We start from the raw sequence: 230,117 nt of genomic DNA on the forward strand, positions 1-230,117 counted from the left end.
TAATAAATAAATACTATAAATTTTAAATATATAATTAGAACAGTAAATATAAATAATTAAAAATTCTATTAATAGTAATTAATTTAATTAAATTTTATAATAAAATTTATACTAACTATAATATATTTTCCTAAGTAATTAATACTCTGTAAAATAAATAGTTAATATAAGAAATATATCTAAGTAATTTTTATTAAATTTAAATTTAATTAAATCTGGCGGTAGATTATAAGTCTATATAGAAAATTTAAGATAAATATATATTGATCCTAAACCGGCCCACCCACTAAACAGGTCGTACCGCAAATTGAATATACTATCTTTTTCCACCCCTTCTGGACTAGAGCTTTTATACCAGAACCGTCGGCAATGGATTTCACTACCCTTGCACCCGTCCTGGTCGGCGCATCCTTACATAACCAAGCCACTGCATCTAGAAATGTCTACATGTGTCCTGGGCCGTACGATAACAATCTTCTTTATCAAACATATCGAATAGTATAACTTATAACAATCGCAGAAATTGGACCGACCCGTGCTCCCTCTTCTCCTTCAACATCGGCGAATGCCTAAATATCGAATTCTGGGATACGCTCGGTTCCATCGGTCCTGATCCTGGTACATCCATGGCCCCAAACACATAGCGAAAACGATATATTAATGGCGGTAGATCTGGTCTGCTACTTGTGGATCGAGTCCGGTAATTGCGTCAATACAGTTGGAAACATTGACTCGGGTGGAATCGTGGATCCCGGTATTGCTGGTTTGCAGACTTGGGATGATGGGGAGACGGGGAAGCCGGCGGGATATTGGTTTAATGAGGCGAAGTCTGTACAGTGTTTGTATAATCAAAAAGATTGGATATAAGTGACTAATATAAATACGCTACCTAGAATGTTCCTGGGCCATAATGTTCGAAAGGAGTCATAACAAAACCAGGGAAGCATCTTGCCATCGATTACTCTACTCCAAAACAACAGCCAGGCCCCAATCCTTGAAGCGACTAATATTTAGGCCTTTGTTGGCCATAGCGTATAGGGATATCTACACAATATTGTACCGGGAGATAATGGCACCGTCACGGAAATCACTGGGTCAGCTGGCCAGAACTCCACTCTTCTGGATCTTAGGATCGTTCCTCATCAAGCAAAGAGCGATTGACCGTCTGATACTTTCATAATGTCCAAGTGCAACCTTTCGAGGGCCTTTTCTTCCTCGCCTGCAACGCGGATATAACTAGGCAGGTATTTGTGTTTAGGAACCGCATCCTATGGGGTAATTTGAAGCAGTGAACGAAACCAAAGAATCCTTGGATAAATTAACGAGGAACTCTGACTCGAATAGAAGTCAAATAAGCTATCAATATAACCATCAATTAATCACCCGATTGTGTAGACAACCATAATTGTAAGCTCTTCCCTAATTCCTACCCAGTCAACTACATGCTTATATGCCTAATCCTTGGGGCTAGACTAGGGTTGAATGATATTCAAACCTATTGCGGCAATCTTCGGCTTTCATCCCATAATTAGTGTGGCAAAACTCTTTTGGTGTTTGTGTTATTCTGTACAACACCAGATTCGCTCCTAGCGGTGATATTATCCGCTAGATCTGCACTACCCCCGCCCCTAATGCCTGCAAGTCCGAGTTGGAAGGGACATACAGATGTCGGTGATAAATTCTGAGTTTTCACTTGGTAAGATACCCCAATTGATGGAACTCCGTGGCATAATATGCATAGTCATTTACAAGTTCGCGACAGATGGGGTCGAAAAACTATTACGTATATTGGCTGGCTAACCAGGCTCTCGGTATGAAGCGAGTGAATCAGTCACGTTTCTGTGCGAGGAAGGTAAGGCTATGGATGCCCAACCAGGTAAGGCTATGGATGCCCAGCCAGGTAAGGCCATGGATGCCCAACCAGGTAGGTATACCTATTAACCTCCCTTTATCTTTCATATCTGTCATTTTTGTTATATTCAACCAAACAAATCTATCATCACTGTACTTGAGCACGTCGTATCTAGAGGCCCTCCACATAAAGGGATCATTTCAAAATGTCGGTGACATTCCCAGTTGACTACATCATGGATGTAAAGCTCGAGGCCAACCTAGGCTCTGATATCCCTCTTTACGATCGTCGGTTTTACAACGAAAGGTGCCCGGATGAAGTACCCAGCTTGAAAAGGGTCAACGGAACGACCTTCAACTTGGAACAGGAAGACTACTGGCTGTTCTGCGTCCATCTGAACAAAGCCGAGATGGAGTTCGCAATTGGGGGCGAGAATCCCGCCTATGCGACCTCACACCCAAACTGGCGTAATTTGTCCACGAAAAAGGATAGGGAGTTTGTACTCCATCATCACGAGGTTGGAATTTTTAATGCGCCGTGTCAGACCTGGTGCGATTTCAAGCTGGATTTCGATCGATATGTGGGGATTCGGTGTCCCAAGATGACAAACCCGGCTATCACGATCAAAGCAAACGGGAACCATGGCGAGGTCAAGTGGGTAGGCTTGTTCGTCAAATCGAGCGTCGAGGAGAAAAATGAATTTATTGCAGTCAAGACGACGAATCGGTTATTGCCCGCGTACGCTAAACGTAACGAGTCATACGAGTGGTATTCGCCGGATCGCGGCGTGGATGTAACAAATGATCGCTGCATCATGCTCTGGCCCAAGCAGTTGTATGGAACCAAGGGGAATCGGCAAGATACATATAAGCAGTTTGTGACTGTCGATCCGAACAGCCCGCTGGCTGCAAGGCATATTACGAGGGTTAAAGAAAGGGTGAGCTCCCCGTTCACCTGTCTATCCAAATCAATATCTTTGCTAACAGTCCGCATCTTCAAGGTCAAGAATGGAACCGCTCTCGACGTCACAGCCCAAGGCAGATCCTATACATGGAATGCCAACAGCATAACCGAGATCTGGGGTACTCACACCAAACCACGCGGTGGTGGTCGTGGACGGTCTGTATTTAATTACTCGGCCGGGACCAAGGTTACGTATGATGACATGGAAGGTGTCAAGATCCTCCTGCGCGTCTTCGGAACGGTGACTAAGATGGCAACTGGGATGGTTAAGGGCGACTTTGCTGCTGTCTTGGAAAGTATTGCCGCTCTGCCACAACAATTCAACAATTCAAGTGTGGATCCGGACGTCAAGGGCTTCATTACGGCGTTGGCAGCTCTCGGGCAGCATCAGTGGAATAATCGTCCTAGACAGCCGGGGAGCAAAGAGAAGACCATCAATACGGCGGGAGTCGAGCTGCTCTCTATGAAGCGGCACCCGCTTGATAGTGACTTTGGTTGTGACTAGCTGTTATTACTAGGAAATCACGACCTACATACATTTACATTCCCTCAAGACAATACTATACTGTACCTTCAAAGCTAAAGCACGTCTCAATATCCCAGTCCACAGTCCTGAGCCCTATACCCTAGTGCATGGTCCACCCAGCCCTCGCTGGATTTACTCGCCCGCCTATTGGCCCGCCCCGCTGCGATCTGCGCCCCCACCTATATATATATACTTCTGCCTGTCAGCAGTATATATCCCTATATATTAATTCTATTTTTATTTCTTGATCAGTTTAGTAATCTTAAATTTATAAGTTATTAATTAATTTTTTTCTTTTTTTTTTCTATTTCTATTAGACTGGTGTTTGGCCAGGTTAGGTTAGGTTAATGGGGTCAGTTATATCTAATTACTAGATTTAGAGTGGCATAACCTAACTGTTGTAGCCTAGCCATAACCTAACCTAACCGGGGCCGGTTAGATTAAGATATAAAAATGTTTAACCGACCTAGATTAAGGTTAAAACTAGGTTAATCGCGGTTAATCTAGTTCTGTCTAATAAGATCATAAGATACTAAACTATGTCTATTCTAGTAAACAGTAGATTAGGGCTATTTTCTGTTAGCAGTATTTTAAGCAACCCTAGTTTACTGCCTGTCTAAATAGATCTAGTTGGCTATCTTAGATAGAACTAGGTTAACTGCCGGTTAATCACAGACAGTATAATATATATATATAACCTAGCCATAACCTACCGGTTAGGTATACCTGACCCCATTAACCTAATCTAACCTAGCCAAACGCCAGTCTAGTAAGTATCCAAACATTCATATTCTTCCAACATTCAAAGCTGACTCGTATCCAAGAACCAACCCACATACATGCGTCAGAGTCTTGAAGAAGGTGTCCAAATCTGTATGCTTTCAATAATTCAAATGAAATTACTGCGCTAATAATCAAATAGACAAGAGAATGGCGACCTATCTTGATGAGTATGCTAAAGAGGTATAGGCCTTGGGGTGTCTCTTTAAGAGAGTACCTCGGCTGCTTGTCAATGGGCTCTAAGCTGATATTATTCTATTGGACGGAGGTGAAGACGGGGTGTCTTGGGTCAGTATGGCGCTCCAACCTTGATATGGGCTTTCCCCTATGCTGTTTAGGTTTCCCCTATTGTTGTGCGAATACAGAGGCTGGATGCACAGACATTCTGGGATTTTAATGAAGTTTTATTACATATAACTACTGCCGCATATCGTAGATTCTGTCAGGCTTTTAACCAGTTTCTAGCACTTATAAAAATAAATTAATAGCCAATATTATACCTAAAGGGCGATTAGGATATTAGCATATAAAGATACTGGACATTTTGATCTTGTGCTGGTACGATGAATATCTATACCTACAATGGTGCAGTTTGCTTTCTTTGTTCCAACTGGTCCTAGGCTTTGTTAGGCCTTGCTATAACTAGGGCCGTAGGCTTCCATGGTTGTGCGGCTCTCTCGGTTCTGGGTTACGTAATGTTTAAGCGGGATGTACCGCAGTCAAGTGCCGAGACAGGAGCTGCCCCGGAGTCAACGTCACTTTCTCCTGCCAGCGGCAGATATCATTCAATCACACCTGGATACTGTCAAGTACTTTCTTTCTCTGCCGGCAGACTGAAAATTCCAGTTGAAATGAGTGAGAATGTGTCACCACCAGCTCCTCGCCGCCGTCGCCGGGGCATGCCTCGGAGTGTGGCGGCATGCCAGCGCTGCCGTCGACGAAAGCAAAAGGTAGGTTCTCCGTACGATTGCGCAGACAGCCGCTAATAGTGAATAGTGTGATGGTATAGTGCCAACATGTGGCCCATGTGCAGCCGTCTCAGCGACTTGTATCATGTCAGGAAGACTGATGATTCAACAAACAAATCTCAGTGCCGAATGTGTTTCCTTACGGTCTCAACTCGCTGCTGCCGAACAGCGAGGCAAGGAATTATATAACAAGTGCCATCAGCTCGAAACAAAAATTTCCAATATATTGGTTTCGTCTCGGCCTGTCATATCGGGTATATCAAGTCCGGGGGGTTCGTTGGTGGCCCAGACGGTCTCCGAAACTATCAGCCAGTCTGACCAAGTGAGAAGCAACCCTGATAATCGATTAACCAGTCGGATTCTGACACCAACATTTTCAATAAAATCTAATCTCAGAGGTGTGCACCGCGGTGCCATGAGCAGTGCATGGGAATTATGGGGAGACGACACAGATACAGAGGTGCCTGAGGTGAGCGCGTCAGACCTCAATAGTGATGCGTACTTCACCCTGGCCAACGAATTTTTCGACAGGCGTTGGCCATATCTTCCCATTCTTCACAGAAAAAGCTTTTTCGATAATCACTTGACTCCTTTCCTCACCAAGTCTGATATGAAGCCCTTGTCGAACTTCCTGGTCAACATCGTCTGTGCCATCGCCTCCACCGAAAAACCAGCCCGGAGTTCAAGTCAGATTGGCTACAGGGTCCTTTTCAGAGAAGCAGTGAAAGACCTCCATCTTGTTATGAGCTCCGAAAACTTCGACTGCATCCAATGCCTTCTTCTCTTGTGTATGTACGGTCACAACGAGCCTCAGTCAGTCAATATGTGGTATACGACTGGACTCTCATTGAATTTAGCCATCAGTATCGACCTTCATCGCAAGGAGAGTATCTCTGAGTTGAACATAAAGGAGGCAGAAATGTGCAAACGTGTCTTTTGGAGTGCGTATGTGATGGGTTGCAGTGTGGCAATCAACATGGCCCGGCCATTAGGAATACGCGAGTCGGATATCAGCATGCCCTTGCCCCTGCAGATGACGGATACGCAGCTAGATGAATCCATCCAAAGCCCCTACGTTGAGCAGACATTGATACCATCTGTGGCTGATACATCTACATTCATTCATATCATAAAGTTGCGCCGGATCAATGCGGCCATATATACAGTATTCCATTCTATCAAATCCACCTTAACAGATCGTGCCGAATTGGACCGGCTTCGCAGTGGATACTTTATGGAATTGAACCAGTGGCTGACAACTGCGCCACGCTACGTGCAGACTTTGTCTACCTTCCAGTCCACCGAATGGTTTCAAATTGCCTTTCACCATGCTGTGCTATCGCTTTATCGCCCGTCACGCGCCGTTCCAATGCCATCTTCAGATGATCTGCGACTGTGTACAGAGTCTTCTATTGGCCTGATCAGCTCATACAGTGCGCTATACGCGCGAAATCGCATCAAATATACGTTTGTCGCCATCCACTCGCTTTTTATGGCAGCGTTGACCATGCTTTACTCCTTGCGAGCGTCTGCCCCTATCAGGAGAGAACTGAGTAAAGGCGTGATTAAAACCAACATACTTACCTTTTTGAATATCTTCCGTGGTATCTCCGATGGCCGCATGGTCGGCGAGAAATGCTGTGCTATCGTCGAACGACTCGGCGATTCGATTCTGTCACTATTTGAGAATGAAAACCAGGCAGATGTCAATATCGATATCGAGTTCCTGACTTGGTTTGGACTTCAGATGAACACGTCCACCTCCCAGATGACCGACACAGGCCTAACAACCCATCCTCAAGGGTCACCACCACATTTTCCAGATGTTCAAGTCGATTTACCATGGGTTGATCTGTTCACTGACGGGATTGATATGGGGGCGGCAGATATTTGGAGTACTCTATTTTGATAAAATTTATGGGTAGCCAGCAACTTTCTTTTCCGATCTACTTTCCGCCAACGAGCTTTTCCACCGTTTCTTTCGCCCTAAAAACTTAGGATGATGATCTGAACAGGATCGGAGAAGACTTACATATCGCCGAAGGCAACCATGCAGACAGTCTGCCATATTCCGAGCCCAACTCGAGGCGTAACGCCTCTATACAGTCCTCTGAGTCCGTTTTCCTGGTATATATACCTGACCGTGCTCAACATATTCAGATTGGCCGGTCGATTGGGATCCGCCTTCATGCTCTGCATCTCAACTCGCACCACTTCAATAGGCTGGTTCCAGGCCGATAGGCCACCACCCAAACCAGAAGCGAGGATCTTTTCACCGGCATTCAGTTTCTGACTTTCGTCTGTCTTCCCTGTCACCGAGCGAATGGTATTCTCTGCCATTCGGGACAGGCCGAATCGAGAGCCCCAGTTGGTAACTTGTCGAACAGCCACAGCATTGACACCTTTGTTGATGCCTCGGATTCCACCTCGATTATAAGCATCCCTGAAAGTCGACCATGTTGAGGCGGGTTTGCCACCCGCCTCCATGACCTTCTGCTTGGTAATCTCGGCTGTTTTCATGCACGTGCAGAAGCCGACTGTCGCGTAGGCTTGTACCAAGCCTCCCATCATTCCACTGGTGATTCCAGCACTGAAGTTTCCAAAGCCAATAGACCGAGTGGCACGATCGGTTTCACTTGCAACAAAGAGAAGCACGGCCCCCTTCGAAGAGGCCTCGATCCACGCCCATGGGATCAACCCCTGGTAGACTACTTCACATCAGCCCTGAAATCTGATCGACTCGAAGAACAGGAATTTGATACATCCAAAAAAGCCCCCGCGGGCCCAAATCCTTCTCAAGGCCATCCCAAAAGCGTCACTTCGGTTTGCAGCCATTGTCGTCTTGATAACTTCCAATGGCTGGGCCAATTAGTATTTGTCTATGGAATCATTACAGAAACAAAAAGTGAAAATACTTGTCCTAGGGAAGTCACTCTATCTTCTTCAGCTTCTGGTTGTAGCTATTATAGACTGAGGGTAACTTACTCGAAGAAATTCAAACCAGCACCCACTGTATTAGTTTTGTTAGCCTGGGAAGCCATGGCCGGATGCCAATTCGCATATCTTACACAGCAGGGCGCTGGCCTTGATTTCGCCCTTCTCAATGGCGACCATGGCATTCACGTTAAGAGATAATTTGCCGTTGGAATAGAAGAGATAGGGTTATAGATGCCTAAAGTACTTCTTGCTTTGGTCGGGCGATGTCGGGCAGAACCGGATTGTTCCGACCGGACTTGCTCCGGAGGACTTCAGCGAGAACACGGAAGCCGACCAGCACAGCTTCCCACTCTCCCCCCTTTCCCGACTTCTATTTGATAAATCCAGGGAGTACTCACCCTCAGTCCTATAATCTTCCTTACTCGCGTTCAAGGGGTGTCCGAAAAGGTTCGAAATGGCTCAACGGGCTCTGCAAACTATGAAGCGATTCACCACCTGTGATGTATGGTCCCAGCTTTCCCGATTTATCTGACTTTGTATCAACTAACGAACCAGATTGGTGATGCGCTAGTGAAGCTCAAGCAGCCCTATGGGGGCTTCCTGGACGGCTTGAAGATGTTCTCTCCTAAGCCAGGCACCAGCATCTACGGCCCTGCCATCACCGTGAAGATGGTGGAGACCAACAGCCCCGGCCCATCTCCAAACGTTCACTTCGCCGATGTCAACAAGGAGGGCCATATCATGTATATCCAACAGCCTAAGGGGCTTTCTTCCGCATGTTGGGGAGGTCTCATGTCCACGCGAGCACACCAACTCGGCGCGCTTGGTGTGATTATTGACGGTCGCATGAGGGATACGCAGGAGCACCGAGACATCCAATTCCCAGTTTGTTCGTCCATTTCAAGTTTCGCAATCATTGATACCAACTATCCGGCAGGTCTTCGCGCGCGGAACCTCGGTTCTCGGTTCCAACACTTTCACCCGTGCGTCTGAAATCGACGTTCCTTTGCAATTTTGCGGCGACTTGTGGATTTACCCGAAGGATATTCTGGTCGGGGACGAGAACGGAGTTGTTGCAGTTCCTCCGTCCTTGATGGAGCAGGTTGTGGAGCTCTGCCAGGAGCGTTTTGAGATCGATGAAAAAACATTTGCCGCTTTGCGAGCGGGTGAGCCGATGGGACCCACAATCAAGCGATTGCGAAAGTAGGGTGTGATCGGATGTCTCCGATACACCGACGTCGACCCTTTCATAAGGTGGAAATGGTCTTGGGAAATCATTAATTACCTGTCGAATCTGTACAATCATTGAAGTTAGGAAATCCCTCCATCAATAATATGTTCCAACCTCTTTTCCAACGACGCGGTGTCCTCACCAGCACCAAGCGTTATCTGTCGAAGCAACACTCCCTGCCGGCCGCCTATTACCGCGGTGGCACCTCCCGCGCCGTTATCTTCAATCAGGCCCATCTACCCCCTCGCCCACAATGGGATGATATATTCCGCAACGTGATTGGGAGCCCTGACCCGTATGGTCGGCAGCTTGATGGTCTTGGAGGTGGTATCTCCAGCCTGTCCAAGGTGTGCGTTGTGGGGAAATCTACCCACCCCGACGCCGATGTGGATTACACGTTTGTGTCGCTGGGTATCAAAAACACCGATGTCGACTACTCTAGCAACTGTGGTAACATGATCAGCGCGATTGGTCCATTTGCCCTGGATCAGAAGCTTGTCTCCGCTCAGACGCCCGATACAGCTACCGTCCGCATTCATAATACCAATACCGGTAAGATTATCACCGCTACTTTCCCTGTGGTGGATGGCGAGGCTGCTTCGAATGGGGACTTCTCAATCGATGGTGTTGCTGGAACTGCTGCTCGCATCCAGCTAGATTTTGTCAACCCCTCAGGCTCGGTGACCGGGAAAATGCTGCCGACTGGTAACAGCAAGGACGAGTTCGGCGGCATCCAAGCCACATGCATTGACGTGGCCAATCCCTGTGTGTTTGTCCAGTCGGCAGCCCCAGGTGTTCGGGGAGATTTGACTCCAGATGAGATTACTGCTCACCCGGATCTTCTCCAACGCCTGGATTCTATCCGGCGCCAGGCGGCAGTCAAGATGGGGATCGCCAAAACCACCGAAGAAGTGCCGGGAAGCATTCCGAAGATCTGCATCGTATCACCACCAGAGTCATATGATACCCCAGTGGATCTACTGGTACGGGCTATCTCCGTCGGACAGCCACACAAGGCAGTGCCTATCACGGTTGCCCTAGCCGTCTCTGCGGCCGCTCATATAGCTGGTAGTACGGTTGAGGCGGTGGCAAGGAAGGATAAAATCGATGATGCTGGTACCACAATTGGTCACGCCAGTGGCACTTTGCTTGTTGGAGCACAGTTCAAGAAGGAGGAGTTGACAGCAGCAACTGTCTTCCGTACCGCACGTCGGTTGTTTGATGGTAACATTTACTGGAAGAGCTAGCTTTTCCCTGAGTAGTTACTCGTTGTTTCAATTATTCGATGTCATGTACTTGTTCAACTACAAGTGAATATCTCTTCATCTTTAAAAGAAACATCACGGTAGTATTCGTGTGTAGACCTCAGTCATGAAACAATGAGCTCAGCATTCTACTTCAATTTTTTGCGTCACGTATCGAGGATGGGCCAGTTCGATTAATGTATTATAGGAATCCTCTACCCGGGTGATGACGTGCCGATTGGTTGATATCACGGGGCTAGTAGTAACCCTAACATTCGCCACCTTGAGAACCATGTCTCTTGCCGGTGAGCCTTTTTCGCTCATCGGAAGCATCCGATGGGCTCAACCTCGAATCATGTACTGTAAGGTTCCTCCACGCTGACCAAGTTGCCCGAGAAATAGTCCTAGGAATCAGGAGTATCACAACAAGATCCTATCTGGAGTGAAACGACAATGGAGAAATCTCCACATGTAGTCCCTAACCCCAATCCCCCGCTTTCACCATTAGTTATTTAAATCAACACGCACCACTCGGTTGAGCAGTGAGAGTGGGAAAGAGAGAGAACAATCTCCCCGTGAAATGAATTATTTCTCTCTCCCATTTATCGGCATTCGGCTCCAGGTCGCCCTGGTAGCTCTTATTGTCGCACCCTCTTTCATTCTTTTTGGCTACAACCAAGCGGTCTTGGGCAGTCTTCTCAGCTTGAGAAGCTGGGTCGAGATCTTTCCACAGATTGACACCGTGGACACCACCGGGGCAGAAAAAGCCCACAACTCAACTTCTCAAGGAGCATGCAATGCATCTTTTCAAATGGGCTGCCTTATTGGAGCCTTGTCGCTCTCTTATTACGGAGATAAGCTCGGGCGACGAAAGACCACCTTCATTGGGGCTGCCATTACCATCATTGGCCAGGTGCTGCAGCTCTCTGCGACTACTTTGACTCAATTCGTCGTTGGCCGGGTCATTCTGGGATTTGCAATAGGTCAAGATCAGTGGAACTGTCCCTGTTTGGCTCTCGGAGTGTGCTCCAAATAAAAACCGAGGGCAGCTGGGTATCTGTACCGGTATCTTTATTAGCACAGGCTATGCTCTGTGTAACTGGATTGACTTGGGTTTTAGCTATCTGCCCTCTTCTTCTACTCAATGGAGAGTACCACTGGCCATCCCACTACTGTTCTCGGTGATCCTACTGGTCTTTATTTTCTCTTTCCCGGAATCCCCTCGATGGCTGGTATCAAAGAGGCGAATCACCGAAGCCACCAGCAGTCTGCGTCACTATCGTGGGCCAGAAAGTTCAGAGACAGAAATCTCGCGAGAAATCTCCGGCATTGAACTAGCCTTTGAGAGCACGGAGAGGTCTTCTCTAAAAGACATTTTCAGTCGCAATGACAAGACACGGCTGCTCTACCGATTCTGGCTCTGCATGGGATTAAACTTTTTCCAGCAGGTAAGTTGATATAAAGCGCATTGATTCGCATAATGTCGGCTAACCTTTCAGGCCTGTGGAGGGAACCTTATTTCAGTGTACAGTTCAACGATCTTCGAAAACTATCTGAACCTGTCACCACATATGGCTAAGATCCTCGCCTCCTGTGTTTTAATGTGGAAGACACTTTGCTGCCTGATATCTTTCTGGGCGATCGATCGGTGGGGTCGCCGCCTTTCCTTCATGATCAGCGGTACAGGAATGTCTGTATGCATGGCAGTCTTGGCAATCACAACTAGCTTCAACACCATCACACACCCAATGGCTATCGCGTATGTGGCGTTCATGTTCGTGTTCAACTTCTTCTATCCGATCGGATTCATGGGCGGCAATTTTCTGTACACGTCCGAGGTTGCACCTGCGCGGCTCCGAGCTGCTATCTCTTCCCTTGCAACCGCTAACCACTGGCTGTGGAACTTGGTTGTTGTTCTTGTCACCCCGGTTGCGATTGATACGATTGGATACTGGTACTACGTGATGTATGCGCTCATCTCTATCACCATTCCTGTTTGTATCTATATCTTTTATCCCGAGACTATGGGTCGCAATCTGGAATTGGTGGACAAGATCTTCGTGGAGGCGCCCTCTATCTGGAAGATTGTTCCATACGCAAGAGCTCTCCCAGAACAGCAATACTCTGATGATACCCCGTCCAAGTCCGAGAAGTTCGATGCTGCTGATGATGTTGAGATGCGTGAGTATGTTTGAACTTATTGAATGTCTTTATCATGCTGCATGGTCATCTACTTCACGGCTAGCAGAACAACCTTCCCTGAATGCAGTGAAATTTGACCTTAAAGCCATTCAAGTTTGGAATAGCCCTCAACAATCAAGCGATCATCTCAACGCATGTGTTTTGGGGGCCAACTCACGAGAATTGCATTCCTGCAGCTTCAGAGGCTCAGACCCCTTTCAAACAAGGACATGTGACCAACTGATTGACCTTTGATAATTCATAAAAAAAATTACGCAAGTTGTTTGCACCTGAATCTCTACCCTGTTCGGGATCGACAGTCATGATGCCACCAAAAGATCACTTCAACTTGACATTTTTACCTCGCTCAATGAAAAACTGGCCATCTGAATATGAATCTCCAGCAGGCTGGGCATTGGCAGATTTCAGACAGTACAATCGATGACAAGTTGTCTGAAATTCCCGGGCATACCTTACTCTAAGCTATAATATAAAAACCTTTACCTTCAACAACCTTGGAGTCAATTGTTACTTAACTCAGGTGCATGAAGCTCGAGCGAGGGTATCATGATGTAGAATGTCCCACCTGCGTTCAAATACTTCGACACTGTCAGCTGGCCAAAGTTCGGCATGCCTTGCTGCCCATTTTTGCAAAATGATAGATTGGTTGGACAACAGTACGCGAAACTAATAGGGTCAAGTATTTTGTTGGTTTTATATAAGGATATATTATAGATGGACAGCTACGCAACTTCTCCATGAAGCGTGTCGTAGGTTCCCGGAGTATTCGTGTTAGAACTGAGGTTAAATTTCCAGTTATATATCGCTGCAGCCAGGCGTGCCAAGGTGCATCTTTCCAAGGTAATATGGAAACTCCTCCCTAAGCCCGGGGCCCCCTTTTGACCGGTACTTGCCAATCTTCTGACCTCGCTTTCCTTTAAGGAATTTCCTACTTTCAACTACTTTCATCTGATCTTTCGTCCGTTTAACCCGTCTGTCTGGATACGAACGAAGCTAGATTTACGCGAGATGGAAGGGAAGGCCTAATTGAAGATATTCTGCAATTGTAAGCAACTAGTTCTCTCTCCCCAATTCCATTTTTCCTATTATTTCTGCTTATCCCTTGGATAGACTAGGTCGGTTTTGTCGTTGTCTTAGAAGGATCAGCTTCATATCTGTGAGGCCCTAGTAATTCTCAAACAGCTTTCAGCATCCTGATGACCTCAAGTGCTTGTTTGAGTACCTAGGTTCCTTCCCAAAATAGCGATCTGGCCATTTCCCTTGCGAGGCAACTCTTTCGCGAGATTTCGTAGCATCCATTCACCCAGTTGACGAACCGGGCGGCCATCCTTCCACCACATACTAAAAGTCATGAATTCCGACAGCGTCTCCGGAAAGTAGACACGTCTAATATATAATCTTAGATTGTAATCATGTAGGCAGCCCTGAGATTTGTACTAGTATAGTTCAAAACTTATGGTGGATATACAATGTTGTAATCTATCATATTTACCATGTGTTCCACGGTGGCTAGCTCGTGTGAGAAGTACTTGAGTTCGCTACGGAACATAACTTAGTTAACTAACGTACCTTAATATCGAAATACCTTATTGGAGAGTTACAAACGAACATTCGGTAAATCATAGTTCCAGAACACCGTACTAATTGCGATAAAGTACAACGCCAAACTTGCCACACTTGCCACACGCCCTCGGCTTAGCCGGCGGGACTATCCGAAGGCTTGCGGCAGGACATCCGAACGAATGAAAATGAAGACGTTAGGAATCATACCCCGAGGCTTAAAAGAAAGCACCATGCGACCACCTTACTTTTATCAACAACTCTAGAATGATTAGAACGATCAGAACGCGTCAGGCTTTACACAAGTCGGCGAGAGGCTTTGCCTCTCATGCCAAAGTCCCGCTGAGTCGACTTGAATCTCAAACCATCAATTTGAGCAAGTTCCCCTCAAGTGTCAAGGCACTCCGAGATCGGTAAGAGACAGGTGTCGTTGAATCATCTTCATACCGGCCCATATTGACCACATTTATATGTGCAGGCTCAATCGCCCTTTGACGTACTCTGAAAAAGTGCTGTATAGCCATCTCGACAACAGCTTTGATGAGCGCATTGAGCGCGGGGTCTCACAGCTGAAGCTGCGCCCTTTGCGTATTGCTTGTCAAGATGCGACTGCACAAATGGCACTGATTCAGTTCATGTCTGCTGGTATGGAATCAGCTGCAGTGCCAACAACAGTCCATTGCGACCATTTGATTGTTAGCCGAGATGGAGAAGCCGAGGACCTTCCTAGAGCACTGGAGGCTCATCGCGAGGTCTATGAATTTATGGAAAGCGCCTGTCAGAAATATAACATGGGATTCTGGAAACCCGGAGCTGGAATTATCCATCAAATTGTGCTCGAAAATTATGCTTTTCCCAGTGGAATGATGATTGGAACGGACTCGCACACCCCCAATGCCGGAGGCCTGGCGATGATTGCCATCGGTGTTGGTGGTGCTGATGCTGTTGATGTTATGGCAGGACTGCCTCTAGAGCTGAAAGCACCGAAGGTCTTAGGTGTACGTCTGACAGGAGAGCTCTCACGATGGGCTTCGCCGAAGGATATTATTAATGCAGTTGCCGGAACAATCTCGGTCAAGGGTGGTACCGGTTCGATTATTGAATATTTTGGACCTGGCGCGAAGAGTCTTTCGGCAACCGGAATGGCTACTGTCTGCAATATGGGTGCGGAAACAGGCGCCACAACTTCTATTTTCCCTTATGCGCCCCAGATGGCTGAGTATCTGCGGTCAAATCACCGGCACGAGATGGCTACGGCTATTGAGAATATTTCCCCAGAGCTGCAAGCTGATGCAGGTGCGGAATATGACCGTGTGATTGAGATTGACTTGTCGACTCTGGAGCCACGTATCAACGGGCCTTTCACTCCTGATCTTTCCACCCCGTTATCACAGTTCGGCGATGCTACTAAGGAGAACAAGTGGCCCGAAAAGTTGACCGCTGGTTTGATTGGTTCATGCACGAACTCTTCCTTTGAAGATATGGGGCGCGCTGCTAGCCTTGCTCAGCAGGCGTTAGATGCTGGACTGAAACCCAAGATGCCGCTTTTGGTGTCCCCGGGTAGCCTTCAAACCCGTGCGACATTGCAAGAAGCTGGGATTTTGCCAGTATTTGAGAAGCTTGGAGCTACTATGCTTCCAAATGCCTGCGGTCCGTGTTGTGGATCTTGGGACAGAGTCGATATGCCCAAGGTATTACTTGATGACACATTCACACCTTGATAATTACTAATTTCACCTAGGGCACCCCTAATTCCATCATCACCTCATACAACCGAAATTTCTCCGGTCGCCTAGATTCTAACCCAGCCACTAATGTTTTCTTGGCTTCACCTGAGGTCGTCATGGCTAAGGTCTTCTCTGAGGATCTAGCGTTTGACCCCAGCGTCGATGCATTGGCTACCCCTTCCGGTGGAGAGTTCCGATTCCAACCCCCGACTGGAGATACCCTTCCGCAGAATGGATACATGAACTCGGATATTGCATACAAAGCCCCCCCGGCTGACCGAAGCAATGTCGAGATCAAGATCAACCCGTTATCCGAGAGACTACAGCGGTTGGCTCCGTTCGAGCCCTGGTCGGGTGACGACTTTGAGGATTGTGTCATCTTGATCAAGACCAAAGGAAAATGCACAACGGATCATATTACCCCCGCTGGCCCTTGGTTTCGGTACCGCGGACATCTCGAGAACATCTCTAACAATACGTTGATTGGCGCTGTGAACGCCGAAACCGACAAGGTCAACACCGTCCGTAACCAGCTCACCCATGAAGTTAGTGATGTTCCTGGTACTGCACGGCACTATAAGGCGCATGGCCAACCGTGGGTTGTGATTGCTGACCACAATTACGGCGAGGGCTCGTCGCGAGAACACGCAGCCTTGCAGCCTCGCTACCTTGGTGGCAAGGCAATTATTGCCAAGTCATTCGCTCGAATCCATGAGTCGAATTTGAAAAAGCAAGGGATGCTTGCGTTGACTTTCGCGAATGAAGCGGACTACGATCGGATCTGTGCCTCGGATCGACTCAGCATCCGGGGCCTATCTGGTCTAGCCCCAGGCAAATGTCTGAAACTTTCGGTGAACGGAGAGTGGGAGGCTGAGCTGAATCACACATTCACTCCAGAACAGATTGAGTACTTCAAGGCGGGAAGTGCATTGAATATGATGGCGAAACAGTAAAAATATATTATGTTGACCGCGGGTTCCCGCTCTGGCCCAGCGCCTACGCGCGCCTTTGTTGGATAGTCACGTAGCTAAGGCCTCACAAGTAGAACAATCAACGATTTCAACCACCTTGAGAGTTTATGATATTATATTGTACAATTACCGCATCAGGCCGGAGCTTTGCGTTCTATGCAATATATTTAGTGATTTGGAAATTATTGAGTGTTAAACTTTTGTATTCGTTCACCCTACATCAGTGTCCATCAGATGAAGCTACCGAATGCATCGCTATTGTATCCAACCAATACCATATTTAGATATGAGCAATAGATATGTACGTAATAAAAGCCAATTCGGTCATGTATTGGGTTTAACTCCACTAATTACCCATCGGCCTCGTGTCGAGTTGACTTCAGTTCTGTTCGCCAAGGGTCGGAAGACTTCATCCCGTTAAAATTTAAGCCTAAGTAGAGACAGCGCTTCAAACGAATGATGTCAACCCGCTTAGCATAGCCCCAAAAAGGTGGGATCTGATGAATTCTCATTTGATTCTCGAGAAAATCCGTGAAGGGCTCTTAGCACTTCAAACCAAGCCCACGGCCCTCAACGCCTATATTATCTTTTGGCCTGTCCCATTAGCTCTGTACGCTAAAGGTAGGTAACAAGAGTTCCCAGCTTGAGCCGAGAATCCTAATATCGGCTATATCCGAAGAGCAAGAAATATCTTGGCTGACGTGAACTAAAGAGCTTCAGATTGGGGAGTTCGTCCCCTTTTATTGACTGACCCATATATTGAAGATGTACAAAGCTGAATCTTAGTTAAACGGCATCAATTTCGGCCTCTCTCAATCTCTTAATGTTATCGCATTTATATCGTCTTTTCCACCACTATAGGATCAAAAAGAATTCAGCCGTCAATTCCAAGACAAAGGTCAAGACCCAGATCCAGATAAACGCGTAGAAGATTCATGGCAGTTGAAGCGACGGTAATAAAAGCGATCGATCGGCTCATCCGATACAAGGCCACTCGAAACCAGTTTCACCTCTGTGTTCCCTTTAATTCTGTCTTTAATTCTATGCGAAAATATAATTAAAAAGAGTGTTTGTAAGAGATACATCCAGGGCCCTGTATTCCACAAGACCAAAAGATCATATTATTCTGGATCATCGATCCAGAACGCCCGGGAGTCACCTATATAGTATACCGCCGTTACAAGCTTATGAAGAGAAGGAAATAGATATAAGCTAATTTTGAGTAGTCATAAAGATGAAGTTTTTCTCGTTTTGCCTTAGGACTGAATTAACTTTTGAATAGAGTTTTAAATTGAATCTGGTAATTGGAGAGGCATCCGATAATTATGTGACCGGTGGATAACCCCGTCTGGGGAATCTGGAGTCTGGGGTTAGACCCACTTCCAGCTCGTGGAAGCAGGGCATAAAAGCGAAGGGCTCAGCACTTTCCACCGGTATCAGTTCTTCCTCCAACATCCATTTTCACAGTCAGGCCAACTCATAAATTGGAGGCCATGGGAAAGCAACAGTCATCCTTGGGAAAATACCTCCATGCCATCAAAGACTCCCCACGGGAGGTTTTCAATCGACGGCTCTTCCTGACGGTCATTGCGTTTGCCCTTGGAGGATGTGCCAAAGGTAAGATTCTCTTCCAGTGATTTTTTTGAATTTGACTGAACACTTCTCAAGGATGGGATGAAGGGTCGGCTGCTGCTATTACGCAACTTCCATCCTTTCAAGACGTCTATCATCTCAACGATAATGTCATATCCAACGTCGTGTCTCTCGTTAACCTTGGCGCTGGAATCGGGGCACTCCTTTCGTTTTTGCTGAACGATCGAATTGGCCGAATAAGATCACTTCAGGTATATCAGGTCATCTACATTGTAGGCTACCTTATATCCTGTTTCTCGACGGCAATTGTCGGGGTACTATATATTGGTCGGATCATTGCTGGTCTTGGAATAGGAGCCTTGTCCGTTGTCTGCCCAATGGCGATATCCGAAATTGCTCCCAAGGCTGTGAGAGGACTAATGGCATTGTGGTTCAATATCTGCATGCTATCAGGTCAAACATTGGGCGTTTTCATTGTCTACGGCTGCTCTATCCATATCTCACCTTTCAAGGATCTACAATACCAGGTTCCTTGGTTCGCCCAAACATTCGTCTCTGGAATTAGCATTGCTTTGTCATTCTTCATTGTGGAATCACCTCGGTGGCTTCTCATTGACCAGAAGCATAACCAGTCTCTCGGGGCGTTGGCCCGGCTTCGTGGACTGCCGAACGACGCGAAATTTGTGGCCACCGAATTTCATGCCATGGCATCGCAGATTGAGGATCGTGAGGCAGGCCTTGGCAAGAACAAATCTATACAAATCATCCGGGATACCTTCCTGATCAAATCCAACTTGCGCCGGGTGCAGTTGACAATCATTGTCTACATCCTAGCGCAAATGTCTGGGGCCAACGCCATCACCAATTATTTACCAACAATCTTTGGCTTAATTGGAATCACAGACTCGCATGTTAAGGTCTATTCCACCGGCCTATACACTGTTGCTAAACTAATTTGCTGTGTGGCTGCCTCGCTTTTCCTTATTGACCTCCTCGGCCGCCGAAAATCCTTGATTCTGGGCATTTCTTTTCAGATCATTTGCCACTCCTACCTGGCCGGATATCTGAAAATTTATCAAACGCACAAGCACAGCATGAGCAAATCCTCAACGGATGCGGCGTTGGCGTTTGTTTATATTCATGCATTTGGGTGGGCCATTGGTCTATATAGCCTGCCATATCTTTTCGGCGCAGAGCTCTGGCCTAACAAAATTCGTTCCTTTGGTGGAGCACTATCGCAGTGCTTTCACTGGCTGTTCTACTTTGCTATTACTAAAGCTACCCCCTTTATACTTACTGGTCTTCACCAGTGGGGCGCCTTTGTTCTATTCATTGGCTTCTGTGTCTTAGCTCTCCTCTACACCTATTTCATTATACCTGAAACCGCGGGAATGAGTCTCGAAGAGATCAACAAAATTTTCGAGCGGCCATTACTTTTGTTGGCTCGGCCACTTCAGTCGTCTGAGCACGTTGAGCAAGGAGGGTGAGTGAACCCTTTTGTTTCTCATTTCTTGCTAAGATTCTAACCTAAGTTTAGATCCACGGGAAATGAGTTGGGCGACTTGAAGGCAAATGAGAAATGGATTGAGAAAGCATGAGAATGAAACGTACTAAGAAACCACTCTCAGTGGCATAAAGCTTCCTTATGGGGTTGGCTTCGGAGGACTGTTTTTAGTCTTGCAAGCTTTCATTCAAGACCTTAAGATGAGAGCTCGGACTTTAAAAAGAAAGGGACTGTGACAATTTGGTAATATATCTTCAATTGATTAGGGTACTTTCACCCCTGAATTTGCTCTTCTTCTTTGCGGAAATCTATGCATTATCTGTTACAATTGGCAATTACCGTAGACGCGAGGTGACTTATCACCGGATTTGAGATCACCGGTATTGGTCTAGTAGAGTGTTGATTGATTGATTTATTGAATGACTATGTTATATTTAGGCGCCTCGTCACCTTCTTCCACAGGGGGCTGTCACAGTTGCCATTGCTACGAGTCGCTGAGCCCGTCTTCCCCCTGGCGGCCAATCTTCCGTCGAGCATATGTATTAAGCATCTGCCTAATACTGTTTCAGCCGAATAATATTCTAGTCTTGCTTGCACGACTTCCACACCGGTGGCAAATTATACGATAGAGATTTATAGAAAAAATTACAGTTGATTCAAAAGTATAAACTAGGATAGTTCATGAGATGGTTTCGGTACAGTTGCTCTATCCAAATGTTGCCCCCGCTAATAACTTCCCGTGTGTGCCTCATCCCTCATTGATTCTTAACTATCTACCTGTCCTATCTAGGCTAGCTATTTCACACTTGTTAGGCGTTGTGGGCCCGCTTAGCGGCCTGGAAGAACCCACTTTCTGGTCTTTAGGACGCCAGACGGAAGCCTCTACCAACATTTATTCAAGAGCCAGTTCTGATCATGATCACTGTTTATCTGCTCTCCGTTTGCGGCATCTTATACTTGTCATATCAGCCTCTCGCGCAGAACTTTCAGAACCGAGGCTGGCTCGACGCCTCCTCCACTCTCTTCCTGGTAGCCGTCGGGCTTGGTGTGATCAGTGCCACTATGATCATTGTGATACATACTCTGACATGCTACAAGAGGCGGTACGACACTTCCGAAGAAGGATTAGGCGGAGGAGATTTAATCTCTCCTGTCCCCTTCCCTCCTGAATTGAGACTGCCCCCGCTGGTGCCGAGCCCAGTGGCCATGCCTCCTACATTGCTCTGGTGTGGATGGTCAGGCGATGTGCAATGGGCATCGTGAATCATTGCGTGCTGCTTCATTGGTTACTCATGCAGCTCATTTCCACCACAGGCATCGTCTATGTTGCCGATGTTTACATGGGCCACATTGTCTCGGCTATTTAAATACATGCGACGGTGCAGAGCTTGGCATCTGCAACTTTCCCGATGTTTGAGTTGCCCATACACGATAGTCTGGGCGTTTCTTGATCGTTAACCCTACTACATTATCTGTCATTTACAATCATGCTCTGCCCGTTTCTGCTATGGAAATTCGGTTCTCGAATCAGATCGTAGAGTCGCTTCTTTGTGAATGATGTAATGTCAATCCACTCATTCTCTTTTCATGGCCGTTCTGCTTTTTGCGCTGCGATTGTTTAGATGTACATGATCTTGAAGGGATATTGTGTTGCATAGAAAATAATTTAAGCATCATGAAGATAAATGAATTAGAAAAACAAAAGTACTTGAGAAATAACCCAAAATCACCAAAGGTTTGTTGAAGGGGCCCGTGTCCACGCTGCTGCCCACCTCCTTAATGTCCAGGTCAGTGACACCGGGACTGTTAATATGTGTGAAGTGATCCGATTCAAAATCCCCGAGTCGACCGAACTGTTCCGTAAAAACACAATGTAATAAAGTGAAGCATGGAATACGAACAAGTTAATACTCGGTTCCCTTCTCCGCACCCCACAGAGGGCTTTGTCTTTCCAACCTTTACGCCATTGAAAAGAGCATGCAATATAGCGTCCTGATGAGACATTTGAGGTACTATGGCTAATCGGGTGAATAACCAATTAGGAAAGTTTATATCACCCGGCAACAGGTTCGGCTTGGCTTAAAAAGCTAGGTATGTCCTCAACAAATACTTGGTCTCTATCTTCTACCCCCCGCTATATCCTGACAAGGTATGAGCTAAACGTGACCCATGAGGTTACCTGTCTCGGGGGATAGCCAGTTTTGACCTATTGATAACGTAGGAAAAAGTAAACCTTCTCCGTAGACCGTAACGAATTAGCCGTAGCTGCTAATTAAATATTACATCTTCCTCGATAACTCTAGGTCGGAATACTAAGTAAGATACTCAGAGGGAGTCAGAAAGCTTCCCAAAAGTCTACAACCAAGGTCAGCACGACCTGGAAATGTATATATTTTAATATGCTCAGTGACTAGGTACTCTGGAAGATAGACCGATAGAAGGTGGTAAAAGCGAGGCCGGCGCTAGATGTGTAGTCGAACGAGTCGAGAAAGTTAGCGCTGGGGCCAGGGAAAGATAAATTGCTAACCTACGTATAGCCCTATATATGAGGTACTGGCGTAAAAACTACCCGCAAAATCCAATAAGCAGAACATGAACTCGGCCTATTGAGACAGCCAAAGAGACAAATTGGAATGGATTCTTAGATAAAGGAAAGCTCTGGGGAACCGCCACCTTGACGGAACAGCACAAGACTTGCAGGTGCGCCCTGGCTAAGTCTTCGGTATTGAGGTTAATGAGTCCAAGGAGTGGGCGCGTTCTTTCCCAAGTATTGGATGTACGGACATTGGTCACAAGATCGAAAATGTCAAAATAGCAAATTTCGAAACGTTTGCTAGTAATTTGGTCCAAAATGAATTGATTCGTGTAAAGAGAGTATAGGTTGGTTGCACCCTTGTTTGTAGTCTATGGAACAACCAAATCCCCTCCGATCTATGGATTTGAAATAATAAATTTTCTTGAATCGCCGATATCAATGCTGTTCATTTATCTTCAACAAGGTTAAAGATTCCTCAACTTGGATATAGTCGTCTCGGGTTGTCTACCAGCATTTTCTGATAACCCCCGCTTCCCATCCAATCATACAGCCGATCAAGAATCGCGAAATTATCAATGGTTCTGAATGGCTCTTTCACATCCAGTCTTCTTTCAAGCCTATTCTGTCCCTCTCCGGTGTGTGGCCAGTCGCTTCCCCAGATGACCTGGTCCGGGATCTCTCGAGCGAACGTCTCAATGATAGACTGCAGGTCGCTGTAAGTCGATGAGGTATCACTAGACACACGATATAAACCTGAGATCTTCACAACAACACGGGACTGTTTTGCCAATGATAGTAGCGATTTAAAACCGGGTTGGGACATCGGTACCGACTTGAAATCGGAAGACAGCTTGCTTGAGCCCCGTAACCCCCCCAAGTGATCTGCGATAATCTTGACCGGAAGCTCAAGAATGATATCATGTAGATCTAGCAGAATCTTATTAGCAAATTCCATTCAATCAATCCAACATGTATTGAGCTTACTGTCCCATATCCAGCCAGGAACAAATAGCTGGATCATCCAGCCCTGGAGGTAGCGAATACGATCCGCAGTCCGGTGCAAAGCAGCCACCAAATTATCAGTGCTCACTTCCTTTCCATCTGCCTGAAAGTTGAGCCTGATTCCACGTATGCCGAGGTCATGCATCTCGTTTAGTTGTGCGTCGGTAGTGTTGTCCAGGTCCAGCACTGCGATGCCGAAAGCCTTGATGTTCTGATTTTTGAGTTTCTGCAGGCATTGTATCAAAACTGAACAATCATTGTTGTAGGGAGACGGCTGGACTAGCACTAAAGTGTTGCTTGAGGGGTTTGACGATAGAATTTGATTGAACGCAATCAACTTTTTGAGTGGCGCATCCTCGGGGGTGTACGCGCGCCCAGCAGCGTATGGCCCCAGCTCCGGATCAAAGACATGCACATGCGTATCAAACGCCCCCGGATAAAGTAATGAACTAAGGGAATTAGAGGCTGGCGAAAGCGAGGTGGAGCCATCAACTCACTGGGTGTTCCCATCGCGAGGTCTGACTTGGGATGCCATTTTAGAAGAATCACTCCGAGGTGAACTTTGGAATTTCGAAATCAAGGGAAGCAGACGACTCGGCACACATAATCTCATTACGAGAAATATTTATCGTACATCTTGTAAGCGCAGAACTCCGGTATCTTAGGGGTTTCTGACATTTCGTTCTGGTTAAGGAGAAACCCTATTGTCCAATCCGTATCTCATCGGCTTTGCCGATAAAGCGGGTCTATTATCCCCAAGCCTGTCTCCTGTCGGCTTTGCCGATAGAGCGGGTCTATTATCACCGAACCTCTCTCTTGTCGGCTTTGCCGATGGAGTGTCCATCTTGCCCGACGGCGATGAAGAAAGACCACTCGCTTATAAAATAGGATCAAAATATCAATACGAGTGGATCTAACATCATTCATCGCCTAAAAATGTCACAACTAGCTGTTACGAGTGTGTCAGCTCCACAAAATGCCGTCGACACCAAACGACCTATTCCTTATAGGAATCTGGCGGTCGGAGCGTTCATGAACATCTTCCAAGGTGCGTGTTAATTATTCTTAGAGCCACAAACCATATTCTGAATGAATTAGTTACCTCTCTCGGCCAGCCTATGGAAGTCCTCAAGACTCATGTATGTTTGCTCCGGCTGTGATGGATTTCCGGATGTCATCTTACATATTCAAACGTTCTAGTTGGCTGCCAACAGGAAGGATACACTGCTTCAGGCAGTCCAAAAGACGTGGACCCGTGGTGGTGTGCGTGCCTTTTATCAAGGGCTTATCCCATGGGTATCAAATATGCTCCTCGACTGACACCAGAGAGTCTCGCTAACACTTACTACCGTAGGCGTGGCTAGAAGCATCTACCAAGGGTGCCATCTTGGTCGTAGTATCAAGCGAGGTTGAGTATCATGCCAGAACCAAATTTAGTGCTTCGCCTACATTATGTGGCGTCTTGGGTGGTATTGGTGGCGGTGTTGCACAATCCTATCTTACGATGGGAATGACCACGTGCATGAAAACAGTCGAAGTCACTCGCACAAAAGTCGCCGCTGAGGGTGCTAGGGTTCCTGGAACAATGGAGACCTTTTTCAACATTATCCGTGAAAAGGGGATTCGAGGTGTGAACAAGGGCGTTAATGCTGTGGCATTGCGACAAGTGACCGGTTGGTCGTCCAGGATTGGTATCTCCCGTTTTGCCGAGGAAAGTATCCGATCAATAAATGGAAAGAGTAAGGAAACAAAGCTCCAGTTTGGCGAGAAAATCTTAGCTTCCACAATTGGTGGTGCGCTTAGTTGCTGGAATCAGCCATTCGAAGTTAGTCTACTTACCCCCAAGCAAGGTCGATAGTCGCTAAATTTCTAGGTCCTCCGCGTGGAAATGCAATCTATGAAGAATGACCCCAGTCGCCCAGCATCTCCAACCATGCTGTCCACATTTAAGCACATTCTTGCCACCTCTGGTATCAAGGGTTTGTTCCGTGGTGTTATTCCCCGCATTGGAGTTGCAGCATGGGCTACGGTATGTATGGTGGGATTCGGAGACACTGTCAAGGAGATGTTAGCAAACAAGTGATTAGCGACGAACTAGAACGTATTCTTTGTGACTTTATGCTGCCTTGGATGTACTTCGACGTATTTTGCCTGGAGTAGTAATATGACAGTTGAATGCGGTTGAAATGGCCAACCGATATTAATCAATCAATCAATGAATCAACACTCTATTAACCTGATGCAGCCTAACTAGTGGTGTAATGGCTATGCAGGCGCTTCGCCCAGCGGACACAAAAGTAATAACTAGCACGATTTGGGATAAAGTTGAACAATTAATTCCTAAGTGGACTCGGGAATCTGTTTTTGAATATGGCAGTATCTCAGCTCCCCGCGACGGTTAGGTTATGCCACTCTAGTAGTATCTAGATTTAGGGGCTACAGTATATCGATTTTAGTAGCTATACTGCTATAGTATCTAGATTTAGGGGCCAGTATATTTAAAATTAAATGCTCTATCCCTACCAATACAACGTATTATATATATAATATAGAGCTATTTCCCAGTAATTTTAATTTTTAAAACCTAGATTTAACAGAGAAATGTATAAATATAAAAATTTCTTAGTATTTCTATAAATTGCTTAGGTATAAATACAGAAATCTTAAATACTCGGGATTATTATAGGAATTCTGCTGGCAGTAATCGATAAGAACCCGTTGTTGTGGAGTGGCCGTTATGATCCTCCGTAGTAGAGGACGTTGGGCAAGCCGAGAAGACTGCCATGCTCAATAGGCTGAGGGGCATGTTAACGTTTATGCCTGATAAAAGGCTCACTGCTACGGAAGTCATGGAGTCTGAATGGATACTACGGTGGGATCTGCCAGTGCTTAAAAGAATGGTAACTACGTGATATGTGGTATTCTCGTGTGTTCGACCTTTCTATGTGGATATTTAACCCAACTTTCAGGTGTTTCTTAATGCACTTGACGATGGAACTTCCTCTTCTATACTAAGGTAACCTGCCATACCACGAACTGAACTCATCAAAGACCCTAATGGTTGCGCTATGTATCCTGATTATATGCTTCTAAATCTCGCTTTATGCGTATATAACACCGCTGCGGCTGAAATGACTCTTATCATAAGGCGCTCAATAAGATTGGGGTATGAATCAAAATTACAAACGTATCTCTTTCTATATAAGCATTATGCTCTACATCAACTAGATAATGTTTAGAAAGTGTTCATAAAACTACGAACCCTTGTTGTCTCTTAGGCAGTTGAGAAGGTGCTAAAGATCTTCGAAAGACTATCTGCAATACATTCCTGTGATACATGTTAGCTGATGAGCAAGTTTTTTATACCTTAGACCGAATCCACTCACGGATTGTTCCGACATTGCAGAGTCGAACCTCTTCCAGCTGATTTTCTCCTCATTCCCTAGCCCACTGATCGCCGCTGTTGAATTCACTGAGTTTTCCCCCTGTATTTGGTGGACCAGCTTTAGCAAAGCCACAAGATCTATCCGAGGGATGAAAAGCATAGATAAGTCGCCAGTCTGTTTTGGCAGCGATGGTAGGACGATACGGTAGCTTTCGCGTAACGGATTTGTGGTCAGCGTATCAGATTCGGGGGGACACTCTGAAAGGACGTCTACAATGTCGATCGATAGCTCGCTCTCGTCCTCTGTAACAACGACCTGCTGGTCGGGTTCAGGCCCAGAATCAGTTTCTTCCTTTTTGGATTCGAACCATATGAACCGAGGGACCGTTATCTTTGTGTCATAGCTGGTGCTGGTGCCAGAGCTGGCAGGAAGAGCAAGGCTTCGGAACAACCGTCTGCGAAAGTCGCTGGCGTCTTTACCGCGGATGGCAATATACCAACCACCATGTGGGCCCCAGTTTGCTGAAGAATAGCGATGCACAGTCCCCGGAACTTGGGTGCCGTGTCGTTGGACAGGACTCAGGGTCAGTAGACAAACTGCGCGCACAAAACCGTCCTCATCAATTCCGGCCTGTTCTAAGTCGATGTGTGATGGTGGAAAGGGGTAGAATGCATGCGAGCTGCAGACTTTGAAAAGCAGCGCGGGTGCATTCGGTGATTCATTGACTCCAAATTCAGAGAGCCTCTCCGCAACCAGGCGCTCGAACATCGCCTTAGAGAGATCTGCGTCTCATGTCAGCCTCGGATTCACAGCAACTCACCATGACCAGCCATAACCTACATCCGTTCTTTTGGTCGCATAGTCGACGGAATGACTGTCTGATGTCTTCTATTACGGCAGGTTGATCAAACCGTTTGAAACTGATGAGTCTCTCAGATAGCTCCTCTGTGAGCCTCTGGTAAACGACGACTAGACTGGATTAGAACGAGCTCAGATGACGCCTTACTTTGAACCTCACCTTGGCTCATGAGTCCTCGATCAATGAAGTCTTGAACTCTTTCTTTGGAGGTTCGACGGCGTTCGTCAAGTCCATACATGTCGAAGCTTTCAGAGCTAATGATGCAGTCTGGTTCTATCTCCATGATTGCGACGTTTATGACCTGGTGTAGAGGCCGTTGATTGTGTTCTCTAATGTAGACGGTGGCTATAAAGACTGTCAGAAGGCAGAGTGTCAAAAAGCGGTGCAATCAGGCACGTGACGAGCTGGACATCGAGCTGGCTGACAAGATGGCTGACAAGCTGTTGACTTAACCGAGTGAGATAAGCACCGTCGTACTGGCAGGGCGAGTAACGTTCTTGACAGCACCTGTGCCTGCGAGCTACAATAACAATTATAAGAGTGTCGAGTTCTCGCTGTTCTTGGCTGAATCCGCACAACATCAGAGTATACACTACCAGATCTAAATTCTCGTCTCATTATAAGACTGCCTCCCCTGCATCTTAAGTCAAAGCCGTCCAAGAATGAAGTTCCAAATTCCTCTGCTCCTCCTGGCGAATGCTTTTACCTACATCTCTGCTGAGGCGGCCGGTGCTGGTGCGGCCCTTGACGTTCGCTCCCATGCTCGTGACTTCGTAACAAGAGCGAGCAACGCTGTTCCAGACCTTGACTTATCTAAGAGGGCTGCTCCCCCAGTGCCCGCGGGCAAAGACGCGACGAGGCTTCATGCATGGATTCGCACAGATGAGCGTCCGTCTACCTACGATGACCGCAGCGGCGCGAAACATGATGGGCCCAATCAACTGATGAAAGACACTGGCGGTCGCCACAAGGACGTTGTCATCGGCAATAGTAAAGGCTATTACGAGTACGGGCTCCAATTTAACAACTCCAGTTGGCAAAACAAGCCGAACGGTGACGGTGCCACCGTGAGCGAGTACACCGGATCATATGTGGAGGTGAAAGGTGGGCATGAATCGTACGAGTACAAGGGGGAAGTAAGAGACAAGAGGAGAGCCCTTAACAGCATTTTTAACACGGGTAAGCAACACCTCCCTTCGCCCGAAGCATAGTAGGATGGCCTTCAGAGCACTAACGATGTTATGTATAGTAAGAACTGAGATCTCAGGCAAGGTTTACAACCACCAGTCGTACAACTGTGGGTCCTTTGCACAAGATTTGGTGCATGCGCTTGTGTGACAGGTCGATTTGAGGAAGACAAGAGTACGAGCATCACCCGGCAAGTTGTTGTTTCACCGACATCTCGTATTCAAGTCATAAAGTGCGTGCAAAGCTGGATGAGTATATTGTTTCCTTGATTCCTTTCTATCTCGTTTGGAAGAACAGGCTACGTTTATAGGCGAATTAGATGCTATTCAAGCCGTTCTTTCCTGATATCCTCGGTTCCTTCAATGTTGAACAACCTCCATTTATCAATCTCGATCGTTTCTACAATTCCTATTGTTTCTTAGCTGTTTCTGTTGACATAAACCCCTTTTTGTGCGAAGGGTGTCAGTGCATGTGCGCAGCTGTTATGACCTTGTTCAGATCTTTTCAGCTATTCTGGGCTTGATAAAGACCAGCCATAATGGTATTCACTGTCCGGGTGTCATAGTTCTTCATTCTTCACTACCCTGTCCAACATGTTCTATTTTTATATTTTGATTTGCAGTGTATGATGATGACGATCAGTAATAGCCACTTAAATTTTAATCAAATGGGAAGGGATTCGGTGCCTTACTCAATTTCCGCACTAGTATATAGGAATAGACTGAGAACCCTCCTAACAGAGTAAGATAGGATTTACATGCACCACTGAGTAAATCTAAACCATGGATCGCTGTAATACAGATACAACCCTATTTATATTTCACGTTTTACACAACCAACAATTTACAGCAGCCCTCAATTAAGAGGAGGCGGCTGCATAGCAGTCTCAAACTAAGGTCTTGACGGTGAGGCAAGAAAAAGTCATCAATGTTTGTTGTTCAAGCCGATTTCGAAAATAACTGTATGTGGTTGGTTAACATTAGGGAAATGAATCTCTAGCGGCGCATCTAGCGGCCAACTCTTCCCACGTAATTTGTTTCGGCTTTGGATAGTATGAAGCCTACAGGTGCAGTCAGTACGGAACTATGAGCGCGATCATAAGGAGAAGAATCCACCAGCTCCTCCAGGGATGGGGGGCCATTTGTTGTTGGAGTTAAAGAACTGGATCTGGTCATTGTGCTTAAGCCGAATCATAATGAAAATATCCGCATCGCACTCCTGACGGTACTCGAAGGACTTGAAGAACAAGCTATCTTTACGACGGGCCCGTTGTTGGCGTCTTGACTGTGGACTATTCGAAACACGCTTTTGGATGCTTCGCAGTCAAACCACAGTGGACGACGGCGTTCGGAAATGCCCAAGGACGAAGGCAAGGGGTATGTGGAGAGTGAGAAAGGCGACCGAGCCTTCTATCTCCCTTATACCAAGCCGACCAGGTGAAGGGTCGCGCGAAGTGGTGATCGAGTGGTGACCGAGTGGTGGTCGATACGTGAACTGGGGTGAGCGTATTCAGAGGTTGTGCAAAGGTGCGGTGGTGCCGCTGCCAGGAAAGAAGCCGGTTTTAAGGTCAATCAACGCTGGAAACGCAAGCAAAAGGCCGCTATTGTGTTGTCAGCCTATATTAATGCTATAGTGATCGCTGTGCTTTCAGAGGAAGCCCGGTGCAATATAGTGGTAGAAAGGTTGGGCTTCCAGGAGGTCAAATGGTTTGGGGGAGGAAATAGAAAGTCGGCACAGACAACTGGTTAATGCGAAACACCGGCGCACAAGGCACCAGTCCGTGATCATCCAATCATACTATTGACGACGTTTCCAGGGGTGAGTGCTCACTTAACGCTGGGTGATCGTGGGTGATCGCGGGTGATCACCCGATGGTCAACGATTTTGAAAGGCAGAAGCATCCTCACTCTGCCTCTTATCTGCAGTCCACGTTCGGCTACGCCACGCATCTGGTTCCTCGGAAGGCTGGAACCCTGGCCAAGCTGCAGCCTCGCCTGGTCTCAAGACCACGAGTACAAGACCAAGCGGGGCTCAAAAAGAGTGTCTTGCACTCTGGCTTCCACGCCCCGGCTCATAGCTCTGTGGATACATTTAGCCAAACTCATGCGCCAGGACTCAGATATAACTCGGTCTTGTGCCTTGCTTATTGTGAAGATGTTGGTTCGATTAGGGTTATCCCGTATCTGACAGTGTCGCAAGGGTACACGATTCCTAAGAATCGGTTCCTATCCTCTGCTTACGCCTCTCGGCTATGAAAATGTCTGGCAGTAGTAGAGTGAATCCGACATAATCATATGCCCCCGATTCTTTCATGTCTCAACCTTCCATCTTCCATGGTATTTTCGTTCTCCCACGCACAGTAAATGGCAATGTTGATGTTATGTCGCCTTGTTTCGATAAAGCCGGAGCCTGTATATTCGCCGTTTTGAATATACCTCGTTTGGCTGAGCATCATACGGCCACAGAGCGATAAACATGTAATGACCTTCATGTTCAAGGCAGTAGATGCATGTTTCTTTCTCTGTTAATATCCCGTAGCACCCATGCCCTCATCGCTTGCTGAAGACGACAGAGACGACCGGCTCCGTTCAGCGTCCGGCGTGCTTCAAAAACGTTTGGGCGTAAGTCTGTTGCAAGGTCTATTCTCATTGTATCGCTTAAAAGGCCCAGGTATAAGGGATCGCTGTCGTTCAGGTACATAGTTACATTCTATTCAAGATTGTCGTGGTTCTGCATAGACGCGAAGGGATTTACTGCCTTGCGGATCTCTCGAACTGTGCAATCATACCTTCTTTATCACATAACTCCTTTCGCTGGTAGTATCAGTCTGTCCAACCATAACTATTGTATCACATGTTTCTATATAACGAGCCATGAGGCCCCGATGGTGAGGGCGAGTGTCTATCTACCCATCATCAAGGCCCTTTCGAACGTAGTGAGGATGACCAGCTTATGCCGATATGGAGGGATTCGACACAGGGTCGCTTTATTGAGAGGGCTTGCGAACTGGCACCAAGTAGCTAATCAGACTTTACTAGCATCCTCATAAGCCACCTCCGAAGGCTTCGTCTCTTCGTTGACCGAGTTCTTGCGATAAGCTTCAGAAGCAGACATTGTATGGAGCTCCGAACGGTAGTTAGGGCTCCTCCAGGCCTTGGAAACATTTTCATAAAGCTCATTGACCTGTTCCAGGGACAGGCCCTTGGTCTCATAGATCATGGTAAATGTGAAGACGAACGCAATCCAACAGAAGCTACCCCAGATCCAGAACACGTTCGACTGGGTGGGGTTGAGAGCTCCAGTGAGGTATGGCGTAATGTAAGAGAGCAGCCAATTGAAGAACCAGTTTGCTGCAGTTGTCATGGAAAGACCTTTGGCACGAGTCTGGAGAGAGAAGATCTCTCCTGTAACAACCCAGGCGCAGGGACCGAAGGTAGATGCTTTTGGAGGTGTTAGTGCGAGTTCCCTGGGGCATGATCGAGTTCACTCTACCGAAGAAAGAGATGTATATGCAAATAAATGCGAACTGGGCGCATTGCGACGTAAAGTTCGAAGTCGGGGTTGCGGCACCACAGGCAGAAACAATATATTGCGAGACACCCATACCGAGTGCTCCCGTCAGCAGAACAGGTCGTCGCCCGAAGCGGTCAATTGCCCAAAGTCCGGGAAGTGTCATGACCACGTTAACGGAGTTGACAATCACCTGCAGGATAAAGGAGTCGGGCAGACCTTGCACATTCTCGGCAAAGTAGCTTGTCCCATAATAGATGATGAAATTGATTCCCACCAGCTGCTGAAGCGATTGAAGTATGATTCCGGTGATGGTACGTTTACCAGCAGTTCCCTTGAAGCATTCAAGGTAAGAGGCAGAGCCGAGGGACTTCTCATACTCCCAGTTGTTCTTCAGCTCTTCCATCTCGGCGAGAAGGTCAGGATCATCAGCACTCAAGCGGCGAAGGAAAACCAAGGATCGAAGAGCTTGGGTGTCGTGGCCCTTTTTGATAAGAAAGCGAGGGGTCTCGGGGAGGAAGAAGAGGCCGCCAGCCTGTTTGCAGTCAGTTATAGAGTCTTATATTGTACCTTGTCCCAAAGGTGGCTCACAAGAATGAGGGCCCATGCGAATTGAATTGCAAGAGGGATACGGTAGCTTCCTATAGTTCTGTCAGCTTTGCTACGTCATGAAATCAACCGACCTCGACTATTGGGCATACCGCTGTCAGGCCTGTGCTGCGTTGCCCAATTCACAATGGCAGCCAGGAAAAGACCGATTGTGATACAAAGCTGGTAACATCCAACAACTGCGCCTCTGATCCATTTGGGCAAAGTCTCGGACTGGTACATAGGGACTGGGAACAATTAGCCATAAATCCGAAGCAACTTCTGCCGATGAACACACTCTGGGCAGAAACCAGGCCAACTCCGAGGCCTGCAAAAAAGCGACCAGCAATGAACAGCGGCTGCGATGTAGCGGCAGTTTGAAGGGCGACACCGAGATTGAAAGGCAACATGACCGACAGGATGATTCCCCATCGTCTCCCAGTAATGTCTGCCATGATACCCGCTGCGAGTGCACCAACGAAGGTGCCAACTGACAAGATGGAAACGATTAGGGCGATGCGGCCTGCGTTCGGGTTGTCGAATTCCTCGATCCAGTAGGGCATGGTCTGGATGCCGGAGATGGTCCCAGTGTCGTAGCCATAGAGGATACCACCGAACGAGGCGAACAGTCCGACCAAGATGGCTGGCCAGGCAGCACCCTTCTCATTGGAGGGGCGATTGAATAACATTGCTGTCGTGTGACTAATGGGCCCCAAGATTGGCGAGAACGAGGGAAGATAGTCGAAGGTGACAGGAGGTGCAGGGGCCGCTCGCTTCAAGTAACTTACGGGGGCACAATACTGTGCTATCAGCATTACAGATGGACGGTAGCGGAGAATGATCTCTTCAAGGCATTTTATGGCTCAAGCACCTCCTGGGTTTCGGAGAGTCGAGCCTATCGCCAAGGTTGGTGTGTGGGGGGATTGCGCACTCTAGCCCGCGACAAGAGCGCCAATGAGTCCTCGAATGTTCTTTGCCCATCTGCTTTGGAATCGAGACACAGAGTATGATGGTGGAGAATCCTGACCGAGGAGAACCTCGCGACCAACATGTGTCAGCATATGCTCCCTGTTTCAGGGCATAAATGTGACATCCAACGTTCGTTGCCAAGGTTCCAGGATGCAACGCCACTCACGATCACAATTCTCCTGACCACTACGAATCTCTACTGGTGTATATCCGTGGGTCGCCAAGCTTCCCCATGGGTATCCGCAAAGGCAAAAGGTTTCCAAGCCCCTCGAATCCGCCAACTAGACGAGGTGATTAGCGTCGAATTCCCAAGCACACCAACTCAGTAGCCTTCCTTCTATTGCTTCTTTAGAACGGCTACTACAGTTCAATAAACGATCTAGGGAACGCCACCTGCACTCTGCTTACGCAGGCCATTCTGGGACTCTGCTTGAGTTCAACAGGACATCTCAGACTCGGCAATTCATTTGCGCAGAACTTCCATGGAAAATTCCTTGGCAACTCCTGGTGTACAGTAGTCCGCCGATGGCAACATATACCGGCCGGGGAAATGGGGAGTACCTGGGGAAACGTGGGGTCTGTCCGAATATGGCCGGAATATGGAATATGGCCTCGGGCAATTATCGGCACTTGCGCCAGAACAGACACGACCATGTGGAGCACCAAAAGTGGAGCGAACTCGGCGTCACTCGAAAGGGAACTCGGTGTAGATCCGATGCCGAGTGAGACAAGGCCATGTTTGCGAATATCTTCGGAGGAAAGGGACAAGAACCCGAAGTAACGTGGGTTGCCGATAAATTCATACGGAGCACAATGATCTCATAGAATCTTATATTTCCATGCACAATGTACAAATGACCCGAGAAGAGTTCGCTATCGCCCATGTCGGCCAGGCATGGACTCTTCCGAAGGCGTGCTTGGACAATTGCAGCCAAGGAACAACTTGCCGAGTGGCTTGGGCCCATCAGGCTTGCAGATGCGCACGGCAATATTTCGTTTATAACAGGCTACATAAAGCTATAAAACATTTCCTGCACTGCCGGAGGAGGGTGGCGTCCACGTCGACTGGCGCCATTACTCAATAGGTTGTGGAAAACAAGGCTGCCTGTCATCTCAGACGTACTTGTACCACTATTGTCAAGGTGGCGAGAAGTCTGATGAGCCCCGAGTGTGTTTCTGCTGTTAGGAGTGACAGACACTAAGTCCTAGGTGAGTGCAGGTAAGATAGGGAAGAAAATTACTTATCAGGGGAGGCGGGGGTGACTTGTGGCTCCTGAGTAACCAGCTTCTACCCAAGTTAGTCTACTTCTACCCCGGAGCCAGGTTAGGGTCCTAAATTTTGGACCCGAACCCGACCCGATAACAACTCTAGCCCCACTATGACATCAACCTCCATATCAATACCTCGTCTGGGTTAGGGCCATTAACAATATTTTCTTCTTTCCACTCAGATTTTACTACTTCCTTACATTCACCGATTTAGATTGGAACCAGTTTGTTGTTACCAGCTTGCCATGTCTTGCCATGTCTTGCCACTATTCATGATATATACTTCGTAGGGTATATATATATTCCGACTGGGGAAGCTCCACAATCACCCTCTGCTAGTCTGGCTTCCACTGTCTATAGGATAGTGTGGCTTTATAGTACCGTTTTTGCTTTGCAAGTTCCAAACGCTCTAAGTAGATAGATAAATCCCTCGGCATATCTCGGGAAGTTGTGTATTTGTCTATACATACATAACAAGCTTCTTACCTACCCAAGTATATCTACAATGTTGAACCCCAGGCTGTCCTACACAGTAAGGATAACATATTATTCTCAAGTCTACCCTGCGAATTGTTTTTAGTTGCAAGGCTTCCCTTCCGTCTTTCTAGTTACCTAAGGTGATAGAGTAGATATAGGTCGTGATTAGTGTTCGGACGACAGAAATTTCCGCCTTGGTCACCCGCTACCCAGTAGCTACTTAATCTTGGTGGATTTGGCTAGCGAGGAGAGGTTGTCAGATCTGGGATAAAGATACAAGCGTATTCAGTGGGTTTTATGTGCATGTGAAAGGATTAGAGCTTGTATATAAACCAGAAAGGCTGACTGTAGGGGTAGGATTGCTGGCATGAAAGATATGTTTTACAACCGGAAAATTCTCGTTTTAAGTGGCGGGAACTTCCTTGCGGTACAAATTCCATTGTTATCAACGCTGAAAGTTTGAAACTAGAATACAGAAAAGTTCAAGGCCAAAATGTTTGTACATACTTTGCATGCGGGAGAGGGGTGTGTGCTATGAGGTGGTGAAGCACCGCAGCTGAATCTCATCCGGACCGGGACGCATCCGACGTATCCTCAATATCCATCTCGGAGCGATCCCGGGACGAACATAGCTCCGGTGCAAAATCACCCGTCCGTCTTGCGAAGTCAATGCCTCCTATCTCAAGACAGCGACACCAACGGGATACCGGTTGGTATCGGGATTGTAATAAGCCACATAGTGATCTCCATGATTTTGTGGCTGAACTGTAGGGGTAAACCCGTAACTCTTGTACGTGAATGCGAAGAAAGTTCGGTCTACAAGGTATACGTATATGGTTGTCACTTAGGAAAAGTTTCCTTTCAAGCGACTAATGCAAGGGCGGCAACTGTTCGCTCTGTGTTTCGCTTGTTGGGACATCAGATTCGACAAAACCCTTCAATGCCTGATTTCCCCGTGCGGCGAATTCTGCATTAGACTTTCTTATACCCTTTCGCCCGTGGTATCTAGAATACTCCTGCCTATCCGTATCAAGTTCACAATAACTTTCGCCCCTTTTATGTGGGACGATTGTTCCACTATTAGACTTTTGACTCTACATTCCTGTTTCATATAATGCTATCATGATTATCCCTTGTTTGGGGGCTTACCTATAGTGCTTATGCCGACGGCGCCAGACTGCCATCAATCCTGCAACTCCTGGTACCTGACAATGACATCCGGGTGTGCTCCCTCTATATTCCAGGTGTTCGCCTTTTTGCCGTCCAAGGATTAGTCTTGAATTGATCAATTATAAGAAGGTAGTATATAAGATATAGAAAGTAGATGTGAAAAGGAACAGGAGCAGCAAAGACCTGTAGTAGCGAATGTTTGTCCTCTGAACGCCTCCACTTTCGCTCACTAGATTGGGCGTCCTTTCCATGTAGGCAAAGAAACGCGGCCTCATTGCCTGGCCTCAGCCCAATCAAGTCGAGAATATAGGCTTTCCCTTCATGGTCTACTGGAAGACTTGCAACGCGACCTCGGGCTCTGACAAAATGTTAGCTCGTCATTGTCCAGCGTGCCGGATAAGGCTAAAATGCACGTTTGATCCCGGTACGTTTCCGTGAAGCTTGTCCGAAGAATCAGTTAACGGTGACACGGAGGCTTGCCTAGGGTTACATCGTTTCTTATGGGCTGATTTGTACTCCGTACAAAATCTCAAAAGATAACGAACACGACAACCTGCAGCACACACTATTGGAGCATGCCGAAGTACTCGGCTGCTGAAGGCACATTGCGCGATGCAGAACACAACCCATGACCTCGCTTCTCCCTCCTTGTAACCTAGCATGCATGACCCTGATCCACAACAGGTATTCCCCTGTTACACCAGGGATAATGGCATCTTGATAGTAGTTAAGCACACGATCGAAAAGCCCGCGAGGTTTAAAGAACCCAGAAAGTCCAGCCCGCCAAGTGCGTGATAATGTATTCAAAAGCTGGCCTTCTTTGAGACATATTAGATATTAGAGACTGTGCTCGCATCACGATGTTCAAAAGAGGCATGTTTTCTAGTCTCGCCTCTCTACTGCTGTTCACCGTCACGGCAGTGACTTTGCCGGCAACAGATTCTGGAACTTTTCAGGTGCTTCAGCAGCCCAACCTGAACTTCACCAAGAACGCTGCTGCTATTTGGTCTGCCTAGAGACAGAGATACGAGAGTATACGGTCGGCATTTAACATCTTCAGTTGGTATTTGTGTAAACTTTTGGAGGATTGTACTTTTTCTCTTTCCTCTCTTAGTACCATAAGAGGGTCTTCTGAGAAAGCGTCGTGAACGGCTTACAGTTAGCAAGTCATACTGGTTGCTCTTACTCAGGCGCCCAGCACTGTTCAATATCCTAGATGATGATAGTTCTTAGTTGAATGGTGCAGACTGGCATTTATGCGTCTATAGTGACGATATCCTGTGTATTCTGTTCTTTACCCGCAGTGCTTGGACCTGTCATGTCGACCAATTCGCAGATGACCTAACAATGGGAAGAATGATCTGGCCATTGTCGCATCTTTGAGTGCTCAGTGATGACTGAAAGAGGGTCGATCGCTTGACTCCCTGGTCTGTCCCAACTAGGCATTAGCCATCCAAATCCACCCGCTATCAAACCGTCTATCATGCGACCATCACCGTCGGCCCAGCCGGCGGACTTGACAGGGAATCGACAGGGAATCGATTGGGAAAAGACAGTGCTGACAATACTGACTTCCTGGACCGGCATCGTTGTGTACGTCTCCTCGCCCTCAACCCGACCGTAGTAATGATACGAGATGGCGATGACGACCCAGGGGATGGTTGCAAGCCTTCTGGCAATTGTGTGCCACTTGGTGATCAATCCTCCGCTTGAACCTCACGGCTGGACTCCTCGGGGGACATGGCACCAAATAAGTTCAACAGAACCTGATGGTGCCAGGCTGAGATATCGACATAGCCAGCCTGCAGACCGTCAATGACTCCTTCAATGGTGTGTCACTTGTTTTTGTTGATTGTGCAGACTGCAAGTTAGCGGGAATCGAAATATCAACAACATTTGCAGGTACAAGATAAGCTTTACCCCTCAGTCAGATCATCATCCTGATCCCCTGGGCATTTGTCAATTATCGTCTGGCGTATTGGCCTAATGTTGACCCTAGGTATACCTACGTTAACCTCTGATGCAACTGTCGTTTGGTCCCCTTACTATGCAGGCGCACATTGTACGTGAGAAGTTGTCTGCTGAAATTTCTGTAAGACCACAGCAAGTCAATCAGATTCAGGTTCACTATTTATCTATCGATTGTCCCTATATTCACAGGCCTGGTGGAATAACGCACACAATAGACCTTTCACTTAATAACGTGCTCACCTATACGGATCACAGGATATAAACATTATTATATATCATCTTATCATCATTATCTTAGAGTTCATCTCATAAGCCCCCATGTCGCCTCTGATGCTCAATATCAATGGTCGATAGGATGTCTCCCTTCCCGGCATGCCGGTCACGAACGTCATCCAGCACGGATTGGAGATCGGAGCTGTTATCATGAAGTATCCCTTGTACCGAGTTAATCAGCAAATCATTGACTGGTACCTTCGCTGAAAGGACCAAATCACGCATAACTTCAGTGTAATATGGGATCACCACGCCGTCGTATTCCACTTCCCGTGTGACAGCATCGAGGCTAAGATATCCGTCTCGTAAAGAGCTTCCTTGCGCCTGTAGAAGGGGCAGAAGATTCTCCATAATTGTGTGCATATCTACCACTCCCTCTAGTGGCGTCGAGTGGTTTCCGGGTCGCAACGTCAGGTTTTTAATAGTTGCGTTTCCTACGATGAGATCCTTGCTTTTTAAGTCCATGGTTATTGTTCCCTACTATTTCGTTAGCCACTGTTTCGTAGTCTCAAGGGGTGACTACATACAATCTCTATGGTCATGACCGAGGGATTAGGCAATGTCGCATGTGCAACCAGATTCACCCCGTCATCTCGCGGCGGGAAAAGCATTTTGGGATCGTCTATCGAAAATCCAGCGAACGAATTGAGAGCTACAATCTTAGCCCATGCCCTCAACCTCTTTCCCATTTCTCTCGTTCTGACTCCTGGGGCCCACACTTACTATTTTGAGGGAGGTCCTTTTTCATGGTGATGTGACTCTTCAGCTTTCCCAAGTATATGTTGGTCGTTCCAAACGCAGATAACGGAGCATGTGGCTCGAAGACCACACTGCGGACGTAATGCTTCCATGGGTCAGGATTTATCGGACTTGGCTGGTTCTGAACCCCAATACTCGTGTTCCCATGGATGACAATAGCATCGTTGTAGACCTTCAAATATGTGCTATTCCCCGGCTGATCATTGTTGAATAGGTGGAGAACGTTTGGGTCAAGACGTACAGGGACGTCGACGGTAAGCTTCAGTGCAGTTTGGATGCTGAGCAAAACAGATTCTGGCCGGGGTTGCATAATCTTAGCTTCCACTAAGACGAGAGAGGCGTTGTCAATCACTCGCTGGGAGATTGCCTGGATGATGACGGTGAAACTGAACCTATTAGCTATGATTTGATGGGTGAATACGTGGCTGTGAAACTCACAACAGTGGTAGAAAGATTGCCAGGAAGATAATGGCACCGATCAGGTAACAGCACCAAAACCGAGTCCAGTGCCGACGCAGCCTTCCTCTCCCCTTCACCGTGCTGCCACCTGCCAGCTCCACATGTGCGACTTGGGATCCGTCTACATGCTGCTGGGCTAGAGGTCCTCGATTCGCTCCCAGGGCGTATTGTCCCGCCTTAGTGGTGAAATATGACGGTTTATCAGCCATAGCCTTGCTTTATGATAATGTGGTCTATCCCAGGCATCAGAGAACATGGTCACCGGCCCATATTTGTATAGGCGAGTCTACTTGAATTCTTCTAGGATCCACATAACTAGCTTGACTGCGAAATTTACTAAATGAGCCATGCATGTGATATTAGTCCATCTTCATAAACTCGAAGTTAACAATCTCATTGCGTGGGATGATAAATAATCAAAAGTAAACCGAGAGAGCTCCACACAAGTCAGAGCAACAACACTAGAAATCGTTAATGCGAAGCTGATCCAGAGCGGGTTATTTGATGCTCCGTGGTGATCGGCATGCGCTGCCCAAAAACGGTAGGCCTTGCGAGTCGGCTCCCGAGATTGGGATCCACTTGAGAAGTTCAATATCATGGTTACCACCTTCCTGAAAAACTGTGTGTATGGTTCAATTGGTCTCAGGTTACATGTACCAAGTGAATCGTGAGCTCACGCGATTATTACATTGTATGGGTTGACTGTTCTGACTATCACTCGGATTACTATGCCATTTCCTGTGCTGAAATTGACGTACGCTCTCGGAAAAAGAACCACCAAGACCGGGGCGAAGTTCGCAAGCTTGGGGAGGTTGGCATCGCAATGAAGTATCCTAGCATTCTAGCTTCTCCCGGTATGGTACAACATAAGACAGTCGCCAGTCGAGATGAGGGGTGAGCAGACTACTCAAATTTATGGGAAATCCTAGCAGTGCAAATGTAATATGTTCTCCCAGTACTAAGAGAACTGAAGATGACAGGTATGACGGTAGGGTACGTAACGTATCTTGTCTCCCCAATCCAAAGCGCTGATGCAGAGGGAAAGATGGAAAAGACCCAGTCACAGCAGACAATTCCCACAGCTTCCGACTACTAACCTGCCAAAATGCTTGGTACTAGAGATCGCGAGAGCCATGTGTGGGGGATTCCACAGAACTGATACCCTTGGCATAGCGAGGTCTGGATGTGAAAGAAGACAAGCGGGGTTAAAGACGTGACTACTAACCCGAATTTCCCGATAATGACCAGTCAAACGAAATTGATTGACGATAGAATTGATCGGAGAATACAAACCAGCGCACCCAGGGCTCTTGGCGCGACCCATCTCAACCTCCGGCTTCAGCGATGCGCTGAGGGCTTGGGCAATATTCCGTGCATCATCCGTATTTCGTAGCTCCGATGCAACCTCTTCCTTCCACATTCGACTATTCTTGACGGTTTGAGTAATTTGCATGGAGGAACGGATTTTCCTCCAGTCAAGTTACAATTCCCAGATTTCGTAGAAAACCCGAAAGCTCGGGTCAAGGACAAGGGCTTTGATATATACGTCTAGCACCAGAGATCAAAGCTTCCTGAAGCCCCTGGAAAGTTTCTAATCTAACGAATAGTGTACGGAAGAACCCGTTTAAACTCGACCTAATCCAAACCTAATATATTATAGTAAGGCTTTAGGTCTAGTTCGGCAGGATAAAATATAACCTATGATCTATAATCTAGTAGGATGTTTGGGTGTAAATAAGGATCATAATTTCACTTTTTATAACTGGCTTGATTATATTCGGCTACTCCAGCAATGACGAGGCCTAGGAGTGCGTAGATATACTGTCTGCATCAGAGAAGCTTATCGTCACCATATTTCTCTCTATACAGGGCAATGGCCCTGATAGGAAAGCAGTAAATATAGTTGTAATAAAAGAGCTGACTACAAAAGACATCGTCAGGATCTCACCTCATTCTTCGGTAGGGTCACGACTTACCACGTGAAGATGCCTGCCCCTACACCTGCTTCCTGTTCCCATTCGCCATTTGGCTTTTGCCGGCTCATTATAAGCTGAATACCTCGTCGGATTGGCTCTGGGTCGGGATAGTCAGCATATATTAGTGCGATACAGCACCATGCTGTCTGAACTACATGGGAAGATTCTGCTTGAATATAGGTTTTCTGGAGAATGGACTGTGCGTTGTTTAGCTTGACGGTATAAAATTTGCTAATAGTTGAATGACATACCTCGATGGTTTCCCCCCATCCACCGTCCTCTTTTTGCTTGTCAAGGATAAAGTCGCACCCCCGTTTGACAACAGCATGGTTTTCATATGTTTCATTGACACAGTGAAGAGCCTCCATGGCGAAGAAGGCACCGTAGGTGTAAGCGATTCCCCAGGATGCAAGCCACCCCCCATCGAAATGTTGATTTTGATGGATAAAGTCAACACCACGGTCAATAGCGTGGACCACCTCCTCTGCGCGGTAAGTGCCATCACGCTTTCGGAACAGACTCAGTGCTGTGATGCAAGAAGAAGTACATTCTGTGTAATCGTGCTCCGTCATTACGTTGGCAAAAAGCTCGGTCCCATTCAGACATTCCAGGAACGGGCCACTGAGAATGGGCTCGAAGGCGCTATATCCTCCACTCGCGTTTTGTATCATGAGCAAATTATCGATTCCTAGCCGTATATTCTGCTCGGTGCTAAGTCGAGGAATGTTTGTCTGACTTTCGAGAAGCAGAATTGCTTTCAATGCCTCCCCAGTACAGTCTGAACAGGTTGACCCACTATATCTCGTGGTGAACGGCCACCCACCTAAGCGACTGGGGCGATGGCACGGAGGTGAGTCAGGCCAGTCCTCGAGTAGCTGCTGCTCAAGCAGGAATTTGTAGGCATCTTCGGTGCAACTTCTCAGGTCCGGATGTTCTGAAAGCCCTGACATTACAAAGGTTTGAAGGGCGAGAGATGTCTCCCATGCGTGTGCACCATGAATGCTCTGGACTTGCATCCCTTGTGGACTGAACCAAAGATATTCAAGACTTCTATCTTGATTTTGTTTCAGCTTCTTAGAGTTGGGTCCTTCCTCACAATAGAAAACAATCATATTCAAGAAACAGTCTACGCTAATCAATCCAGTACCGTTAAAAGTGTTATCCGATGCCTTGATAATTGCCAAAGCTCTTTGCTCGGCATTTTCAGCCAGAGCTCTGGGGCGCAACCATGGATTCCACACCTTGGATAATGCCCAGTTAACTGTGCGCAGAACGCGGCTCTGCGGCTGATGACGTTCGCACTCGAGGACGGTTCCCTGGAGTGAAGCAAAATTGAGAGAAGAATATTGCTCAGTGAATAGTTCTGTTTTAATTTCATCGATAAGAGGGTTTGATGGAATGGTGAACCTTCTGCTGGAAAGGTAGCACATTGGTAAGTACACCTGGCGTACGATGTTGAACCATCTCCATGGGCTAATCGGTGTCCACTCAGGGAGGAGCCTGTGTATGGTGAGAAATATTGTTAATAGAGACTCGGGCATTTTGGAAGAAACCAGGGGGGAACGGAGGAGAGAACGAGTCATACCAGACTTCGACGGGATAGGGATCGGTTCCTTCCCACTCATACAAGCCAAGAAGAGAGAACCAGAACTTTGCCCAGCTAGGTAGGTACGCTGCACCGCCCATTTTCAAGAAGCATGTTCTTGCTTTGGCGAGACGCTCCTCATCAGAGGGTATACCGATCAGACGCAGAGCAACATAAATCAACATGGTGCCCATGAGGGTTGTCTTCCCTCCTATGTACGTCGGAAACCCGCCGTCTGTTGGGTCCTGAATGCTGAAAAGATAATTGACTAACTCAATGGCATAAGCTTCGTCAATCTCAGCACCAGTGATGTACCAAGACATGATAAGCATCGGGGTCACAAAGACAATGCATTTCAAGTCATCGGCCCAGCAGCCACGTCCAGCTACTTGGAGGCGGCTATGGAATCGAAGACCATTGGAGATCGATTGCGATGGGCTCTTTGCTGCCTCAAACTCAGGAACAGACTAATATTTAGTTAGCCATGTCCTCATTTCGAGAGGCTGGGAACAAGTAACAAAAGAGTGACAAACGGAAGAGAGAGAGTAGATAGGACACTAAGCACGAACCAGAGGGAGCCCAAGGAAGAACCGCGACACAACATTCTGCGGTCGAGAGTCTCGTTCACTTTGTGAACTCAGGTATTTCCACTTCAAGCGTCCAAGATCCTTTTCAACAACTAGACGCCACGCCTGGCGATCAGTGGTGGACGCCGAGAATGGGAGATTCACGTCCTCCCTATCTGCTTGGGCATTGAGGCGGTTTTTGATCTTGAGTGAATAGTTGTTGGGTGAGACGAGCTTGGGATTCATGTTGTGTATATTCTACCTCGGACGGGGGGAAGAAGGAGACCAATAAAACTTTTGTTAAGATCCCCTGAATGAGTGTCGGCGCACGCTCGATCTTATGGGAAGGAAGTTCAATACAATGTAGCATCTTAGGAGTGTCGTGTCGAGTAAGACTTGCAGTGTATATGTGAAAACGGAAACTGGAATTACTACATCCAAGCTTTTCCCTAAGAATTGTACATGTCCATGATCTAATGTTGACCTAATATTATGTCTTAGGATGGAATCGTTCGAGCGACAATACTCAGGAAAAGTGTGTACGGAAGACAATGGCCCGAGCGATGTTGCACTTCGTCGATTGGGTAGCCTTGTCCCTTGGATGCATACCACATACCGCTGTAGAGCTCATGGCTGGCTGATGACCTCTTAGGAATGGATGTATTCGGCCCAAGGAATCCTGCTGCTCTGTCCGATCAGCAAGAAATATCTGGGCACAAATGCCATTGAATTATTACGTTGTATGAAGATAGGATGTCGCTTGCAATAAGCGTTCGGGGGACGTTCATTTTCCCGCCAGAACGATATACGTCAGGGACTCATACACCTGCCAGATCAAAAGTCAAAAAAATAAAAGTAAAAATAAAAACAAAATAAAAAAGTTTATGAAATCTAGACCACTGTATCAAATAAACTTTTAAGAGGTAGTGAGCCTGCCGCATGCGGAGAAGGTTTGTGCTCATCCACAAAATTCGCGATGAAACTGCACGGTGCCGGCAGATGGTGAGAAAACATTTGATTACACACAGGATACAAATAGAAGTGTAGAATTTTTAAATACTTGGGAGTAAGACACCGTAGAAGGCTCTATTATTTGGTAAGGGGCAATCAATGCAATCATTATTATGAGCTTCATATAGATCCCCGGTGATGTGCCGTCGCTATATTGTTTTGCTTCGGACATAAATCCTTATCTACAGAAAGCCAACTCATGGGTAATCTAGACTACCAGAATCCATAATGATTCACCCTTTCATACCCAAAGTTACATCCAATCTATTCCTTGTAATCCATAGATCTATGGTTCCGGTAAGAATCTGGTTGGGGATAACCACGGTTGACGCGCGTGAGAGGCATGTCGGCGACGTGATGGTTTGCTTGTCAGGTTTCGACTTACGTTATTTAAGTCTATGGAGGCAACCAGTCAGTAGCAATTAGACCCTTTGCTATCACTGCTACAATCATTCGGACCGTGGATAGGATTACAGAATAGAGCTGAACTGTGCATATTCCTCGATCCTACAAACTCATATCCTCTCCGAGTCCGGAGGATTTCTACAGTATGATATTGAACAGTATCGATGTCTCCAAGAACGCCATATCCTGGGCGGTGGCATGCGCGGCAGCTGTAGGTTTACCCTATACACACTGTGTGGTTCTCTCTCATCAAAACAGGTCACTGTTTACCTTGTGAGCAACGCTGTCTATAATATCTTTTTCCATCCGCTCGCCAGATATCCCGGTCCGGTATCCCACGCCGTCTCACGCGTCCCGTACTTCATCCGCGTATTCAAGGGCACTCTTCCCTTTGACATGCTCGACCTCCACAAACGCTACGGTGACATTGTTCGCATCGCCCCGGACGAGCTAGCCTTCTCCCATCCGGACGCGTGGAAGGACATTTTGGGCCACAGCAAGGGAGGCTTGTATCTCGAAAAGGCGAGTTGGTTCTACCGACCTCTGGAATATGACCCACCAAATATTTTTAATGAGAGTCGCCACGAGCACAGTCGTCTGCGTCGGCAATTGGCTCATAGCTTCTCAGACAAGGGGATGAGAGACCAGGAGCCCATGATCCGGGGGTATATTGATCTGTTGCTGCAAAGGCTACGGGAAATTGGTGGCGGTGAAGACGTCGTTGATCTGTCCGCCTGGTTCAACTATACCACCTTTGATATCATCGGCGACCTATCCTTTGGTGAACCATTTGGCTGCTTGCAGGACTCCAGCTACCACGAGTGGATCGAAAGTATATTTCTGGCCCTCCCCTTTGCCACGGCTCTGCAGGCCCTCTCATTCATGCCCTTCCTTAAACAGGTCGTGCTAGCCGTGATACCCCGGGCGATGCGTGATCGGCGTGATCGTCTCACCGACCTCACACGGGCAATGATGCTTCGTCGGGTGGCAATTTCCGAGGAGCGACCTGACCTGATCGAAGGGCTTTTGAAGAAGAAGGAAGAGCTGGTACACCCTCCACGAGATGATTCGGGGTCATGACTAACTCATCCAGGGTTTGACCATCGACAAACTCACCTCCAATGCGGAAACTCTGGTTATCGCCGGTTCCGAGACGACGGCGACGTTGCTCTCCGGCGTGACTTATCTGCTTCTCACCAACCCGGAAGCCTACCAGACGCTCACAAAGGAAGTACGCTCGGCGTTCCACCGTGAGGAGGATATCACCCTCGGGTCCGTTGTTAAATTACCATTTATGCTGGCGTGTCTTGACGAGGCATTACGCATGTATCCCCCGGGTGCTATTGGCCCGCCTCGTGTCACTCCGAAGGGCGGAGCGGAGATCTTAGGAGCTTGGATTCCCGGAAGAGTATTTGCCAGACGGTCTTGCGCTCCGGTGATTTGCTAATATCTGCGATATAGACATATGTTTCAATTCACCATTGGGCTCTCTATCGGCGGGAAGAGTATTTCACAGACCCACATACTTTCCACCCGGAACGATTCCTCTGGGACACTCGGTTCTTGAATGATCGACGCAACGCCTTCCAACCATTCCATCTTGGCCCCCGAAGTTGTCTAGGTCGCAAGTACGTCGAGTCGCTTTCCCTCACGTGAAGGGCGATCACTGACCGGTTCTCTTTCAGTCTCGCATATAGCGAAATGCGCCTGATTTTAGCGCTCATGATCTTCCACTTTGACCTGCAGCTCTCAGAGGATTCCCAGGACTGGATTCGGCAGAAAAACATTTTAATGTGGCAAAGGGGTCCTTTGAACGTGCATTTAACCCCTATCCATAGAAATCATTCTTAGTTAGATCCGATCCCGGGTGCCTTTATCCCCACCATACGATTGTTAGAACCGCGACAGGCACTTGACGAGCCTGGATACGCAGCTGCTGGTGGACTTGAAAGCAACCAATATAGGGATAGCGAAGGAAATGGAATGACATCCCCTGAGCGAGAATCCACGGGCACCAACCTCGGGACACTAGCCCCGCTACAGGTCAATTCCCCGGTCCTAGAATAGTCCAGTGATCAGAAAAATACCTTGACGTGGTGAATAGCCAATCGGTCGGAGAATCTCGTCCACGTGCGACTCGCGATACACTCCAGGTAAAACTGACAATCGTAGAGGCAGTTCAAGGCACCTTCTCTGTGGTTCCAGAGACCTTCCCAAAGGGATGACCCCAAGTACAGGGAAATGAGTTGAGCATGTGACCGCGAGAAGGACGCATCCACGGGAGCCTGAGGCAGCCAGGCAGCCGGGGCAGGTCCAGGCCATGGTCGACGTCATTCATGCCCTCCGGAAGGTCCGTAACGAGTGGAGACCGAGTGGATGTCATTGGGGATTTGATTGCCCAGTCAGCATGCGCCGTCATGAGTCAAGGTGAATCACTTGGATTCGACCCCACAACCATGCCTTCCATTCAACTCATTCACTTCATTCTTTTCAAGTCCAGTCCAGTCAAGTCAATGCGATGCCCTTCTGGACCGAGTGATAAATACCCTGGATTTTCCACGTTTCAAGACACCATCGATCCTGCATAAAAAAGAATCCTTTAAATCCTTCACCATGTCCAACGCATCCACACCGATCGTCTTCTATGACATCGCCATGCGTCCCCCGCGGGAGAAGACCTGCTGCTCACCCAATCCCTGGAAATCCCGATTGGCACTCAACTTCAAAGGGCTCCCCTACTCGACCTCCTGGGTCCCGTTGCCCGAGATTGAAAACGTTCGCCGCAAACTCAACGTCCCGGCCTGTCGCAAATTTGCCGATGGCACCGACTTCTTTACCCTGCCGATCATCGAGGACCCCGCGACCGATGCGTCGGTCGGCGACTCCTTCGATATTGCCGTCTACCTCCAGAACACCTATCCGAACTCGGGTGCCGGCGATCTCTTCCCGCCGCAGACGCTCGACTACGACTTCACGCATCCGATGATCCTGATCCCGCTCTCGGAGTGTCGCGACAGTCCATTTCCCGACTACGCCAAGTTCAATATGAACGTCGACGCCGCCTTTACCGCACACGTCCAGCTGGCGCTGCAAGGCTTTCCGTTCGATCCCGCGACGGCCGAAGCCACGAAGGCGGAATTCGTCCGGCGCGCGGGCGTGACCTGCTGGGAGGATTTTGCGTTGGTGGGCGAGGCGCGAGAGAAGGTGATGGAGTCGTTCCGGGAGATGCTGGGTGGTCTGGCCAAGCTCTTCGTAAGGGACCCGAGTGGGCCCTTTCTCCTCGGCACGAGGGCGAGTTATGCAGACGTCATCGTCGGTGCGTGGCTCCGCATGATGCACACAACCCTACCGGAAAGCGAATGGAAGGAGGTGAGCAGTTGGCATGACGGACTTTTTGGGCGGTTGCATGATGCGTTGGAGGTCTATGCCGAGGTGAAATAGACATGAAAAGGATCCCTCATGGTTGAAAAATGGTTTTAAGATCAGCAAAAAGCAAAGGTTACGATATTCATGTCGGTTACGTTTCGAGGGGAGAGTCGGAGGGGAATACGATCGCGATCAGAGTGGGATGGAATAAAATACCAGCAACACGATGGCAACCCTGCGCGAAGGGGCCACCACGTCATAGTTAATATAACCACTATTCATATTTCAATTCTTCCAGAGAAGGGCAGACCTGAGCTATCCAATTTCTCGCCGACGTCTACTCTGTACTTCCGCTTGATACGAAGAATTCCCGCGATGGGTCTCCTGTGGGTCCACGTCGTAGCACGCCGTCTAGTAGGAACATGGAAATGATTATTCTTGTAGTGCTCTGTATCTTTTCAGGGACTATGAAGAGGCGGCATCAGCATAAGGCTATATGGATTTGGTGGAAAGGGGATGACAAGGGAAGGTGAAGAGGGCAGTTCGTGTTGGATTCTCGCTGATTTATATATATCCAGCGGTGCAGATGATTATTTTTCTACGCGGTCTACGGTTTGATGTGGATGACGATGAATACCCATAATCTATTGCTCCTCAATCGCGACCCTTGCTCAACGAATGATTGAGCTTAGGATATATCAGGCAGAGTTATTTTACTTCTCTTCTGTTTTGGTTGCTTACCAGATCCACCCGTAATGCACGGATTATTTTTATGTTATGTTATATTATGCACAAAAGCCACGTGATGCTTGCTTACATAACCACGGGGCCCTCGAAAGCGATATGCATAGAGTCAGATATTACCAGCCGAGATCTACTCACGTTCACTGCAGTAGCCCTCTTGTGGCTAGTTGTTCTCTGCCCGTCGTTGTCGAACACATGTGGGTTGAGGAGGACAGTTGCAACGGTGATATCTCCATAGAACTAACTAAGCCTTGAATGTTCCCCAAGCAGGCGCCGCAGCAAGATCCATCTGGCAGACGACGTCGCCAATCGGATACAGTTAGGTATTCCCTGGTTTTGGTCAATGCGTCGAGAGCTGCGTACCCACCTTACGAGTCGAGTACTCCGGACCACATCAAAGCCACACATGCGCATATTGTCATGGCCATACGGCAGAGCACATTGCATTGATTCCCCACAAGATATATGAAGTAGCCAATCCCTTATTATCCACCCGCTGAAGCCCCATACCCTTATAGGCGGATTAGGCCCCCAAGATCAGTTTGCTGGATTTATTCTAGCCTTGAGGGTCAGTTATTTTGCTGCCATATACGCAAGGCTTCAAGAGGCTAGGAAACAGTCGGGACTCCGGGAACGTCAGCGAAAAGTTCGGGAGAATCCTTTCTCGGATATAGTCCATCCTTTGAGCTGTCTAGAAAAGGTGTTTTCTTACTATTATTATGGTTATGAATTTGTAAGAAGCGTTTCCTGGTCAGGTTATCTCAATTAGCGGCTCTTTACCGCCCAACCAAGGCAATTATTATAGGAGATCATTTCTTTCTTTCTTTTTTTTTTTTTCTATTTTCCGGGTGGATATGACAAAAGTCGATATGGTCTGTGCCAGTAATTTGCACCTCGCACAAGATGCATTACGAAATACGGTGTAGGAGACAACCTGGATAAGAATTGATTCAATCTATCAAGAGCACGAGTGCTATCTCCACATCAAAGACAAAACAAGACTATACTTCGCCAAAGTCCAAAGTCAACGCGGATGGCTGCTCGATCAAGATCAATGGCAAGCTCACGACACTCTCCTCGGTGGGTGCGTCGTACTCATCCGCAATCACGATGATGATCAGGCCAGCCCGCACATCAAAGTTCGCGGGAATCACGGTTGTGTTGGTCTTCGGGTTAAACGGGACACTGACCCGATTCACTCCATGATAGAACACCGCCCAGTAATCCTTCTCCTCAAACCAAGGAATATGAGTCGCGGGGGTCAAACTGAACTCGAAAACCAGCGGAAGCTTGGCTCCGGGTGTCGCCGTCGTCCCGTTTTTCACATAGTTGGTCGTGGGCAGTTGCGGACGTGGGTTTGGATACACCGGGTTGACACTCGGACACGACCCATTGACCACGAAGGTGTTGGTCAACTCCAGAATGTGGTTCGGGTAGGGGTATATCGTATCGGAGGGGCCGGAGAAGGGGGTGACGTCGTAGATATCGATCAACGACCAGGCATTGTGGCGACTTTCGATCTGGCCGATGGCCATGAGCGCGGATTTGGAGTCGTCGGCTTCGGCCTGTCGCACCAGGCCCGTCAGAAATGCCATGCTGGAGACTTCGAGGTACACCTGGAGGGCGAGGTACACCTGGGCGCTACCGGCGAAGCCATAGTTGTAGGCGCACGGGCCCGGTTTCACTGATGCGTTGGAAATCTCATCCTGGAAGATGCGAATATGGCCTGCTTCGTTGTCGCGGATTTCCACGAGGCGTTCGTAGGTGGTATTCAGGAGACCGAGCTTGGTGAAGCTGTCTGACGTGAAGGCTTCTACCCCTTGCTGGTAGAAGGAGTAGATGGCCCATTCGGCAGCGAGGAGATTTTGAAAGAGGAGATCGTCTCCCTGCCGTGGGCCAGGGTTGGTTGGCAGAATGGCTCTCGTGTAGTTGCTGGCCAGGGGCGTCTGTCTTCCCTGGTAGGTGGTGAAGAGGCTGGATTCACCGGGGACAGCAGATGCTTTGTCCTTTGTTGGAAGGGACCAGGAGGGGAGGACAGTTAAAGCAAGAGGGAGGAGATGGAGATACATTGTGATAGTATCAGAGTCGAATGGATGGGTGAGAGTGAGTAGTGTTGATCCTGAACATGAAGAGACAGAGCAGAGGTGCCGTGAAGGGTTTATATAGGGCTTTACTCCCTATGGATGGGTAACTCGGTCGCATAGCCCCGGTAAAGATGAAAATGGCCAACAAACCCGGACGACTGAGATCTACCGATCCTAGTATTCAGGATAGCACGGCATGCAATGCCCACTTCGTTCTAAGTGCGGTTGACTCCGCCCTATATCGATGCATCGCAAGAATGCTTAGCTATGTGAGTATCAGACTGGATTGGCTGCATCGCCACTGATCTGCAAAAGCCATCTCGCGGAATCCACCTAAACAGGTTAGTGTTCTATGTCTTGAGATGCTTGTTTTTTCTATTTCCGAACCCACTTGGGGCCAACAAGCTTTTTGCAAGCTCAAGCTATCAATGGCATTGATAAGCCCTAAGTTAAATCTCTCAACCAAGCGACACGCCACGCAAGGTTAGGCTCTGCTAGGGTGGGGGCCAGAAGATATTAGAGGAAGATGAATGGCTCTAGTGACCCGTAACCCCGATATGATATGCCCACCTTCGGGTAAGCGAGCCTGACGTGTACGTGTCTCTTCGATAGACCGTGTTGTGTTGTCATTCCACTGTCAAATGGTGGTGGCCACTGATTTTGCTCATGCCTGCCGAGCAGAAAGCATGCTCTGGAACGCCTCAAACATATCCCCTCGTGCATGGGCGTCCAAACTCCCCCACAATCCATTTCACTCGGTGAACGAGAGCCTTACCTAACGATCCAGTTATAAACCCCTTCATCGTCATTCTCAACTGCCCCAGACTGCTCGTCGCAAACAACACAGCATCACCCCACTCGCGACGCAACAAGGAATGATACCGCACCCACTGATACGCCAGATCCGCTTTCCTACACCCCGCCGACTGGGCGATATCACTGCGCTCATCTAACGGGTCGAGGTAGGTGGGGTTGCCGCACGTGTGCACGTATATCTCACCCCGGGAAGTTGTATCGTCAAATCTACCCGTGGCGGCCATGATTTGATCGCGGGTTTTGGACAGAAACCCACCCGAGCGAGGTGAGTAGACGTAGATTGACATAGAGAGGTTACGGAGGAGGGGGAAGAGTACCCTCGCTAGTTTGTAGGAGACTGCCGAATAGTTCACCTGATACACGCTGGGGAGTATGTAGCCATGGGTTTGGCAAAATGGGTGTACACTATTTCGACTTGGGACGGAAGATAGTTTGATAGGCAGAATCATGTAAATTTGCCTTGGTTGTATAGCTCTTTCACGGATGAGAGAATTTCAGTAATTGGGATGATATCATCCGGGGCGTGAAGGTAGAGAATCCCCAATCTCTTCACCTGTGGTCGTTTCAATGATTTATTTACATCGCCCATCACTCGCTCTCGAAATAACGAGCCCGGGTCAAACCCACCGGTGAGCTTTGTATCGATAATAAAAGTTATGACTGGCCTGGGCTTGTCCAAGTAATTCTTCGCCACCATAATATATATGTGCAGTATCATCAGCATGATGCTTTCGGTACATTTATACTTGTTCACAATGCCCAAGGCATCATTGATGGATTGCGGGGTTTTGTATGTTTCGGTAGTGCCGATGTAGCCTTCACCAAAGACGAGATGGGGGTAAGGCATTGGTTCGAGCCGGGAATATCAATCAGAGGGTTTAGTAGTCGGTGGTTCGAGTGATGATTTTATTCTGAAAGTCTAGTCTGTATTCTCTTCCTGACCCCGCGCTTAGCGTGTGTGGAAGGTTCAGAAAGATCTACCGAGGGAGTCGGAAGGTAGACTGGATTAGAGACTACAATGGGAAGAGAGAAGGGATCAAGTCCTATTCGGTTTTGTACTGTACATTATGAGCCCGACCCATTTCGAATCCATGCGTATCAGCAATCTGCGCCATGGCCTGATCCAACCACGCAATATCAGACTCCAACTCCAGATTTCTCCGTGCCACGTTTAACGGAAAAATGAGCATCAGCGCCCCCACACTCCCCTGGAGACAGTCAAGATGGTAATCCACCGTCCGGAGGATCTCCATCGCAATGGCCTGTTTTGTCCCTTCCCTGGGGAGTAGAGGGTCATTGATGCTTTCCTTCGATGTGGGGTCGGGATGGCAATGAAGAAACTCGCACATCCTCAGAATTAACAACAGAATCGAGTTATAAAGACACAGTTCCTGTGCGCGGGAGAAATCATAAAACCAGAGGATAGTTTCGAATGGGCGGGGGGTCGATGTAGATGTAGACTCTTCCATATTGGCACCTGCAGAAACAATATAGGAAGCATCAGGGAATATATGCTGCCATTTCCAGCGCCAGGTATACAGCTCGTCTAGCATTGCTAGAGCCTTCTGACACAGTCCAGGTCTCGCCGTTTCATCCCCTCCTATCAGGAAGGAATCAACAGCCTCCAACAGGCCGGGAGCGTCGCACATGATATCATGCAGACAATCCGTCAACGTCTTGGATTCTGGCTTGTCCGCCCACGGAATCGTCTTCCATTGTGGCTCTTCCAGAAAACATCGCTTGCGATTCGCAATATACCCTATAGCCTACCTCCTAGTCAGCCAGCCAATCCACGTCTACTATATCGGAGGATAACATACAATGTTTTGCCTCAAGGTTGGGTACAACGCAAACCCCACCCCCTGCATATGTCTCTCGGGCCCGCGGAAGGCAGTCAACTGTGCCAGGCCCGTGTGATGCTGAAACCAGGCATTTGGGACGGTGAATGTAATAGACTCATACATGGCTAGATAGATAATCACCACGAGCAAATCTTCTCTGAGCACGTATTCTGGATGGTAGAGCTGGAGTTGCAACTCCTTCAATGCGTCGGAATACCATTTCGATCCCCTGTGGAGGAGATCAGGGTGGTGCTGCACTTGGCCAAAGTAAGTTGTCGAGAGTGCCCGGAGGGAGGTTTTTGACAGGGCGAGTGATCTGTCGGTCGCTGTGTTTCTGTCCGGTTGATTCAGATGGAACGAGATGGTGGATGCCAGATGCACGGCCTCGGCATCGCGTTGGTTGAATATCTTGTGGACGAGATGCGTGGTGAAGATGTTGTCATCGTCCCTGATGGGAGTGACAGCCCGTAGAGGAATGTTGGTTTCCGCACGGGTTGATGTCGATCTGACCAGGGATGTCGGAACCCTGGACCAATCCTGAGGAAATCGCTTAGTCTCGTCGTGAAACTCAACAAATTCGACGTAGCCATCGCAATGGTACCCTCCTTTGGTGCACCGACCGCAGTACGGCTTCGCCTCGTCTTCAATGTTGAATCAGTGTTGGATCCGGTAGCACAAATAGAGCACTGAGACCAACCGCATTTGACCCGTCGTTGGCGACAGGTTTTGCAACCTTTGCTTCTTCCTGGGACCCCGACCATGACTTGCTTTGCTGTCTGGTACCGTGGTGGAGTTGGTGTCTGTGCAGGGAGATTTAGTGTGAAGAAAATCCCGAGGTGGATGCTGATATCGCTTAGTTAGAAGGTCCTTGAACCCTCTCCAAATTCCATCCTACAGGAAGTTGCATACTGTATACAACTAACTATAAGGACCAGATGCTGTGGAAAAACTGATGTAATTCTTCCATAGTAGAGTAGACCAGAGTCTCCTTCATCGTCACCGAGTTCTTTATTTTCCCATTTGTAAAGGTTTTGAAATGATATAGGTACTAAATTGAACCCCTGGAGAACTCCCCCAAACCTGCTCGGTTAACAACTCTACTGACGCCTTCCTATGGACTGGTTGCCGTGTCGCATATTTCCGGTACATATTGGCCGTGCGTGCGCGGGCCCTCTTACCATACACCATCAATAAAATCGGCAAAGTCACAGTGCGGAGAGCCAGCATGCCGATGACAATAAAGGTATTTTGGATGCCCATGCCAGTGATCCAAGGGGTGAAGGCAAAGCGAACTACCATTGCAAATCCATTACGAATGAACACAATGGCAATCAACGCATCACCAAGTATCTAGACACGGAATGACCTTTACGGTCCCCTGCACGCATACTCTTCGTGGTGAACTTACATCGGGATAGCAGTCAGTAAGATACGTCAGGGCCACATCCGCAGTGATGATAAATCCGAATCCATATATTCCTTGACCCACGGCGCGCACCGCCCAATGCAAACCCTATACGTGTTGTTGGCCTTCTACTGGAATACAGCGTGTGCGGAGAGGCAGAAGTCTTACTCTTCCCAGCCCAATCCCATAAAGTAGTAAGCCGGCGCAGTTCAAGAGAGCCTCTGGGATGCTCATCCCGAGACGCATCTCCGGCTCGAAGATTCCCCCATTCTTCTTCGCTGCTCGAACAACGAACCAGTCGTTGAGGGCCGGAATGGTGAGAGTCGCGATGAATGTCCCTAGAAATCCACCTAGGTGGAAAAGGCCAATTGCGGACGGGCTAAACCTGTAGGGTTCGTCCAAGAGGAAGTAAGAGCCGGATGAAGCATTCGCAGAAAACCATGCCAGAATGGTGCCGTATGTGACGGCGGTGTACGCTACAGCAGGGAATGAAAATAGAATAAGCAGCGGCTGATAAAAGTGCTGGGCTACTGGCATGTCCGTCTTGGTGACGAACGCCAGGCGTTGCCGAATTGACTTGCGGCAGCGACGGGCATCGACCGTTGAAGGCATAGCCACTCGCAGGGTAGACGGTTCCGCAATCTTCTCGTCATCGTCATTTGTCATTGTAGTTTGTTGGCCAATATCAGAGGGCCCAGAATGGCCAACAACGAGCGGAATGTATTTCGACTCCTCGAAGAAGAACAGGACCAAGATGAGGTTGACGCCCAGGAAGATGGCGATCATCCACCACATCCAGCGCCAGCCCATCGAGACGACAATATACCCGGCTGCGATCGGGTCACCTGTGGATCCCAAGCTCCGCATGAACAGAAAGATGCCGTTCATACGCGCATGCTGATGGACAAAGAAAAGGTCCACAATAGTGATCACGACCACAGCCTCGCTGATAGAGCCAGCGAGTCCCGCTAGTAAACTGACGCCGATGAGTTCCCCTGCCTTGTGGAGATTTGCCCACCAGATCGCACAAGCCAACTGCACAATGGCGCTGAGCAAGTAAATAGGACGACGACCAAACCTGTGAACACAGGGGATAAAAAAGAGGCATCCGATCGCCAGTCCGGCAAAATTCGACCCACTCGCCTGGTTGAAGGTCGCATAGGTCAAACCCAGCTCTGACATGTAGCCTCGATAGGCCAAGCTATTGAAATCCACCAGCACAAAGGTGAAGAAGACATACGAACAGGTCAGGCTAAAGTTGACGGCTTTCCTTAAAGGCGACCGGTTCTACACCTCTCGTTAGCTGCCGAAGCACGGGGGGAAGCGGGTTACCATACCAAAGGGTCATCGGGATCATCGGAGGGGGTGGGACTTAGCTTAAATTCTGACTCGAGTCCTTGTCCTGTAGTAGTAAGTGTGAGACTCTACCTACACCTGGTCGTGCCTGCTACCCAGGGCAACCAACATGCGTTCTTCAAGCTTGGTTGTCCCCGGAGGAAATACATCTTCGGAGTCCGGACTCGACATTGTGAGCAAAAAAAGAAGCCAACACCTGTATCCATGCTGGACCTAGGATGCGGGCATACTGGAAGCTTTATGCGTGCTGCAACGCTATCGATTGTCCGGAGAGTCTAACCTCCTCTCCTGTCTGGTAGAGCGGGGAGGGTGAGGTTTAAGGGAGGCATACGAGTCGGTACGAATGGCTAGGCGATCGGGAACCAATAGCGGACCGGAACCAGCCGGTGAATTGGTAAGTTACACGCGTTTCGGGCAGTCCATACATATCGATACACCTTTGATACATCGTGATCAAATCATGATAGTGAGCTTATCCCGGCAATCACAGAGGGATACTGAGGTTATCATCCGTATCGAATAGGTGGAACAGATATCGCGTGGCTCCCTCGTCTCGGCTGGTCCAGACGCGACTGAGGAATAGCCGGAGATTCGCCACGAAGGGGTAGAAGCTTGATCCATTGATGCTCCGCAGCAACGAAAGGATATTTTCCCGGCCAACAGCGTCCTGGACCTCAGCTCCGGCCACAAGCAGGACCAATGATATATTGGGGGGATGTTGTTTGGTCCTCGCTAGACAATGCTGCATCTCCCTAATAATTGTCCGGGAAAGAAGCTCGGCGTCAGCATCTCGCTCTCCAAACGGGAATCGCAGCCGGTGCAAGATGAGAAGGGTTGCATTGCGATGGAGATTAGCCTGTGTAAGAAGGAGGAGCATCTCCTCCTCTGAGAAGCGCTCAATAGTTGCAACTGACACACTAGGGGCCCAGGCGATAATCTCCTCACGAAGATTATCGAAGTTATCGGGAGAGGCAGGGCGTTGAGAGCCTCTCCTGATGGCTGCCCCCAGCAGACAAACACGATAGAGCAGGGGTAGGAGTGATCCACACAGGCCTGCATGGTGGTTTACAAGGTGCGGATCACGCACGCGATACTGGATGACAGGAATCCTCGCTCGGAAAAGAGATTCGGTGATGTCGAGGAATACCAGACAGAGCAATTCCCTCATGTCGGACTCCTGTAACTGCTCTGAGTAGTAGAGCGGGCGGATCAATGATAGGGTGAATCGGCAAATGGTGGTCGCCGAAATGCCTGAGATGAGACGATGAAATGTCACCAGACTTAACCCCAAGGATAAAACGTAGCCCGCATGCTCAGGGTTGGTAATTTGGGCATTGCGCAATGCCTGTAGAGCCGATGCACAGCGGGACCAGTCACCGTCACTGCAGGCGGGCTGGTTGGTGGTTGAGCGCAGAAGGACGCGGCTGACGGCCACATAAGGATCGAGCAGTAGCATGGGAGCCTCCTTGATGCGGGTGCGAATGGTCTGGCTCATCTCACGACTTAACGACTCTCCGAATGAGAAAAACTTACAAATCTCGACCGCTGTATACTCGGAGACGCGCGACATTGAACCTTCCCAGCGTAGCAAGCTCAGAAGCTCTATTTTTGGCGCACTTGTCGTGGTCAGCTCGCCATTCTCACGTTCATTTGTTGCTTCAAAAGTGAAATCTAATGAGGTATCTGAAGTGGGAGAGATGCCTTCGCAGTCGTTCGCCGACGCTGATGCCGCGACCGGGGCAACCCGTGGCTTTCGCCCTGGTCGCTGGCGTCGCCGCGAGTAGGTGCATGTGTAGTGCAAACGATAGCAGCGATAGCATGTCTCCCCGAGCCCTGCAAGACAGCGGGATCTGACCGTGTGGCATCGATCGCAAGCGGATGGACGCATGGAGGGATTTTAAAATAGTCTCTCTGTTGGCGTCGGTAAATGCGGGGATTCAGATTCGGGATGGTGAAAGATCGTGGTCGAGGAAGTTGAAGAAATTCGGGGCTTGGCACCTCCACCACGAGTTCGCCATTACAATAGCGTTTATATTAGTTCTTTTCACTCAGCAAGATTAGGCACAGATCTTGGGATATCCGTGCCGTGAGTGATTACTGTACATTCTTCTTCGTTTTCTCGACCTTATGGCACGAAGACGCAACTTAGAACGAGAGAGGTGGGAATATATATTAGACCGGATTGGGGCATTGTCCTGCTAAGACCTGCTTTGATGGTATGCCAAAGAAGTTATTGTAATTCATGTGACTTGCCTAGGATTGTAGATTGAAGGCCAGAGCCATTCAGGATTACAAGGGTTGACCTGATTATTGTAAGGTAGATAATATCATTTAGCTATCCTCGCGTGTTTTTCTTGCAACCTCAAACAACTCCGTGGATACGCAGCGTAATGCAGGTCACCCATACTTCCAATTTACCCCTTCAGACACTGATCAATAATCTTGGACATCTGTAGACATTCCTCGTCGCGCATTGTGGTCGTGAAAACCTGGATCCCACATGGGGCCCCTTGGACCGATTGATAGTCATCTATAACATGTTAGTTCTCATATCACCGTCAACCAATCGCTGATATACTCACATTCTGGTGCAATTTGCTCATCGCCAACCGGGAAGGTATCTGTCGCATCCAACTCGTTGACCTGTCCAAATGGAATGACACATGCGGGATACTAATGATGTGTCAGCTGGCAAAACGCAAATAGAGTGAAGGTGATATACATCAAGACAGTTCAAGAAAATGGTATACGGTGCAGGACCAAAGGCGTCATGGGCGACCGCGGTGTTTTGTGCTGGTGGTGCAAGGCAAATATCCAGATCATGTTGTTTCCACGTCTTGCGATATTCCTCCTTGAGTTCGGCTCGACGAGTGTTTAGAGCGGCCAATTTGGCTAGACGGTCCATCGAACTCATATCCGGTAGGGATGGTTTATGAAACTGCTTCACCTTTGCAATCTGGGAGCCAATGTGTTGCAATGCGGGCACCACGGGCTCGCTGGCGGAGATGACATGGCCGAGGGCGCTCTGGTCCAGCCCGAAGATTCCTGACGCCACTTCATTAAGTTCCTTGATCCAGCACTCTTCGTTAGTGAGGTGAACGATCTCATGGCCCTGATGCTCCAGGCGTTGTATCGCTTCTGCCAGTATCCGTTTGATTGGAGGATGCAATGGAAAGATTGGATGCTCCGGAACAACACCGATTCTCAATTGAGGCTTCACCGTGACATCTCGCCATGGCACATCGATGACAGTAGAGTCATATAAACTGGGCTGGATATCGAACACGGAGCGAAAGAACACCTCAAGCCCGTCAAGGTCCAGGGACAAAGGCCCCGCACACGAGAGAATGAATCGCATTCCGCTAGTTGAGCAGGTACGAGTGCCTGCGTTGGGAACTCTTGACGCACTAGGTCGGAAGCCGTAAGTCCCGCAACAAAGAGCAGGGACGCGAATGGAGCCTAACAATACTATCTGTTAACCGAGGGAAGCGAGTGGTCAAATACGTTAGACTGACCGCCCACATCAGTGCCGACTCCTAGAGGTGATCCTCGCAGCGCAACTAAAGCGCCCTCGCCACCACTCGATCCTCCAGGAGTCAGAGTGGTATTCCAGGGATTCAGGGTACGACCGAAGACGTTGTTGTGCGAGTCAAGTGCCTACATGTGTTGAGTTTTGATCCGCCCATTGGGTGACGCGATCTTACCATCATCGTCTGGGGTACATTAGTCTTCACATAGATGACGGCCCCAGATTCAAGAGAATATCCACGAGCGGTGAATTCCCTATAGAAACCTCGTCCAGGAAACAGACCATGCCGATGGTAGCCTCGGTACCTTTATAGTGAAAACTATCCTTGATACTCACGGGCAGACCGTGAAGGGGACCCACCAATTTTCCTTGCGAGCGAAGTTGGTCGAGATACTGAGCTCGCTCATGGGCCTCCGCAAACATTGTCTCTGTAAGACAGGAAACCTAGGATGGTTAGCGGTTCGGACGTGGAATTGAGGAGATTGTCGGTATATACCAGTTGCTGTGCCATGGCAGCGCGCTTGCAGTATGCCAGAGTAACTTCCACCGAGCTTAACCTTCCGTTGGCCAATGCTGCTAACAAATCTGGAACCGTGTATTCTTCTGTGATCTGCAGCTCGTGCTGGGTCATGATGCCAGATTGACGGATGATATTATTCCGGATCAAGTTGTTTTTGTGGTCCGCTAGAGGAGCGTGTAGAGAAGCCATCAATTCATCTGGAATCCGCCATTCGGCTGGTATCTTGTTGGCACATCTCTGTCGTTTCTGCTCGACTCGGTGTTGCCAACTGGATTCTTCCCTGGAGCCCATGATCGCGGCGACGGTCCGGTTCAATGGGAGAAAGAGAGTGAATTTACGAACGTCTTCGCTTTTATCTGATGACCTGATCTGCCACTGGGTGAGTGCAGCGCTTGAACCATAAGAAATATGAACGATTGACAGGGGAATTGAAGAACGTGGGATTACCCATGTTCTCTAATACTCTCATCGTGTACGACAGCCGAGGCTCCGGAGAAAAAGAATCCACCGGCTCGGTCAAGGTTCTCGTTGGCTCAATCTCGGCACTGTGGAGACACCAAGGAAACATGCATATCGTACTTCCAGCCTGAGCAAACAGACGAGGAGGAGTGCAGGTAACAGAAAAATGCCAAGAAAAATAGCAAAAGTATACAACAGGAGGGACAAAGTCAAATTATATGGCATTACATGAGCATTCTTCACTGGCCGCACTCTCCCTCTCGTAGGTGGATGCGCCATCGACCTGCGGTTAGCTCCCGCTCGTTCCAGTATCATAATTGTGCAGTGGAGCGAAGCATAGCAAGCAATATACGACTCGGAGACTGCTCAATCGGATCTGGGTTCTGATTGGTCCAACAACTCTGGGTTTTGATTGCGCGAGAATTCACTCCTGACGTCAATTGCTGCGTTCTCTTATATCTATAATCATTTAAAGCCAATTTAGGTAATCTGGGCAGTCTCCAGGAACCTAACCAATTTCTAGATTATGTGAAATGTCTGTGTGGCCTTGATTTCTAGAGCTTTGAATTGTCTGCGTGGTCACGATTTCCAGATTATCTAAATACACTGTATTACCTGCACAGCCTATTTAAGTAGGGTAGGTAATGTAAATAGTATGGTATCACCTTTTAAATAATCTTAGTAATTTAGGTGGTGTAATAAAAGGTGATAAATTTGATTCTTTCCCTGCGCAAGTATTCTGCCAGTTCGTCGACATGGCAGCCCCTACTAGTAGTGAGATCAGCCGCAACGCAATCCGTCGCCGTCCTGAAGCCGTCGGCTCTGTGATCTCGCATGATGCGTACCGTTAATGTATGTAAAATAGGATCCTGCATATCGTTCGCGAGGGATCGGGGTAACTGAAATTACTACCATGGAAAATAAAAGGAATAGTTTTTATTGGCGTCACCTCGCGTGATATCTACACCGACGTTACTGAAGGCTTCTTCCTCTGTTACAACTGCACTGCGAGAGTTAGTTTCTTGTCTCTGTAGCTATCTCATCATCTCTCACGCAGTTAAGGCTGGACTTGTCCCTCCTGTCTTCCCTCTGTACATAGAAACTGTCGTAATACAGACACATTGCCTCCGTACATGTGAGCGTGGACGGGCCGTATCTGACGCCACAGTCTATGATTGCAGCGGCAGGTGTGACCTGTTACGGCCAAACTAAACATAGTCCTGATTTCTCTTGGCTGCGCGAGGTCACCGATAAATTGTCTTCTGTTATGGGAAACTAAACTGTAGAAAGAGTAACAGTAACATCACCAGGGCCAGCCTGGGTGAGTCCCCGCTGCCCTGGGATGCACAATGTACTATTGAATACCTGTGAAGATCTCATATACATACATAAGACGATCTTAATCCATTCATCTATTCAAATCTGGCCTGCAAAACACGGACCTTCCTAAGATAAGGATCCTTATCTTCGTAAGTTCCCCGTCAACTACCTTGGCTTTCCCATATCTGCCATGTCAAAGGCTCGGCGAGAATGCAAAGCTCTTGTGTTATCGAACAAAATACTATCACCGAGATCTATTTTGCATTCGTACAAATACTCTGGCTGTTGTAGGAGGGTGTTGAATTTGCAAGCAGCCTGGTGCCATTCGTCGGCTCTGCTGTTCAATGTTGAAAGGGTCGACTGCACAGAACTATTCTGGTCAGTTGGTAGTAGGTTATCGTTATTCAAGAACGGAGCAAGGAATGGCGGGCTCCAATTGACCTTTTGCAAGGGGTTGACCAACAGGGTCGTCTCCCATTATCACCTGGGCCACTTGCACGATGGGGTTCCATCGCCTTCACAAAGTCCCGAAAGCGAGTGTAGTTAACATTACCAATCCGAAGGGGACATAGGCCAATAACAGGTTTCGTTGTATGATATACGTTCGACTTCCAGAATGGGTATAATGACAGTTCACCGGAACAGACGCAAGGGCATCAAATACATCCTTCTCTGCACGATATAGATCCACCGCCGCTGTATAAGCATCGGCAAACACACTAGCACCCCCAGAGGATACAGACTGGATACAGTGCAAAACCTGGATATGTGGTGGCCGATGGAAATAGAGCAAGCCTGCATAGGAGCTCAAAGCATACGACGTATAGGGGCATTAATCACTTCCGGGACAATGCGCACTTGGCAATCTATGTCAGCTGAGTTCGAAGTAGCGGCATTGAGAATGTACCATCCCATGTATAACCATAAAATGTATCTTTCACTGGCCTAATGCGGGTTGCAATTGTTGCTAGAGACTCCTTGATACCAGACACATTGGTAACAAAAGTCAACCCATCAGTACGGAACTGTTTGACGAGTTGATACAGGACATTTTCGTCTTCCGTATAGCGCTCATATAGGTAGTCCTGTAGATACAAGGCTTTTCTGCTCTACAAAACTTGCGAGGTAGATTTATCTTTCTGGGAACCAGGAGTATAGCCCGATTCTTTTATATCTTGGAGAGCTGTAATGCTCAGTGTAGTGGTGTGCGCCTGTCCATATCTAGCTAAATCATTCCGCTAGGTAGTTTTCACGGTATCAGATAGACTGTCGACTTCAACCTTTCGAGCTTGAATATCAGCAGGTATATCGGCCACAGAAAAAAGCCTTTGCCTGGTTGATTCGTGTACGTATGCTGGACATGAACAGACGTCGCGAAAGAACACAGCTGAAAGGTCAACCACATCTCCATTTAAGGGGATGGATACTTTAGACGGAACCTCAGTGATCAAGACCACCTGCGCGGTAGATGGATTGCGAGGTGGATCTCGCTAACGCCTGTGGATGAAAAGGGCTGGGAGAAGCGACGGTGCTTTGTAGAAGGTCCAAACTCCCTCGTTGAAGACTTTGACTCTAGAGGTCAGTCTGATAATCTGGTACTATACCAAGCAAGTACAGGGTGCTGGATACGCACATTGGAAAAGAATGCATGGAAATTTTTGGCACTTCTGCTCTGTATAGCTGATTTTTGCTGACAGACAGAAACCGCTTGGCTACATAACCTATATCCGTATCTAAACTAAGCGATATTTGCAACTCCGCCATTCCGTACAGAGTACAGAGTACATATTGTCGGAAATAACATTTGTGAAGTGAAAGATCTCGACGAAGCCGAGATTACACAATAGCCAGAGAGATCTTTGAGGGACGTATTAATCGTCCATGTATGGTATTATTTCGCGAGTATCAAAAACCTATCCTTGAGCGTTTCCGAAACCCAAAAATATGCAGCTTAACTTGATTTGCAAAACTATACGAGAACCATGTGCATATCTCGACATTTACCAAGTGGACCATCAAGTTATGGCCATTGCGTAAATGTCTCTCGGGAATATTACAGTGGATACAAGTGAGTATCCTCCATACATACTCCAGGAACCTTGTTTATCGAAGAATACGAGCCCGCGCAGGTCGGTAGTGGAGTTTGGTAGACCCACTCGTATTAACTTGCCTAATCGGTTTCTTGCCACAGGGCTTGAACGTTGATACCACTAGGCCATGGTTGGAAAAGGTATACGCTATAGTTCAGAGGAGCTTCTATTGGCTCTCGAGTGCCCTTGAAAGTGGTCCCAAAATTGAAACGGAGTCATTCGTATCGAATATTCAAAAAGGGCCTAGAGCTTAATCAAGCAAGATATGAGCCTTGCTGAAAAGGCCTGCTCGAAGCGAATGCTATTCGGGGTGTTTGAGTATAATACTTGTGTTGTCCAATCTTTAAGACACTTTGAATATTCAGTAGTAGTATCTTCTTCACATCTCGCAAGATGATTGCAGTAGAGACGCAGATATCGAATACATCTCCAGACGCCGACCGGCGCCAAACGGGGAAGACGCCCTTGCAATTGATTTCCCAAGGTGCTTGTCTCCCTGGAATTCCAAGCCATCCAACGTTCACTGCTCATAGAAAATGGATCTTGGAGCAAATGGCACTTGCCTTCCGGGTTTTTGCACGAAAGGACTATACTGATGGGATGGCCGGTCACATTTCTGTACGCGATCCGGAGAACCCTCACACATTCTGGACGGTAAGAAGAACCACGATACTGTTTACCATCCACTAAAGCTGACAAGTCACCTAGAACCCACTAGCTGTGCATTTTGGAATATTGAAGGCGAGCGATATGATCCTGGTCAACTACGAGGGTATCCCAATTGGCGGTAATTTGACCCTTCCTATTTTTACCCTGCCCTAGCCTAATCCAATTTCGAAGGGAACATGAGCCGCCCGGCCAATGCCGCGGGCTTTTTAATTCACAGTGCTGTACATAAAGCTCGACCTGACGTTGATGCTGCTTGTCATACCCATAGCCCCCATGGGATGGCATGGAGTGCTTTCGGACGACCTTTGGAAATGTTGACGCAGGATGCCGCTTACCTCTACGGTGATGCACAGGCGGTTTACAAGGTATGAATTCTTATGGCGATCGTTGTTCACGATCTAACCCTCTTAGGACTTTGGAGGTGTTGTTCTTACGGAAGAAGAGGGCAATAAAATTGGAGAGGCTCTAGGTAAGATATTGAAGTTCCTTTTGAAACGACACTTGACTGATAGTTTTATCAAGGGAACAAAGGCAAGGGCATGATTCTACAGAACCATGGTCTGCTAACAGTAGGCTCCACTGTCTCCGAGGCATGCTTCTTGATGACCCTCATGGAGCGTGCCTGCCAGTGCCAGCTACTTGCTGAGGCTGCCGAAGCAAATGGCCTGAAAAAGGTGTATATTCCCGAAGAAAGCGCAAGATACACGTTCGAAAATTCCAGCGATGCTGAGACACTGTACTGGGAGGGCCAGCCAGACCTTCAGTTTGAAGAATATATGAGCAAAGGGGAGCATAGAAACTGATATAGTTAACTTTAAATATGATCATGACGATATGGTAGCATTGTCACAATTCGATTTTCAATATCTCAAGGAAAGAGCAGCCTTGTAAGAACTCGAACGGAAACTCACCATGTTTTTAGTATAGTTCACGTCGCAGTGACGAGACATCGAGATGTAAAGCGATTTTCTCACAGGTGTTTCTCACTCCTCACTGGTATCGATCTGGCCCTACCAGCGCAGTAGTCATATCAAATATATCAGTTAAATTAATCACGACATACTATCATATCCTTCAGCAGGATAACGCGCAATCTCTTCATGTACCAAGTAAAATTAACACGAACCCCACTGCAATCCTTTTCATCCGCTCCCTTTCTGCTTAAGGAGATAGAATAGCAAGAGTACCGGAAAGCTTCAAGTTGTTCTGTGGATACTGGGCCCACTAGGTATTTGAACGGTTACCGTATCGGCACGTTCAAGTTCTGATAATACGGTCCCACCTCTGGTACCCTATTTCCGGGGCAGTCTTATCTATTCATATCGAACTGCTGCTTTAGGCTTAGATCTCCAACGGATGCCTACCATACACAAGCCGATGCGCAGACCATTTAGCTTCTTATGAATTCAAAGCGACATAGAACAAGTAGGGAAATGGTCTCAAAGGCTAAGAATACTCATAAATATATTCTGCCATCTCCTTCACTGCAGTCCCATGCTTCCACATCAAGACCGGCTTCAAGTTCCCACTGCGCCTTTGGCCCCACTGCGCCCTTGTGCTATTTCCCAAAGCGCCCTTTATCTCCCACTGCGCCTTTGAATCACTTAAAGTATGCGGGAATTACAAGACATAGAGCAAAAAAGGTCTCCCCAACCACAGTACGGAGGCCATAGCCCCCCTGCGGAAACCAGGAACGACGATGCAGATATCAATGGAATCATTGAAGGACACCCCCAGCTCGATCGCAATTTCTCGGTGCTTTCCTTAATAGGAATTGCATTTTGTATGTCGAACTCATGGTTCGGTATTTCGGCGTCGATGATTACCGGGATTGCCTCTGGCGGCACGGTTCTAATCATCTACGGCTCGATATGGATCACATTAGTCTCGATGGCTGTCGGGGCATCCCTTTCGGAGCTGGCGAGCGCGATGCCCAATGCAGGAGGCCAGTATATCTGGGTACACGAGCTGGGCCCTCGTCGCTGCGCCAAGTTCTTGTCATTTCTCACAGGATGGCTGGGCTATGCTGGAGCCATCTTTGCATCAGCAAGTGTCGTACTGAGCTTGTCCCAGGCAATACTTGGCATGTGGTAACTAAGTCATCCATATTTGTAAGATCTTCAGTTCCTGTAACTGATTCGGCAGCTATGCATTTTGCCCTTCATTGGGGTCATGTTCATTCGAACAGTATCTTCCTGCTAACTGACTACATAATCGCAGTGAGATCAAAGCCACGCACATCGTGCTAACTTATGAACTTATCAATTTCCTATGCCATATTCTCAACTGCGTTGGGAGGATTCTCCCTACCGTAGCCAAAATTTCTCTTTACACCTCGTTGGGCTCCTTTTTTATTATCCTTATTACGGTACCCGCATGTGCACGAACCCACGCCAGTGCCAAATTTGTGTTCACCAACTTTGTCAATTCGACAGGCTGGAGCTCAGACGCCCTCGCGGTTGTGGTTGGACTTGTCAACCCCAATTGGATTTTCGCTTGTCTGGACTCTGCATCACATCTTTCGGAGGAGGTCCCAACTCCAGAAAGAAACATCCCCATTGCTATTTTCGCAACCATAGGAATTGGCTTCGTTACGTCTTGGACCTATTGCATCTCGATATTTTTCGCAATCAACGACCTTGACAGCCTAGTGAACTCCCCGACTGGTGTCCCCATTCTCGAACTATTTAACCAGGCTTTAGAGAACAAAGTCGGCGCCATTTGCCTTGAAACGATTCTAGTAGCAACTGGTTTTGGTTGTATAATCGCCTGCCATACCTGGCAATCTCGTGTTTGTTGGGCCTTTTCTCGTGATGGCGGCTTACCGGGCCATCAATGGCTATCAAAAGTCCATGACAGATTGGGAGTACCATTGACAGCCCATGTTAGCAGCTCCATGTTGGTTGGTGCTCTTGGTCTCATTTACCTCGGTTCTTCTACAGCCTTCAACAGCATGATTATCTCATGCATTTCGCTTTTGTATGTTTCATACATTATTCCAATACTGTGCCTCTGGTATAGGAAGCGATCGATCCGCCATGGACCCTTTTGGCTAGGCAGACTCGGCTTGTTCGCAAATGTTGTCACCATTTGCTGGACGATGTTCTCACTTGTGATGTATTCGTTTCCTGCAACGATGCCAGTTCAAGCCAATAGTAGGTTCGATTCATAGTAACACTAGCGTGATTAGTGCTGACGCCAAACTAGATATGAATTATGTTGCGGTCATTTATGTGGTGTGCATGTTGATCATACTGGTTGATTGGTTTCTGCGTGGAAACCGGTCGTTTAGGTCACCGGTGCGCGCACCAGAAATCTTACAATGAGCCACCCTGTGTTCACATAGCTTAAATTTTCAAAAGCATAGCATAGGAATGCCCCAGTCCACGGCCAAATTAGGTTTTCCATATATTCAGTTCTTAGTAAGAATAGAAATGTGAAGAAACGACTCGCACCTGATCAATACTATACTAGTCCTTGTACTGGTACTGGCACTATCTACTACGTAGTCATATGGAGACTTCTGGTTGTCAAAAAACCTTTTTATATCCGTGTTAGCGGTAGAATTTGAACCGGGAAGAAAATTAGAAATAAGTGACCCGATTAGTGGGTATTGAATGAAACGACTCTTTGGTCCAGTTTCTAAATCATACTCAATTTTTCTTGTATCCAAGTGATAGAAGGCGATTCCTCGCAGATGGGCCTATTACGAATGATTTTGAACGGATTGATATTTAATTAGATGGGTAGTGTAGTATTTTCAAGGAGATAGAGACGACCTGAAGGACTTAGAGCTTCGCTCCTAGGTTTACGTGGACAGATTTGATCACCGAGTAGGCCTCCATTCCAGCTTGACCCAGTTCACGACCAATGCCACTTTGCTTCATTCCTCCGAATGGCGTCAACGAGTCACTGTCATTGCTGCTGTTTATCCAGACCGTTCCACTTTCAATCTTCTTCGCCAAACGATGACATCTAGTAATGTCTTGAGAGAACACAGCAGACGCCAACCCATATGGAGAATTATTTGCTTGCTCAATGGCATCCTCTTCGGACTCAAATGGTGAGATGGCGACAACTGGTCCAAAAATCTCTTCTTGGTAAATTTTCATGTCAGGAGAGACATCACAGAAGATTGTTGGCTCAATGAAAAATCCTTTGCCACTGGGACCTCTGCAGGAAGATCCTCCCAATACGAGCCGGGCGCCCTGTTTCACGCCCGAATCAATATAGGCCAGGATTTTGTCCTGCTGAGATTTCGAAATCTGGGGCCCTTGGAATGTACTTTCGGCAAATGGATCGCCGACTTTGCTAGTCTTCTCAGTGAAGGTCTTGAAGGCGTCAACGAATGACTCGTATACTTCCTTTTCGACCAGAATGCGACTAGTACCGGAGCAGATTTGGCCTTGGTTGCTCATGATACCGGTATGTGCCCATTTCACAGCCTGTTCCATGTCGGCGTCCTTGAACACAAGCAACGGCGACTTGCCGCCAGTCTCCAGTGTAATGGCTTTGAGATTAGAAGCAGCCATCTTCATTATTTCGCGGCCAGTGGATGTGCTTCCCGTGAACGCAATTTTTTGAATATCAGGGTGTGCCGCGATGGCAGCGCCCGCCTCTCGACCGTGCCCATTGAGAATGTTCACAACGCCCGGAGGGAAGCCAGCAGATGTTATGAGATCCGCGAGATAGAGAATCGCCAGTGGCGTGAGTTCAGAAGGCTTAAGCACCACAGTGTTTCCACACTAAAAACAAAAATCAGTAATCTGTCACTGGGCTCGTCTTTTCCATCGGGGCACGATCTTACTGCTAATGCGGGGCCCAGCTTCCACGCCGCCATCATCAACGGGTAATTCCAAGGGATAATCTGACCGCATACACCGAAAGGCTCCCGAATGGTATACGCAAATTTTGAAGCGCCACCATCAACGATCTGACCATGTGCTTTATCCGCCCACCCTGCGAAGTACCGTAGACACGTGATCAATTCGGCGACATCTTCATTCAAAGCGACCCTATAAGGCTTTCCACTGTCCCACGCTTCAAGAGTCGCTAGATCGACACTGTACTCTTCTACCAAGTCACTCAGTCTCCTCAGTAGGCTTCCTCGGCTTGATGGATGAAGATCTGCCCAGCTTGGATCCTTGAGTGCGGCTTTGGCTGTTTTCACTGCAGCATCCACATCCACTTTGGTAGCGGCTTGCACAGATGTGATGACGGTCTCATCTCTAGTGTAGATGTCAGGAATTGAAAACTCTCTACGCATGGTTATACCAATTTACTCACGCGGGATTGATGCTTTCAATCAGCCCGCCTTCGGTGGCGCGCACCCATTTATTGCCAATGAACAATCCAGTTTCAAGAGTGATTTTGCGCCCATTCGGGGCTACTAGCTGTTGGCGTGTTGAAGCCATTTCCCCGGGGTGTAATGATCTTGAGGAAGGTTTTGGGGGCAAAAGAACAAAAATCTTGTCAAGGTTGCGGTTTCGGATACTAGTAAGTTCGCGGAGAATAAATCGAATGCAAATGAATTGGCCATTTTTACATTTTTACAGCGGCTGAAGTACTTACTATAGAAGGTTGTCGTGTTTAAGTAAGAGACTAAACCGGAACAGGCAGCCAAGACGGAAAAATAGAGTTCTTTTGAATGTGGGACTTGGACGAAGACGTGCCTGAAGCTCTGACGTAAGTAGACTCAGTTACAAAATCAGGCCAAAATTACCACAGTAGAGACTGCATGGTCGTACTAGTCAGCTTCTTAGAACAATACAGGTACTCATCTTGCCGTCAATCCCGAACAGGCTACAAATTTTGCACCGGTATAGTGTATTTACTAAGGAACTACTCACTAGTCCCGAGTACTTGTCACCTCAGTGACCAAACAGGTTTGCTAGCATTGGGGTGCTCGTGGACTATTCTTGTCTTATAAGAGAGGACTCGAAACTCAAAATATGTGCCGACTTTACCCATGGGTGGAAATGCCTTTTTATGGTTGTTTAGATCCCCCGTTCATCCGAGTCCGATCCAAGTTTGCTTGGATGACTCGATACATTGGTGAGCCATTGTATGATCTCTTGCCAGTTTCTTGTCATGGAGTACCTGGCCCACACGTAATGATTCAGACACATACCAACCCGCATGCTATTGTGCATTACTAGTACGTTTCCGAATCCCATAGTTCATAAATGCAGGATTACATGTCCGGTACCCGTACCAAATGATCGTAATCTAGAATCCAGATGAAGCACCTGCCAATCAGGTTAGGAAAGAATATTCGGATTCTAATTGCAAGTAGACGAATGGGTGTCATGCTAGCGCCCTTGTCAGAGTATTTTACGAAGTTTGAAACTGCCAGTGCCAGTGTGGGCACAACTGCACCACCATCAGCATTAGTACTTATACTCCCCTTTTCCACTCCCCCTGTCTCAAAAGATTCCCTTGAAACACTTGCAAATTTAGGTTTACTGCCTCGGTCGCCGAAGGTTACCTCCATCAGTCCCTGTCTCCGGAAGCCTTGGAAGATTGTCCCCCTTGGTTCCTGAAAATGACGATTGTCAATGAAATCTCGGCACCTGAGGCCAACAGCTACGACTATGTCATTGTCGGGGGTGGAACAGCTGGCTGTGTGATCGCCTCACGGCTCGCCCAGTTTCTGCCGAATAAACGAATTCTCGTTATCGAAGGCGGCCCCAGTGACTTCATGGACGATCGAGTCCTGAAGTTGAAAGACTGGCTCAATTTACTGGGTGGCGAATTTGACTACGACTACCCTATCGTTGAGCAGCCTCATGGTAGATATCACCTGGATGCCGAATCATTGTATTGTGAATCGAGGATACACTTTCAATACTGACAGGTGGTATAGGCAATAGTCATATCCGTCACTCTCGGGCAAAGGTGCTAGGCGGTTGCTCTAGTCATAACACTCTCATCTCTTTTCGCCCTTTCGAATTCGATTGCCAGAGCTGGGTTTCCAAGGGCTGTACAGGCTGGGATTTCGAAACTTTCACGCGACTGATCGACAACCTGCGCAACAGGATTCAGGTTGTGGACCCTCGTCATCAGAACCAGCTTTGTAAAGACTGGATTGAGTCTTGTTCGACCGCCATGGAGATTCCTATCATCGAGGATTTCAACAAAGAGATCCGGAGCAATGGCGATCTGACAGCGGGGGTTGGGTTTTTCAACATCTCCTACAATCCGAATGACGGTCGCCGCAGTAGCGCAAGCGTTGCTTATATTCACCCTATTCTGCGTGGGGAAGAAAGACGCCCTAATTTGACAATTCTTACCAATGCCTGGGTGTCCAGAATCAATGTTGAGGGTAATGATTCTGTCGTCGGTGTCAATGTAAAACTTCATTCGGGTGTTTGTCTGGATGTCCGCGCGAGAAAGGAGACAATTCTATCTGCTGGCGCGATCGATACTCCCCGCTTGATGATGCTTTCCGGTATTGGCCCTCATGCACAGCTATCTGCTCTAGGTATCCCCGTTGTTAAGGATATCCTTGGCGTTGGAGAAAACTTGCTTGACCATCCAGAGAGTCTCATTATGTGGGAGCTCAATAGACCTTTCCCCCGTGATCAAACGACTATGGACTCGGATGCTGGAGTTTTTCTCCGCCGGGAAAATGGCAATGGTTCTGCTGCGGACATAATGATGCATTGCTACCAGGGAGCTTACTCTGTCAACACGAATCGTCTAGGTTACGAGGAACCTGTGAATGCTTTTTGCATGAGTCCAAATGTTCCTCGCCCTCGCTCTCGTGGTCGCATGTATCTAGTCTCGCCCGACCCAGACGTCAAACCGGCTCTCGACTTTCGTTATTTTACCGATCCGGAGGGGTATGATGCGGCCACTATCGTGGCTGGCCTAAAAGCGGCCCGACAAATTGCTCAACAGACCCCGTTCAAAAACTGGATCCAACGGGAGGTTGCTCCAGGCCCTGAGATACAGACAGATGAGGAATTGTCTGAGTATGGCCGCCGTGTGGCGCACACTGTCTATCACCCGGCGGGAACTACGAAGATGGGCGACGTTGTACGCGACAAAATGGCCGTGGTAGATCCTGAACTCAAAGTGCGTGGCCTAAAAGGTGTACGCATTGCCGATGCTGGCGTTTTCCCTGATATGCCAAGCGTCAACCCAATGCTCACGGTGTTAGCTATCGGTGAGCGTGCTGCCGAATTGATCGCCATGGACGCCGGCTGGAAGCCTTCAAAGTCCCATCTGTAGACAACATTGGCTGTTCAGCGTCGGAAGCGGGAGCCCCCTTTAGTGTCAATACGTTGATTTGCCAACCGTTAGAAATACCACAATATGGAGACGTTCATTGACTGCAGTAAACATGAGAATTTGCAAGGGAGAATGTGCTCACTATACCTTCCCTTTTCGCTAGTATCGTGCCTAAATCTCTCTATTAGGGTACCAAGAGTGAGTGATGTGCTAACAAATAAAGTAGACGCCGACGAGGACTTTTGAAACAAACCATTTTCCTATAACTGTCATTGAACCCAGGACCAATTGGGAGAATGGAGACATTCAGAGAGAAAATCGACAGCAAGTGCCAGGTTAAAAATGTAAACAAATCCATGGGCTAGTTGTCCGTGTCCACCGTCTCTCAACCCATTTCTGGATGTCATATTTTGAAAGCTCCACCCATTATGGTCAGGGGACCCATGAATACCCGAAAGCAACTCCTAGTTGGCCCAAGCCATTTACCACAAATCCAAAGCCAGCCAAGGCATCCACAGAAGGCAAAAAAAAGCGGTTCCCGACTTATCTGGAGCCGTCTCGAAGCGGCTAGGATCTCCGCCTGCATCTCGAACGGCAGATCATCGATTGTAGTTGCAAACCCCCACAACCTGCCCACGTTGCCAAGAATTTACATGTTAGCTAGCACTTGGCTTTTCTTGATATGTTGACTTTGCCATTGGATGTGAGAGGGGCTAAGGGAAAGCCTGGGAGAAGCAGCAGATGGATTTCGTGCATCGGCGATTCCCTGTAGATGTTGCTTTAGTTTTGTGTTTGTCCTCGCCCTCGTCCGGGGAAGTGGAGGGATTCGGAGATGGTAAATCGGTGGGTGACATGTTCCGGATCGGTTCGACTAGTGATGGTTTTGCTTTTGTCGAAAGAACAAGTTCAGAAATGTTGCACTGGTAGCGGTTGTGCTCACTTTAATTAGAGTCTTTGTCGAAGTATGAGGGTAAAGCGTTGCCGAATTTGGTCTAGTACACAGCTGGGGCTGTCACGTTACTTTTTGGGCTACGCTCAATGTGAACCCGTGCGGGGTCATTTGTTCGATCTATGCCCTGCTTTTGCTAGTAGCTGCCACAATTACCCTCGTCAGCATGGATACGACAAGTTACCCTGGGGATGATTCTACTCCATCAAGTAATCTCCCGGAGCGCCCCACCAAACGACCTCGTAAAAAAGCACCCAAGTCCCGAAACGGCTGCGCACGGTGCAAGAAGAGACGCGTGAGTTATGAACTTGCTTCCTGCTTGCGGTTGTTTGACCTTGCTAACCCTAGTAGATTAAATGCGACGAGAAACACCCAGCATGCGATAACTGCATCAAATTTGGTTGTCAGTGCCCGGGGTTTCAGCAAAATCTTCGCTGGTCGAAAAAGTATCAGCGAGTTGGGAGACCTTCGGCGGTTGATAACCCCGAGGAAACAGTTTACCCTTCTGCTGTTGTGGCATCCTCAATACAACAGGCGGGCAATGCGGACAATGAGCTTGTGCCCCTAGATTCATCTAATACTTCCCAAAATGATCTCAATGGCTGGAGTGTCGACGATGATCCGTCCACACTACCCGTATTCCCAGATTCTTGGCTATTCACACTAGAAGACTGTGGAGTATTCCTAGACCACGATGGGAGTCCAGAAGAAGAGACTACTTCGGTCCAGGATGGTACCTTGGCTGTCTTAAATTCACCTAATGGTTCGGATGTGACAACAAACCCGGCAATGTTACGAACCCCTACCCACCTCTCGACGATGTTGATCGAGCATTGGTTTGCGTATGTTTGCCCACTATGGTCGGCCTTTGACTCTGCAGTCAGTTATAGTCGGCAATTAGCCCTAAGTACATGGGGTTCATCGAAGGCTGTCTTTTATACAATGCAAGCCATGTCGGCAGCCTATATATCGGTCACCATGCCACATTTTGACGAGACTCTACACTCGCTAAAATCTCTAGCGGTTGGTGCAATTGAAGAGGAGACTCGCCTGGTGCGCAGATCTCCGTCGCCTAAGGTCAAGGCCGATCTTGTTTATGCGGTATTCACCCTGGGGAACTCGGTCAATTGGACTGCTTCGGGAATGGACGAGAATCCATGGCTGGGATCTGCTCGCGAGCTGATGTCGATGTGGTCACTGGACATGTCCATTTCAGATGCTCCAATACATGCGTATTTCTGCCAAGCTTTGACGTATTGGGAAATGCTTCTCGCTGCCAGAGGATGTGGTTCTGTACCAGGAAAGCTAGCAAAAAAGCGACAGCGCTATTATGCGAAGATCCAACAAGCGATGGGCTTATCCAATTCCAGCGATGACAACAACAATGACCCTTACGGGGAACCTATTTACGGACCGGGGCCGGCTATGCCAGGAACCGGAACCAGGCCGAATTCATGGTCTGGGGTGTCGAATGAGGTTATTGATGTTTTTGGTCAGGTCCTGGCTTTATGCTATCATGCACATCATTCCAGTCGCAAGAGCCAAGGAAACTTCAACACGAAGAGAGCAACTCTAGGACTTTGTGATGTATCACTGGCACATGAGTTACAACGAGATTTGTTGAACATGGACTTCGAATCGCTTATTCTCATAGACGAGGTGCACGGATTTCCCGTTCAAACACAGGACGACAATACACCAATTGCTCATTTACTACAAACTGCCGAAGCATATCGTCAAGCTGCTTTGCTACAGCTGCATCTTTCATTCCATGATCTGACGATGACATCAAAAAACACGTTGTCGGGATTGACAGAGGCTCGCCCTGGTAATATCGGTGATACAGTCGTGGGAGATGGAGAATCTCGAAAGGAGGATATTCTTTCCATGACGCTCCACTTGATCAATATCCTAGAACGAATTCCTGGCCAATCAGGCTCTCGGTCACTTCATCTCATGCTTTATCTCTCAGCTGTAGCGGGCCTTCAAGTCGATACTTCATTTGTCGGATATCCTGAAAGCAATCACGGGCCTGAGGGTCGAGGTGCAGGTGATCGATATCATGGTCCCGCTACCTCAGAACCCTTCAATAGAATGATAGCAGTGGACGCCGGTTCACAAGATCTCTTGGGCTCGAATACTGCGGCTTCCGTCGATAGAGTCGTTACACGATCGACTTTGGAGGTATCCCGAGCTAGACAATTCATTCTCGCACGACTCGGTAGCCTCCGACAGACACTCCCTCACAGGAGGGTGGACAGTACCATAGAATTCGCGAAAGATATCTGGAAACAGTACGATACTCAAGGCTCACAGCCTTATAGTATTGTTTATTGGCTAGACGTTATGACCGAGAAAGGCTCTAGGGTGACACTTTGGTGATTCAAGTTTACTACCAACTTAAACTTGAACGATAATGTATCGGGAAATACATTTTGATTTTCCTCAGATGTCTTCTAGCTCTATTCCAACCCACGAGTAACTGATGCGTCCCCTAGTGTCGAATACGTCTCATACTATAATAAAATTATAATTTTCAGATCTAATCCGAGCAAATTCAATCCAAGAACCCAACCCGTCACCATCAAACTCCCACCAAGATCGCAAGAACGACAACACACGAGCTCGATCCAACGTCCGGCTTACATGCATAACAGCCTTGAAACTATGTTCGATCATTTCCTGGGCTGCACGATCCGAACGCACCTCCGTCCCGGCGATGAAAAGCGGCCAAACAAGATCCTGGGCGAAATGGAGCCCGGTTCGAAGTTTGGTTAATTCTTTGAGGTCGTGCATTATGTGAGTGTGGGAGTATGTTATTTTTGCGTCGGCACTCGCATCCGAGTCCGAGGCATTGGACAACAGAGCTTGGGCAGTATAGATCAATGTAGCGTGGTAGTACATTCGTACCACCAGTGCGAAGTTCCGGCGGTCGACATCGGACCAGAAATTGATGTTGTTGGTAATTTGTAATGAATCAGCTCTGGCCGATTCGATTTCTGTATAGATACCCTGAGCTTGACAATGAGATGATGTGGCGGTCCGGTCCGAGTCTAAGGACTGCTCCCCAGCTCTCTTCAGGCGTTCCAGTTGAGTGATGCGATGAATGATATGCACAAAGCCGGATAAGGCAGCATCTTCGTTGCTCGTTGGCGGCTTCATTACTATCTTGTCAACTGGCTTGAAATTGGTCAAGTTCATCCATACCGATGTTGCATAGTATTCTTGTAAGAAGAACCGCTGCATATGTGAGAGCGATTGCTCAATCCCCGGGTGGGTCTTTGCGACATTCAAGATTTCCCGGGCGACTGTTAGATGCATGCGCCATTCTGAGGTTTCCGTATTCAGCAGATCGTTGTTGCAGATGATCATCACAGATGCTAGAGTTGGGAACAAGGATGCAGCTGGGCATGTTTCAGATGGAGGTAATGCCGACAGTCTCTTCAGTTCGGAGACCAGTAGAGACAAGGCATGTCGATGATGCGACTGTGATAGGTCTTTAAATTTTTGACACCATGGATCGTTCTTTGGATATTGTAAGGACAGATCCGTTGCTGCGAGCGCGAAAACGGAAGAACGGACGGCATCGCAGGTTTCGCTTAGAGGTAAAACGATCCTTCGCCAGGGATTTTGAGGTCCATCAACCCATGCCAGTCTCCTCGCGACGCGGTCTGTGAACCAAGCGAGTAACCTCGGCGCATGTGGTGAATGTGGTGGCGGTTGCAGCCATCGCAGATTACTCGTAGGGTCCAGCAAGTGCGAGTGCGACTTGATTCGAGGGTCGTTGTGGCCGGGCGATTTCGACACTAACGAGGAATTCTTCATAGGCAATGACCTTCCCATCAGATTACCTCGACTGGCGACGCCTTGGTCCCATTTTAATTGTACGCCGTAGCCTGGACATTTGAGGCAACGCTTGCCGCATTTCCTGCATGCTGGCCGGACACGATCGCACTTTAGGCGCCGTCTTTGACAATTGGAGCAATCTACACCCGTTTAGTGATGCTCTTACTTGTGTGAGTTGGGAATGTACCTTTTGCAGCGGTGGGTGGCTGTTCAGACATGTCTTACTACTAGTAACAAGAGGGGAAGGCTTCTTGAGGTGGTTTTTTGGAGGTTCACCAAAGATTTGAATTCATTCCTCATACTAATTACAGGGTGTGACAAAACGCCAGCGGTTGATGCGTATTACCAGTACCGTGTGGGGAAACATCCTACTAGACCGTATAAATCGACTTGAGGGATCTACCGCCTCCGACACCGCCGTCTCTGGTGCCTGTGGATTCCCGTTTGATTTGTTCTTCGGACAACGCTGCTTTTCCGAGGTTACCCCGAGTACCATTTTTACAAAACAGGTGCGAGATTGGGTATGCGCTGAATCATCCGCTAACATATCCTCCTATTCATTCCAACAATGTCGTCTCTTCACTGCAGTTGATAGATATTTATTAAGAATGAGAAAAGAGCAGTTAATTCAACTATTAAATCTATATTCTGTTCGTAGTATCTATATACCGCCTTCGTCCTCTTTATCATGTATCGAACTATTATCGAAATATATAAATTCCTCTCCGAGCTCCTCTATTTCAAATATACTTAATGCTTCAAAGCTTGTTAAACTGTTATTGTCTTCCAATGCAGAACCTATTTGAGTATCTGTAGAAGAGCAGCTAGTCTGGGAAGCCTGTGCTTCAAGCTCTAGTTCTGGCTCTGTGTGCCACGGTCTTTTCATTAACGCAGTTAGAACAGGGCTCTTTAGTAAGATGTGCGTCGATGAAATGGTTACAAAGGCCCGAAGGGTCCTTATAATTTCATCTGCTGGCACAATAGATGAGAATAGATAAAGACTATTACGATTCCCAGAGTGTCTATATAAATGTCAACATAGTTCATAAGTGTTGACTTGACTAGCTATTACTGAAATCTTTTGTCCGGCCATTTGTCTTTGTTGTCCAAGCAGAATAGCCAAAAGTCAGGGGTAACAAGTGTCTACCGCAGTATTAAAATACTACATTAAGGGTACATATTATTTAGTAATAGTTTATCTACTCTTCATCACAGCAAATATCTGTATAAAGATGGGAGAACTGGATTTTCTCGGAACCAGGTTTTGGGTCTTTGATCCTCAAGTGAGTAATGGCCTCTCGCGGTAGAGAATTCACCTCCTTATAAATATCTATCGTCGTTATAGTGCTGTCCGTTCAGATATGCGGGATCAGGTCGGATGAAGGGAAAAGGATAGGTGGGCGGGGGTCATAAATCAAAATGAATCCTGCAATAAAGACACTTGTTAGTTGTTACAGTACGCATTTGACTCCACGACAGCGCCCGGTCTAGTATCTGAGCCAGTGAACATTGTGAGAGCACTGTCTGTTTAAACACAGGTCTGTTTCTGTCCGTAATTTGTACCAATTATCCCCGAACAGATCATGAAGAAGGTACTCGATATTCTTAGCCGTACCTATGAAGCGTTCACGAGGCTTGGTGCTCAGGTTATAGTTAGGAGTAAGATCCTGTCTAATATACTACAAATGATCAGCGAATATAATAATTATTTGTTAATGGCTGTCTCATATTTAGAATATCGTCCTTAACCGAATCCGATAGGGAGCGAGAAGTTTCTCGCTCCTATCTCGAAGTAAATTTAGTGAAATTTAAACGCGTAGCATGTGCGTTTCTCTTGTTGAGCTTCGTTTGTATGGCTTCTGCGAGTATCTTCTTTCGACTAGCTGGGCAAAAATGCAATAGAAATGGCGGACCGGACGTGCGCTGTTATTTATCATTGTAGACTGGGAGTGAAGGTGGGAGTGCCAGGGTGGGTACTCTCACCCTCACCTTTCTTACCCCCAGTCTCCAGAATTATCACCCATATCACCTACACTCACCCTAGCACAAAGCGCGACGCTATTTAAGTGCGAGGGCTCTGTGAGAATTGACCGCGCTTGGTATGTGGCTGAAGTACGGCTGAGCGGATGGGAAGCCCTGTTCTCCACACCCTATGGGCGTATGTACCAGATTGCTAGCTGCAGAGCATTATCTGCCTCCAAATGCAATGCCCGCATCGATTTACCTATGTGCAGAGGTGAGCCCTGCACATGTCCGGTACAGAAGAGCCATCAGATACCGCTGAGATGACTTCTCGTAAGAAATACGTAATTAATCGAGGGGTAGACCATGACGAGATCTTTATTCAGAGGACCCCTTGATATCTAAACCTGCCTGGATTAGGCTGCCATCCTATTACTATTGAACACGGTTTATCACTGGTCATATGATCATATCTTACAAGGCACACGATTCCCCACGAATCCAGAAGAACGCCACTAACTACGATTCTCTTGGGCCATCTGGTCCAGAATCTCCTCTCTCCAGCCCCAGCCAAGCGCAAATGCAGCCCCTGGTCCAAAAGTACAAGTCGTCCCCACCAAGCCACAGATAGCTTTGCACCATGAAACCGACGCTCCGAGCTGCTTCAGCTCGCGAAATTTCAGTGCAAGCCACACAAAACCACTAGCCATGGAGATCACCTCGTCGTACTGAAGGAATCGTGCTATCCCCCCGGCAAATGAGGCAACAGGCTCCAGATGACCCCGGAGACCAGGCAGGAATATAGTAGCAAAGGAGGCACCTGCTGGGACTGAGAATCGAGCATGAACGAATGTGAGACCGGAAACCAGGGCAAATGTACGGTATGCATAGCGAACAAACCGCATATTCTTGCGGGTTTGCTGTTGCGAATCTTGTTGCTGTGAGCGATCCTTTATGAGAAGGTGCAAAGAGCCTTGCAGCAGAGGGACGATTACGGGGAACAGTTGCCAAACTGCGTTATACCAGCGACGGGATTCCACTGTCGGGGCCAGGAAATTGGCAAATGTCGGAGCATAGTACCCCGCAAGCATAGCGATGAGAAGGGAGCTCGAGGCTTCCGATTGCACCTGGTGCTTCGATTCCGGAAGCAGTTTAGAAAGGGGTGTGCGGATGTGTTCCAGTGCATAGTAGATAGGGGCAAGCTTTCCGATTCCCTTTAGCTGAAACCCAATCCCCATGGTTACGGGGCTGTTATCAGCCTTGTGTTAGTCACTGGTGGTCTCTGAAAGGGTGATGCAGGGTGGATGAAATCTACTCACAGCAAGACCTCGCGCCAGGAGTGGGCCTGACGGTAACTCTCCAGTAACCAGATCCCATAGAGCGGGCCCAAGTCGGTCATGAAGGACAGCATTTGAACCCGGGAACACGGATCAGACCCACTAATGGATGGTAAAAAACATGTAATCAGGGGCCTGAGCAAGTTGTCGAGGAGCGGGATATGGTAGATAGGCCTGTGCAAGCTGAGAACCTCTCCATTACTTGCAGTCCAAGCTCCCTGGGCAACTAATGGCAGCATAAGGGGCTTGAGGTGGGTGAGCAAAGTTCCCATTGTAGCCTGAGCAGCAGCGTAACAGCCGAGAAGGGGAGTCGTGGAAAGCGCGCGGCTCAATCTGTGATCCTCATTTACCGCATGGCTCTCCGAAGATTTATACGGCATGGAACATTGGAGCGATTTCGGTGGCAGAGGTTCACAGTCAAGCTTTGCAGCTGGAACAATCCCGGCAGACGTCTTGTCAAGCAGATAGCTGGTGAGATATGGGAGGAGATATAACCCAATAAGCTTCTCCTTAATACCTGCCAGAGCCTCTATTCGGGTCAACCCATGAGCTGAGAACCAGATGCCATCCACCCGCTTTTGACGCGGCTTCTGCCATTGTTGCAGACAATGATGGATATCATTGACGCCGCTTGTTGCACTGGGAGAACCATAGACTAGTGCAGAAAGGCTGTTGGCAAGCGATGCTGCGCTCTCAATTGCGCTGTTCCCGCCCTGCCCAAGATTGGGCGTCATCTACGACACAAACGGTTAGAGATACAATGGGCCAAGCATTTTGTTATACGTAAAGATATATACGCACCTTGTGGGCAGAGTCACCAATGCAAACGTATCGGTCGACGGACCAATGTTCGTATAGCGCCTCCTCTAACGGCACAAAGGTGCGCACTATCGCTCTCTGGTAAACCTCGGCGAATGCCACCTCTCGGGTGATGGCTCTGTGTAAATATGGAGCCACGTGGTTATCAATGTCGTTTTGACTGTAGCGGGGGATCTGAGATGCGGGATACTTTTGACCCATCTTCGTGAAGAAAAACCAAAATACACGACCTTCTTTACCGACGATGGTCAAGAGTGAGTACCCCTCGGCGAACGTGCGATGGATGTCGCCTGGTGTCAGTCCCGGGGTGGCCGTGGAGATGCCGAATACACAGTTGTATTCAGATGTCATCACTGCCCCAACTGAATTAGCCAAACCGTGTGCGAGAGCAGGGGGCTCTACTTTGAAACGTACAGGTCCGTTCCTTCCGGGCCTCCTCCCTGAGTCCTCGAGATTCCATGTAATGCCACATTTGCTCCCTCACAATACTACGTACCCCGTCGGCTCCAACAACCACATCGCCCTCGAACATAGAGTCGTCCGCACAGTGAACCACGACCTTCTCGGGGAGATGCTCCACCTTAGTCACCTTTTTGTTCACCAAGACACGATCTCGCCGATCCTTAAGGTGCTCATACAAAATAGCGAGCAAGATCTGTCGATCCAGGAATGCAGTGGGGTAGCCATGTCTTTGGTAGGTTAGAGCCATTCGAATCATGGACCTTGGGGTAAGAGTAATCCTACCTCTGATGTAAGATGAGAGGAGCCTCCGTATTCGTGATACAGCGTCCAGCATCGGTCCACGTGAATGCTCTGCGAAGGGGCTCAACCACATCGAGGACATCATCATACATGCCCAGTTGATCTAGAATACGTGCTCCGTTGGGAAGAATGCCAATAGATGCACCTACCTGCGGCGCGATATCGGCATGGGACTCCAGCACAACAAAGTCGATGTTGTTTCGAAGAAGACAGTGAGCAAGTGTTAGACCCGCGATTGATCCGCCCACAATTACCACACGAAAGTTCGGCCTCGGTGGCTCCATTACGTATGATAGCTCTCTACCGTTCAAATGATTCTTGAAACTATACCAAAGGTTGATTAATCCACGGAAAACTCGAAAACCGTTAGAGGTTGTCGGTCTTCAGGCGCCAGCCACGACATGGTTTATATATGATGACTATTGACAGACTATCATGAGTAGGCATGGTGAAAGGCCGGGACAAGACTCTCGGCTTTGATGCTGCTCCACTGAAACTGGATCATTTAGTGTGAAATGAAACCACTAGGGGCACTCGCGTAGAGAAAATAGGAGGATATTAGAGCAGGTCGAACTGTCGATCGCGGTCCCGGTGGGTCCAGCAGAAGCGAGAAAGCCGAGAAAGCCGAGAAAGTCGAGTTTCGTAAATACCAGAAATCCGGCATTGATTTGCCACTGGTTTGCCCTCTCTTCGGGGTATTACTTGGGTGTATTTTTTCGAACAATTGTTTATTCAGTCCCCATTACATACTGCTTCAATGGAAACGTCTCGTCCCAGGTTTGATCGTAAGCGAAGAGACCAAAAGCCCCGGGTTTTGCTGTCCTGTACCAGATGTAGAGAGAAGAAGTATGTCTTCGAGATTCTTAGATCGCGTACCATTAACGGCTTCGCAGGCTAAAATGCAATCGGGAGCTTCCCTGTGCAAACTGTCTGAAACGGGGCCAGAATGCAGGCTGCCGCTATGTTGCAGAGCGACCGAAGCATATCAGTCCACAGGAAAGGTCTAGCATAGACCATCGCCTGCAGTATCTCGAGCAAAGATTATTGAATTTGGAAAGAAGGCGTCCACCAGATGACCGTTCTTCATCCACACCAGAAGAAGCCCGCATTCATGCTCGCCAACAACACGATATCTATCCTCGGGATCCGGAAATGCAGACAGAGTCTGAAGCTGAACCGGGCCCAGATCCTGTAGCCGGGCTCCTACTATATGAAAACAACGGGACTAGATTCATCAATCCAAGTCACTGGCAGGCGATCATGAACAATGCAGTATGTAGCACCTAGATTCTCTTGAATATATCTTTGATAGAGGCTCGACTCCCGAACTACTCTAGTGGGCACTGACATGTTTGACAGACTCGAGAGCTAAAGAAAGATAGGTATGATACTCATGACGGCCAAGAGACAGCGGCGGTACACTTCAGTACAGAATGCCCTGTCTTGCTATTGGCAATCCCACAGATAATGAGCGTTACGGATCTTCTCGCTGCATTGCCACCCCGACAAACGGCGGATTCATTGGTTCTCCGCTGCTTAGATTCCAAAGAACCATCACTAAGTATGACCACCCTGTCTCAATGCTTGTTTCTCTGTCTCGTATCGAACTTGGGATAGTTGGCTGTCTAATAGGTTTTATTCTAGTCAGCATTCATGTTCCGACATTTAAACAAGAGGTAGAGTGCCCCCATATGTTTCTACTTGATGTATGAACAATAAACTCATGCAGGACCCTCACAAAGTACCTCGAATTCTGGGAGAATCCTTCAGGGGTCTCTCCTTCCTGGCTTGCACTATTGTATGGCGTATTGTCGTGTGCAGTGTACATCCAGCACATCATGAACCCGGCGGTAAGCGAATGTGGATTGCCGGGGACCTTCCAAAAGTATCGAATGAATTGTGCAGTCGCCTTAGCCAAGTCAAACTTGGTAGTCCCTGGGCGGTATAAAGTCGAGGCTGCCATCATGTACCTCGGTATTGAATATTTGCAAAGCAATACCCTCAAGTCAGGAATCTCCATGCTCGTCGGGATTGTCTCACGCCTGGCAATCACGATGGGATACCACCGAGACCCACAGCCATATCAACCCCAGATCTCGAGCTTTGAGGCCGAGATGCGCCGTAGAGCATGGCTTGTATTGCTGGTCACTGACTCCATCGTCTCGAGGCAGACGGGGCTTCCTCGAGTAATCTACCCCGGGGTCGGAGATGTGACTCGCCCGCGCAATCTCCTTGACGAGGATTTCGGTCCTCACACCCGCGCCCTTCCACCTTCTCGTCCTGAAGACCAGATCGACAGCAACATCACGTACATGTTAGCAATGGAGCAAATGTTAGCTGTTGCGGGTGAAGTTACGAACACCGCCTCAGGGTTCACCTTGGAGCCCAAGAGGACGCTCGAACTGAACCACCAATTGGAAAGAATCCGAGATCAGTTACCTCAGGCTTTTCGCATGCTGCCACCAGGGACTATCGTTTCTGATGATGCAACTGTTATCCAAAAATATGGCTTGGAAATGATATACCAACACGCGCGGTGTGTCTTGCATCGACAGTATCTAGTAACTCCACGGTCGGAAGGTCAACACCAAGCCTTCCGGTGGGCATGCGTCGATGCAGCTCGACAGATCCTAGCACTCCAGTCCGAGCTTTTCCAAGGTGTCCTGGGAAAGCCCCGCAATCGGCAACGGGTGTGGTTTGGTGCCTCTCGTTCAATATCGGACTGCATGACTGCCGCCATGGTGATATGTCTAGAGGTTATAAATCAGTCCCAGAGGAGCCAATATCCCCATGGTACCGTGCGGGGTGAGCTTATCCAGTTACTAAGGACGTCCTACACGTCCTGGAAGTTCTCCCTGCGACCATCGCTGGAGACGATGAAAGCTGCCGACATAGTTGCCACGATGCTACGTCTTCTAGGCGCGGGTGGTGTTGATACTCCGCCTACTATGCCCGGCGATGGAGAACAGCAATCCATTTCGGCAGACAATGTAGATAATGTTGCAAAAGCTGCTCCCACGCGGATACATGAAATGCTGAACGGCGACTTTACGTTAGAGATGTTTGACTGGGTAAGAACTCCGTTTCCAATATTCCGGGGTCATCTCCAGCCGGCTAATCTTGACGGAAGGCCCTCTGGGATCGTGAGATGCAAGACCTGCATGGGCTTGTCTCAGAAACTGGAGGAATTTGAACTATCCAATCGAGATGAGCATTACTTCCAGAGTCTCGTCCTTCCAGTGGAGAAAGGAAGATCTCGCTTCTGAATTACCTATCCAATACACCCGGGTGGATTAGCAAAAACGAGATGTAACGATGAGGAAGGTTTAGTTCCAGGAGGCGACGTTTACCAAGATCTGTTTAGGTTCCCATTGATGCATGTGTCCATGTCAAACTGTATGTGTCTGACTATTAAGTATAGCTTTTCCCTTAAGGACAATCACCGGTCAAGCGGACTTGGAAGCGAGTTACACTGTTTTTAACATTATGACTTGTTCATACACATGTCCTTTCTTTTTCTTTTTTTTTTTTTTTCTTTCCCTTCTCACGATGATGTCGTTACAATCACGGTGGCAACTCGACCATTCAGCCATTGTTTACCACTATTAAGTCACAGACATAGGGACGATTTTGGCCTCAGAGGGGAGAGGACTTATCCGAGATAAGCAACTGGTGTAAAAGTGTCAGAAAGTAAAGCTAGATCGCTGCAAGTATGCCCAACGACCACTGCCATAACAGATGAGGCCAATCGACTTCAGGTGGATGAAGTTAACGGATCATCATGACGCGGGAAGTGGGGATCATCGTGCTGAAGAAAGTTTCTTTCGTCAGCGCAACATGCAGTTGATCTTCCCCGTAGGTGCGTGTTGAGGAATTCAAAATGTTGTCCGTGGTGGTTGATCAGTTCGTATAAGCGGGAGGTTTCCCCACTTGAACCTTCACGAGAGCCAAGATAATATATGAAGGAAGAATCTTCCAAGCATTGCTCCCCCATTGATGAATCCAAGACACCTTTCTGCTTCCCAGGATCCAGGTCAATTCACCTCATTGAACTTTCTGGTGGAAGATGGGGTTAGTCGAGGTGTTCCGAGAAACCCGCTGGTTGATCGTCGGCGGTCTTCTCGTCCTCTACTGCGTGAAAAAGTTTCAAACGTACTATCGTCTCCGAAAGTTCAAGGGCCCTCTTAGCTGCGGTGTCTCCAATTTTCTGCACACCAAGGCGGTGCTCAGTTTGCAGTGTGAAAGATGGTATAAAGAAATGACCGACAAGTACGGTGGGTGATTTGATGATCGCTGCGGGCAGGGTCTCGGTCTGATAGGATTCTGTAGGCTCCATCGTGCGCATCGGTCCCAATGCACTCATCACCTCCTCGCCAGAGTTATGGGCTCATGTGAACGCGGTCCGGTCGCCATATAAAAGGTCGAACTGGTATTACCATGCTGCGCGCTTCAAGCCAGGCGAAGACCACGTCTTCAGTGAGACGAATAACGACAGACATGACCGGAGGCGGAAGCAGATGTTAATGGGAGTCGGTCTTCCTCGAGGCGTGGGCTCGTTCCATCAGCTTATTCTTTCTTAGTATTCCGGAAAAGAGAATCGGTCGCTAGAATCGGATATCGACCTGCGAGTGCTGGACTTTCTAGATCTCATTCGCAGCCGATATCTCTCCACGGAAGACAGTCTAAAGCCGATGGACCTGGCGAAGAAAGTCCAATACTTGACCCTGGATGTGATCAGCACGGTCGGCCTGGGAAACAGCTTCGGTATGCTCACGGCCGATCAAGATGTCAATAACTATATCAAATCGGGAGAAGAAGGACTCTGGATGTCGAACTTCTTTATGGGTATGGGTCTACACTGGATCATGCAAATTGAGTGGGTTGGGAAGCTGCTCGGACCCTCCACGAATGATGCGACAGGCTTCGGGAAGATGATGGCCACGACCGGGCAGATGGTGGCGAAGCGACTACACAGCCCGACCGATGCGAGGAGTGACATGCTTGCTTCATTTATCCGACATGGGCTAATCGGCAACGAACTCTGGATGGAGGCGTTTGAGCAGGTGCTGGCCGGATCCGATACCACGGCGTCGGGCATCCGTGGCATCCTACTTTGTCTATTTTCAAATCCGCGAGTGTATAAGAAGCTGCAGGCCGAGATTGATAGCGCGGTTCAAGACGGCAGGGCACCTTCGAGCGGGATCATTTCTGACGCCCAACTGCGACGACTCAAATACCTGCAGGCGGTGATCCGGGAAGGACTGCGGATCTTTGTACCAGTCGTCAATATCTTCGCGAGGGACGTACCGTCTGCAGGTGATGAAGTGACCTTGGATGGGGAATCGGTTACAATCCCTGGTGGTACTTGGATTGGGTATTCCGCGCTGGGCATGCATCACAGCAAGGCCACCTATGGGGAAGATGCGGAAATCTTCAGACCGGAACGATGGCTCATTGACGACAAAGATCACCTGGCGAATATGACGAGAGTCAATGATCTTATATTCGGTTACGGTCGCTGGAAGTGTCTCGGCCAGACCGTTGCATTAATTGAAATCGGCAAGACGATTTTCGAGGTACATGATGCGTTCCCTCTCCTGAACATAGTCGCTCTTCACATACTGACTTCGCTGTAAGGCGCTGCGTAACTTTGATTGGGCGCTTGCCAATCCAGAACAACCGTGGCGTAGAAAGAATGTCAATGGGCTTTTTGCCGTGACCGACATGTGGGTTACCGTGACTGCAAGGGAGAAGCTGAGTAGCGGTCCCAAGGCATGATATTCCTGGCCAGATATATGAGAACGATGGAGCACAGTTCGGGTCCAGCACTTGTTTCGCGTGAAGTTCGCTCAGTTGCACAGGTTCCCAGAAGCGCTCCCATGAGTTAATCATAGGCACAACGTAAAACCCGCACCTGTTGTGATTGACACGATTAGGCTGCCGGCAAAGTGTGGATGAAACGGTGTGCCTGATCATAATAAGTATTTCAAACACAGATCGAAGTGGGCTGTCAGGGTCAGGTATTAAATTTCGTATACTATGCGTAGATGAGTGTAAATATTTCAACATCAACAATGGTGTATAGCGAATCGGCGGTGCTCATGGTATCAAACAAGGGTAGCCTTTTTCTCCCCCCTGCTTCCCTTAATGTCGCTCTTTCACGGCATCGAGAGCCCAGGCTACGGAAGGTTTCCATTCCGGGCTCAAAGTCGTGACAATGACATTCATCACGCGCTCCCCCCATGATGCAACCCACCAGCACTTTCTCATCCGATGCAGGACTACACAATAGTGTGCTATAACCACCAATGCAAACGGGTTCGAGGTCTGGATTAAGTCAATGAATGTCTCCGGTACATCGCAAATCCACATGAAGGCCCTCGAAACAATGTCCCCTGTGCCATCTAGCTCCATATATAGCTTTTCGAGACAGGCGATAGTATCGGCAAATACTTGGTAGAGTTCATGCGTTGGCGAGTACACAGTGTTCAGTAGTTCATGGAGAGCGTTAATCACCACGCGGGAAGAAGAAGATAGACTCGACTGTACTTCCTCAACCAGGAGAAGGCCGCCTATTTCGCTGGTATGAACCTTGTCCATCGTGGGGGTTGCGAATTTGATCATTTTGCGGCTCAGCATGAATATCTCAACCAGCTCATCGAGCGAATTGGCTTTGGTTTGATGCTGCGAGGTCATGGCGAGAGGGAAGCCAAACGCAAAGCCAATTAAGAGACTCGACAGAGCAAAGCTTACATTGGGGTCTGGCGGTTTCCCATAAATCCCGATTTTCGTGAACATCTGGATTGCTTCGCTTTGGTGCTGTTCTGCGGCTTCGACCAAGGTCTGTCGTTCATTGTCATGGCATTCGCTAGTAATCGCGAGATGTAGCGCTGAGACAGCAAATATACCATGCATTAGGTGAGGACAAGATAAAGCCTGTTCGGGAATGACGGCTTGCCACACTCGAGAATCCGCATGATTGCGCGAGATGGTATGGCAAGTTGATGTTGTCCAATTGAGAAGCAGTCTCAGATGGGGGACGTTGAACTGGCTCATAGAAGTCGACGCTTCATGGCCAGCGCGCAGGGTTTCAGTAGGACTAGGATGGGATTCTGATGTCCTTTCCCTGTCCATAATTATCCTTTCTGGCTCTGCTGCTGTGGCGCCACCGCTGGCACCGTTGTTGGTCCAGAGCCATGGGCCAGGGGTAGCATAACGACAAATGTCCCGCCTATTCTCGCAATTAGAACATTGCGGCCGCTTTTCATCGCACTGATACAGTCAGAATATAAGAACTACTTTCGTTTGAACAGTAGATGGCACACGGATAATACCTTGACACTTCGCCGTTTACATTGGAAACATCCGTGTCGCGACTTCGGCTTCCTTCTACTTGCGGTCATTGAGTGGTATTAGTGCCTACATATACTTAGGTGTATGGTCATAAACCTGATAGCGTTATAGAGGTCAGATAGGTAAACATCACATCACCAGAGGAAAAATAGCCGGCGTGGACAAACTGAGCACATTTGCTGATCGTTAAAGTTCTTTTTTTTTTTTCCGCGACGTGATTACTAATCACTTCAACGCCTTGAATTTGATGACTGAACAAGAATGTGCCCAAACTTAACTATCAACACTATATTCTATGTCTCTGGGTTTCCATAAAAGTAATGAAGGAATTCTGCTCAAGGTAATCCGGTCGAAGGAACGTCCTCGTTTGTTGGCCAAACATGGTATGGGTCTTTCAATGAGTATGTGACAATTATTGAAATGCGAGATATATATTGCTGACTTGGACTATGGATGTATAACACAAAGGGTGTCGATAGACTCGACTTAGCTGGACGGACACCCAACGTGGACCCTAACGCCGATACCACATACGTGTCACTTTTCTGTGCTTGATCTTCTTTTGGATCTGGAAGATTCCGTATAGTAACGCTTCAGCTGTTGGTGGACCTATAACCGTAAACACTTGATTTTGTAGCAGAGGAGAAAGAAAGAGAAAGATTTATAAATAGATTCGCAAAACTTACAGCCAGGAACGTAAATATCCACTGGGATAATCCGATCACAGCCCCGAACCACAGAATAACTATAATGATAGTATCCGCCCCCATTCGCACAGCTACCCATACTAATCACATATCGTGGTTCTGGCATCTGATCATAGACTTGTCGTAGGGCAGGCGCCATCTTGTTGGTTAGAGTGCCAGCGACAATCATCAGATCGGACTGTCTCGGGGAAGCTCGAAATAATAGACCGAGACGATCTCCATCGTACCGGGGACCGGCAATATGCATCATCTCCACGGCACAGCAGGCGAGCCCGAAAGTCATGGGGTATATGGAACCCTGCCGGGCCCAATTCACGAGTTGGTCAAGGGTTGTTCTGACGGACGTCAGCCATGGTGGTTTTGTGAATGAGGGGCAAAGTCTAGGGTACAGACAATGCATATTGGACCGGACTATTGGGTGTCTCTTCACTCGGCAAAGGAACGTTTTGCCTGGGCTTTCCGCTGATCGCTAGGGAGGACTGGGATCGTCGGTTGCCTGTACGTTCGAATCTCGTCGTTGATACCCGGAGGGCAAGGAGCTGTTGGGCGATAGCTTTTCGACCTGTACATGTAGCCTCGCTTTAGAAAACTGTGGATTCTAGTCTAGCAGCAGTATATAGGGAGCGGTAACGCACCTTTGAACATAATTGTAGCCATTTGCGAGGCGGATATAACGGCGATGTTAGACTCGGAATCAAACAAGCGAGATCAATTCAGGATTATTCGAAGAAAGTCAGAATGACAAGTTCAGAGTCTTTCTATAAATTCTGGGATTTCGGCTTTTTATTTTTTATATTTATTCTTTTTTTACACTGGTTTGTCCAACATACATAGATTGATTGACCTCATGGACCACGACACCCTAGAAAGGTATATCTTACGAGACTTACGACGTTACCATCATCATACGAGCTTTCTCCACCTTTATGAGGATATTGGGCCACTGATAGAGCAACAAAACAACATAACTCTACGAATGGGCCCTGGCTATCCGTAACGGTTACCGAAAGTTACAATACCAACCCAAGCTTCTCTTCTTGCTTCCACATCTTGCAAAGGCCAACCCTACATGTTCGGCAGGCTCGACATTTCCGGTAGCAGGCGAAACCACATAGGGGACGTGAATCAACTTCCCTCGTGTGAGCTACTAGGAGTGCCGACAGAGCTCTTCGGTAGTTTGGGACTTTGACGGAATATGCCGATCGCTGTTCAGTCAAGAGTGAGGAATGGTGAAGGCCCTCGGATGGATATCGGAAACTACACAAGTGGTCAATATTTCATTTTGCCTCACTAACTGTTCATCATATTTTGTCACATATAGCGTTCATTGTGATCATTTACAAAGAGCTGGACCTTATCTACTGGTGTTTTGGCTAGTTTCTGATACCACTATAACTACTGCACGTTTATGGAGCAATGGCGGTCTTCAGAGCTTCGTTCGACGAGTTACCACTACCTCATGTTTGGAACTTAAGCAAGGGCATTATGTATCATACAATAGGATGGAACCTGAAAGGGAAGAGAAGAGGAAGAAAGACGACACGGAGTGTGGGAAATGTCTGGAGATTCGGGCTAACTAACTCTGATATACTTAGACGGCATTGTTGCCTATCGTTGGGACAACAGGATATCCCAGGCGCTTGCTGTGAGCTAAGAAACCTGTTGCTTAGGAAGAATGATCGAATCGCATTGGATACAACCTTATTTTGTGAGGTGGGATAGTCAGGACTGTAGCCAAAGCTGATGTTCAAGCTGAAGCATAGAGATAGGACACATCCAGAGCTTGAGAGATGATAGTAGAGCGATTGCTCAGAGACCCTGATTTCTGGTTCGACCTCTCTCCTTACGGCATCATGGATATAGAAAACTCTATCGTCAAGGTTATCTTAGGGTTTAGCATCCCTCTTTGGAATGACATGGTGAATATAGTAGGACCTCTTCATGACGCGAGCTAGGCCAGCCATAGGTAGACGCCGGCAAGTTGATGGTATGAATGGTGAAAGATGTATACCATTGCTGAGCTCATTTCAATGCTACAATGGTATCTCCCGTCACAGATCATATTCATGATGAACTGCCATAAAAGAAAGGTGTGCCAGAGAAGCCGAATCTTCGATCAATGAACCACCCTTCATTTGATAGCCCAATCTATTAGTTATTTATACCCCACAGTGACAAGTTTTTGACTTTATGTCGCCGAGCAATCTTGGAAAGGTTCTTATTATCCTATCCAACCCGATTTCTCCACTAACGCTGTAATGGGAGAATCCAACTTGCCCACGGAGTAGCCATACAGGCGCGAGTGATACCTATATGATACGTGAATTGTGCGGCTTTTATTCACTGTGGGCAGTTGCATAAGCGTTCTGGAAGCCCAACAGCCTGATAGCACATATGCATATGACACAGCCTCATCGCGTTGGCCTAAACGCAGCGAAGGTAGTGAATTTAAGCACTGCTAAGCAATAGAGCCATTCAGCGCAACGAATTAGATACATAGGTTGCAGGCTGGCTCTTTGTGTTATGACCGGCCGCCAAGATGATCGTCATGTCTGCTTGATCGTCTCTAAACCTAACCCAGACTCGGCGTTCTTGGCAGCTGCAAAGTCATGGAACAGACTCTCATGTGGATGACATCGAGGAGGGTCAAAATTCACCATATATTGATGGAGGGCGTGTGGTAGGCGTGACTCCGCTTGCCATGACACGTAATAGTGTGATCCTCCGACGGGTAGAAGAAGTCCTGCAAGGGTGCACATTGTACTCCATTCACGCATGGATCAACGTACCAGGTGCAGGTAAGACTTTGATGGATCTGCCATCCTCATATCTCAGCCTCACAGCCTTGTCCGAGGACCAATAGTTAAATGAGGCATATTACCTAACAACTCTGTCAATTTACGGAGGAGTCAAACAGGATCCAGTACGACATCTCGATCTGAGCTTTACCTGACTACAGCACCTCGGCTTCAATTTTCAGCCCAGTGATATCACCGTCCCATCCGAACACCCTGTCAGTGTCAAGATATACAGTGAGCCGAGCCAGTCCGCATCGATGGCCAGAACTTCAAAAACCTCATCGCCACACTGTTACAGTACGAGTTATGACACCAGCTCACTGGTCTCGAACGGGCTGATAGAGTGGAAGAGGCGATAGGATGTAACCCCGGTGGTGGCAGGTTGATGCTGGGGTGAGAGATGATCAGATCTGGAGATATAAACGTGCTCTTCATCCGGGCTATCTTTACCATCAGCAGATTGATCAGAACCTCCAAGAAGCATGATCGCTTGATATTCATCATCGTCATCATCATCATTAGCAACAACATCAACAACAACACCGCCACCACCACGAAACGCGGAAGGAAACGCGAGACAGAATGAAAGTATATTCCTTTATCCTACAATACCTTTCAAAATATCGAGGATAGCTGTATAGGGCTACCTCCATTTGCGCAACAATAGTGCATTCGATACCGGGAGAGGTAGGAATAGTTTTTTAACGCTTATTGTGCTAGCCAATGTCAGGGAACTGAGCATTTTACATATATACATTATATTTCAGGGTTCTCTAGGAGAGGTATGAGGTAAAACAAAGAGCCCTTCTGATTCAGGCAACTGAAGCGGACCTTTTAACATAAAGTACAGAAAGTCATTAGTCATATAATACATGCATATGTACAAGGAACAACGCGGTGGGGCAGAACAAGCGCTAGATGATGCAGTGGACGTCTGAGCCGACTCTCGGCAGGATCACATCAGCCCTCCGCTCGCCGTGTTGTGCTTTTGCGCGGGCTTCCAGAATCCCAACGAATCTTTCATTGACCGCTGCAATTTCGAAGCTCCGCTTGACGGAGAGGTACTTGGGGCCATATCAACAGGCGCCATGACCGGGGATACTTCGAGTCCCATGGAGTCGACCGGGTGGGTTGCGAGATATACAAGCTTTCCCAAGACGGCAAATTCCAACTTCAACTTGATACTGTATACGGTTGCCTTGACGGGCACCTGGACGTAGTAATACCCCGAAAACTGTAACACCAAGAGCGCAATATCCATCGAAATCACAGCAAGATTCATCGCCAGGATCTCGTACATGGTTCGGTTGCGATGTCGGTCGTATCCCGGGCGGAGCCTAATCAGCTTAGCGGTTTCGACGATCCAGAAGGTGGAGATGACGCATTCCTGGACGGAGAACCAGATAACCTGGATGACTTCCATGATGTAGAAGGCCCTCGCCCATACCGTCGGTTTCGAATAGGCGGTGGAGAAGTAAATGATGGACATCGGCGTGGCAAGGAGAATGGTATCAATGATGATAATATAGCGGAGGTAGCGGAGAACGCGATCATTGCGCGACACGAGATGTAACCGGGAGTAGAGGACGACGCTTTGCCCGCCGACCATGAATACCCAGCCCAAGTCGATCGTGACGAGGATCAGCCATAGTGGGCCCAGGTTGTAGAGGTCAATGATGGCACCTATCGAGAAAGGGATGACGCCCAGGGCAGTCGAGAGGAGCATCGACCAGAAGTAGATACCATGGTGATGATGGAAGTTGGCCAGAATCAGGATCAGAAGCTCAATCGCGTTGTATAGAGCAATTGCGAGAAAGGCTGCGCTGGTGGTTTTGATGGTGAAGGTGCCATGTCCACCTAAGGGCTCTAGACGTATGGAAGCCTCGTTTGAGGTTGTGTCCATGGGAATGAGATTCGCATTATACGGTGGTGCATCTGCTGGCTGGTGTGAAGCACTTTAGAGCCGTCGGAATTCTTGCGTTCAGAGATGGATGTGTTTCACAGCAAGTGTGCATTGAAGAGCGTATCTTGATTTGGGGGAGGGGGAAACTGCATGGGCCTCCACGGATCTTGTCCGGCCCCGACCCGAGAGATATGTATTATGCACTTTGAGGAAAATGCGGGGAGCAATGAAATTTCATGAATCATGTCGGTGGTGGGGGTTCTCGTGGGCAACCAGACGACGTGTCAAGTTGCTCGGATTCGTCGTAATAGGAGGATCCACAGCAGTGGATGTCTGGACGAGCGATTTGGTTGGATTTCTACCGATTGCAATTAGCTCCCGTTCCCCCACAATATGGGGAGAAAGACAATGCGGAGGTCCTTATGCTTTGTGTGCAGTTGGATTAATTTGGTACTGCGCGACGATCTTACCAGATTCAATCAGCTTTGGGGTCCTTTTCGACAGACTCAACCTTTTCTTATCGGTGAGAGTTCGGCAGAGGCCTTTGCCGGCGGTAGGTTAGGTGAGGGACTTGAGAAGTTAGGGCACGACGACACGGGCCGCAAATGCCAAGTCAGCAGCGCCGCCACTCGGTTTGCCCTTCGCCGGCATTGTTATTCGTGATAGTCCCGAGATAGAGGGAACTTTAACACCTCGCCGATAATTTTCTTGGCCAAGGTAACCATCCCCAACATGGTTAGATAGTCCTTGTTGAGTGGATCTCTCCCTTGGCCCCAGTTTCCTGCGATGAGATAGGTGGAGAGCAGTAGAGCGAGAGACGCATGACGCCAACAGATCAACACTTCGACTGTCCGTGGAGTTCCGTCTTCTGGTCAAATTGCGAAAGAATATTGAGGGTAGGGGGACTAATTTCAGGCCGATAACCTATTCTGGGTTTTTCGACGAAAAAGTTACGAAACTCTCTCACCTTCCGTGATTTCAACCCAGTTCCTCGCCGACGGAAAACTTTTTCACGCGCCACCACCAGGGCAGAGTGTGTTTCGTGGTCTCGGTGAGCGAAACCTTTTTTCTTAACCTTTTAGGAAAAAAATATCTCAAGTTCTGCCTCCGCATATCAGAACGCGAGAAATTTGATTACATCCAGGGGTCGATTCTTGTTGGAGGACTTTTCATTGGGAGGGACCACTTAGGTTGCATTAGGGTGACATTTAGAGTTCCATTCCTGAACGGGATGGCGTGGAGATTTTGGGCTGAGTCTCTCAGAAGGCCTGAAACTATTTCTCATTGCCTGAGCGCAGAGGGTTCGTGGAATAGCCCTCTAACGGTATCAGGCCTGGGTGATCTGTATTAAAGACTACGGGGATCGACATGACTGGGTGAGGCAACCACGATAATATACTTTCGAGTGCGGCTTTTTCTAGCTTGTTTGTTCCTTTTCCTGTACTCCCTCACAATTCGTGTCTCTCGGATTCTCTTTCTTTTGCCACAGGAGCCTAGTGGTAGGTATAAATTAGCCCAGCATCAAGAAGCGGATATAAGCGAGTCCGTTGAGGGACCTGATTGGCCCGTGGACGTTTCAACTCGTGGGTCTCATTAAAATTGCCGTTTGCATCTTAGCGGGTCAAAAACGGAGGAAATCGAATGAGACTTGATCACGTCTGGGGTCCATGGATCCATATGGGCAGAATTTCCCATAGCCTCAATTGCCCAAAGAGGAATCAAATGCAGCGGTGTTCCCCGCACCGCCTATACTACTCCGTCCAGACACTACTGAGGTTGGTTGCCCTAACTTCGTACTTGCCACTACGCAATGGCTCTGTCTCTCGATTCTCCACATTGGGGATCCCCCAAAATATTATTGACCTGGGGAACCAAAAAAGAAAAGAAAAGAAAAATGGAGTCGGCCGGTTCGGAACGTTTCGTGACTTTTTTTTTTTTTTTTTTTTTTTTTATTCTCTTTTTTCTTTCTTTTTTTTTTTTTTTTTTTTTTTTTTTTTTTTTTTTTTTCGTGACTTTTTTTTTTTTTTTTTTTTGTATTGATTTTCTGGAAATTCGATCATGACGTACTATTTCCCCAAGAAGCGTTCCCAACCTTTCCGAAAACGATGGTATATAAAGGTCTCACGACTGCAAGTTCTCCCTTACCCTAATATCCCAATATCATCAACAATAATTTCCATTCTCTCACCCTCATCATGGATCCATCTACAATAGACACGAAACTTAAGTACGATGAGGAGCCCAATGCCCTTCACCTCGAGAAAGGTGAACTCGTGGAGAATGTTACCCATGATGCCGTGTTTGGAGAGATCTCGGATGAAGGGCCGAACTATCGGAATGTACGTACATTCTTGCCGACGGCAGATGCTGCTCTCGCAGCCAGCATGCAGGACTAACAACAACACCAGGTTGGCTTTCTGGGAACAGTGGTTCTCATGATGAAGACGCAAATTGGGCTGGGTGTGCTCTCCATACCGACCGCCTTTGATGTCCTCGGCATGGTTCCCGGTGTGATCGTGCTAATCGCGATTGCCTGTATCACGACATGGTCCGACTACATGGTCGGTTCCTTCAAGTTGCGCCACCCTGAAGTCTATGGTATCGACGATGCTGGGGCGTTGATGTTTGGTACGCCGGGCCGGGTCGTTCTGGCAGTTTCATTTTGCCTCTGTAAGCGAATCTTCAATTGACTTGTGGCCACGAACGCACATGGCCTGACTGACGTGGCAATAGACTGGATCTTCGTTGCAGGCTCCGGTATCCTGGGGATTTCGATTGGCCTGAATGCGGTCTCCACGCATGGGGCCTGTACCGCGATCTTTGTGGCGGTTGCCGCGATTTTAGGCTTTGCCTGTAGTAGCATCCGAACCCTTGGAAAGATCACTTGGCTTGCATGGATTGGGTTGCCCTGTATTCTGATTGCCAGTCAGTTCCCTTCCCCTGGTTTTCTTCGCCATCATCGACGTGAGAGGTGGTTGATTCAGGGGACGTCTTGTCTAACCTTGTTGCAGTCTTGATTGTCACCATCGCCGTTGGCGTCCAAGATCGCCCGCCCACCGCACCACAGCTCGATGGCCCCTGGGTATCGGATTTCAAAATCATCGGCCATCCGACCTTTGCTCAGGGGATCACCGCGGTGAGCTCCCTCGTCTTCGCATTCTCGGGGACCCCAGGGTTTTTCTCGATTGTATCTGAAATGCGCGATCCTCGCAAGTTCACCCCAGCACTGCTGATCTGTCAAGCCGTCGTGACTGCCGTCTATATTACGATTGGCTGTGTCGTATATTACTACTGTGGATCTTATGTCGCCTCACCCGCCCTCGGCTCTGCTGGTGGACTAATCAAGAAGATCGCCTATGGAATTTCCTTACCAGGCTTAATCGTTACCACCACAATTGTTACTCATGTAAGCCGAATCGCATCGACCCGCCGGTGCAACGCAGCTAATCATTTTTGTCCTACCTACAGATCCCTGCCAAATATATCTTCGTCCATCTGCTTCGCGGCTCGAAACACCTCATCAGCAACAGCGTCACGCACTGGACCGTTTGGCTTGCCTGCACTCTCAGTATGACCGTCATTGCCTATATTATCGCCAGCGCCATCCCCGTGTTTGATGGACTTGTGTCGCTCATCGGTGCTTTACTGGGCACGATGATGTGCTTCCAGCCGATGGGTTGTATGTGGATCTATGACAATTGGCACAAGCGCAGGGAGGGCCCCGTCTCGATCAGGTGGTGGTTGATGGTTGTCTTCAGTGTCTTTGTAGTCGTGTCGGGAACTTTCCTGACCGTGGCAGGAACCTATGGTTCTGTCGTTGGGATTATGGACTCATACAAGAAAGAAGGTGGCTCTGCAGCCTTCACCTGCGCAGACAACTCGGGGTCTGTGTGAAACTGTATATACAATAGCAGAGTGTATAAATGATTAATGGCTAGAGAAAATATCAAATCTCAATATAAACATTTCAAATGACTGTCCCGTATCTTCCATCTGGTCCCAAAGGTAGCATCCGTTGCCAGATTGGAACATGGCCTCAGGAACCCCGGTTTCGCGCTTTCAGGTCATAACAACCTGAGGGTCTGATAGGCCGAACCTTCTCGCCATCTTCTGGCCTTCGCTTTCAGGGTCTTTCCATATTAAATTGAAGCGAATTTCGGCACGATCAGTGGTCCACCCATCTGGAATGCTCTCGAGCTAAATCTATTATATTAGAAAACATTCTTTCATAAGCATATACTCTTCAATAAATAAAACAGCATTTGACTTACAGGGAGGTCCATCATACTATGGGTGCAGACTCTTGCTGGCTGTTGAGAAGAGATTATCTGCGTGAGATAATTGAAGATTTCTCAATGTCAAACGTCAGGATAATGTCCCGACGGAAGCTCACGTACCCTCAACGGAATGAAGAAGTAAGCAGCGGTAGAACTGAATGGCATTATTGTTATAGCTTACCAAAGGTTACTAACCTTTAATAGAAATAGCAGCAGAGTTACCCTCAACGTTGGACAATTTATTGACTTCCATCGTTCTATTATTGGCCAGAATATCTGCTGTATTTGTCACAGTTTTCGAAATAGTCTATACTTATTTCTTTTAGTTCGGCCACTTACTGAATATATACAACAAAATTCTATACTCAAGCTGCCATGATACAAATATTTGCCAGATTGTTATTTAGTAGATTTACCAGTATATTCCTCTATACCATTGTATATAGTAAATCTCTCTTATATTAACGGACTTGCGATATCAATTTTTAATTATATACTATTTGACAAATAGTTTTTTTATCTAGAATAAGTTGTAAGTCTGTATATATTCTTAGAGTATTTGACTCTATTCTAGTAAATCAGATATTAGGAGATAATTATTGGTTATTGTATAGGGAGTAAGGTCTTCAGAAGTAAGGACTTTATATTTAGTTTCTGAAATACCTTAGTGGAAGAAAAGTAGCTTAGTTCCGGCTAGCCGTATTCATTGACTCGCAATCCTGGCTCTATAACAGCCTGTTTATTAATTGCGCTGGATGTATCTTCTTATTATGATCTAGGCACCGAACCTGAGGCAAAGAGGGCAAGGATGAGAATCTAAGATCTGGGAATGTATCGACCTCACTAAATGTATCGTTATATTTGAATCGAGACTGAGCCCACAAGTATGTCGTAGGTTTGCCCGAACACCGCTACGTACTGCTGATGACCGCAGTGCAGTCAGCATATCCGAGAGAAAAGGTAGTAATTAACCTGGGGAAACCGAAAGACCAAGCGGAATTAACAAATAGATAGATGGTCCTGGGCAAAGTCACCCCCAATTCGGCGTTCTGTTGTGCTTGTGCATTTACGACAGGCTTAGCAGATATGGTGCGGTGGGTACAGGCCAACTAGCCATAGTATTGGGTATCGTAGGCTGATTCGAGATAGCCTGCTGAAACTGGATTGGCGGTTCAACTCTTCATCAAACGATAGCGGCCCTACTTTACCCCAAACGTCCAAAAGGAAGCCGATCCCAAGGCTTAGTGCTCTTAGACTGCACCACTGGCCCCACGACGGTCCGCTTGACATTGTCACTGGTCACAAGTCAACGCAGGATCATACGTGAGGGGGGAAATGGACGGAGTATATTACTGAGCCATGGTCGATTAAATTGAAGCCATTGTCCCCCCTGAGTCGGCGCTGACGTGGTCATGGGCCCAGTTCTTCTTGCACCCTCTCCCGTGCGATGGTCCGTTGATCCACCTTTACTGTAGGAATGAACCAAGGAAATTGCGGAAGCTAACCATGGACAGTATTATATAGGAGCGCATTCCAGTAGAAGAGGATCCGAACTCTGCACCACAAGTGATTGTATCTCCCGTGTACCAGGATTCCAAACCCGCGCCACAGGTGTTCTCAATCCAGGATGCACAACCTGAAAATACAGCGCCTCAAGTCTTCGTACCGGATGCAAATGAAAAGTACTTGAGTCCTACCACACACGGCTATGGCGCAGATCCTTCCATACCATATCATGCGACGATTCCGCCATTAGCGACCGACCAGGTGCCAAACAAGAAAAAATGGATGTGGATAGTCGTTGCGGCAGTAGCTTTCGTGGTGATTGTGATCGCGGCCGTTGTGGGAGGAGTTGTTGGTAGTCGCAATGCTCACAAGGACATCGCTGCAAGGTAATCTCTGCCCTTGATGCTCCTATTCGCATGAGAACACACATTTGATTCCCCTGGAAGCAGTGACACGACTGCGACCGCCATCTCGTCATCATCCGCCAACAACACAACCAGCAGCTCATCCACGAGCACCACTCTCACTCGTACTAGTACCACATCCACAAGTACTGCTGGAAAACCTACGCAGACGGACTTCGGGGCGACCGTCCACATGTACGCGAACGGTACCTGTGGTGGAACGGACGATTCCTTCTCCGTCCTGAACTCCAGCTCGCAAAAGTGCGTCGTTGTCCCGTCGGATAAACGCTCAATCCGCGTGACTCAAAATGAGTACGTACCGCATCCCAGGAGCCCTACGATTCGTGAACTAACAGCGTGCCAGTGGCTGCAAGGTGGTCACCTGGAGTGGCAGCAACTGTGCCGGTAGTTCTTACAGAGTCCCGGACACGGACTGCCACGCGGTTCTGTATGCCGCCGTGTCTGTGGATTGTTAGCATAATAAATAGTCACGTGAAGTATAGAATTTTGTAGCGGCCAAGACAGTCGAGTGCCCTTTGGACGTTTAAAAAATGGCAAAGAGAGAATTGTAAATGATCGACATGACAAGCGTCAGATCTCCCGGGACAGAATTTATACTATATGCTCTTATGCAGCGACTAAAATACTCCGTCGTATAGATTAAATGTAGGACAACACTACTATACGAAATCAAAATCTGTATATAACTGACGTGTCTATCCAACATAAAAATGTATCATTACTATACCAGCCTTGGAGCTGCCAAACAAAAGTATACTTGCCATTGACGATATATAGATTGTGTGATTTAGTTCTCAGTGTACGTCAGACCCTCTCTGCAATCGCTTCTCAACCTCGTTGTTGGCTAGCTTGAAGGCACGTGTCAAAGGGAAGAACTCATTTACTTCTCTGGCTAAGCCTTCCGTACATTCAGCGACATTCTGTAGAAGACGTAGGTCTTCTTCGGCTTTCGAAGCCATAGGATCATGAATCAGAGCGCTGGCTACATGAGCGTGAGCGATATACGCTCGGTAATTACCGAGAATGAGGGACATGGCTTCGGGCCCAGGTAGCTTTAGAATGTGGATCATGTGGTGAATGACCTTGAGAATTCTTCGAGATGTTCTCACTGAAAGATCACTCCTGGGGATCATGTCATCATTGTCTGATAACAGTGTCCGATGAGCGTTACCTTGGGGCAACGATGCTTTGCGTAGCATGAAGAGTATGCAGGTGTAACCCGAGAGTGCTAGGTCACCCAGTACCCAGCCATTGACATCGCCTTCTTTATAACTTTCCAGCCAGTTCTCCTGGAACGCATGGTCAGTCACGTTTCCAGGCCTTATCACAGTTAAGTCATGGTAGATGCCGAGAGGGGGCCGCCCTGACTTACGATTTTCCACTCGTCAAAAATCTTCTCCACATCGTCGCATAGGGGATTGACGGCGGCCAGTACATCTGACTGGCCTTTCAAGGTTTCTGAAACTTGAAAATAGCTGATGAGAATGAATGTAAGACGGCTTCTGATGATAAAAGCCATAGTCGGGACGGCCTCATTCCGCTCGTGTGACAGTTCGACGGTGAGGCGCGGCAGGTCTACTCGCCAGTCATGGAGTTGAGATGAGAACACCGCCGGTTTGTCGTTGATCAGACGGAAGAACAGATCCAGATGAATGAGACCCCACATGCCCCTGCGATCACCGTCACTCATCGAGAGTCGATGTTCGGAATGCTCGAGGCCATCAAGGCTATGCATCTGTAATGTCTGGGCGTATTCGCAAGCCAATCTGTGCATCTCCCAACTCAAGGTAAAGTCGAAGTTCTCTGTGGCTGTCTGGGTCTGTTATTTTCGCCCTGCTAGTCAACACACACGGTGATCGAAGGCGTCTGGAAAGTAATTATTTACCATGTACATCGCGGCAATGAAATCTGTGACAGTACAAGTCGCCTCTTGCTGCCAGATTGGAATAGTTCGTTTACAGCAAATAAACACTTGCCTGGCGTAGTGCCGGTCGATAGTGGTGCATGACGTTGGCTTACGGAAGAAAAGTCCTTGCCAAAGGATACAGTAGTAGATGACAAGCATCGAAGCATCAAAATGGACGTGGTCCATGCCAATGAGATCAGGCATCATGTCAATGAGCTTCCGATCTACCATTGCAGGGAGTAGCTTGCCATTGATGTTGGTGAAGTAGTTTAGTAGCGACGAACATCAGCATGGGAACTTCCGAGAGAAGGATTTGATGACTTACTATGGATCCATTGTTTGGCAGAGTCAGGTGGGATAGTAACCGACTCCAAAGTGAGTGTGCTTGCGCCAAAGTTGTGTTTCTTTTTAAGTTGTTGTACGTGGTCGACAGCAGAGCTCAAGATGGACGTGATATCTATTGACGTTGCATCGCTTCGGTTCTCTAGTGCCGACAAGGACGAGAGTGGAGCGGTCAAATCGAGATCCACGCTGCCTCTCGACGCCGGCGATCCATGTGGTCTCGAAGGCCTGAATGACGGGTGTGTATGGAGGCGAGAAAAGTCATGATTTGTTGCATTGTCAAGTGCGGTGACCTGTGCCGGAGGTCTCGGCGTTGTTGTGGAGGTTGGAGAGAAGCTCTTGGCCGTGGTTTGGTTTTCCACATGTTCCAGTCTCTCGAGAATAGCAGACAGAGCACTGTTTTCATCTCTACGTTGAGATCATTTGAGCTCGAGTGTCCACCGTCTGGCAGGAAGGGGACGAGAGGCATACAAGGTGGAGGACCTGATTTTACTCTGAGAGTTTCTGGGCCGCCGGTTGGGATAGGAACATTCCAGTTGCTGAGCAAGACACCTTTGACAGGCAGGAGAGGCGCGATTACATCGGACCTAAAGGACAAGGGAGAAGCTAATTAGCCTGATCGCCCATGATCGCCCGCTACTAGAAGATCGACAACCTTCACGCGGCGGCACGACGTGCACTGTATATCAAACACGCTGTTTTAGCACAGTCCGGATCCATGTTTAATGCTCCAACTCCAGCTTACCGCAAGTCGGTTCTTGGATACCACTGACGCCATGTCATGTCACGCGAGCTAGTATTTTGGTAGAACGGAGCGGAACGGAGGAACTTGAAGTTAACTGCAAGGCCTTAGGTTGTTTGAGTCGGACAGGGCAGTTTGATCACTGACCGGAACTCCAGGAGCCGATTTTCCGATCTTCCGCCCCCCGATTCAAATCCACCGCACTGTTAGTTGTTTGTACGAAAGTCCGTCCTCCCCATCTTTATTGCCTTTGATTCCACATTCCCCGCGTCGGGGAGTCGCTGGACAGTCTCCTTGGCATGCTTCATAACTTATCTAATACTATGACTGACCTTGGTGGGACCAGCGGCGCATTATCGCATTATCGCATTGTCGCACTTTCGCACTTTCGCACTTTCACGCTGTGGGTTGAGTGAGTCGACTCGGTGGAGCCCCTGTATTGTTGAATCTTCTAGCACCAACCTGCTTCCGCCAGTTAGATCGTCGTGCCACAGATTGGTTTCGACGTGAACTGCAAATGTAGCAAAGATGCGTCACGCCTTCGATCCAGGCCCTCGGCGCGTTCGCACACTTCGCACATACCGGCCGCTCACGATGTTGGCTCAGACGACGACATCCAAATTAGGCAGGTCGGCGAAGAAATCGTCTCTGGAGTCTTGAGGGAATGTCAGTCCCTCGGGAGACATATATAGAGAGGATGCGAGGCCCTCATCTCTCTTGCAGCATCTGCGTATTGCTAGCTCGCTGCTGTACAGCTCTCCTCGTCTTAAACCGTGGGATTCAGGAAGCAGCATCCTGGGTTATTGCCGGCTGTTCCGTTGGGGATCAGTATTTCTCTTTTGTCCTTTCTTTTCTCTTCTCTTCGTTGTTCCAGTTCCGGGGGCATTGGACATCAACCGTCCAGAGCTCCCTTGCCTGGGCGGATCATTCACATCATCAGAATGCGCCCTCCAACAGTACCCGGGCAGGAATTGCTGCACAGTGTTCCCCGGCCACCGGAAAGCCATCCCCACTTGGAGAGCACCGACGACGAATCTGAATCAGCGGAACAAGTAGATGATCAGATCAATGACCTTGCCCGGCGTGTCACATCAATCTCGGTCGCACGCGGCGGCCACATCTTCCCTAAGCCAACGGACGACGCGCTTGACCCTAACAGCCCAGACTTCGATAGTAAGAAGTGGGTGACGGCCTTCTATAATAACCAAACCGAAGCCTTGAATGGGACCCCACCCAACTCAGCAGGCCTGGCCTTCAAAAACCTCAACGTCTTTGGTCAAAAGGCCGAAGCAGAGCACCAGAGAACTGTTGAAGACTTCATACATGGCCCCTTACAGGCTGTTCGCCGTCTTTTTGGATCTAGAAAGCAGCAGCGGATCGATATATTACGGGGTCTAGAAGGCGTCATGGAAAGCGGCGAGATGCTCTGCGTTCTGGGTCCTCCCGGATCTGGGTGTTCCACCTTTCTGAAAACGATTGCGGGCGAAACGTATGGCTTCGAGGTTGCTGACGGCAGCACACTCAACTATCAAGGCCTCGGGAAGGCGGACATCGAAAAAGCCTTTAAGGGAGAGGCTATCTATACCGCGGAGGTGGACTACCATTTCCCCAAACTCACTGTTGGTGAGACTCTCTACTTCGCTGCTCGAGCTCGCTGCCCGCAAAGGTTGGCACACTGTAAACATGAATACGCAGAGCATCTGCGTGATGTGGTCATGGCAATGCTGGGCATTTCACACACCAAGAATACTCGTGTGGGTGACGACTTCATCCGAGGCGTCAGTGGTGGCGAGCGTAAGCGTGTGAGCATTGCGGAAGCTATTCTCAGCTACTCACCATGGCAATGTTGGGATAATAGTACTCGCGGTCTGGATTCGGCCAACGCGGTCTCGTTCTGTCGCACCCTCCGGCTTCAGTCGGAGACCTTCGGCAGCAGTGTATGCGTAGCCATTTACCAAGCTCCTCAGGAAGCATATAATGTGAGTCCACGTCAACTAGGGTATCGTTGAATGGTGTCGGGACCCGCGGATGCTGACTTCTGATTCTAGATCTTTGACAAAGTCATTGTCCTTTATGAAGGGCGACAGATCTTTTTCGGCAGGACCTCGGAGGCCAAGGCATATTTTGAGGGCTTAGGATTTGAGTGCCCAGCGCAGCAGACCACGCCGGATTTCTTGACTTCGATGACAAGCCCGTCTGAGAGGATTGTTAAACCTGGCTGGGAAGAACAGACACCGCGCAGTCCAGACGAATTCGCCCGTGCTTGGCGTGAAAGCCAACACCGTCAGTCCCTGGTAAATGAAATTGAAGCATTCGAGACACGCTTTCCCGTCGGCGGGAGTCAATTTGAACAGTTTCGTGTCGCCAGAACCGCGCAGAAATCCAGGTCACTTCGCGCCGCCTCTCCATTCACGCTTTCTCTGGCCAACCAGTTCCTCTTGAATCTCTGGAGGAGCTACAGGCTCTTGATCGCTGATCCTTGGTTTTGGGTTACTTTACTGTTCGCAAATTTCTTCGAGTCCATTGTCGTTGCCAGTATCTTTTACAATATGCCACCAGATAGCTCCAGTATATTTCGTCGAAACCTTCTGATCTTCTATGCCCTCATGATCAATGTCTGGACTGCCGCCCTAGAGATCCTCACCCTCTACTCCAAGAGAAAGATCGTCGAAAAGCACGTACGGTACGCACTTTACCATCCAAGTATGGAAGCGTTGGCATCGATTGCGATGGATATTCCGTTTAAGCTCGTCAATGCGGTTTGTATCAACGTTACTCTTTATTTCATGTGCAATCTTCGGCGAGAGCCTGGGCCCTTCTTCTTCTTCTACCTGCTTGCTTTCACTATCACAATCACGATGTCAATGTTCTTCCGGTTCCTTGCTTCCGTTACAAAAACCATCTCTCAGGCTCTCGCACCATGTGCTATCGTCATCCTGGGTCTCATGTTGTATGGCGGCTTCATCATTCCCCAAGCCTATTTGGCTGATTGGATTGGCTGGCTGCGGTGGATCAACCCTTTGTTTTACGTTCAGGAGAGTCTTTCCCTGAGCGAGTTTGTTGGGCGAAAATTCTCCTGTGTAGAATTTGTGCCCAGCGGCCCCAGCTACCCAACAGAGTCGATTCCGCCTTTGGGTCAGGTATGTTCTGTTGAGGGATCTATTGCCGGCGAGCGTTTTGTGGATGGTAGCGTACATTTGCGCGTGATGTACGGATTTATCGACAGTCATCGTTGGCGAAACTTCGGCATTCTTATCGGTATTACTGTCTTTTTCCTTGTGATTCACTTGATAGCGGTAGAACTGATCTCATCGGAGCGCTCAAAGGGTGAGATTCTCGTCTACCCCCGCCAAGTGCTTCAAAGGCGTGGCACTGGTGGCCACGATGAGGAGAAGATGTGTTCTACATCAGAGGTCCGGTCCCAGGAGCGATACATCCAGACGGATGAAGTTAAGGGCATCGAGAAACAAACATGTATATTCCACTGGCAAGATGTTTGTTACACTATCAAGATCAAGAATGAGACCCGGGCAATTCTTGACCATGTGGATGGTTGGGTGAAACCAGGCACATTAACGGCATTGATGGTGAGCATTTCCCCTTCTAGTTCAATTAGTTTCCTCTAACATCTATTAGGGGGTTTCGGGGGCTGGAAAAACCACACTTTTGGATGTATTGGCCAACCGTGTGACAATGGGCGTCATTTCAGGCCGAATGCTAGTTGACGGCCATCCTCGAGACTCTTCTTTCCAACGGAAGACCGGGTACGTTACCCAGCAAGATCTAAACCTTCACACGTCAACAGTACGGGAAGCTTTACAATTTAGCGCGCTGCTGCGGCAGCCAGCTCGGTACAGCCGCCAAGAAAAGCTCGACTATGTGAACGAGGTGATCAGCTTGGTTGACCTCGAGGACTGCGCAGATGCTGTGGTCGGATGTACAGGTGAGGGTCTGAATGTTGAGCAGAGGAAACGCTTGACTATAGGTGTTGAGTTGGCAGCGCGTCCACAGCTATTGCTGTTCCTGGATGAACCGACTTCCGGTCTCGATAGCCAGACATCATGGGCCATCTGTGACCTGATGGAGAAGTTGACGAGGAGTGGCCAAGCGATTCTGTGTACGATCCATCAGCCATCAGCGGCACTATTCCAACGCTTCGATCGCTTGCTACTCCTGGCTAAGGGCGGTCACACGGTGTACTTTGGTGAGGTGGGCAAGGAATCATCGACACTCATTGACTACTTCGCCCGTAACGGAGCTCCGCAATTCAGTCCCGGAACCAACCCAGCGGAATACATGCTGGAGGTTGTGGGAGCCACTTCAAAACACGGGAGCAACATTGACTGGCCAGCTGTTTGGCGCGCAAGTCCTGAATATCAGGATGTACGTCGCGAGCTTGAGCGGCTGACTTCTCAGGGCCAGGGCAGATCTGCGGATCCCGATCCTGCAGCCTTAGCAGAATTTGCTGCCAGCTTTCCTACCCAGCTGGCTGAGGTTACGAAGCGTGTCTTCCAGCAATATTGGAGAACCCCAAGCTATATATTCTCCAAGATTATTCTGAGCGCTGGCTCGGTATGTACTACTCCTCTTCTCACAGAGTGTCTCATGACTTATATTCCGCACAGGCGTTATTCATCGGACTGTCACAGGTCAATGGGGAGGTTTCGCAACGCGGTCTCTTCAACCAAATGCTAGCGACATATATCTTTCTTTTCATTTTCAGTCAAGTGGTCGAACAGATCCTGCCTATGTTCGTTTCTCAGCGCACCCTTTATGAAGCCCGGGAGAGACCTGCCAAAGCTTACTCCTGGGTTGTCTTTCTTACTGGCAATATCATCGTTGAGCTGGCGTGGAACTCGGTGAGACCCAATCCACCGGGGTATCTTGTTCTAATTATGCTGACTATGTGCCAGCTTATGGCTATTTTCTCCTTCCTGTTTTGGTACTTTCCGATGGGTCTCTATCGCAATGCAGAGTGGACGGATGCTGTCCATTCGCGTGGTATCGCCACTTGTCTACACCTCTGGATCTTCTTCGCTTTCACCAGCACATTCGCGAACATGCTCATTGCTGGCATTGAGACGGAGCAAGTCGCCGGTGGATTCCTCAATTTCTTCTTCAACATCATGTTTGCCTTTGCAGGGTATGTACCACCCCAGCTAATCCATTTCTTGAACGGAGTGTCCTAACTGTGTCCTTTCAGTATTCTTGCTGGGCCTGGTGAGCTTCCAGGGTTCTGGATATTCATGTACCGTGTCAACCCCTTCACCTATGTGATGGAAAGCTTTCTCGGCACAGCTCTTGCCGACGCGCCCGTTACTTGCACGGTCAGCGAACTCGTCCACTTCGAGGCCCCCAACGGAATGTCTTGTGGAGAGTACGTCGCACCATACATCGCAGCGAAGGGAGGGTATCTGCTCGACAACAGCACCAGCAGCTGCAGCTTTTGTGGCATGGCCAACAGCAACTCCTTTTTAGCTGAGATGAACTTAAGCTTCGACAATAGGTGGCGGGATTTTGGATTCATGTGGGCATTCTGTGTGTTTAATATCGCTGCTGCAGTTGGTCTGTACTGGCTTATGCGTGTGCCCAAGAGGAAGGCTGGGGAGTGAAAAGCATCTTGATGAGCTTGCACCCCCCGTGCCAATATATAGAACGAACTACGATCAAAGAATATAACTGAAAATATCTATCAGACTTGACTCTCAATATAAATCCAGTATCACCAGTGGATTATTTACAGCAGTACCTAGTTCATAAGTTGGATGGTGCACTGTATATATATTTCGGAGCTCCATAGGGCTAGATAGGTAGAGTAACTAGCAACAAAGTACACTAAACTAAGAGAGTTGTGCCTTTTAAGCTAGCACATATTCCAATAGACATAATATAGTATCAGAAATAATTACTATAATTAAAAAGTATTAAGAGCCAAAAAAAAAGGGGATTTTTCCACAGTCTTCTATCTAATGAAAATTGGATTATGATCAGCCCCACAAAAGGTTTCTCTCTTGACTGCCCGAATGCGGTAATTTCCATCGACCTCCATCTCCACGAATCTCGGGTTTCTTTTAGTTTGATAACCTTCTTAGTTTCGAAATCTCTTCTTATTACCCCAATATGGCAGGTTCATGTATCCCAGCCAAAGTAGGTGTGGTGTCTTCATTCTTATCATGATTCCACTTTCTCTGTCTACGAGCTATATCTACACGGTCGCTCCCCATGCCCACTGCCGACCATACTAATTACTTCGTCTTCTAAGAGCCGGTGCCCTTAATATTATCCGAGCCAGTAATATAGCCCAGTCCGAATACAAGATGACTTCGCGTGACGGGTATCAGTGGACTGCGACGACAGGTCTACGTCAAGGCGTACCATCTATTAGTGTCATATCACCTTCCACGAACGTGCTGTCAACAGCCGAGGACTGGGATGTAATCGTGGTCGGGGCGGGATATTCGGGTCTCACGGCATCCCGAGATGCCTGCCTCGCAGGTACGCCACCCGTTCTGTCAGGGGAAATAAACAGATGAGCTGACCTCGAACGTAACCACAGGACTTAAAGTACTTCTCCTCGAAGCGCGCGATCGCATTGGGGGTCGTTCCTGGTCTTCCAACATTGGCGGTTATCCATTTGAGATGGGAGGGACTTGGCTAAGCTGGGGGCAACCGCATATTTGGCGAGAAGTCTCCCGGTACCAAATGCGAAGCGAATTGGAGCCGTCCTTTGATTTCTCTCGGGGCGTGAATCACTTCGAACTGCGCACTAGCCGTCAAGGCTCAGCAACATTTAGCCATCTCGAAGAGGTTTGTTCATCCCACCATGAGAACCGTCCTAAATCAAGATCCTCAGTTGACCATCCCAAGGATGCCCTCCTTGCCGGTGCATTGCAAAAGTTCGTTGATGTAGACGGCGCGATGGGCCGGGAAATCATTCCCTATCCGCACGACGCCTTCCACAACCCTGCGGCCCGGCAATACGATGACATGTCAGCTTTGGATCGTCTCAATACGCTGGCCCAGTCACTGACGCCAAATGAACGCGCTGTATTAGAGAGCTTCATCCTGCTCTGCAGCTGTGGGACTCTTGAAACGACCAGCTTCTTTGAGTTCCTTCATTGGTGGGCTTTATGCGACTACTCCTATAAGGGGTGTCTGCAGCATCTAATTTCATACAAGTTCAAAGGTGGGCAGTCCAGCTTCGCTATCAAATTCTTTCGCGAAGCATTAGCCACGGGGCGGTTATCATACACCTTCAACAGCCCCGTTCAGGCGATTAATGACCATGGCGACAGGGTTGTGTTAAAAACCCGCGATGGCCGCCAGTATGGTGGTGCCCGTCTGGTGTCTACGATTCCATTGAACGTGCTCAATTCTGTCATCTTTTCCCCTCCACTGAGTCCACAGCGCACAGCTGCCGCGAGTATCGGCCATGTTAACCAGTGCGTCAAGGTCCACGCAGAGGTCTCCAGTCCCGACATGCGGTCCTGGTCGGGAATTTCGTACCCGTTTAACAAGCTGGCTTATGCCATCGGAGATGGTACCACGCCCGCAGGAAACACACACATTGTGTGCTTCGGGGGTGCACATAACCACATCCAACCCGAAGAGAACATTGACGAGACTAAAAGGGCGGTGGAGGACATGTCTCCTGGGAATATGGATATCAAGCGATTGGTGGGTTTCGGACGTGATATAAAACAAATCAAGTTGCTGACTTTCAATCCTGCAGGTGTTTCACAACTGGTGCAAGGATGAATTTGCCAGGGGCGCATGGTTCTTTTCGCCCCCACAGCTTCTGTCCCAGTCATTAGACGAACTCAGGTGCCGGCATGGAAACGTGCTCTTTGCGAACTCGGACTGGGCAGTTGGCTGGCGCAGCTTCATCGACGGCGCTATAGAGGAGGGCACTCGGGCAGCGGTGACAGTGATAGAGGAGTTGCGACAACCCCCGGTCGCTCGTTCTCATTTATAGGTCCAGCCCCTACTAGGGACTCCGTAATATGATAGGTCATGAAGATGTGCAAGAATATGTCGAGGAGCCACTCCCTTGCGTATCCCTCGTTAAGTTCGAAATCTTGGCGTACTGTATGCACACAATGTCTGTAGTATGAAACTTAAACGTATTGTGCCTTGACAGTCCTGTCCAGCCGGATTATATTGTTCCTTTGCAAACATGCGCCTATCGTCTCGTTGGTGGCGACATTTCGTACCTTAGCTAATGTAACGAAGCACCACGAGGGACCATATGGATCCTTAGACGTCATTGGACTAATCTTTACCTTTGCCAAGGACATAAAGGAAGCTGATGAGGGTCGAAGAACTCAGTAACTCTGTTTTTTTTGGGGATATTCTTTCTCTCCTTTTTTACCGAATTTGGTAATCCGGGGAAAGTTAATTCGAACCCCGCAAAAGCCACGATATGGTCGGAGATGCCACTCTTCGTTGATTCTTGGTACATATACTTCCCTCTGGGAGGTCTATGGAGGTAAAAGACACACATGGCTATCACTTTGCTGGTGGTATAATCTCGACTTGTTATCTACCAGCAGCAATCGAGCTTCTCTTCTATAGTCCACCTACCATGGACTCGTCTGAAACAAAAGCCAAGCACGGTATGGAGTAAACCGTTCCTGAAAGAATAGCTAACATGCATGTCACTAAACCACGCTCACTGGCCCAACAGAATATCTCGATGCCGAAAGACGTGAGTGTCTGGGTTGCTGAGCCTCCGAATACCGTGCCATGACTCACTCTCATCCCACGCAGAATCTATCCAACATGGTGACCTGGATTGTCTGGAGGGTCTCAACTTTCAACCAGAAGGCACGCGGAAACTGACCCCTCTACAAACTATATCCGCCAGCTGGATTATTTGTGACAGCTGGGCGGGGGTTGCTGCCACGGTGGCTCTTGCAATCGTTCAGGGTGGGCCCGTAACTCTTGTCTATGGGTTGATTCTGATCTTCTTCCTGGTTGGTGCTTGTACCCTGACCCTGGCGGAGCTCGCAAGTACCTATCCAACAGCTGGCGGGCAGTATCATTGGACGAGCATTCTGGCTCCTATACGTCTAAGTCGGGCATTGGTATGTCCTCCCGTTCACTAGATATCAGCCCAGGTAAAGATTGATGTGGTAACTAGAGTTATTGCTGTGGTGTCTCGAACATGCTTGCGTGGATTGCTATCTGCACTGGGATTGCCATCATTCCAGCACAGCTCATCCTCGGGATTGTCCTCTTCTATGACCCGGAGTATCAAGCGCAGCCGTGGCACTATTTCTTAATCTACCAGTCCATTAATGGGCTGGTCCTGTTGTATAATACAACTCTGTTGAAGACGTCTCTCTGGTTTCATGACGTATCGTGTAAGTCTTCTTTCTTCTTGGCCCAGGACCAGGTTAGGGCATCTAATGAGGCTGGCAGTCATCGTGACCCTCGCAAGTTTCGTCATTATTATGGTGACTTGCCTAGCTCGCTCGGCGTCTCACTATGAGGCATCAAGTGTCGTATGGGCGACCTTTCTCAATGGTAGCGGATGGAACTCGGGCGGAGTGGCTTTTCTCACGGGGCTTGTCTCTCCTAACTACATGTACGCAGGTATTGACGGGGCCTTGCACTTGGCCGAAGAGTGCCAGAATGCGACCACCGCCGTTCCTCGTGCTCTGATGAGTACACTGATTATTGGCTTTGTCACGTCCTTTGCCTTCATGATCACGATGCTGTACTGCACCAGTGATTTGGATACTGTGGTGGCAACCTCTACCAGGTCAGCTACCGTGGCCTACTCTTTTCACCTTGCACGCTTGAACACTAATCTGACCTTGTCAGCAGAGTTCCCATTTACGAAATGTGGCATCAGGCCACACGCTCCACCTCGGCCGCTACTGTGTTCATTTGCCTCCTGCTGCTTGCAGCTGTCTTCGCTCTCACCGGTGCTCAACAAACAGCATCGCGTCTGACCTGGTCCTTAGCGAGAGACCGGGCTCTCATTGGGAGTCAGTGGATCGGAAAGTTACATGACACCCTAGAGGTCCCGGTCTGGGCTCTGGTTTTCAACTATGCTGTTATGTTCCTCATCGGGTGTATCTACTTAGGATCGTCATCTGCATTTAATGCCTTTATCGGTACCGGTTTAGTTCTACAGCACATTTCATACGCTTTCCCGGCAGCATTGCTGCTCTATCGATGTCGATCGACGACTTGGCTGCCGGATCTGCGCCCCTTCCGGTTGCCTCGTCCAGTGGGTTGGGGAGCCAATGTGATAACGGTGTGCTTCGCCGTGCTGGTCTTGGTCTTCTATGACTTCCCAACTGTGATGCCGGTCACTGGCAGTAGTATGAGTGAGTTCGCCTACTACCCCGTCCCTTGTCCCAGATAGCCTGTTATTGACCTCTGGGACGGAAATTCCAGATTATACACCTGCAGTGCTCGGTGCCATGGCTATTGTGGCTGGCATCAATTGGCTGGTATATGCACGAAAGTGGTATCAGGGTCCACGACTTCGTAGATCTAATCAGGAAACACAGAAATAATGTACATGCTAGAGTACTGCTATGGTTTATCTTGAATTTGTATCTTTTTAGTCCTAATATGATTATATCGGAGGGATTCCACAGCATAACCTAACCTTAGATTAAGAAAGATAGCTTACTGAATGTGCCTTTATAATACAATATAATCAAGCGGTGCTCCTTGTTCTAAATAGTGCGGGGTACCTAATAAATAGAAATCTAATCTACGTCCTAGTGCTAATACTAATACTACTAAAGAGCACTGCGGGCTCAATAGTCTCAGAGTCCAGATACCAAATCTCTCTCCACCACTCCCACATCTGGGCACCCAGACATCCATACCTAGACGGGCTAGCTCATTCATGCCTGCACTGGTTGATCAGGTGGTCTTCCCTCTGCTTACCTTTTGCTGTGACATGTGGCGAAATCCTATTCGATGAGGTGACAGCCTCGTCCATGGAAGACGTCCTAGATTCATTTTTAGGCATGAAATATTTGTGGCCTCAACATATTTGCCTTGGAATCTATTCCTGTCAGAGCCTGGCGACTGATTGGAAACCCGAGTCTATAATGTTCCAAAACCAGCAATCTCTTGCGAGTCGAGGGTCTCTATCGTATCAAGAGCTCCCTAATACCTCTGGGGATACCCAAACGTATTCAGACAATTTCACTCACAGCGATACGGCGGGATACGGCGACAATCGTCAACAATCTCTCTTTGGAGAACCCCATGCCCCCGTCCCAAACCATCCACCCCCTACTACTACAAGCAGCTTGGACCATCCCCAGCTAGCGAGTCACCGATACCCGGTCAAGAGGCTGCGACGCCTACCGCTTAGTGACTCAGCATCTGCTAGTTTTCGCACGGAAAGAAGCTATCTTAAGTCCCAAAAGTATATGGAGTATAGGGCACGGCCGCGCCGGGATACTGGTAAGGATGGGGAGCCAGTATGGTCGGACGAGCTGGAGGACGCATTTCAGGAAGGTACGCAGCATCATTTGCCGACTCTAAGAAGAAACTAATGGTCGCTATAGCCCTTGAGGCAAACCCACCCATGGGGAGGAGAAAATGCTACGAACGTGGGAAGTCGTATGGTCGAAATGAACTGATTGCGAATTATGTCTATAAATCAACAGGCAAGCGGAGGACGAGGGTACAGGTATCAAGCCATTTGCAAGTCCTTGATTCTTTCCTCAAGGGTAACCCAGACTGTAAGTTTCAACAATACCAGGATATAGTCCTCTGCGTGATGTAACGACAGCTCTAGGGGAAAGGCTAGTTCGAGGACAACCGGCCGGCCACTCAAATAGCCAGACCGACCCTTCTGGTCCTAGATGGAGATCGTCGATAGATACCTCACCTTCTAACCACTGCAGTAACAATACCAATCCATCATACCCTGAACGGTTGAGCCTAATGATGCCGAACTCTCGGGAGTTCCCACTACCACAACGTGGCTGTACAACGACCCACCAAGATTCATACGTCGATGTAGTCCAATGCCTTAAATTCGACATGTGGGCCACTGCTCCGACGATGCCAGAAGGTATGGAGCATGCCTTCCATGTGTATACCCGCCTCATGGGAAACCAGCGGGAAGCACCTATGCCCTTGGAGAATTTAACGAACTGGCGAACGTCCTTTCCACGCCTGAACTCCTCGCCCTTAGATGTTAACGACTCCTTGAACTGCGAAATATTACTTATCGAGGCTAGTCTTAAGTTGATGGATGACTTTCCTCCTGTGGGGTCAAAGTTAGGAATCTCCCTGGAGCTTGACATTGCCAGTCCTACGTCGGGCGAAGCACCGATGAGCAACCAGATGGAGAATTGGAGTTGCTCCACTTACCTATACGAGGATGGCCAGTCCGCGTTTATATCAAAGCACAACTTGCCTAAGCAGCACGCCACAAAGGTCAAACCCCCGTTTGAGTCGTCGTGGTGGGTAAAGGTGTTCACGTCCCTTACAGAGGAAAAGCTACAGGCCGAATCCAGCGGGCGTCACCATGTGGCTGAGGAGCGTAGTAGACAGTACTTCCGCACCCTGACCGCAGTTCAGGAGATCTGTGCCAGTAAGCCTGCCAGTCTGCCACGGCTGCACAATCGATGCCCAGATTCTTCCAGCGATGAAGGCAAGAGAATGGCTATCATCCTCTGGAAGTTTCACCAGGCGCGCCCAAATGAGGTCGGCGCCACCATATGGCGTAGACTAATCACTTCCCCAAGCCGTACCTTTACCAATAGCCCTAGACCAACCAATCCAATTATCCTTCCTCGTCTTTCTTCTTTAGATTCAGCTCTACCGAGCAGCCGGCCGATTCCCAACACGTACCAGGCCACTCAGACTCATGTTCCACTGGTGGACTGGCCGTTTGACATGCTTAGCATTAACAAATCAGAAGAAGGGTTGTCCGCTAAGAGGAACTCAGCTTGGACACTTGACCCATTTCCTAGCCTGCAGCAGCAGACTAGCTTCGACGTCTCCATTAGCACACCCATGAGGCCACCTACCCCGCCTCTACCACAAAAAAGTGTTACGACCTACGGTCTCGGCCACGAGAGCCATTCGGTATGCCGGGACGATCTGGTGGGGATTATGGGGGCCATGTCTGGTGATGGTGGTACAAATAGGGCACGTCTCCAATCTCCTTTGGAGGATAACTTGAGGATGGAATCCACCGGCCAGGACACATTTTCACAAGATTGGCATCCAGGTGGGCCAAAAGCTTCGGCAAAGGACGCTCCTAGTGCAGGCGACGGCGCAAATACCTGGCAATTTACACAAACTGGAGGAATTACGGATTCAGGCTATGCATCTACAAGAGTAGATACATATGGATGCATCAAGAGCGGCAGGAATATTCAACCTGAACTTCCTTCTGATTCGGGATACGTATCAGTAGAGCAACTCCCAACGCCACAGACACAAACCTCACTGCAAATGGACGCAGCCAAGACGGTTTACTCTGACACATCGAGTGTTACTACTTTGCCAAAGTAGAGCCACATATCTGAATTGGCTGAAGATTGGTTTACAAAAGCTGTTTCCTGGCAGCCTGATGCGCAGACAATGAAGAGAATTTCCCGAAGCCAGCCTTGAATTACTCAAAGCTTTCGCTCTTAAGCTTGTCCACAAAGTGCCTAGTCAGATGCACCGTGATATTATGGTTTTTATCCACAAGAGTCGAGAGTGAGTACAACACCCCAAACATTTAATATAGAATTTAGTCCTAACTTTGGTTATTTCTCAGCAAAATTGTGAGCTGCTTCAAGGATATGTACTCTCATCAGGAACAGAATCTTTCCGATGTCGGCAGTGGCAAGCCAGGAGGAATGCCCCTGGATGAGAAATGGACATTCTGGAATAAACACCTAGAAGAGCAGCAAGATCCCATCCCACGTTCTCCTAGCATCAATGAACCAATATTCAGCAATGAAGATGCAGGGGAAGGGCAGAAAGAACAAATGAGCATTCCTGAAGCAATCACATATAAGGATTTCATTTTCAATGTCACGCCGTACGAATGGCTTCTTGCAAGCTTGCGCAGAGAGTCCCTTTTGGCTCCAGCCGAGCCAAATCTTATGGAGACAACCAGGAGGAAAGTTCTTACATCACTGTCATCTTCTCACAAGATCAGCAGAAAGATATCTGCAGAAGCTTATGCCGTGACTTTTGTGATCGAATGGGATGCATCATCTTTTCTCAATGAGCAAGGGTATAAGGAGGAGCCAGGTGAGGCAGTTGAGAGAGCGATTACACTTACAGGATCGGCCGAAGATGCACAGGCTTCGCATTGTGCACAATACTTGTGCCAGACCTGGCCCTCAACTTTGAAATGGAAGCAGCTGGCATTATGAATGCCGTTTTGAGTCTTGTTATTCGAGGAATATGTGACTATGTGGATTCCCATAAGAACGAGTTGTGGCAGGAGTATGCGTGCGCTACAACTGCAGCATATGCTAAGATGCTTCGTTCCGTAGCATAGGCCTGCAGATATGTCCAGAAGCTACACAGAGCTCGTGGGGTCGAACAATCTACCACGTCCATGGCGGCAGCATGAGGATGGGCAATCGCTTCTGCAACCTCAGTGGTATTCTCAAATTCGTCCGCCACTAAGTACGATGGTATATGCACGAGTATCGACTACAGACTAACCCCACAGCATTTCTTCCCCTGCTCGGGTCTCTCAGGCCAATGAAGCGTTAGGGATGTCTTTCTCTAGTGTCGATAGCTCTATGCTGAGATTCATGGCAATGCCACATACCATCAAATGCCTTACTATAACAAACCGATGATTCTCTGTAGTAACGCTTCCTTAAAGATGTCAACGAACATGAGCCCTAACGAGCAAAGGTCCCTGCAGGTCACTGATTCCAACACTAAAAAGCTTCGGGATTCTGCCTTTATACATGCCCTTCTCCACATCCACCCGCTCCCGCTCATCAGCTAGCTCAAACGTAAACTCCTTAAGCAGTGTACTAAGCAACTTGTATATATTGGTAGTCGCCACAGTCTTCCCAATACACTGTCGGCCACCCAGTCCAAAATGCATCAGGAGCCGGGCTTTAGCGCTTATATCTGGACTGTCCCAGCGATTGGGATTGAATATATTATGATCCTCCCCCCAGACAGTCGGGTTGTGGTGGAATGCGTGGTTGCATACAGCGAGTGACGTCTTAGTTCAAATGATAGTTAGGTCCCGAGCAAACCATGTTTGAGATTCGACTAAACTCACCCCTTGAGGGAAGTATTCGCCTTCTATTGTTACTCCGGCGGGATCAGTAACACGACGTGCTAACGGCATCGTGAACACCGGGGTAATGCGGAAGTTCTCTCGAATACAGTTTCGTAAGAATGGCAGAGAGGCTTCTGCGACTGTAATCGAGTACGCAGTCTCGGTCCGTTCAAGGGACGGAAGGTTAGAGTCGATCTCCTCAACGCATATTCTCATGAGCTCAGGGTTGTGGAGAAGATGATAGAAGAGAAGTGTAGATGTGGCGCTTGTTGTGTGGGTTCCGGCAATTCTATGAGATAGTTAACCCGAGGTTACCAGAGAACTAAATTGGTGTGTTGTACATGAAACCAAATGCCTCCGTTTCCAGATCAGTTGGCGTCAGCCTTTCGCCCGTCTCAGGGTGTTTCGCCTTGATCAGGTCAGTCAGGATATCCTTCCTATCCTGTATTCCCACTGAAGTTCCATCATTCTTTAGGTCCCTCAGCCGTCGTTGAACGCATCTCGACGCAAGATCTGCACAAGCCTTGCGGCCAGCAAAGAGCCGCCGAAGGCCTGCGTGTGGTACGTAGGGGAGCCACCGTTTCAAGGTCATTGTCATGGCAGGCCATGCGCCAGTGACAGCCGCTAGAAAGCTATGCTCGATCACCGGCGGGATAAGTGACTCGTCATCGGCCTCTTGCACACCGAAAGATTGGCTAAATGCGAGCTCGCCCAAGACGTCGATTACATAGTAATGCAAAGTTTTCTTTAGGTCAAATATTTCCCCTCTCTCACTGTACGATCTAACCTTATTTTTCAGAATGCGTATGTTTAAGTCAAGATACTCTTCCATTTCCTTAATGTAGTTTAAAGAAAAGCTGTGAGACATATGACGCCGCCTTATTGAGTGCATCTAGAACCATGAGTTACAAAAGCTTTTCATTCTCCAGCCGGAGACTTACTACTTCATCTCGCATCCCAAACACATTTGGATGAGCAGCCCCATATGCATCATAGAACTCGGTCTTCGGCATCGATTTGGCGCTTTTCCGATAGATTATGGGGATAGCACTCTCGTGCGTGATGCTGAGCTTGTCCGGTCCGTATCTAACGATGGGGCCGTATCGTTCGTGGAGTGTGGTCAGATGATATGGTTGCTGTAGAGACAGGAACTGGTGAACCTGCCATAGATCTGTGATACTGGCAAGGAATGGACCTGGGTATTTCGCCAGTGGGTGCAGGTATCGTTGATAAACGACATATCCAACAACGGTGGCGGCAAGGAAAGCGCTACCCGCAGCCAACGGCGACTCTAATACGATACTCTGAATAAATGTCATGATGGCCTACCGTAAGTACCAATCAGTAGGAGTTTCCCCCCTCGTGTAGTGCAAGATCTGTACTACTATATATATTCGACTTTGGGGATTCCTCGGGTAAGCACGACGTAGCCGAGTTTCTATGGTAACTACACTCTTCACCACCCCACAACAACATGTGCATGATCACCGCAAGTTATCCCAGAGCTACAGACCAATAGTGCGTATCCAACTGCATTTCTCATAAGGTCCGATCTGATATGCTCGGGTTCAAAAACATGCGGGAGGCGGTGATCCGATTGGTCAAGTTGCGTGGGGGAGTCCCCGTGACCTGGGGAGATGTCGGAGGGATCGCCATGGGAAAGACACGAAAGGCTGGATGGATGTTGTTTGCTGCCATGTAGTAACGCTTGAGATATAGAAGAGAAAAAATGCGCGGGATGCGTCGAACAGAGATGGCCTGTGTCGAGTGCCGTCGCCGTAAACTCAAGGCGAGTGGCCCCATTGTAGCAATCCGGATCGCAGACCTAACGTCCGGCAGTGTGAAGGTACGAGGCCAAGGTGCTCCAGATGTCACAACTTACGCCTGGAGTGCTCATATAAGCCCCTTCAGAAGGGCCGTAATGCGGCCAGGTTGGGATGGTGAGTCTCCCGCCTCCCTTGGTGTGAATAGTCTACTTCGCTTCGTACGCATGACGCTAGTAGTTCTTTTTTACCTCAAATAACGTCTACATATTGCTACTAGACTATGGTGCTAATAAGAAGGAGGGGAAATAGTCTTTAGACACCATGATCCTGGGTATCTCTATATGTCTTGTCGAAGCATATTTAGCGACTACATTTCCCAACCTACTACATGCGCAAACCTAGAATAGGTGCTGCGAGAGGGTCAGAGGGCCTACTCCTTGGGACGAGCTCACCTCATGTGAGTCCTCAAAATCCTAAGCTATCTAGTAATCCATGCGGGAGAATTGTGGATCAAAAGCTGGGAGGGCTGAACTGTGTGGAGACAATATCTCTCCCGAAATAAATAACACGATAATACCGGAATATCTATTAGTCCGAACTGATAAGATAAGGTCGGATTTCCCCGCAAAAACATCTCCAACATTCATTCATGCTTTCCTACAATGCCATTTCATTCTATACCAGTCTGTGACACCAGACTAGATGACCTCCAGAAGTGTGAAGACTCGAGGTGCGCTTTCAGACAATCTTTTCTTTTCTCAGGGCTTCGAGGTCATCCGGCTAACGTGCTCTTGCAGGGTGTTTTCAGTGTAGCAAGCGACGGATTGTCTGCGACGGCGCCCATCCTACCTGCTTCAAGTGTCAGAAAAAGGGGATTGAATGCTCGGGCCTCGGTCGGTTCCGGTTCTCCTCAGGCATAGCTGCTCGTGGGAAACTGAAAGGATGTGCGATTCCAGCCACAGTGTCGCCGGAGTCGGAATGGAATAATCAGTCACCCACGGGGGTTCCAAGGCCTCAGAAGATCCGATGGAAGGACGATGGTCCAAAGCGTACCAAGAGGAAACCTGGAACAGCAGGCACAAAAGCTAAAACATATCCGACCGTAAACGAGGTGGAGGATCGCCAAGCTTGGCTTGATTCTGGATCTCAGAACAAATCCGTAGTGCCCCGTGCCAGTGAAATCCTAGTGGCACCAGATACACCGGGTGAAGACACTCGGTTCGAATCACTCGAGTACTCAGAGGATGTCACCAACCAGCAGGGCCGGCTGGAATGGCAACGAAGTTCCGACCCTTCCAACGCTGATGAAGGAGAACGCTGTGATTACTGGTCGTCGTCAGCTCCAGACTCGCGCAGCACAATAATTCCATGGATTCCTTTCTTGGGTCCTGAAGACCGAATGTTCCTTTCGCATTGTAAGATACACCTCTCTCAGCTCCTACCTCCCACTCGCTAACCCATGCTAGTCGCCAGCGAAGTAGCTCCAGTCATGGTCATCTTCGACAATGTTTCCAATGGCTACCGGGATATATTCCTTCCTCTCGCATGCGAGGATGAAGTCTTACGTGGCGCGATTCGAGCTGTGGCGGCTCAGCACCTAGCTCTACGACATCCAGGTTTCCAAGGCATGGCAGAAATTGGCCGTGCAGCGATCATTTCCCGGCTTCGACGCGACTCTTTACAAGCAACGTCGCACAGCATTGTTAATCTTCGCACGTGGGCAATCCTGATTGTGCTGTTAGTGGGTGAAACCATCACAGGCAGCCCCGAGTACTCTCATTTGCTGCGCACGCTACTCTCCCTTATGCCGAGCCTCTGTCAAATAGAGAAGACGCCAGCCTATCGCTTTCTTATACAACAAACCCACATGTGAGTCAGCAGTGCCTGGCAGTTCTCGAATTGACGCTGATGACTTGTACAGGTTTCAGTTCCTCGGACAGCCGTTACTTGATGAAACCCAAGGCGTGGATGCCCTAGGCTTTCAACTGGATCACTACCTCGATTGGACCGACTATGAACTTCCCCCCGACTCCAGACACAATAGGGTTCTTTCGGTGGTCAGACAGGCCTTTATAGAAGCTTCTCAAATTTACATCCTCCGAGCTACTACCAACCACGACCTGTGGAACCGACTCGAGAGCTTGAAGCAGTTGGTGTCACGCGTCGACCCTGACGAGCAAGGTGCTCATGCCCTTGTTTGGGTGTGTTTCATGGCTGCTGCGGATTCTTCTGACCCAGAACACCGGCACTATTTCACAGAACGGATGAACCAGGTTTTCGCAAAGACTAAGTTCCAAAATATTGCTGCAGCTGTCCGGACGTTACCAGACATCTGGGCACAACAAAGCTGCAGGCGGTGGACGTCGAACTTATCTCAGTTAACTCCCATACTTATTATGTAAAAGGTTCTCAGTCTCTGATAGGATCTTATTGCGCTCCTTTAGTAGCACCATACTTCCGTGGCAGAGTGGGCTTATACTTAGTCAATACGGCCCGCCGGATGTTCGAACTTCTAAGAGTCTTTTGGAGGAATCCAGACCTCCAGGAAGGCAGTGGGTCGCAGCCTTTCTTGGCGGGTTCAATGACTAGAGCGCAGGTCTTCTGCACGGCGACAGGCAGGTCAAAGCAGCAGCCTTCAGCCCTCACGGTGCCGACGCGCACAGTGTAAGAGCTGGGCGTAGTCATGGGGGAAGGGAGCTTGCTTGGTGGATGCCATTGTCGCTATTGGGCTTTTGTTGGGCTTGGGTCCACTTTCTTAGATGCTCGTTCGACGGCATCCTGGCAGGGATAAGTCCCACGGGTACATATAAGCATTCGTTCAAGCGGCCGGTTGCGGTGTTGTCGAGGGTAGGCTTGGAGGGCTTGGGGCTCCGAAATTAGGGTCTCCAACAAGGACATCGGCAAGGCGTTCGAGGCGATAAATAACCGCACTATTCGCGTCCGTCCTGTGGTAGACTTGGCTCTGTCAACCATTTCCAGGCTGTTTATATGCGCCCGGCTTTGGAATTAGGGGACTAATGCTAGCTACGCCTTTGAAACATAGAGATAATGTGAATAAATGACAACGGTATTTGCGTGTTTATTGACTATCGAATCAGATTGTGACAATAAAGGCCTGCCACATGCTGACCAAAGCTACCCTCGACTGTCATTGGATTTCCCAGTCTGTCTCCTAATCAAGTACGCGAGTAAATCTTACTGGTTGTTGACGGGTCCGATTTACTTGGAGACCGAAGACGTCCATCCGCTGGTAGCCACCCGCGGTATCATGGTATTGTTTGCCTTCGATACAGTCATCCAAATCAACGTCAGCGTACAGGACCCCTTCCTGAGCCTGGAGGAAATCGGCCGGATGGGAAGCTGAAGTAGCTTCGTCTATCACAAACCCCCGTATCGGTGCCCCAGTCGGGTCGAGAAACATAGTCGCTGCTCGCTGGGATTGCTCCATGGACTGTTTGAGAGTAGATGTACTAGACGCAATGATATTAATCGCATCGCGTCCCAACACCCCGGCGCAGAGAATCCCGAAGCATTTCGCTTCGAAGCAATGGGCTGAAGCGCGGATTCTGTTCGCGGCGGTATTGTCATAGTTTGGCCTTTCTGTCGCGCCGGGCTGTGGATCGGACTCTTCCATGCCGGACTGCGATGGCGACCGGGTCGGCCATATGGCTGGCCAGGTCGAGATATGGATCTGCTCGCCCTGGGCGATAAGAGCATACCGCGCCAGGGGATTGGTGTTCTCCCCACAGATAAGAGCCCCAATCTTCCCAAACTTCGTATCCGCAACTCGCAATCCGTAGCCATCTCCCGGCGACCAAGTCAGCTTCTCAAAAAAGGTCGGCACAAGCTTCCGGTGATGGACGAGAACATCTCCCTCATTGTCGATGATTATATTTGAGTTAAATAATGTTGCACTACTCGTGCGGGCCTTCTCCGAAAAGCCAAGACTGATTATGATGTTGCACTTCCTCGCGGTAGCGCGGACAGCCTGTATCTCCTCCCCGTCTGCGTGGACGGATTCCCGGACCATCCGCTGGAAGAGGTCATGGTTCTCGGTCGGCGGGCGCAGGGCACTCCAGATGGGAAATGCAGATATGAAAGACTCCGGAAACGCGATGAGGTTTGCCTTGTTTCTAGCGGCCTGTTCGATCAAGCGGATTGCTTTGTGGGTTGTTTCATGAGCTGAGAGAAAGATGGGGGCGACGTGGGCCGCAGCAAGTCGAATCTGAGTGGCCATTACGATTGATCGGTGCTTAGAGACGTATCTAACGAGAGGACTGAGGGCGCTAGCGTAGTATATATAACAAAGACCGTTGTGCTTCCCCAAACCTACCCCAAGCCAAGAAGCTTAACTGAGCTGTGTAAGAAGATCTCCTTTACATTGTACTCAATCCACAGCAAAAAGAGATCATTCTCTACATGGCACTATGTCGAGAAGGAGGTGAACGGTGTTACTGACCCCAATCGGGAATCCTTTTTACCATGTACAACGAGGGCTTGTGGAGTTCACGACTCAACATCAATCAATATGGCCTCGGTTCGGAACATCTCCGTTCCCGGACTGCAATCCGGTCTTCCGGTCCGTTCCGCTCCCGTTCCGCTTTCCTTCCGCCACTGACATGTTGACATCCAGACTTAAAGAGACTGAAGGTCTCGTCACCAGCCCTAGTTGCTCCACTGTTGAGAATGGATCCATCAGAATGCACTTGATGTAACCTTATGGACTACTAAAGTAGCGTGCTCCCCTCAGTGAGGAGCCTCTGCATCGCAAGTGATTATCCCACCCTCTTCCTCCGCCAATTATGGATTGTCCTGCCAGAATATTCCCTCTGCGGCGACCAGCTAATCATGTACCTCCTATACCTCGATGGTATACTCATTTTTCAAACGGTCTAGACAGAGTATTCACTGCATACATTGGAATTCAACGACATAACGGACTCGATACTGGGCTGACGCAGTGCCTCGCAGAGATCAAGCGCTGGCTTGCTGAAGACCAGCACAATGCGCCTGCTGCGGTGGAGTGTTTCCGGGTCATTGACGATGACGACACCCCAGAGTCACTCGTTTTTGTATGTTACTGGGATGCGGAATCAAAGTATGAGGAGAGTATCCAACGGTTGAATCTCACTCAACGATACCAAGAGCTGGATAAGTCGGTTCAACCAACAGTGGGTCTCTGGTGTGAGAGGTTTGTCAGTCATGTTTCTCGTCTGGAGACAAACTATTCGGGAACAGACTATCTCCCTGGCCTGGCTCGTCTACCGGGCACAAAGCCCGTAGAGCATTCATACTCGGCATACTGGGGCGCCGCTCGGGATCGAATCCCTGATTCGGCATTTGACCTCTTTGAGCGGGACGTGAATCCCACAGCGGCAGCTGTCCCTGGCAGTATCCCGTCCTCTTTGGGCAAGCACCTCAGAGGCACCAACGTCCATAATGTGGTGCATATACGGACTGGCCAATTCTGGAACAACTGCGACGAGGACGAAAAACGTTCCTACGAAGAGAAACTGGAACCAACTCTCCGGGAAGGGCTAGCATACTTGTGGCAAAACCCCGCCGAGACGGGTTCCATGGGACTGAGATACCTATCTAACATTCCCACGCCTTCGCCCCAATGGGCAGGGCAGTCAAACGAATCCTGTGTGACTGGATTCTTCCGAAGCCTTGCTGATCTGGAAAATTGGGCCAAGAAGCACCCATCGCATCTGGCCATATATACTGGTGCCATCCGCCATGCGAAAACTTTCGGGGATAAACGGAGGTTTCGGACATGGCATGAGGTTTCGGTACTAAAGCGCGGCGATGCACAATTCGAATACCTGAATTGCCTTCCAGGCACCGGCGTGATAAATTGTACACCCCTCACCGAGGTTAGTGATTAACGTGTGAGATATTGAATCTACGCAAATTGCACAGACCATTAATGTTCTTTACTGCATACTTTCGATATGCTCGCCGGGCGCTTCATCCTGCCTGAAGGCTCTATATAACTGTATGTGCTTGGATGTCAATGGGAAAGACAGGTCAAACAGGGCAAGTTTGTCTCTATGTGGGCTGTACAGGCAACGTATGATACAGGGTGAGATAGGTACGGTTAGGGTTATATCCTCCAAGTCTTCATGTAGTTCTCCGAGTTCCCTATGAAAATCATTATTAATGACATTCGTCTATGCCAGGCTAGCATCATCCGACCCGATTCAGTAGCTTAACACAATCATCAATGAAGACTTTTGCTTGGGCAGAACATTGTCAACCACATTGTCAACCACATTGTCAACCTACAACACAGTCTTAGCTTCCGACACATCAGGTATGTGATCCATGCGCAATCACAACATCTTTTCCGGCATGAAGAAAGCTTGTTCGATTGGGTGTCGGAAATATACAGTTACCCATGGACATATCCGATAATAACCTGTATATCCAATCGGAGGTTGAACATTAACCTCGAGCTTGACTTCACGATCATCGCTTACGGTTGGACTCCCCCGCAACCTGCTTGGCATTCCATTCTTGGCGGCAGTTGTGTTCTCAGTGGGGAATAGTGTTTGGATTGATTTACCCCGGATTATCTTGATGCGGAGATGTGGAGACATGGGAGCCTCCGTCTTAGCACAAGCCCACGAGCTATTGAGATATAAAAGCGGACATCTCCTTTGGTTGATATGCCCATACTCTGTTAGCATTGTTAATCAAGGACTGTCCTTTCTAAGAAATAATTCAGCCGCCATGGCAGATTCGTCTCTTCGTGCTAGCACTAATAAAGATAATACCAACCATGTCGAATACCTGGGGGACCCTGAGAAGCCTGCATCCGCTACCCCACAGTATGACAGATTTGGATCGTTCGCCAAAGTCGACCCCAAGGAGATTGCTTTGGTGAGGAAGATTGATCTGTACATGATGGTTTGGTCCGCCCTAACCTCCTGGAGATTGAACCATTTTGACGATTACTAGCCGATCCTTTGGCTAATGTACTTCCTGAACTTTCTTGACCGCAATGCGATGGTGAATGGCAAGCTCAACAGTCTCTCTGAAGACTTAAACTTAAAGGGGACGGAGTACAATACCTGTATTAGCATTCTCTTTGTTGGGTATGATCACAGCGATGGCTCGTCTATGATACATTAACTGACCCTACCGACCTAGATACCTTCTTGGCCAAGTGCCTTCCAACATGCTCCTCAATCGAGTCAGGCCTTCCTGGTTTATGGCTGGGTTCATGATGGCCTGGGCGATTGTCTCTACTCTCACATGTCTGGTCAAAGACTACCACAGCATGCTCGTCTGTCGACTACTGCTCGGCTTCGTCGAAGCACCGTTCTACCCTGGGGCGCTTTTCATGATATCTTTATTCTACACCCGCAAGGAGGCGACCACCCGCATGGCTATCCTCTATACTGGCAATATGCTCGCCAGCGCCTTTTCCGGTCTGATTGCCGCCGGTGTCTTTGCAGGCCTGGATAAGACACATGGCCTGGCAGGGTGGCAATGGCTTTTTCTCATCCAAGGGGTGGTAACTGTTGGGGTCGCTGCTGTCGCCTTCTTCGTCCTTCCCAACGCACCCCGCTCAACACCATGGCTCACCCCTGAGGAGCGACAGCTTGCCGACGAAAGGATTAAACGAGACACTACGCAGAGAGAAGAAGGCACCAGCACGTGGGTTGGCCTCCGCCAAGCCTGTATGGATTACCGCACATGGATCTTTGCCTTGATGTGCAATCTACATCTGTCGGCGAACGGGTTCAAGAACTTCATGCCGACCGTGGTAAAAACTCTTGGTTTCAACTCCACGATAACACTGGTTCTCACCTGCCCTCCATATCTCGTGGCTACATTCACGTCCGTCGCAGTGTCATGGTCATCGGGGCGCTTCAATGAACGTACTTGGCATGTTACCGTTTCCAAAGCCCTCGCCATTGTTGGATTCGCGCTTGCCTGCGGGACCTTGAATATTGGTGCGCGGTACTTCGCCATGATTCTGTTTGTCGGTGCCACCTATGGTGTGAATAATATCAATATCGCGTGGACTGCTGCGACGCTGGGCCAAACAGATGAAAAGAAGGCTGTCGCAATTGCCATTACCAATACCTTGGGCAATCTGGCCAGTGTCTACACACCATACCTTTGGCCTGACAGTGACGCTCCACGGTTTGCCCTCGCAATGTATTGCAGTATCGGATTCTCGGTCGGAGTGGTCATCCTCGCTTGGGTCATGCGAATAATCTTGGCACGAGAGAACAGAAAGCTTCGGGAAGTAGACTCGGGAGTCATCAACCTCTATGCCTATTGAAGTAAAATGAGAAATAGTCAGTTTGTTGCGCGCGTTTAATGTGATAATGTTAAGGGAGACACGCCTTGCATGTCTGGAGGTCGAGTACGAGTACCGTTACAGTCAAGCCGAAAGACAGACGTTTCTGTAAAGATATAATTTCGGGAGCGCCTTGTAGCGAGAAATGTGTATTGCTTCGTTGTCATTATACTCCTTTCCTACTTGCACTACCACTAGTCCATACAAGTGATTTCTGCTGCTGTACTACTAAACTTTGTCAACCCATTCGACTTCAGTACAGTTGCGAGTTAGGGCCGGAAAACCCCAACCCCTCTTGCTTTTCCGGATTGTTTTCCGACGGCCCGGAAATGATCGTAGCATATGGGTTTAGCGATAGTCCCCCATGACAGTTCCCCAATTTGTGTTTTTACGAGCAGACAAGCATCTTTTGACATTCAAGTCCCTTCCTTGAACCTGTCTTGTTCGGCACATTGACCGAGGTTAAATTTGGCTTCGGTTGTCCGCCTGGCTCTGTTTCTCAGATACAGCATCTAATCTGCATATTTAAGACATGATGTGGAATATACAGAACGCAAATGGCCGAACATGGCCCAGACTCTATCTAATCACTTCTAAAGCTATCGTAAATCTCCAGCCATGACGGCCTACCTTGAGGGCGTTTGCGAATGGTTCTGCAATAGTTGGAAAGAAGTTATAAGTGGCCAATATTGATTCACGTGGTCTTGGGTATAATGGGTTGTATGCCAAAGGTACTCATCAAATGTAGGGCAATTGGCATGTTGACAGTAACAGCCACCTTTCTCGCGGCAGGCTTGCTTCCCCATGGGGCTGTATTCAACCTTTCCGATTTGACTCGCTGGCTGGGACCAGGTGGGGATGAATCACCCTAGTAGGATCCGGCGCAGTATCTATAATCAATCTTCTGGACATAATTGGACGTCCCGTTCCTTCCAGGACTGTTAGTTCCCACTGGTTTAGGGCTTGAAATGAGTATAATTGCGGGGTTGAACGTCCTCCGGAAAACCACCATGCTTTGCCGTCCCGTAACTCACTCAACCTCTGTTCCTTTTCCATTCCAGATATATCACCCCCTTCATTCGGATATACCACATTCTTCTTAATGTTGATGGAGCCGACTAGTACTCGTCCAAAGAAACGCCGATGCGTCAAAGAACGCGTCCGTGTCACCAGGGCGTGTGACGCTTGCAAAAGGTACATCGACACTTCGCTACGATATCCGAGTTCAATGCCACTAACCGTGACATAGAAAAAAGCTGCGCTGCTCAGGTACTCTTCCGTGCTCTTTGTGTCAGCGTTCGAGTCAGAGCTGTGAATATACCACAAGTTATACCAGAGGGAAGGTGCCACCGATCCCAGCGCTCCATCAGCCTAACGGCAATAGCAATGTTGCCGAGCGCCATATACAAGAGAGGCCAGGCCCCAATGTAGATCGGATGCCCGCATCCCCGGATACAGAGGTAATAGAAGGCCATTCAGCGTCTCGGATCGATGGAGACGTCAGTAACCTGCAGTCGCGGGACTCCCCGGAGCCGCATCAAACTGACATGGAAGGTCATTACGTCGGACCATCCTCAGGGGTCTCGTTCATGCTTCGTATTCAAAAGAGGCTGCATGAGAGCATCACATTTCCATTGAATACACCCATTTTCAGTTTTGGCGATGCTCCTCTACCAAAATCGGACCCTTCGTTCCTGCTTCTCCCCAGCAAGAATGAGGCTAAAGAGCTATGCAATAGATATTTTGACTTTGCATTTCCCACGCATCGGTTCCTGCATCAACAGCAGGTGGAATGCTGGCTTGACGAATTTTACAACCGTCTCCAGGAGCCTCACTCTCTTGGGCCTGGAGAACGGGAGATTAGAGCATTACTCCTCATGGTTTTCGCACAAGCATCACAATATAAGCCGGAGTCTGGTGATAAATTGGAGGATACACGTATGAGGTCTGTTACCAGCCTAATACTTTTTTTCTACCCAGGTTTTGCGAGTACGGCTCTAATCCCTCATCATCATGCAACAGCGCGGTCTACTTTGGTGCGTCGGAGCACCATCTAGCAACGGAGACTGGTCCCGTTCGGGTCACCAGTGTGCAGGCACGTCTGGCGCAATGCTTCTATCTTCTTTCGCAGTCTCGGATTAACCACTGTTGGAGTCTCTTCGGTACCACCGCTCGTCTCGCTATCGCCATCGGCCTACATCGGAAACGCCGACGCGAGCACCCGAGTACAATCAACCTTGTTGAACAGGAGTGCTCAAAGAGAGTCTTTTGGTGTGCGTATAGCTTGGACAACTACCTTAGTGCTGCTCTGGGCCGTCCTCGCATCTTCCATGATGATGAGATTGACCAAGAATTTCCTGAGATCGCCGAAGATCAGCAGATAACGCTGACCTCCATCCTTCCGCCAACCTCTAGTGCCCAGAGCATTATGCTGGCCCCTGTCTACCACGCGAAGCTATCCAGGATTATCAGCGGCGTATTACATGACCTATACGGCATTCACAGGTCCACCCTAACGGCACAAGCCTCGGCTGCAGAAAAATACGGGGCGAAGATGACGGAATGGCGAAAGGAACTGTCTCAGTTCCTGGACCTTCCCAATGTGAATATAATGAAGGTTACCTATCAGCGACAATACACTGTCTTAAACCTCGCCTTTTATCATGCGCAGATCTTGCTGTATCGCCCGTTTCTCTTAAAGGGCTTCACACTCCTCACCAAAGAGCCTAGTAGGCGAAACGATAAGCTGCAGGGAACGATTGACCAGAATATTAAGTCATGCTTGGAAGCGGCCATGAAGGTTGTTTCTATTGTCCATGATCTGTCTGCAAAGGGAAGGATGTACCGAGCTTTTTGGGTAAGAAACTCGAACATTCAGTATCAGTGGAAGGGCTGACAGGTGTTGAAGTTCACTCATTATTATGCGTTCTCCGCCATCGTTGTGCTCTACGTTCACTACATACGTAGTCGTTCTCGCCAAAGTACAACTGATGCAGACATGGCGTACTACATGGCTGGAAAACAAGGTCAAGACGACCTGGCATCATGCGGCTCCCAGTCGTCTTTCTCCCAGCGTTATGTTATGGTGTTGGAAGAGCTTCGCAAGGAGGCGCACAAGGCCACAATCCGGGGAAACCAGGAATCAATCGATCAGCCAGTCACAAATAGGCCAGACCCGGGCGCGACTGAGGGTGGAACGTCAAGGCCCGGAGAGCTTGATCCGTTAAGGAACCTGGCTGACTCTCAACACACAGGAGTATATCCGGTAGCAAGCGACAGGCTCGATGGCATTCCCTGCCCAGCGCAAGTATCCTACCATGGGGTGCAGCCTGCGGGTTCATTTCAATTTCCGTCAGCACCGCAAGAGTCCGAAGTGGGATCTCTACAAGGCATCAGCCCAGAGTCTTATATCGCTGATCTGGCCAGCTGGGGTGAATTTGACTCTCTTGCTGCGACTGGTCTAGGAGACTTTGGTAACCTCTTTCCGTTCGATGTTCCCCCAGGGCTCGACGGCTAAGTAATCTATTTTCTTCCTTTATCATGGAGTTCTCAGCACTGCAAGCCTTTATTCCTGGCGATATCATTGCGGATCTAGATTCTACGCCTTATTCAGAAAGCCATCTCCTATAGAGCAATATCCTCTCGTCTCCACCTTTCGATCGTGTTTCCCTCGTATAGTCAAGGCAGAAACGTTTCACGTCAGTGGATCAGGTGACTGATATCCGAGGATATTCATTGATTATAAATGCTTCCTCGGCCCCCACGTGTTTCTTGCTGGTGCCAGAATCAGAATCCAAATTCCACCTTCTCCAACCAACACACGTCGCTTCAATTCCAATCAAAGATGTCCACCGGCCAGGTATCTGCCCTTTTGGCGCCTGTTGTTGCCCTCAATATCTGGACCTTCGTCATGGAGGGCTGGATGTACCAAGCACGAATCCCGGTATACACCAAGATGAATATCAAAAACACCATTACGAAGCGCGAACTGGATGCGATGACGCCGGCGAGTGTCCGATGGAAAGCAGACAATTACAACCATCTCATGGAACAGCCAACCCAGTTTTACGCGATAGCCCTCGTATTGGCACTGGCCGGCAAGGATGACAAGATGGATATTCTCCTGGCATGGTCCTATGTAGCCATTCGAATTGTGCACAGCCTGGTGCAGTCAACTAGCAACCATATCATGAGCCGGTTTTCCATGTTCGTGTTCTCTTCAGGGATCCTGGCGGTAATGACTGGACGGGCTGCGTTACTTGTTTTCTGAGGGATAAGAGAAAAATGTACAGGATATAGATGGCAGTCTGAGGGTGAATGGTGAGCATTTGGGGAAACATGTACAGTGGTAGTGTTGTAAGGTTTAATTTTTGAGAGGCGCATAATCTCAACTCTTCTTTATCAGTTTGCCTCGAGATCAGCGCAGGAAGCTAAGACCGATCAGATGGACAAAATAGGGTTAGTGTGAAACTTCGTATACGAGGATTTGTAAACTTGCCCACCCAAATCAATTCATTCCTTGCCAGCCATGCATCCCCTTTGTTCTCGCTGCAAGACCATCCCGCTCCATGACCTTCTCCAACAATGCCATCTCCTTTGGAAGGAGCCAAACGAACCGCAGTCGTCGTGGGAGATCCCATGGTATTCATCTCTAAGTGAACTGACTGCATCGTTGCCGTCAGACTGTGCGTTTTGCAAGCTGGTCCGTCAAGGCCTGGAGACGTCGTTCGAACATGAAGTGGCACAACAGGAAGCCCGTGGAGACGTTCCTCCGACAAGCTCTAAGGAAACGGACACGAAGGATCCTCTACGCAAGTGGGAAGGGTATCTGGAATTCCCCATGGTCATGGCGCTGGAACTCCGCTCATCTCTATCAACTGACGACGATGCGGAGGACCAGGACATCTCACAGCGTAGTGAAATGGCCAACGCCATTCTCACAATCACAATCTCGTCGGGGGTCTCATGGGGTCTAACTCTCCAAGCCGAGTTTCGTGTAGCGACCGACCATGGTATGGAAAAATAGCAATCACCATTCCACTGAAGTTCGACTTAATCTTAATGCTTCTTAGACGACCCTTTGGCGGAAATGATCTTAGGCCGGACTATCGCACAATCAGCTGACAGTGAACAGGCGTTTTCGGTCATCAATTCTTGGATGGACTCTTGCATCAATGACCATGGGATGCAATGTGCAGACGCCTCGCACCCACCACTACTCCCAACTCGGGTAATTGATGTCAGCCCAGTGGGGCTTGATGTAGGATTAGTATGCCTTCGAGATGACCAGAATAAAGTGGATCGCGCTGCTCGTTACGTTGCTTTGAGTCACTGCTGGGGGAAATGCATTCCATTCGCGACAACGACTGAGAATCTGGAGGATCGCAAGCGAGAGGTCCGGATCGAGGACATGTCTCAAGTCTTTCAAGAGGCGGTTCTCATTACACGACGGCTTGGGATACGGTATCTCTGGATCGATACACTTTGTATTGTCCAGAACGATCGGCATGACTGGGAGGCTGAAGCTGGCAGAATGGCGAAAGTCTACATGGATGCTTTTGTGGTGCTCGGAGCATCAAATTCAAATGCAGATGATCAAGGATTTCTTGGCTCTCGAGCTCACCCGGGTTCAATTAACTGGACGAAAGCTCTTCACAGCGAACGCACCAGCTGTTTGGCACTGTCCCCACTACCTCCAGCAGGAGAACGATGGACGTCTGGCCGGGATCCGGTCTCATCAGAACCACTCCAGAGCAGAGCCTGGTGCTTACAAGAGCGGTATCTCGCCCAGCGCATTCTACTATACGGTGCAAGACAGCTCTTCTGGGAGTGTCGAGCTATTAGCCGGGCCGAAGATGGGGATCTGCAGCCGGGTAATCTCCATAATCTGGACCGTCTTAAAGGAACGGCATCGATCGAAAGGACCATATTTGGTCCACGTCCAGATGGCGACTCGGAAGTCAACTATCGGGGATGGTACGAAATGATTGAGGAATACACCCAGCGTTCCATCACGCACCAGTCGGACCGATTCCCTGCATTATCAGGTGTGGTACACGCAATAGCGCAGATATCCAGGGACGTCTACCTTGCCGGGATCTGGAGGAAGGGCCTGGTCGAAGGTTTGCTGTGGTGCGCCATGAACCGCGATGAGCCGCTTAAGAAGCCAACGTCGTATCGTGCCCCGTCATGGTCATGGGCCTCGGCCGAGGGACCTGTTCAATTTATTGTATATCATTTTATTGAGAGGTGTAGGTGGAAGCGTGGCATTGCAGATTACGAGCAACTAGCAACATTCGTGGATTGCGATGTCGAGAAAGACGGGCCCGATGTATATGGCACTGTCAGCGGTGGGTATCTTCGTCTGCACGCGCCACTCTTGCCAGTCAAAAATCTCTATCCTGCAGACGATAGGCCTCCATTGTCCGAGTTGCTGTTACCACCGCTGCGAAATTCGACCGTCGACCAAGTGGTGGAAATGGAAGTGGGAAAGGAGTCTTTCTACCTCCACGCGGGATTTGACATGGCACTCGAGCCAGTATTACCCCAGCAGGAGTTGTTCGTACTCTTCCTCGCTCGCCTTCCAGATGGTAACCATGGGTTTTCTCCGTTCATGGATCACCGGTTCGGTTTGTTGGTTAGACGTAGCGACAAGGACAGTGACGTCTATGAGCGAGTAGGTATCATTGACTCCCCAATCCTGACAAAGGATACTTCTGGGGGTGCTTTGATGACCGTCCTTCGCATTTTGGAGAAATCGCACCGGTTTCTGGAGAGACTCTCGCCTTCCGTAGGCAAGATGCCTGTCTTCAACCTGACACCATGGCTGTTCGTCCCGAAAAGAGTCCTGGCAGAAGAACCTGAAGAAGAGATGCCCCCCGATCCACTGCCCGAAATAAAGCAGCACTCAGTCTCGGTTACTCTTGTATGAGTTTAAAATCGTCTGCACGAGTAGAGAAAATCCAACTCAGCTAATAGCGCTTATGACATGTGCAATAGACTCTGCTAGTAGCGTAGTGTAGCAAGACTTTCCTGCGCAGCTGATGGTGGTGTCTGGCATGACTCGACTGTAGGATGAATTGATAGGTAGAGACCGCTGCAACTGTCGCTGAGATCATTCCCCCATACCCTTTCCTATTCCTGCATAGATTGACCTAGTCTTAAAGGGCATATAAAGGGCGGAAACGGTCTGTATGGACATTGAGTAGAATTCCGTCTGTGGTCGTAACTTTGACTGAAACTACAAGGTATGTGTATCCGGAATTTACGTGTTGCTTATAGAGAAACGCCGCACTACTACGGAATTGTCTAAACTAACCTTAGTGGCATCGCTACCTCCCCATCGTTCAAGGTGATCCAAGGGCTAGGGGCTATTCCACAGGGAAGCCCCCATCAACGAAGAGGCCCATATCCAAATTCTAGAGCAAGCCTCCCTCAAAGTATAGCATCAGCCATTTCCGTCAGCCAAGTCATCCCGCTGCTCGTCTTTACATTCATCAACACTTATGAAGCAAAAGCCCGTCAAGGCAATGCGTTTTCCCTTGCCCTCGGCCATCAAGAGGGTCAGTGGTGCTATGCTATGTCTCAAGGAGTAGTAACCCTCTCAGCCTCTAAGACAACATTGTCAACACTGCCATGGGTATCTCGTCCAATGTGACCAGCATCAGACATGATCGTAGGTATCACATTCGACAGTCCTCCCCGGCCAAGTTTCACCGTCAACAATGGACGCGCGATTGGGGGAGTCATTGTCCACTCGATCCTGATGGCCGTTCGGGATGGGCTGACACTTCGGGTAATTCAGCGACAGGCCCTCCAGGGTGGAGCGATCGGCAGCGATGGTGCGCGAGGGATCGAGTTTTGCATTTCGCGTATTGTATGAGCGATGCGGAACGCAAGAGTCAACAGGTTTCGATCGGGGTGATAGTTCTGAATTTAAATGATAGCGCTGCGGTCAATTTCATTCGACCTGTTTTTGATCGCGTACATCAATGCGCGCTGCCCTTGCCTATGATGTTAACTTTTGTCGACATGCGTGCTGTCCGGATCACATCTCTCTGATGAAGACCTCAGTTACGTAGTTTTGCCACAAGACTAACCGTCGCGTCTCGCGATAAACAAACCCAACGGAACCGGAAGAACGATGGTCCGCCATATGCTGCAGTTGTCATGGCCGGAACAATTTCCCATCTAGCTTGTCTTCGGTAACAATTGTTTAAGAGGTCCTTGATGGTGGGATCTTCTGATCCAATGCTCTCCTCAATCCTCCGAGAGCTCTTGGGGTTCCTGTTGTGGGTTGAGGCTTAAAGCAGAACGTAGTTAGAAAGCTCTTGTCACTGTATGGTTGGAAGATATATATCTTCTGTCGGAGAAATAGCAGTTATTAGCAAACGGATGAATATCGTCCGGTAACAGGTCTCGAAGGTATTCAAGAGCATCTCAAGGACAATTATTTGTGTTGCTGAAATTTCCATGATATTTCTTGCTATCAAACTATATATTAGTTACTGTTTGACGGTCCTGGAGATGTACATCGATATCGATCCCAGCTGACCTCTAGCCCTAAGCCCTACATCACGTCAGGGATGACGCTAGCCGTCCTAGGCAAGGACCTTTCGCCATCCGGATAAACATCCTCGCAGTGACACGCAGCTGGAAGGTCACTCCCAAAATGAAGGCGTATACTCCCGTACCGTGATGGGGCGCCTTTCTTAATGCCACATGCGGGGTCAATCATTCTGAGACTGAGCCCCCACGAATTATCCATGAATGACAATCTGACATGCGGAGTCCGTCCCCACCCGACGGAATCTCGGGGCGAGGGCCGCCATGTTATCCACTAGGATGTCGATCTGCCGCCAGGGTATTTATTGATACGGCTTGTTCGTTGGATGTACTCGTAATGAACGAGTCGGGTCCAGTCCCAGAAATGTGCACTTAGACGCGAAAATGACATTGGACATAGATTACGTGCTCTCCCATATCACGCAGGAGGACAAGATCGCCCTTCTCGCAGGTTATCTCACCCGCCCCGATCATTAGGCCGAGAGTCAGCACTAAAACTAAGCCAGGCACCGACTTCTGGCATACCCACCCCATTCCCGAATTGAATGTGCCTTCAATCCGTTCTACCGACGGCCCTAATGGTATAAGAGGCACGAAGTTCTTCGCCGGTGTGCCGGCTGCCTGTTTGCCCTGTGGCACCGCCTTGGCGTCCACTTGGGATCAAGATCTACTACGCGAAGTGGGAGTGCTAATTGGAAAAGAATGTCTGGCAAAGGGGGCGCACTGTTGGCTGGGTCCGACAATCAATATGCCCCGATCACCACTGGGCGGCCGGGGTTTTGAGTCTTTCGCGGAGGACCCGCATCTCGCCGGAGGAATGGCTGCCTCGATGATCACAGGCTGTGAGAGCACCGGGGTTATCTCCGCGGTAAAACATTTCGTCGGTAATGACCAGGAACATGAGCGGAGGGCTGTGGATGTTCTTGTCACTCAGCGCGCGTTGAGAGAGATCTATCTGCGACCTTTTCAGATCGTAGCCCGTGACGCGGGTCCTGGTGCTCTGATGACTTCCTACAACAAGATCAACGGCAAGCACGTTGTGGAGAGTAAGGAGATGTTGGATATGGTCCGTCAGGAGTGGAAGTGGAATCCGCTTATCATGAGTGACTGGCTGGGAACGTACACCACGATTGACTCAATGAACGCCGGTTTGGATTTGGAGATGCCGGGTCCGTCGCGGTATCGAGGCCGATATGTGGAATCAGCCGTGCAGGCAAGGTTGATTAAGGAGTCCACCATTGATAGTCGCGCACGAAAGGTCCTTGAGTTTGTTCGGCAAGCAACCAGAGCACCGGTATCCGCTGTGGAAACTGGAAGGGACTATCCGGAAGATCGGGCGCTGAATCGAAAGTTGTGTGCCAACACTATCGTGCTTTTGAAGAACAAGGATGAGCTTTTACCCTTGCCCAAGACGATCAAGAAGATTGCCCTGATCGGCTCGCATGTACGAACTCCAGCGATCTCCGGTGGTGGCAGCGCCTCCCTGGAACCGTACTATACCGTCTCGTTGTATGACGCTGTGACCGAAGCTCTTCCCCACACCGAGATTCTCCACGAGGTGGGCGCTTATGCGCACAAAATGCTACCTGTGATCGACCGGCTCCTTAGCAATGCTGTGATGCATTTCTACAACGAGCCCGTAGGGACGGAGGAGCGTATTTTACGCGCCACACAGCCGATGTCGAAGACCGCCTTTCAGCTAATGGATTTTAATGCACCGGAGCTCAACAGAGGTCTATTCTATGCGACGCTAACTGGTGACTTTACGCCAGATGCGTCGGGTGTGTGGGACTTTGGCCTCACAGTCTTTGGCACTGGTACATTGTACGTCGACGACGAATTAGTCGTCGACAATACCACACATCAAACCCGAGGAACGGCGTTCTTCGGCAAAGGAACGGTGCAAGAACTGGGATCGAAGGCTCTCAACGCGGGTCAAACCTACAAGATCCGGATCGAATATGGATCTGCGAATACTAGTCCTATGAAAGCAATCGGCGTGGTACACTTTGGTGGCGGTGCAGCGCACCTTGGAGCATGCTTACATACCGATCCCACAGAGATGGTGCAGAGTGCTGTTAAGGCAGCTGCAGAGGCGGACTATACCATTCTCTGTACCGGACTGAATCACGAATGGGAGTCTGAGGGATTTGACCGGCCGGATATGGACCTTCCGCCTGGGATTGATGCGTTGATCACCTCTGTGCTGGATGTTGCGGCGAACAGAACAGTGATTGTTAATCAGTCCGGGACGCCAGTGACGATGCCCTGGGCTGATAAGGCGAGGGGGATCGTTCAGGCCTGGTATGGAGGTAATGAGACCGGTCATGGTATCGCGGATGTGATATTTGGGGACGTCAACCCATCCGGCAAGCTGCCACTATCGTGGCCGTTGGATGTGAAACACAACCCAGCGTATCTGAATTACGCCAGCGTGGGGGGAAGGGTGCTGTACGGCGAGGATGTCTATGTTGGATATCGGTACTACGAGAAGGTTGGCCGGGAGGTGTTATTCCCATTTGGGTATGTGTTTGTCCTGTCATGGTGTTTGATTATAACTAATTATGCAGCCACGGTCTTTCCTATACGACCTTTACCGTGTCTCCGGATGTGGTCTTCTCCCAGGAATCGTTTAGACCCGAGGAACCCCTGACGGCTACTGTACAAATCAAGAATACTGGCAAGGTAGCTGGAGCGCAAGTCCTCCAGCTGTATATCTCCGCCCCTCAATCCCCCACACCTCGCCCGACTAAGGAGTTGCACGGATTTACGAAAGTTCTTTTGCAACCCGGGGAAGGAAGAGTGGTCCATATTGGCGTGGATAAATACGCCACAAGTTTCTGGGATGAAATCGAAGGCATGTGGAAAAGCGAAGAGGGTATGTACGAAGCTCTGATAGGTACATCAAGTCAAAATATCCTGGCGAAGGGGACATTCAGGGTGGATGGGACGAGATACTGGCTTGGATTATAACCAGTGATCTATATCTCTAGCTTAGCCGCAAAGATGACCCACTCCGGATAATTTGAATCCATTTAGCCAGACTTTAGCTTAATGCTGTGGGGGCACCAGCGAGCCGATCTTTTCACACAATCCGGGGTAAGCAGGTGATCCTTTTTTCGTATAAGTCAGTCACCCCAACCACTGCTCACTCCATATCTATAACACCCCAGGCCCTTAGGCCCCTCTTGGCAGTCGGTTAGGGAGATTTCTCCGGCTTAAATGTAGAGATACCCGGAGCGATTGGTGGAATCCCGCTTAAGTTTCGGTATGCTCAGAGGCCTCGGCTGCTGCCTCTGTTAAAGGGCTCTCTTCCCCACGGGCCAACAGCAAATGAGTGTATCTGAGACGATCACTGGTCGTGGTAATGTCCGTCTCGTATGTGGTAAGAGTCTTTCTTGGCTCGTCTTGGCTCGTGCTGTATCTGTATAGTAGATATATAAGGACGATCTGCGTCCAGATTACTCCCAATGCCAAAGGTTAAGGACTCCGGAAGCCGTCAACATGGTTGCAGTGGGAAAGCAACGAGAAGAAGACGTGTCAGACCCGGTCCTGGCCAACTTGCTGGCTGAGGACCGGACCCCTTGGTACAAGAAGCCCAACCTGAGACGGTTATACTTCATCCTCTTCCCCGCGTGCATGGGCATTGAGATCACCTCAGGATTTGACTCACAGATCATCAACACAGTGCAGATCGTGTATACCTGGAATAAATGTTGGAGGTCTTCCCTGCTAAAAGAAATCATTTGCTGACAAGATACATAGACTTCGGGCGCCTAACTGGTGATACCGTGGATGGTAGGCCCGAGTACGAGGTTGAGCCTAATCTCAAAGGCTTTCTAGGAGCGGCATATTCCCTTGGAGCTATCCTTGCTCTGCCCTTTGTCCCCTGGATCAATCAACGCTTCGGAAGGAGATGGACGATTATGTTCGGGTCTTGCATCAGTTTGGTGGGTGCGCTACTGCAAGGGTTCTCCAACGGAGGTAGCTATCATTGACTCATCGAAGACACTGCGGGTTGCTAATTAGAATAGTCGGAATGTACATAGTAGCGCGCATGTTACTTGGATTCGGCATTCCATATTGCATCGTGGCTGGATCTTCCCTCATCGGTGAACTTGGTTATCCCAAAGAACGACCAATTCTCACGTCCTTGTTTAACTCATCCTATTTCATCGGCCAAATCGTGGCTGCTGCCGTCGGCTTAGGCACGGTAACTATTGCAAGCAACTGGGCGTGGAGGATCCCTTCACTGTTACAACTGGCTCCTGCTATGGTCCAGGTGGTATTTGTTTTGTATGTGCAGGGTCGCGCTGAATCCCATCCTGGAAATATCTCCCTAACGTATGAAGCTTCCTGCCGGAGAGCCCTCGATATTTGATCAGCAAAGACCGACACGAAGAAGCCTTCGACATTCTGGCCAGATACCATGCTGAGGGAGACCGTAACTCCGTTATCGTGCGCGCGGAGATTGCCCAGATCCAACGGACCATCAAGCTCGAGCTCGAACAGGCGAAACAAAGCTGGTGGGACATGTTCCGCACCGCGGGGATGCGGCGTCGGATGCTCATTTCCGCGTTTTTGGGCTTGTTCACCCAGTGGTCTGGAAATACATTGATCACGTATGTCTTATTCCCTGGGATATAGCGATCGGTGCTGATTATGCGTAGGTACTATCTCAGCGACTTGCTGGACATGGTCGGCATCACCGACGGCGTGACCAAGTCCAAGATCAACATCGGTATTGCTTGCTGGGGATTGGTCTCCGGTACAGCCTTAGCCCTCACGGCGCCTCTGTTCAAGCGGCGGACGATGTATTTGACCTGTGCCACATCATTGCTCTGCGTGTACATTGGGTGGACTATTTCCATGGAGCGGTTCATGACAACAGGGGTCAGGGCTGCCGCAATCTTGACCATCTTCTTCATCTTTGCCTACTCCCCGGCATACAACCTGGGCTACAATGCTTTGACTTACAGTACGTCCCCGTCCATATTCTGCTGACCATTCGCTGACAATATAGCTTACCTGGTTGAAATCTTCCCTTACTTCGGTCGCTCTCGTGGCCTCTCCTGGTTCCAGTTTTATGGCCGCGGGGCGGCATTCTTCGCTACTTATGTCAATCCGGTCGGGTTGGATAGAATTAAGTGGCGATGGCTCCTAGTTTACTGCTGTTGGCTGGCCTTCGAGTTGGTCTTCATCTACTTCCTTTTCCCGGAAACGTCTGGAAGGACATTGGAGGAGCTGTCATTTAGTAAGTTTTTTTTTTTTTTTTTTTTTTTTTTTTTTTTTTTTTTTTTTTTTTTTTTTTTTTTTTTTTTTTTCCTGTTACTAGTCTATACTTGGATTTTTTGACATTCCTAGTGTTTGAGGGCAAAGAAAAGGCTAATGAGGTGGCTGCTGCGGTGCACAAGCAGCTTGAGGTGGATGAGACGAAGGAAGTCCAGGCTTAGGTGCTTTTCCTATATTGATACCTTGTGACATTTGTCTTTGCAGTCGAGTACTATCTGGTGCGAGCTTTCATATCCACAAGGTCTTAGATGGTATACTGAACGTCTTTGCCCTGTCTTTCATTGCCTTCTTCTCTATTTTTTGCTTCTGGTCGTAATCTTGGTAGGTGTGCTTGTTAAATGCAGATGCGCCGGGCTTGATTCTAATTAAGATAACCGAAATTATACTCCGTTCATAAAGCTTTTCCCATAAGGGCTAGCCTTTCCTTTCATTTCATGCGGTGGGACTGCCAGTGATTCGTTCTCTATTAATGGCACATGAACTAATGCCTCGGAGCGGAAATTACCGAAATAACCGTCCAGATTCGGAAACGCGCCCTAAAGTGGCTTGGGCGCCCATGAAAAATTCCTGTTCAGGGTACGTTGGAAGTGGAAACATATAACAGACCACTGTTCCTCTAATTCTCAAGGGAACATGGTTCGTGAGTGAAACATGATCTTCAACCTCTGGGTCCTCGTGCTGGGACTAGGGCTATTTCTGGCTGTGGATGCGCGTCGACCTCAGCCGATCGGAATTGATCTGGGCCCTGAGTTACTGTCCGTAAGCCGCTATGGTGGATTGATCTTCATGATATCGTTGGCTAATCAGTCCTTAGTACTGCTGCGTATGCCCACACGTCCGATAATGTTTCAGTGATCGCGGCGATCACCCCCGGACCTGACGAGATCTATGTTCGCCATGTGTTTCTCCTCCGGTTGGAATTCGCAGACCGTCATGATATTATGCGTCCATGGCGTAGACCCGCCCAATGGACCGTGAAAGGATATTTATCCAATCTCAGCCAGCAGTGGATGACTGAACTGAACTCGTTTCTCGACAAACCGGCACTGCAGGACTCACAGGTGTTGTCATTTGCTCGCACTGTATTTCATACTATCTTAGAGGCAGCCTCATACACTCGGAGGCTTGTCAATCCTAGGTATAACGAGGAATTGAGATTAAGCGATGTCAAAGCAGGATTTGTTGACATGCTACGACAGCTGAAGCAGAAAGCTGCTACCGATAGTGATATTGACCTCAAGTATGCTGTCATAGCGGTACCCGAGTTCTTTAACCAGACCCTCCGGGAGATGGTGGTGGACGCAAGTAGGGAGGCAGGAATCAAGTCGGCTCTCACGCCTGTTTCTAGAACGACTGTGGCGACATTTGTCTCTGTATCCACGATAGCAAACCCCCCTGGCCTGAGGTACGCAGTCATAGATCATGGAAGGTTTTATCTAGATGTTAGTGCTGGGGCCGACGGCGGGAAAAGTGAGAGGGAGCGCATCCATCAATATTTCCCTGCTTTGCAATTCGGCAGCTCAATGATCGATCGCTATATTACGGACCGACTTGTTGATCGCGAGGAAGATCTCAGTATGGAGATCGCAATTGGGGCCTCTGAAACCGAGCTCTATGGCCCTGTGAGACAGGCCCGAACCTTGATCCGTGATGATCTTGATTCCCAGCTCCTGGGGTCTAAAAAAGACGAGGATCATCACTTTGATGAGTATCCTCTTGACCTGACGAACTGGGGCTCTGGACAATCCCAGGCTGTTTTACCATGGGAGGACGTACATGCTGCCGAGAGACGTTTCGTTCGGGTAGTCGCTTCTAACCTGATATCGTACCTTAAGGTTTTGAGACGTGAGCTTTTGCCCCATGCGACCATCCTAACCGTCTGAAGCATAGATGCTAATAGATGACTAGACCGCCGTTTACCTGATACTCCACTTGACAGTCTCATGCCCGAACACGTCGACCGAGTTGTGCTTCTAACTACCGGCCCTGATGGTCATTTATTAGAAGAAGCAGTTCGAGAAGGTCTTGGGGACCACATTGAGATTATTGGAGGTACACTGCGAGAATCCTTCTCGCTGGCCGCGCTTGGAGCTGCACGTGGTGCTTTAGTTGCTATGTCGCCTGGAATATGTCGCAAGCCATCTGAGCACCGTGGTGTATTTGACCATGAGCTTTAGGATGGCAACGACGAAGTAACGAACCCCATTGTATTCTACATTGCTGAAATAATATATTTGAGAAGAAAGCACTTAATATACCTCATATCCTATATCAGAAGTGGGTTATTCAGGTGCCCGACGTTGCTGGACTGTCGCAAAATTTAAGGTCCATATAGGCTGTGGAGGTCTTTACATTGGCTAATAGGCTGTAGATATGTCCCGCGAAAGCGTGGCATGTTTCAGTTACATAGGGAATCTCTCTGGAACCACGAGAAGCTACTTTTGGATGTAATTGGGTATAAGAGTGGAGTGATGAATTCGCGCAAAAAGATGTAATGTACAGAGTAATTGATGGGCTCCTTCATGGGAACCCAATATTTAACCACGCATTGCGCTTAAGATCCCCTTACCATGTGAATGTATGCAAAACCTTATCATCCTGTACTGTTGCGACCTCTGACATGTTCATGTCGCACCCACCTTACTCTTCCTTGAGACCTGTCCTTGTTTCTGTATGCTCCTCACTTAGGGGTCGATTCACAATGAACACGCTTGCAAGAACAGCAACACCAGCCATGCAGGTGTACATAATCCACATGTTTTGTAAACTGGAGGAAAATGCACCTGCGACAGTTCGAATTTTGGAAGGATCTCTGAGGGTCTTAATTACCTCTGTGCTGGCAGCGGCAGAAGCGCCAGTTAGCTCTTCTACAATCTCATCCATCAGTCCTGCTGCTTTTAACCGGCTTCTCTCTCCTGCCATGCTATTTTGAAAGACCACACCACCAACTACAATCGAGACTGACATGGCAATAGTGCGAATGAAACCCAACATTGCCGTAGCACTTGCTGTTTCATCTTGCGCGACCATTGCTTGCAATGCAATGAGTGGGGGTGCAAATAAGATCGCCGACCCTGCTCCGCCAATGACCTGGAAGATGATTAGTTCCACCAAAGGGGAGGTTGGATTGAGGCGAATGAATAGACCAGTCCCGAGTGTAAGAAGGACAGTGCCTATCCAGATTTGCTCCGCGTATTTGCCTGTCCGATGGATTAACCAGCCAGAAATTCCGCTGAAGACCCCTTCGGCCAGAACCAGGGGAAGGACCATCAGTCCTGAGCGCATCGGGCTTGCTTGCTTGGCGGACTGGAAGTAAAGTGGCAGCCAATACTCACAAGCAATGAATACCTAGCACTGTCAGATTTGTTGGTTCATACCAAAGGTGTTGGTCCAGCCGCAACTCACCGCACCATGGAATAATGTAACGAGCGATACGGCAATGTTTGATCGATGTTTTAAAATTTTGAGGGGCATCAGAGGGTATTTGGCGACATATTTCTCCCCGTAGAAGAATATAATTGAGAAAAGAGACCCGAACACAATCAGACAAATCACCTGAGGCGAGTTCCAGGCAAATGCTTCCCCTCCAAAGTTAAGACCTAGGAGGACCATCAGGGTGAACCCTATGATAGACAGACTACCCAGCCAATCGATTGCTTTCAACCCGTCGGTCACCTTGGTTTTCGGGTTGTGGACATCTAAGTAGAAGAAGAGCAATATGAATGCCAGTCCGCAGATGGGCAGATTTATCCAAAAGTTCCATCGCCAGGAGAGATATTCCGAAAATACACCACCGAGGATTGGTCCGAGGCCACCGGAAATAGTCCACATGAACTCCAGGATGCCCATATACAGACTTCGGGACCTAAAACCAGTTAGCGAAACTTCACTTCTCGGAAAATATGCCACGATGGCAAGGTGTTCATGCTGACCGGACGCTGAATAAATCGGACACAACAATCATGACCAATTGTAAGAGACCACCACCCGCTATCCCTTGTAGCGCTCGACCGGCAATCAACATCTTCATGTTCACTGCGGCGGCACACACAATCGAGCTGAGCAGGAACCATAGAACAGCAACGAGAAGGATGGGCTTGCGACCCCAGATATCAGATAGTTTTGCCCAGATGGGAGCCGCGGCCGCACTGGCCAGGAGATATGCTCCGCCAACCCATGTATAACCACTTGCAGAATGTAAGCGCGAGGAAATCGTCGGCAGAGAGGTAGAAACAATCGTTTGATCTAAGGCAGCGATGAAAAGGGACAACTACAAAGTTGGAGTGTCAATTCCTCATTCCGTACTGCCCAATTGTAGGACTATGATATGCAACAGAAGCAGGGCCCTTACACAGAGAGCCACCATGATGGCAAACACCTGAACCTTTCCACGTTCTTCTCCAGGCTCTTCTGAGCTGCTCACAGCTCGTTGAATAGATATATTGTTATCATAGCCTTGTGTAGAATTTCCCATCATCGTAATATCCAGGGAGCGCTGCCTGGTCGGCGAGAGCTCAATTCCGTCGTCAGTCATCTTGTGCAATTGTGCAACATTGAGATTCTATTGTCAGATTGTATCGAAGAAAGCCTGACCATATGTAGACCCAAGCGAAAGGGATACTTGTGAGTAGGGGCTGTCCCTTTCCGGGGTACGAGGGATCAATACGAGGGACCCATCCAGATTACCAATGCGATCTTGCCTCGGCGTATGACAGATTCCGACGGGCCCAGACCGTCGTGTGCATAATCAACTGCCATAGCTGTCTTCTCATTCTTTATGCCTTTACTGAGCTTTGCCCTTCTCACCTTTTGTGGTTAGCAATGTCGCTGCACTACACGTTGTACGTCGACGCGCGCACGTCACCTCTGTCAACACAGCTCCAAGTGGCCCTATGGAGCCAACCTTCTAGCCTTTCCCATTTCAGTAGCATTTAATATTTCCTTCTAACACGCTGATTAGCCTGGCTATATGTCGCCTGGAGGGGTGTAGCACCCAAAGTTGGGTATTGTGCCTTTAGTATCTCGTACTCAGGGGATTCATGACAGCGCCTCGCCTGAGAGCCCAGGAAATGATATCATAACTATCTGTCTTCGATCGACCCCGGGAAGGGACATTGTACTAGCAGCCTAGCCTAGAACCATGATAGGAGGTCACCGACTTAGCGTACGATGGCGAGGTATCAGTAGCATTTAATAGAATAGAATTCTGAGCTTCACCGCGCCTTTCTTTAGAATAATTCCCTATTGCGTCTACCTACGGCTACGATATCTCTTTTACCTCTTCTTTATTCCTTTCATTTACCCCCAGTACTTCTCGACTATCATCATCACCGGATCCGCGCGGGCGAAGCATTCAAGCGAGACAGCAGACTTGGTATGTAGGCTCATCTCAAGATGATAGGTGGGACATAAGTGTTCGTTTGCATGAGTATGTAAATATTCTTTTGTAGCTGGGATTGCCGGTCTTGCCTAACGGATGCGTTTAAGCGCGGTTCACCAGGTTAGCCGGCCAGACACGGAGGTGCCGACACCGATATATAATATACTGTCGGATGGCTCGACTGTTCATATTTATCGACTCGATAATAACAGAAAGGTACGTGTATTTTAAGATAAACAACTCCGGAATAACCTAACCGTTCGTGGTGGGCTGCCTACACACTAACGTGGAGTCACGGAATAGGGCAACAGAACGAAATACTCCGTAAAGATCCACATACAAGAAGTTGCAAAGATGGTAGCATGGAAGAAGGAATGTCTGGATATGGCTCGTGCTCGCAATAACCACACTGATTTGCCGGAGGGTTTGACTGCCAGAATATTTCGCAAATCTGCCACTCTCTGCCACGACAGAGTCAAGACCGCGACGGGCCGATGCAAGTCTGAAGATCAGACGACTAGACAGCCAAGAAACAGGGACATTTAGGCTTAGAGAGATTTGCATTCTCGTGTACCTATGCTGTTTTTGGGAGAACGAACACCTTGGCAACGGTTAACGTAATAGTTTCGCTTGCAAATGCTTGGCTCGCCCACTCCAATACCACATGGTTGCTTGGCGGTTGTATCTATTACCGAACGAATATATCTAAGTCTCTAATCTATGCTCTGAGCTATGCCAGAAGATGATCCTTCGAATATATTATAAGGTTTAGAGCCCCAACGGTTTTCTCTAGCGGCTAGAAGGGTTCCTAATATGGCTCTGCAGCCCAGTGTGTTGAAATGCCCCTTTTGCAGAGGTTCAGGATAGTATATTTAAACCGTGCAGGCATCCTACATCATGTCAGATCTTAAACCCAGTCACTCGTTAAGTTCAATCTGTTGAAGTCACTCATTTGGCGCGTAGTCCTTCGCGTTTTCTTTTTCTTCCCTTCTTCTTCTTTTCTCTCTTTTGCCCCTACTCCTGCTAGCATACCTACAATGGAGAGAACACTATGGTCGTCTCTTAGAGTGGCCGCTCTCCAGATACTTTCCTTTAGCTTCGTAAACCAGGCACTCGCTCAATCTTGTGCTGCGAATTATCCACCGTCAGTACCCGTCGCAAGTGCCACTGCAACACTTGGGCCTGTACTAGCGCCAGAGCTTGATACCTCTGACCCAATTCATTTAATCCCAGCTTCTAAAGTCTCTCTTTACTATGGCTCCTTGGACCCCGAGCCCTCTAATAAACCCGCCTCCGGCTCTGTTAACATGAACCTAGAGCTTAACCATGACACCATTGTATTGGAGTACATCGACGCTATCGGCAGTGTTGAGTGCACTGATGAGTCTGTGATCGTCGCCTTCAAGGACGCTGCTGGCTTTGAAACAGCCCTTAGGTCTTGGCCATCTGAAACGAGCTTTATCCTGATCACAAACCACCTAGGCAACTGTGATGCTGAGTTCGAAAGAGGTTTCTTCAAGGTCGATCAGATAGCTTTGGATGAGTCCAATTTGTCGATCACCTGCAATGCCTCTAAGCAGCCAATTACCGAGATTGCTGGTACGAACTTCATGGTTTTGTATATATCAACGTGTGAGCAGTGATCTAAGACTAGTACATCTAGAAACTTGCGAGCTCGCTTTCTCGTCAGTGCCAGCGGGCAAACTCGCCAAGCGCCTCACACTTGATCCCTCCTTCAGTATACCGTTCTCTAAGTCCCTGGCCAACAATACTGTTCTCCTGAGCGAACCCCCGTACCTCACGGTTACCGCCGATGAAGCTGCCTTCTCCTCAGAAATCACCTTCTCTGGCTATCTGTACTACGACTTTTGGGCCTTCAAGTTGCGGCAATTGTACTTCGACATTGATGCCGGCTTTTCTGCCGATGTAGCTCTTAGCGCTCACCTCGCCGCTGCATACAACAAGTCCTTCATGTACAACCCCTCGGATCTCACTTACACGCTTGTTAACATCCCTGGTATCGTGCAGCTTGGCCCCGGTGTAGCCTTCGGCCTAGAGATGGATTTCAGCGCCTCGGCCGCCGTGGATGTAGCTGCAGGCCTGTCTATTACCATGCCAAATGGAAACGTGCATGTTGACCTTCTGAACAGCGTGAATACTGTGGCCACTGGGTGGACGCCAACGTACCACCCATACGCCAATATCTCTGCACAGGCCAACGTCCAGGCTGATGCTAGCGCCACCGTGACGGTCGAGATGGCGCTGAGCTTCCTCGGAGGGCTCGTTGATCTCAGTAGTGGATTGACCGCAAAACCGGGGATCGCTAACACGTTTTTGCTGGATGCCAAACTCGACACAGAGCATGCTAAAAATGCTACAGCACCGGGAGTCACCCAGGATGCACACGTTGAACGTCCTTCATGCGGTGAGGGGGTTAGCTTGAAATCGGACTTTATTTTTAGCCTTGATGCTTTTGTGACGAAGTCGTGGAGCACCACTTTGGTGAATACGGAGATTCCACTGTGGGACTTCTGCTATCAATTCTAAGATCCGGTGAGTCTCGTCTTTCCCCCGTCTCCATATTCATTTTCATACTTACTATCGTCTGGCAGAGAGAAAAAGGCACATCCACGTGATCCGATGTGCCCTTGAGCCGTCCACTCTTTGAAACCATTTATAATGGCAGTTAGTGTTGGCAGCGTTGGTATTACAGTGCGTGTAGCAGATGAAGATGACTGTAATTTAATATCACTAAATCCACACAAGGGGGTAATACCCCAGGCTGTATAATTAAAACTGCAATGGCTCTTTACATGGATACTGCTGCCATTATTTCGCTTTCGCGTCTCTCGATTACCGGTTACGTGAACCATCATGTCATCACTAGTAGTACAATGCAGAAATGCCCTACTAGTAGTAGTGGGAGGCCGCTGACTCATTTAGACCAACATTTTGATTCGCCTTCGTTAATTGACCTGCTGGATGTGTCCCAAGTCCACAAGTGCCTCCGTCTCAGGAATGATAAGTGACGAGTAAGGGTTCCCCTCCTTGATAGATAGTTCCACTAGCCCTCCTCCACTCGCAACAACATACGTTTTCGCGTAACGACTAACAAATCGAATTTGACACCTCTTACCTATTGGCACATACAAGGTCTCCGCCGCCGTGAGACTCACCAACACTCTGTCAACGTGAAACTCGATCATATTCTCGACGACATGGAATGCGTGATGCACGGACGGGAACATTAGCCCAGCAGCGAGAGCTTTATTGCGATGGAACGATGACCCTTCAAAACTGGGATAAGATAGATAGTCTCCTGATTGACTGTGCCAATTACCTTCCTGTGAACAGCGAGCCCAAATTTTCTTCGGGCAAACAAGCATCCATAATCGGGACACTTGGCCCCCTCGAGACAGAGGGCGTCATCCTACCATCCGGCGAAGGTATGTACAGGTCTACCCGTTCTTGTTATCGAGGGGACCTTGCTTAGCAGTGATTCTTTGAGAAACCTCCCAAGAGCTTCAGAGCAATCGTCCCGACATGAGCAAGGTCCGTTTTCCCCCGAAAATCTCGTTGGTGCCAACGATGAAGACGGTCACGTGAATATATATGATGCTGGATGAAGGCGAGGTACGTGTGTCGGATGTACAGTCAGTTGAGAGCCACTGAAAAAAAATGCTATTTATATCTCTACAGGCAATAGTATTGACAAACTCCTGCTTGGGCAGGATTCGATTATACTTCTCTGCTGGTGCTTCGACCACATGTTTAGGTAATGGATACATTGTGGGGACCAAGGAGTTTTCCTATACACATTAATAAACTAACTAACCGGAGACTTCTTTCGGCTGTATCTCCTTTAGATCATTTCTCTTTATGTACATCCCAATTCTCATAGTACAATAATCTATTTTGTCCACCCTCGCGTCAAGTCACTCATTCCGGTTTCTCAAAAGCCTTGTGGAATGATACAGTTCCGGTAGGGGTTGGCTGACACCAAGTGAGAGCCATAAAATATTCCTGGGGCACTCCAGGTAGTTGCAGAGATGGTTCTGCTCTGAAACCAAACCGTGTATAGTAATTGGGGTTTCCTAATACAACACACCCGGCTGCATGACGGCTTTGCAGATCGGTGATTATGTGTTCGACGAGCAAGGACCCAATACCATTTCCTTGATGCTGAGGTAAAACCGAGATTGGTCCGAGCCCATACCAACTCTCACTGCCGTCTGAGATTTTCACAGGTGAGACGGCAACATGACCCAAAATATTGTTTGTACGTTCATCTTCTGCGACCAGCGAGATTGATAGTTGGTTCGCGTTGCGGAGGTTGCGGATGATGATTTGCTCGTTGTGGTCGGTGTGCTCGGCGTTCATGAAAGCAGCTAAGGTGACTTCGTTGATTGCCGACTCATCGTTTCTTGTCTCTGGCCGGATACGGATCGGCCTTGTATTTGTCATTCTCACGGAACGTTTGTGGTCAACGAGTATTGTTTCCTGTCCTTAAGGATATTGACGGCAGGTTATGACCCGCGCTTTAAATGGTTTACATAAAGCTTAGGAACTAGGGCTACGCCCTAGCCAATGCCATGAGTCAAGGTGAGTCATACACACAGCATGTTCTGGTGGGCCTCAGCGGACAGCTCAATGATTTATCTACGCGAAGCTCTTGGTCGTGGGGCCAGAAAGGAGTGATTGAGGGTATATCGGTCAAGGCGATTTCGAGAGTGACTGTAACATGATCGGAGAATCACACGTTCTCACACCAACCCCGTAACCTAGTATTTCAGCGCTTGGCCGAGACAACCTGACTATGTGCCAGTCGAAAGAGGCTGGCCTGTACTTTGGAACCTGGAGCTGAGATAATTATTGGCCCTTAAATAAAGGCCAGGGTGAAATCCGAAGTAAGAGCAGAAATCTCTTGTTCCTTTTCTATATTTTTGAAGGGTCCAGCTATCTTCTACGCCGATAGACAAGTTTCTGGGGAAATTCATAGTTAGAGCGTTTCTGTAGTAACAGATCGAGAAGGAATTCAGTTGAAACATTAACTGGGCAGAATATAAGGTCTCTGCAGCTGTATTAGTTTAGAACTGTGAAATCTATTGCTCGATCGGTGAGATATTAAAAATAAACAGTGGCGAATAACGGAGGACGTGGACGACAGTTGTAATTGTACCAAGCCGCTCTGCGATTTCCTGCCCCGGAGTACGTCTCTGCTTAGTAAATATATCTCTGAATACGAACTAACTATACTATTCTCTTTTGATTCTACTTAGTAAATAGTCGTTGCCTAAATATATGGTATAGCGGTATAAAGTTGAATCAGTTCTTTTCAGTTTACATATATATAATAAAAATCAGTCTTTGTACATAGATTATGTAGATTTCTCAAGCATCCAACCGTTTCTATAAGGATTCAAAATCTTCAACATTTTACAATATTGTTCCTGCCGTAGTTCAATCGGGTTTCCCTCCTCTAATCTATTCTAGGCATAGCGTAAGCTAAATGAGATTAGTGACTCCTGCACCCACTAGACCTAAGTAGGGTTAGTGGAGGTCATGCTTTTCAAAACGCGCCCTGACCTCGGCCACTGGTTGAAGGAAGAGGGGGAGAAAAAGCTCCTGGTATGTCACACTGCATTTTTCATATTCAGTTCTCGTATGATGCTGAGTAACTGGATACTCCTTCATACCCTTCCCTTGACTTTTTTTTTTCAAAGGATTGACTGAGGGAATGGTTTCCGGTCACCTCCGACGGAACACCGTGAGCCCACTTAGGGCGATGAAAAGGACACGGCGTCGAAAGTCCCCAATGTCACCTTCTTGAATTGGAGCGGATCGGCCAAGATGTGGGGTGTGATTGGTCATCTGGGCGAGGCTTGACCTTGCTTATCTGCCTCAAGCACTTGAGTTGGCAGAACAAGAGCAGAAGACGCAGTCCCTACGCCGACAGTCCGCCCGATTTCAATTTATTTTGATTAATTTCCTTCATCAAATCTCATTTCGGTTCGGAAATCGGCTCGGAAATCACGCAACAGCCAATCTGGTCATGTAACGACCTGCTCCCAGTGACCAGTCATCGTCCATCTCACGTTTCTCCCCTTGCACTAGTCCGAACGGGGGTAAGAAAGGGGACACAGAGAGGAGAAAATGAAAATACTATATAAATGCCCCGTGGGGAATGGATTTCCCCCATGTCTCCTGGTCTTCTCGTTAACTTCCATTCGACTGGAATCGTGTGTTGGCTGTGAGAGTCTCCCATCATGCGTTCATCGTTTCTCCTCGCAGGAGTGTTCGGCTCCCTTGCAACGCCAGCACTAGCGATCGTGCACGAGAAAATAACCGCGGTTCCGAATGGTTGGTCCCTGGTCAAACATGCGCCGGAAAGCGACCAGATTACCTTATCAATCGCCCTGGCACGCCAAAACCTAGACCAGCTCGAGACCAAATTGACGGCATTGTCGACGCCGGGCAATGCAGAGTACGGCCAATGGCTGGATCAATCCGGGATTGAGACGCTCTTTCCCACCGCGAGCGATGAAGCCGTTCTGCGTTGGCTCAAAAATGCGGGCGTCACTCATGTCTCTCGACAGGGTGGCTTGGTGAATTTCGCTACGTCGGTCGGAACTGTGAACAAGCTCTTCGACACGACCTTTTCGTATTATCGCAATGGCCCGGCTCAGAAGTTGCGCACGACGCAGTACTCCATTCCCGATGACCTTGCTCATGCGATTGACCTGGTTGCCCCAACCGTCTTTTTTGGTAAACAGCAGGAGAGCGTCGCTCTTCCCACCCATCATAAGTTCGCGGCAGGGACCAAGACAGCAGCGGGCAACGTGTCCTGTGCGGATTTGATCACTCCCGACTGCTTGGCGGACATGTACAACTTCCGAGGCTACAAGCCCCGCGTATCCTCCGGCAGTAAAGTTGGCTTTGGAAGCTTCTTGAATGAGTCCGCCAACTATGCCGACCTGGCCCTCTATGAGAAGCGATTCAACATTCCATCGCAGAATTTCTCCGTCGAGTTGATCAATGGTGCCACCAACGACCAGAACTGGACAACTGCTTCCCTTGGCGAGGCCAATTTGGATGTGGAACTGATTGTGGGCGTTAGCCACCCTCTGCCCGTGATGGAGTTCATCACCGCTGGTACACCGTAGGTGCTTGGTTCATCTTGACCTGGGATTGAGGAGATTGCTTATCGTGTCCAGCCCGTTTATTCCGAATGTCGGCCAACCAACGGCGGCGGACAACCAGAACGAGCCCTACCTGGAGTACTACGAATATCTGCTGGCGAAGCCTAACGCTGCGCTGCCCCAGGTCCTCTCCAACTCATACGGCGACGAGGAACAGGTAAGCCGTCCACCGAATTTGTGGGATCTCCGCAGGTCTGACGAGAGTTTTGTAGACTGTTCCGGAATACTACGCCAAGAGAGTGTGCAATTTAATTGGCTTGATGGGTCTTCGCGGGATCAGCGTGCTTGAGTCTTCTGGTGACACCGGTATGCGCGCGTGGTGCACAATTGTTGCTGTTTCTCAGTACTGATTCCAATAGGCATTGGCTCCTCCTGTATGTCGAACGACGGCACTGAGACTCCGGAGTTCACACCCATCTTCCCTGCAACTTGCCCCTATATCACATCAGTGGGTGGCACCCAGGCGTATGCCCCTGAAGTCGCTTGGGACGCCTCCTCCGGCGGGTTCAGCAACTACTTTAGCCGTGCCTGGTACCAGGAATCTGCCGTCAGCAAGTACCTTGACCATCATATTACCGCGGAGACCAAGGACTACTATTCCCAATATACCAACTTCTCCGGTCGTGGATTCCCCGACGTAGCTGCCCATAGCTTGACTCCAAGGTAAGTCTCCTCCCTCCACAGATACCTGAATCTGTCTAATGGGATGGGAAGGTATGAGGTGGTCGTCAAGGGCAGACGTGGCACATCCGGCGGAACATCCGCCGCCAGCCCTGTCTTCGCCGGCTTGGTGGGTATGTTGAACGATGCCCGCTTGCGTGCCGGTAAACCGGCCCTCGGATTCTTGAACCCTCTGTTGTACAGTGGGGCTCTGAAGGACTTCACCGACATCACGGCCGGGTCATCCATCGGATGCAACGGCGTCAACCCTCAAACGGGTCAGAATGTTACGGGAGGTGGCGTCATTCCCTATGCGCATTGGAATGCAACTGCCGGATGGGATCCTGTCACGGGGTTGGGCGTTCCTGACTTCATGAGGTTGAAGGATTTGGTTTTGTCCCTGTAATCGATGCCTTGATTGTTTCACGAAGGTGGCTGATATACCGTCGTCATGTAAACTAAGATATGCTATAGAGAGTCAGTACTGAAGAAGATGTCATATTGCAGGTAAACAGTGAGGCACAAAGTGAGAGACTCAAGGATTGGCTGCGAAAAAGCCCACATGCGAAGCTCGCCATGGCACAAGTGAATAGGAATGCCCCTGAGAAAGTGCAACCTGAGGAGGGCAAGCGCGTAATTTCGGAATTGTATGAATAAGCAAAGAAGAACCTCTTAAGCTCGTGGCGGGGGACTCAAGAGCTTTTAGGCGGAAACGGCCAATTCTTTGACGCTGCATCCGGGGACAGTTCTTCGCACATAGTTTTGATGTACGTGTCAAAGAGACTTTTATTCATGTCGTTTGTTTTTTCCCAGCGTTCCATCGGGACCCAACCAGAATCATCAGTGCAGAGCTGGGTCTTCACAACATCCCATAAATAAAGCATGTCTTGATACAACACCACCTGGTCATTGTGCATTTTCAACTCCTCTTCAGAAAACTGGAATGGACAACTGCCTGGAAGGCCAAGAGAATCCCAGTCCTGCAAAATGCGTAACAAAGAGTTACGTAGCGGGACCATACTGCCATTCGAGAAAAGCTGGCAATAAGTGAAAGGCTCCCATAGCCTCCGGTCAAGTTTCATTGCATCATAGATGGGTTTATTGTATGCCAGGTTAGACATTTCGTAGTATTTAGACTGGGACGCTGATACCCGCTCCCTGCGAGCTTGATCCTTCTGTTCGGGATCCAACTCGTCGAAGTTGTTTGGCAAGTTGGGGATATCAGTCCCAGGATGGTAATCCTTTGGCGGCCTGAGAAATTCTGGAAATCGAGCTTGTAGGAATAGAGGAGCAATTTGAGTTGACTGCCAATCAATTATGCCCTCGATAATAGTTGGGTCGTCCAGAGAAACAAAAATGTTTCCCAAATGCAAATCAGTATGCCATAGAACGGGGTCTGCGACTTCTCTCACAAGAGGATGGTTTGATATGGTGGGAATTATCGCCCTTACTTTCCGTAAAAGGTTGGAATATTCATGAACGGATTGGGTCTCATCGAATTGATTGAGATGGTACTGCACTTCGCTTTTCGATTCTGTCACGATATCCAATTCTCGTTCAGGAATAGATAGTGCAAATTCCAAGAAAGCAGCCCCTTGAATTTGTCAGATGTCAAAGATTAAGCTGAAAAATAAAGAAAAAACAAAAGAATAAGGCGAATCACTTACAGGGGCCAACATTAGGCATATGTTTGCACATGTCGGTAAGATCTTTACTCCACATAGCTCGGTTGCAGGACGGCCCAACGCAGAACAACCCGGTAGGATCGAGATGGGAGGGAAGTGGGTAATGACAATATCCATTAGGCACGGACTGTCGCAAGTAGAGATTTCCATAGGCAGGGAACTTCAACCCCCCAAGTTCCTTCTCCACTTCAACAATTCGATCAATGATTTTGTAGCGCTGTAGCATATCCATTGTTTCCCACCTCTCACTGAGTGCAATCCCTGGAACCTTCTCCATGATGATATATTCTGCGCCAACTGGGTTCCCTGGATCGGAGCTCCATGCGAATACCTTGGGAACCCGAGCAGATATACATGACCGCACTGACAAAAGGAGGGGTGGATAAGTAACCAGAGAGGCCGAAAGCATGTGTAAGAAAACATACAATATTTCAGAGTGGCCACCTCGGATGCCGTCGTGAGCGAGGGCGTACCCGCATTTGCACATGGGATCTTTGCGATAACTTCATTACCGTCATCCATTGTGAGGAGAAATGCTTTGTTACAGTTTCCTTCCAACTTAACGATACAGACGCATTTCGTCGCCCTACTGAATATTGAGACAGCCTGGCGACAAAGGCTCTGGATATCGAACTTCACAAATCGTTGCTCTAGTTGGCGTTCTTCATTGATCAGCCACCGGCCTGAAGTATATCTAAAAAGCTCGCTGTGGTCCATTATCTTCGCCACTGGTATTCGTTAGTGCTCATGAATCTCAGTAACTTGTAGTACAAGGCGAGAAAACGGACTAGTTTCTTCTATGCCGGGTTTCATCCTCGGTCTAGTCAGGTGGAAACACCGTCTAAGATTTGGAACAATATCACGCAAACTGTCAGAAAACCTGACAAGACCCGAGCGCTGTGGTGAAAAACGACGAATAAATGATTGCTTCCACATTGTCCTCAGCATCTTTCCAGTGTAAATCTCACCGGCACACAATGCCTTGTTTGCTGTGCAACCAAGGCTGGCATGTGCTCTAGAAACCCCAGGCTAAGACCACGGTGACAGACTAAAACTGGACAACTTGGGCTTTCTCCAGATAAATATGCGATCATGGAACTTGTTAGTCGCTTCCTCAAGAGTAATCGGGCGACGCTGATATATATATAGCCCGATTCTTTGGGGCGGCCAGTTAGGCGGTCAGCTATTTAGTTTTATAGGACATAAATATGGCGGAATAATCGAAGACCGCCAGGAGCAATAACAACAATTCTTTTATCAGTGTCCGCTACAACTAGATTACAGAGCAATGATTCTTTACGGAATTCAATATTCAATGTATAGGAAGTTTCCGATCAACTATAAACTCGAATATATCATGTAGAGTCGACCCGGTCCCCCGCTAAACCCGCCCCGAACCCGGTACCTAATGTCCCGGGCCCTTGATCGAGGGTGGATTCCAAGAGTCCCCAGCGAAGTTCTAATATCTGATTCATGGCTTCTGGCATTAACCATATCGATCGGACTAACATTCCAAATGTATATTGGCCAGATGTTTCATCGTATCTCTATCTAGATTACGACCTGGTCAGGGACCTCAATGGAATATTGAGCGAGTTTAGGTGTTGCTTCAATAGACGACCCCTTCGACACAACGGCTACGCAAGAAGCCAATTATCTGGCTTTAGACTTATCGTTTTACGCATATACATGCTATGGTAGCCAAGCAAGCGAGTGCTAGATTGTCACACACTCGAGATAATTAGCATTCGCCAACTTCTTAAGCAATATGCACCGCGTGAGGTTTTTGCTTGCGACGAGCCAGGCCTACTCTGGAAGCGCATCCCGGAAAATGGCATAGCTGCTGGAAGCCAACCACTTGCACATACAAATGGTAATGACCGTTTAACAATATGCTTCTGCTTTATTCTGCCTCTATCCCGCCAACATGTCCATAGCCAAGAATTCAACCAGAAGCAAGATAAAACAAGCGAGTTCAATTAACATGCCACTGCACAGTCAACCTAGATGAAACAGAATTACTGCACATGCAGAGAAAAATGGTCACGAGCACCTACTATTCTGAAACATTAGTAGCTGGGGGATTAACTACAATATGGATTATCTGTCGCTAGAGAAACGGACGTTCTCCAATATAGCATTGTCACCACACACTACAGACTAGTCTCATTCCTGCAGCATGCTATGCGGCACCCGATACGACATCCCTAGCAAGCTCAACTAAATACGACTAATTATACGGGACACCATTTGTTGGAATTTTTGCCTGATAGTGGGTTATAGTTCATGCTACCCCTACGCGTTGCTCCAACTGTTATATTAACGATATGCCACTGTCTCGGAGCCCCACATCCACTATCACCCCCCCCCCCCCCCCCCCCCCCCCCCCCCCCCCCCCCCCCCCCCCCCCCCCCCCCCCCCCCCCCCCCCCCCCCCCCCCCCCCCCCCCCCCCCCCGGCTAACACGCCCACCAGGTCGGTGGACAGCTATGATAGCCTTGAAACGATCGATGCTTGGAGACTTTACTAAATTACTTGGATAGACCCGTTATATGCCTCTGCTCGTAGTGGAAGTGCTTCGTAGACGCCTCGTCGCGCACCCGGGCAATTATGGGGACCAGTGGTTCAAGCTATTCTACGAATGATTTTCTTGACAATTATGTCATTACCTCTGCCCTGTGTGTGTCGAAATATTTACTTGGTTTTCGGGCTTGGTTCTTTCTGCAGCCGATAGGCTGTACAGTAGTTGAGTGGTGACTTTGTATAGTAGATCTTTGATACAGTCATATAGATTTTATCATTCTCATTTTCATGTTGAACATGGGAGGTAAGCTATCGTACTCTGATCCCTAAAGCAAAAAGCGACGTCCAATAATTAAAAATCTCCCATAACAGAACTAGAGGTAACTACTCGTGGCTTAACGAAAGACGACTCATTCCCGACATGTTATCCCTATCCCTTTTTACTCATCTGGTCTAACCCTCTCATCCGGGTGACTCAGCTGATCATGGCCGAGATGATATTTCGAACTATAACCCTGTGTGGCAGGTTGGGAGCTTGTATCGGTGGCCTGGGAGGACGCAGTGAACTAAGAAAGACATCAGTATGCTAGATTGAAACACCTCTGTGGAAGCCAATTCAAAGCGACATGTACCTCTTGGGTGGGGTCCAAGTCAGCGAGATTGCTTGGCTGGTCTGCTTGTTGGGGTTGGGTGGAGCTCATATCATCGTCCTTGGGGCGGACACGGTTAGAGAACTTTCGGGTGTTGTACTTTGATTCCATGTTTGTTGATTGAGGTACAGATGGGTGTGATCCTTGCAGTAAATTAGAGAATAAGATGAAGATTTAGTCTTGTGTTGGTATAAGTATGCCACGATTTCGAGTGAGGTCATGGTGCTGTATGTTGACATCAGCGACAATCGGAAGGCCAACGTCGGGTGATACAATCCCATTACTTCTCGGCTGGCTGTCAGCCGTCATTGGTAGAGATCATTACGTACCATGGTTCGCCACCCTTCTTACTTTGTATAAGGAGTCGGGGTAGAAGAGATCCATCATGATGTACTTGATATCCTTGAAATAATGTGATTTTGTGTAGGATCTCCCAGTAGGTCTGGTGACGCACATAAGCACCTACTGTTGAGATAGATTATCCTCATCTCACAGACCGAATTCAACCATCTTGCTTTGGGAGATGTCGATTGAAACTTCCAAGTGGCGAGCGTCATGACGTCTTCCACTATGTAACGGTATTACCACGATACTTCAGTTACCACGCGTAATTGCGATCACATGTATGTATTACTGATACAGATTGCTGAGGATTCTCAGCGATTCAAGCAGACGATGCAATCTGCACAATGAGGGCACTCATAATATATCAATGCCATTGGATAGCCACAACTGGAAAGGACAACGTATGGAATGAACGTTGTATGTCTCCTGTCTGTATCTGCACTCGTAAGCGTCCGACCTTTCCTGTCCGGAAGTTAAGTTCAGCTCACTCTCAACCTGTGGCTCTCCTGTCATCATATTCTCCGATGTCCTGGGTACCTTACAGCTGCACAATGGACAGATCGACAGGGCTCAACGGTAATATATACAGCAAGGCTTACCCTGCCTATTGCTACAATCTCTGGACAACATCCCCTCCCCATCCCCAGGCACTCAGTGCGTTTTGAGAATCCATGGATCGGGCCTGGAGAGCCGTCTGGCGACCCAAAACCGAGAGAGGCCTTATTGTTGGATATATAGCAACTGTCACCGGGCGTGTCCCGGTGAATGTCGCCAACGACGCCGAGCGCAATAACATCAGTCTTGCCAACATGAACATTATTCCACTCAACTCGAAACCAAGAATGATCAAGCAAGCGAGACGCTAAAATTGTGATATACGAACCGGAGTGATTGGCTAGTCGGAGAGGCTAGTATTTTAGCTTTATCAGATGGAATACAAGGTTATCTTGGCCGACTCAGCCTTGCTCTTCCTGCCGTGGAAGATATTAGGCGTCCAACAGGGCTGTGCGAGCCAATGAGGCTGTTGAAGAGGTGGCCATGTTGCGTGGCCCCAGGTCCGAGCGATTATACTGACCTCACCATGAAGGGCCTGATCTCTGCCAGGTCAGTTACAACTTTCAAGGCTTAGAGGAGCCCACCACGTGGACTACATGACACGTTGAGCGACCCATGGTCTGTGCACTCAGGAGACGAGGGACTCCTTTTATTTTCAAGTGCATGAATAGCTCGCACGGTTCAACTGGAGCTTTTAATCAGACAAATCGATTAGGGTGCCGTTGCTGGGGTTGCCTTTCGCGGTAGACAGCCCTGGCCCGACCAGATGGCAGTAGTCAAGCATTGAATAGCAGAGGTGATAAGTGTTCTGACTTCCTTCTGCGACTCGTGACAAAAATTCCCGCAATCTGACTCCTTTGTTATCCAACATTTTGTTTGTCATTGGCGTCGAGATATGGCCGTGAAGGAAAACTAATAAAGGTATCCAGCACACAAGAGTGGAGCCGTCCCGCAGAGCCCAACCGAATGTGAAGCAATTGATTGGAATTTGACCGACCAATTTTGGGTCCCCAACTCAAGGCAACTTAGGCAAGGGGCCCCAGCACTCTGGCCAGGGACGATCATTGAAATAGATCGGTGGGGTTCCCTTTCCTAACATGGTATTAGTACAACATTGGCAACCCACTCGAGGTATCCGTTTCTCGTCGATCGTGTTCATTTTGAGCTTTTATCGAATGTGATGGGGCTCCAGACTACTCTTTGATTTGTCAGTTTGCCGTCTCGTATATGCACTATTCAAGCCACTGCAGCATTGCCAATCATGAGGAATTGAAGCATTCTGTGAGCAAGCAGGATCCCAATCGAGGTTCGATTTGTTGTTTTCATTTTATAGCTTTCAGCTTCAGGCCCCCTGTGTGGATTCTGTAGACTCGTTATATATGTACCATGTGAGCCATGCGGAACCCTCGCTGCGTGTTTACGATGACTGTCACGTCTGCACGCGTTTGATTCGACATCTGTCCGACATGCATTCCTCACTGACATTCCTTACACTGGCTCTATGTCTATTCTCCTGGGCTAATGGGTCTCACCACCATGTGCGCACCACCGGAAACACAGTGCGATTCAATCTCACACTTACCTGGGAAGAATGGGCCCCAGCGGGCATTCCTCGAAAGATGATCCTCGGAAACGGTCAACTCCCGAGTCCCCTGCTAGAGCTGCAACAAGGAGACGATGTCGAGTTCTTGGTGATAAATAATTTGCCCACCAATACGACGGTTCACTTCCATGGTAGGGCCCCTCCTCACTTGATACAAGAATTATTAATGACATGATGTCTCTCAGGGATCGAGCAACACGGCACTCCCTGGTCCGACGGCACGCCTGGTTTTTCGCAGGAGCCCATTGCGCCTGGTGGCCACTTTCTCTATAAATGGCGCGCGACACAATACGGGAGCTACTTCTACCACGCTCATAACAGAGGGCAGATTGATGACGGTCTTTATGGCGCGATCTACATACATCCGGATGCCTCGGTTGAGAGACCCTTTGGCTTGATTACGAACAGAAGCAGTGAGATCCAGGCCATGCGAAAGGCCGAAAAAGAGACGCAACCTATAATGATTTCGGACTGGCGGCAGTTGACCTCGGAAGAGGTATGGCAGGCTGAAGAAAACAGCGGGTTGGACGCTTACTGCGCAAACGCCATTCTGATAAATGGAAAAGGATCGATTAGCTGTCCTGGTCAAGAAAAAGTGAACCAGCTCGCTAGCGCTGAACAGAAGCAAATCCTGGGCAACTTGAGTCTGACCGACATCGGATGTACCTCCCCCATGGTGGCAGCCATGCAGGGAACCTTCCGTCATAACTACAGCGCAGTACCGCCTTCAATGTTTTCTGGTTGTGTACCTGGAAATGGTGGCACTGCTCGTGTCGTGGTTGACCCAACCCACAGATATGTGAGCTATGATCTGATCAGTGCGGCCGGTGTCTCGATGACCACGTTCTCGATTGACGAGCATCAAATGTATGTCTACGCCATCGACGGACGTTACGTTCGTCCCACATTGGTAGATGCCATCACCATTGCTAATGGCAACCGTTATTCCGTCCTTTTCAAGTTGGATAAACCCGCTGGGGATTATACTATCCGTGTAGCGAATGCCGGAGTCAACCAGGTTTTGTACACTGCTGGAGTTTTGTCATACAACACATTGGACAAAGCACAACAGCACGCTTCCGTGGCATCGATTAATATCCACGGCGCGGTAGTCTCTTCTAACTATACGCTGCTGGACGAAACGAAGATCATTCCATTCCCGGTCGAGGTGCCATCTCAGGAGGTTGCTCAGACACATATTTTGCGAGTCAGCCATTACGACGCCTCCTACACCTGGACCTTGGGAAACACCACCCTCCCTCTTGAGAAGGAAGAAGTAACGCCCCTGCTATTCCACCCCTCCACCGCTCAGCCAGACATTACTCTCAAGACGCTCAATGGCACCTGGATTGATCTGATCTTCGATATCCATGGTCAGATACAGCCCCCTCATCCAATTCACAAGCATGCCAACAAATTCTACGTGATCGGACAGGGGAGCGGAGCATGGAATTACTCCTCTGTCGCGGAAGCCATGCAGCATATCCCGGAGAGCTTCAACCTCGAAACTCCCCAGATCAGGGACACATACATCACTCCACCGTCGGCAACAGAGGACACGTGGTTAGCGATCCGGTATCACGTTGTGAATCCCGGTGCATGGCTGCTCCATTGTCATATTCAGGTCCATCTTAGTGGTGGAATGGCGATAGGTATCCTTGACGGTGAGGACGAGTGGCCTCAAATACCTGAAGAATATTTTATCCAGGCTTGATTATATGAAGATATGGCTTTTAAATAGAGATTCTACATTAACTGTTACAAAGCTTAATGTCTATTATGTTACGAAATGCATTCAAGACTACTCATTGTTCGAGCTAGCTATAATGATTGGACATTCTTGCTCTTGAGGCCTCATAAGCCTTCCATCTAAAGTAGGGAGTGTCCCATTAGTACGGTATGCATAAAAGCCACGCCCGCAGACGACGGCATATGAGAGATAGAGAAGGCCAGGCTAAATAGAGTGTATCCGGTTGAAGATGGCTTCTACCGTCGATGAAAACCCTTGAACATTTCTATACATAGATCAATAATCCTCTTCCTGATTCCCAAGCTCTGCCGCTATCAATACGCTATGCTTCGCAAACGGACTGCGATCTCGGATTCGCTCACCATAGAATATAAAGAGCGGTGGGACGATACAGAACACTGTTGCGAGAGAAGCTAGGATTGAAACGGCCACATTTGCTGTAAGGCCTTCGAACATCTGCTTGGTAAATAATGGAAATACCCCGGATAGTAGGGCGCGGAGAAAGGCCACAGCAGCAGTAGCACTGGCTGAGTAGCTTAGGTAGCAATCCCCTAAGTAGCAATAAAGTACGGTGTCGAACTCATTCAACGCATATCCCATCATTGCCAGAGGAATTGATGGCACTATCCAGTGAGTATTGGAAGCTTTTGGTGGAATGGTCCAGGCGAACCACCATAGACTGACCGCCAGCACTGGAGCACCGATGGCAAGGCCGAGCAATTTGTCTTCAGGCTTGAAAGGGAGGTTCTTGCGCCGGCGAGTATCAAAAATCCGACTATCGAGTAATCGTGTGAGCGTGCTGAACCAAATGCCGCAGGCTATGGCGAGAAAGGCCAAGGAGGATTGGGTTCGAGAGAACCCTATGGTTTCATAAATTGGCTCTAACGCTTCTGTGAAGATGTAGAGAAGAGAAAAGGCAAAAGCAATCATCAGGGAAATGATGAATACCAGCGGCTCACGCAAAAAGAGAATCGCAGGTCGAAATAGGGCAACCTTGAGAAAGGTGCGAAGGTCAGGATGGTGATCATGGTTTAAGGCTTTGAAGTTCTTTCCGGTATAGCGACAGAGCTTATCGACTTCTCGTGTCAGTAAGAGTGACGGTCGAGATTCCCGGATGAACATGAACAGGACGCTCATAACCCCAATGACAAGCGCGTAGATGTAGAAGAGCCACCTCCTGTAAAGGGTGAGCCGAATGACCCACTGTATTGCACAGAGGGCCCAACCTACCAGTTCACCAAAGTCGTTATGTACGTGCCCATAATAGGTCCGATACATAAACCGAGGTTGGATGCAATAGTCCACAAGAACATCACCCATATCCGTGATCGAGAAGACCACATGTCTTCGACACTACCTCCACCAACAGTGTAGGGGATGGCAGCAAGCATCCCAGTTCCCATGCGTCCAATTACCACGGCGGCAAGGGAGTGGGGAACACCTACGACCACGCAGCAGACCGAACTTAGCCCACAGCTAATGAGATAGAGCCTTTTGCGACCAAACGTTTCAGACCAAGGGGGTAAGACAATTGTCCCTATTACCTGACCAAGGAGGAATCTAGAAAACGCAAATTGGTCGACACAAATTATCTGATTAGCAGAGGCGTCGTGGTGGCTTACACTGTTATGAAGCAGAAGGTCGCTAGCTCAGATCCAATCCCATATTCATGCTTGGCCTCTGCGGCTGCCGATGCCTATACCTGTTAGCGGTCTCTTTGGCGAGAAGGCTTTCTAGCACATACGCCAGCAGTACTAGAAGCTGTTCTATCGAGAAGTTAGCTGCCAGTGCGTCTGGCCGTCAAGACTGGGCATACAGAGTAAAGTCTAAGAGGCAGATAAGACCCGTGTCAAAACATTTTCGTAACACAGACCAATTCCTTGGATGAGCCGGGTTGTCACGTTGCCAGCGAATATATTGTCCCTCTGGTATGACCTCAAGATGATGCTCTGATAGGTAGTTGCTGGCCAAGGAATCCTCGGCTGGTAATTCTTTCGATTCTAGATGCATGGCTGTCAAGGTAGAAGTATAGCACGAATGCAGCGATAGAGAAAACTATCCGGTTAAGACATTTCGTTCGAACCTTACGATATCCGAACTCGCCTCATCCGTGACCGATTCACTTTAAGTGCAATGCCTTGTTCTCTAAGATTAGCAGGCATGACATTCGGTATATAGTTAACCAAGGGTTTCTCAAAGATCTACATTCCGGACAGGCATTGCTATTTGCGTAATGGCATATAGTTGCCAAAGAGATACGTCACATTTCAGTAAATATAGGTAACCCTTGCATCGGGCTTGCGGTGACATATGGAACTAGTGGGTAACATTGTCTAATCCCCCTGTAACTCCTCGATGTAAATCGAAATGTATTTCCTAAATCTACAACAACGCGCTGGATATGTCACTGTTCTACAGAGTACAGCTCACATATATTCTACATTTTGGTATGAAGATCTCCTAGGGAAGAATGTCTAGCGCAGTAGCCCCTTGCGGGATAGTGGCTACAAATCTGGATTCCTAGCACTTTCCCCCATAATATTTCCTTAAACCAAACCTAAATCCTAGCAATGATCGTCCACTAACAGTCAAGTGATTAGTTTCGCATAGAACAGTACGGGTGAAGGCAAATTGAAAGGCTAAGCCTCTAGGAAGAGTTTTCCATGGCTACATGTGCTTTGAACTCACTGAGTCGGTCAAAGGGGCAGGATATAAAACTGCTTTAATCCGCCGACCCCAACACATTTCGGACCATTCCCAGCTATTCGCTAAGGGTTTCAACACGGGGACTTAATTAGTCAAGTTGCACGCCTTATGTATCATGTCAATGACGCAATAAATCGATGAGTCCATGCTTTCGCAGGTGATTTATGAATGGCCCCGGGGATCAAAATCTCGGACAAATACCTCCACCACCAGTATTTATTCCGCGGTCTAGGTGAAATGTGCTGCCTTATGGTATGTGACGGCAATGTGACAGGCGTTCTTTCAGCTCTAACTAAATGGTACTTCATTAGCCACCCGTAGTGACTTTCCATGATGCAGGAGTGTGCGGTAAGTAATCATACAAGTCGTTGGTGAGTTAAGTGTGTTAGGCATGTGGCATTCCGCCGACGGGGCCGATGAGGGCACCCGTAAAGAATTGACTGGTGATTCCACCACGATCCCATCTGCTGCGCGAGGGTTTGTCGAGTTAGAGAATTATGGATACAACTACTGCTCTTTAACCGAGCTCTACTACTAAAACGTCAGTCGGGAAGGGCGCGGACTAGCAGCCTTAGGTACTTCATCCTCCTGACACATTATATGGCAGATTTTGACTTGCTATGCTCATAAAAGGCTATTCCTGGAATACATACACTAAACAGTACAGTTACCACACCGATCATTAATATAGTATCCCCTGGTTGCATGACGCGAACGGGATCTTTACGATAAATGGAACCCTTCCCGGTTGGGACCAGGCTCGTATAAGATGCATCAGTTCATCAACGACTGCTACAGTGCTCACAATCCCAACTTTCAAGATGTAGCGTAGCTTGTTGGATTCCGACAATATGTCCTCTTCGGTGTGAGCATTGCCAAACCCTATCTTGATGAACTGGCCCTCCCCGACCGAGTAAAGCCTGGCTGAGAAGCACCATATATTCTCGGGCAGAATCTCGGCCAAATCGTCGAAGGGAAAGGTCTAGTGGGCGCAGGTGAAGGAAGTTGCCTTCCTGGAATCTCCTCCAATGTATCTCTGCCGAAGAGGATATGGACAAAGGTCTCTCGCTGTGTTATTGCTACCTTTCGTGGCATGCAGTACAGCAGGGGCACGCCCGTTCTCGACCCATTCAACCAGTTGGGACATCGCTTCATTCGGAACAGGTCCCAGCCCACCGTAACAGTGACCAACACCGGGCGCTTCGAAGAAGCGATAAAAGTCATGAGCCTTTGCATCGTGCTCCAGCACTTCTTCATAATAGGCAATCGTTCCAAGCGGTGGGATAACCTCGTCTGCCATTCCCTGCCAGGCAATAATCTTGCCGCCATTTGCCTTGAACCTGGAAAGGTCCGGGTCATTCGTTCCGAGCATCCCTGAATACTCCAGGTTGGAAGAGTGCAGGGCGTCGAAGAACTCTTTCCGAGTCATGTTACTGGTTGAAAAGTTTGAGTCCTTCGCAACAAGATACTTGAGCCAGTTGCCACACAAGTCACTTCCAGAAGAGTAACATGTGTTATTCAAAGAGCATTCGGTGGGCACATAGGCGGTGCGGAGCGCTGCGTCCTTGTTGACCCCATACCAACCGTCACGCTCAGAGACAGAGCGAGAGCCAGACCAAGCAGCTTGGATAATCTTCGCGCTGTCAGCACTGAAGGAGTGCTGAATCCCGTCGCAAGTGTAGCTCTTGCCAACAAAGTCGAGCGCCCGAACATGACAGCGGTCTGGGTAGCTAATGATGCCGTCTTCAACTCCATCTAGTCGATCGCAAGCTTCCACGGCCGCTTTGGTAAAAGCCTCGACCTCACAGGGCGATGGATAAACACCGATTTCGTTCATGAGTTGTGAGCCCCAGAAGCCTGCAGGAACGAACCGTTGTATATTGAGAGCCGGGGCGACAGCTAGAATCCCATCAAAAATGCCCGGGTACTTCTGTGCCATCAGAAGCCCCTGCCGCCCACCACCAGAGCATCCGGCAAAGTAGGAGTAGTTTGCGGGTTGTTTGTAGTAGGACAGGGTCACCTGCTGTCCGATCACAGCCATGTCGCTGGTTGCCTTCGACGCATAATCCTCTAAAAGGAACCAGTTCACATTGTTCTCGCTGCTTAACGCCCACGAAAGGTCTGTCGGAATACTATCCTTTCCATTTGCCACCGGTAGGCCGCCATCAGTAGAAGCAGATGCGAATCCGCTTGCGACAGCGTATGTTAGGTATGTCTCGCCAAAGCCTGTAGCGTAACCCCCACCCCCTAAAGCTTGAAATCTGCCATTCCATCCCTCAAGCGGGAGCCATACCTGGGTATGGATTGTGTCATTCCAGCCCGCATGAGTGTGGGTGACGGTGATGTTGCAGAAACTGATCGTATATCGGCCGCCTTCGTTTGTTCCTGGCCCAAGACTAACGGCCGAAAAGTTATGGCTTTCCTGAGCTTGGATATCGAGAATTGTAGCACCAGGCAAGTTTGGTTTCACGATAAAGGCTGGCGAGCATCTGGAAGCGGATGCTATTTCCGCAAGAATCGCGCTCAGGGAGAACAGAGTGCGGGAGAAGACAACCATTTTTTATTTTAGATTGACGATAGAACATGAATTGGTGATTCCGAGACAGGCTGGCCTGCTCCATAAATATGTGTTCGTGACTTCAAATTAACTGCCATGCCTTCCAGGCAAAAGTATTCCCAAGGTGACAAGCCTGTTGGTCCACATTGGCGCAAAGTATTGTATACGCGTATCCGCAGAGCCCTGCTCCGCCCACCCCCACAGTCCCCTAATTCCCACTTAGCTGCAATTAGCCGGCAACAGGATAGATCCTGGTAAGCTGGAGTCGTTATCTATGTAACGCAGTAATTTGGCGCTACGAAGTGGTTTTCCGGAGCCTCTCCCATTCGACAGTCTTGCACACTTGCTCAGATAAGTCACCATAGTTGGACTGGGACAGACCAAGCGCACTTGGTTTCTCCGGGCCTGACAGTATCTACAATGTCTCATTGCACTTAAGTAGGACAATCGGAGTGGGCCTCGAAAATCCTCCTAATGACCCGAGCGAGTGGGTCTTGGTCGTCTATACGCGTATTTTACCTCGGATTGAGTCCTCCGGTCGAATTAAATGAGTTACGAGTCCCCTCAAGAGTCTCATATATCGTCTCCTGGATCTCACACATTTAGTCTTGCATCACTGAAATATCATGCCGTACATGCTCATTATCTAAAAATAGACCACCGAGGGAACGAGGTGGCGGGCATGAATATTTGGATCCGATTTCGGTGCGGGTCATGTGATGTTGAATCCTCGGTTCCCATAGATTGGGTTTGGCTCTAAGCTTCTAAACGTCACCTGAAGACCTGAGTCCAGGAGGTGAACGTCATTATCACAGCCAATGACCATATCCGCCTGCTAGGCTTAGCTTGACTCAGCAACTCTTTGCGATCCATCACCGTACAGATGCCGCGGAGGACGCATAAGAAATCGCGGAATGGCTGCATCGAATGTAAGCGTCGCCACATCAAGGTAAACCACGTCCATTGTCGTTGAGACACCGTCATAACGATCCATAGTGCGATGAAAAACGGCCAATATGCTCCCATTGCATATCATCGGAAAGGTTATGCGAATATTCCGAATTGACAATTAAGGTTATGCAGTCCAACGGGATTAGCAGAAAGCGAACATCCCCCCCATCGGTATCAACCGAGTCGTCCATTTTTAGCCCGTCACCAGAGTCTACTTCTGCTAGCCAGGTAGATGCGCCTGCCAATATGCTTCATGCCGAGCTGTTCTACCATCTGTTGACAGAAACCTTACCGTCTTTGTGTAAGAGTGGCAACAACGGAAGTCCTTTACACCAGGAGATGATTAACCACGCACTGGGTACTCCCTATCTAATGAATGAGCTCCTAGCTCTCGCTGCTTTACATCTTAGTATCATTCATGACACCCAGAAAGATTTCTATAGGCACCATTCGACGCAGTTACAGAACCATGCACTTCGGATGTTTTATGAGACCGACTCACATGCCACCACGGAACCACCGGTACCGGCGTTCATGTTATCATCCATGGTTGGTATGCATCTCCTCTGCGACATACTGGTATATCAAGACCATGACTTTCAAGCCTTCCTAGACCGGTTCATCCATTATCTCCGTATCCACCGTGGCGTCCGCACAGTCATTGGAGGCAATTGGGATCGGATCAAAGAAACATCACTCAAGCCGATTCTAAGGGATGCTGAGGCAAGCTTGCAGAATCATACGACAGATGGAGAGATGTGCAACCGCCTTCTTGAACTTATCAAAGCCTCAAAGCTAGGGCCTTCACTGAATGAAACCTATGAGCAAGCGATCAAGGCTTTGCAATCGTCATTCAATGCTTCACAATCTGGTCCTGCCGTTGATAATATACAGGGTGCTCTTGCCTGGCCCATCATGGTGACTGTGGAATATACCGACACGCTAGTGCACCGTAGGCCAGAAGCACTTGTTATTCTATCACATTATGCAGTTCTTCTGCATTCCTGCCGCAATATGTGGCTTTTCGGTGATGGTGGCCAATTCTTAGTCCGGTCTATCGACCGATATCTTGGGCCGCAGTGGGCGGAATGGTTGTACTGGCCGAATCGCGTCTTGGCTGAATCCACAACCTAATGTCTCGATGGCGCCTCTTCACTCTCCGACTAGAGGACCGGGAATTGTCCATTTTTACAGAATTGTAGCAATGAAATGCAATGCACAAAGGCGACACGAAATTATTTTGCTATCCGAGATGCGAAATATATTCGTTCATTCAGATTGGCCGTTGAACCGCTTTTCTTGGCTCACGATATGGCAGTGCATGAGTGGTCCGTGCATACGCGGAATTCTCTCCCAGCTTCTTGTGCAAATATACATGACCCGCATTGCAATGAGTGGCGCATGTGGATCTTTTTCCGTTTCCTCGTATGCACGGGCCAGTAATGCAATGCCATCCATTAGAAATCCCAGGATACTAGAAGAAGGACCAAATGGCTTTCCCCTGTTCGGGTCTCTCGTTCAAGTTAGAGCCTTAGTGTTAGAACCTAATTCAATCCATCCCTCGGTATGGGCAGCTTTAAGGTCATTTCCAACTTGGAATAATAAGAAAACTTGACGTCCTAGAAATGATAACGTCGAATTCTTTGGGCTCAGGGTGCATTAGCTGTATTCCATAGCCGTACACAGCAGCTGAATATAGAAGATGGGTCTCCATCTGGAGCTAGCTACGCATATCTCAATAAAGAAAAAAGGTACGAGCAGTAGTTGTGGGCCTACTATAAATATCAACCCATAGATTATAGTGGAGACTCGCCGAGCTTGTCGCAAACTAGGTCTCTGGTCTTTCTAGTGTAAGTATTTAAATATATCACTATATATACAGCGTTACCTTGGTCCGATCGACTGCTATTGTTATTCGCATTCGACCAAACGCCCTAGCTCGCAATTCTCTCACGCGGTCTGTCTGCAACAGCACTTGTGATACCCATAATGCCCGAACTCCAAACGTACAAAGGCTATTATCTTTGGCACTACATCCCCTCGAGGGCCGCAGCGGTTATTTTCCTCTTGCTCTTCTTGGCGGCGACGATATATCATACCTGGAAGATATGGAAACTAAAGACCTATTTCTGCATTTGCTTTGCCATTGGGGGCTTCTGTAAGTGTATATCGACAGTTACTCATTAACTCATGGAGATTGCGCAGATTAACAATATCAGTTGAGTTCATAGGTTACTGTGCCCGAGCATCGGCTTACGACAAGACCGGACGTATGATGCCCTTTTGTATTCAGAATGTCTTCATACTACTCGGTCCCGCCCTCATGGCTGCGACGATATACATGGTTTTGGGACGGGTGATTATCGCGGTGAAGGGTGAAAGTCGTTCACTGATACCCGTTCGCTGGTTAACCAAGGTCTTTGTCACCGGCGATGTCTTGTCTTTTCTGATCCAAGGCGGTGCTGCTGGCATGATGGTTTCCAGTGACCTCGCTAGCATAGGAAACAAGCTTGTTATCTTTGGTCTGGTTGTCCAAGTCGTTTTCCTTGGGTTCTTCATTATCAACATCATGATCTTTCAGGCCCGAATGCATAGAAACCCCACGCTGGAGACCTCCTCTAATGTTTTGCGATGGAAGTGGCACCTCAATACTCTGTACCTAATCAGCCTGTTGATCCTGGTTCGGTCTGTATTCCGGGTTGTGGAGTACATTATGGGCAATGACGGATACCTGCTACAACATGAGTGGCCCGTATATGTGTTCGACGCGACTCTCATGTGGACAGTGATGGTGGCATTTGCAATCAGGTTTCCCAGTGATGTATGCACACACTCGCACGTCCCTGAACGGTTCAAGCTGAACGAGACGGGGGGGATAGCATAGCGCCCTTCCATTCTGGTTCTGTTACTCAGTTACTTTCGCCTGCCATGACTCACCTGGAAGGATACCTTGGAGATACTCTTACTTCTGTATGCCTCTGATAGCAGCTTCATAGATGCTTATTTTTCTGCCTCAAGCCTACATTTCTATCTCCTAGCCAGTGGATCACAAATCTTACAAAGTCATTTCCGCGATAATATATCTCAGCTTGACAGCCCACTGCCGAAAATTACGTGGAAACAGATGTTTTCAAACGACAGGCTTTAATATCCACCAGCGGCTTCTTCGTTTGGCATTCCATATGCTAACCCACGCAGGTAGGCACCATATATTTTGTTACTTATACATATACCTTGGGTTGAATCGATTACCGACAGCTGGTGCGGACCATGATAAGTAGTACTCGGTCGGAGGCCAAAGCGTTTACTCGGGAGAACAGATGTGCTCGGTTATATATCTTGGCAAGTCCAACGCAAATTCATACTCAGAAAATGAGGTAGGGAGCACAGCCGTTGGACAAACCTGGTTCATGTATTTGGAGTGGAGTAGCTTGCCATTGAGCCATGCGATGAAAGGTTGCTGGTAGAGACATTGTTAACTCACAATACGCTATGGCCAGACAGTTGCCGAGGAGCTCTGGCCACGTTTGACGCGGCCAATTGCGTGTTCTGTTTTGGTTTCTAGTAAGAAATTCCAACCAAGACTCAAGCCAGATGAGTCATGGATGAGGTTGAAATTAACGTCGGAATAACTTGGCTGTAAGCCCTTGTCCAGAATCAGCGTCCGGTATCGCTGGCCCTAGCATGAGTCATGCTCGGACTTACACAGCATCTCGAACACATAAAATAGTATCATCAGTGATCAACACACAATATCTGTTGAAATTATGCTTTGCCCTCGCTCTGCTATCTTGTCAAACGTAGCCCGAGATGTTTCGCACACGCCCTATCAGTCGGGCTGGCAATGCCCTGGCTCATACTGCACGATGTCAACGAATCCCGTTCCCTCGGTCGCATATTTGCGCTTCGAAGGTAGGGGGCATTAGACGAAAGACGACTACGGGTACAGCACAGACAATGTGAGTCATGGAGTACTTTGTCCACATGTTCAGATCGTTTCGGTGCGATCTCATCAACACTGACTAATTCCGTGGACGTACAGAAGAGTAGAAACTCCATCAAGGACAACCTTTCCTCCTACAGGTGTGGAAAATAATGTGACTTCAGAAGACTCAAGGACAATGGAAGCGGATGAATCGTATGAGGATGGTTAATGCTATGTGAGGTGTCGTGGTACTGATGCAATACGTAGGTTCGTTGGCATGACGGGTGGCCAGATCTTTCATGAGATGATGCGAAGACACGGTGTCCAACATATCTGTATGACTGTGACCTAAGGCTCTCCATTCTTATGGCTTACTGACGCCTACTTCAATAGTTGGATACCCCGGTGGAACTATCCTTCCGGTCTTCGACGCCATCTACAACTCCGAGTATTTCGACTTCATCCTTCCTAAGCACGAGCAAGGCGCCGGGCATATGGCCGAGGGCTACGCAAGGGCTTCAGGAAAGCCAGGGATCGTTCTGGTAACCTCTGGACCCGGTGCGACCAATGTCGTCACCCCAATGCAGGATGCCTTGTCCGATGGAACGCCCATGATTGTCTTCAGTGGCCAGGTGGTGACTACAGCGATTGGCAGCGATGCTTTTCAGGAAGCTGACATTCTCGGTATATCGCGAGGCTGCACAAAATGGAACGTAATGATACGCAACGTGGCTGAGCTACCTCAGAGGATCAACGAAGCTTTCGAGATTGCCACGAGTGGGAGACCGGGTCCTGTTCTCGTGGATCTCCCCAAGGACGTGACGGCGGGTATATTGAGAAAGGTTACGCCTACCGGGCCAGCGATACCGCGCATAGCAAGCTATGCAAACACGGACGCGAACCACAAGCTACTTACCAAGTCGATCGCCCATGTCGCCAAATTGATTAACACCGCGAAGAAGCCCGTCATATATGCTGGACAGGGCGTCATTCAGTCCCCGAACGGACCTCAGTTACTCAAAGAACTGGCGGAAAAAGCATCCATACCGGTGACAACAACCTTGCAGGGGCTTGGCGCCTTCGACGAACTGGACGAGAAGTCCTTGCATATGCTGGGCATGCATGGTTCGGCGTATGCGAACATGTCCATGCAGGAAGCCGATCTCATCATCGCACTGGGTGCCCGGTTTGATGACCGAGTTACATTAAACATCGCCAAGTTCGCACCCGCGGCTAGGGCAGCAGCTGCAAAGGGCCTTGGAGGGATTGTACAGTTTGAGGTCTTACCTAAAAACATCAACAAGGTGATTCAATCTACTGAGGCGGTGGTCGGGGACGTCGCAGAGAATCTAACACACCTGTTACCTCATGTGAAAAGGACCAGTATGGCTGAAAGGCAAGCATGGTTCACACAAATCAATGAATGGAAGGCAAAGTGGCCGTTACATGCATATGACCGGGACGAACGACCACATTTGATCAAACCCCAGTATTTGATCGAGGAGCTGAGTAACCTCACAGCAGATCGCAAGGAAGAGACGATCATTACTACGGGCGTCGGCCAACATCAGATGTGGACTGCTCAGCACTTTCGTTGGCGCCATCCTCGGAGTTTGATCACATCTGGTGGTCTTGGTACTATGGGCTTTGGTCTTCCAGCTGCCATTGGTGCAAAGGTAGCGCGTCCAGATGCGCTTGTGATTGATATCGACGGTGACGCATCGTTTAGCATGACCCTAACAGAACTGACTACGGCTAGTCAATTCAACATCGGGGTGAAGGTGATCGTCCTAAACAACGAGGAGCAGGGAATGGTGACCCAGTGGCAGAATCTATTCTATGAAGATCGATACTCGCACACACACCAGCGTAATCCGGACTTTATGGGCCTGGCAAGGGCAATGCACTTCCCGCATCGACGTGTCAGCAAGCCCGAAGAGGTCGTTGACTCTCTGAAGTGGCTTATCCACACGGATGGCCCTGCTCTACTAGAGGTTATCACCGACAAGAAGGTACCGGTTCTACCAATGGTACCCGCGGGCTCGGGACTGCACGAGTTCATTACGTGGGACACACACAAAGACAGCGAGAGAAGAAGTCTGATGCGAGATAGAACATGTGGGCTTCACGGCTGAGCTTCCAAAGCAACTCTGTGGACAACGCGTCGAACCTTGTACATGTAGCTAAAAAGTCATATTGTAAGTGCGGTGTTGATGAAGACCTATACAGGAGTGGCATGCTGGCCTGACTCATTGAGTCGGTTCATACCCCAAGATCTCAACATCAAAGTACTTAAAAAGCTCTTTAGCTTTGTAATTTAACGCTATTAATACCGACCTTGGTTTTAACTCTCACCCATGCCATGACAATATAAGCCCAACTCGGGAATTCAGTAGCCCAGAGTCACACCTTCCAGGTCGTCCGTTGTGCCATCGGTGTGAATGTTATCATATGGTTGAAATCCTCTATAGAGAAGCAGAGATGAGTCTTTTGTATCCGCGTACAGCCTCTTCCAGTTCCCCGACCGTGATGGCCTCGTCATCAGCATGAGCAACAAGGATGCTTCCAGGGCCATACAAATACCTCCTAACCCTTTGAGCCTCCTGGTCATGAATCTTCAATGCAGGGGCATCGGTCCCGTAATTAACTGTGATAACCTCAAAGCCGTCCACATCGACATCGAAGTACTGCGGTGGAGCGCCTAATGTGCGATTCCCAAAATCAAGATAAACGCTCTCATCGCCGTTAGTCACATTCGCCACCGCTGCCTCGACAATAAGCCTGGTGTCCTCTGGGGCTCCCGCTGCAAGGCGAACAGTAATTGCTGCTTCAGCATGCGCTGCGACAACGTTGGCGGCAATTCCGCCCTGCAGTAGACCAATATTCAAGGTTGATTTTCCCAACGTTTCACTGCGAAGGAGACCACCTTTCTCGGGTGGAAGATCTTGTAGGCTCTCAAGGTGAGCAAGAACCGGTATGAGCGATGAGATGGCACTTTGACCTAACCAGGGGTATCCAGAGTGAGCGGCTTTGCCTTCAGCGACCAGCTTGAATCCTAGGGTTCCTTTATGTGCCGCAACCAGGTTGAGCTCTGTTGGCTCTCCGAATATGACCGTCTGATATGTCGGAGGTATCGGGTTGAGCTCAGAATTGGAGAAGTGTTTCATCCCCACGCCACTCTTTTCTTCGCCGACGTCAAACAACAACCCGATGGAGGCGTGGGGATTCTCAGCGAGTGTTTCCAGAGCGGCAAACACGATCGCCGCAACGCTCGCTTTGGCATCCACCGTCCCACGGCCAGCAATTACGAGGTCCGTGCGATTGAAGGACCCCGTGTCTGAGGTTGGTGCATGAAGTGAGTAAGGGATGAAGGGCGGGACTGTGTCGATGTGGCTGGTCACCAACACGTCCGGGTGTCTGTTCTGCCCAACATATGCGTAGATATTGAATCTTTCTTCTTCAGTCTCCCTTGCGGGGGTGACTATTTGTTTCTCTACTGTTAGATTACGCGATTCAAGGAAGTCCAAGACATATTCCCCCGCGCTTTTCTCGTGTTCACTTATGGATGGGATTTGTACCAGGGCTCGATGAAAGGAGAGCAGCGGCGAGGAGTCGATGATTTGGTTGAGATCCTGAGACAAATCCCCGACCAAGAGCTGCTGACGTTCAAAGGCCAGTACCCCAGTCATCAGCGCAGTAACACGAAAGAGATCCGTCGCATTCATGATTCGAAGCCTTTGCTAAATTGTTGGCGGGGTGTGAAAAAGGGCTCATCTACACGAGGAGAGGGGAAACTGATAAGACAATCCGTCCCCGCTATGGCGCCTTGGCCTTTCACATATCATCTATAGGCATTGGTTAATTTATTCCTGGTGAAGCATGCGGACCCGTCCTTCAAAAGTACATGCTAGACCCCGTACTACTGCTTTTCCCCAGCATGAATGTCCACATCATTCAACACCGCCTGATTCTGTTTTGCAGCCGCCAACCGGATTCTCTTGAGTTTCCTGGTATCAACATCGACCTTCCACGTAAAGCCCCAAGTTATAAGGTTCATAATGATAGCCATCCCTACGAAACCCATTGCAATCCCAAAGGAAGTCGTATATCGCGGCGCATACCGAGAATTAAACAGTTGAGACCCCACGGCCCCTCCAATTTGACCGTAGCTATTTGCAAACGCGATAGCGAAGGCAGAGCCCGTGGCACCCTCCGTAGTCTGCACACGCCAGGGCCACATCATCACGTACCTATAGGCCGTTAGTATCTTAGGGGCGATACGATCGCATTGGATTGGAAGCTTACCATGCGGTTGAGAATCCTCCGGCTAGAATGGTGGCCGCGTACACGCCGCCGGTATTCGGGAAAGCATAGAGCACGCCATAACATGCCTCGATGACAATCATGAAAGCGAGGGGAATCGCGGGCTGGGGAATTCTTCCCGTGTCGGCTAAGATTCCAAAGACAACGGTCAGAATCACTGCGAAAACCGCCGAAGGGATGTTTAACAGTTGTGTTTCGCCCATAGAGCTGTATTGTCCGTTAGCCCTTCAGCCCTAAAATGACACGGTCGGAACAACTCACGTAAATCCAAGGTTTGCGATCACGGTTGGTTGGTAAAATGTAAGTCCTGTAGTACCGACAGTGAAGAAAGCCCAACAAAGGAGGAAAAGCCAGATCCGTTTGTTTTTTAATGTGGTGATGAGTTCGCGCAAGTTGAAATTCGCTTCAGCTGCTCTCGGGGCGTTACTGGGGAGGCGCGCTTCAACAAAAGTCCGTTCTCTCTCAGACAGCCAAGAGGCGGTAGAGGGAACTGTACGAGAGTTAGTCGAGTTATTGAGCCTCTGAACTGGCTGCCTGGTGATACCCACAATCTGGCAAGAAAAAGTAGGTGATGATCCCTAATATAACGGTGAAGATGCCCTCGGTCAAAACTAGCCTGGAGAACATGAATAAGGAAGCGTTCTTTTTTACCATGGAAATCCCTTACCACTTCCAACCAGATAGGCCGCCAGCTGTAACCCCATTGAACGCAAAGGCAAGAACGCCACTGATGACTGTGCTGAAGTTGCCGAGAAGTGTGACGAGGACAATCCGAGGGGCAATCTCATCTGGTCTATACCAGTAGCATAGCTGGACAAGCATGCCGGGCCACAGGCCGGCCTCGAAGAGACCAAGGAAAAAGCGAACTGCATACAGACCTTGTCGGTTGGTCACAGCGGCATGACAGCAGAGTACTACTCCCCAGGACACCTGTGATCATTAGAATTTATAACTCTCAAAAGATCATCCTAATTTACTAACCATGATTCGCGCCTGCCAGATGGATGGCCGTACGCCTTTCAGCAGAAGGTTGGAGGGTGCTTCTGCGATGATATAGGGGATCTTCAAATAGTGAGTCCAGACCTTCCTGTTCCATCAAGCCATGCTCACGTAGTACATAGTTGTAACGAGATTATACTGATCGGATGTCATTTTCAGTTCGTTCAAAATATTGCGAGGCGTTCCTTTATCCATGATTCGAGCGTACGAGACCTGCCAATGTTAGACCGTAGACTGGCATGGTAACTTCTATCACAGTCTGTACTTACATTGGTGAAATCGACACTCTTGAGCATATACATGATCGCTAAGAGTGGGATTAGGTGCCAATCTATTCGCCGTAGTAACTTCTTTTCTTCTGCGCTGCTAAGACTTGCTCGCGCTCGCATAAGAGTGGCATCGTAACCTGGGATATCGTCTCCTTCGTACTCAGGAAGCGAGTTATCTTCAGTTCGGCTGACGTAGTGTACATTCTGTCGTCCTTGGCCCGGCGATTCCGCTATTGAGATGTCACTAGATTTGATCGGGGTCGAGGTTACCCCTGGGGTGTCATTCTTTTCAGAAAATCCCCAAGACATCTTGTAAAAACCCAAGCCGAGCAATCAAACTGTTTCTGGGAACATTCAACGGAAGATGAAGGCCATACCAACGGGCTTTATGAGCTGCTTCTGAATTTTCAGTCACCATAATTGGCCAGTTAGGACGCTTATCGTTTTGCAATAGCCAAGCTTAATTGCGCAAGGAAAGCGCCTCGGTGCCATGGGCACAGGAATATAGTGTATCAATCCGAGATACCCCGCAGCTGCGAGATCGATTAGCCGATAAGGCCTGAAAATGGGATTTCTTCTTGTAAAAATCTAGGGCCTAGAATTTGAACGCTGATGCCAGTGGTGACTAGATCGACTGGACTAGTACGAAATGCGCTCGAAGGGGCACATCGCCCAAGAATGTGCACAAATGGGCATCGGTCAACCTCTAGCATATGATGTGAATATCCCGATAATGGATACCACTTGCCTTTATACAGTTCGGAAATATTTATCAATCCGGTACTTCCACGGCCTGGCTGTGTCTCGGGTTCACCACAGGTTATCGTCACATAATCCACCAATTAAGACAATGCCATGGCTAGCTTATTTCGCTGCCGGCGAATGCGTGGATCACACAACCTATTGGCGACCTTGGCGTGTATTAGCGGCCCGGGATGTTTTTAAACTGCTTCTAAGGGCAGGGGCTGTTATCCGAGGTTGTCTTTAAGCCTTACTTCATTTTCCCAGACTGTAGGAGATGCAAATCCATGTCTGTTGTTTTCTTGAAGTCTTCAGGGACCGGATTGACTACCAGATGATCAACGTGATCGAATCAGTAGTACAAAAGTATAGGAAATTGTTCACATCATAAACGCGATTTAGAGGACGAGGTAACTCAAATGCCACATGGGAGTCGGCAATTCCACACGACCTCGTGAAGCATATCTCGACTCTATACATTTATTCTATTAATATCTTACGTGAGTGTCAGAGTTAAAGTCCATTTAGTGTCGCTTAAGTCCAGTGAATATGTAGACTGATCTAGCCCTATGAAAAAGCTTCCTCTGCACTACACATGATCATTCGTCTATTCATATCGCTTAGGTCAATTAACGACACAATACTCGATTTGGTATACATACTCCCATGTGTCGGCCCATCCAGTATACTGCGATAAGGGAAAGCATAATACTATCCATATCCATTTGGCAAATCTACGGGTTGTGGTGGCTCCACAATTGAATATTCTCTCATCCCTGCCAAGGCGAAGACAGAAAAACAAAAGCCTCATCGTGCCGACTACGCTCATTGTCTGACAGGCTGGAGCTCATTGCTGCTTTTCATACACTTCTTTTAAGCCTGTCATCGCCTCCTAAGATGTGGTGGGGAATACCAAATTACGCTAGGGTATGGCGCAATCATATTTGCCGACCATGTAAAAGTGACCCCAAAAGTCACAGGTAAATGTGCTGTGTATCATGCTATGCCATTATGCGGTTCAATATGTACCGGTTCAGCGCATATTCCGCACGGAATGCGTATCACGATGGGTGCATCCAGCACCTTCAAGATTGACGAGAGTTTACTTCTATGCTGAGAAATGGTACTACACCTTCAAACTAGTCTCAAGATAAGAGATGGCGTGATGAGGAGTATCAATGAGGCCATGTCCAGTATGAATGTCATGTTCACATAGATTCAAATAGAGCCACCAACCCGGTCCAGGTTGGTCAGTTGAGCTCTGACAGATCAGCATCGCATCTAACATGGACCGCGGAAAAGGCAGGTCTACAAGTCCCCATTCAGAAAATGAACCGATCAACTCCAGTGACCAGCTCACGGTGCAACCAATAAACTCGTGGAAAGGCTATATCTGGGATACATGGGAACTGCCACCGGATCAGCGCTGGCTGTTATTTAAAGTCGATGCCTTTGTCCTTACTTTTGCCTCAGTAAGCGAGGCCCCTCTACAGAAGCAAGAGAACTGTCCAGACTAACGGGCATTACCAGATCGGGTACTTCTTGAAAAATCTCGATCTTAACAATATTAACAATGCCTTTCTCAGTGGGATGAAGGAGGACTTGGATATGTATGGGAACCAGCTGGTTACTAGCACGTCTATCTACACGGTGGGATATGTCATTGGCCAGATCCCGTCCAACTTGCTGCTAACAAGAATTTCACCTCGATGGGTGATTCCCGCGGTGCGCCTCTCTGCTAGCTTCTGTGCCCAGCTCTTGTGTGATATCACTAACAAACTACCCGCAGCTGGAGGTTGGTTGGGGAATAGCCACAATTTGCACGTCCAGTGTCCAGTCGTATCGGTCACTATACGCCATCCGCTTCCTGGTTGGGCTTTTCGAGTGGGTAGAGCGCTCATTCTTCCCATCGCAGATTGCTAACACTCGTTGTCCAGATCCGGCTTCTACCCTGGTATCCACTACCTACTCGGATCGTGGTACACGCCGCGGGAGATAGGAAAGCGAGCCATGGTTTTCTGGCTTGCGGGCTCAATCGGAACGCTATTCAGCGGATTCCTACAAGCAGCAGCCTACACCAACCTGAACGGTGTGCATGGCCACGCTGGCTGGCGCTGGCTGTTTATTATCGATGGCATTATCACGCTGCCGCTTGCCGTAGCAGGATTCCTGTTCTTCCCTAACCTCCCACAAGACGGCAAGAAAACGTGGTGGACGACAGAAGACGAGCATATTCTTTCTGTCAAACGCATGGAGGCTGTTGGTCGTGCAGGAAAGGAGCCCTGGACGGTCGCCAAGGCCAAGAGAATCTTCCTCAGCTGGCATACATATCTTCTCCGTTCGTGGTCTCCTTTGTTTCTTAACCCGTCCCTCCATACTAACTGGGCCCAGCGTTACTATACATCGTGTGGAATAACGGTTACCCGCAAGCCGGTATGGGTTACTGGCTCAAGAGCTTCAACACGACCCCTCCTCCTGTGCCGGGTACATCGTTCTCGGTGCCGCAGATTAATAATTGTGAGTAATCCTCGTTGGAGGTGCTCGAATCATACTAAGTCGATCATAGATCCAATGGTTACAACCGGAATCTTCGTTGTGGTAGCTTTGAGCTGGGGTTGGCTTTCCGATGGGTGTCGCGGTATCCGGTGGCCTTTCATCTATGCGGGTGCCATAATCACGGTGAGCCCTCTAAAACTTATCCCGGGCTGTATGCTCCATGAGAGGCTGACTGACTTTCGTTCTGTGTGGCAGACGGTGTTCTGTGTGCTCCTCCGCCAGATGCCGCTTTATGAGAATATCAACGGTCGTATGGCTGTGTATTGGCTGAGTAACATTGGCGTGAGTTTCTCCATACTTCCTCATAATCACCAAGTCATAAATGAGATATGTCATGCTCACTGGATGGTAACAGAGCGGTGCTGGTCCCCTCATCTTGAGTTGGATCAACGAGATCTGTTCATCGGACACCGAGAAAAGAGCATTGATTGTTGGTCTGGCGAACGATCTCGCATACGTTGTTCAGGCGGTGGTAAGTACCTACTACACATCGTTCCGTATAGCAATACATAAGTCTAACGAGCAGTGTTAGGCGCCAAACTTTGTCTGGAAGACCACCGACTTTCCCGCTGCCCGGAAGGGTTATTTGTGGGATATTATCCTCCAGTGTCTACTCAGTAAGTCTGCTAGTTACCCCATGTTCTAGTGTACCAGCTCCTAATTGGCCACCCTTACTGCACAGTTCTTGTGACTGCTGCTATTCAGTTTCAGCTCTGGAGGGATCGACAAAAGTCGTCCGCTAGTGGAGAGGACGATGGCCTCTCGTCTGACTTGCAGAGCGACGACCCACCACAACAGGAAAGCGATATTGAGCAGGGGAAGATGGTCCGCACCGAGGTCGTGGCGGTACAAAATTAGCATCGAATATCCTGTAAGATATAAAACTAGGTCTAAACATTGGAATGAAATATAAATTTACACAATATCATGCACTGCTTTTGTATCGCTAGCGATAACGGCAGCAGTTATGCGTCCAGTTTGCAAGCGGATTTAGACAGCTGTTTTGGGTGGATGTTTGGCGAGAGAGGCAATGTATCCACGAAGAGTTTACCCCTTCGTTCGTGGAGAGCCATTATTCATATGAAAGGCCCCCAGGAATGATAACGTTGTTCAAGGTGGAAAGCAAAAGTTGCGGAGAGGCGATGATGGTGGTTAGTGGGATGACGTTGCATGACACTAGTCCACAGATTGGGCTAGACACTGAATAGAAAAGATACTGACTTGACCGGAATCGGTTAATGAGTTGCTGGGATAAAACGATTGCTTTAGGTCAGGCTTTCCACAGGTCGTTGTTGTTGTTCAACGCAGGCACAAACAACAGTTATTTATGTATATTGCTAGACATACATGATTTTACACTCCGGACAATTACATTCCTAGCGTTGATCCTCCGGATTGAAAATAACACAAATGTTAGCTAAGCAATACAAACGGCATTTAGAATTCTTGGTCCTGTCAGACCTTGTCCGAGTTTCAGCAGCTGGTCCTGTAGATCCAAATGTACCTGCCTAGAGAGTGGCTTATCACTGCTTCAAATGAACAATCGCCCCCACATTCGAGCAATCATCCACCTGCAGCTACCCAGTCAGGCGGGTGACTTCGTATATCTGATATCTCATATGCATCCAACCTGTCAGCCTGCTCCTGTAGCTTAGCTTAATCCACCACGAACGGTTGTCGTGGAGGTTCGTCCACATGTTCTGGATAGTCTGTCTAAAGCATACTTTTGTAGTTCTCCTTTTTTTTTCTTTTTTTCAAATATTTCAGGGCACGCGCCACCGTGATAGCAATAAAAGGCCAATCTATTAGATGAAGAACGAATAGAGTAAAAATAAAATACCACTATCTCGTTACAATCTCCCCTTTAGAAGTGGGCATCGCGACTCCCCATCTCCAGAGAGCCACTACAATTCCGATGCATAGAGCCCACAGAGTATGTTATCAACAAGAAGACTAGATATATAATAATATCACTCTATGTAGAACAAGACGAAATGAGTGTGATAACATACCCTGAGCTACTAGTTCAATAAATGAATCCAAAAAGTACAGATAGTAGTGGCTTGGATCGGATATCTCGATATATATAATTGATCTAAGTTTGCTATATGATTGAATGTTGTATCATGCTGTACAACGAAAACCACCCGCCTTGAAATTTATCAGTGGTCCATATCCTCTCAGGTAATGATGATAGTACATTCTAAATCGTTCAGGAGAATGTATAATTAGCTATACAGAATCGCATGCCTACTCAGACTCTCTTATACGTGGAGACGATCTTTCTCTCGGGTCCGGACCCACCCAGGAAGGCAGGGCGAAACATCCATGTTAAATAGTACCGTGTGAACGGGACCACCGTCCGGGGTCTAGATTTCTTTCTGAGGCTGGCTTACCTGCATATGGATTATGGGCTTATAAATGCTTAGGTGTTGTTGGACATATTTCATGGCCGGTTCTTACCTCTGTACCCAGTGATTTGCCACGAACTGGCCGACTGTTCGTAGGTCTCTTGGCACAATCCCCACGTAGAAGAAGAACAAGCAGTTGAACGTTTTATCTCAATTTCCGGTTCTTCCCTCGGGAAGTGAAGAAAGGAAGAGAAGATTTAGCACACAAATTTACCCCTCTTGATAATTAGTAGGGGCGAAGATGCACGGATGCATCAAATGCAAAAGGCCTCGGGATTTGTGACCAGCAAACGTTGAGGGATCGGCATTTCCAGTCCAACACGGCTGGTTTCGCGTGGGGGCTGGAAAGTTTGAATCTCCAATCTCACCGTCGTTGGTCTATAGAAGGCAATTATAGTTAAATTAGGGGCCGTAAAAGAGAGTAAAAGTAAATGAGAAAAGACAGGCTAAAAAGTCTAAAACGGCCGAGAGAGCGTGAGAGAGACAGGGAAACATGGGCTGGGAGGTCTTGGGAGTTTCCCAGACACTCACAATCAGACAACAAATATGGCTTGGCGAAGGATGCCTTATTGACCAATCTATGCTCAAAAGAGTTAACCGGAGTGGAGATCTCAAGCTAAGCCACGGCCCCGACCAGCTCAAACAAGTCCCGGATTCGCCCAATGCATATCCTCGGTAGTCTGTTCATGGGAGGCCTTGCAGATCCATTGGCCGCGCTAAGGGAGATGGGTCATTTTAGGGCCAACTTCAAGCAAGGCTGAGAGGGAAAAGAGAATCTGACCTCTCCCAAAATGCTGACACTGTCATCCGGTGAACATCATCGTGGAGGACAACGCCTGAACACGAATGATTGTGGACAATATTTCTTCCTAGACAGAGAGCGAAAGAGAGAGAGAGAGAGAGAGAGAGAGAGAGCGGCCTGTAGCAGAGACGGCACCTCCTAAACCCTATGACGACGAGGAATTTACTTCTATTCCTGGGGCTCACTGGGTTGAGCCTCCAGGAGCCAGACATATTGAAGGACTTTTGCAGACTCTTCGGACACCAGACCGCTGTGATCGATCGCAAGTGCGACCTCTTTTGAACATGCTCGGGGTTGATGATTCATCCCACTGACCATATCCTCAGGCTCTATATCGATGGCGGCTTCGTGAACTATAACCCTCTGAGTGAATACCCCGACAATGCCACCAGTATGTCCGCCTCAATTCCGGTTCTCCTCGCGGCCATGACTGACTCTTGTGTTTGAAGATACGGCCTTGCTCTACGCGGACTTCGATGTCAACAATCAAGGGATGCCGGCGGTATATAACAACCTGACAAAACCTGCCGACGCGCCTGATGTGAATGGAGGAATTCTGTGGCCCGACACCGTCAACAAGATGATCTATCTCTACGGTGGCCAGTATGACCAGGGCACCCCCGGCAACTTCTCGCTATGGTCATACGATGCGCTCTACAACACGTGGCAAACGGTCAACGCCGACACTACACAGAGGAATATCCAAAGGGCAAGCTACGGTGCGGGAGTAACGATACAAGATCGAGCGGTTGCCTTCTACTATGGTGGATGGTTATCCAATGGCTCGGTGTCGAATTGGGGGTCGAAGTCTCCCAAAGCTTTGTCGACCATGCTTCAATACGACATGCTGCAGAATACGTGGACGAATTCATCGGGTCCGGATACGATCGGCCGCGCGGAAGGGTCCATGGTGTACATTCCAGCAAGTGACGGCATGCTGGTGTACATGGGAGGCGTGCAGTCCGCAAATAATGGCACTACCCGCGGCCAGCCGATGGATGTGCGTACCGAATAACTACCCTCGGGCGTCCCGGAACGTCTGTCTCGCTAACATCCGTCAGGAGATCTTACTATATGACATCTCAGGTAGTAGGTGGTACACGCAAAAGGCGACCGGCGACGTCCCCGAACAACGGAGAAGATTCTGTGCCGGTGCCACTTGGGCGGAAGATTACTCGTCGTATAATATCTACCTCTACGGTGGCGCCGGTGCTCCCGAGGGCCTTGGCTATGATGATGTTTATGTTTTGACCTTACCGTCCTTTAAATGGATCAAATGGTATGTCTTGGGTGTCGCACCGTTCTGGGTGATTCGTTGACACGATTTAGGTATCCCACAGATGGTAGTGAAAGCGGTTATCCCAAGAATGCCATGTCCTGCACGGTTGTAGATGGCGCCCAGATGCTGTAAGGACCATCCCACCAGAAGCCATGCTATCGTGTATATCTAACCAGCAGCAGCGTGATGGGCGGCAACAAGCCAAATGACACAGACTGTGATGCCTACCCGATATACGGACTCCATAATATGTACCTGGGAAAGCAAAATCCCGAAAATGCCGTGTGGGCAATGTTCAGACCAAACGTCACGAGCTACGAGGTTCCGTCCGAGATTATCTCCGCTGTTGGAGGATCGTACGTGTCTTGAGTCATCGCAGCCGGACATTTGAAGCTGACTATATCTATAGGGCCACAGGGGGCGCCACGACCACCGAGCCCGCGGACGGCTTTGACAACCGTGACCTGTCGGTTTTCTTTACGCGCACATATACCGCGGCGACCCGCGCACCCACTCGTCCGATCCCAACTCCATCGAGTGGTTCCAAGTCTAAGCCTGTTGGGGCGATTGTGGGTGGTGTCATCGGCGGCGTCGCGGGGGTATCGATCCTGGCTGCGATTCTGTTCTTTTACCTCCGGTCACGGAAGAAGAAGAAGGCCGAACTAGTACCGACCGAAGAGGAACAACCACCACAAGACGTGAAACATCCGGGAGCCGATGGACAAGATGACCCGAGGCGCAGTGAGCTCGCTGCAGGATACGCCGGGCAACAGGAATCCATGAGAAGCGAGTTGCCTGCGGAAGCCGTTGTCGGGCAACGACAATCGACAAGAAGCGAACTGGGCAGCGCAGCCCTCGTCGAGTTAGAGGGAGATGTCGTGCCCTACTCACCCACCACCTCGCCGCCGGGCTCTCCTCCACCACCATCCCACCCCATCTCCCCGACTTCTCCCCACCGCGGATCGGCTCCATCATCATGATGGAGGCCTTGACAACCACTGAAATAGTACTCCCAACGATAGCCTCGAAGGGATACGTACGCAAAGTAGCAATACTTGCTCCCAGGCCTGAGGAACATCCGAGGTTTTGCCCGGCCCGTACCCTGGTGAATGTTTGAATGTTTATAGATGACCCAACAGTTTTATATACTCTGGGACTGGGGCTCAAGCTCTTGTCTAAGAGGACTAGCTTCAAGTTCCAGAGTCTTGTTCTATATACTAATTTGCAGTAATTATTATACCATTCTCGACAATGCTTGATTGCTATTTCCTTTTTGTTTTCTCTCAATTTTCTTTAAAAAAATGGTGGCGCAGCCTTTTCTTTGTACGGCAAATTACTCAGCTTTAAGAGAATTTCTGATCGATAGAATACGTTACTCTCTGATGCTAGTAACAATAGTCGAGAAGATTATGCTTATTAAGTAGAAGCTGCCAAGAAGACCAGTTCCCACCGGAGATACAAGGATTGATAAGCGTGGAATGATGAGAAATTGTCCACACCCGCCGTAGACAGTTAATTGTTGTGCTGAGTGGGGTGGATGCTTTGTACGCCTATGCGTGAGCCTGGCTTTGACATGATAATTGAATCGCTGACTTGGGTATACTCATAATTTAAATGGTTCCCCTTTGGACCGGTGTGCACTTGAGAGCCATGAGGAAACAAATGTAAGATTTCAGAAACGTCTCTCCAATGGACCCGAGTGTAGCTTGATCTGGAGTAATGGGCAGCCTGGCTTTGGCGATCGAATGAAGGAGATATCCCGGTGTACATCTGACAGAGATTGATCCCAGCCCAGCTGCAAGGGATGGATTATCTGAGAGATGCGCTCCTTTGATGCTTCCGTGAATCGCTAAGGCCATGAATGCAAGCTGCCTGTTAAAGAGCTGGGAATTTCTAACATTCTTTCGGTGTGTTAATAATATATCTACCTAGGACCCTATTCCTCATCTAATTCCTATGAATGGGTGAACACGTCGAATGAATATTTGGATAGCAAGTAAATAACCTACAATTTAGATATACACATAGGCTTAAACCTCTAAAGTCCATCTACAATCTCACAGTTTCTACCCCCAGTTCAATCCCTATCCCAAGTCACGGGAAGCCCGACGATACCCACGTCCCTCGTGGGAGGTGTCCACTCTATTTCCGATTTGGGGACCGCGAGCTTAAGGCTCGGCAAAGTTTGGAATAAAGTGGCTACAGAAGTGTCGACTCGTAAGTTTCCAAATCAAAGCATAAGTTGCAAGAACCTTGACTTACAAAAGACAGTTTCAAGCTCTGCACGCGCAAGCGTTTCCGCGATGCAGCGATGATCACCGTATCCGAAACCTAGAGCCTCCTCTGGTCCTCGCTTTCGGAACATGTCAAAGGTGTCTGGGTCTGGGAAGACCTCTGGATCACGGTTCGCTCTTGATTCGAGGCAATGATGCCCTCGCCCGCTTTTATTTTCTGGTATCATTAGTACTTGGCCATGGGCTTGATGGAGAAAGGGCTTCGGACTTGTCCGCGAAGTTCGATGTCCACGGTAGCCACACGCCGTGTAGCAAGTGCGGATGCTGTGTGGAAGCGACAGAGTTCCTCCACGAATAGCCTGGAGAGCGATGGGTCTTCCAGCAACCGCGATAGTTGCTCAGGGTGCTCGAGCAAGGTTACCACTACCTAACGTGTCAAGAGAAGTCAGTCCAAGTTACCATCAATATCTGCGTCTTGGGCCATTTGGTCATACCAAGGCAATCATGCTTACGACGGTAGCGTTTCCAGCCACCAAAAGAAGAAATGCAATTTGGACGACGTCAAGTTTCTCAAGGTGTCCTGGTTTCAATTGCTCGTTGACCAGGGTGCTTATGACATCTTTGCCGGGGTTTGCAGTTCTCTTGTCGACCAACTTCTCCAGGTATTCAAGCAGGTTCCTACAGACACCTATCAGTGCAGTGTTCACTCGTATGGACTTGACATGGAACGCCGTTACTTGTTGGCTGCTTGAGCAGCAGCGGCAGTACTACTTCCATTAGTCCGCGTCGCATCATAACCGCTTAGGTACTCGAAGTCTTCTTGAGGTATACCGAGCATGCCATAGATGATCTGTGATAGTGTTTGATCATTAATCCACGCGACCACGAGATGGAACTAAGTACGTGAATTACTCACTCGGGAGGGAATTGGCAGAGCAAAATGCTTCACGAGATCGACTTCTTTTTCATCTTTAGCTGCCTTAATCAACTGATTCAGATAATGCTGAACAGTGTCTCGAATGAAGGGAAGACAAGACTGCACATATTCATCAGTGAAAAAGGCGTTGACCATGCTCCTGTATCACCGGTTAGTTGTAGATAGTCCGGGACTAGTAACTGGATATGGATACCTCTGGTACATATGGTCAGGAGGATCCATATCAACAAATGTGGGCCGGTTTTTGGCAGCTGCCTTTCCACCAGGGGACATTTCCGGAAAGCCCTCTCGCTGACGAACCTGCGACAACTTTAGTTGATCCCTGCATGCCGCCCAGAGGTCTGTCCATATGGTTATACCTTGGATAGTCTGGGGTCCGTAAGGACTTCGCAGACGTCCCTATGCTTTACCACCAACCATGGATGGCTTCCGTCCCAGAGTTCCACGCGGGAAAGGGGACGTTCTCTGAGAAGACGGTGAAACTCTGCGGGTGGCTCATCACCACTCGGGCGAGCGAAAGGGAATCTGGGATACACTGGATCTAATTGCGTATCAGCCGAAACCCCAATCCTGCAGCTAATATTCTACCAACCTGTGCCCATTATAAAGCCTGAACAATCTATCCCTCTGCATGATGACCCTGGACGGCAGTGTGCGTGCCGTTTAATATATGTTCTTATATCTAGAACCAATCAGCCCACAATGTGTCATCCTGCGACATCCCCTCCAGCATCAGGCAATACCACATCCTGATGTCATATGAAACATTGTCTTGGACAAATATCATTGGCTTATGATCCGCGGAAATGCCAGTAATAAGGCACACCCGCGGGTATTACGGGCTTTATGCATGGGTGGGCAAAGCCATGAAGTGAGATCTGAGCAAACAAGCGGCCATGGCATTGGTCTCGATTTGCCTATTTTATTGCTGTTACCTATTAGTAACTCTGTAAGTCAATGGAAAGTCAACTCTCACCCACGCGATCACGAAATGAAATGAATGGATGTGAGCTTCTAAATATCGGTTATCGCTTTGCCATGGAATTTAAAACTAGTATCTCCTGTAAAGGAGGACACGTATCCAGGGCTATCTTGGCTTGATTTGGATGCCAGCGGTCATCGAGGGAAATGTACCAAGACCAGACTTACGAGTTTTGTACAACCTACCGTCGTCGTGTTTACAATCCGCGGTGATGGAATATGCCTACATACTTCAGGTTAATAACATTGACATATACCAAGTGACAGGCGAAGAACGCGTGGCCCTTGGGCCATGAAACCCCACGACAAAGGGAGTAGAGTAACGAAAGTACCGACCAGGAGCAGGCTATCGCCTCGTCGGTCATGGCTACGACTGAAAGGTGTACTTCCTCTAATAATAGGGTAGAAGCAGTCGCCGGGGCGTGATTAAGTGGATCCACCACCTGCAGTAACGCAGCCTGGAGCCAATGGGAAATGAATATGCTTGGGAATGGCCCCACACTTGCAGCCCAGTGACTGCAATTCTGTTCTCTTATGATCTCCATCGAATGCTTATATCTCAACCTTTGACCTCCGATATGTACTATGAAAGCCTTCCGAGTGGCTCCATCTAAAACTGTCCTAAATTCTGCACCATCCACGGGCTTGTTCCATGGTTGTAGCTTGACGGGACGCTATTTTCATGCTGATCGACACAAAATTCACCACACCTTGCCGGGTGTGAAAGGTAAAGCAAACCACTGTGCTCTAGTTTAGAATTGCGGAACTGACAATATTAGATACAAAAGATGATGTTGATGCCTTGAGGCGATTGACGTCGGGCCGATGGCTATGGCGCGAGGAGGAACAACTTACATGCCGTTACGTTAAGTTCGAGCTCCAAGAGCTCCTGGACATTGCTGCGTCCGTTGTTGGAGCGCAATCTTGCGCTCAAGTCCTGAAAGCTTCCGAAGGCCAGTATAATAAAGTCTTCTTACTGACTATGGATAATGGGCGGGAAATCATTGCCAAATTACCTAATCCTAACGCCGGTCGACCTCATTTCACGACAGCAAGTGAGGTTGCAACCATGGACTTTGTAAGATTGTCTCTATTGCCGGTAGTTTTTCCCACGCTTATTGCTTACCACTAACCTATGCAGTTACGAAATGTCCTAAATCTGCCTGTCCTGCGGGTCTATGCATGGTGCTCCAGAGCAACTAACAACCCTGTTGGCGCCGAGTATATTCTGATGGAGAAACAGCCTGGCGTCATGCTCAGCGATGTATGGGACTCACTGAAAGGAAAGTAGAGGGCTCAGCTTGTGTTACAGGTCGTTGACTTTGAAAAGACCCTTGCCACGACAAAGTTCACCGGCTTTGGTAGCTTGTATTACACGGAGGATCTTCATTCAAGCATTGGCACGTCACCTTTGTATGTTGACAACAGTGGAAGAAAGATAGAGAATACCAATTTTGCGATTGGGCCGACAAATCATCGTGCGTTCTGCGATTTTGGAAGAGGGTCATTGGAAATTGATCGTGGGCCGTGTAAGTGTCTGGACAGTTTCAATGAAGTTGATATATCTGCTGATCACATTTGTGCTCAGGGGCCTCAGCTATCGAGTTCGCGACGGCAGTCGCGAAGAGGGAGATCGCGAGTGTAAAGGGCGGACTCAAATATCCATTGATGCCAGAAGGTCTTTTCTATGGACCGCGACAATACCAGCCCATGGCCTCAAAAAAGCTCTCAGCACTTCATAATTACCTCAAGGTAGCCACTTACACCCTTCCGGAGAACTCTATCAGCCACGCATCAGTTCTGTGGCACGGCGATTTGAACTTGCAAAATATATTCGTCGATCCTAAGGAGCCAACACGAATTCTGGGGATCATTGATTGGCAATCTGTAAGCCTTTGCCCACTGTTTACCCAGGCCACCCGTCCAGCTTTCTTGGAATACGACGGTCCTCTTCCCGAGACATTAGACAAGGTCCGTCTACCCGAGAACTTTGAGTCCTTGAGCCCAGCAGAACAGCAGAAAGCGAAAGCACTGCACCAAGCACAGACACTACATAATCTCTACTTAGCGCGGTCACGACAAGCCAACCCTCTGGTCTTCGAAGCTATTCAGAGCCAAAAGACACTCCGTCATCAAATCAGTGTTATCCCGGGGTTGACGATAATGGACTATGAGCCGTGCCTCAACAATCTTCTCAGAGACATACAGAAGGAGTGGCCGAGTATAGTCGGGCCAGAGTCGGATGGAGCTTCATCAATACCTTGCCCGTTGCAGTTCTCGCCGGATGAAGTGCAGGAGCAAGAACGGGATGAAGAGCTGTGGGCTCAAGGTGTGAGGCTCATGGAGGAATTTACGAGCGACACGGGGTGCTTTAAGCATTGGGATGGGAGGGTTAATGAACAGGATTACGAGCTATCGAGGAAACAGCTGGATGACGGGGTGGAGAGGTTTCTGCAGCGTGAGGCAAGAAGTGAAGAGGAGCGGAGGGAGTGGCTTGAAGCTTTACCGTTTGTGGATTAGAAGGATCTATCTCTGATGTGAATAAACCTGCAGGTGATAGTTGAGTACGGGGTGAGGCCTAAAGGTATTCCTGCCGCATTCGTTTGGTTTATCGTTTCTCACTACTCGTTCGTTGAATGTACTTGAATATCACTCTACTCACAGTCCGTGTCGTCTCAATGGGTATAATATCTCACGTATGATAGGGATCATAAGTCGTCATTGTCTCCACTATATACAACATGTAGAAATGCCGATACGAGCTTATTTATAGTGGGCGAACGATGCCATCTTCGCGGGGTCAGATTGCGTGATCGGTACTATAGCGCACGTCATGAATGACCTCTTGGTGAACAATTGTCGTCTATAAGCCAGCTTTTGTTTGTACTTGCACTGAGGTCTCTATCCAGCTCTCCCCGTCGGTTTGACTACTTTGCCTCTTTCTATAATGGTCTGTTAGTCTAGCTATTCAATCCTGACCCTGAAATGAGAGACATACCGTTCACGTTTGAGAAAGTACTGGATCAAATGCGCCATCGCAATCAGACAGGTCGCACTCGCCAAAGTAAAAGAATATCCCTTGGTGAATCGCGGTCCCTCGACTGTTTTGAAAACCAACAACGGTGTCCACACTGTCGTCGACTGCGCAATTGTGTTGGTGATTACCAGGGCCAACGACCGTTCCGCCGGTGATGCTCGTAGCTCACTGTTGATCCAACCGTATAGCACACTTGACATCGCTACAGCCGCATAGGTCGTTTGAAAAGCAAACCATTTCGCAGATTCAGGCACGTTCCAAACGACTAAAATGACCAGACCGATGATATTCCAGATATGCGAGACAGTGATGGCCCATGCTGGCCCCAGCACAAGATCTGACGCGAAACAGATAAACAACGTGTAGAAGATACCCAGAGCGGGTGAGATAGCAGACAACTCATTTAACCGCGCTGTTGAGAACCTATTCAGACTTTTCAGCCAGAGCAAGTACCCCCCTGCAGTAGTATTTAGACAGGCATTCCAAAAGAAGATGTCCAGCCACAGCATGGCCCAGAATTTCCAATTACGAGCGACGTTAATCACAGATCGCCATTGGAATTCTGAGTGGAAGCCATGGCCGACTCTGGCAAGTCGCGACTTTGCGAGATCAACGTCCTTGGACCGCAATACCGTCCGGTTGGGCTTGTCGGGAGTGCCGGGCAAGATAAAGAAACCTAGAATTCCGATTGGGATGGTGATGATAGCACAGACAATGTACATCCACCGCCAACCGGCGAGACCATGCACGCCGTCAAGTCGGGCCGACGCTCCAGATTGGATCAGACTCGCTGTGAGAGTTCCCAATGTGAGGCCGACGTAGAAGCAGCCACCCCGACGGGCGATTTCATCTCCACGGTACCAGGCACCTATACGTGTCAGTCACAATGCTCACCTTGCTCAATGGAAAGAATTACCAAATATATAATGCATTCCCGGGAAGAAGGCGGCCTGCTAGTCAGCATTGGTCCGCAACAAGTAGAGGACGACATACTTCAAACCATCCGACCAGAAATCGATAGGCTGCTAGCTCGCCGAAGGAACTTGCGCGGAACTGCAACAACGTGAAGACACCCCACGCGATATCCAAAATCGGAATCAGCCAGGAAATGGGTAATTTGGTAAATAGGTAGACGAAGGGTATCTGCCCGACAACAGCGCCAACGGTGTACATGGTCTGCAGCTGAACCAAGTCATTGCCCTGCAGGTTCAAGTCCTCCTTAACTCCAGAGACGTAGGCATTGTCTAAAACCATTAATTGATGAGCAATGGCACGAGGAGAGCGACAAACGCACTGATGTTGGCCTGGTCGATATATTTCACCCAGTAAGCTAAGAAGGCATATGGGACGATGAGCAGGTCAAGCTTGACGATCAGCCGTCGCTCCTCGGCGGTGTCCTCGTCAGCGAACCACCGAATGCGATACCATGGACGAGATGGACTGCTCATTGTGTCACTGGTTCGAGCGGCAAGTCATCGCAGTGCAGAAGATTATATACATTGAATGCCGAAGGTGTCACTTACGGTTCATTACGTGACCGCCGATCAGAGTCGCGCCATCCGGCCACTTGCAGAATTAAGATAACTCTACGATCAAGACAAATTATTGCAGGTGCAGTAGTCTAATGCAGGCCAAGAATCATGCCAGGAGGTGGGCATAAGACGTGCTTAGGCTCCGCATATCAATCCGGCATTTGCTTAGTGAATTAGCAACGACCATTGATTCGTTCCATAGCTCTGCTCTATATTTCTTAATATATCCTAACATCAAATCAATGTTAGGCTATGCGAGTGACTCAGGTCAAATGTACTTCGCCGTCGTGTCGGAATTAGGCACCCTAGGTGAGATTCTCACTGGCATAGCTAATGACAAAGGCTGCTATATGTACAGTCTGCTTGCTACAAAAGGCCGGTTCTCTATGATTATAAACTAATCCACTGTATGTGGCTGGCAGAGAAGAGACTGTTTTCTTGACCGTCGTAAATGTGTACATTGGTCGTGTTGTCTACTTTCCGGTCGTCAGCATCTTAATACAGCGAGACAGGTCTATTAATTCTACTCACTGAAGAGCAACTATCATCGTCCGAAGACTGACTCACTGTTAACCTGTAATTAAGATATCTTTGCTTTCTTATGGCGTATCTGTGCCATCCAAGAGAAGAATTTGAGATCTACATAGTGTATTGCCTCCTAATATCCATAGAGGGACGGCAAAAATTGAGATCAAGTCACAACGATGATAGATCTACTCAGGTCTAGTACCGAGCTTGGCTACTGAACAACGTGTTCAAGGTATGTTGGGTAATCCGCATACATATTACAGGGTACTTCGATAAATATATTATAGACAGGATACCATTCCAACTGTCCAATTAGGATCTTATTCATGTTCGCCGACTTCACACCGCGACTACCAAGACAGGCGTCTATCAACTGACCCTGATTTGCTCTTTTACCTGAGTGACGGATGTTGTCTGAATTCTCCTCGCATGAAGGGTTGTTCGTGGGTATATGTATGCCTGAGGCAGCGAGGCATGATGGGTGATAGTGGGGCATGTGATCATGGTTGTAGTACAGACAACTTGTCCTTCTGACTGTCAGTGCAACGGAAAGCTACCTAGAAAATGGGTATCAGACCCCTTTTAACTCCTCCCCAGGCGGGCGAATCACCCTTAGCCTCCCGTAGCCTGTTCTCCTTGCGATATACAAGCACTCGGAGTGATGGCAGGCCCCATCGATGAGAAGCACATCTACTACCCACGCCATTCGGGTGATACTACCTCGGTTTTCAATATCCTGAGACGACGGCTCCCGTCCGAATTTGTCCTAGAGGTGTTAGAGCATGCCGGATATTGGCTTCTATCTCGGATCTCTAGGGCGGACGAAATGCAGTATGAGGAGAGGGACTGCCATGGGCAACCGCCATATTTGACATCTGCACCAATCCAAGGCGAGCGGTACCCCGTGAAGAAGATCCGAATCACAATCTGGAGTCATGACCAGGGGTGGAGTAGCTACCCCCAGGACCATGGCACCTTCAACAACTCTTGGACATGGTTTGACCTTGGGATCACTAGAGCGGCGGGGAGAGAAGATATCTCTAAGGATGCGAACTTGCGGCTGGCGACCAATGTGCATGCAAGCAAGAAAACCATGTGCCATGAAATTACCTATCACAGGGATCAGAACCTGCGGTGGGTTCAAAACCTTGAACCTGGTGATAGCATCTCTATCATTCCTCGGGCGTTGTTTCCTGGCTGGAGGAACTTCGTCGAAAAGGCTTCCATTGAGATCTACACTATGCCTGTCCTAATAGACTACTATTGTGTTAATCGATGCCCACCGTCGTACCATACGTTGGCCGATAAGTTAGGGGCTGCATCGAGAAAGGTGAAAAGATGGCTTCGGACATTCTAGGGCGCTGGTCGGAAGCTTTAGTGCTATACTCATGTGGCAAATAAAGGGGTCCCTTTGCAGCATACTTAGTTCATCCGATCGGAGTACTTTCGAAAGGTTCCGTGCAATGTCAATAAACCACACAAAGGGGACCATTCTGGACCCCTCTGGCTTCATACCCCCAGTCTCTTACTGTACTCCGTAAACTCTGGTGATATTGCCTCCAGGACATACCATCACAGACCATGTTGACGTGCAAGGAATCCACGTGTAGAAAGATATCCGCTGCAAGATGGAAGACCCTCGACTGTGATGAGATATTTAGGACGTATTCTCCGACCATGTATTCCTACTTCGTTCTCCGGCTCGTCAAACCTGGCACCCTAAACGGAGCATTTGGGCGCTCCCCAGCCGACCGGTGAGGACGTATATGCAAGTATTATGAAAAGAATCGTCAGAACTATGCTGACCTGGCTAGAGAAAAGTGGAGGATATGAATACTTCCAAAAGTCGGCGCCGAGAGAGGGCCCCCATTATGTTCTTGGCATCAAGGGCAAGTCAACTGGCGAGTGCGGTTAATCATCATTCCCGAGAAAAATCTGAAAGGAACGTTCACCGCCATTTTAAATGATTTTCTCAAATCCATGCATAGAGTCAAGTCATAGACCGGCCAATGATGGATTTGGGGCTCGACGACGATCTGTTCCCAGCCAATAAGTACTGCCCCATATGTGGGGTGGTTCTCCTGTGCGAAGAGCTGGAAGAGACCCCCGAGACCCGACGGCCATGGTACGCCGAAGTACGGGCTGTGGCCAAGGAAGAATACTGCACCAATTTCATGACCGGGGTAGGTTTTCTTGACTCCCGCGATGTTCTCTGTGCTCCGTTAGACGAAGAGTTGGACTATCTCAACGCATTCGAGCTGCACGACGTGGATTTACTGCGAACGGAATCAGAGCTGCACGGCTTTGGTCTCCATGATTCCTGCTGGATGCTGCTGCAGGACCGTCTGTGGCATACAATTGACTCCGAAAAAATTGCCCAGTCTCTTTATGACCTGTTTTACTGCACCCCATCGCCACACCGATCTAGTCTCTCTTTTGGACATGATTATGGGGGTGCTAAACGTTGGCAAAGGGCGTATGGCGACATCTCCCTGCCGGAGGACATGCCACTGCTCTTGCAGGCGGATCCATATGCTATTCCACTCTTAGAAAAGCTCGAGGAGAACGCACCTGATGTGGATGGCGGACGAGACTATCGCTCGGCGTGTACTACGACGTCTACTGACATCAATACTGGATACCGTAACTCCTTCGGCCAACTGTCTTTAGAACTACTCCATGAGGTTGTATCGTACTTATCTGTTCCTCAGCTCCTGGACCTAAAATGTACAAGTCGCGATCTTGCGCAGCGCTTGGTATTCTCCAGCCTGCCACAGTCCTTTTGGAAGAACCAGTTTGCTCGAGGCGCCGATATGGACTTCCTCTTTCCTGATCTCGAACAAACACGGGATTGGTTCCGATTATATCGCGGTACAGTGTCCATTCTTCAGGTCAAAGATCAATCTCCTGAAAAGCTTTCCCTGCTCAACCGCAAAAGAATCCGTGCACTCCTGGAGCCAATAGCATCGGTCGTAGAAATAGACAGCGGACGATCGAAAGAACCTCGCGGGCGCCGGGCAAACTGTCTGGAGCTACGACCTGGACATTGGTTCGTGTCGGAGGGGCTAACCCAATGGCGCGCTGAAAATATGTATACGGCACATCTAACCTCGGGAATGGACTATCTTCCACATGGATGCTACGTACCTCGCTACCGGATTGGCGCGGTCCCACATACCATGTTGCATGGCGGCGAAATCAAAATATCAACCGTGCAGCTAGGGGCACGGGTGTTCATTGCCGGTATAAGTCATCGTTCTACAGGGATTAATGAAGAGGCTATCGGATACGCGGACATGACCGGCCAGAGAACGATCAACGTGCCTCCTGGGTCCATATTTAATGAAATTGAAGTTGCATTTTCCCCCGAAGGCCTGCGGGGCATCCGATTTCATTTTGGGGAAAACACTGTATCTGACTGGATTGGGGATACAAGTGATAAGGAGATGAGTTATGGTGTCCTGAAGATCCCTCAATCGGCCCGCGGGACATATCATATCCTCGCCGGTACAGATGTAAGCTCTTTCTCTACCACTGATGACCCAATACCTAACAAACTGCAAGGCTTATAAATTAACCGCCATTGGAACCATTCATAACGAGTCACGGGAAGAGAAGTCTAACACTCCCTTTTGGCTGGATTATCCTCTAGATCTCACCCTCCCTGAGTCATACCTATGGCAGTCTGAACGACCCAGCTATGACAATTTACGGATCTATCAATTCCAACCTGACAACGTAGGGACGCCCTATCGCCCCTTGATGAATATCGACTTTGGCGGGCCGAATGGCGAGTGGCTTGATTCACTCGTCAGCATGGAGGTCCATGTCGCATCTGAGTTCTTTCCTATCCTTGGAATGACATTCAACTACACCGACAAGACCTTGCAGTTTGGCAAATGTACCTCCGACAACAAATTGACCTTCTCAGTCGATGGGCCAGGTGGGGAACGGATCACCGACGTTGTCGGGATTACAACAGGTAATAGTGACGCCAGCTGTATTTATGGTCTAACGGTGTGTCTGTCGCCACTCCCCAGGCCGAGACCTCTATTGCTAACCTTACCCAGGTCACCACAAACCACAACCGAGAAATGGAGTTCAAGCCCGGCAATCCATGTGACGGCTCTAGCAGCCCACATGGGGTTTCGCCAACTCCTTGCTACCTTGAAGATCTTCCTCAAGAACGCATTATTACCGGATTTGTGGCCACACAGCGCGTGAGTAAAATCATCCAAGCATTAGTATTTTCGGGGACTTACAGATGGCAGTGGCGTCAGGAGTACTTCAAAGAGCTGGGTATTCAAATACAATTGCCCAGTGGGTCTGATGAAGGCCGAAGCGCATGACAGCTTTATTGAGAGACGCGTCGAGCTGGGTTGATACAATGAAAACGTTGACTGGTATGTAGGTTACCGCACTCTGCAGCTGTCTGGCGAAGCAAACAAACATGCGAGCGTTGGCTTATCTTGTGTTACGATAGGTTGAATAATATCTTCCAGAGAGATATTCTGTTTGAAGTCTCTGCTTCTGTGCGCTGGTGGATTCCTACGATATGCCACTCATCAAGGACAATTATGAAAATCTGATATTTTGGGGCGGGTAACCTGCGCCTATTACAACAATGGGTTTATGTCTTGTATGCCGGTGGTATGAGCTGAAGGAAATTCTGTGTGCTTGCGATAAGAGGAAATCTTTCCATTTAGACTCTCCTTTCCAGTTAACGTTGACATGACCCTCGAGCCTCAACCCTTAGTCCCCAGTTCTAGTCGTCATTGCCACATTCACTTCCATAGACTATTGAGCAACATGATATACCTTTGTTAAAGAGAATGTCATAATATGAGTGGCCGCCGCCCTAGATGGTATAATTAATTCTTGTGCTGTCATCAGTTGCGGCGAGAGGGTCGGGAAAATATGGCTCATATGCGCGAATTCGACTTTGGACATTAGCCAATCGGGCAAATCTCTACGGTCACTGTGCCCGGAATAAAGCTTCCTCTACAGCTAGGGTGAAGCCCTTAACCTTTTATTTGTCTAGTTGTCGTATACCGTTCGCTTGGCGTATACATATTGGGTTCCGCTCGGCTCAGGGCGCCCTGAGGTACAATCGCCGTTTGCCCAGCGTCTGATCTTGATTCTAGCGTTCTACGTTTACCACGCAGTGTTGTGCTGCTTGATAGACATGATATGTAGATCTAACTAGCAACGTCATGTTCCAGGCGCCCAGTACGGCAGTCCTGACTCGGGCAAAGGGTAGTTAACATAGGTGGCTTAATAATTAGCTTTAATGGCTGATCTCGGGACTGCCGCAGACAAATACCCTTTCGCTGTAGTGTCACGCCTTCGTTTATAATTGGCAAAGTTTTGTCTTTCGGGCACTTCATTCTCCGTCGACACTAGGTGGTATAAGAACGACGTAAAAGCATCGTAGCTTCCCTTCCGTAGTGTACAAAAAGCCATCATATGACTCTAATACCAAGTCCCGAGACTCATCACGCTTCTCCTACTAGTAGAAGTCCGATCGATTACCGCAACATGTATCTCACCAAGGCCATCCCTATCGCTCTTCTCACGACTTTGGCTACGGCATCATTGTCTCCCCACCTCGAAGCACGTGGGTATACCGCATGTCAAGACGCAGAGATGGGGCTGGACAGAGCCATTGCAGTTTTCACTTCACGAAGCAACGGGCTCGGCGCCCAACGACCGGTACGGAATGGCAATAGGACGTTGCATAGATATTATGATATAACCTACTACGATTAGAAAGCGCTGCCGCCTCTTATCCAACAGCTTAATGCTGAGTCACAAACAATTAAGAAGCTTTGTGCCCAAATCACTGGGTTACTCGACCAGCAACACCAGGATCAGTATGTCCTTCTGTATATCCACTCCATCCGATTAAACGTGCTAATGCCATGGCTTTTAGGGTGAATGGTGAGAACAAGGCTGACAAGGAGGCTTGGCTTCGTAAGAGTGGTGGCCAGCACAACGCTTAAACATGAGATACTTGGTTTTTCAAGGCGACTTCACGTTACCTCTGGTCCAACACTATACTCATGCATAAGCATATGAATGTCATGGATAATATGTGAAAAGTCTATAATGTGTCACACGGTCCAGCCATTAGAGAGGAAGTTGTAGCCATGTATTTATCCTGCCTTGTCTCAATCGTGGTATAGTGAAGGTCCGCGCCTCTTGTGTCGGATACAATCTTTCCTCTTCCCTTGTTGTGTCGGCCTCAGAACATTTACCTAGATGTTTACATTGGAGTAAGCTTAAATCCATTCAATTAGCTTTCATCTTCTGTTAGGCATGTGGTGTTTAAGGAAGGCATGACCTTGACCATGGTGTGGTCGACTGGATGGGAACTCCCATTATCACAGAATTGACCTTGTATAGACTAGACGATATCTAGGAAAGATCGCCTTCTTAATCTACGAACCCAAAATCCACTTTATCTCCATCGCCTTCACGGCGTCAATGGCCTCAGCATGATGGAGGCTTTGGATGGGAGAGAAAGTACTCTCAGAATGATATTCGGTGATATTTATATTAACATGAAGTGCCTGTAGGAGAAACACCCTGCATAGCGCTACAACTCAACAGTAGCACATGAATCAGATAAGAGACAGGCGCATCCCACAGTGATAGAATCAAGCATACGCATTCTGACTATACAAATGGAAATCTCATTCTTGCCACTGGATCCGCCCGCTGCGGAATAAGCTCACCATCCCGATAGGCAGGAGGCCTGGATCCACGATATTAAATCCACCAAATCGGTCGATAATCTCCTGCCCATACAGTTCTGCCACCCATTTCCAATACGCTTCCATGTCTCTCCAGTTACTTCTGATTCCTCTCAGGTTCTGGTGCCCGGTAAGTTGATTAAGCTCCCGGACGACGGCACCATTCGGATCGCATTCAATATGCTGTTGCTCGGGGCGTTGCAGAAGCCTTTCATATACCTCCTTTAGCTCACCAGTGAAGCCATAGCCGAGGAGCTCACGATACCGAATGTACTCCTCGAATGACATAAATGTGTGCGCGTCTGCTGGCTGGAAGCCCTGCCTACGTGTGGTGGTATATTCGTCGGTGTTGAGACGGCGCTCGTAGCGCAGTTTGGCCGAGACGTACGCATCCTGTTCATTGTCCAAGAATTTATCCAGAAGAGTAGACGGGTCTTCAATAAGAGAATCGCGTAGGCCAACTAGGTGGATGAAGGGGCTAGACAGCTCGAGCCCGCCAAGCTCGATCGGCAGAAAAAAGTACCCGTCCGGCACAGAGGAGATGTTGAAGCGTGAGCAGATCATATCCCGGAGAAACTGGATCACACTTGTGTCCCTCTTGCCGCCTGCAGCATCCAGGGAGAAAACTATCCGCTGGATTCGCTCATGCGTGGCGAGCATCATATCAACATGCTGACGGCCGAAGCAGTTGGCAGGCTTGCCGAAGTTGGAGGTGAAGAAGGTGGTAGCATACGAGTTCCATGCCTGAATCCAAGCAAAGACGCTTTTGACTTGGTCTTTTAACTGACGGTTTAACTCTGCAACGTGGCTTTCAACCATCTTCTGGTCGATTTCAAACCGGCCGGATTCGGGATTGAGGTATAGCATGCCCCAGCGGATCTGTCCGGTAGGCAGGGCGGGATCAAGACTGGTCGGGCTTCCTGTAGCCTTATGCAAAATACGGGCGGTACCGGTTTTAGATGGATCTAAGGAAATGCCCATGATCTTGTTAAATCTTTGGATCGTATTCCATGCCGTCACGCAGGTCTGATGGTTTGAAGACCAGAACCAGAAATCATCCTGAACTCGCCAGAGGATGTCGCCCTCAGTCTTCTGATTGACCATAAAGTCGAGACAGAAGAGAATAGACTCTCCAAACACCTCACTAAGTACATGGGCTCCAGGAGTGCCTCGCTGACGCTGACGGGGCTCGGCGTGAGGATCATCGATGAACTTGAGCGGTGCTTTGAGGAAGCGCTCGAAAAACCCTAGCCATTTCTCAGAAACACCGAAGAATTCAAGGACTGTATGAACGGCTGTATGGGATAAGTTGGGGTTCAAAGATTCATATTTGGAACGAAAGCAGGTCAACTCTCCCTCAAGGCGAGTTTTGATCAAAACGTCAGTCGTCAAGAGATGTAAAAGATTTTGTTTGGCATCCATTGGATTCTTCGGGTTGCAAATCTCGTTTCCATGGTCATTATCGCCATCGTCATCACTGTCATCACCTTCATCAACTCCCGCTTCCTCCTCGAAAAAGTTGCTTGCTCCGCTTGGCCTACATCGCTGCTTATTTCGCCACACTGCTGTACTGCTTCGCTGCGCTGTCTGCTTTGTGCGCTTCCTGGTAGCAGATGGATGTTGCTGTGGAGCTCCCGTGTGCATGAGGGCCTGTGTTGCGCCAAACGGCGCAAAGTCCGCCTCTTCTTCCCCTTCGTCTAGGCCTCGGACTTGCTCTTCATCGTCCAGAAGCTGAGAGACGAAATACCCCTTCTGATATATTTTCTCGCGAGTAGTTTGGACGGTGTTCCTGGACGATCGATAGCCGAGGAAAAACTCGCGACGACTTTTGTCTATTTCTGGAATGTTACTTCTCGGTGATTTCCACACGCCGCTCGCCTTTCGGAACTCTGAGAAGGCTTTCTTAAAGAAAACCGACCATCTCACGCCAAGATACTGCAAGAAGATGGCCTGGATCAGATCCTCATGCATGTAGATGTTGTAAGTGCCGTTCAGTTGGCGTCGTTGTTCTATGGGCACTTCTGCACCCCAGGACCAAGCGTGCAAGGCCGTCATGCGCATATTCAGCACGTCGGACAGCTCATCCAGAATGATCGTGTTATTCAAGAAATCCTTCAAGACCGACCGCTTTTCTTCCGTCAGAAGGTCGGATGTGGCCAGGCCCGAGATGGTCCACTGTAGCGTGCTCGCAGAAAATAAACGAGAGTATGTTAATGACTCCTCAAACTGTTGCACTGTTGTTCGGGTCTCTTCAAAGGCTGTCCGCACATCTTTGGCATTTTCTGAGGGGTCCTGAAACAGCTCACTGAGTAGAAGTTTGATCTCATCAGTGTCGAGTTCGTGCGGAGTAAAGACGACATCTTCCCATTGTTTCCGAGATTCCAACTTCTCCGCACCTGGAATCTGCTCTGGTTCTTCCGACATGGAGACATCGTCGTCTGGCAGGGACTCCTTCTTCGTCGACAGCCATTCCATGGTCAGCTGGCCGAAAAGTGTGGCGAACTCATATTTCCGGGTTTGCATCTCAAGATTGCTGAGGAGAGATTGCTGCCATCGTTCCACGAAGGACGGTGAGATAGAGGGGTCATATTGAGCCTGTTTAAGAAACCGATCGATATTCGCCAGCAAGATCTCCAGGCGTCGATGGTTGTTAGTATGCCCACGGATCATCCGACCGTTTACCACTGGAATCCCGAAGCACGTCTTGAGGCCATCCGATAACGCTGAAAGTCTTTCGATCGGAGAGTCTAATGCCTGTGCCGTCTGGAGGGTCGTCGCTTTGTGGCCGAGGAAAATCTCTTGTTTGCTGGAAAGCTCCCGCAGCTTGGCATGCGTGATGTCCTGCAGCGTTTGGGAGAATTCACTTTTTGCGGATGCCATGGTTGCTAGAATTTCCCTGTGACTGGAGTGTTTCAACAGATGAAGAGTTCCATGAGGCCTACCAGTCCTTTTATACCCAGCCTCGCGGGTGAGATCCGTCGGTCCCATGGCTGCCTACTTGGTTACCTAACGGCCGGCCGCTTATACCAATTAAAATGCTTGAATGGCACCATGCATTTCCGAGGATACACGTGAGATCCTATTGCCTTGGTGTTGACTATGGTCTGACTGCCTTGTGGATATACTCACAACAAGATGTCCACTACGTACAATGCCGTTCATAATATTTCTCTGTATAGAGTTACTATGTTAGTTGAACGATAAGTTGAAAGTCATTCGACTCCCTACTTTTTCTTCATCTTTGTCGGATGCGCATCGAGTCGTTCGTGATATATATCTCTGTTCAGTTGTCCGAACGCTAGCACCACATACTCGTAGGTAGGACCCATTATAGATAAGGCGAGACAACAAGATCATTGAAGTGGGATGATGATGGTTCCATTTGAATTCTCATATCCCATATATTCGAACACGTCCTTCTATCTCAAAGGGGAATAGCCACTCAAGGCTAACTAACTAGCGTGTCTCGGGGCCTCATCCCACGCCTTAGAGTGGCTAGCTGACAAAAGAGACAAATCACATTATAGAATAATGTAGCCAAGGCAGATCCTCAAATCATAAGAAGAGAAACGTCAACATGTCCTGCATCAGCGGCCCAGGCAATCTGTGGATGGCAAGACGCGACTGGACGTGACGTGGCAGTTTGTCTCCAGCCTTGACGCTCGATGCAGTCAATCCTAACCAATAAGACGGAAACATCTCATCTCCACAAACCTCAGCTTCAATGCAATGCTAGTTGGTGGGGGTGCACTGGCCCACTTTCGGTCAATCCACTCAGACTCCAAGATAATGAGTTAAATACTTGCATAAACACCGGAAATATCCTCCTACCTCCTCCTAGGTCGCAATAATAACCCCCTGTGTGAGCAGGGATTTCTGTAACGTATCATCTACCATTTTACTCTCCCCCACCACCCCACACAAAACTCGCTTTTAGCCTTGCATGCGAGAGGCATTTCCATCGACTTCAAAGCAACAATAATGTCTCCCAATGACTATACAGTTGGGTGGATCTGTGCCCTCCCTATCGAGATGGCTGCTGCCAGGGCAATGTTGGATGTAGAGGATAAACACTCAAATGCCGAACTTTCCCACAGTAAAAGGTATATATTTGGAAGCATCATGGATCACAATATAGTGATCGCGTGCTTACCCTCTGGGGTTCCTGGGACAACGTCTACAGCGAAGGCTGTAGCTGAAATACAAAATACCTTTGGAAAAATTCGCTTTTACCTGCTAGTGGGTATTGGGGGCGGAGTGCCTACCTGAAGTGATGTCCGTCTCGGCGATATAGTTGTCAGCCACCCCACTCGAGGATATGGAGGCGTCATCCCATACGATTATGGGAAGGCCGTCGCTAACGGCCAGTTCGAAGTCACAGGAACCTTCAACAAACCCCCGGATCTACTTTTGAACGCACTGAGCAAGTTGCAAGGAACCGATTTGGGTAACCCACCGTGTCGCTTTCACATATCCTTATCCAAAGTGATAGACAAAAACCCAGAGTTTCGCTATCCCGGTGAAGGCCAGGATGTGCTCTTCAAAGCGGACTATATACACCCGTCTGGGCAGGATTGCAGCGCCTGTGACCGTGGAAGAATCGAAGCCCGACCAAAGCGAAGCTCGAGCGTTCCAGCCGTCCATTATGGACTTATTGCCTCGGGTAATCAGGTTATAAAGGACGCTCAGAAACGAGATCGTATCGCATCCCGACATGACGTTCTTTGTTTCGAGATGGAGGCAGCTGGCTTGGATGGCGTCCCATGCTTGGTGATCCGTGGCATTTCTGATTATGCCGACTCACATAAGAATGATAGGTGGCAACACTATGCTGCAGCCGCGGCGGCAGCGTATGCGAAGGAGATTTTCTCACACCTAGAACCACCGCCCCCAAAGACTGCGCCGGGAATGTCACCAGACAGTCTCCGACTGACCAGGACATTGGAGAAATTGCAGTCAACTAAAGTTGAGGATGACAGGAGTATGTTGTTGGCTATCAAGGGGACAAGAGCCAGGGGAACATGCGAATGGCTTACTCAAGATGCTCGTTACATGACGTGGCTGGATAGCCAACGTTCCGAATTGCTCTGGGTTTCAGGAGGCCCCGGAAAGGGCAAAACGATGCTTGCTATCTATTTAACCCAGGTTCTGGAGGACCATGTGCCCTCTGAGGGTAGGATTCTCCTATATTACTTCTGCGATAATGGAGACGAGAACCGGAAATCGCCGATCGCCATCTTGAAAAGTTTGTTATACCAGCTTCTCTCAAATCGACCCCATCTACTTCACCTGGTTTCAACAGACCTTCAGGGCGACAGCAAATTATATTCTCATATGACCCTACCGTACCTTTGGAGCACATTTGTAGCACTTCTCAGATCACCGGATCTCAGCATGGTCGTCTGCGTAGTAGACGGCCTTGATGAATGTGAAGAAAGCTTGATAAAGCCCTTCCTCGGATATCTCAGGGAGTTCTTTACAGGGCAGGAAGAGGAAGGCTTGACTGCCAGCTTTAAATTGTTATTGCTCAGCCGCGAATCAGATAATATCAAACGTGGGTTGGGGCGGGTGCCTCGAGTAGACCTCGAAAGCGCCGAGTTCTCGATGCAAGTGGCTAATGATGTTGATAAATACATTTCCTCAATGCTCCAGGAACCAAATGTATCCGGTGGCCTCTCCTTAGCTCAACGCGAGCGAATAAGAAAGACCTTGAGAGATGGCGCGGAAGGAACCTTTTTGTGGGTTGGTTTCATGCCAGACATTCTCAGAGGCATGGACAACGAAGAGATAGAAGACGGTCTACAGGAGATTCCAAAGGGTCTGGACGAAATTTACCAACGAATACTTCATCAAATTCCAGCGCCACAAAAGGAGCTGGTTTGTCTGATCCTCCATTGGGTCGTGCTGGCGCAGAGGCCCTTGACAATGGAAGAACTGGAAGCAGCCATCCGAACAGATGACAAATACAAGGGTTTGAATGGGAATGCCATAATAAGGCAAGTGAAGTCTTGTAGGCCACTGCTAAAGATCGAGCATCAGGTAATACATTTGGTACATCAATCCGCAAAGGAATATCTACTGTCCCCGGACGAAGTGTCGATGACCTACTTCGGCGGGAAGGCGCGTCATTCAATACTCGCACTTTCCTGCTTGAAGTACCTAGAAACAAACTATGTTCGGCTTTCCGGGCTCCAAGAGGATACGTTCTTAGACTATGCGTCCACGTACTGGCCTGTGCATATGAAAAATGCAGGCGATGATGATGCCAAGCTTTGCGAACAGTCCACGAAATTCTTCCAAGAATCGAACACGCGTGACCGTTGGTGGGCACGCTATTGGTCGAGAGAGCACGGTACTGACGAACCAAACTCGTTTAAATTGCTGCATCTATCGGCTTATTTTGGTCTGGAGGCTTTAGCCCAGAATGACCTTCGCCGGAAACGCCGCTTTACGAATTCCATGCACCCTGCAAACCAAAAAGACAGTTATGGCCGAATACCGCTTATGTGGGCTGCAGCCAGAGGCCAAAAGCGCATGGTAGAGCTCTTGCTCCCGCATGTGTTCAATATCGATCGCCGCGACAAATTTAATATGACAGCACTTCATCTAGCGGTCAGAGGTGACCACTTCGACGTGGTGTCGTTGCTTTTGACCAGGCCTGTCAATCTCGAAATAAAAGCAGGTGGTTTTACACCATTAATGGTGGCAATCGGAAATTGCTCCCAGAGTATTGTTGCACTTCTTCTTAAGCATGGAGCTAAAGATCCTATGCCGTCAACTCTCGGTGATGCGAATCTTGGACGTGAGGCAGTTAATCGTGAGGAGGATTGCTGCGAGACACGCGCGCGAGAACTCATACACCTTCAACCACTGTTTCTCCGCACACGGTTGAACAAATTCTCTGAGGCATTAACGGTGCCTATCGCCCTTAGCCTTGCTATCTCACCTGTAGTAGCGAAATCCAAGGCTTGCTCTAGTCTTTTGAAACGGCCAATAGTCAAGCTAATCAGATACTATCTTGAGAGTGACGGTGAGAAGGTCAAAGCCATCCTGGACAATGGGCACGGCGCAACACTCATTGAACAATCGCTTATAATATGCCGACTACAACTAGGAACGCGGAATAAAGGCAGGATGATGCGGCTTGCCCAGAAGCTCGGCGATACTTTTGTGGAAATTATCCTTGAAGTCCATGGAATTTTAGGATGGTGGGATCGGTTTGCCGTCTCTTTTCTCCGGAGTGGTTTTAGCTTAGGCTTCAGGGACGTGTTAGAGACCTGGTTTACGATCGGGGTATATGGAACTGCAAAGGCAATTGACTGTGGAGGAGCCGAGAACATACGAGAAATTTGGCAATTTGGAGTGAAATCATGCAAGATGCTGTTGATTAAGGAGAGGGAGGCCGAAGCCATAGCCGTAATGAGGTGGGTTATCATGAGCCATGTGATAGCTCGTGAAATTAATAAGGCAAGAGTTATCGACACGATCTCCAAAGAGTGCACAAAGGCTATTGAAGATCTCACCCAAGGGCCACTCACGAATAGCTTTATTTCCTGCATGAGTACGGCGTGGTCGAGGGAAATACTCTACCGGGTTACGAGGAAGGAAAGCCGAGAGCTAAAATGGACGCTTGGGTGCTTTTCTGCAGCTAGCTTCGTACCTAAACTACCTTTGATCGCAGGGACAGCTTTGTTCAAAACTTTCACTACCCTAGCCGATGAAAAAGCTGACATGACATGGCTATTTGTTGAGCAGCAATTCTGGCCCATTGAAAAGGCCTGTGACTGGGCAGTCAATACAGCAACATGGCATATAGAGGCGGCGATAGTGTTGTTACAACTCATCTCAGAAAGCCGGCTCCCGGTTCCACAGTATATCATGGGATTGGTTCCGTCGGTTTTGAAGAGAGCAGAAATGGAAGCTCTCTCGGTTGGTTTCAATATAGGAGAACTGAAGACTGAAGATCAGTTGTCAATATAGAACAGTAATTCTATACTATGATCTGTACAAATACAGCTAGGTGCAGGGTGAATGGGTATACTTAGATTCTTTTGTGCTGCTGTCTTTTAGGGCAGTGAGCCATGAATATCCTGTAGGCCAATACACACCCTTGCATACTCCGCTGAAAACATCTTGTATCATCAAGCCATTTAGCCGCCATCTGAGTATTACAATATATCGCTTGGGCAGTTGTTAAGTGGCCCTAATGGAATAGTTTCAGTCTATGTTACCCAGTGTTTCCATTTAAAGCCAACTCACCACTCCATCCCATATGCAGATTTCAAGTTGGGCATCCCGCCTTCAAAATAGCTCGATACGGAAACCTATCCGCCCTTACCCCTATCGGGTCAATGAAGAAACTCTCAAGAGGATACCTCATATAAAGAATGCTCTTGCGGGACAATAGGGTCACTGTGGGGAACAGGCTGATTGCGGGGCGTCCTGAAACTCTCACAATCCTGCTCCAGATTGGGGAGCCGATGTTGGTAATATACGGCACGCTCGTTCCCTTCCCTGGCTGGTAATGCCACTTGATTTCTGCCAGCATTCTTCCTCCACTGCCTACTCATTCTAGTCCCTATCAGTTGTATTCTATATTTTCACAGTGCAAAGGGAATCTATTCTCCACGATTCCCGATCCAAGCTGGACAAGGAAGCCATCTTTTGGCCGGAGGCTGGCTCACTTTTTTGGAGCACCATTGCATATGTCACAGATATGACCCTCTTTGGATATGACCAGGCGCTCTTTGGTGTGGACTGTTAAGCGTACTTCCGAGAACACATTATACTGATTTATATTACGCGGTGTCATTGTTACGGATGGTTTTCTTGATGTCTTACATCTCGACGGAAAGACTTCGACAATCTCAACTGTGACTGCGGTATACGATGTTGGTTTATCGCTTGAATTAAGTTGGACGGAATCGTACTTCTTCTATGGATATTTATCTATCCTGCTACCACTCCAGATTGGCTCTTACCCGTACTTGGCAATGTGCCGACGGTTTAGTAGGATGCATCCGATGACCCCAGCGAAGCAGGCTGGAGTGCAAGTAATGACGTCCATTCAATATTCAAGCAGAATAAGATCAAGGGTCTTCCCTATACCGACTACTTCATTCTACCGTACAAGTACATTGGGGGTCGTGGCGGGAAGTATCCGGATTGGGAAATCGGCCCGCCCACCCCAGCCAGTTTTTGGGGATACGAAATCTGGACTATGAGACTACTGGGGTCATGCGGAGAATAGTTAAGTTCTCCTCATTTCCTCCAGGACTGAATGACATCTTAAGCTTTGACATGACACCTGATTTCTTGTTGTGCCAAGCAGTATCAAGTAATTGATAAATAAATCTAAATCTACAAACTTAATCGCCAAGTCAGATCTTGCGGCATGAGGTGTACAGGTTAATTTTGTCACCGTATCAATTGGACGTTGATAGGATAGGACGGACTATCTCTCTAAGAGACAGGCTTGGCTTTAGGAATGCACTCGCTAAATATTTTGCACCCGGCTTGGGAATGAAAGGATGTTGATCTAGGACTAGAGTCCAGGGATGGCGATGGTCGGGTAGGTTATGTCGCGAGAGTTGGGCGCAAATCTGATGAGGTAGTTGATCTTGTTGATTCACATAGATCTACTTGGCTGAGTTGGAGATTATGTTTCTATTCATGCCTCTTGACTGGGTCAACGTTTCTATACTCTAGACCTAGGGTTCAGCGGGGGTTGAGTATCTGAGTATCTACACCGATTACCCCGCGCCATGTAGCGCAGCAGCGAACAGACTAAGATAGACGGGTTGAGGTGCATATTGTCCCCAGACTTGAATAACCATTGAAAGGCCTCTGTATATACACATGTATCCTCGTCGAATTAGGATATCGCTTATTCGATCGGTTTGACATTGACAGCTGTCGGTCCCTTTACTCCATCCATCACTTCAAATTCAACCTTTTGCCCTTCCACAAGAACTTTAAACCCTTCGTAAACAATAAGAATTATTCTTCAGTACGCTATCATTCAAATGTTATCCTTGCTCGATTATTCTGCACATACGGCTTGAATGGCAGAGAAACGGACAAAAGCATCTTTCGAGCCGTCAGATGGGGTGATAAATCCAAACGCTTTCGACTCATTGAACCACTTCACGTTTCCTTGTGGCATGGCTGCAGATTGTGGTGTTCGATGAATGTTTTGTAAAGGAAGATTTGATGGGAGTGAGACATCGGCACCGGGATCTTGTAGTGTAGTAGAAAACGAAATCCTGGTTGACGAGCACTTCTCGAAAATCTGGGAATATGGCTCGCTTCGTATGCTAGTCAGCTGGCTTAAGGTACACACTTCAAAGACACCTCGTGTTCGTGCATAAAATGGCGTCATCGATTGATCTGAGCAAATGAATCGCGATCGGCAGAGTAGGGGGATATTTAGGGGTCGGCTTCGCAATATCTCAGCTGAAGATATGCGGGCATGGGCTCAGCTGAAGCTGGTCAAGCATAGCTGCCGGTATTCCGCACCCGAACTACCATCAGAAGACATAATCTGACTTGAGCAGCTGTTTCTTAGGGGGTTCTATTGGTGTAAACCTATATTTTAGCGGTATCTTAAAACAGAACCCTAGGTCGCTTGCACCATCATCCTGTGTATTAAACTATGGAAAAGCTGCAGATAGGCTCTGCTTTCTTAAATATTGATATATTTCAATGTAACTCCTTGGTACCTGTATTCCGTCAACCATCCCTGAACTGGTCCATAGCTCAAGGTTCGAGCGTTGAAATAACGGTTGTCTCATATTCATTCATAGTCCAGTTTTAATAAATGCGGGACTCAAAGCTGCTTAATAACCCTCGCAAGGTTTGTCATATCCTCCAGGAAGAAGTCATTTTCCCCCCTGATAATCTCCATATCTTCATTGATATCGTCAGTCCACCTGTGGATATATACCGTTTTCATCCCCGCCTCCTTCGCACCACGAACGTCATAAGCATGCGCAGCAACAAGCACTGTTTCCTCCGGTTTCGCATTTACCAATCGCAATACCGCACGGTAGCTCTCTGGAGCAGGCTTGTACACACCGAGCAACTGGCTAGAGAACAGCATGTGGAAGGATAGACCTGATGATTGGCAGAGATCGAGTTGCAATCTTGTGGTTCCATTCGCATGGACAAATACTTCATAGCCTTCTGCTTTTAGCTGCTCAATGGCTGGAGCGACATCCGGCCATGCCGGCATCGAGTGCCAGGCGGCTATACATTGTTCCTTGGTCTCTCGATCGAAAAGATGTTTGTGGACTGCACACCTCTCTAATAAAGCATCGAGAGTCCTTGCAAGGGTGAGTTCGATGTCCTCAACAGGTTCGTCGGCAGCGATACGTGCGGCATTAGCGTCGAAATAGTCGTGTCGCCATCTCAGAGCGATATCCGATCTTTCACTTTCTGAAATGGACTCAGGTAATGCTTTAATGATTCCGCTGTGCCAATCAAGGCACGTGCCCATAAAGTCAAAGAAGACTGTTTTGGTCATTCTCAGTGGTCCTTAGCTTTGGCATCAAAAAAAACTTGAACTAATTCAGCAAGATAGATGATGAACCGTGGCTTATATATACATTATGGCTGACTGGTTTTGATAATGATTAACATCCTCGTTCACGTTCAATCCTGCTGACAAATGGATATGCTAGGACACAGTAACCCGCAACTGGGTGGGTGAACCCGGCCTATGCAGGTGTCAGCGGAGCTAAAAGTGAGGCTTCGGCTAATAGCAGGTCACTAGCGGAAGTTTCTAAAAGTAGAAAAAAACAAAACATACAACATGGGGGGGGGGGAAGATTGTGAATCACCACAGTCCTAGTTTGCTGTATGTTCCCTGCTTAGTCTGTGAGATATACCCAATACCATAATAAGTAGTGGGGTTAGTGCGCTACGATTTACAATTTTTCTTTACGGAATGTGGGACTTCGTGATATAGATATATTATTCTAGAGCGACTCTACCGATAACTATACTATCGGTTTAACTGTGTATCTATTCTTCGATAGATACAGGCAAGGAGCCAAAGCGGATATCGGGTAGCTGAGTAATCAGAACAGAGCAGGAAAGAGAAGAGAATGAAGAATACGCACTTTCAGTGTCGGGCACACCAAAATCGGACCAACCCGCGGCGGCGGATGCGAGACGTACATATCCCATTACCCGGAAATGGGAAAGTTCAGGGTCGACCATCCCCGATCGGGCCCGCGTTAGTCCCCTTGAGGCAGGTGGGTCCCGTCGTATACCCCCTTATACGGGTCGGGACTAGGAGTAGGACTAGGCATAGGGTATAAGATATACTAGTAGTGGGTTCGATTTTTACTATAATTATAGTTGCTCAGAGAAGAGAAAAGTATCCAATCAATGAATAAAAACAGATAGATCCTATCCTTCACTTCCTCCGACTCAAAACCGTCCTTGATAATAGCTCCAGGTTTGAACTGGTAATTATCTCCAGAATCTGTAACTGAGCATTGAGCTCGCGACTTATCCAGTTACGGAACTCAACTGCAGCAAGAGAATCAACACCGCAGGTAGCCACAGAGCTGGTTGGATGAATATCCTCTACGGAAATCATGAGAATGTCAGCGATCTTTCGAGATAACGAGGTATACACCACGTCCACGGCCTGTGTTTCCCTTGAGCTTGCGCCTCTTTAACAGCAGAATCCAAACTCTTTGCACCATGTGTGTCGGGATCATCTTCCGACGAGAGCTCGGCTTCCTTAAGTAAGGATTCAAATCTGGGGTCGTAAGCCCAGAATCGAAATTTTATTAACTCGCTAGTCAACTTCAGCCCAGTGAGACACTGAGACTGACCTGCGAGCAGGACCCCAGATATCGCTGCTCCGAGTAGTGCCATGACCTCCTTTTGGGAAATGGAGTCGGATGCAAACCGTTCGGAAAAGATCTTCGCATCGCCAAGATTATCCTCCGCCAGCCGGCCCGCATCCAATACTCGTGCTATATCTATGGTAGTGGCTGGTAATCCCTGAGCCTGTCGGAATGCGGCGAATGCATCCCAGAGCAATACTGAAGAGTTCGTAAGCGAAACTCAGAAGGCTAATCCTACTCCATAATGATATCGCTACTTTCAATAAATCGCCGATATCAATGAATTGGTATGTATTTGTTACGGAGTCCTATTTCATTAAGAGTATGTACCTGTGGACATTCAGTGTTGAGGGACCCACCGTCCTATGTTCAGCTGAGCTGAATCCTATTTCAATAATTCTCCATTTTTTTTTTCGCTTTTTTCTAGATTACTAGCTCTGTGTAGTAGCGTCGATCGTAATTTATACACCTCCCACTCAAGAACTCTTGATCTCAAGCGAACTGCTCCACAGGGTTTAATACGATCGTTCCCCACTCGACTAAAGTATAAGCGTGCCGATGCCCTCGAGATCGACAGATCTATAGAACTGTAACCCCAATAGGCTAAATAGCGGAGTAACCGGAGTATGTCTATTCGTCTTCTATGGTATACAGTGGCGCTAATAACTTACCACCGTAAAAGTAGGCGATGTGCCGATGATCTGTCAACATGCAAATTCAAGCGGTCTAGCGATGTTTCACTGACACATCACCACATTTTGCATCAGCTCCAGAAGGAGGGCCATATTCTGGATATCATTACTTAACACTGCTTTTAACCCACTTATAATAGCCATGGTTGTGACCGTCGTGATCCATCCGCGACGATCCGTCAGATTTCACAAGGAATGTGCACGAAAAAACAAGTACCCTCTTAAAATGGTAATGAAGCTCCGATGTAAAGTCAGTATATATTTCGATTAAGCGATTTAGTTTACTCTGGTCTATTTACACCGGATAGAATATCATCTGAATCTCTGGTTCCTGTGCCGGAGTAGTGATTGGTGAAAAAGGGGGGGGAGGTAATCTATTGATCCGCTCCTTCACTTATGAGGACACAGCGATCATCGCCAACGCAAAGAATGAACTAAACCATAACCAATTACCGGCATTGCTGCAGATGCGGCTGTAACCTTTGAACACGCTAACAATGACGGTAACAAAAGCCCGCCCGCAAGAGCGGCAAATGGTATAGACCCTCGTTTTCGCTTAATTAAAGTTTATAAATCTTCTGAATCGGATCTCCTAGCATGTACTATTGCATCCACTAGATCCATCAGTTAGCTTGTCCCACAATTCAGCTTGTACACACGGTCATTACCTCCTGGATAAATTACTGAGCTGAGTGGATTGTCAGCTTCTAAAGAATTCGAGAACCGCACTACTCTGACAGTAGTACTAGAATATAGATAGATTAATAATAAACAGATATATCCGTAAAGTTGGCGAAATTAATACCTTATAAAAGAAGATTACTTTATACAAGAGTTCATCGAAACCTTAGACTCGGGTGCCAATTTGCTTAATAAGATAAACAGCAGCAGGAAGATGTATTTTGAGTTTCAAATTCAGCCAGCCATGTAGATATCTGTGCCACTGTGGAGTAAAGTCCACGATCTAGTTATAGTTATGGCTATCATAATTAAGAATCTGAGTACTTACCCCCTATCTTAATATATACGTGCCTGCTCACCGCCTAAAGCTGTGTGATATAAATCTAACATCTTCCCCTCTATCATTTCCTCTCTATCCTATATTTTATACTCATTACATCCACTGAAATCGCACGCTATAAAGAAACCATGAAGGTAAAGAATCAATACTTCGCAACAGCGAGAAATGCTGCTAATAGAGTTTGTAGTTCATCTCTGTTATCGCTCTCCTAGCCCCCGCCGTCCTGGCCGCCCCGGCCGCCCCCGGCGATGCCTGGATCACACTCATCAAGGAACAGGTGTGGCCTGCCAACTACTAATTACAATTTTGAACCTCTATTAGCTAACTAATCTCGCTAATAGTGCCCTGATATGTCGGGGCAGTGTCTTGATATTGCTAAGAAGGTCCATCAGCCGGGGTTTAATCTAGTTGAAGTTCCAGAAGCTACACAGGCCATGCCGACTTGTAACCCAGCTTATGTGCAATGTGCCCAAACACTCGCATCCGACGCTGTTGGTATGTGTTCCCGATTCAATAACTCACCCGTACAAGCAACTGGCTAACCGCAGTCCAGATGTTCCTCAGTCAGGCGCCACTCAAGGACAGCTCGCTACATGCCTCCTACAAATTGCGCCTGATCATATTAAGTACTTTCTGGACAATGATCGCGCTAGCACACCGATTCCAGATACCCAAAACTGTCCATTGCGAGAGCTGCACCGCGTAGCGCACATTGAACTGGGTCCCACGGCATAAGAATAATGGCTATTGGGAAGATTGTCAGGGATCTCAAAGCTATATAGTTCGGAATAAAGCTGGATAATAGCATTGATCGGCATGTTTGCCAGTCTGGAGCTGAAAACAGTAAAGCAGGTGGTATTATTTTGTCCGGCATTGGTTTGGCTTGCTCGCCGAGCCTTAATAAGGATCGCCGTACTGATCGTCGCGATCGCCATTGTTGAATCTGAAATCTCGTCCCAGTACCGCCGGACTCTATTCCCGCACCTCATCGACTAGCCACGTATCTCTCATTCGTGATCTCGTATACAATGCTCTAGTATCCATAAATATGGTCACACCCGCTACATATCGAGTGCGACTACATTATATGGTGCTTACTCTCGCACCATTCTCGCTCTGAGCTCATTGCTATCTAAGACACAGGCACTACGTCTTTTCTCTCTATAACACTGATTCAACAATTTGAAAGGCAATATGCAATTGGAATCGCTATGGTTTATGATCTGATGTTGAAGTCTAGCGATTGCCGCCGTGGCATATTCGTGTGTGGTAAACCAGCCCTGCTATGGCTGCTACAGCTACACTGGCGAATGAGGGATTCATGCAAGCTGCATATCTCTGTCCTACTCTAGGAACTGCCTGGGTCGGCCATCACTGTCGGTGTAAGTTCTCCCTTGATGAGCATTTTGCCCCACCCCCGGGCCACCGCCCCAAAGGCATCCACTGGTACCGATTCAGTGAAATGCCGAGTTGAACCAGTTAATAGCAGTGGATGTATCGCCGAAGCCATGGCAGCAGCGCCTGTCTTAAACTTAGGTCATTTCTAATACCGAGTCTTAGGCAGGTCGCCATTAACGGCGCTGTTCGTGGTTAGACTGGGCGCCCGGCCTGAACGGCGGTCACAGACGCTGGTATCGTATCCAGACTCACCACCGTAGGCTAGCTGGAATGACTTAATATTCAGCTCTCCTAATTTATAGAAATAATAGTCTCGAAGTTCGTGAACTCGCTGCTTGGCGATGCGCCGCATTTTCTTCGCGAACTGACTGTACTTGGCGAGATCTTTACGTCCAATTTCTCTAGTAGCATTTCGACCATATTTTCAAGATATAACTTGGAATTTTCGGTCAGGTTATCGTATAGATAGTTCTTCATTTCGCGTATAACACGCTTCAGCGGCCGGCACGGGTTTTGCGTCGCGACATTTCCGTTTCGGATCGTTCACACTCAAGTCGAATGCGCTGGACATCTCGAGGGCTATATTTAACTTAAGAGACAATAACTCGCGTCTTGAAGCCTTCATGTATCTTAGCCTTTATCTATTACGGTCTGCCGCCTTGAATGGTGGCGCCATAGTCGGTTTTATAAAGACGCTGTTATCCGTTCTGGCACACTCGTGATGGCACATATCCTGTTCTGGCATACTCGTGCTGGCACATCTAGTGTTAGCATGTCTAGGCTGGCACATCCCTCGTGCTGGCATCTGCATTCTAGCACATTCATACATCCACGAGAGGAAGATCCATAATATTGGCGTCACAAACTCAGCATCTCTGCATGATCTACTGTAAGAATTACACAGCTCTGTGTTTAGCAACACACACATCCTTTATCGCGACCTCCAGAATCATACTGGCGAGGTTACCCGCAGTGATGAGTATGGCTTTCTTAACCTTCATAATAGCAGACTAAATACAGTAGAGACTGACAAGTGCCTCCTTGACCTCTGCTTCGTTGTCTCATCCTAATCACTCTGATCCTTACGACTATCCTTCGTCTTATCCTTCTTTTCCTGGAGGAGGTCATCCACCCATTGGACACAGTTCTCTATTGCAGCAGCCGGGGAATGCCAGTGTCGCAGAAGGTAGGCCATGATCTCCGACGGGCTGAACTTGGACTCCGGTACCTTTGCCGCAAATGCGTCCGCTTGTCTCTCAACTTTTCTGTCACCTGCAGCTGAAGTCACAGTATACTTTTTCGATATAGCTTTTTTCGGATGAGTTGTTATTCAACTGAGGTTCCTATAATTTTATATAAATAATAGGGTGAGCTGTTTGACTGCTTCAAAGTGGGTTCCACTTAAAGTTATATAAAGGGTGGTTGCTCTGCCCCTCGACATACTTTCTTCTTACTCTTTTCCCTTACATCATACCAGACTATCTCTTCTATTCCTCTTTGATACCTCTTCCATATACCAATCATAAAATGAACTTCATTGCTGGCGCTGCGGGCGGTTATGCCGAATCGAATTACCACACTAAGTCCCTGGCATTTTCTTCCTCAAGTGCGGAGGTTAAGAATAATATGCTCAATGCCTATCTCACGAATTATCATGGTAGGCAATGTTGGACAAGTTTTGACCTAGATACCAAGTTGGGAAACAATGAAGGTATACTACGCTATTAGACCAAGCCATACCCCTTCGTCTTTATTTTTTTCTTTTTGGGTGTTCGACCTCAATTCAGCTTTATCTAATCATTGTGCTTGACGGTATAGGACACTTTGAATGGGGCGGTCATAACTTCTCCCATATTGCCCGGAATATTAGACTTGAGAAAGATTCTGGAGGATACCTTATTTTGCGTGCCGAGTTACAGACTTCCCGGTGCAACCACCTCGATGCTGAGTTCTACCTGACTGATCACATTTTCAACAAGGATGGCCATTTTGTACTGGAATAGAGTGTATATTACCAATATAATAGGGCAAGGCAAAATCGTTGCGGTGTAGCCGGTAATCGCTTATCGTTTAAGGTGTATGTACCTACATACACCTCATTTTGATATAGTTACAACTCAATTTAGTCCCACTCTGTCAATAAAATAATGTAATCAAATCCCCGGAAAATCTGGCACCAGTAGATAACAATAGCTTGCAATATCTTGATACATTTATCTCCGATCATGCAATGCAACTTAACTTGGATAGTAAGTATCAGGTTGTGGCAGTGCAAGCAAAGAACCTTCCGCCTAATTCTCAATACTATGTAAATGAAAGTGATGAAAGAAATATACTGGCGTAAGTGTTAAATAAAGGGCACGCCTCATCGTGATCCATTATTATGACACTTTCTGGCTTGGCTCGGGTATAATACTTCATAAGGCCTAAGGCTATATGGCTATGTTCCGAGTAGCAGTTCTCCATAGTATAACTTCCATTCTCTACACTACAGTTAGGCCTCCAAATGGGGCGGATTAGGATCAAATCCGTTTTGATCCTGATTTCTATAAATTTGCCCAGTCTTTCCTCTTTTGGCTGGATAAAATAATGTATATAAAATAACGTAATCGGACGCCGGGCGAGACACCCCAACATGATTTTGACAGAGGTCGGCAAACCATAAGATAGCTTCATTGGCACGGCAGCCCAGGTGCTCCGTGACGAGCTCTACCCGATCAAAAGTCGACAGTGTCATGAAGGCCGCAATGCTAGATAAAAACAAGACAAAAAAAAAAGATAAGATCAGAGTAGGAGCCGCAGCAGCCTTCAGTAAAAAAATAATTAAATAAATAGAACTACTAGTACTAAAATTATGCAGCTTAGTAGAAAAGAAAGTGTGAAGATCTAAGATCAATAGTAGTATATTTTACTAATACTAGTGATATACAGTGACTCCCGGCCGACAGGTTCTTTGAGCTAGAGCATTCATGATCATCGGCAGATGATGTCGCAGCAGAATATGCTATCGACCTATAGATGGTCCGGCAGCTTAGACTCGGTGTAGATCTGACACCTCCCAAAGGTTGATGTTTTCCAGCTTGGAATTCTCACAACCGTACCGTATACCCATTCTTAACATGGCCAATAACTCCGGTCCTCGCTACTGCTAAAGTTGAAGGATGCAGAAATGATGTATCATGGAGTGCTTGTATGTACAGTCGATGATGATGATGATAATTCATATGTATGGGCTCTAAGGGGACACGGCATATATTAGGTGATGTACTAGTAGATGGTCATTTCATTGCTTGGGAACATCCGGAAAAAGTCGCTGCTGATGGGGCAAAATTCTATGGGCCGTCTGGGCCCGTCTTCGGCTTTAAGTCAGTAATTTTTGGATACAAAACGGAAGATATACTCTATTTCGATCCTATCGCAAGTACATTTATTTCACGCAAGGGCCACTCATGAATATCTTAAGTTCCTGTATACATACGGCGTGGTCGGGCAAAATTCTCTGCCAGGTTAATAGCAAAGAAAGGCAAGAGCTAAAATGGACACTTGATTATTTTTCTGGTTTTGTACCTAAGCGACTAGTATCTTTGATTGCAGGGTTTATCTCAGAAGTGTAGCTACCGATTGTACAGTATATTATAGGATTGATTCTATCGGTCTTGAAGAGAGACTAAAAATAGAAGATCTCACAGTTAATTTTAATATAGGAGAACTGAAAATTAAAGACAACTTGCTATTATAGAATAGTAAACCTATATTATAGTTTCCACAAATACAGTTATATATACAATAAATAAATATATCTAGCATGTTTTATAATACTGTCTTTCAGTATATTAAGCTATAGATATCCTGTAGGCCTTTATATACCCCTAAATACCCTTTTACAGAATTTTTCAACTTTTGCTTTGTCCTATTTATTTACCTTTTCAGAAAGGAATCGCCTAGCTACAATTGTAATCAAGTGATACGCAGATAAATGAGGCACTTTATGAAATACCGCACAGCTGTACAGCTACTAGCACTTTCAGAGAGCAAAACAAAGACGGATATTCTCATTTCTCCAGACCAAATGAACAACTCAATTTAATACCCCCGTGCCAAGTAGCACAAGAAGAGCCGTTTCCCGATCTGACACTCCAAGCCCCCTTTAAAGCCGTCCTGGTCGAGGAATCTCCCCCTTCTTAGCCGTTTAAGTTGGGGCAAGGGTTGGACGAGGTGCTAAGGCGGCCATACTGCTTAGCCCAGGCATCAATCTGCACGTAGCCACCCACGTTCTCGCCGCACTCGGCGTTGACCAGGCGGATGGCCTCATTGATTGCCTGGTGCGAGCAACCCTGCGAGTCCTTGCCCCAATTGCATACGAAGGCCATGGCGCTGCCGTATGCGCTGTGCATCTTCGAGTCCTTTAGCACGGGCGTGCCGCTGTCGCATGTCGACGCCAGCTGATCGGCTGCGCGCCGCGCTTCTTCAACGTCGACGAGCATATCGTCGTGGCATCCCACAGTGGGGTTAGGGAACTCCAGAGCCTGCGTGCCGGTCACGGCTGCGAGGGCGAAAATGAGGGCGTTGGTGAATAACATTTTCGATTTGTGGAATAGAGAAGGTGTGGAAAGTTCAAAGACGGATGGGTGTTGTTTGGTTGTTTCTGTTATAATTGTGGAACTCCGAAGACAGGTTGATAAGAAAATGTTTTGTCTGGATGATTTTGTTGATGATGAGCTGGGAAGAGAGGAGATGTTGACGGACGGATGATGGGTATTTATAATCTGATATTTCATCGAGACTCAGGTGTAGAGGGTGTACTGTAGCAGCATTTCCTAGCTCTCATCAGAGAACCAGGTCAGGCGCCAACGTTGGATACGACTATACACTGCCACACATTTGTGTCGCGCCTGATATGATTATCTCCGTACTAAGATTGATTTTGGGGTGGAAAATGCTGATCATGACCGGCTAGCACCCGCGTTGACAAAGCCAGCGACGACATCAACGACGACAGCGGCTCACCTCAGGCCTGAAGGTTATTAGTTCTAGTTGCCTAGTTATGACTCACCCGTTATGCCCAACTTCAACAAAGGTCAAAAAGAATCCTTGCCTCTGGCCTACATAGTTGGCTATACTACTGGGCCAGATTACTCACCATAATAAGACTGGTGTTAGAGCAGTGACTTGCTCCTACATCAGGACGTGCAAAGTACACAGACCCACGGGAGGCACACTTATAAGTACAGCCAGGGCATACGAATGCGAAATATAGCTCTGATCTACCTGTGGATGGAATACTACACCCTTGGCAGGCGACCTTAGGCGTACCGTCCTGCAGATCTTCCTATCAACATACTACTGTTACATTGTCGAGCGGACCAATCAGAGAATACGAATATAAGGGGTCATTACCTGTGTTTGGAGTAGTCACTAGGGATCGCTTAATATAAAAAGACCCTGCCTCACACCTTCAGTATGAAAAGTAAAAGAACTTTCTATCCCAGAAGCCTCACCTGGCAACGAGTTGCAAGGCGGGTTCCGATTTCTCAAACCCCCATTTGCTCCAATCGCTCCAAGCACACGACACTATGGATCTGCCTAAAACCCCCGGTCCGACTAGGCACGAATAGTCTCTTCGCCCTGAAAGTAACATGGATTCTGGATAGAGGCCGGCTTTCTGGGGTATGAGTAGTATCGTGTGGCATTTGGTCCATATTTACAGGCGCAGTACGGCCACCCCGCTAGTTCATGCATTTGCAGAGACCAACTCGTCCATTCCCATCAAACAATGGCATTTTAGACTCCATTATAACCAGTAGATCTCTCTCAAATCTTAATCTTTCCTCCGGCTTTAACTAGTAAGTCGGCTTTTCCTGTCTGGGCGTTGATCATCGTGGGATGGTTGTGGATACCCGGCCTACTCGAGCAAGAAACTGATCGGACTAGATCGCATCAAGTCGAGTTGGGCCGACTTAGGGAATGATGAAAAGGAAGAAGGGAAAAAAAGATGAGAGATCAAAGGAATATACAACAAGCTCTACTTATCACATATTCCCACCTTCATTAGAGGTCTAGGTCAACTATTCTGTATAAGCTAAACACACCGACGTCGGCGGTACCGCCCAATGCGACTGTACTGTATATCAGGCCACCTACATCTTGGGGCAGTACAACACGAATCAATCTCCCTTTTGAGACTCGGATGCGTTGGCTTCACGAGCATCTGAGTCCCCCCCCTTCATTTCCAAGACCAACCAAAACCCTCAAAAGAAAACAAGATCAGAATATTCCGTGTAAACTTAAATGCCAAGTTATTAGGCGATCGGCTACAGAGCCCCCTGGCTTGCTGTCCTCGGCCTTTAGACCAGAGGTTATGGTACAAAACTAACAGCTTCTGCTGTCTTCTCTGATCTCCAGCCTAGCTGGTTGTTCCTTACTGGGTTATTGTAATATCGGATATCACTCTCCGTATAGCATATGCAATCCATCAAGCGAGTAGCAGCCTAATCCTATTGTGCCAACCTCTATAGCCTAGTCTCAATTCACAACAGGCTGCGTTGCCATATAATATATCCCCCGCTATAGTTGAGTACTCATCAGTAAGCGGAGAATATCTACAACGGCATGTTTGTGACCTTACTAAGCCATTTTACAGCAGTTGAAGCATAAAAACGGACGCTGGCTTTATGGCCAATAGGCTTATTACTATGTCTTTTTCATCGATATCTATCCATATGGGATGTCTTCATCATCAAAATCTTCTAGGAGCCCAATTCGCTCACCCTGTTCATTCCGTCCCGTAAAACCTTTCCAGAGATCCAACAACGTATGAGAGATATAATATCCGATGCTCGCCAGCAGTGCTAGGGGCGTATTCCACGTCCTAGGTGTGAGGGTTCCCCGTTGGTCTGCCAGAAATGGTCCTCAATAAGCGCTCAGCTCTCCAGCAGTTGCACGATGGCGACTGCTGTTTTGTCTCCTTACTGCCCAGTATAGCACACCTGGAACGTGAAA

The 230,117-nt window shown here is 48.4% G+C and overlaps 82 protein-coding genes across 82 annotated transcripts; 47 read left to right on the forward strand and 35 right to left on the reverse strand.

Moving 5' to 3' along the window:
- Positions 1 to 369: 369 nt before the first annotated feature.
- Positions 370 to 911, forward strand: BDV38DRAFT_281445 (uncharacterized protein; the record flags this gene model as incomplete). The annotated part of the gene is made up of 4 exons (XM_032059552.1): positions 370 to 461; positions 521 to 618; positions 671 to 831; positions 894 to 911. 4 exons carry the CDS (start codon positions 370 to 372, stop codon positions 909 to 911), a joined length of 369 nt encoding a protein of 122 aa, XP_031914946.1.
- A 1,083-nt stretch (positions 912 to 1,994) lies between these two features.
- On the forward strand, positions 1,995 to 3,362 carry BDV38DRAFT_243182 (uncharacterized protein). The gene is made up of 2 exons (XM_032054195.1): positions 1,995 to 2,789; positions 2,853 to 3,362. The coding sequence occupies exons 1-2, from the start codon at positions 2,058 to 2,060 to the stop codon at positions 3,318 to 3,320; spliced, it is 1,200 nt and encodes a 399-aa protein (XP_031914947.1). The 5' UTR covers positions 1,995 to 2,057; the 3' UTR covers positions 3,321 to 3,362.
- Positions 3,363 to 4,893: 1,531 nt separating this feature from the next.
- On the forward strand, positions 4,894 to 7,058 carry BDV38DRAFT_56396 (Zn(II)2Cys6 transcription factor). Its single transcript, XM_032063555.1, has 2 exons — positions 4,894 to 5,071; positions 5,118 to 7,058. Exons 1-2 carry the CDS (start codon positions 4,973 to 4,975, stop codon positions 6,996 to 6,998), a joined length of 1,980 nt encoding a protein of 659 aa, XP_031914948.1. The 5' UTR covers positions 4,894 to 4,972; the 3' UTR covers positions 6,999 to 7,058.
- On the reverse strand, positions 7,036 to 8,203 carry BDV38DRAFT_281448 (putative mitochondrial DNA replication protein; the record flags this gene model as incomplete). Its single annotated transcript, XM_032059553.1, has 6 exons — positions 7,036 to 7,075; positions 7,122 to 7,797; positions 7,852 to 7,948; positions 8,005 to 8,023; positions 8,075 to 8,099; positions 8,158 to 8,203. The coding sequence occupies 6 exons, from the start codon at positions 8,201 to 8,203 to the stop codon at positions 7,036 to 7,038; spliced, it is 903 nt and encodes a 300-aa protein (XP_031914949.1).
- A 277-nt stretch (positions 8,204 to 8,480) lies between these two features.
- BDV38DRAFT_291632 (RraA family protein) lies at positions 8,481 to 9,268 on the forward strand (the record flags this gene model as incomplete). The annotated part of the gene is made up of 3 exons (XM_032061788.1): positions 8,481 to 8,528; positions 8,582 to 8,911; positions 8,964 to 9,268. The coding sequence occupies 3 exons, from the start codon at positions 8,481 to 8,483 to the stop codon at positions 9,231 to 9,233; spliced, it is 648 nt and encodes a 215-aa protein (XP_031914950.1). The 3' UTR covers positions 9,234 to 9,268.
- BDV38DRAFT_56418 (2-methylaconitate cis-trans isomerase PrpF family protein) lies at positions 9,191 to 10,616 on the forward strand. The gene has a single exon (XM_032063556.1). The coding sequence runs from the start codon at positions 9,362 to 9,364 to the stop codon at positions 10,502 to 10,504; it is 1,143 nt and encodes a 380-aa protein (XP_031914951.1). The 5' UTR covers positions 9,191 to 9,361; the 3' UTR covers positions 10,505 to 10,616.
- Positions 10,617 to 11,081: 465 nt separating this feature from the next.
- BDV38DRAFT_281451 (uncharacterized protein) lies at positions 11,082 to 12,696 on the forward strand (the record flags this gene model as incomplete). Its single annotated transcript, XM_032059554.1, has 3 exons — positions 11,082 to 11,414; positions 11,485 to 11,949; positions 12,001 to 12,696. 3 exons carry the CDS (start codon positions 11,082 to 11,084, stop codon positions 12,694 to 12,696), a joined length of 1,494 nt encoding a protein of 497 aa, XP_031914952.1.
- Positions 12,697 to 14,400: 1,704 nt separating this feature from the next.
- On the forward strand, positions 14,401 to 17,079 carry BDV38DRAFT_243197 (uncharacterized protein). The gene is made up of 3 exons (XM_032054196.1): positions 14,401 to 14,676; positions 14,742 to 15,954; positions 16,005 to 17,079. Exons 1-3 carry the CDS (start codon positions 14,531 to 14,533, stop codon positions 16,941 to 16,943), a joined length of 2,298 nt encoding a protein of 765 aa, XP_031914953.1. The 5' UTR covers positions 14,401 to 14,530; the 3' UTR covers positions 16,944 to 17,079.
- Positions 17,080 to 18,454: 1,375 nt separating this feature from the next.
- Positions 18,455 to 20,152, forward strand: BDV38DRAFT_281453 (general substrate transporter; the record flags this gene model as incomplete). Its single annotated transcript, XM_032059555.1, has 3 exons — positions 18,455 to 18,578; positions 18,630 to 20,037; positions 20,092 to 20,152. The coding sequence occupies 3 exons, from the start codon at positions 18,455 to 18,457 to the stop codon at positions 20,150 to 20,152; spliced, it is 1,593 nt and encodes a 530-aa protein (XP_031914954.1).
- Positions 20,153 to 20,973: 821 nt separating this feature from the next.
- On the forward strand, positions 20,974 to 21,321 carry BDV38DRAFT_281454 (uncharacterized protein; the record flags this gene model as incomplete). The annotated part of the gene is made up of 1 exon (XM_032059556.1): positions 20,974 to 21,321. One exon carries the CDS (start codon positions 20,974 to 20,976, stop codon positions 21,319 to 21,321), a length of 348 nt encoding a protein of 115 aa, XP_031914955.1.
- Positions 21,322 to 22,938: 1,617 nt separating this feature from the next.
- Positions 22,939 to 24,181, reverse strand: BDV38DRAFT_291637 (amidohydrolase 2). The gene is made up of 3 exons (XM_032061789.1): positions 24,094 to 24,181; positions 23,579 to 24,045; positions 22,939 to 23,521 (listed from the first exon to the last, which is right to left on the reverse strand). Exons 1-3 carry the CDS (start codon positions 24,129 to 24,131, stop codon positions 23,070 to 23,072), a joined length of 957 nt encoding a protein of 318 aa, XP_031914956.1. The 5' UTR covers positions 24,132 to 24,181; the 3' UTR covers positions 22,939 to 23,069.
- A 274-nt stretch (positions 24,182 to 24,455) lies between these two features.
- BDV38DRAFT_243200 (mitochondrial DNA replication protein) lies at positions 24,456 to 25,701 on the forward strand. Its single transcript, XM_032054197.1, has 5 exons — positions 24,456 to 24,644; positions 24,695 to 24,735; positions 24,797 to 24,892; positions 24,951 to 25,421; positions 25,470 to 25,701. The coding sequence occupies exons 1-5, from the start codon at positions 24,533 to 24,535 to the stop codon at positions 25,677 to 25,679; spliced, it is 930 nt and encodes a 309-aa protein (XP_031914957.1). The 5' UTR covers positions 24,456 to 24,532; the 3' UTR covers positions 25,680 to 25,701.
- A 1,169-nt stretch (positions 25,702 to 26,870) lies between these two features.
- BDV38DRAFT_281457 (uncharacterized protein) lies at positions 26,871 to 28,124 on the reverse strand (the record flags this gene model as incomplete). Its single annotated transcript, XM_032059557.1, has 4 exons — positions 26,871 to 26,924; positions 26,983 to 27,764; positions 27,823 to 27,951; positions 28,001 to 28,124. The coding sequence occupies 4 exons, from the start codon at positions 28,122 to 28,124 to the stop codon at positions 26,871 to 26,873; spliced, it is 1,089 nt and encodes a 362-aa protein (XP_031914958.1).
- A 379-nt stretch (positions 28,125 to 28,503) lies between these two features.
- Positions 28,504 to 29,179, forward strand: BDV38DRAFT_281458 (uncharacterized protein; the record flags this gene model as incomplete). Its single annotated transcript, XM_032059558.1, has 2 exons — positions 28,504 to 29,020; positions 29,091 to 29,179. The coding sequence occupies 2 exons, from the start codon at positions 28,504 to 28,506 to the stop codon at positions 29,177 to 29,179; spliced, it is 606 nt and encodes a 201-aa protein (XP_031914959.1).
- A 2,874-nt stretch (positions 29,180 to 32,053) lies between these two features.
- On the reverse strand, positions 32,054 to 33,816 carry BDV38DRAFT_281460 (sugar porter family MFS transporter; the record flags this gene model as incomplete). The annotated part of the gene is made up of 5 exons (XM_032059559.1): positions 32,054 to 32,469; positions 32,522 to 33,074; positions 33,131 to 33,180; positions 33,241 to 33,375; positions 33,426 to 33,816. 5 exons carry the CDS (start codon positions 33,814 to 33,816, stop codon positions 32,054 to 32,056), a joined length of 1,545 nt encoding a protein of 514 aa, XP_031914960.1.
- A 5,473-nt stretch (positions 33,817 to 39,289) lies between these two features.
- Positions 39,290 to 40,764, reverse strand: BDV38DRAFT_291643 (DUF3712 domain-containing protein; the record flags this gene model as incomplete). The annotated part of the gene is made up of 4 exons (XM_032061790.1): positions 40,454 to 40,764; positions 39,980 to 40,401; positions 39,784 to 39,908; positions 39,290 to 39,733 (listed from the first exon to the last, which is right to left on the reverse strand). Exons 1-4 carry the CDS (start codon positions 40,681 to 40,683, stop codon positions 39,290 to 39,292), a joined length of 1,221 nt encoding a protein of 406 aa, XP_031914961.1. The 5' UTR covers positions 40,684 to 40,764.
- A 1,540-nt stretch (positions 40,765 to 42,304) lies between these two features.
- Positions 42,305 to 44,847, reverse strand: BDV38DRAFT_291645 (terpenoid cyclases/protein prenyltransferase alpha-alpha toroid; the record flags this gene model as incomplete). The annotated part of the gene is made up of 5 exons (XM_032061791.1): positions 42,305 to 42,395; positions 42,451 to 42,647; positions 42,702 to 43,950; positions 44,036 to 44,502; positions 44,605 to 44,847. The coding sequence occupies 5 exons, from the start codon at positions 44,845 to 44,847 to the stop codon at positions 42,305 to 42,307; spliced, it is 2,247 nt and encodes a 748-aa protein (XP_031914962.1).
- A 1,315-nt stretch (positions 44,848 to 46,162) lies between these two features.
- Positions 46,163 to 47,868, forward strand: BDV38DRAFT_270122 (cytochrome P450; the record flags this gene model as incomplete). The annotated part of the gene is made up of 5 exons (XM_032057084.1): positions 46,163 to 46,228; positions 46,276 to 47,064; positions 47,111 to 47,374; positions 47,479 to 47,645; positions 47,703 to 47,868. The coding sequence occupies 5 exons, from the start codon at positions 46,163 to 46,165 to the stop codon at positions 47,866 to 47,868; spliced, it is 1,452 nt and encodes a 483-aa protein (XP_031914963.1).
- A 545-nt stretch (positions 47,869 to 48,413) lies between these two features.
- On the forward strand, positions 48,414 to 50,125 carry BDV38DRAFT_243202 (uncharacterized protein). The gene has a single exon (XM_032054198.1). The coding sequence runs from the start codon at positions 48,631 to 48,633 to the stop codon at positions 49,456 to 49,458; it is 828 nt and encodes a 275-aa protein (XP_031914964.1). The 5' UTR covers positions 48,414 to 48,630; the 3' UTR covers positions 49,459 to 50,125.
- An 839-nt stretch (positions 50,126 to 50,964) lies between these two features.
- On the reverse strand, positions 50,965 to 51,783 carry BDV38DRAFT_243204 (uncharacterized protein). Its single transcript, XM_032054199.1, has one exon. It carries the CDS (start codon positions 51,720 to 51,722, stop codon positions 51,129 to 51,131), a length of 594 nt encoding a protein of 197 aa, XP_031914965.1. The 5' UTR covers positions 51,723 to 51,783; the 3' UTR covers positions 50,965 to 51,128.
- A 961-nt stretch (positions 51,784 to 52,744) lies between these two features.
- Positions 52,745 to 53,292, reverse strand: BDV38DRAFT_243206 (uncharacterized protein). Its single transcript, XM_032054200.1, has one exon. It carries the CDS (start codon positions 53,249 to 53,251, stop codon positions 52,913 to 52,915), a length of 339 nt encoding a protein of 112 aa, XP_031914966.1. The 5' UTR covers positions 53,252 to 53,292; the 3' UTR covers positions 52,745 to 52,912.
- Positions 53,293 to 54,111: 819 nt separating this feature from the next.
- Positions 54,112 to 55,064, forward strand: BDV38DRAFT_243207 (uncharacterized protein). The gene has a single exon (XM_032054201.1). It carries the CDS (start codon positions 54,683 to 54,685, stop codon positions 54,995 to 54,997), a length of 315 nt encoding a protein of 104 aa, XP_031914967.1. The 5' UTR covers positions 54,112 to 54,682; the 3' UTR covers positions 54,998 to 55,064.
- A 657-nt stretch (positions 55,065 to 55,721) lies between these two features.
- Positions 55,722 to 57,800, reverse strand: BDV38DRAFT_270124 (major facilitator superfamily domain-containing protein; the record flags this gene model as incomplete). Its single annotated transcript, XM_032057085.1, has 8 exons — positions 55,722 to 55,776; positions 55,974 to 56,218; positions 56,277 to 56,381; positions 56,442 to 56,918; positions 56,982 to 57,241; positions 57,347 to 57,560; positions 57,611 to 57,675; positions 57,743 to 57,800. The coding sequence occupies 8 exons, from the start codon at positions 57,798 to 57,800 to the stop codon at positions 55,722 to 55,724; spliced, it is 1,479 nt and encodes a 492-aa protein (XP_031914968.1).
- A 313-nt stretch (positions 57,801 to 58,113) lies between these two features.
- BDV38DRAFT_281467 (Zn(II)2Cys6 transcription factor) lies at positions 58,114 to 59,517 on the reverse strand (the record flags this gene model as incomplete). Its single annotated transcript, XM_032059560.1, has 1 exon — positions 58,114 to 59,517. The coding sequence occupies one exon, from the start codon at positions 59,515 to 59,517 to the stop codon at positions 58,114 to 58,116; it is 1,404 nt and encodes a 467-aa protein (XP_031914969.1).
- A 526-nt stretch (positions 59,518 to 60,043) lies between these two features.
- BDV38DRAFT_270125 (putative general amidase) lies at positions 60,044 to 61,969 on the reverse strand (the record flags this gene model as incomplete). Its single annotated transcript, XM_032057086.1, has 7 exons — positions 60,044 to 60,159; positions 60,212 to 60,302; positions 60,352 to 61,088; positions 61,145 to 61,286; positions 61,334 to 61,357; positions 61,399 to 61,602; positions 61,655 to 61,969. The coding sequence occupies 7 exons, from the start codon at positions 61,967 to 61,969 to the stop codon at positions 60,044 to 60,046; spliced, it is 1,629 nt and encodes a 542-aa protein (XP_031914970.1).
- A 3,971-nt stretch (positions 61,970 to 65,940) lies between these two features.
- Positions 65,941 to 67,019, forward strand: BDV38DRAFT_291646 (class II aldolase/adducin N-terminal; the record flags this gene model as incomplete). The annotated part of the gene is made up of 5 exons (XM_032061792.1): positions 65,941 to 66,201; positions 66,256 to 66,334; positions 66,388 to 66,581; positions 66,628 to 66,685; positions 66,739 to 67,019. 5 exons carry the CDS (start codon positions 65,941 to 65,943, stop codon positions 67,017 to 67,019), a joined length of 873 nt encoding a protein of 290 aa, XP_031914971.1.
- Positions 67,020 to 67,827: 808 nt separating this feature from the next.
- On the forward strand, positions 67,828 to 69,542 carry BDV38DRAFT_281470 (amino acid/polyamine transporter I; the record flags this gene model as incomplete). The annotated part of the gene is made up of 3 exons (XM_032059561.1): positions 67,828 to 68,306; positions 68,437 to 69,371; positions 69,424 to 69,542. The coding sequence occupies 3 exons, from the start codon at positions 67,828 to 67,830 to the stop codon at positions 69,540 to 69,542; spliced, it is 1,533 nt and encodes a 510-aa protein (XP_031914972.1).
- Positions 69,543 to 70,004: 462 nt separating this feature from the next.
- On the reverse strand, positions 70,005 to 71,630 carry BDV38DRAFT_281471 (aldehyde dehydrogenase; the record flags this gene model as incomplete). The annotated part of the gene is made up of 3 exons (XM_032059562.1): positions 70,005 to 70,961; positions 71,024 to 71,444; positions 71,503 to 71,630. 3 exons carry the CDS (start codon positions 71,628 to 71,630, stop codon positions 70,005 to 70,007), a joined length of 1,506 nt encoding a protein of 501 aa, XP_031914973.1.
- Positions 71,631 to 72,760: 1,130 nt separating this feature from the next.
- On the forward strand, positions 72,761 to 74,451 carry BDV38DRAFT_270129 (GMC family oxidoreductase; the record flags this gene model as incomplete). Its single annotated transcript, XM_032057087.1, has 2 exons — positions 72,761 to 73,040; positions 73,073 to 74,451. The coding sequence occupies 2 exons, from the start codon at positions 72,761 to 72,763 to the stop codon at positions 74,449 to 74,451; spliced, it is 1,659 nt and encodes a 552-aa protein (XP_031914974.1).
- Positions 74,452 to 75,566: 1,115 nt separating this feature from the next.
- BDV38DRAFT_291647 (Zn(II)2Cys6 transcription factor) lies at positions 75,567 to 77,782 on the forward strand (the record flags this gene model as incomplete). Its single annotated transcript, XM_032061793.1, has 2 exons — positions 75,567 to 75,695; positions 75,752 to 77,782. 2 exons carry the CDS (start codon positions 75,567 to 75,569, stop codon positions 77,780 to 77,782), a joined length of 2,160 nt encoding a protein of 719 aa, XP_031914975.1.
- A 129-nt stretch (positions 77,783 to 77,911) lies between these two features.
- Positions 77,912 to 79,464, reverse strand: BDV38DRAFT_291648 (Zn(II)2Cys6 transcription factor; the record flags this gene model as incomplete). The annotated part of the gene is made up of 2 exons (XM_032061794.1): positions 77,912 to 79,386; positions 79,434 to 79,464. 2 exons carry the CDS (start codon positions 79,462 to 79,464, stop codon positions 77,912 to 77,914), a joined length of 1,506 nt encoding a protein of 501 aa, XP_031914976.1.
- Positions 79,465 to 81,723: 2,259 nt separating this feature from the next.
- On the reverse strand, positions 81,724 to 84,983 carry BDV38DRAFT_291650 (FAD-dependent oxidoreductase; the record flags this gene model as incomplete). Its single annotated transcript, XM_032061795.1, has 5 exons — positions 84,109 to 84,983; positions 83,779 to 84,053; positions 83,347 to 83,717; positions 82,528 to 83,279; positions 81,724 to 82,456 (listed from the first exon to the last, which is right to left on the reverse strand). Exons 1-5 carry the CDS (start codon positions 84,408 to 84,410, stop codon positions 81,724 to 81,726), a joined length of 2,433 nt encoding a protein of 810 aa, XP_031914977.1. The 5' UTR covers positions 84,411 to 84,983.
- BDV38DRAFT_291652 (Zn(II)2Cys6 transcription factor) lies at positions 84,884 to 87,319 on the forward strand (the record flags this gene model as incomplete). The annotated part of the gene is made up of 6 exons (XM_032061796.1): positions 84,884 to 84,972; positions 85,020 to 85,398; positions 85,486 to 85,687; positions 85,771 to 85,802; positions 85,869 to 87,197; positions 87,257 to 87,319. 6 exons carry the CDS (start codon positions 84,884 to 84,886, stop codon positions 87,317 to 87,319), a joined length of 2,094 nt encoding a protein of 697 aa, XP_031914978.1.
- Positions 87,320 to 88,192: 873 nt separating this feature from the next.
- Positions 88,193 to 89,904, forward strand: BDV38DRAFT_270134 (cytochrome P450; the record flags this gene model as incomplete). Its single annotated transcript, XM_032057088.1, has 4 exons — positions 88,193 to 88,400; positions 88,456 to 88,655; positions 88,707 to 89,702; positions 89,764 to 89,904. The coding sequence occupies 4 exons, from the start codon at positions 88,193 to 88,195 to the stop codon at positions 89,902 to 89,904; spliced, it is 1,545 nt and encodes a 514-aa protein (XP_031914979.1).
- Positions 89,905 to 90,027: 123 nt separating this feature from the next.
- Positions 90,028 to 91,387, reverse strand: BDV38DRAFT_243218 (uncharacterized protein). The gene has a single exon (XM_032054202.1). The coding sequence runs from the start codon at positions 91,258 to 91,260 to the stop codon at positions 90,271 to 90,273; it is 990 nt and encodes a 329-aa protein (XP_031914980.1). The 5' UTR covers positions 91,261 to 91,387; the 3' UTR covers positions 90,028 to 90,270.
- A 606-nt stretch (positions 91,388 to 91,993) lies between these two features.
- Positions 91,994 to 92,843, reverse strand: BDV38DRAFT_270135 (NuoB/complex I 20 kDa subunit family protein; the record flags this gene model as incomplete). The annotated part of the gene is made up of 4 exons (XM_032057089.1): positions 91,994 to 92,088; positions 92,166 to 92,521; positions 92,580 to 92,682; positions 92,822 to 92,843. The coding sequence occupies 4 exons, from the start codon at positions 92,841 to 92,843 to the stop codon at positions 91,994 to 91,996; spliced, it is 576 nt and encodes a 191-aa protein (XP_031914981.1).
- Positions 92,844 to 95,798: 2,955 nt separating this feature from the next.
- Positions 95,799 to 97,051, reverse strand: BDV38DRAFT_56614 (uncharacterized protein). Its single transcript, XM_032063557.1, has one exon. The coding sequence runs from the start codon at positions 96,885 to 96,887 to the stop codon at positions 95,940 to 95,942; it is 948 nt and encodes a 315-aa protein (XP_031914982.1). The 5' UTR covers positions 96,888 to 97,051; the 3' UTR covers positions 95,799 to 95,939.
- A 1,866-nt stretch (positions 97,052 to 98,917) lies between these two features.
- BDV38DRAFT_243225 (transmembrane amino acid transporter protein-domain-containing protein) lies at positions 98,918 to 100,855 on the forward strand. Its single transcript, XM_032054203.1, has 5 exons — positions 98,918 to 99,226; positions 99,296 to 99,557; positions 99,621 to 99,812; positions 99,899 to 100,293; positions 100,356 to 100,855. Exons 1-5 carry the CDS (start codon positions 99,083 to 99,085, stop codon positions 100,779 to 100,781), a joined length of 1,419 nt encoding a protein of 472 aa, XP_031914983.1. The 5' UTR covers positions 98,918 to 99,082; the 3' UTR covers positions 100,782 to 100,855.
- Positions 100,856 to 102,139: 1,284 nt separating this feature from the next.
- BDV38DRAFT_243229 (uncharacterized protein) lies at positions 102,140 to 102,618 on the reverse strand. Its single transcript, XM_032054204.1, has one exon. It carries the CDS (start codon positions 102,452 to 102,454, stop codon positions 102,242 to 102,244), a length of 213 nt encoding a protein of 70 aa, XP_031914984.1. The 5' UTR covers positions 102,455 to 102,618; the 3' UTR covers positions 102,140 to 102,241.
- Positions 102,619 to 103,889: 1,271 nt separating this feature from the next.
- On the reverse strand, positions 103,890 to 106,121 carry BDV38DRAFT_270138 (uncharacterized protein; the record flags this gene model as incomplete). Its single annotated transcript, XM_032057090.1, has 7 exons — positions 103,890 to 104,384; positions 104,468 to 104,914; positions 104,981 to 105,244; positions 105,286 to 105,751; positions 105,785 to 105,930; positions 105,999 to 106,022; positions 106,089 to 106,121. The coding sequence occupies 7 exons, from the start codon at positions 106,119 to 106,121 to the stop codon at positions 103,890 to 103,892; spliced, it is 1,875 nt and encodes a 624-aa protein (XP_031914985.1).
- Positions 106,122 to 106,353: 232 nt separating this feature from the next.
- On the forward strand, positions 106,354 to 111,735 carry BDV38DRAFT_243236 (P-loop containing nucleoside triphosphate hydrolase protein). Its single transcript, XM_032054205.1, has 6 exons — positions 106,354 to 108,064; positions 108,134 to 109,672; positions 109,722 to 110,657; positions 110,711 to 110,944; positions 110,999 to 111,228; positions 111,289 to 111,735. Exons 1-6 carry the CDS (start codon positions 107,027 to 107,029, stop codon positions 111,695 to 111,697), a joined length of 4,386 nt encoding a protein of 1,461 aa, XP_031914986.1. The 5' UTR covers positions 106,354 to 107,026; the 3' UTR covers positions 111,698 to 111,735.
- Positions 111,736 to 112,200: 465 nt separating this feature from the next.
- BDV38DRAFT_243239 (flavin monoamine oxidase family protein) lies at positions 112,201 to 114,180 on the forward strand. The gene is made up of 4 exons (XM_032054206.1): positions 112,201 to 112,580; positions 112,642 to 112,892; positions 112,953 to 113,762; positions 113,818 to 114,180. The coding sequence occupies exons 1-4, from the start codon at positions 112,403 to 112,405 to the stop codon at positions 114,058 to 114,060; spliced, it is 1,482 nt and encodes a 493-aa protein (XP_031914987.1). The 5' UTR covers positions 112,201 to 112,402; the 3' UTR covers positions 114,061 to 114,180.
- Positions 114,181 to 114,669: 489 nt separating this feature from the next.
- Positions 114,670 to 116,617, forward strand: BDV38DRAFT_270141 (amino acid/polyamine transporter I; the record flags this gene model as incomplete). Its single annotated transcript, XM_032057091.1, has 6 exons — positions 114,670 to 114,700; positions 114,855 to 115,171; positions 115,228 to 115,450; positions 115,509 to 115,851; positions 115,917 to 116,425; positions 116,496 to 116,617. The coding sequence occupies 6 exons, from the start codon at positions 114,670 to 114,672 to the stop codon at positions 116,615 to 116,617; spliced, it is 1,545 nt and encodes a 514-aa protein (XP_031914988.1).
- A 549-nt stretch (positions 116,618 to 117,166) lies between these two features.
- BDV38DRAFT_291656 (TEA/ATTS domain family-domain-containing protein) lies at positions 117,167 to 119,696 on the forward strand (the record flags this gene model as incomplete). The annotated part of the gene is made up of 5 exons (XM_032061797.1): positions 117,167 to 117,581; positions 117,632 to 117,808; positions 117,865 to 117,972; positions 118,075 to 119,574; positions 119,623 to 119,696. The coding sequence occupies 5 exons, from the start codon at positions 117,167 to 117,169 to the stop codon at positions 119,694 to 119,696; spliced, it is 2,274 nt and encodes a 757-aa protein (XP_031914989.1).
- Positions 119,697 to 120,849: 1,153 nt separating this feature from the next.
- On the reverse strand, positions 120,850 to 123,283 carry BDV38DRAFT_291659 (cytochrome P450). Its single transcript, XM_032061798.1, has 4 exons — positions 122,274 to 123,283; positions 121,674 to 122,224; positions 121,333 to 121,621; positions 120,850 to 121,272 (listed from the first exon to the last, which is right to left on the reverse strand). Exons 1-4 carry the CDS (start codon positions 122,649 to 122,651, stop codon positions 120,922 to 120,924), a joined length of 1,569 nt encoding a protein of 522 aa, XP_031914990.1. The 5' UTR covers positions 122,652 to 123,283; the 3' UTR covers positions 120,850 to 120,921.
- Positions 123,284 to 123,800: 517 nt separating this feature from the next.
- Positions 123,801 to 125,366, forward strand: BDV38DRAFT_270144 (Zn(II)2Cys6 transcription factor; the record flags this gene model as incomplete). Its single annotated transcript, XM_032057092.1, has 5 exons — positions 123,801 to 123,828; positions 123,896 to 124,513; positions 124,565 to 124,967; positions 125,020 to 125,299; positions 125,337 to 125,366. The coding sequence occupies 5 exons, from the start codon at positions 123,801 to 123,803 to the stop codon at positions 125,364 to 125,366; spliced, it is 1,359 nt and encodes a 452-aa protein (XP_031914991.1).
- A 718-nt stretch (positions 125,367 to 126,084) lies between these two features.
- Positions 126,085 to 127,615, reverse strand: BDV38DRAFT_56722 (carbon-nitrogen hydrolase family protein). Its single transcript, XM_032063558.1, has one exon. The coding sequence runs from the start codon at positions 127,333 to 127,335 to the stop codon at positions 126,271 to 126,273; it is 1,065 nt and encodes a 354-aa protein (XP_031914992.1). The 5' UTR covers positions 127,336 to 127,615; the 3' UTR covers positions 126,085 to 126,270.
- An 18-nt stretch (positions 127,616 to 127,633) lies between these two features.
- BDV38DRAFT_56723 (phenylacetaldoxime dehydratase family protein) lies at positions 127,634 to 129,333 on the forward strand. Its single transcript, XM_032063559.1, has one exon. The coding sequence runs from the start codon at positions 127,901 to 127,903 to the stop codon at positions 128,984 to 128,986; it is 1,086 nt and encodes a 361-aa protein (XP_031914993.1). The 5' UTR covers positions 127,634 to 127,900; the 3' UTR covers positions 128,987 to 129,333.
- Positions 129,334 to 129,933: 600 nt separating this feature from the next.
- BDV38DRAFT_56734 (putative MFS transporter) lies at positions 129,934 to 131,476 on the forward strand. The gene is made up of 2 exons (XM_032063560.1): positions 129,934 to 130,198; positions 130,254 to 131,476. Exons 1-2 carry the CDS (start codon positions 130,077 to 130,079, stop codon positions 131,395 to 131,397), a joined length of 1,266 nt encoding a protein of 421 aa, XP_031914994.1. The 5' UTR covers positions 129,934 to 130,076; the 3' UTR covers positions 131,398 to 131,476.
- A 1,041-nt stretch (positions 131,477 to 132,517) lies between these two features.
- BDV38DRAFT_270148 (transcription factor domain-containing protein) lies at positions 132,518 to 135,685 on the forward strand (the record flags this gene model as incomplete). Its single annotated transcript, XM_032057093.1, has 6 exons — positions 132,518 to 132,609; positions 132,665 to 133,360; positions 133,396 to 134,272; positions 134,315 to 134,901; positions 135,094 to 135,106; positions 135,260 to 135,685. The coding sequence occupies 6 exons, from the start codon at positions 132,518 to 132,520 to the stop codon at positions 135,683 to 135,685; spliced, it is 2,691 nt and encodes an 896-aa protein (XP_031914995.1).
- Positions 135,686 to 136,255: 570 nt separating this feature from the next.
- Positions 136,256 to 138,346, forward strand: BDV38DRAFT_270149 (HET domain-containing protein; the record flags this gene model as incomplete). Its single annotated transcript, XM_032057094.1, has 2 exons — positions 136,256 to 136,427; positions 136,515 to 138,346. 2 exons carry the CDS (start codon positions 136,256 to 136,258, stop codon positions 138,344 to 138,346), a joined length of 2,004 nt encoding a protein of 667 aa, XP_031914996.1.
- Positions 138,347 to 140,364: 2,018 nt separating this feature from the next.
- Positions 140,365 to 142,953, forward strand: BDV38DRAFT_281494 (beta-glucosidase H; the record flags this gene model as incomplete). The annotated part of the gene is made up of 3 exons (XM_032059563.1): positions 140,365 to 140,431; positions 140,487 to 142,503; positions 142,551 to 142,953. The coding sequence occupies 3 exons, from the start codon at positions 140,365 to 140,367 to the stop codon at positions 142,951 to 142,953; spliced, it is 2,487 nt and encodes an 828-aa protein (XP_031914997.1).
- Positions 142,954 to 143,219: 266 nt separating this feature from the next.
- Positions 143,220 to 145,718, forward strand: BDV38DRAFT_56838 (putative MFS sugar transporter). Its single transcript, XM_032063561.1, has 7 exons — positions 143,220 to 143,695; positions 143,746 to 143,964; positions 144,015 to 144,276; positions 144,333 to 144,602; positions 144,651 to 144,958; positions 145,004 to 145,234; positions 145,345 to 145,718. Exons 1-7 carry the CDS (start codon positions 143,485 to 143,487, stop codon positions 145,431 to 145,433), a joined length of 1,590 nt encoding a protein of 529 aa, XP_031914998.1. The 5' UTR covers positions 143,220 to 143,484; the 3' UTR covers positions 145,434 to 145,718.
- A 176-nt stretch (positions 145,719 to 145,894) lies between these two features.
- On the forward strand, positions 145,895 to 147,517 carry BDV38DRAFT_243269 (uncharacterized protein). The gene is made up of 3 exons (XM_032054207.1): positions 145,895 to 146,027; positions 146,087 to 147,117; positions 147,181 to 147,517. Exons 1-3 carry the CDS (start codon positions 145,924 to 145,926, stop codon positions 147,447 to 147,449), a joined length of 1,404 nt encoding a protein of 467 aa, XP_031914999.1. The 5' UTR covers positions 145,895 to 145,923; the 3' UTR covers positions 147,450 to 147,517.
- Positions 147,518 to 147,681: 164 nt separating this feature from the next.
- Positions 147,682 to 149,881, reverse strand: BDV38DRAFT_243271 (MDR family MFS transporter). Its single transcript, XM_032054208.1, has 4 exons — positions 149,624 to 149,881; positions 149,205 to 149,542; positions 148,678 to 149,137; positions 147,682 to 148,620 (listed from the first exon to the last, which is right to left on the reverse strand). Exons 1-4 carry the CDS (start codon positions 149,804 to 149,806, stop codon positions 147,913 to 147,915), a joined length of 1,689 nt encoding a protein of 562 aa, XP_031915000.1. The 5' UTR covers positions 149,807 to 149,881; the 3' UTR covers positions 147,682 to 147,912.
- Positions 149,882 to 151,529: 1,648 nt separating this feature from the next.
- On the forward strand, positions 151,530 to 153,387 carry BDV38DRAFT_56894 (uncharacterized protein). Its single transcript, XM_032063564.1, has 2 exons — positions 151,530 to 152,251; positions 152,316 to 153,387. The coding sequence occupies exons 1-2, from the start codon at positions 151,690 to 151,692 to the stop codon at positions 153,197 to 153,199; spliced, it is 1,446 nt and encodes a 481-aa protein (XP_031915001.1). The 5' UTR covers positions 151,530 to 151,689; the 3' UTR covers positions 153,200 to 153,387.
- Position 153,388: 1 nt separating this feature from the next.
- Positions 153,389 to 154,144, reverse strand: BDV38DRAFT_56887 (uncharacterized protein). Its single transcript, XM_032063562.1, has one exon. The coding sequence runs from the start codon at positions 154,036 to 154,038 to the stop codon at positions 153,619 to 153,621; it is 420 nt and encodes a 139-aa protein (XP_031915002.1). The 5' UTR covers positions 154,039 to 154,144; the 3' UTR covers positions 153,389 to 153,618.
- A 216-nt stretch (positions 154,145 to 154,360) lies between these two features.
- Positions 154,361 to 155,325, reverse strand: BDV38DRAFT_243275 (GNAT family N-acetyltransferase). Its single transcript, XM_032054209.1, has one exon. The coding sequence runs from the start codon at positions 155,114 to 155,116 to the stop codon at positions 154,592 to 154,594; it is 525 nt and encodes a 174-aa protein (XP_031915003.1). The 5' UTR covers positions 155,117 to 155,325; the 3' UTR covers positions 154,361 to 154,591.
- A 1,327-nt stretch (positions 155,326 to 156,652) lies between these two features.
- Positions 156,653 to 159,060, forward strand: BDV38DRAFT_56906 (S53 family peptidase). The gene is made up of 5 exons (XM_032063565.1): positions 156,653 to 157,811; positions 157,867 to 158,008; positions 158,064 to 158,157; positions 158,211 to 158,514; positions 158,566 to 159,060. The coding sequence occupies exons 1-5, from the start codon at positions 156,919 to 156,921 to the stop codon at positions 158,915 to 158,917; spliced, it is 1,785 nt and encodes a 594-aa protein (XP_031915004.1). The 5' UTR covers positions 156,653 to 156,918; the 3' UTR covers positions 158,918 to 159,060.
- On the reverse strand, positions 158,983 to 160,913 carry BDV38DRAFT_291673 (phosphotransferase family protein; the record flags this gene model as incomplete). Its single annotated transcript, XM_032061799.1, has 3 exons — positions 158,983 to 160,105; positions 160,179 to 160,559; positions 160,622 to 160,913. The coding sequence occupies 3 exons, from the start codon at positions 160,911 to 160,913 to the stop codon at positions 159,204 to 159,206; spliced, it is 1,575 nt and encodes a 524-aa protein (XP_031915005.1). The 3' UTR covers positions 158,983 to 159,203.
- A 2,245-nt stretch (positions 160,914 to 163,158) lies between these two features.
- On the reverse strand, positions 163,159 to 163,479 carry BDV38DRAFT_281502 (uncharacterized protein; the record flags this gene model as incomplete). The annotated part of the gene is made up of 2 exons (XM_032059564.1): positions 163,159 to 163,284; positions 163,351 to 163,479. 2 exons carry the CDS (start codon positions 163,477 to 163,479, stop codon positions 163,159 to 163,161), a joined length of 255 nt encoding a protein of 84 aa, XP_031915006.1.
- Positions 163,480 to 165,734: 2,255 nt separating this feature from the next.
- BDV38DRAFT_281503 (multicopper oxidase) lies at positions 165,735 to 167,585 on the forward strand (the record flags this gene model as incomplete). Its single annotated transcript, XM_032059565.1, has 2 exons — positions 165,735 to 166,002; positions 166,057 to 167,585. The coding sequence occupies 2 exons, from the start codon at positions 165,735 to 165,737 to the stop codon at positions 167,583 to 167,585; spliced, it is 1,797 nt and encodes a 598-aa protein (XP_031915007.1).
- A 312-nt stretch (positions 167,586 to 167,897) lies between these two features.
- Positions 167,898 to 169,756, reverse strand: BDV38DRAFT_291677 (major facilitator superfamily domain-containing protein; the record flags this gene model as incomplete). The annotated part of the gene is made up of 3 exons (XM_032061800.1): positions 169,438 to 169,756; positions 168,852 to 169,181; positions 167,898 to 168,798 (listed from the first exon to the last, which is right to left on the reverse strand). The coding sequence occupies exons 1-3, from the start codon at positions 169,629 to 169,631 to the stop codon at positions 167,898 to 167,900; spliced, it is 1,425 nt and encodes a 474-aa protein (XP_031915008.1). The 5' UTR covers positions 169,632 to 169,756.
- Positions 169,757 to 170,940: 1,184 nt separating this feature from the next.
- On the reverse strand, positions 170,941 to 173,071 carry BDV38DRAFT_56952 (Tannase/feruloyl esterase). The gene has a single exon (XM_032063567.1). It carries the CDS (start codon positions 172,882 to 172,884, stop codon positions 171,310 to 171,312), a length of 1,575 nt encoding a protein of 524 aa, XP_031915009.1. The 5' UTR covers positions 172,885 to 173,071; the 3' UTR covers positions 170,941 to 171,309.
- Positions 173,072 to 173,622: 551 nt separating this feature from the next.
- On the forward strand, positions 173,623 to 175,383 carry BDV38DRAFT_243292 (Zn(II)2Cys6 transcription factor domain-containing protein). The gene is made up of 2 exons (XM_032054210.1): positions 173,623 to 173,813; positions 173,881 to 175,383. The coding sequence occupies exons 1-2, from the start codon at positions 173,799 to 173,801 to the stop codon at positions 174,967 to 174,969; spliced, it is 1,104 nt and encodes a 367-aa protein (XP_031915010.1). The 5' UTR covers positions 173,623 to 173,798; the 3' UTR covers positions 174,970 to 175,383.
- Positions 175,384 to 175,824: 441 nt separating this feature from the next.
- BDV38DRAFT_281507 (RTA1 domain-containing protein) lies at positions 175,825 to 176,719 on the forward strand (the record flags this gene model as incomplete). Its single annotated transcript, XM_032059566.1, has 2 exons — positions 175,825 to 175,993; positions 176,055 to 176,719. 2 exons carry the CDS (start codon positions 175,825 to 175,827, stop codon positions 176,717 to 176,719), a joined length of 834 nt encoding a protein of 277 aa, XP_031915011.1.
- Positions 176,720 to 177,956: 1,237 nt separating this feature from the next.
- Positions 177,957 to 179,895, forward strand: BDV38DRAFT_281508 (thiamine diphosphate-binding protein; the record flags this gene model as incomplete). Its single annotated transcript, XM_032059567.1, has 3 exons — positions 177,957 to 177,973; positions 178,028 to 178,095; positions 178,154 to 179,895. The coding sequence occupies 3 exons, from the start codon at positions 177,957 to 177,959 to the stop codon at positions 179,893 to 179,895; spliced, it is 1,827 nt and encodes a 608-aa protein (XP_031915012.1).
- Positions 179,896 to 180,225: 330 nt separating this feature from the next.
- On the reverse strand, positions 180,226 to 183,660 carry BDV38DRAFT_270164 (major facilitator superfamily domain-containing protein; the record flags this gene model as incomplete). The annotated part of the gene is made up of 6 exons (XM_032057095.1): positions 180,226 to 181,210; positions 181,684 to 182,010; positions 182,066 to 182,290; positions 182,345 to 182,573; positions 182,833 to 183,013; positions 183,352 to 183,660. The coding sequence occupies 6 exons, from the start codon at positions 183,658 to 183,660 to the stop codon at positions 180,226 to 180,228; spliced, it is 2,256 nt and encodes a 751-aa protein (XP_031915013.1).
- Positions 183,661 to 184,955: 1,295 nt separating this feature from the next.
- Positions 184,956 to 187,506, forward strand: BDV38DRAFT_291682 (major facilitator superfamily domain-containing protein; the record flags this gene model as incomplete). The annotated part of the gene is made up of 10 exons (XM_032061801.1): positions 184,956 to 185,564; positions 185,605 to 185,817; positions 185,882 to 185,980; positions 186,088 to 186,430; positions 186,484 to 186,609; positions 186,659 to 186,771; positions 186,844 to 186,930; positions 187,004 to 187,120; positions 187,181 to 187,265; positions 187,331 to 187,506. Exons 1-10 carry the CDS (start codon positions 185,379 to 185,381, stop codon positions 187,504 to 187,506), a joined length of 1,545 nt encoding a protein of 514 aa, XP_031915014.1. The 5' UTR covers positions 184,956 to 185,378.
- A 2,367-nt stretch (positions 187,507 to 189,873) lies between these two features.
- On the forward strand, positions 189,874 to 192,386 carry BDV38DRAFT_57071 (uncharacterized protein). The gene is made up of 7 exons (XM_032063569.1): positions 189,874 to 190,127; positions 190,188 to 190,252; positions 190,311 to 190,861; positions 190,923 to 191,140; positions 191,191 to 191,268; positions 191,323 to 191,496; positions 191,550 to 192,386. The coding sequence occupies exons 1-7, from the start codon at positions 190,009 to 190,011 to the stop codon at positions 192,118 to 192,120; spliced, it is 1,776 nt and encodes a 591-aa protein (XP_031915015.1). The 5' UTR covers positions 189,874 to 190,008; the 3' UTR covers positions 192,121 to 192,386.
- Positions 192,387 to 193,217: 831 nt separating this feature from the next.
- Positions 193,218 to 194,913, reverse strand: BDV38DRAFT_281513 (cytochrome P450; the record flags this gene model as incomplete). Its single annotated transcript, XM_032059568.1, has 9 exons — positions 193,218 to 193,339; positions 193,403 to 193,551; positions 193,608 to 193,801; positions 193,869 to 194,052; positions 194,112 to 194,224; positions 194,291 to 194,450; positions 194,505 to 194,611; positions 194,671 to 194,852; positions 194,904 to 194,913. The coding sequence occupies 9 exons, from the start codon at positions 194,911 to 194,913 to the stop codon at positions 193,218 to 193,220; spliced, it is 1,221 nt and encodes a 406-aa protein (XP_031915016.1).
- A 964-nt stretch (positions 194,914 to 195,877) lies between these two features.
- BDV38DRAFT_270168 (kinase-like domain-containing protein) lies at positions 195,878 to 197,812 on the forward strand (the record flags this gene model as incomplete). The annotated part of the gene is made up of 6 exons (XM_032057096.1): positions 195,878 to 196,019; positions 196,072 to 196,370; positions 196,434 to 196,556; positions 196,593 to 196,660; positions 196,721 to 196,821; positions 196,881 to 197,812. 6 exons carry the CDS (start codon positions 195,878 to 195,880, stop codon positions 197,810 to 197,812), a joined length of 1,665 nt encoding a protein of 554 aa, XP_031915017.1.
- Positions 197,813 to 198,155: 343 nt separating this feature from the next.
- On the reverse strand, positions 198,156 to 199,777 carry BDV38DRAFT_270169 (putative MFS transporter Seo1; the record flags this gene model as incomplete). Its single annotated transcript, XM_032057097.1, has 5 exons — positions 198,156 to 198,234; positions 198,312 to 199,197; positions 199,246 to 199,279; positions 199,323 to 199,573; positions 199,624 to 199,777. The coding sequence occupies 5 exons, from the start codon at positions 199,775 to 199,777 to the stop codon at positions 198,156 to 198,158; spliced, it is 1,404 nt and encodes a 467-aa protein (XP_031915018.1).
- Positions 199,778 to 200,908: 1,131 nt separating this feature from the next.
- Positions 200,909 to 202,422, forward strand: BDV38DRAFT_243329 (uncharacterized protein). Its single transcript, XM_032054211.1, has one exon. The coding sequence runs from the start codon at positions 201,051 to 201,053 to the stop codon at positions 201,744 to 201,746; it is 696 nt and encodes a 231-aa protein (XP_031915019.1). The 5' UTR covers positions 200,909 to 201,050; the 3' UTR covers positions 201,747 to 202,422.
- Positions 201,802 to 205,120, forward strand: BDV38DRAFT_291692 (uncharacterized protein). The gene is made up of 4 exons (XM_032061802.1): positions 201,802 to 203,904; positions 203,954 to 204,406; positions 204,460 to 204,609; positions 204,661 to 205,120. Exons 1-4 carry the CDS (start codon positions 202,399 to 202,401, stop codon positions 204,736 to 204,738), a joined length of 2,187 nt encoding a protein of 728 aa, XP_031915020.1. The 5' UTR covers positions 201,802 to 202,398; the 3' UTR covers positions 204,739 to 205,120.
- An 807-nt stretch (positions 205,121 to 205,927) lies between these two features.
- On the forward strand, positions 205,928 to 206,391 carry BDV38DRAFT_281518 (uncharacterized protein; the record flags this gene model as incomplete). The annotated part of the gene is made up of 3 exons (XM_032059569.1): positions 205,928 to 206,101; positions 206,159 to 206,262; positions 206,322 to 206,391. The coding sequence occupies 3 exons, from the start codon at positions 205,928 to 205,930 to the stop codon at positions 206,389 to 206,391; spliced, it is 348 nt and encodes a 115-aa protein (XP_031915021.1).
- A 44-nt stretch (positions 206,392 to 206,435) lies between these two features.
- On the reverse strand, positions 206,436 to 210,158 carry BDV38DRAFT_243333 (uncharacterized protein). Its single transcript, XM_032054212.1, has one exon. It carries the CDS (start codon positions 210,130 to 210,132, stop codon positions 207,085 to 207,087), a length of 3,048 nt encoding a protein of 1,015 aa, XP_031915022.1. The 5' UTR covers positions 210,133 to 210,158; the 3' UTR covers positions 206,436 to 207,084.
- Positions 210,159 to 211,125: 967 nt separating this feature from the next.
- Positions 211,126 to 215,124, forward strand: BDV38DRAFT_281520 (uncharacterized protein; the record flags this gene model as incomplete). Its single annotated transcript, XM_032059571.1, has 2 exons — positions 211,126 to 211,387; positions 211,439 to 215,124. The coding sequence occupies 2 exons, from the start codon at positions 211,126 to 211,128 to the stop codon at positions 215,122 to 215,124; spliced, it is 3,948 nt and encodes a 1,315-aa protein (XP_031915023.1).
- A 2,848-nt stretch (positions 215,125 to 217,972) lies between these two features.
- On the reverse strand, positions 217,973 to 218,720 carry BDV38DRAFT_291694 (HAD-like domain-containing protein; the record flags this gene model as incomplete). Its single annotated transcript, XM_032061803.1, has 1 exon — positions 217,973 to 218,720. Exon 1 carries the CDS (start codon positions 218,666 to 218,668, stop codon positions 217,973 to 217,975), a length of 696 nt encoding a protein of 231 aa, XP_031915024.1. The 5' UTR covers positions 218,669 to 218,720.
- Positions 218,721 to 219,747: 1,027 nt separating this feature from the next.
- On the reverse strand, positions 219,748 to 220,843 carry BDV38DRAFT_281522 (uncharacterized protein; the record flags this gene model as incomplete). The annotated part of the gene is made up of 2 exons (XM_032059572.1): positions 219,748 to 220,205; positions 220,753 to 220,843. The coding sequence occupies 2 exons, from the start codon at positions 220,841 to 220,843 to the stop codon at positions 219,748 to 219,750; spliced, it is 549 nt and encodes a 182-aa protein (XP_031915025.1).
- A 1,005-nt stretch (positions 220,844 to 221,848) lies between these two features.
- On the forward strand, positions 221,849 to 222,455 carry BDV38DRAFT_281523 (uncharacterized protein; the record flags this gene model as incomplete). Its single annotated transcript, XM_032059573.1, has 4 exons — positions 221,849 to 221,854; positions 221,908 to 221,997; positions 222,062 to 222,215; positions 222,274 to 222,455. 4 exons carry the CDS (start codon positions 221,849 to 221,851, stop codon positions 222,453 to 222,455), a joined length of 432 nt encoding a protein of 143 aa, XP_031915026.1.
- Positions 222,456 to 227,203: 4,748 nt separating this feature from the next.
- On the reverse strand, positions 227,204 to 227,848 carry BDV38DRAFT_243339 (uncharacterized protein). Its single transcript, XM_032054213.1, has one exon. The coding sequence runs from the start codon at positions 227,696 to 227,698 to the stop codon at positions 227,300 to 227,302; it is 399 nt and encodes a 132-aa protein (XP_031915027.1). The 5' UTR covers positions 227,699 to 227,848; the 3' UTR covers positions 227,204 to 227,299.
- Between the last annotated feature and the right edge of the window lie 2,269 nt (positions 227,849 to 230,117).

Source organism: Aspergillus pseudotamarii, assembly GCF_009193445.1.
Source record: "Aspergillus pseudotamarii strain CBS 117625 unplaced genomic scaffold BDV38scaffold_18, whole genome shotgun sequence".
Taxonomy (NCBI): domain Eukaryota; kingdom Fungi; phylum Ascomycota; class Eurotiomycetes; order Eurotiales; family Aspergillaceae; genus Aspergillus; species Aspergillus pseudotamarii.

Coding starts and splice junctions, on each gene's coding strand:
- BDV38DRAFT_243182 (XM_032054195.1), top strand. CDS start 2,058: ATGTCGGTGACATTCCCAGTTGACTACATCATGGATGTAAAGCTCGAG. Junction 2,790..2,852: donor TTACGAGGGTTAAAGAAAGG/GTGAGCTCCCCG, acceptor CGCATCTTCAAG/GTCAAGAATGGAACCGCTCT.
- BDV38DRAFT_56396 (XM_032063555.1), top strand. CDS start 4,973: ATGAGTGAGAATGTGTCACCACCAGCTCCTCGCCGCCGTCGCCGGGGC. Junction 5,072..5,117: donor GCCGTCGACGAAAGCAAAAG/GTAGGTTCTCCG, acceptor AATAGTGAATAG/TGTGATGGTATAGTGCCAAC.
- BDV38DRAFT_56418 (XM_032063556.1), top strand. CDS start 9,362: ATGTTCCAACCTCTTTTCCAACGACGCGGTGTCCTCACCAGCACCAAG.
- BDV38DRAFT_243197 (XM_032054196.1), top strand. CDS start 14,531: ATGATTAGAACGATCAGAACGCGTCAGGCTTTACACAAGTCGGCGAGA. Junction 14,677..14,741: donor GTCAAGGCACTCCGAGATCG/GTAAGAGACAGG, acceptor TTATATGTGCAG/GCTCAATCGCCCTTTGACGT. Junction 15,955..16,004: donor ACAGAGTCGATATGCCCAAG/GTATTACTTGAT, acceptor AATTTCACCTAG/GGCACCCCTAATTCCATCAT.
- BDV38DRAFT_291637 (XM_032061789.1), bottom strand. CDS start 24,131: ATGGCATCCCAAGTCAGACCTCGCGATGGGAACACCCA. Junction 24,046..24,093: donor CCTCGCGATGGGAACACCCA/GTGAGTTGATGG, acceptor TAATTCCCTTAG/TTCATTACTTTATCCGGGGG. Junction 23,522..23,578: donor TCCTGGCTGGATATGGGACA/GTAAGCTCAATA, acceptor AGATTCTGCTAG/ATCTACATGATATCATTCTT.
- BDV38DRAFT_243200 (XM_032054197.1), top strand. CDS start 24,533: ATGTCACAACTAGCTGTTACGAGTGTGTCAGCTCCACAAAATGCCGTC. Junction 24,736..24,796: donor TGGAAGTCCTCAAGACTCAT/GTATGTTTGCTC, acceptor CAAACGTTCTAG/TTGGCTGCCAACAGGAAGGA. Junction 25,422..25,469: donor GCTGGAATCAGCCATTCGAA/GTTAGTCTACTT, acceptor CTAAATTTCTAG/GTCCTCCGCGTGGAAATGCA.
- BDV38DRAFT_243202 (XM_032054198.1), top strand. CDS start 48,631: ATGTCCAACGCATCCACACCGATCGTCTTCTATGACATCGCCATGCGT.
- BDV38DRAFT_243204 (XM_032054199.1), bottom strand. CDS start 51,722: ATGGCATTTCTGACGGGCCTGGTGCGACAGGCCGAAGCCGACGACTCC.
- BDV38DRAFT_243206 (XM_032054200.1), bottom strand. CDS start 53,251: ATGGCCGCCACGGGTAGATTTGACGATACAACTTCCCGGGGTGAGATA.
- BDV38DRAFT_243207 (XM_032054201.1), top strand. CDS start 54,683: ATGCAGACAATCCGTCAACGTCTTGGATTCTGGCTTGTCCGCCCACGG.
- BDV38DRAFT_243218 (XM_032054202.1), bottom strand. CDS start 91,260: ATGGACAGGGAAAGGACATCAGAATCCCATCCTAGTCCTACTGAAACC.
- BDV38DRAFT_56614 (XM_032063557.1), bottom strand. CDS start 96,887: ATGGACACAACCTCAAACGAGGCTTCCATACGTCTAGAGCCCTTAGGT.
- BDV38DRAFT_243225 (XM_032054203.1), top strand. CDS start 99,083: ATGGATCCATCTACAATAGACACGAAACTTAAGTACGATGAGGAGCCC. Junction 99,558..99,620: donor GGCAGTTTCATTTTGCCTCT/GTAAGCGAATCT, acceptor ACGTGGCAATAG/ACTGGATCTTCGTTGCAGGC. Junction 99,813..99,898: donor GCCCTGTATTCTGATTGCCA/GTCAGTTCCCTT, acceptor ACCTTGTTGCAG/TCTTGATTGTCACCATCGCC.
- BDV38DRAFT_243229 (XM_032054204.1), bottom strand. CDS start 102,454: ATGTCAAGCGGACCGTCGTGGGGCCAGTGGTGCAGTCTAAGAGCACTA.
- BDV38DRAFT_243236 (XM_032054205.1), top strand. CDS start 107,027: ATGCGCCCTCCAACAGTACCCGGGCAGGAATTGCTGCACAGTGTTCCC. Junction 110,945..110,998: donor TTGAGCTGGCGTGGAACTCG/GTGAGACCCAAT, acceptor ACTATGTGCCAG/CTTATGGCTATTTTCTCCTT. Junction 111,229..111,288: donor ATCATGTTTGCCTTTGCAGG/GTATGTACCACC, acceptor GTGTCCTTTCAG/TATTCTTGCTGGGCCTGGTG.
- BDV38DRAFT_243239 (XM_032054206.1), top strand. CDS start 112,403: ATGACTTCGCGTGACGGGTATCAGTGGACTGCGACGACAGGTCTACGT. Junction 112,581..112,641: donor CCGAGATGCCTGCCTCGCAG/GTACGCCACCCG, acceptor ACGTAACCACAG/GACTTAAAGTACTTCTCCTC. Junction 113,763..113,817: donor ATATGGATATCAAGCGATTG/GTGGGTTTCGGA, acceptor TCAATCCTGCAG/GTGTTTCACAACTGGTGCAA.
- BDV38DRAFT_291659 (XM_032061798.1), bottom strand. CDS start 122,651: ATGACATTTATTCAGAGTATCGTATTAGAGTCGCCGTTGGCTGCGGGT. Junction 122,225..122,273: donor TTGGGATGCGAGATGAAGTA/GTAAGTCTCCGG, acceptor TCATGGTTCTAG/ATGCACTCAATAAGGCGGCG. Junction 121,622..121,673: donor ACGGAGGCATTTGGTTTCAT/GTACAACACACC, acceptor ACTATCTCATAG/AATTGCCGGAACCCACACAA.
- BDV38DRAFT_56722 (XM_032063558.1), bottom strand. CDS start 127,335: ATGGCCACTCAGATTCGACTTGCTGCGGCCCACGTCGCCCCCATCTTT.
- BDV38DRAFT_56723 (XM_032063559.1), top strand. CDS start 127,901: ATGGATTGTCCTGCCAGAATATTCCCTCTGCGGCGACCAGCTAATCAT.
- BDV38DRAFT_56734 (XM_032063560.1), top strand. CDS start 130,077: ATGTACTTCCTGAACTTTCTTGACCGCAATGCGATGGTGAATGGCAAG. Junction 130,199..130,253: donor ATTAGCATTCTCTTTGTTGG/GTATGATCACAG, acceptor CTACCGACCTAG/ATACCTTCTTGGCCAAGTGC.
- BDV38DRAFT_56838 (XM_032063561.1), top strand. CDS start 143,485: ATGGTTGCAGTGGGAAAGCAACGAGAAGAAGACGTGTCAGACCCGGTC. Junction 143,965..144,014: donor GCAAGGGTTCTCCAACGGAG/GTAGCTATCATT, acceptor TAATTAGAATAG/TCGGAATGTACATAGTAGCG. Junction 144,277..144,332: donor GTCCAGGTGGTATTTGTTTT/GTATGTGCAGGG, acceptor TAACGTATGAAG/CTTCCTGCCGGAGAGCCCTC.
- BDV38DRAFT_243269 (XM_032054207.1), top strand. CDS start 145,924: ATGATCTTCAACCTCTGGGTCCTCGTGCTGGGACTAGGGCTATTTCTG. Junction 146,028..146,086: donor GATCTGGGCCCTGAGTTACT/GTCCGTAAGCCG, acceptor ATCAGTCCTTAG/TACTGCTGCGTATGCCCACA. Junction 147,118..147,180: donor GTACCTTAAGGTTTTGAGAC/GTGAGCTTTTGC, acceptor ATAGATGACTAG/ACCGCCGTTTACCTGATACT.
- BDV38DRAFT_243271 (XM_032054208.1), bottom strand. CDS start 149,806: ATGACTGACGACGGAATTGAGCTCTCGCCGACCAGGCAGCGCTCCCTG. Junction 149,138..149,204: donor TCCGATTTATTCAGCGTCCG/GTCAGCATGAAC, acceptor AACTGGTTTTAG/GTCCCGAAGTCTGTATATGG. Junction 148,621..148,677: donor TTACATTATTCCATGGTGCG/GTGAGTTGCGGC, acceptor TGACAGTGCTAG/GTATTCATTGCTTGTGAGTA.
- BDV38DRAFT_56894 (XM_032063564.1), top strand. CDS start 151,690: ATGGAGAGAACACTATGGTCGTCTCTTAGAGTGGCCGCTCTCCAGATA. Junction 152,252..152,315: donor GCCAATTACCGAGATTGCTG/GTACGAACTTCA, acceptor TAGTACATCTAG/AAACTTGCGAGCTCGCTTTC.
- BDV38DRAFT_56887 (XM_032063562.1), bottom strand. CDS start 154,038: ATGCTTGTTTGCCCGAAGAAAATTTGGGCTCGCTGTTCACAGGAAGGT.
- BDV38DRAFT_243275 (XM_032054209.1), bottom strand. CDS start 155,116: ATGACAAATACAAGGCCGATCCGTATCCGGCCAGAGACAAGAAACGAT.
- BDV38DRAFT_56906 (XM_032063565.1), top strand. CDS start 156,919: ATGCGTTCATCGTTTCTCCTCGCAGGAGTGTTCGGCTCCCTTGCAACG. Junction 157,812..157,866: donor TTCATCACCGCTGGTACACC/GTAGGTGCTTGG, acceptor TATCGTGTCCAG/CCCGTTTATTCCGAATGTCG. Junction 158,515..158,565: donor GCCCATAGCTTGACTCCAAG/GTAAGTCTCCTC, acceptor TGGGATGGGAAG/GTATGAGGTGGTCGTCAAGG.
- BDV38DRAFT_56952 (XM_032063567.1), bottom strand. CDS start 172,884: ATGGTTGTCTTCTCCCGCACTCTGTTCTCCCTGAGCGCGATTCTTGCG.
- BDV38DRAFT_57071 (XM_032063569.1), top strand. CDS start 190,009: ATGACGACGAGGAATTTACTTCTATTCCTGGGGCTCACTGGGTTGAGC. Junction 190,253..190,310: donor ATACCCCGACAATGCCACCA/GTATGTCCGCCT, acceptor TTGTGTTTGAAG/ATACGGCCTTGCTCTACGCG. Junction 190,862..190,922: donor CCCGCGGCCAGCCGATGGAT/GTGCGTACCGAA, acceptor AACATCCGTCAG/GAGATCTTACTATATGACAT.
- BDV38DRAFT_243329 (XM_032054211.1), top strand. CDS start 201,051: ATGGCAGGCCCCATCGATGAGAAGCACATCTACTACCCACGCCATTCG.
- BDV38DRAFT_291692 (XM_032061802.1), top strand. CDS start 202,399: ATGATGGATTTGGGGCTCGACGACGATCTGTTCCCAGCCAATAAGTAC. Junction 203,905..203,953: donor ATATCCTCGCCGGTACAGAT/GTAAGCTCTTTC, acceptor ACAAACTGCAAG/GCTTATAAATTAACCGCCAT. Junction 204,407..204,459: donor GCTGTATTTATGGTCTAACG/GTGTGTCTGTCG, acceptor AACCTTACCCAG/GTCACCACAAACCACAACCG.
- BDV38DRAFT_243333 (XM_032054212.1), bottom strand. CDS start 210,132: ATGGGACCGACGGATCTCACCCGCGAGGCTGGGTATAAAAGGACTGGT.
- BDV38DRAFT_243339 (XM_032054213.1), bottom strand. CDS start 227,698: ATGTTATTCACCAACGCCCTCATTTTCGCCCTCGCAGCCGTGACCGGC.